The sequence below is a fragment of the Sciurus vulgaris genome, assembly GCF_902686455.1.
Source record: "Sciurus vulgaris genome assembly, chromosome: 5".
NCBI classification, from domain to species: domain Eukaryota; kingdom Metazoa; phylum Chordata; class Mammalia; order Rodentia; family Sciuridae; genus Sciurus; species Sciurus vulgaris.
Window position 1 is genome coordinate 116,030,823 of NC_136465.1, and position 284,715 is coordinate 116,315,537.

At 45.6% G+C, this 284,715-nt stretch overlaps 9 protein-coding genes and 4 long non-coding RNA genes across 27 annotated transcripts; 9 read left to right on the forward strand and 4 right to left on the reverse strand.

Annotated features, from left to right (window-relative positions):
- Window positions 1-101,849: 101,849 nt before the first annotated feature.
- LOC306661790 lies at window positions 101,850-105,488 on the reverse strand. Of its 2 annotated transcripts, XR_013763953.1 has the most exons (5): window positions 105,354-105,488; window positions 103,269-103,375; window positions 102,995-103,165; window positions 102,390-102,482; window positions 101,850-102,217 (listed from the first exon to the last, which is right to left on the reverse strand). It is a non-coding gene; the product is annotated as an uncharacterized lncRNA (long non-coding RNA). The 2 variants fall into 2 exon arrangements; XR_013763952.1 differs by lacking the exon at window positions 102,995-103,165 and having other exon boundaries at window positions 102,390-102,586.
- On the forward strand, window positions 104,740-112,334 carry HOXC13 (homeobox C13). The gene is made up of 2 exons (XM_079140976.1): window positions 104,740-105,525; window positions 110,805-112,334. The coding sequence occupies exons 1-2, from the start codon at window positions 104,793-104,795 to the stop codon at window positions 111,059-111,061; spliced, it is 990 nt and encodes a 329-aa protein (XP_078997102.1). The 5' UTR covers window positions 104,740-104,792; the 3' UTR covers window positions 111,062-112,334.
- Window positions 112,335-116,195: 3,861 nt separating this feature from the next.
- HOXC10 (homeobox C10) lies at window positions 116,196-156,438 on the forward strand. 2 transcript variants are annotated; one of them, XM_079140969.1, is made up of 3 exons: window positions 116,196-116,384; window positions 151,640-152,165; window positions 155,340-156,438. In XM_079140969.1, the coding sequence occupies exons 1-3, from the start codon at window positions 116,205-116,207 to the stop codon at window positions 155,615-155,617; spliced, it is 984 nt and encodes a 327-aa protein (XP_078997095.1). In that variant the 5' UTR covers window positions 116,196-116,204; the 3' UTR covers window positions 155,618-156,438. The 2 variants fall into 2 exon arrangements, with proteins under 2 accessions (XP_078997095.1, XP_078997094.1); XM_079140968.1 differs by lacking the exon at window positions 116,196-116,384 and having other exon boundaries at window positions 151,316-152,165.
- Window positions 118,943-132,148, reverse strand: LOC306661791. The gene is made up of 3 exons (XR_013763954.1): window positions 131,943-132,148; window positions 127,207-130,050; window positions 118,943-119,491 (listed from the first exon to the last, which is right to left on the reverse strand). It is a non-coding gene; the product is annotated as an uncharacterized lncRNA (long non-coding RNA).
- Window positions 121,070-125,001, forward strand: HOXC12 (homeobox C12). Its single transcript, XM_079140993.1, has 2 exons — window positions 121,070-121,696; window positions 122,430-125,001. Exons 1-2 carry the CDS (start codon window positions 121,093-121,095, stop codon window positions 122,666-122,668), a joined length of 843 nt encoding a protein of 280 aa, XP_078997119.1. The 5' UTR covers window positions 121,070-121,092; the 3' UTR covers window positions 122,669-125,001.
- On the forward strand, window positions 138,872-141,339 carry HOXC11 (homeobox C11). The gene is made up of 2 exons (XM_079140988.1): window positions 138,872-139,842; window positions 141,101-141,339. The coding sequence occupies exons 1-2, from the start codon at window positions 139,161-139,163 to the stop codon at window positions 141,331-141,333; spliced, it is 915 nt and encodes a 304-aa protein (XP_078997114.1). The 5' UTR covers window positions 138,872-139,160; the 3' UTR covers window positions 141,334-141,339.
- LOC306661794 lies at window positions 141,395-146,554 on the reverse strand. Of its 2 annotated transcripts, none has more exons than XR_013763956.1 (4): window positions 146,369-146,554; window positions 145,960-146,017; window positions 144,356-144,442; window positions 141,395-142,643 (listed from the first exon to the last, which is right to left on the reverse strand). It is a non-coding gene; the product is annotated as an uncharacterized lncRNA (long non-coding RNA). The 2 variants fall into 2 exon arrangements; XR_013763957.1 differs by having other exon boundaries at window positions 144,356-144,563.
- Window positions 146,569-151,763, reverse strand: LOC306661788. The gene is made up of 3 exons (XR_013763948.1): window positions 151,631-151,763; window positions 151,119-151,238; window positions 146,569-150,324 (listed from the first exon to the last, which is right to left on the reverse strand). It is a non-coding gene; the product is annotated as an uncharacterized lncRNA (long non-coding RNA).
- A 4,596-nt stretch (window positions 156,439-161,034) lies between the features above and the next one.
- Window positions 161,035-221,345, forward strand: HOXC4 (homeobox C4). 9 transcript variants are annotated; one of them, XM_079140982.1, is made up of 5 exons: window positions 161,035-161,151; window positions 218,499-218,618; window positions 218,736-218,971; window positions 219,254-219,698; window positions 220,192-221,345. In XM_079140982.1, the coding sequence occupies exons 3-5, from the start codon at window positions 218,810-218,812 to the stop codon at window positions 220,545-220,547; spliced, it is 963 nt and encodes a 320-aa protein (XP_078997108.1). In that variant the 5' UTR covers window positions 161,035-161,151; window positions 218,499-218,618; window positions 218,736-218,809; the 3' UTR covers window positions 220,548-221,345. The 9 variants fall into 9 exon arrangements, with proteins under 9 accessions (XP_078997108.1, XP_078997110.1, XP_078997103.1 ...); XM_079140984.1 differs by lacking the exon at window positions 161,035-161,151 and adding an exon at window positions 182,673-182,855; XM_079140977.1 differs by lacking the exon at window positions 161,035-161,151 and adding an exon at window positions 183,243-183,376.
- On the forward strand, window positions 161,044-196,755 carry HOXC6 (homeobox C6). 4 transcript variants are annotated; one of them, XM_079140991.1, is made up of 3 exons: window positions 161,044-161,151; window positions 194,525-194,870; window positions 195,592-196,755. In XM_079140991.1, exons 2-3 carry the CDS (start codon window positions 194,717-194,719, stop codon window positions 195,897-195,899), a joined length of 462 nt encoding a protein of 153 aa, XP_078997117.1. In that variant the 5' UTR covers window positions 161,044-161,151; window positions 194,525-194,716; the 3' UTR covers window positions 195,900-196,755. The 4 variants fall into 4 exon arrangements, with proteins under 4 accessions (XP_078997117.1, XP_078997116.1, XP_078997118.1 ...); XM_079140990.1 differs by lacking the exon at window positions 161,044-161,151 and adding an exon at window positions 183,247-183,376; XM_079140992.1 differs by lacking the exon at window positions 161,044-161,151 and adding an exon at window positions 183,250-183,376 and having other exon boundaries at window positions 194,645-194,870.
- On the forward strand, window positions 166,149-169,014 carry HOXC9 (homeobox C9). Its single transcript, XM_079140997.1, has 2 exons — window positions 166,149-166,767; window positions 168,473-169,014. Exons 1-2 carry the CDS (start codon window positions 166,230-166,232, stop codon window positions 168,715-168,717), a joined length of 783 nt encoding a protein of 260 aa, XP_078997123.1. The 5' UTR covers window positions 166,149-166,229; the 3' UTR covers window positions 168,718-169,014.
- Window positions 175,317-178,797, forward strand: HOXC8 (homeobox C8). The gene is made up of 2 exons (XM_079140998.1): window positions 175,317-175,789; window positions 177,116-178,797. The coding sequence occupies exons 1-2, from the start codon at window positions 175,354-175,356 to the stop codon at window positions 177,406-177,408; spliced, it is 729 nt and encodes a 242-aa protein (XP_078997124.1). The 5' UTR covers window positions 175,317-175,353; the 3' UTR covers window positions 177,409-178,797.
- On the forward strand, window positions 198,575-201,073 carry HOXC5 (homeobox C5). The gene is made up of 2 exons (XM_079140999.1): window positions 198,575-199,480; window positions 200,185-201,073. The coding sequence occupies exons 1-2, from the start codon at window positions 199,027-199,029 to the stop codon at window positions 200,397-200,399; spliced, it is 669 nt and encodes a 222-aa protein (XP_078997125.1). The 5' UTR covers window positions 198,575-199,026; the 3' UTR covers window positions 200,400-201,073.
- Window positions 221,346-284,715: the final 63,370 nt, after the last annotated feature.

Below are 284,715 nucleotides of genomic sequence, written 5' to 3' on the forward strand. Positions count from 1 at the left end.
CTAGCTATCACTTTCATTAAGCCTTTGATGGGTCATTTTTATCTCTTGGGATATCCATTTTGCTTTCATCAAACTCTTCTTCACATTCTCCTCCTTAGAGGAGCAAGTAGACTTATGTTGAGAAGTGTGTGCAGCATATTTTTCCCATTCATTATCTTTGAAAGAAACCCAAGGCAGACCCTTCCCACCTTGTGTATAAAGGAGAACTTGTTTCCTAAACTGCATCACACTCAAAGCACTCATATTGCATGTGATGTCAACAGGAATTTCTTGAAAAAGTTTTACATGATCAGGTCAGTTTAGCAAACAATGGACTGGACAAAATTAGAACCTCAGCTGCAGAACTTCTCAGAATCTTTAATACATATTTAAAATTATTTATTTTTATTCTTTTCAGTTATGATACACCACCAGGATATACCTTGACATAATCACAAAGACATGGAACCCAACCTGCACTGCACTGCTTCCATCCCTACACTCCACGGATCCCTCTTCCATCCATTTACAGTTTACATTTCTTTAAAAAAACAAAACAAAACAGTGTCTTGTGGATACACCCAATACCAGAACCCACTGTGTCACGTCCATGCATGGTCATGTGAAAGTCTGGTCAGGTTCATGCCACTTTTCTTCACTTTTCCTGTCCCTTCTTCCTCTTCCCCAATCCCCTCATTTACATTACTGACTTTTCCTCCATTTTGATGAAATTACCTCTCCCCTCCTTTAATTATTTTTAATTTTTATTTAAAAAAATTTTAGTTGTAGGTGGATACAATACGTCTATTTTATTTATTTGTATGTGGTGCTGAGGATCAAACCCAGTACCTCACACATGCTAGGTAAATGCTCTATCACTGAGCCACAACCCCAGCCCCGGTCTCTCCTCTTTTTAATATGTTAATATTCATTTTGAATCTCAGGAAGGGAACATCTAAGATGCAATATTTTTCAAATTATTAGAATACGGAACCCCTTTTTAAGATAAACCTACTCTACTCCGCCATCTTCCTCTCTCCAACTTTTGAGAGACATTAATGTTTCATGAAATTCAGTCTGAGAAATGATGATGCGGAGGAGGGAACATTGAACTAAGATACAGGCACTTGGAATTACATCCCTCTCTGCCTCTCAATTTTGTGACTCTGGGAAAATCACTTTTCCTCTCTGAACCTCCATTCCTTTATTTGGGAAATAAGGAGACTGGACTAAATTATTCTTCAGACTTTCTCTAAGCATCATAGGTAGGACCCATGGTGTCCTAAGACCCAGAAACAAAATTTAAGATTTATGTCTGGACACTCTATGAAGGACATACAAATATGGAATAAAACATTAAAACAACACATGTCTAAAGAGAGTGGAGTACATTCATTTTACAGGAGAGGAAAGATTTGCTGAAGAAAACACGGTTGTTCTTTATGTAGTTAAATATCTTAAGGGAAAGATCTAAGAAGTCTCCTGAAAGAGAGAAACATTGGTATCAAGGGAAGAAAGAGGGTATTCTCTGTTGACAGGGGTGGCTGGGAAGAAGGGGAATCTCTGATGTGTGGTGACCAATTTGACTGAGAATTCAAAGAGAATGCAGTAAGGTTCATCTGGGAAGGATGAGGGAATAGGCCAGCTTTTGGGAGTCAAGAATGGGTTGGGAGCTTTATCAGAAGCATTTGGAAAAGTAGTTGAATACACAGTTCAATCCTAGTGATCTGTGGTCAGGCCAACCCCAAGTCCTCAGACAAGACAGGCACACATGCAGATGACCTTGGAGATGGTCAGATTCCCCAGTGGGTGGTCCAAACCTTTTGCCTCTTCTTACTCTGGGCGTGATGGGCTAGAACCCTAGATTAAGTTCATGCCTCTGGGCACTGTCACTTAGAGGAGATAAGAGTGATGAGCAGAGGTGCTTATCTTTATAGCTGTTCTGGTTTGATTTATATTCTCTCTGTGTGAGTCTATATCCACCTGTCTATGTGTATGAATGTGTTTTTATGTGCTCGTGCACTTGCACATAGATGTGGCCAAGTGGTCATATTTTATTTGTAATAAAGGTTTGCAAAGTATCTATGTATCCATGGCTGTGCCTATTGTAAAAAGGGTGAGGTTAAATTTTATGTGTATGTGTATAAAATGGTGTATACACTACATGTGTACATGGATAGTGATTTACTTTACATATATATGTGTGTGCATATATGCATGAATGTTTATAGGTATTTACATATTTGTGTCTTATGTTGTACTTTGAGCTACCCACTTTTATATTTTCTTTAGGGGTGAGATTATTTCAGTAACTCAGTATTTACTTAGAACCTACTAAATGCAGAGCGTATGCTTCTGTATGTATGTGGAGTGTGTCTAAGTTTGTGAGCATGTATGGGAAGTATACATGTGCTTCTGTATATGCCACAAGTTTACAAAATGACTGTGTGTATTCTGATTTTCTCCCCCACATAATATTAAAATCTTGCATTATGCAAGGTTTTTTGGAAAAAGCAAGAGATAATTATCCATATTTAGTAATGCATTTAATGTGAATATGTCCAAGTGGAATAAAATCAGACCCTGTTCATTATTTATTTTAATACAATCTCCTCCTAATCTTTGTACCATCTCACTCTAGGCATTTCTTGCCCCTATAGAGTTTGGAAAAAAATCTCTAACACTCACCACTGAGAGTAAATAGCCTATTGTCTTAGGAGTAAATAGCCTGCCTGATCTGTTCAACCCAGGAAGAAAAGAGGACACAGCCAAGAACTGATAGTGAGCTCTAACTATTTGAGAAGCCTTCTCTTTTGTCCTCTCTGTAGCCTCATCATCTTTACCCTTTAATCGGTTCTCCCAATCCCTCGAAAGACAGACACAAAGTTTTCATTTCCTCAGAGAAACCAGAGGGAGAGGAAGAGAGATTTTGCTCCAAGGGAATCTGCTCCTATTTTATGGGGTTTGTCAATAATGTTCCTTCATTAAGATAGCATCTCAACAGAATGAAAGAGGCCTCTGCTCTTCCCGAAAAGAGTTGTTTTTTCTTCAGGGAGGTGTGGGGGGGCATTAAATAAACCTGTTTTTGAAAAAAGTACCTCTGCATCAAGGAAATGTGTTATTATTGTAATTGTCTAATGCTAATTATACTTATTACTATAATAACCATTTTGTTGTAACAAATGATGTAATCCTCTTTATTTCTGTCGCCGCCAGAGGCGAGTGGTGTGTCTGTAACAAGAGGGGGGATTGGGGAGTGTTCTTGGCAGGGAGGTGCAACCCAAGCCTAGTGAAGGTGGGGAAGCTACTGAATGGCTTTATTGCCTCTGGGTGGGAGACTCAGGGCAGAAGATATCTGAATTGTTTTATTCTTGAACCTTGCTTCCCCCTGGAACTTCCCATTCTAAGGGCCTGGGTATCTCAGTCAGACCTTCATTTATTCATTCAACAAACATTCATTTGGCACCTGCTGTGATCCATTTGGTAGAGTCAGCTCTGGTGATATAAAGTAAATCAGACAGGATCTGTACTGTGGAGAAGTCCTCAGTCCAGTAGAGATAAGCATGCAAATACTATTTTCAGTGCACTGGAATAAGTATGATATTTACAGGTATATTTAGAGAGTTATAAGACTATGCATAGCAGAGGTGACTTATTCCATGCATGGAAGCCTGAAAAGTTGGGTCTTTTGGGGGAAGGCTAGGAATTTTTGGCATAGAGAAGGGGAGTTAGTTATTCAGAGAGAGGGAACTTTATTTTTAAAGGTCTGACAGTGTGATGAATCCTGTTGATGCTAATATTAATAATATTAAATAATAAGTTCATATTACTTCATATCAGACACTGTTCTATTGCTGTTGTGTGTTGATTCACTTCGTCTTCACAACGATGCTGAGGTAGCATGGAGTGAAGAGGAAGTGAATCAGTAGATGCAGAATGCTTAGCACAGTGCCTGATATGAATACAAGCTATTATATTATTGTTTCATTGTTATTATTACTATTTCATAGATGCAAAAACTGAGGCTCAGTTGAATAACTTGTCCAATTTCATGTGGACAGTAGGAAACAGCTTGGGTTTGAAACCCAGTCTGAACCAGAGGCTCAGTTTTAAGTCACTTTTGCAATTAGGGTATAGGGCGCTTGCTGGAGGTGGATAGTAATTTGTAATGAGCCTGCCAAATAGATTGGGGCTAGAGTGTAAATGACCTTGTGTACCATTAGAGGTTTTTGACCAGAGGAGAAACAAGATAAGATCTGCATTTTAGAAAGGCAGTTCCAGAAAACTAGGACCGTGTGGACAGCTGGCTGTTAGATATTCCTTCTAAGATGGTTAGCTCTTAGTCCATGGTTGGGTCAGTCCACTGAACCACGTATCTGTCTTGGCTGGTTGTCTGTGGGACAGGAAGGGAGAATTGGGGCAACTATTAGGCTAATGAGCTTCTGTGGAGGGAGCCAAATCAAATTCCCAAGGCCCCATAATTGGATGGTCTAAATGATAACATATCAATAGGCCTTCACTTCCTTCAGTGTTAGGAGACACTGAGACCTTCTAATGCTTGGGTTAGGACCTTATCTGCCATGTTCACCTCTATATCTCTAGTACCAGCAGAGGGCCTGGCAACAGTATACATTAGTAGATCTGTAATATGAATACTAGTCACTTGTCCCGGAGTTCTGGGTATATCAGGCTTGGCCTAATGTTCCCATAATCCAATGTTTCATTAGTCATCAAAGAAGAACTTCTGTTATCAGTGATCTTCTCTCCATCCTGCCACACTCACAAACCTCTGTTCACCCTGAGTCTTCCCACAACCTGTCACCTTGAGTTCAGCCATTTTACTCTAGAGGAGGACATCAAAAGTGTCAGTAATAATGACTGCCAGGCACCATTCTGAGCTCATAATGCAAGTTAACTAAGGTCCCATAACAACTGTATGAGGAGATACTATTGTCATGCCCACTTTACAGGTAAGGAAACTGAGCTACATAGAATTGCCCAATATCACACAGCTGATAAGCGGCAAACATTTTTCCTCTTTCCAGTGCTTCTGAAACCTTAGTAACATACAAATCACCTTGAGTCTTGTTAAAATGCACATTCCAATTCAGTAACTCTTGGTTGGGTCCAAAATTCTGTATTTTTAATAAGGTTCCATGCTGCTGGTGCTGTTGGTCCATGACCCCTTTGAGCAGTAAGGTTCCATACCAAGTCTGCTATCTCTCCATACCAGCCAATCTCTGACTCCCTGTGTCATGAGCTGTCAGAGTTATTTCCTGAATAGATACAACATTTGTTTAAAACAGTTCTATTAACCTTAGGAGTCAACTTAACTCCTGGTAGAAAAAGGGGAGGTCCAACTGGCCAGTAGTTTTGACCTGTCTTTGTGATCTAGTGCAAAGAACCTAGTCGAAGCAAAAGATGCAATCTCTGCTTCCTGTGGACCCTGATCGTGTCTATTGGTTGATGGCACTGGTGAAGGCTCCTCTATTCCTTTTCCTCTGAGGTCAGTAGTTGAATTAGACAAAGGTATTTAGGTGAAAGTGTCCCAGCCTTGAGGCTTCTACTACAGTCTATTGATTAACATCTTCTGGAATTCCAAAACACAGATGTCTGGAATTCTTGTCAGTCCCTTCTAAATGCAGAGTTAATAAGAGAAGGTAGAAAGGCACAGGAGAGCAAAACTTCATAAAAAGAATAAATCAATACATTTGATTTATTAACAAGTATTTCTGAGGTCCTGATAGCAAACTGTGGTTATTTTATCTTCACCCCCAGGTCTCAGATGAGCTACAGGAATAATATAGTCAACTCTTGTTCAATCTTTTCCAAATCAAGACTGCCTTCTTTATTTCACATCAAGGTATATTTTTGTCATTTAAAAAATTGTTCTTTTTAGATTGCATGACAGTAGAGGATATTTTGATGTATTATACATACACGGAGTATATCTTATTCTAATTAGGATCCCATTCTTGTGGTTGTACATGATGTGGAGATTCATTGTGGTATATTTACAGATGAACATAGGAAAGTTATGTCTAATTCATTCCACTGTCTTTCCTATTCCTATCCCCCCTTCCTTCCCTTCATTCCCCTTTGTCTAATTCACTCAACTTCTGTTCAGCAAGGTATATTTAAGAGACATAATACCTAAGGTAATTCTGAAGGTAAAGACACATTTTTGGATGTTTAAAAAAGTCACATTAAAAAGTCCTACATAAATTATTTCATTTTTCTCTTGATTTTATAAGAGCTGTGTCACAGTTCTCCTGCCTTAGCCTGGAGAGCTGGGAGTGAACAGTAGGCATTTAGAGGGGAGGTGAAACTCTAAGGTCTCTTCTCAATTGAAGATCCTCTGATTCCATTCCAAGCAGGCCTAGGCCTCTTGCACATAGATTAGGCAGTTAAGACCCCAGGGGCAATTAGAACTCCCAGACAGCTCAGATTTGGCATAGGAAAAACTTTAGGTAGTTCAGCTCTTAGAGGGATGGGACTTCAGTGGAGGAAGCACAGAGTTCAGTGTTGTGGGGTTTCTATTAACCTTTCCCTTTCTTCTCTCTTCATGGCTGTCTGTACAGCCCAGAATAATACATCATTCAGCTAGTTGCCACCAACCACCAAACACTGAAGCGTGTTTAATCTTCAGACCCTTCTGCACTTCTCCTATTGAAATCAAAGCAAAACAAAACAAAACACTTGATTTCTAATTCGTCCAACAAATAAAGTATCCACTATAAGTAACACACTGAACTTGTTGCTATGGACTATAATGAGAGAGAAGCACTGTCTTCAAGATAGGGAGAATGCCATGTGAAGATAAAGCAAAATTTGGGTGATGCATCTTATGAGCCAAGCTGCACCAAAGATGGCCAGCATCTGCTTGAAGCTGGGGAGAGGCCCTCTGCAGATTTTCCCTCATAGTCCTCAGAAGGAACCAACCCAGCCAACACCTTGATCTTGGACCTCCAGACTGTAGAGCTAAGAGACAATGAATTTCTGTCACTTAAGCCACTGAGTTTGTGGTACTCTGCTGCAGTAGCCCTTGCAAACCAATAAAGATACTAACTGTATAAAGGAAATTTAAAAAATAGCTTAGTAGAGTAATAAGTTATGAACTGGAGAAAGGTACAGGTAAAGTCCTATGGGATTTCAAAGAGGAAAGCCCAAGTAAAATTAGTGAATGAAAGGACTTTAAAAAACTGTAAGTAGTGGGGAAATAAAAATTTTTAACTTCCTCAGCGAGGAAAAGAGAATAAGCTTGGGTATCAGAAAGCCTGATCCTAGACTAGGAGTTGACAAATTATGGCTTGAGCTTGTTTTTGTATAATTCTCAAGCTAAGAATGGGTTTTAACATTTTAATGAATTGTATTAAACAACAACAACAAGGAGAAATATGCAACTTGCAAAGCCTGAAACATTTCCTGTCTGGACCTTTATAAAAAATCCCCCCATATCTCTCACCATGCACGAAACTAAACTCAAAATGGATTAAGGACCTCGGAATCAGACCAGAGACCCTGCAGATTATAGAAGAAAAAGTAGGTCCAAATCTTCACCTTGTTGGTCTAGGACCAGACTTCCTTAACAGGACTCCCATAGCACAAGAAATAAAAGCTAGAATCAACCACTGGGATAGATTCAAACTAAAAAGCTTTCTCTCAGCAAAGGAAACTATCAGCAATGCGAAGAAAGAGCCTACAGAGTGGGAGAATATCTTTGCCAATCATACTTCAGATAGAGCACTAATCTCCAGAATCTATAAAGAACTCAAAAAACTCTACTCCAAGAATTCAAATAGTCCAGTCAACAAATGGGCTAAGGAAATGAATAGACACTTCACAGAAGAAGATCTACAAGCAATCAACAAACATATGGAAAAATGTTCAACATCTCTAGTAATAAGAGAAATGCAAATCAAAACCACCCTAAGATTCCATCTCACCCCAATTAGAATGGCGATTATCAAGAATACGAGCAACAACAGGTGTTGGCGAGGATGTGGGGAGAAAGGTACACTCATACACTGCTGGTGGGGCTGCAAATTAGTGCAGCCACTCTGGAAAGCAGTGTGGAGATTCCTTAGAAAACTTGGAATGGAACCACCATTTGACCCAGCTATCCCACTCCTTGGCCTATACCCAAAGGACTTAAAATCTGCATACTACAGAGATACAGCCACATCAATGTTCATAGCTGCTCAATTCACAATAGCCAGACTGTGGAACCAACCTAGATGCCCTTCAATTGATGAGTGGATAAAGAAACTGTGGTATATATATACAATGGAATATTACTCAGCCATAAAGAATGATAAAATTATGACATTTGAAGGCAAATGGATGAAATTGGAGAATATCATGCTAAGTGAGATAGGCCGATCTCAAAAAGCCAAAGGACGAATGATATCACTAATAAGTGGAGGATGACACATAATGGGGGGGAGGGAAGGGTTAGAGTTAGGGTTAGGGAGGGGGGCAAGTATGGAGGAAGGAAGTACTGTATAGAGGGTAAAGAGGGGTGGGAGGGGTGGGGGGAAGGGAAAAAATAACAGAATGAATCAAACAACATTGCTCTATGTAAATTTATGATTACACAAATGGTATGCCTTTACGCCATGTACAAACAGAGAAACAACATGTATCCCATTTGTTTACAATTAAAAAAAAAAAAATCCCTTCAGTGACCCCTGATCCAGTTCAAATTCTGCCATAACAGTGTGAGTTAGACTTTCTCCTGGAAGTCATGGAGGCCATCAAGTAAATAAGATGGATAGATCTGGTGGTAGTAGGAAGATGAGTGGAAGGGGAATAGAAAGTGGAAATGTCCAGGAGGCAGTTTAAAATTCTAACCTGACATCTAGAAAACCAGAGGGAGATGTCAGTTTGGGAATCATTAATACATATTCAAGTGCTGAAAACAAAATGGGCAAAAGTGCCCAAAGAAAACACCAACCATGCAAACTTGGGAATACTGACTTTAAGGGGAGGGTGGAAGAATGCAAGAAGAGTGAGGTAGATTGAAAAAAAGTCATCCAAGAGGTAGGAGGAGAACAAGAAATCAATCATCACAAATAGAGTAGATTTTCAGTGATGCTAAATGCCAAAGAGAAGTGAAGTAGAATGAAGTAAGAAAAGTCATTGTAAGCATACCAGTGACCTTGTAACTACAGTTTCAGGCATATGGTAGAGTTGGGGGTTGGGAACAATGTAGGGCCTTTCAGGATGTTGGTGGCAAAGAGAAGGCTGGAGACAAGTTTTGCAGGCTGATGTGGAGCAGAGCCAATAAAAACAGGTAACATCCATTTTGCCTACCACACAGGGGCATACAGCCATCATGTTGTTATAAACTAAAGTAGTTTTAAGTTCTGTGATCACTGAAAACTATTTCTGAACTTCCCTCTAGGTTTCCAATTTAGAACCAAAGCCCTTCTATTCTCCATCATTGAGTCTAAGCTTTCTACTCCTTCAGACTTTGCTAGCAGCTGCCCAATCTCATTTTCCTATTTTTGACTTACCAGTATAAAACTATTGCACTAAGTAGGCAAAGCTACTTCTCATCCTTCATGCACATCTTGTTTTTCCTTCTTATCTAGGTCTTCATCCAGGATATCTGCTTTGCTTTAACATTTCAGAGATGCTTGCTTTAAAGGTTGAGGGCTTTTGTAAATAAAAAACCTGGATGCTGGTTAAACTCAACTTTCAGATAAAAACCAAAAATGTTTTAGTGTTTGTCACATGCAATATTTGGTTATGAACATCTTGTATTTTATTTGGGAACCCTACTTCCCTTGCTCTCTTCATTATCCATTTGCATGTCTTCCTTTGGAACTCATCTCTGCTCTTTGGCATAATTATTTAATACAAAGAGCATAAAATTTTGTCACAAAAACAGACCTGAATTTCTTCTGTTTACATGTTGTATGGCCTTTTTTTTATTGTAAACAAATGGGATTCATGTTGTTTCTCTGTACATGGCGTAAAGGCATACCATTTGTGTAATCATAAATTTACATAGAGTAATGTTGTTTGATTCATTTTGTTATTTTTTCCCTTCCCCCCACCCCTCTCACCCCTCTTTTCCCTCTATACAGTGCTTCCTTCCTCCATACTTGCCCCCCTCCCTAACCCTAACTCTAACCCTAACACTAACCCTTCCCTCCCCCCCATTATGTGTCATCATCCACTTATTAGCAATATCATTCGTCCTTTGGCTTTTTGAGATTGGCTTATCTCACTTAGCATGATATTCTCCAATTTCATCCATTTGCCTGCAAATGCCATAATTTTATCATTCTTTATGGCCGAGTAATATTCCATTGTATATATATACCACAGTTTCTTTATCCACTCATCAATTGAAGGGCATCTAGGTTGGTTCCACAGTCTGGCTATTGTGAATTGAGCAGCTATGAACATTGATGTGGCTGTATCTCTGTAGTATGCTGATTTTAAGTCCTTTGGGTATAGGCCAAGGAGTGGGATAGCTGGGTCAAATGGAGGGTCCATTCCAAGTTTTCTAAGGAATCTCCACACTGCTTTCCAGAGTGGCTGCACTAATTTGCAGCCCCACCAGCAGTGTATGAGTGTACCTTTCTCCCCACATCCTCGCCAACACCTGTTGTTGCTCGTATTCTTGATAATCGCCATTCTAATTGGGGTGAGATGGAATCTTAGGGTGGTTTTGATTTGCATTTCTCTTATTACTAGAGATGTTGAACATTTTTTCATATGTTTGTTGATTGCTTGTAGATCTTCTTCTGTGAAGTGTCTATTCATTTCCTTAGCCCATTTGTCGACTGGATTATTTGAATTCTTGGAGTAAAGTTTTTTGAGTTCTTTATAGATTCTGGAGATTAGTGCTCTATCCGAAGTATGATTGGCAAAGATATTCTCCCACTCTGTAGGCTCTTTCTTCACATTGCTGATAGTTTCCTTTGCTGAGAGAAAGCTTTTTAGTTTGAATCTATCCCAGTTATTGATTCTTGCTTTTATTTCTTGTGTTGTATGGCCTTGATTAGATCTTTGAATTCCTCTAAATCTGTAAATTACATTTTTTTTTTTTTTTTTTTTTGGTCCTGGTGGTTGAACCCAGGGGTGTTTAACCACTAAGTCATATCCCCATCCCCTTTTATTTTTTATTTTGAGACATGGTCTAGCTAAGTTGCTGAGGCTGGTTTTGAACTTGTGATCCTCCAGCCTCAGCCTCCCAAGTTGCTAGGATTACAAGCGTGCACCCCCATGCCTGGCTATATATTACCTTTAAAAGCTCTTGTAAGGATTAACTTGTACAATGTTTGGTTTGTTTGCTTATGGCTTACGTATTTACTTAAATTTCCCTTATCCAACAGATAATTCATCTTCTCTTTATACCCTCTCTGCTTAGATATTCAATTTGTACTTCTTCATTTGTATTACTGCTTGGCTTTCAGTCTGGGTCAGAGTCCTAGGGAGTGGATCTTGTCTTTATCCCCAACCAGGGATGATCTATTTGGATCTTTTCTTATGGCACCCAAGACTGGGATCTACCCACTGAGGCCTCAGGATAGGACTGGACTGACAGGTTCTTATTCTTTTCCTCTCTGAATTACTTTGAGTATTCCTTAGGGACCTAAGGGCAAGTCTTCCAGCCCACATTCTCTCACCTCTGCTGTGCTAACTTTGCATAGGGTTTCTGAGTGTGTTGGTGGTAAGAAAAGGTATGGTAGGCCCTTTGGTGTGAGGGGTGGGGAATAGAGGGGAAGCCAGAATAATTGTTATTATTAATGTTCTTCTCTGTGACTCAGATTAATTATAAATACTGAAATTCATAAAATAGGGTTGTAGTGATGCAGAAAGGAGGCCTTTGGTGAGTTTTGTTTTCAACACCCAAATGCCCAACTAGATTACAGAACTTCATATATACAGCTGGGCTTCTGTTCCTGCCCCAGATACCCCTAAGTGGCAGGTGGGAGGCAGAATCGGATGCCCCAGCTTCCTCTTGCCTGAAGCTCACTCTCAACCACTCCTGTTGTAATGCACTCCCTTGCTTCCAGCTGCTGGGGATGTGTGTAAGCAGCCAGGTTATCTAGATCTCTCAGCTCTGATTTTTATCTCAAGCCCAGGAGAAAAAAAACACTACACCTGACCAAACTCAGTAATAGAAGATGTTCCCCCCCCCCCCCTTCCCTTCTTTGGTTCCCTGGAGCTTATTTCACTAGAAGAGAACGCAGGTTGATGTATTTTTAAATGGCTTTGATTTTATCACCTTGCTTAATGATTTGGCACATTATTTATTAGATGGGGAGCTTCCCAGAGGGGCCTGGCCCATTAACGTATAAATAATGTGGCAAATAGTTCAATAGAGCCATAAAAAAAGTGATTTAGAAATAAATTGACCTCTGTTTGTTACATGTAAACGAAGGCCCAGGGTCATAATGTATTTTGTGCCCTTAAGCTTGGATGGTGAGTTGGGTGGGATGATCAAGTGGGTAGTGCAGACAGTGGAGAGATTTTCATTGCAGCCCCTTTATCTCTGCATGGTTGGGGGTGTGGCAGGTGTAATGTGGTCTGCATGGGGTGTGTGTCACTGGGTGAATAGTACTTACCTATGATCTGGGGCAGCCATGTGATTGGTAAGGATGGGTGTCTTGGATATGGGGTATGCCTTCTGAACACAAATCTCTGTTTATAATTTTGTTATTTTTGAGAAAATTTTTTTCCAGGAATGTGGAAAGAGTCCTTCATGGTTTGGATAACTCCGTGCTGAAGAAGAAGCAGGAGTTATCTTGGGTATAGTCAGATCGCTATAGTTAGTCCTCTTCACTGGGGATGCTATCTGGTTCACCCCTTTCTAGCACAGTGTGTAGCAAATAATAGGTAGTCAGTAAATGTTTATTAGGAATATTAAACACATGATCACATATCTACCATGATTAATGGATGGAAAGAATGGTACAGATAATTTCTAAACTAGTGATGGATAAATAATGGATATAATAGCTAACATTTATTGAGAGATTAGTATGTACTAAGGATTTTGCTACATACTTTACATTTGTAACCTAATTATATCTTTTATATGTTTAGATTGTGATGTGAAATATGACACATATTCATAAGAGAACACAAAGAATATGTGTGCACTGTAATGAACAATATGGCAAATAGAAACACCCATGTAACCACCACTATGATTTAAAAGAAGAGAGAACTTCGCAAGCTCCCCAGGACACAATGTAAGGTCCTTTGTAACCACATTCCCATCCCTTTCCCAAATATAACTATCCTGTATTTTGTAATAGTAGTTTTCTGACTTTTCATCACAGTTTTAGTACCTTAAACAATATAGTGTTGCTTATTTTTACATTTTATATCAATACACTCAAACCATGTGCTTTCTTTGGTCTTGCATTTTTGCTCAACATTTTGTGAGATTCATCCATGTCATTGCACACAACTTTGATTTGTTCAATTTCATTGCTGTACATATTTCATTTTATGAATACACCATAACTAAACCACTCTGCTGGAGACGGGTATCTTCCTCCCTTCCAGTTTTTATCAATTGGAAACAACACTTGACTGAACATTCTTGAACACATCTTAGTGCACATGGGTTCACATTTTGTAGGGCATATATCTACTAGTGGAATTGCCACATTATGGGATGTGTGAATAGGTTACTCAGCAATTCCAAATTGTCCTCCAAAATGGTTGCACCACTTTTCACTCTGATTAAAATCTCTGAGCATTTCTGTTGTACCACCCTCACCAATCTTGGCAGAGAATTTTCCAGTTTAATCTTTTAATATTATATGATGTTGGGATCATCATGATTCCTGTTTTTCAGGTGATTAAACTGAAGTCCAGTGTGTTTAATTTTAAACAATGTCCTCTGTTATATAACTGGTAAATGGCAAAGCAGTATTTGAATTTAAGATTGACTCTATAACTCCAGATTTTAATCCTCATATTTACACTTTGATAGTGAACACTTGAAAGATTTTAGATGTTACATAACAAAAAAATCAAGTACATTTAACTTTGTTAAACAGTTTTGAAATTTTTTGTCAACTGTTCAATGGAGTGTCCCTCTTTATTTTAATGGATTTTTTAAAATATATTTTCTTGGTTGTAGATAGACACAACACCTTTATTATATTTATTTATTTTTATGTGGTGCTAAGGATTGAACCCAATACCTCACACATGCTGGGCAAGTGCTCTACCACTGAACCCACAACCCCTACCCTGGAGTATTCCTCTTTATACTCACTGCTAGCTATGCAGTGGGGAGTTACTTGATTATGCTGGGGTGGGGGAACTGTTTAAGGAGTGAATATTTGCCAGAGAATGTGTAACATGGAGTTGACTGCAGGGTATTCAAAAGAAGGTTCTGGGATGATCCAGACCACCCCTCTGTATAGACAGGGAAAAGATCTGTAAACAACTCCAGGGGAAGAGACTCCACCCAGGAGCCAGAAAGTCCTTCTTTTCAGACTGCCTTAATTCCTGCTGCTGTTTTAATTCATTCCCTCTAGTTCATTCTTCCAAAGACAACCCTTAATATATGATCAAAGGACCCCTTTCTGGTTTCAGGGTATCTTGTTGGCTGGGCAAAGTTTCCAATAGAGTCAGGGCTTCAGGGTGTCTTTCATCCCAAGAGCTCAAAGCCTCCCACGGACATTAACCCATTAATCACCACGCTGCTCTGTGAAGTTGAGAACTAGTCAGTGGGAGCCTCCCCCGCTTCCCAGGTAGAGAAACTGAGTCCATGACTTGTCCAGAACTGCCCAGAGAGTCAGGATGGAGCCAGGCAAGGAAACTAAGTGTCCAGGGAGATCATCTCCTCTCTTGCCACTGATTCAGGGCTCTAGTTTTCTGCATATTCAGCAGAAAAAAGAACTCACTGGAGAATGGTTGAGGCTGGTGGTTCAAGAAATCAGGATCTCTTTGGATTGCTGGGGAAAATAGCCTTGCCCAAGGAGATGCACATTTCTCAAGACCAGGACCAGGGTTGTTCATTTTTATATCTTCAGTTCTTAATACTGTGCTTGGCACACTGAAGGCCTTTAATAACTGTTTGCTGAATAAATGTACAAGTGATTAAGTGAATTAATGAATGAATGGCATTCTACTTGAATTTGTCTTACTTACCTGGGACTCCTCCCTAGTATCAACTTCTTCTAACACTAACATCTTTGAGACAGGGCCTGGGGATGAGAAATTGAACTTTCAGTTGAACTTCTCTGGATAAGATGTAAACCTGGGTGGAATAGTGAAAGAAGATACCATAGGTGGACAGGCCTGGAATGGAAGAGGGTATACATGAAAGGAAATTTTGAGGCCCACCCTCACTTTGCCTAAGAAGATCTATAAATGAAACTAAATTTGAAGCTTATTCTATGCATTTTGTGTATTTCTGTATCTCACCCTGGAGTATTCATCTGGGACAAGCAATTCAACCAGATATAGCCTTCACTTTTTTTTTTTTTTAACTGTACCCAGAAGAGCTCTGGGCCACATGAAGAATGTGAATTTTATTTTCTTCAGGTATCCATCACCTTGGTGACATTCTCAATGGGTTCCACTTAGGGGGAGCAGTGAACACATATCATTTTAGAATGCTCTTGGCATACTCAGAGATCACAAAATCAAAGACCTTTTAAGAAATCCCTCTACCCTAATGGAGATAGTGGTTTATCAATCCACACATTGTAGTAGTAGATGCCTAGCTCAGTTATGGATGAGTTGGAGGAGAATAATCTTGTTTAGAATGATATTATGGGTGTATATGAAAGACTTGCATATCCTATATTGGACTATATGTGTATATACAAATTTGTTTAGTTGTTCTATGTGAATCTTTGTGAATGAGTGTGCTAGGAGTGGGGAGGTCCACATTGTGAAGGTCCTAGTGTAGCTTTTCTCTATCTTCAGACTCTCCTTCCCCTCACTCCTCACCTGATACAGGTTGGAAACTCTGGAAGAATCTTTAGGTTGAGAACATTCAATCCCAACTCTTCTCCTGGCACATCTTTATTTCAACCACCCATCTGATCCCATCTCCATCCCTAGGCGGGCTCCCTGATGTCTGCGTTTATCTCCCTGTTTTATGATGTCATTTAATTAGCTCACACACGGTGGTTTTATGGGACAAACATGGCCTTGTTTGCCTTATAACTGGATTTCACAGCTCTGTGGGGACAGGTCAGAAAATCTCAGCCTGGCCTCTTTTAGAATTCAGAAATTCCGGATCTGTAGAAACCTGGAAAGTTTGGGAATGAACTTATGTAGAGCTCTATCTTCAGCAAACTGGAAAAGACACCTTTCTTTTCTGTAGTTGCCCACCTACCACATATAAGTAACCCCGTTGGGGAAGTGGAAGGTGACAGGAGTACCAAGTCTCCTCCTGTCTTGAATTCCTGCTGCTCATTTGACTATCATAATACTCTTGGCCTACAGAAAGAGTGACCATTTGTAGGGTAGTTATAAGCCTTCTGAACCTCAACTCTAGGGAAATGAGATACTGATATTATAGGACACACTAAAATAGGGGTTATGAGAAAAGAGGAGAGAACCATATTCCTTTGACAGAGAGATCTGTGGATCAATTGAGACAGCTGGGGAGTTGAATAGGACAGGGTTCATCCAAAAGACAACTTGGGGAATGGAGGTTACCATTGACTATTTAGGAATACTTTGTTTATATTAGGAATGCAGTGTACTTCATTGTGGGGAGTTGTTTGTTGTTACTGTTTCATTCATTGGATAGGTCAGAAAATTCTAGGAAGGTGTAAGAGTGAATTATCCAGAACCACCCTAGAAAGATGAGTTCCCTCAGACTTTCTAACATCTCTAGTGTGACAACCTTTGCCACCACTGCTTTCCTTCTCCCCTTATCTTTAAGTCACTAGTGTCTTCCCACCCACACACACTGGAAACATCCACAGCTGTTGCTTGAAAAATATGTAATTCATTTCTCAGCTTTAGACAAGACATTTCTGTGACTTGTTGTCTGGAAGTAAACAAGTAAGTGAATGTGAAGACTGAACACAGGCTGGAGCTGTGCTAAAGGGACCCTGAGAAATCTCTGCTTCTCCTCTGCCCCACACTGACTGCTCTGCTCCCTTGAAGGTGAGAATCTAAACTTTGGGTCTCTGCTCCTGCTCTCCATCTCTTCTCTCCCATGTCACTCTGCCTCCCCATCTTTCACATCTTTCCTTGGACTAATCTACCATTCAATACACCTTTAGGGTCCTCCTTCTGAAACTCTTCAATCTGATTTTTCAAAAAAGATGGCAGAAGGATGTGTATGGAAGGTGCCTGGTAAAGGGTAGAAAGGGTTAGTGGTTCCTAAAGGAAAGGGAAACTGAGGCAGGCATCTGTCTGGGGCTGGGAAGAATGTCAGTGAGTGTAGAGACTGGGGAGAAGCATTCTAACTGTAACGATAGCTAAGAGTAACAATGTCATTCTAATCTTAGGTGCAGGGACTTATCTGCATAAATTTACAATGGGATAGTTAAAATCATTCTACCCCCACCTCTTCTAGTAGAGTCAAGTTGTCTAGAGGCAGAGGTTAGACTAAAATTCTCCAAGGAGAAGACTCCATCTCTTTGATGCTCCTGTCTCCAGAGTCTAGCCGGTCAGGATGTTTTCAGAAGACAGCCTAAATCCCTTCTGCTGCTGCCTGCAGAATCTTATAGAACTAGTGATGCATACAGTTCCTCTCGAATGTCCCCTCCTACCTGGGAGCTTGTGATGGCACATCTCACCTGAAAAACCATTAGGCTCAGAAAACGTTGGAACTGGCCCCAGCACGCCCTTACCCTTCTGTGCTGTCCTATCTCCGGATGACTTCAGAGAAGGTGAGGGTGGTGTTCAGTGGATGCTCCAGCCTCCCCCTCCTCCTTCACTGAATTGCCAATATATTTTCTCTGACAGTTTGCACAGATAGTTAAGATACCGTGTAATTACAGTTGCATTTGAAAGCCAAACATGATTTATTTCTGACAAGCTCAGTCATCTTTAGGATGACTTGGTGTGTGTGTGTGTGTGTGTGTTCATATGTTGGTTTTCTTTTTGTAGAGGCAGTGTGGATATTAGGCCCTATACCTCTCTCCCACTCAGCTACCTTCCTTTTCTGAATTAAGAAACATTGGAATGTTCAGAAAACTGGAGAGGGAGACAGAGTTTGTATCCTCATGAGACTCTCATTGTGATGGGGATGGTGTGATACACAACAGAACAATGACAAACACAGAAATAACAAGACAAGGACAGAGATCTGGACAGTGGTGGGGGTGGGGAGAGATTATGGAAGCATGAGTAGCTTATCAACATTTTCATCAGGAGGGGGCTTTTGGGGGAGTGTTTGAATGAAGAGATTTTAGGATCTGAGAGAAAAGTAAGAAAAGGGTCTTTGATGAGAAAGAAGAATGATCTTTAATGTAAAAGGAGAGAATTTTACATGGAAGTAAACTGTTTCGTCCAGCTGAAGCAAAGTGTTTGAATGAAGAAGTCATAGGAAAGTAAACAGGGGGAAGAGGACTGTCCAATGGGCAGAACGGACAAAGTGCTGGTTGGTGGTATTTTGTCAAACTGCTATTGGAATGTGTTGAGTAGTGCCTTCAAAACACCAGATCAAATGGTGGGGGTCTTCTTACCTGCTGTGAGGGATTGGGCATGAGAAGGGCAAGGAAGATATGAGGGCAGCTGAAAGGAGGGCAGGTGTACAAAGACTGGAGAAGACACTACCAGGGTCTCCCTGTTTGCATCAGGGAGCAAGAACAATTGGTTCTTTTCCAGTTCCCTTCTAATTCCAGGAGAAGAGTTTAAGGTTGGACAAGATATTGCATTATATAATTTCCCAAAGTAAAATACACCATTACATTGTCTTATATGCCCTAAAATAAGCCTGGGCTGTGAGTAGGGCACCTGGCTCTAAGGCAGAAAGATGCACAGGGATAGGGCTCACCTTTAGCCCCTGGGATAGAAGAGGGGTGGGGGTAGTTGGTGTTCTTAAGTTTTGCTCTTGGCGTCTCTGGCTCAGGCTTCTGTCAGTACAGACCTGCATCCCAGCCCCGCCTCAACTGTTGATTATACCCCTTGGGATGCATCATTGCTAGGAAAGCAGATGTGCCAGATGTGACATGTTTGAAAGAAAAAAAAAATCCCTTACCTCTGAGCCTTGGGGAGAGCTGCTAATCACTATCTTGCTGCTGCTCGTGGGGAGGGCAGGGCTGAGGCTGGGTTTATGCCAGCTTTATACCCTCCTCCTGGTCCCCTCTACAGGAGGGTCTTTAGCACTTAAGAAACCAGATGTAGGAGAAAGGAAGGGAGGAGAAAAGGAAGAGAAACTGAGGCCCATGTCAAATGGAAGAGATTCTGGTCACATAGTAGTGGGTGGGCTGCCAGCTAGTTCATCTTCCTGGATTGGGTCCTATGTAAAGTGGTGCTATGTTCATGTGTATGTGCACGTGCAAGCGTGTGTGTGTGTGTGTGTGTGTGTGTGTGTGTGCGTGTGTGTGTAGTCTCTGTGGGTATCTAGGAAGTCAATTCAGTGGTGTCACCTCAATTTATCTCCACCTTCTCCCGAAGGACCCCTGTGACTTCCAGGAAGCTCCTGATTCACACCTCCCTGCTTCCCCTGCAGTCATTCCTAGTTTTATTTTCTTCCTATCCTCAGAAAAAGAGCTCAGGACTTTCTGTGTGTCTATATGTCCTTTGCCTGAGGGGGAGCCTCTTGAGCATTGCTGACAGACATCTCAGTCTGGGAATCCCCAGAATGCTTTGCTTAGTGCTTCTCCGCCAAGACGGCGCCCGAGGTACGCAAATGTCAGGGCCTGGGATCTTCAGCCTCTCCCCTGGTTCTTCTTCAAAATGAAGGGATAGAGGAACAATTCCTTTGAGAAGACTAGGAGGGGACTAGGGGAAAACATTCAAGAAAGACTCTTGGGTGTACTAGAAAGTCCCAAGTTTGAGGTCAAGTTAAAGTCATATAATACTGTACAATGCCTGGGGGATGGATATAATGGTTTTTTAGTTTCTACAGCCCTTAGAAATATAGTTGAGTCCAAAAAAATCTCTGTTTAGACTCCTAGAAGAGGATTCTTGATTAGACTTTAATTGTTAATACTTCCTATTTTCTAAACTGGATTCTAACACCTCAAATTCCAAGAAAAGTGGACCTATGACAAGGTTTCTCAGAAGCTAACCCTAAACTGAGTACAGTGGTATACCCCTGTAAGCCCAGTGATTTGGGAGATTGAAGCAGGAGGATCACAAGTTTGAGGCCAGCCTCAGCAACTTAATGAGACCCTGTCTCAAAATAAAAAATAAAAAGGGGACTAGGGATGTAGTTAAGTGGTAAAGTGCCCCTGAACCCAATTCCCAGTACAAAAACAAAAACAAAAACAAAACAAAACAAAAAAACCCTCAAAAATGGATTTTAATCCTTTTAAATCCTTGGATTTTAATACTTAAAAGTCAGTAGACTCCTGTTGTCTCTACCAGCTAAAAGACCACCAACAAAATCAAATCCCAAAGTAGCTCTATCCCTACATCTCTCTTTAATCCTGATCCTGAAATTAATCCTAACACAAATCCCAGTTATAACCCTGCTTCTAGCTCCCCCGCCTCACTGCCTAGAATAATTTGGGGGTAGGAGGGGCTGGGGAGGAGTGGGCAAGATGAGGAATGCCTCTGAGGAAAAGGAGGAGGAGGAGATCCAGCCAGAGCGACCTGGAGGAGCCAGTGTGGTATCTGGGAGCCCCGGGCATGATCCTGGCACTTGCCAAGCTGTGAGTCACAACATTCTCCATGGCATTTGTTGGAGGTGTGTCTGGGCTGGCAGCTGGTAAACAGTCTTGCTTAGAATAAGGTGCTCCCCTCTGCCCCTTTTCCTAATTTGTGGAAGAAAAGAGAAAGAGTCTTCTTTCCTGAGGTTTTTTTTCCCCCTTTGTTTCTTTAGATTTCACAAAACTCAGTTAAAGCAAGGGAAAATACTTAGCACTTAAAAATTCCTTGTCATTGGTTGCAAAGAAATCATGGAGAGACTAAATCATGGAGAATGCAGAGTGCTGAAGCTTCCAAATGTGAGAGGTGACTCGTCCAGTCCCCTGAGTGTCATCCCCCTCAGGGACGCTGAGTTGCCCCATTCTGCCCTATGCCCTCTCATGACAGGGCCCACGCTCTATCCCATCTCCTCCCACTGCAGTCATTGCCAAAAGCCAGATAGGCATCCACCGTGGCTGGATAGAGATCTTTATAGGGGTGAACTTGTACTTGTAGATGAAATAGTAGCTGGAAATATTTGGAAAAATTTCCCAAGCCTGCTACCTATCTGCAGCAAACTTTAATCATGATACATCAATTTTCAATCTACAAAATGGGATCAGTCCTGACCCTTACTCCTAGGGAAGGGAGAGAAGAAGCAGGACACTGATGACTGTTTTCTGGTGTTGGGGGATGATTAGAGTTATTATTGTTTATTCCTTGGGGAAGCCAGACAACCATCAGCCTGAGTCCAAACACATGTAGTTCAACATAGTTGCTGTCCTTAGTGTTCCTTGTACACTCACTCCTTCCCTCCCTGTCCTTGGCTCACATCTGCCAATCCTACTATAACTATGGTAGATAGGATTTGGGGGAAGGATGGTGCCTGGTTCCTTGATGTCCTCCCTTTAGTTCTCATTTTCACAGCCTGGAGCAGAATTTGCTCTCTGATTACAAATGTAATTCCTGTTCCATCATCCTCTGCCAGGTTTTGGAGGCTAAAGTTCCTCTAAAACCAACTACGCAGTGACAGTGCCGGACCTCATGTACAGCATATTATGAGAGACCTCCAACGCTCCAACACAATGCTCTCCTCAACAAAGCTATCTACACTCCTAGCTGCTACTTGTTTGGAAAACATAAGTGTTTTAGTTTATTGAAGATTTCAAAAATACAGACTGATTTAGAAAAGAAGTCAAAATGTGTAATTCAAAGAGAGTTGGGGTCAGAATTCCTGCCAGCTGCCTCTACTTTTTTTTTCTCTCTCTCTCTCCATAATACTAAAACATGGTAGCAATAATAAGTCACCATTAAATAGCATTTTATGGTTCCAAAGTATTTTCTTTTATAATCATACAATAACCTTGTATACTTGGAATTGTCATCCTCATTTTTCAGATGAGGAAACTGAGGCAGAGAGTACCTGCATGATTTCCTCAAGGTCATAGAAAAGCAACAGAATTGGATTTGATACAAGTTCAGGGTTTGTTGCTGAAGATTTTTATATTGTCCAACTATGAAAGAAAAAGTTAGGATTCTTTCTGAAGAATTTTCAGAATGGGGAATACAAAGCTTCTAATTCATGGATGTGTACCTGACTCTTAGAGACAGGACAAGATGGTCTTGGCTAAAGATATGAGGTATAAAATAGAAAGTAAATCTTAAAAAAAAAAAAAAAAAAAGCCCATGTAAATCTGGGCTGGGGTTGTGGGGTTGTGTGGGGTTGTGATAGAGTGCCTGCCTGGCATGTGAGACCCTGGTTCAATCCTCAGCACTGCATATAAATAAATAAAATAAAGGTTCATTGACAACTAAAAACATTTTTTTAAAAAGTAAACCTAACTGCAAGATTGAGAAAATATTAAGAAAACTAGGAAAGAAGTGTCATCATCTATAGGCTGAAATTCTGGATGTTCTAAGCAGTCTTAAAAATTGGAAGGTATCATTAGCGGCTATTCCATCTAGGTCCCTACCACTAGGCCATCCCAGCAACCTGTGATTGAATGCCCAGGTCTCAAAGAGATTAGGGGAGCAAGAGCCCATTGTAGTATTTGATGCACTTGTCTTATTAATTTTATATTAGACCTAATCTAAGTCTTTTGTTGCTGTCCTACTAATTTTGTGCTAGTGAGAGAAGAGGCAGGGTTGGGGGTATAGATATTTGAAAACCTATCTGGAAGCTTTTAGTGTAATGTCCATTCATGAATAAACAAATGAAATTCATACTTTTCAGGCTTCTTCTGCCTAAATAACACCAACTCCCTTGACCTTTTTCTTCTTATGTCCAGCTCTGAACTATCTGATTTTTCCAGTTCTCCCTAGGAAGTCAAGTCTCCAAGCACATGAAGGGCTATTGTTTCTTCTGCTCTGATTCAAGCTGATCTTGTGTTTTTGCTTTATCCATAGTTCAAGCTTCTTAACAGGACTCCTCTCTTTCAATTTTCTCCCTTACAGTCATCCCACATACTTGTAAGACTTGTCTTCCTAAAACATGGCTCTAATCATGCCCCTTTTTTGCTTAGAAACTTTTTCTGGTTCCCATAGTTACCTTACTGAGTGCTTACCTGGTGTCAGGCACTAAATGCTTTATATGCATTTTCTAATTTAACCTTGACATTGACCCTGTGAGGTAGGGGCTGGTGTATTTTCCATTTAAAGGTGAGGAAACAGAGACACAGAATAGTAAAATAATTTGTCCAGTATATCATAACTGAAAAGAGGCAGAGCTGAGACTTGAACCCAGATACCTGGTCCTGAAGTCCTGCTCTCCGTAATGCCTTCTGTATATGTGAAGATGTACGTGTCTTCTGATGGCAGGACCTGCTCTCTGTCCTACCAAACTCAAAGCACAGCACTCAGCAATGTTCAACAAATGTTTGTTGATAATTATGACTACAGAGAAAAAAAAATCAGTTTTATGGTCAATAGGTGATTAGATAAAAGGGGAGATTTTAATTGTGATTATTCTATTTGCCAAAGGGAATATGGACTTCTCCATCCTTGTGGGCTGTTTCAAGAGCCCCTGTAGAGCTCTCCATTCAGTAGAGGAATCTTCTAAGACAAGATCTGATTTCTGTCCTTAGGTTGCTCCCAGCTAATGGAGATGACTCCACTCAGATCTAAAACACAGACTTTTTCCTGAATTTGCAGGGCTGTTTCAGGTTCTGACACTACCCAACAAGAGTTTGGAGTCTGTGGTTCACTCTGATGCTAGGAAATGGTGACAGGAAGATCAGAGACACACACTTGGTGTCTCCATTTGTCTTTCAAGATGTGTAGTCTGGTTGTGGAAGAGATAATTTGACTGCTGTGTGTGGTATGCCTCTAATGGTGAGCCACTTAGTAAGGTAAAGGGGAGCCAGTAATGATTAACCCCAGAACAAGGTAAACAAATTAATAAGACAGAAGAAACTCCTAAAGGCCACAGAGCAGCAGAATTGGAATTCTGACCCAGGTTTCAGAGGATACACCTGAATGTCTAAGCCTCACAGGGTAGGGGTGGAGAGGTGGCACCATTTCAATGTCAAAATGACTTGGTACTCCAATTGCTTGGTTGTGCTCCCCCGCAACACACACAGTTTGCCTAAGTGCCCTGCCCCAAGGCAAGAGCTGAGATCCCAGCTTTTGGAGAAAGTGAGATGCAGCGTCCTCTGACAAATGGGTGGGTCCCCACCCCCCTCCCAATTTACAAGCGCTGGGTGGCTCCCTCCTTCTAACACCCTCCCTCTCTTTATGGCCCAGCGCAATCTTTGATGTCTTCTTCTTGCAAAGGGGTGGTGGGGGAGAAAGAAGTCAAACTTAGCCAAAGAGAATCTGCCTGTGGTAGTCTGCAGGTGAGGGAAGGGGCTTCAGGGAGTAGGGCAGAGATTTAGCACAAGAAGCTGTGGGTGGGACAAACTGACACACTGAGCATCTTTCAGATCTGTATCTCTGGAAAGCATTGGCATTATAGTTGGTCTCTTTCACAGTGTTAGGAAGAATATGCACAGACTTTCCAGTGAGCCAGACTCAGTTCAAGTCCTCGATCTTCAACATTCTAGCTTTTTACCTTGGGCAAGTTGCTTAACCCTTTGAGCTTCAGTTTCCCAATCTAAATTGAGTAATACACTATTCATTTCACAGAATGTCATGAGAACCAAGTGAAACATGTGCATCAAGTGCCTACTAGTGTCTTACATCTAAATTTGCTCCCCTAATTAAAAGATAAGTTCCTTGACAGCTGTGACCTTCCCATCTGACTACCCTCTGTATCCCTCCACCTTCTCTGATAGTAAGCCTCACACCTCTTTTCTCAGCTTGAGTAGAGTTGGTGAAGCATCTTCTACTTTCCTTATAAATGCACAAAGCCCAGAATCTGTGCCAATCTTCTTTTCTGTCATCTGCAATCCCCCATCTCAAAAGTAACTGAAAGAAAAGGAGAACACAGATTTCTCCTTTTCCAATGAATCCTGGTAAACAACCCCCTCATCACATTTGGCAGTTTTCCGTATTCTCTGCTATGTTCCTTCTCTCCTCCATTAGGATGATTTTATTTGCTTTGCTCCTATTCTTATCCATCTATAATTTTTATTTTATAGCTACCCCATAATGGTCTGGGGCCATCCCTACTGAATCACCAACTGGTCTTACTTTAGGATTTAATTTGGTTTTATTAAAATTACCAAAATTCTCCCTGGGCAGGTGTAGACCTGGATAGGGCAAGGCTTTCTATGCTGTTGACTATGAGGCCCCTCCCCACTGGTACATTTCCAGGCCTCTTCAGTTTTGGTTCAGCCACAGCAGAGGTGAATGCTCCTGATTGCAGGTGCAGTGTGTGTGTGTGTGTGTGTGGAGAGAGAGAGAGAGAGAGAGAGCTCCTCCCTCCTTCTCTCCTTCCCTCCCTCTCTCTTTCTTTCTCCCTTCTTTCTCCCTTCCTTCTCCCTTCCTTCCTCCCCCTCCCTCCCCTTTCTCTCTCCCTCTCTCTCTCTCTCTCTCTCTCTCTCTCTCTCTCTCTCTCTCTCTCTCTCTCTCTCTCTCTCTCTCTCTCTCTCTCCCTTTCTTTCTTTCTTTTGTACCAGGGATTTAACCCAGGAGCACTTAACCACTGAGTCACATCCCCAGCCCTTTTTATTTTTTGTTTCAAGACAGGGTCTTGCTAAGTTGCTTAGTTGCTCACTAAGTTGGTGAAGCTGGCCTTGAACTTTTGATTCTCCTGCCTCAGCCTCCCAAGCCGCTGGGATTACAGGCATGCACCACCATGCCTGGCATGTGTGTGACTTTCTTTGTCCTACTTTGCACTGTAAAATCTCAGAAAATGGATTTTTCATGCCCATTACCTTTACTTACTGACTTCTACACTCTTGCTGTATAAATTGCTGAACTATCTTCTTTTGCCTTTCCTAAATTTATAAACAATGACTTAGAGAAATCTCAGTAATTGATTTAAATGTACCTGTGACCAACGAATACATCACTGTCAGATACCCACCACCTAGTAGATGTATCTCACAGGGATATAAGGAGGGAGTGTTGTGTGAGTCTGTGTGTGTGTGTGTGTGTGTGTGTGTGTGTATCTAAATGTAGCTTGAAGTTGAGATGGTTTTCTAGTTGCTAATGACTCTAAGTTCTATGTGTTCCTAGAGCTATGAGAACACAGATCGACACTGCCATGGGAGAGAATGGAAGGGTATCTTAAGAGGTTAAAGAAGCTGCCACATATAGCCACTCTACCTGCACTAGGGAGGATAGACACATCCTAACATGCAGACTCCATCAGAGGTAATTTTTGGTGTGAAGTCAACCACAGTAACAGGTTTTAGGTTGCTTTGTGCTTTTACTCTTTCTTCCAAGTAATGGAGCAGGAAGAGCTTGGGGTAAAAATAGATTTCCATTTGGATTTTCCAATATATTACTCCTTCCCTGAGTTTCCATTAGAATTCTGAAATCTCAGTACTGGAGGGGGAGGAATGCGACACAACAGAAGAATAAATAGGATTCAAAGAAAAGGAAAACAAGAAACTTAAAAGGAAACCTCCTGAATGGAATTATACTTATCCTTATGACTGGTCACTGACTGTCCCCCAAAGCCACCAATCCACATAGATCCTATTGAGAAGTAGAACTCAGGGCAAACTTTTCCTCAGGTCCTATGGACATCTTTGTTTTGTTCCCTCGCCTGAAGAGATACATTTTCTATTAATCAGAGCTTATTCTTCACTGTGCCTTCCCAAACCCCTCCATTATCTAGATGCAGGAGTATTTCTCTCCTCTGTCTAGCCACTTCCCAAATGTCTCCTAAGGAAGTCAGAAAGAACTCCTCAACAGAAACATGATCCATGCATTTCTTTGTTACAGAATCCCATTAAATCTGGTCAAAGAACTGTTGGGCTAGGAATCTGCTCAGGTGCCTAGTCTTCTTGCACTGTTTGCTTGGCTAGGATCAATTGACATCGAATCTACCTGTTGCTTTGAAGAGAAATAGGAGTAGAGAAAGTATTTTGTATTGGAAATAATGCCAGGTCTCAAATTCCCCTTTACAGACCTATTTTTGAATCTAAAGGGTTGAATGAGAAGTGAGGCCATTTGAGGCAGGCTAACACTGGACATTTGAAAATGGACATTTCCTCACCATCCATCCTTTCCTTAAAAAAAAAATGTAACTTGGAAGAATGTGATTATCCTAAAACATTTTATTTTTTAATTAAAGAGGGTTCATTATATTACCCGTCTCATCTCGTCCCAGAGGAGGGAAACCCTGTGTTCAGCAAGTTTGCTAAGAAATAATTATAGGTTCAGATCTTCCCGAGGCCCCGAAATTCAATTAAAATTTTTTTGTTTTAAGCTGCTTGCAGTCACATGGTATGTATGTGTGTATACGTGTGTTTGTGTCTTGTGTGTGTGTCTCTCAGTTTTCCTCATGTAAACTACTCTGGTCCTCAGAAGTGACAATCATCACCACACTCCTAGCCAAATTCTTTGACTGTACCTGTGTGAGCAGATAGAAACATGGTGAAGAATACTTCTATGAAAGGAACCTTATTTTGTTTCTTGCTTTGCTTTTCAGCTAGAGTAACTCCAATTGCCCACAAGCTGAGTTACTTCTCTGGCTTATATTGAATTAGTTCAGGGTAAAATCAGTAGCTCTTAACCTCTACTGTGGATCTGAATTACTGGGGAATTTTTTTTTTTTTTTGGTATCAGGAAATGAACCCCGTAGCATTTAACCACTAAGCCACATCCCCAATTATTTTTATTTTTTATTTTGAGACAGGGTCTTGACAAGTTGCTTAGGGACTAAGTTGCTAAGGCTGGCTTTAAAATTGTGATCCCTCCTGCCTCAGCCTCCCAAGTCACTGGGGTGATTACAGGCATGTTGTCACCATACTTGGCATCTGGGGAAGTTAAACAGTCAAGATGCCTGGATCCCACTCCCAAATATATGGATTCAGCCAGTGTGGTATGGTGCTGAGGCATCAGTATTTTTTAAAAGTTCCTCAATTGATTCTAAAATGCAGCAAGGTATGAGAACCACTGAAGAGGTGGTAGCTATGTTTGGATTTCACAGATGATGGGGATTTGGTGATTAGCTAAGATACCCAAACAGGAGCATGAGGCCCAATTTGACTGCCTCCATGCTCAGCTCATTGTATAGTTATTTTAAGTATGTAAGCATGGAGCCAGGGTGGCTTCCTGTTGCTTCTGTCCAGACTCTGAGTTGTATTTAAACCTAGGGGGCAATAGTCTTACATAGTTGTCCCCACCACTCTCTTTTTCCCCATCCTCAGAGGGGGCAGTTCCATTGGAGGATTGTTCCTGTTTATATGAAGAAGATTATTTAGGGAGAGCAGTGGACCCTTTATAGAGGACAGACCCTGTATGAGCAGGCTGGCACACCTACTACACCCCGGGAGATGGGGCAGTGTTTATGGATTAATTTAAGCCATGGTTGACCTCTCTCCATTTAAAGAAAAATAGCTAACTGCCCCCAGGCTCAAGGGCACAAGCCCTCCTGGCAATCAGGAATTATGGAAAGAAAGAGGCTAGGAGTGTGTGAAGCCAGATTCTTACCAGACAATAAACCAAAATAGACATGTCTAATAGAAGTCTAATAAATGAATTAATAAATAACATAAGTGTGCCTATGAATCCTCATATATCTTAGCACATAAACATATATAGGCTTATATATATAATATATATATATGGCTTATATAATGTGCATGCATGTGTGTAGATTTAAAGAGTGGTATATAAATTTATTTATATAACTATACTAGTCTTTTGGGGCATGGAGGTAATTATGCAGATATCCTAGACATACTTTTATTTTTATTATTAGAACTTTATAGTTATACATAGTAGTTAGGTTCATCCTGACAAATTCATACATATGTGGAAATGGATTTCAGTTCATGATCCTCTCTCCCCGTCCTTTTCAATTCCTGTCTTCCCTCCCCTCTCCCATTCTCCTCCTCTACTCTACTAGACTGCCTTTCCTTCGCCTGTTAATTTGCATTTGATTGTTTCTTTATGTTCTTCTCCTTCCCTCCCCTTTTCCTTTATTTTACTCTAACTTTCCCATATGAGAGAAAACATTTGACCTTCAGTTTCTTAGTTTGGCCACTTTCACTTAGATGATATTCTCAATTTTCACCTTTTTACTGGCAAATGCCATAATTTCATTCTTTTTTATGACTGAGTATAAGTCCATTGTATATATTCCAGTTTCTTAATCCATTCATCTATTGATGGGCATCTGGGTCAATTCTATAATTCAACAATTATGAATTGTGCTGCTGTAAACATTGATGTGACTGTGTCACTGAAATACTTTTTGAAGATTGTAGCCATTTTCATATTTTAACTGAAATTTTCACCAATATCCCAATGCTTCCAAGTATTTAGATTCTATAAAGTATGTGTATATTTTCTATTTTTATATGAATATTTATTGTTCCTCATTTGTGTTATCAGAGGGAGAACACTGAATCTGTAAAGCTAGTCAGACCAGGCCATTCAGACTCAAATCATCTATACTCAGGCTTAGATAATTCATGTGAATCCAATTCTAAAATCTTTACTGTTTTGGTGCTACACGAATATGGTCCCTAATAATTTGACTCAGTTGAATGCACTTTGTCTTGCTTCTGAGGAGGCAGGAATGTGGTGAAGAGCCCCTGGATCCACTTTCACTTATCTGCACTTTGGGAGAAGGAAGAGTGGGAAAGTATCCAAGAAAAAGCTAAGAAAAATAATTTCAATTGACTTGATGATGAAATCAGAATTTGAGTCTCTCTCTTGTACACTCATTTCTCACAAACAGGTGTGTACACACATGTGCATTCACACACACACACACTTTCATCGAACTGACTCTCATTTCTTTCTAAGCTTGACTGGTAGCCACTTGATGGCCTCTGGAGGGGAGGAAGTGAACCTCAGCAGTCTCTAGAGGCAATGGACTCCTACACATTATCCACATATGCAGATACATGCTAACATACACTTTTGTCCCAAAAGGGTTTGTCTGAGAAGCTGCTTACAAACCAGTCTTTATCTGATTTCTATAATATTTCTGCTTATTTGAAAATACAATAGGATTCTGTATCTGAGTCTGGAACAGATACTGGAACTGCATCTCCCCAAACTGTCTTCAGATGGGGCCCAGGGTTACACAGTGAACAACTGGGAGTGGAAGGAAGCCATCCACTACCATCTTCCTGTCCCCTGTGAGCAGTCTGGGCCAGCTACTGGGGCTCCCAAGGCTCTGCTTTACAGGTCCACTAATGATGATTTTTTTATGAAAAGGGATATAGATGAGTTTTAATAAGATTCCTCTCTCTGGGCTGGCTCTGCAACAACTTAGCTTTAAATATGCATCTTATTCTCATAATTGCTTCTCTTAACTTGTTGGCAAAATCAAAATGAAGCACATGAAGAGACTAAAACAATCTGTCCAAGAAAGAAGACAACTCCTCCCCAAACCTACAACTGGCTAAATGTGGATGTAATATAAAGGGATTTTCTGAATTGTTTGGACTCAGCCATCTTATTTTATTAAATGTATACAACACGAAATCAACTTGTTGTTTTTCTTAAATCCACATCTCCAGATTGGTATGGGTGTGGATGAAGAGAATTGTTCAATGAATTTCATGGATGTTGCTACTTCCTTTTAGCTTCTGGTAGGGTCATGAATTGTTGTGTGGACATAGCTTTCTGGCATTTACCTGGGAGATATATGATCTCATGTCACCTATACTTGCACCAGCAGAATGAAGTGGGGCAAGGAGGATTAGACCCACTATTCATTGACTCATTCAGTAAAGATTTATTAAGCCCCTTCATGTGGTAGATACTTTCCTAGGTTCTGGGGTAGGAAAGAGCAATGGTCTACAAGGTACTCACAGTATTGGCTGGATAAATTGACATATTAATAAATAAGTCTAATATGTGTGAAGTGTAGTGATGGAAATAACACACAGAAGTGGGGCATGTGGTACACACCTGTAGCAACCAAGGAAGCTGAGGCAGGAGAATCTCATGTTCAAGGCCAGTTTGGGCAACTTAAGGAAACTATGTCTCAAATTTTAAAAATAGGGCTGGGGATGTAGCTCAGTGTTACAGCACTCCTGGGTTCAACCCCTAGGACTGATAAAAAGAAAAAGAAAAAGAAAAAAGAAAGAAAATTCACTAGATACCATAAAAGTACAAAGGAGAAGAACCTAACCCACTCTTTTGAGTGGGCAAGGAGTAGATTCTGAAGGAGAAGCAGATGATGAGAGCTGAAACCAGTTTTATTCTGCTTTGCATCTCCTAGTCCTCTGTTGAATGAATTAATTGATCAAGGATTTAGCGTTTATTAAGTGTCTGGAAATGTAGTGGCAAAAGCACTATAATAGGAGTCAGGAGCTCTGGGTTCTGGTCTAGGGTCTGCAGTTTGGTTTGGCCAGGTCACTACTTGTCAAGATGAAATTAGGGAACAATCTTGGCCCAACATTAGGCCTATAATTTCCTGTTTAAAAAAGCATACTGTCCCCATGTATAATATATAAGAAATGAAATCAAAGTTATTTTTCTAAAATCCCTTCATAAAATAGTTATCAACTGTTTATATAATCATGTCCTTTCCCAATCTCCGTGATACTTTTAAAATGTATTTTTAAAAATATTTATTTGTTCTTTTGGTTCACATGATAGTAGAATCTATTGCCATATTTATACAAACATGGAATATAGCTTATTCTAATTAGGATCCAATCTTTTTAAATTATTATTATTTTTAAAATTTGTTCTTTTTAGTTATACATGACAATAGAGTCTGTTTTGACGTATTTATATAAACATGGACTATATCTTATTTTAATTAGGATCCCATATTCTTTTCTTTCTTTTTTTTTTTTTTGAGGGGGACCAGGGATTGAACTCAGGGGTACTCCACCACTGAGTCACACCCCCAGCCCTATTTTGTATTTTATTTAGAGACAGGATCTCACTGAGTTGCTTAGTACCTTGCTTTTGCTTGGATGGTTTTGAACTCACAATTCTCCTGCCTCAGCCTCCTGAGCCACTGGGATATAGGAGGATCTCATATTCTTAAGAGGGAGTATAGCTCTAAACTGGTCGTGTGTGTGTGTGTGTGTGTGTGTGTGTGTGTGTGTGCACGCATGCTCGTGCATGTGCATGGGTGCATGCACGTGTGTGTGTATGTGAAAATTAACACAGGTAGGCTAGCACTGAGGAAGCTGGAACCTGGGAAAAAGTGAAATACTATCAAAGAGTCCATTTGGCTTAGTTCTACCAATGCTGGAAAATGGTTTAAAACTCCCCTGTGCTTAGAGCAGTGGGGCAGTGTTCAGGGCATGGGGACCACAGTGTATCCATCCTCTTCCATTGTACTCCTTTGTGCTTCTCTGTTCGATTCAGCAGAGAGACAGGCTAGTGGCCAAAGTGTCCTGACCTTGATGGAAAAGGAGGATTTGCATTCCTCCTAAACATGTTTCCACTGTTTTTTCCTTGAAGGAAGGGAAAGAAAACAAATATTCTATGTCTAACAAGCAACTTGATGTCAAAGCTGAAGGGCCTGATCCTTCTCATAGTATCCCTTGCTCTCTGCCTTCAGAAAACTCTCATTTACCCCAGCCTTCTCTTTTGCAAAATGGGTAGGGTAATTCCTGCCCTACTTACTGTTTAACATGTTTTTAAAATAGTACTTACCATAATCTTTAACTTATATTTGATTAATGTTTGTTGTCCGAACTAGACAGTAATATCCACGAAGGCAGGGATTGCATTTGTTAGCCTCTCTCCTTATTCCCAGCATCTAAATAGTGCCGCCACATAGTAGTCATTTAGTAAATACTTGAATAAATGTGGTTATGAGAATCAAGTAAGATGAAGTATTTGAAATTCCCTCAAAAAATTGTAAAAAGGCATCTATTTTTCTGTGCCTGGTTTATTTCACTTAGCATAATGTCTTCCAATTCCATCTCCCACTTAAAGTCCTTCACACTAATTAAAGTTGATCTTCATTATTAATGAATTCCATGTTTGCGACTTCACCTACTTGCTAAGATGTGGATAACTCTGAAATCAATGTAAGGAAGAGTGTGGTCATAACTGAAAAAAAATTTTTAATATATCTCTTAAATTTTTAAATGGACAAATAATAATCGTATATTCTTATATGCAGAATTGAAAACAATCCAACTCCAGGAAGCCAAGTAGAGTAGTGGTTGTGGGAGACGGGGGAATAGAGGGAATGAAGAAATGATGGTCAAAGGATATAAAGCCTCAAATAGATAGAAGGGACATTTGTTTTTTGGGGGATATATATAGCACAGAAATGTGGCTATAGTAAATAATATTTTGTACATTTCAAAACTTCTAAGAGGGCGAATTTCAAATGTTCTCATCACAAAAAAATTGCAGGATACTAGGGCTGTAGCTCAGTGGTAGAGCACTTGGCTAGCAGGAGCAAGGCTGTGAGTTCAATCTCCATCACTGCAAAAAAAGGTATGCGAGGTGATTAATATGTTAATTATATTGATTTAATTATTCCACATTATAGTAATAAATAATAGCATTACTTTTTATCCCATAAATATATGCAACTGTAATTTGTCAGTTTATGATTATAAAATAAAAATAAATTGCAAAGAGAAATGTGTAAAGCATTGTTTCTTGTCAACAAGAATGTAAATTCCTTGAGTTTGGAAACCAAATCTTATACCATTTATTCCCACTCACTGTCATAGCGCTTTCACCTGGTAGATGCTCGTAAATAATTATGTTTAGTACTTGCTATAGTTTGGATCTTGAATGTTCCCCAAGGCCCATGTGCTAATAATGTCTTGGTCCCCAGTTTGGTGCTACTGGAAAATAGTGGAAACTTAAAGAGATGGAGCCTAGTGGGAAGTTTTAATTCACTGAGGGCATATCCTCAAGGGGATTGTGGTCTCTTACTCTTTCTCTCTTTTGCCTCCTGGCCACAAGGTGAAGAACTATGCTCTACCACAAGCTCCCTACCATGATGTGCTACCTTGACAGAGGCCCAAAGCAATGTGGCCAATGGATCATGGACTGGAGCCTCCAAAACCATGAGCCAAAATAACTTTTCCCCTTTAAAAGATAATTATCTCTGGTATTCATTACAATAAGGGAAAGCTGGCTAACACAGTTCTATAGTGTTTAAAAAAAATTAAAATATTTGCAATAAATAATCTGAAAACAAATTTAAGAAAATAATTCCACTTATGATGGCATCAAGAATACTTAGAAATATATATTTGATGAAGAAAGTGTACAATTCACACTCCAAAAACTAAAAAACACTTTTGAAGGAAAGGATTGCAGGTGCATGCCTGTAATACCAGCTACTCAGAAGTCTGATTCAGGATGATCACAAGTTCAAGCTCAGCCTTGACAATTCAGTGAAACTTTGTCCTAATATTAAAAAAAAAAAAAGATGGTGGATGCTGGGGATGTAGTTTCCTGGTAAAGTACCCCTGGGTTTGATCCCCAGTACTGGAAAAGAAAGAGAGAAACTACAGAAAACCTTAAAAAATGTAAAAACATGGCAATACTTCCCAAATTGATTGATACAGTCACTATAAAATCCAACCTGACTTGTTTGCAGAAATTAACAATTGGATCTTAGAATTCATATAGAAATCCAAGGGACCCCAAATAGGCCCAAAATATTAAAAAAAATAGAACAAGTTAGGAGACATAATATTTTCTCATGTCAAAATTTACTGTAAAGCTATGGTAATCAAGATAGTATAGGACAGGCATAAGGACAGACATATCTTATTCAGCAGGAGAGAACTGAGAGTATAAGCCCTCACATTTTTAAAAGTTAATTTTTTTAGACAGGGGTGCCAAGACAATGCAATGGGGGAAAGAATAGACTTTTCAAGGTGTGATGGGATCATTGATAGCCACATGCAAAAGAATTAAGTTGGATGTCTAGAGGTAGACATATTACATACAAAAATTAACTCAAAAAGAATCAAAGACAAATGAACCAATTAAAAATGGGCAAGGGATCTGAATAGACACTGTCCAAAGATATACAAATGGCCAAATAAACACATGGAAATATGATCAACATTATTAGCTATTAAGGAAATGCTAATCAAAACAACTTCATATCCACTAGGATGGCTGTAATAGCAATAATAATACAATAATGAGGACAACAAGTATTGGTGAGGACATGGAAAAAACTGGAACCCTGTGGAACCCTCATACACTGCTCAGGGAAAATATAAAATTATGTGATTCCTTTGGGAAACAATCTGGAAGTTCCTCAAAAATGCTAAATTTAGAGTTACTATATGACCCAGCATTTCCACACCCAAGGGAAAGGAAACATTTATCCACACAAAAACTTGTATATGAATATTTATAGTAATTGAACTATGTAAATAACCCAAAGGTCCATTGACTGATGATGAATAAAGATTAAAATATCCATATAATAGAATATTATTTGTCAATTAAAAATGAGATTTTTGACATAGACTACACTATGAACAGATCTTGAGAACATTATGCTAACTGAAAGAAGTCTATCACAAAAGACCTCCTGCTCTATGATTCCATTCATATGAAGTGTTCAGATTAGGTAAACCTGTACAGGTAGACTAGTGGGGCTAGGGGTGTTGAAGAGAAATGGAAAATGACTGCTAATAGATATGTTTTCTCACTGGGGTGATGAGAATATTCTACAAATACACTAAAAACTGTTGAATTATATATATACTTTAAATAGGTGAATCATATGGTACATAAACTATATCTCAAAAATAATTTTTAAAAATTGTAATACAACTGGGCATGGTGGCACATGCCTGTAATCCCAGTGGCTTGGGAGGCAGAGGCAGGAAGATTGCAAATTGAAAGCCATCCTCAGCAATTTAGCAAGATCCTACAAAACTCAGCAAGACTGTGTCTCAAAATCAAAAATAAAAAGGTTTGGAGATGTAGCTCTGTGATTAAGTACCCCTGGGTTCAATCCCTCATATCAAATATATAAATTAATTAATTTGACTTAACTAAAATAAAATTATAATACAGTTCTTTCCCTTAGGGAACCTCCAAAGTAATTAGAATTCATTGTCATTGTTGTTGTTCTTCTTCATCTTAAAAATCCTGGCTGCTTTGTTTCGAAAATGCATACATTTTTTCCATTAGCTACTGTGGCTCAGTTCTTTGAGGTAGAGATGCAAGTTGCAAGGAAGAGGAGAAAAGTAGACAGAGAACTAGAGCAAAAGTGAACTCAAGCAGTTTTGGGGAATGGCCTGGGAAGCCTGTTCACTTTCCCAGGCAATGTCAGTAGGTGAGTACTGTGTCTTCAAGACTCCAAACATGAATATTTTTATTTATTGATATTTCTCGTCTTATTTGTGGTGTTTGGAACTGCTTTGGCCCAGCCACCTTTGTGGGGTCCACAGACACTAAAAATATGAAATATTCTAGGCTTCCAAGTGTGTCTGAAGATTTGGGCAATCTGTGGGTGTAGAAAGAAAGCCATGGATAACTTGTGTCCATCTGTGGAGTGGAAAGGTGACAAGGAGTTGAGGGAAATGCTCAAGAAGACTGGTTGTACTCTAGGATCAAAACCTGCTTAGGTATACAATGGGAAGGAACTTGTATATCTTGATGACTTAATTGACTCCTACAGTGCTGTAGCTTTGACTCTGATTTGGGTTTCTTTGCTTTCTCCAGAATCTAAATTTCAATGACCTGTCATATCCTGAAGGACCGCTTTAAATGGAGCCTTTCTTGACAGAGAGAAGAATAAGTGTGGGAAGGGGAGAGATCTAGGAAAAAATAAAAGATGTTAGCTCTAGTCATTAGAAATTCTTAGTTGGATGGGATAAACAATAATCAGATGTAAGAACTAAAACATCAACAAATAGGAAGACTTTATTTGAAAAAAGTTTCCTGGATGAGAAAATATTGAGCTAGATTTTAAAGGAAGTTCAGAATGCATGCTGTTGCAGAGAGAAGGAATTCCACCCCAGGTAGGTAGTAAGTGTAAAGGTGGCTGAAGAAGCATTCCATCCCATGACACTGGGCTCTAGCCACAGGAACAAGCTCTGCCTGAGCTGGTTAGCTGTGACCTTTGCCTGCATATCCCTAGTGGCTTGATGTGAATGGCTGAAGTCCAGTTAAGGATCAACTGAGGGGGCAAGCTAGGGGGTCCTATGAAGGAGCATTTTGGCTTCAGTCTTGACTGAAGAATTTAGTGCATTTGTAGTTGCCTTTAAGGAAAGTTGAAGTAAGAGAGTTAAGAGCTATGCTGTCTCGTGGGTTACCTGCACCAAAACAGAACTGTGCTCTGCTCTCTGGCCAGCCCTACTCTCTGCTCTTCTTATCCCAACTTGCCTAATTGATACCTTGGCTGATGGTGTCATTAACAATGCTTGAATAATAGCCTGACCGGCTGATTTCAAAATGGGAGAGGTGATTAATATGTAGGAAATCCAGTGGAGGGGGTGGAGCAGGGATGCTCCAAGAAATAAAAAATGGGGGAAAGATCCTCTGTGCCCCCTCACTGCCCACCTGTTGTCCTCAGCAGAAGGAAGAACTTGGGGATAGGAGTCTGATTTCCAGCCTTTTCTTGGTTTCTTGATCTTCCTCCATTTTCCCTCCCCTACCTCCCCCAACAGCACACGTTCTGACACCTACAAGCTCGTTACATGATGATGACCTATATTTTTATCTTTTTTATGAGCATCAAACACACATCGTCTTGCAAGCACATGTGTTTTTTTCCCCTATTGACGTGTGAGTGCCTTTGATGGTAATTTATTGTAGGGTTGAGCAGCCAGGTCTTAATTGTACCCTAAAATTGCTTACCATTTTGATGCCTCCAAACCATCCCAAAATGTACCTTTTTCCTACAGAAGGGTGTGGGGCAATCCCTTTTTTACTGTCTTCTATGGTGGAATGTGGAGCTTAGAGTGAATGTGAGGGAGAGAGTCCCCAGCTCGGTTTCAGGGACGCCTTGGTCCCCAGCCTCTAATTGCAGTTGGACTGTGTGAAAGTTTTGCTCTACTCAGCAAAACTGAGCTCGGTTTTTCTCTTATGGTTTAGGGTCAATATGGCTGTACTGGTTTCTCAGAATAGCCTATGAATAGTTTATATTCAGGCATTCAGGATTTTCAGGAAATTTCCATTGTAGGCCACTTGCATCTATGAATCTATATGAGATTACAAATGAGAATGTTGCATATTAACCTGGGGAGCTCTGAGAAGCAGCTAACCCAAAGCATATCAGGCCTTCTGAAGTCACTCTGTAATAACCACCATTTCCACATCTGACCACTCCCTTCCCTGGCTTAGGTAGGACTCAGCATCCCCTACAGTATATCCAGTTGGGGAGAACGAGCAAGATAAGTGGAATTCTTAGAAAATAAGTTTAGTCCAAACAGAACTTAGTTTAAAATTATAATCGAATTTGGGCCTAGTAGCCTTCTTTATTCTGGTCTCACTTTGTCCCTCAGTATGACTGACTCCATCATTACCTTGGACACTCACATTCATTACAGGAGGATGAGTCAGTGTTCCAGAGCAACTAGGAGAGTAATCCCTTTCTCATGAAAATTTAAGGGGAAAGGGAAGCTGAAATTCCGACCTCTTTTTCTGAAGAGGCCAAGGGTAGTATCCAGTGTTGAGCCAGGCTGTTAAGCTGTTCTACCTGGGGACTGAGTCCCTGTGTTAGCTCTTGTTACAGACTCTCCATTCCAGTTGAGTTCATTTGTTCTCTGTCTCCCACACTGACACTCATCACATATGCTTGCTCGTACTTGCCTCCCAGCATTTACACAGGCCAGTTCCTCCTCCCCCAACCTCAGGTACTGTTTCTCTGTCCTCCCTGTTTAGTCCTGTCCATATCCTCTTCATGTAGTCCTAAACTCACTTCCACCAGAAAACTTCCTTAGTTAGTCTTACCTGACTCCTAGGACTCCACTATTCTATAGTTCTTCAACATTATTTGCACTTACCTCTGAGTCCTAGTGTCTTAACCAATGTCCATGAAGGGACTTTGCATGTCCATCTGAATGAACCTTTTGACTGAGGGCAAAACCATCACCATCTTAAGGGAATAAAAATCTCTCCTCTGCTAAAGTCCTTCTCCAAAAAGAGACTTCACACTTTTCCGTGGTCTCTCATTTTTACATACATGGCAGTGGACTTGTAGAGATGCAGATGCACTTGATAAAGACAGTACTTCTGTGATGGAGTGTGTGTGTAATACCATTTTCCTTGAGCTAACTAGAAGACTGTTGGTTCTCAAACTTCAGGAAATGAATCAGTTATCTGGAAATTTCAAAGAAATATGAGGCATCAATCTTAATTGCCTGGTTCTCCATTATACAAATAATAAAATTCATATGCTGTTATTTGGCCTTCAAATCCCTCCATAGCAACATGATCTTTATTTACATTACATCCCTTGACAAAACGTAGACTGCAACCTCATGGGTCTACTTGAGGTTCTTGAAATTGTTCTATGCTCTTCTGCCTCTGAAACTTCGCACATGCCAGACTTTCTGTCTGGAGGGCCATTGCTTTCCTCTCCAACTTATTAGGTCTGATCCTCTATTTAAAGCCCAGTTTAAAATCTGCTCCAAGAATACTTCCTAGATCTCTAGTGACAATTATTTCTGTCTTTCTCTCAACTATAATGTCACATTATTTGAGTTTCTAATTATAGCACTGTTTCGTACTGGAATTATATATGTATGTATTTGTCTTACTAGTTTGTAAGCTATTGGAAAATGGAGATTGTATATTTTCAAACTGTGTATTCCTTTGTATCCTTAGGCTTAGTATAATACTTTATACAGTAGGTACTGAAGAAATACAAATTACTTTGAATAACAGAAACTGGTTTCATGTTTATTTTGTTCTTTTGAAATTTTTTTAAAATTGTAAGTGGGCACAATACCTTTATCTTATTTTATTTATTTATTTATTTACTTATTTATTTATTTATTTATTTTTATGTGGTGCTGAGGATTGTACCCAGGGTCTCACATGTGTTAGGCAAGTGCTTTACCACTGAGCTATGACTCCAGTCCTTATTTTGTTCTTAACAGTTGGTTTTCTAATTGTATCTCTGTTTTGCTCTGTCCAAATCAGTCTGTGGCTATGCTCCACTTTAGCTATGATAAGACCAGAACATTTAAAATACTATGTTAGGCTGCAGGTGGAACTGACAGGTTTGAGAAAAGCTTCAACGAACCTGAAGACAGATTCATTCTTGGAAAATTTTTGGAGTGCTTTGAGACTTGCTTTCCTGTTTGGTGAAAGGTGTTTGAAGGGAAGATTATTGCAGGTCCTCTAGGGGAGAAATCAGGAGCAAGGGAGAAGCAACTAAGAATGAGAAGAAGTGGATTTCTGGGAATAGGATCAACTTAAGGATTTTGTATGTCAGCAAAATGCATAAAGTATTTGCTTAAAGATATTCATTTCCCTCTTGGCACAAAGCTTATTTCTTTATGCTACAATAATGTCACTGACAGCAGTTTTCCATCAGGTGCTTGAGGAAATGTTGACAGCTGTGCTCCGATTTGCTTATTGGTAGGAGGAGAAAACTAAGTTCTTGACTGCTTCATTTACAAATACTTAAAAGACAATACTTAAAGAAAAGAACCCTGAACTCCTAGGGTTCTTACCAGTTCCTCCTGTCAATTCCTCATGGCCCCACCATCTCATTTCTCCTGACCTCCAACAAAGTCCTTTTTATTCTAAGTAAACTGTGAAACTGTTTCCCTCATGCATTAATTATCCTCTCATGCTTAATGGTCCACTCCTACCCCTCTGTGATCCATCCTGTACATTCCTTCTTTCCAGACTCTGGTCTATTATCTCCTGTTCTATATTCACAAAGTCTTATCTGACTAGCATACAGAAATGTCTCTAACCCTCATCTTTTCCAGCAGATTCTGTTTATCCATATCTTGTTTTCTATCATACAGGGGATTTCCCCCTACTGTTACCACTTTTCTTAACAAGTCTGTCCATTCCCATGGATTCCCATTGACTATGTTTCTATAACTTGGAAAGTCAACCAACTTTAGCAAATGATAATGAAAAGAGACTTAGAACCTATTGACCCTCTTAATCCCTTCCTTTTCCTCTAAGTACTTCCTTTTGATCCTTCCTTCCTTCCACAAGTGCTGGTGAAGCATTTGTTATGTAATAGGCATTGCTTGCTCTAAGTTATTTCCCTGGATATGGCTTATACTTGATGCTGTTTTAAGTGGGAGTTTAGATATTGGACTGATACAGAAAATTACTTAAGTCAAATGTTTCCAAGCAATACTGAAAGTGTAGAAGTCTAATGGAGCACAAAATTAGGATTTTTCTTCTGTTAGCCATTCTCCCCATTCCTGGCATTACTATCCATCACTGGTCCACCTCTCACAACTTGATTATAGAAGAGTTTCATGTCTCATTCTGTGAAGCACAGTTAGTTCATCTTAGACATAATTTTAGAAATTATTGAAGAACCTTAACAAAAGAAGAGGGGAGACTAGATATTCCAATCTCCCAATGTCCTACACACACACACACACACACACACAGAGAGAGAGAGAGAGAGAGAGAGAGAGAGAGAGAGAGAGAGAGAGAGAGAGAGAGAGGCAGTAGGGGAATGGAGGTTTATGCAATTATTGTTGAAAGTTAGATGGTTAGGTGAAACCGAAGTAAAGAAGTAATCTCAGTTGAAGTTGGTTTAATATGGGAAAAGTCTTTGAAGGAAAAGGTTTTGAGCTAGGTTTTGGTGGGAGTCTGTGGGGAGTAGAGACTGAGGACAATATTCCAGGGGATATACATTGTCCAATCAAAAGTTTAGATGAGTGAGTGAGTTGGACTGTGAGAGTTGGTTAGTGGGTTATCTTGGCTAAAGCACAGGGTCTAAGTAGGAAAAAGAAAAAGAAAAATTGGGTTCAGTGAGAGATTAGTTTTCAACTGGTGGAAGACCTAAATGAGCAATCTAGGATGCATCTTCCTAGCTGGAGACAAGAATATAAATAAAATAATTTTGGGAAGGCTGATATTTCTATTCTTTCCTTAGCTTTTAATAAAAATAGATTAAGGTTTTGGGAACTCTGACTACTATCTGACTAAGGTGCCCCACTAATATCAGGTAAAGAACAAAGACCAATTCTAATGTAAGTCTAATATCTAGTTTTTTCTAATATATTGTTTAAATTTCAGCTATAACCAGATTCCATACTTCATTTTGCCTGGTTTTATTCTGGGATCATAAAATGACCTATAGAAGTTAATTTACCCATCTATGTGCTTCTTGTATCTTTCAGTCCACATTTTTCCTGTATAACAGGGTTTCATGGTAAAGCAAAGAATGTTTCACACTTGATATCACACTAACAAAGACCTTTGCTTTTCTGGAATGACCATGCTTGAGGACATGAAATACCACTTAGAAAGTGCCTCTGAATTTTCCCACACTACTATAAGGAGGTCTTCTGAGCCTGGAGAGTATTAACTGACCACAGGGGAAGGAAGTTCTAGCTTTCCACATTCTGTTATTTCTACTTGGGACCTCTGCTGGAATTTCATCTGAAGCAGAAGGAAGGAGGTGGTCACTTTCCATAATATGAGGGGAGAACTATTTTAATACATGCATCTCTTCCCTTTGGCATGTTTAGATTTAAAAGATGAAATACCAAGAAAGGAATCAAATTTTGTAGAGAAAGAAGGGATAGAATTACCAAAGAAGAATAATTTCTAACAGAGTGGGTTATTGAAGGAAATTGTGCAGTTTCTTTATCTGTAGCTAAAAGAAAGGGATCAACGGCCATCTATATGCACAATTTTTGAGGTAGTGGATAGATAAGAAAAACTCCAAAGTCTTGTGTCTTCAGGCAAAAGATTCAGTCATTTCAGAATGTGACACAGAGGATGCTGTGGTGACTTGAACCCATCTTTTCAGGCCTCTCTTCCCTATGGCTGCATGCCCCCTGATTACTTCCCCCACTTTCACTTCAGAGATAGAAGGCTTTGAGGAAGAAAGATAGAATTTACTAAACCTTAACACTGAATGCAAATGGAATTTTGTTACCAATTTTTATATGGTTTTCACATCTAGTCAACTAGCCAAGGGTGGCATTTCATACTGACATTAACTCCTTGTTCCTAATTTGTGGATTATCTTCTTTGTGGATTTTTACAGACCATATTCTTCTACTGTCTTTGGCTTTACAGAAACACAGAGTTATAAAGAGCATGGGAGCAGCATGTTTGTTTGTATATGAATGACTTTGTGCAGGAATCCAAAGGTAAAGTAACTTGAATTTATTTCATTCTTCTTTTTTCTTTGTAACACTTATTACATTTTTTAATCTGTCTAGTGGTAAGCTTATATCTATTTTGTGCATCATTGCATATTTACCACTTAACATAGGTCTTGGCACATGTTAGGCATTCAACAAATGAAAAAATGATGTGTGCCTTTACTTACATCCACTGACTTGGATAATGATTAAGTGCCTCTCTTCCTGGGGAGGGAGGATGCTAGGCTATGGCAAGTGAAGGAATCAGAGATGAGGCATAGAGCCTGTGATCTGATCTCCTCAGGTGAGGCTGGCAGCCCTAGGCTAGATTCCTTGTTGACTGTTCTCTTCCCATCTCTAGCAGCATCTCATAATACCTGGGGCACAGGCCAGGGAGTGATCCAGTGCTGGGATGGGAGGAGGTGAGTCTTGGCTATCAGGATAGACATCTTATTTCCAGCTCTGTTGTCCCAGATGTGGCAGTGTTCCCAACCCACTGACCTTCAGGGCACAGTGGGGGGTTGGTAACATGAGTCAGAAATGTGGGGCTGGTTGTTGGGAGTTTCACTCTGTGGGGAGAAGCTGGTTCCTCATGCCTATGAGTTCTTGTGACATCTCCTAGAGAAGAACCTAGAAACAATTACTTAAAGAAGGCAGACTGAATACTCTGGAACTCCCAGGATGTTAGCAGAAGAAGAATTTAAATAAATTTCAAGGGGCAGAGGAAAATTCATGGACCAGAAAAGTAACAGAGGATTTCAGTAGGAAGTTAATTTGAGAGATCCTTTTAACTATACTTCTGCCTCTATCCCAAATAAATAAAAAACTCTCCCTCTTGGAGATTTCCTGAAAGCGAGGACACTCTACGGTTAAATTTAGCCCTAACCTAGCCTGCAACATGGAAGCCATGACTGGAACTGTAAGAGAGCAGTATAAATAAATTCTCCAAGGTCTCATCTCATTCCTCTTGTGGGAGTGAGTGCATACACCAGGGGAATCCCTCACCTCTACCTCTCTCGATAGTCTGCTTCTGCATACAGTGCACGGTGGTAGGAGATGACGGCAGGTGTAGAGAGGCACTCATTCTTGGAACCTAGTGGAGAGGGGACCTAATCTTGTAAATATGATGACATCGGCAATGACAGACTCCTCAGCCGCCTGGTAGTCTGTAATTGAAGCCAGGAATTCAGCACACGCTCAGACACACCCAGCCTTCACTGTTGGTTCCCAGAAGTGAGTTCTTGCATAGCCACTAGGCTGGGAGAACCCTCACTTGACCAATCCTCCCTGACAAGCTTGAGGCATTAGAGCTGAATCTAAATTCTCAAACTTACCAATATTTTGTGTCCTTCTCTCTATTTCCAATCCCAGGAGTGTCTAAATTATTCTTTCTAGTTGTTGCCACTTGTTAAATTCTCCAGTAAGCAATATTCAAGCTCCATGGCAGTATCATGGGAAATTCTTTCATTTTGGTCTAACTGAAATCTCTTTTTGTTATAATCAGAGTTTAAAATTAATCAAGGCAGAAAACTTCGACACTGCTCTGAAGCCCCAGGCAAATAGGTTGGGGTTTCTTCTTGCTGTTCTCAACCTCTCTCCATAATGAGATGCTTTGTTTCCATGAATCGGCCCTGATCCAGGCTAGATTCTAGACTCTATGACAGGACATTTCATCCCTCCCTCTGCCTCCAGGCAGGACTGAACTTAACTCATCCCAGTCTGAAAGGTGTCTCCTTTAGACCTTGTTCAAGATTTCCTGAATCTTTGGCTTCTTTTCAGTTAAAAGTGCACAGCTGATTGCCCCATTGTCTCATCTTGATTTCCCATGGCAATTCTAGCTCATTTCTTCTTATTGTGGAAAGAAAGATTCACACCTCTTTTCTAGCTTTTCAGCTAGAAGTATCTCAGTTCTTTTACAATTCCTCTCAGATGTTAGTTTTGTTCCTTATCTTCCTATGCCAGAAGAAGAAAATTAGTGTCATTTGAAATATGCCTTATTATCTGGGCATTTTTGTCTCTGTTGTTATTATGCTCCATTCACCATATATCTCATTCTTGCTTTGGACTGAAATGTCAAATACCATTTTTATTCACTTCAGATACCTTTCCCTCTCACCAATCAGCCATAACCTTCCATTGATTCTAAACCCTGACCACTGTCCCCCTCTACACTTCTTTTCCTAATTATCTCCTCTATATACTCAATCCTTCTGAATTCCCCTCCAACAATGTAAAGAACTTTATTTAGCTGGCCTCAAGATCTGTCCTTGTCTCACATTCTCTAAATATGAAGGGTGGATGAGAAAATTCCCTGAGGGGCATGCAGGAAATCAGCAGCATAGTGTAGTGGGAAGTGCAATAGTATAGATACCAACAACTTGGGAACTCTAGGATGGATCTCTACCTCAGGCAGTTCATAATCTCTCTGACCTTTTAGTTTAATTGTTTGGACAAGGAAGTGTTGAATTAGGCCATCTCTAAGAATGCTTTAGTTTGAAAAATACTCTGAGTGCTCAAAATGAATAAAGTTTATTATTATTTGTTTGTTTTCAAACAAATATATTCCCTAAAAAATGTTATGAATTTGTGCTTCCCTCTTTTTCTTGACCCTTTCTAATGATGTGGACAGAACTCTATAAGCAGGAAAATGACAGGCTAGGAAAATAATGAATCAAAATACATAATTGACAGGGAAAAACTCCACTTTAATGTGGAGTTAGTGCTGGTTGTAGTGATTGGGAACCGTAATGAGGATGGGAGAGGGCTCCTGCATCTCCTTATCCTCCTGCAATCTTACCAACATCACCATGATGTGATGTAAAGGGTAGGAAAGCAGCCACAGCTAAAGATCCATAGTCTCTGCACAGTGGTCAGCAGGTATATCCTTGAGGCCTTTGTTCTACTGCAGAAAGGTGGCCTGCCCTTATTCAAGTCACTAAAGAAAGAGCCTATGTTAAGTTCTTACTCATTTCTGTTTTTAGAAATTCTCAAGTTCTGTGTGAGTAGAAAAGAATGTCATTTCTATCTAGAATTATAAAAAAAAGTCTTCATTTTCTAAATGGAGCTTACGTTTTTTTCCATGATATGTTGGTTACTATGCTTCATAACAATCCTTGTAAAATAAAATGCTATAAAAGCAATAACTTATAAAGCTGTGTGGGCTCCTCTGTGGTGTGTGTGTGTGATGTGATTACCACTGTTGACTAGCGGAGACATGGAAAAATGTCATACTAACTATGCCACTTACCTTCTGCAGAGATAGAGTCACATGATTTTAAGCAACTGGACAAGTTAGATTATTATAAGGGGAATCCATGTTAGGTATTGTGTGGAGCACTCATTAAATGCACTTAAATATGAGGTGAGAATTTATCTTCCCGAAGTAATTTATCAGAAAAAAGGAAATTGCCTTACATTTAAATCCATAGGAATCACCGTATTCTGGGATTCTTTTTCAGTTGCTTTTCTGGGAAGACACATTAGTGTGTAAAAACAATAAACAAATCAATCCTGCTGTCCAAAACAACAACAAAAACCTAATCAATATAGTTTAATTCCTTATAAAGACCATTTGATGGGATCTGCTTTCTTCCATTCTTTCTCTTCATTCATTCTTTCTTTTCAAGGCATAGTTCAGTTTCCAGGAATTTGACAGACTAGATTATTGAATCCAACTTTCCTGCTGAAAAGAACCAAAAAAATGCTTAATAAAATATTTAAAACATCTTAAAAGCATCAAATAGCTGACAAGATACTATGGAAATACCAGGTCAAAATCTAATGAGAAGTGAAAACTGAAAGTGCTAAGTGGAACAGAAAAAACTACTTTTATTTGATGATAAAAGCAAACTTGAACTTTGGTTTTAATGACTGGTCACAGAAGCTAAAACTCAAAATTGGTCCAAAGTGGAGGGTCTAATGGGAGACCCTTCCCTCATAAACCTGAAAAACCAAAGGCCTATACTCTTAGGATGAAGGAGAAGTAGAAGTAAACCTACCTTCTCTGCCTCATATCCAAGGAACTACAAGAAAGTTTCCTTAGCCCTGAGCAGGATAGGGAAAAAAAATTCCAAGCCGATAGGATTTGCAACCCAAATTTACATTGACTATGTAGTCAAGGAAAACCTTAATTGCTGAATTTAGTTTGCAATGATTCCAGACTTCTGTAGGCACTTAGCAAAAGGAAAGGCAAATCCTCCCTCAATGAAGAGAGACATCTTCAACCTAAGCCTCAGAAATCTCCACACATAATCCTTCAAAGGCAATGAAACAAGCACCCAGAGAGAGGAGATACCCCAAATGAGAAGCAGCAAAAAACAAAGGCAGCAGAAACAGATTGCAAAGACCTTGGAGATTGCAATCACCAGGGACATAGTATAAGATATACTCAAAAATAGTTGCAGGGAATAGAAAAAGTGATCTGGTAGATGTGAAAATGAATGAAGTAGAATGAATTAAACAGCAGACTGGACTGGGTTGAAGAAAGAATTAATAAACTAGATAAAAGGTAAGAAGAAATCCAGAATGTAGCACAGAGAGACAAAAATATGTAAACATGGAAGAGAGTTAAGAGATTTGGTGGAGAGAGTGAGAATATTTACCATGCAATCAAGATCCAAGGCAAAAAGAGAGGTAATATTTCAAAAATAACAATTATTAAGAATTTCCTAAAACTGATTAAAGTCACTAAGAAGCCCAGTGAATCCCAAGCAAGACAAATAAGAAGTCAGGCACCTGTAGTACCAGCTGCTCAGGATGCTGAAACAGGAGAATCACTTGGGTCCAGGAGTTTGAGGCCAGCCTGGACAATATAGTGAGATTCTGTCTCAAAATAAATAAATAAATAAAAGTAATCCACACTTAATGCATGTTAGTGAAACTGCAGAACATGAAGTATGCAGAAAAAAGAAAATAAGAAGCCAAAAAATGAGAATTATACTACATTTATATATCATTCATCAAAATGCATGAATGCATTCTACTGTCATGCATAACTAGAACAAATAAAAATAAAATAAAATAATTTTTAAAATAACCCAGATAAAAGAATTATGCTTCTGGACATAAAGAGAAAAATGATATGGAATTGTCCTTCCAGTATAAGTGACTAGAAAAAATATATATGAAAGCCTGTTTTCAGATACGGCATCAAGAGGCAGTGCAGGACTATGATCCCTGAGAGAGGGAAACAAACAAGGTAAATCCTACAAAATTGCACCGTTTTCCAATCAGGAGGCAATTTTCCAACAGCAACCAAGTTGGGTATCAAGCAGAGCATGGTGGTCTTTCTAAGTTGAGGAGACAGAAATATGAGGTCAGGGAAGTCAAGGCAGTTTGTGGTCTTGAGGATGGAGTGGAGGGGACTCTGCAGATAAAGAGCTCCCAAAGTCTGCACAGAGCTTCCTGGAATCTCTAGCTGATACTGGTATATGTATGGGTAAGAGAAATCTCCATGATGCTGAGCAAAGAAAACCAGGAGGTAAGAAGCTGAGCAATTCCCAGAGTTGACACAAAGCAGGGAAAATTAAAATTCCATGCACCCAGAGCAGATAGAACATTGCTGAGGATTTGGAGTAATTAAGGAACTGAGCAAAATGGTGTCTTGATATTAAGACTCAGCTAGTCAAGACTTACCCTCAACAAACCTCCCCCCTAAAAAGCTTATCAAAAAAATAAAGTTTGAGGATCAAGGTGTTCACAATATAGCACATGCTTAGCATGTACAAGGCCCTGGGTTTGATCCCCAGAACCAGAAGGGGGAAAAAAAAAGATACAATGTTTTCTAAAACAAACTTTAACACTTTTAACATTCTCCAAAGGAAGACGGAAAAATCCAAACAGGTAATGTAACATTCACAAATATCAGAATCCAATAAAAGATTACCAGTCATACAAAAGGAGCAGCAAATTATGATTCACATGTGGAAGGAAAATTAATGACACAGAACTAGAAATGATAAAGGTGATGAAATTAGTAGACAATGACCTTAAAACAGTGATTATAAGTATGCATGAGCATTTGAAGGAAGTCAGAGGATAAGCAGGACAGGAAATGGATTTTCTTGAACAGAAAATATAATGTCTTGACTGGAAAATTTACTGAATGGGCTTAACAGTAGATTTGACAATGCAGAATAAAAGATCAGTGAACTTGAAGACAAAAAAAATCATACACAAAGAAAAAATACTGAAAAAACATAAAGAAAACATTATCTCAATGACTAGTGGGATAATATCAGGTAGTTTAACATCCATGTAACATGAGACAGAAAAAATATTTGACAATATAATGGTTAATTTCCTTTCAATTAAATAAAAACTATAACCCTATGAATTCAAGAAGCTCAGTGACACCAATCTGGCTAAACATAAAGACAACTACTCAGAGGTATATCATAAATTGCTGAAATGCTCAAAAGTAGCTGGAGAAGACTTATTAAATATATGGGAACAACCATAAGAATTATTAGAGATGTTTTGTCAGAATCAATGTAAGGCAAGGAAACATTGGAATAAAATTTAGAAAGCACTGAAAGAAAAATATGTACAATGTTTTTCAAAATAAAGTTATAATAAAGACTGTTTATTCACACAAATAAAATCCAAGTAAATTCTAAGTGCTAGAAGAAGCTTTAACATTTCTGAATTCCAGAAATGGTAAGTATGGGGTAAATATTAAAAGGTCTTTTGTTGTTTTAAATTTTTCTCTAGAAGATAAGTGGCTGTTTAAAGCAAGAATAATAACAACATGTTGTGGGGTTTACAACATTTATAGAATTAAAATGTAGGGGGAGGGGGTAAGGGAAGAATGGAGAAACATTGAATTGTGTAGAGGGAAATGAGGAGAGGGGAGGGTGTAGGGAAAAAAGAAGATGGTGGAATGAGAGACATCACTACCCTATGTACATGTATGATTACACAAATGGTGTGACTCTACATTGTGTACAACCAGAGAAATGAAAAGTTGTACTCATTTGTGTACAATGAATCAAAATGCATTCAGCTGTCATGTATAACTAAATAGAACAAACAATTAAAAAAACCTACCAATAATTTCCAAATTAAAAAAAAGAAATAAAATGTATGACAACCATAGCCCAAAGGAAAAGGTGGTAAGCTGACATAAAATCCTTATATTACGTGTTTGAATAGAGACTTTGATAGTTAAAGATGCATATTGTAAACCCTGAGCAGTCAATAAAACAATAAAATGAAAACATATAAATAGGAAGTCAGTAAGGAAGATAAAAATGGAACCCTAAAACTTAATTAATTCAAAAGAGGAATCAAAGAAGATGGGAATGAATCTCAACTATATTGATAACTATATTAAATATAAGTGGCACAAGCATTCCAATAAAAGCTAGAAGTCATAAGAATAAACAAAAATAAATAATACATTGTCTACAGGAAATACATTTTAAACATAGAGATGCAGAGAGGTTAAAAGAAAAAGGATAAGAAAATATACAGCATGCAAACATAAATCATAAGAAAGCTGGAGGTGCATTATTAATCTCAACACAGACTTCAATGCATGGAATAGTAAAATAAAGAGAAACATTTCATAATGATAAAAGTTTCAGATCATTAAGAGGATATGCAAATACATAGATCTTTGGCAAATTACATCAAAATGCATGAAGAAAAACTACAATAACTGTAAGGAGAAAAAGACAAATTTGCAATTATGATGGAAGAGTTTAATGTCTTTTTCTCCCTAGAATTAATATAACAAGTGGTCAGAATACCAGTAAGAGTATAGCAAGTTTGAACAATGCAACTAACTAACTTTAACAAATTGTCTTTTGTAAAACATCACCCACAGTAACTACAGAATACTTGTTATTTTTAAGCATGGAACACTCACTAAGGTAGACCATTTTTCTGGACCATAGCACAATTCTTACTAAGTTTAAGAGGGCTGAAACCACAAAGTATATGCTCTTTTACAGCAGAATTAGATTGAAAACCTAACCAAGAGTGCATTTGGAAAATTCCCATGTTTTAGAAAAATGAATGTCTTTCTAAATGGTTTATGAAACACATCACAAGATAAAACAGAAAATACTTTATTAGAAAATGAAACGCAATGTATCAAAATTTGTAAGATGTAATTAAAACAGTACCTAAAATGAAATATATCTAAATGTTCATATTAGAAAAGAAGAAAGGGGCTGGAGGTACATAGCTCAGTGGTAGAACATTTACCAAGCATGTGTGAGGCCCTGGATTCAAACCCCAGCCCTTCAGGGGAGAGCAGGAGCACAGGGAGGAGAAGGAGAAGGTGTCAAATTAATTAGTGAGCTAAGATTCCATTTTAAGGATTTACTTTATGAGAAGCAAAATAAACATATTTTACTTACTTTACCACTAAAGTAAGTAGAAGGATGAGATAATAAAGATTAGAATGGAAATCAATGAAATAGAAAATAGGCAAATAGTAGAGAAAATCAATGATACGGGAAGTAGTGCCATTGAATAATTTAATAAAATTGATAAAGCTTGGTGTAGTGGCACACATCTGCAATCCCAGCTATTTGGGAGGCTAAAGCAGAGAGTTCAAGGACAGCCTGAGCAACATAGCAGAACCTCATCTAAAATTCTAATACATAAATAAATACATAAAATTGATAAGTCTCTAGCTAGATTTATTATGACAGAGAGAAGACACAGATTCCAATTATCAGAAATAAAACAGGAGACACTACACATTCAACAGACTTTGAAAAGCAAATAAGAAAATATCATGAACAGCTTTATATCAATAAATTTAACAATTTAGATGAAATAAACTAATTCCTGAGAGATATATGTTACCAAAACTGACACTTGAACAGAAAATGTGAATAGCCTTAGCTCTATTAAAGAAAAACTAAATTTGTAACTAAAAAACTTTCCCTTGAAGAAAACAATAAACCCAGATTGTTTCTTTGGTGAATTCTACTCTATATCTCTACAACTCAATAATAACAGGACAAACTAATTTTAAAATGAACAAAAGACAGGCATTTTACACAAAACATACACAAATGGTCAATAAATGCATGAAACGTTGTTCAACATGTTTAGTAATTAGGAAAACACAAAGTAAAACCACAGTATAATACCACTATACACCTCTAAAATGGCTCAAAATGAAAAGACTGACAATGACATATGATCATAAAGATGTGGAACAACTGGAACTCTCAGGCACTGCTGGGGGGAATGGAAAATGGTACAATCACTTTGGAAAACAGTTTAGCAGTTTCTCAGTGAGTTAAATGTACACTTACCAGAAAATCCAGCAATTGTTTTCTTAGGTTTTTACCCAAGATAAATGAATACATGTGTTCCCACAAGGACTTATGCACAAATATTCATAGCAACTTTACTTATAATAGCTAAAATCTGGAAACAAACCATATGTCTATTAGCTGTTGAATGGATATACAAATTGTGGTATGTAGATACAATAGGACACTTCACAGCAATAAAAGAAAATAAACTACTGTATATGCAACTTCAGAATACTGAAGGGTATATATTCATATTTGTGTTTCCTAAATCCTTCATATGTTATTCTGTTAATGTTATTATCTTTTTCATTCAAGAGAAAGGGTCTTGCTATGTTGCAGTTTCACCCTGAACTCCTTGGCTTAAGTGATTCTCCTGCCTCAGTCTCCCAAATGGCTGGGACTACAGGTTTATGCCTCTTTGCTCTGCTCTTCTCTTATTTTTTCATAAGTGTTTAAAACAGTCTAGTTATTTGCTATTCAGGCAATGGTTCATGACCAGCAGTATTGGTAGTACTGGAGCTTATAAGTAATGCAGAATCTCAGGTCCTGCCCTAGACCTACTGGGTTCAGGATCCCCCATGTTTCATATGTACCCTAAATTTTGAGAAGCACTGGTCTGGGTATTTTAATCTTTTGTCATGTTTAACTATTACAACTAGCTTTTCCTCACAATCCACCATTTTTTTCTGTTAATTTTACTTATGTGTTCTTCATGGGGAAGAAATTCTTATTTGATGTAACAATATTCATTGATTTGGGTTTTTTCTGCTTTCTATTGGACAGATTGCTTTCTTCTGCTAGTTTAAAAGTTCTCTAAGCTTTGCTCTTAACTTAATATCCATATTCCTGTTATATACTCCCTTTTACTTTCTTAAATGTATCATTATCATAGATCCTAATGGAACAAGTTCTTTAGCATGCTGCTCAAGGTCTCTTTTGTCTTTGAAAATTCATTTTTCTGCCATGTTGATAGTGTCTGAAATTTTAGGTTATAGTTTAATTGACTATACCTTTTTTTCTTTTGTTTAATCCTAGCATTTTTTTAAACAAGATAAATTTAACCAAAGTACTCAATCACTCTTCCTTTCCAGTATTTTTAAGTGTTGCTTTCATTTGTTTCTCTTATTTGAGTACTTTCTCCTAAAAATCTATTCAACATGAGTCTCTATATAACCAAACTTCTAAGTCCATGTATATCTGAGAATATATTTATTATTTCCTCACAATTATATAACAATTTGACTATGCATAAAATTCTAGATTCAAAGTTTTTTACTCCAAAATTTCAAAGATAGTACTCCATTGTTTTCTCTCTCTCTCTCTTTCTCTCTCAACCTTTCTCCCTCTCTTTTTCTCTCTCTCTCTCTCTGTCTCTCACTCTCTCTCCTTCTTTCTCTCTCTCTCTCTCTTTGCAATACTGGATATTAAAACAATTAGTACTCTATTACTGAGCTGCATTCTCAGCCCCATTTTTTTTTTTTTTTTTTGGTATTGGGACTCAAACCCAGGAATGCTTAACCACTGAACTACATCCCCAGTCCTTTTTAAAATTTTTTATTTTGAGTCAGGATCTCCCTAAGTTGCCTAGGCTATCCTTGAACTTGTGATCCTCCTGCTGCAGCCTCCCCAAAAGCTGGGTTTACAGGTGTGTACCACTGTGACCTCCATTGTTTCCTTCATCCTACACTTTACTAAGGTTTAATGCTTGCCATGTAATTAATATTCAAGGAGGTGAGCATGATAAGAAGACCTGAGGTTTTGCATGAGTATGTCATTTATTAAAATAGGAAATAAAGTAGCTGGGCCAGAAGTGAGTTTCCATTTAGAAAACCATTGAATGGAAGAGAGGGAGAAGCGATGGGAGGTGGGTGGAGCTTCAGGAGAGATGAGTTAAGACCAAACTGGGGAACTTTGATTTGATAAGATGAACCACAGTAGCTACTGTATAACAAAAGGAGCCCATGAAAACAGATCTAATGAATTCTTGTAACTGAATTGTAACAGATTCAGCTAATGGGTCATGCCAGGCACTTTCTGGCTGGAGTACCTGTTGTCGACTGGAGGTTGTGGGGTTCAGATATGACTGAGCAAGTTCTCCATGTTGCTTGTGGACACACACAGGCTGTGGTCCTCCTTCATACTTAAGCTGTGAATCTTTACCCTATGATTTGGGCTCTATTGCTACTGATGCTTAAAAATCTTGTGCACAGCACATAGGTATACAAGTCCCAGAAGTGCAGGGTAATTAACAACTCAGGACAAAACTTGAAGAATGGGAACTAGCAGTTAAATTATTTCCCTTTCCCAGGTGCAGTTGCTTCACATGGTCCCTTTGAAGACATTCTTCCAATGTGAATCAATCAACTTTCCATGAAACGATGCCCAGTTGTATAAAGCATTTCTTCTATCTTCTTTTTCTGCTTTGTTCTGTTTATTCTTTATTCTTGCTCCTTTGAGCTTCTAGGGGAAGAGAGTCAAGAAGAATAGTAGAGTCCAAGAATACTACAGTGGATGAATGAGAAGAATTTGATAATGACTTGACCATATATGAGAAAGATTAGGGAGGGAGTTTCAAAATCAACTCCAAAGTTTGTCCACCTGGTCCCTGGTGATGGAGATGTGATGATAGTACTGATGGCTGTGAGGAAATGGGGAAATGAAGAGTCAACCCTAGTGCTCTTTAAGGTGTGAGAAGGGCTTGTCTGTATCCCAGGTAGATGGTTAAAGAGTCTCTGGTATCTTGGGTCACAGTCCTTGTCCTATATCCTCTTATTTTTTTTGTTATATCTACATTAATAATGAGGTTGGGACAAAATGGATTTTGGTCTTAATCCATTTTGTCATAAAATTTAATAAAAAGGAATGCAATTAGAATGACAAACACGAAATCATTTTTTCTGGTCTTTGTTTTTATTTTATTCTTTTGCAGTACTGAGGATCAAACCTAGGACCTTGAGCATACTAGGCAAGCACTCTACCACTGAGCTGGTCTTTATTTTAATATATTGCTTAACAAGTGAAAAACCTAATTAATGAATACAGTAGTGCCACTAAAAGGGGTGGAGGGAGACAGAGAGAGAGCATAGATCGAAGTACAAAGCCATTTGTCTGAATTGGCTATTCTGGGACCAAAGAACTACTCCATCCCAAAATGAAAACAAAAAATAAAAAGCAAGGATTGGAATGTGAGGAAGGAGGCTTCTCTGGAAGGACATTCAAATATCTTCTTTTTCCCTAGCCTATTCATCAACAAGCATTAGTTCTTATTGTGATTGGGCCCCATGAGGGGAACTGCAGAGACTTGCAGGTGGGAGCTAAAGAAATATTAGCCATCAGATTTATCCTCTGAGGAAATGAAATGTAGTAGGGAGTACAGGCTGCACGAGGATGAAATTATCCAGGATACTACACACATTGAGTCAGCCTTCTAGGGACAGAAGTACTAGCTACTATCCACCCTCAAGTAGCTCAGATTTAATGTGTACAAAAGTTGAGCTATTTGCTTCCTCTAAACTTGTTCTTCCTTGCTTTCATAGTCCCTTTTTGGTTGGGAACATCCAGTTGCCTATACCAGAAACCTGGTCATCATTCCCAACTTCTTCTCCCCTCCCCTCCCTCTCTGACGGTATTTAAATGACCAAGTACTAACTATTTCTTAAACCTACCTCTATGGGAGACAGTCTGTACTGATAGCAGTCTCTGCTAACAGTCTTGCAACTGAGAGCCACATGGTGTCATGGCAAAGAATCCCCACAGACTCACAGTCTTTTTGTAAATGCGTTAAATACAGCACAATGACTTTCAAACCTAACAAATAAAACCAGGAATTTGTCTGCACCCTTTTATCTACAGGAAATTCACATAAACTCCTGAAGATTGCTATGCATGTTACACCAAATGGTAGATAGAAAGGTGGTTGAGGGATTGAAGGGACCCTACATGATGTCAACCCAGTCACATTTTATTGGACATTGTTAAACCTTCTCAAGACATGTTCCATTCTTGGGATAGGCACTGCCAGGGTTTGGGAAACAGAAAATTGGATAGATGAGCTAGATTATTCAAATAAAATAGAACTGACACCTAAATTATGTGGATAATTGCCTCCTTGTGGTCTAGGGCAACCTGACCCCCATACTCCTGGAGCCACAAGAAATCTGAGAGTCATAATTATCTGTGAGAAACTGAATGTAGTGTCTGAGGGGGTGTCTGCAGAGTAGGAAATGAAAACAGACTGTTCAAAGTGGCAAATAAGTCACGTGTTCACTGTGGCAGGCAAAAACTCAGCCCAGCCTGGGAGTGTGTCCTCTGACACTTTTTTCAGCCTATTTTTTTGAAATTTAGTTGATTCATTCTCAGGTAACTCTATTTAACATCCACTTATCCCAGCATTTCTAACAATTAAATTTTCATCCTCCAGGAAGCAGTCCCTAGTTCCTCTCACCCAATATTAGTTTCTTGTTTATTCTGTGCTCACATAGCACCAGGGGACTCAGTCTGTACTGTATTTATTTGCACTTATTTATATGCTGCTTTGTAAGTGTTTTCCAACCATTTTTCTATATGTGTGCCATGTTCCCTTAAGTGAATTTATGTTCTTTCAGGTGATAATCATTTCCTCCTTTCCTCTCATTTGCATTTTATAGCTCATTCATTTGATGTCTCATAAAAACCCCTATGTAAGGATGAGACAGGAGAATCACAAGTTCAAGGCCAACCTCAGCAATTTAGTGAGACTCTGTTTAAAAAAAAAAGCGGAGGGGACAGGGGATGTAATTCAGTGGTCAAGCTCCCTGAGTTCAACCCCCAGTACCCAAAATAAAAACAACAACAAAAGCCCTCCAAGTAATTTTTTTTATAGTGCTGGGGATTGAAACCAGGGCCTTGCATGAGCTACATCCCTTGCCTTTTTAAATTTATTTTGAAAAAGGGTCTTGATCAGTGCCCAGACTGGCCTTGAACTTGAGATCCTCCTGCTTCAGCCTTCCAAGTAACTGAGATTACAGTTGTAAGCCACCATGCCTGGTTTTCACCATGTAACTTTTTAATACTTTTATCTACATATGGCTACTTTCTGCTATTGACCAAAGCAAGAAAGCAATGCTGCATGTGCAACCAGGATATATAGCACATGTGTTATTAGGTTTTTGCTTTAAAGATGATCTGCTTTAAGACAACGTGTTGAGGAGTTCTTTGCATCTGAAAGCCTGGATTCCAATGCATAATCTGTGCCATTGCCCACGATGTATGACAAAACTGAACCCCTTTCTGTTCCCCCAGAACATCATGGGTTTTGCCCTACTCTGCTTGGAAACAAATCTCCCTTCTGTACTTAACAAGTAAGCAAAAATTCATGCTTCAAACCCTAGCTCAAATGATTGAGAACCTAGCTCCTTCTCCCAGGCAGTTAATTATTCACTCATTCCATCCACTCCCACAACGCTTTCCTAAAACCTCTACTAAGACCCAAGCTCATTTTAAAATGTATGTTTGTTTTCACACTGATCTTTGCCAATGTGAAAGACCACAAGATTCAAGACCACAGGTTGTTCATCTTTGTAATCAATCACCAAAATGCTGCAGATACCACATGGTGCATACTCAAAATGTTGGAGAATAAATACTCATTGGACAAATTCTGATGTGAAATGTTCTATATGCCCATTCCTCCAAGGAGCTTGCCTGGATCAGTCCTTCCAGCTTCATCATATCTCTTCCCTCCCTCAGGGATTAGTGTCCTGCTTGTCCTAGTTTGTCACTGCCATCATCCCAGCTCCCCCATTAATTGGCAAAGCCAGAATTATCCCAGGGTGGTTGAAATAAGTAATCTATTAAATTTATCAGATATTTATCCCAATATTTATCGCAATATTTATGTCACATCTACCATGGGTCAAGTACTATTTGTTCTAGGCACTGAGGATATATCCAGCAGAAAAACAGTCAAGGTCTCTCTCTATCCTCATGATGTTTATATTTTAATAGTTTAGCTTGAAGGCTAGATTGAGAGCAGATCAGGAATGAGAAAGTGAGATTTTTGCCTATGCTGTCTGATAAATTCCATTTAATGCTACATACAACTCCCCCCCACTTTAATTTGGTAATTGAGTCATTTCAGCATGTGACTTTCTGTCATTATATTTCCCAGTCACAAACACCAACATGTACAACACACTTATCTCTAGCACCCAGGCTATGCTATAGGTAGACACACACACACACACACACACACACACACACACACACTCAGCAGTTATACAGTGTATCCACTTATTAATCATATGTTCACCCAAATATCAAACCTCCCAAGATACAAATTATTTTCCCTCCACTAATATATATTTATGTATGTTTATATACATCTCGTTCATTCATATATATAGAATCTTGTTCAGGTGCTTTTTTTCCCAAGTGCTTGGGATTGAACCCAGGGCCTTGCACATGCTCCACTGAGCTACACCCCAGTCCAGATGCATTTTAAATACATTTGCACAAAAATGCCTATGGTACACACCTACAGACCATGACTTTCCCTCTATTCTCCTTCCTTCTTTCCCTAGCAAGGAGTGAGATGTAGAAATATGTTTCATTTTGTCAGGAGCAGAGTCTCTTTGAAAACTATCAGGTACTGATACTGAACCAATTTTTGAAATGAACTAAGCAAGCCCTGGGTGAAAGTATCTTCTTTCAATTGCCAGTATTTGCTCCCTATTCCCCTGGACAAAGCAGACCCCAGCGACCAATTTGAGACTGGAAACCATTTAAAGTGGTACAGTACTCCTGGGAAGCAGGGTGAAGGCTCTCTACTGGGGAAAAACTGAAAGAGAGAAACAGAGTAAGGAAAAAATGGCCATTCTGTGCAAGGCATTGCAGTGCTGTCATTCTCCCTACCATTCAGAGATTGCTAGATTTTTGGAGATGGATGTGTTTGCTCTCCTCAGGTAGAACCCTGATTGGTAACAGGTTGTAATGCATCTTATGTGAAAGGGAAGGAGAAAGGGAGCTAATCCTTAAAGACTGTCCTCAATAGGCCAGACTTATTATACATTTTAATTTATTAAAACCTTAGCAGGGGGTGGAGGGGAAGGAAAAAATTAACAAAATGAATCAAAAACTATTACCCTAGGTAAATGTATGATTACACAAATGGTATGCCTCTTCTTCATGTACAGAGAAACAAGATGTATCCCATTTATTTACAATACAAATAAATTAAAAAAAAAAAAAAAACCTTAGCAGGGAAAGGGTAGGGTATGGCTTAGAGGCAGAGCACTGCCTAAGAATCTTGCATGCATAAGGTTCTGGGTTCAATCCTAAGCTTGCAATGTGAGGTGTTGGGAGGCAGGCAGATGGTAGATAGTTCTGGATTCCATTTTGTGAATAGGGAAACCAGCGCTCAAAGATATTAAGTAATAGTGATGTTAGGATGTGAACTCAAGACTGCCTAACTCCTAGCTTATCATCTTTCTTCTCTCATGAAGGGACTGACCTGCTGTCAAGGAAGTTTCAATTTTGGGGTCCCCCTGCCCCCGATCATTGCTGGGGTATTGTTCTGAGTTAGGGACAAGGGTTTGTCTATGTTTATGAAATAAATACACTGGCTTATAATAATAGAGGTCTGCAACAAGATCCTTTTATCTATGTGCATATGTATACTGGTAGCTGGCAAAATGGTTTTGCAGATTCTAATGATAATTTTGTGTCTGTGTGTGTGTGTGTGTGTTCTGTGTGTGTGCATGTTGGTTTACAGCTTCCAAATGTTTTCTTGTCCATTGAACACTTTTGATCATCATACTAAATCCTCTGGAGAATGCAGTCCATATCCATTTTATATTTAAGGAAGCTGAGGGTAAGCAAAAAAAAGGATCAATATTTACTGAGGAAATTATCCTAACACATGCAACCTACTAGGAGACACGTATGTCTCACATACTGTCTCTTCCAAGCATTATCAGTTTATCCATTTTATAGAAGAGGAAATATTTGAATTATTATTATTCTTAGCACTATTTTCTAACAAGCTCAACTAATTGGCATCTAAGTCATCCCAGATGGGTGGATATTAAATCAAGGCTCTCCTAAAGGCTGTCAATGGGGGGAGTTGTTTCCCTCAGGAAATGTTTCCTTCTGTCTAACTCAGTCCCTACTTCTGCAGCTATTTTATTTTATTTTATTATGGTTTTAATTTCCTCAGAAAAAGCAAAGAGCTGTTGCCAGTTGTTCTCTGAATAGTAACCCTTCAGAGATCTGCAGCCCATTACGCTTGTTGACGGTGGTTAACTCCCAGTTCCTACTATTTTGTACAGAGTGGATTTCACAGTTAAGTGTTCCCCAGTAAAGCCTTGAAGTCATAAGGCAAGTGAGAGACTATTTTCCCTTCTCTGAACCCCAAAGACATATTTCACATGGGTCACATAGCCTTGCAAAAAGTTACTGGACTGCCCATCAATAGTGTGTATGAATTTGTACACACAGGGAAGAAAGAAGGCATGTGACCTGGTTTCAGCATTTCTTACAACACAGCTTCCTGTCTTCCACATCCTACCCTTCTTCCCCCAGGCTTAGGGTCCTTTCTGTCCTTCTCTCCACAAATCTGAGTTTATTGCTTTCTCACCACCTTTTTTTGCCACTCCTTGCCAAACATCCTCCTCCAACTTGAGACACATGTGGAATCTTGGACATGTCCTTTCATTTTAATCCTTTACTACCTGACTTTGTTTTCTCCCTTTAGTTGCTGCACATCTTTCCAGCTTGTACCTCTGCAGCTCCACAGTTGTCTCTTGATTCCATCCTCTGTCTCATGAGTGCCGTCCCATCTCCCCAGGGTCCAGACAGTGGGAAGGGACTATAAAAACTCCTTCATCTAGATTTCTTCCATCCCCACTCCCTCTACACAAGGTGGTTATCTCAGAAATGAATGACCCATCATCTGATAATCTTCCAAGTGAGTAAATTATTTATTAAATTCCAATTCAAGTTCTTTCTAATTTTGAATATGAATTCAGCATTTGTCAAGACCTATTTTTCCTACCTATGACATTAACTCAGGGTGACGGGGAAAGTATGAAAGGGGAAAAAATATGATTGTGGGGATGAACATAATTTCTTGGGCCAATTAACTGAGACAGTTCATATGTTTATTATGTTTAAACTATTGGGTGATTAATTTAGGGAGTTTTATAGACAGTTTAATACTCTCCCAGCATAGGAATAAGCCAGTTTATATAAAAGAAGAACCCTGAAATACAGCTACTTCTGATGATGAATACAAAAAATGGAAAATAAGGACATTAGAGATTTTTTTCTTGAATTATATAGTTCAGAATGTGGTACAAATAGTTAACTCTTAAATGTTGGCACATACATTATCATCAGGAAATTTAAGATCCTAATTTGACCATTTCTTGCCCATCAGCATAAATCTTGGTTACCCTACCCTAATCATTACCAACTTGGCATAGCAAAGCTTTAATTGCTAAGGTGACTCCTTGGAAAAAACTAAATTTAAAAATTAGTCTGGTATGGGGCTGAGGGTGTAGCTCAGTAATATGATGATGATTAATTCCCAGTCCTGCCTTTTTGTATCAGAGTGGACATCACATGCACAAGGCCCTGGGTTCCATCCCCAACACCACTACAAAAACAAAAAAAGCCTGATAATCTCTCTAATTTTTTATTTTCCACTTTCATTTCATTAGCACAATTGATAAATTGTGGACTGGTATTAAGCCAAGACTATTTATTGAGGGTCAGGGATGCTGAGGGGAGTGGGTAGCAAGGTGAGGTCTAGTTCAAGAGCACAAAAGAGCTAAATTATGTTTCTCGAAGTGGATGTGGCCTTCTGTACCATCCCCAAACCTCCACTCACTGCCTAAAATGCCTACTCTGTCCCCTCTCTTCTCTGACATGTAGCTGGTTTACTGTTTTTCACTTTGCCTTTCCTATCCTCTGCTTTTCCCACCTCTGCCTTTTCAGAACTGCTACAGATACATATACAAACAGAGAAAAGCTCCCTTCCTCCTTCCCTTCCTTTCTTCCTCTTCTTTGGACACTTGATGCATATGTGTAATGCCTTTGATATTGTTGACTTTGTCAAGCAGTTGGTGATTTGTGTGTGTGTGTGTGTGTGTGTGCACGTGCTTTGACGGGGTGGGGGGAGTGCTTCCCTGAAAGGGCCACTTGGGTTGAGCTCTCAACATGGTTTTGCCATCAGCCTGCTCTCTGCATGCCTTTGCCCTTATTATTTGGTCTTTCTATAATCTTTCACATATTCAGCAAGTACCCATTAGCTGCCTGCCATGTGCCAAGAATTATACTTCAACTGTGGTTCTGTAGTGATATGATATTACTTTCTTTTTGATTATCAGATATTTTAAAAGCCTAATGAAGAAAGCTATGTTAGGAAAACAACTATAAGAGGAGGCTGATTTTTTTTCTTATCCCTGGAGTGCTTTATTATTTGGAGATGGAGCGCAGTGGTGATAGGCCCAATGTCCCTGTGTGGAGATGTCCTCCTTACATTAGTTCCTGCCCCAGATAGGAGGGCAGTGGGTAGAAGGTGGCAGTTTGCCTACACCCATAGTTCCCCCCGTACATTCTCACCCTTGTTTTCTTGCCCCAGGCCCCCCTAACCAAGAGGGAGTCTGTCACTGTAATTAAGCAGTCTGTAATCAACAAAGTCCCATTAAGAAATAATGAAGCCAGTAATGCAGTGAGTGCCATTGATGGGGGATTAGTGAAACTCATGTGGTTTCCTACAGCTCCCCCTACCCCACCCCCATCTCTAAGGAAGTGGATGGTGGTGGAGAAACTATTGACTCAGCACTCTGAGCATTAATCCTGCACTCTCCCCTATACTCCCCAAATAAAACCCTTACTGAAGTTGGATGTGTTGGGTGGAACTTGGCCCCCAAACTTCGACAAAGGGGTGCATGTGAGCACCTTGCTAGCAGTGTTGTATCATAGTCATCTCTATATTTCCAGTGCTTGGTATACCATAAGTACACAATAAATGCTCCACGAATGCTGAGAGCGTGTGAGTTGGAGGGACAAATTGAGCACAGGACCCAAATGCCCTGTCTTTCTCAAGACTTTCTCAAATAGATCGTGGCTCCATTAGCATCTGGGTAATATTATTGACAGATGGGGCTCTTGGTCTTGAAGGACTATGGCTGTTTCACTTCCGTTAAATTGTCTCCTATCTTTATTATGATCACCTACATATGGGGGCAGGAGTTCTTGAAGAATAATGACTATTCCACATAGTTTTTTTTTTTTTTTATTGCATAGAGTATGTGGAGTGTTCCCTAGCCCAATGATGCTTATCTCACAGCAGCAAGGATTAAGGCTAGACATAGGGAAAAACTGCCATGCCAGAATCATCCTCAGAATGCCTTTATCTGTTAATTTTAGTGAATCCAGTAAAATTATCAGCACTAAACTGAGAGAGGACTAATAAGTCTGGAGGATTGTGAGATGTATTACAAGATCTTCTATGTCAGGGGAGCTGGCTTGTATTAAAACCTAGTTTACTCTGATAAGTAGATTCTAATCCATAGGTGTGGGGGTAGGTAGGGAAGAATGAAGGAACTTTGGATTATTCAGAGGGGAGTAAGGGATGGGGTGGGGCACTGGGGAGGGGGAAAAAAGTACCAAGAGTAGATTTTAAGTGTTCTTAATGTAAAAAAGTAATAAGTGTATGAGCTGATGGATGTTGGTTGGATTTAATCATTCCAAAATACATACATATATCATGACATCACAGTGCATCCCAAATATATACAATTGTTATGTATCAATTAAAAATACAGTTGTTTCAAAAAATCTAGTTCATTCACTTTCCTAAAGCAAGTCCCAAGGAGTCTAGTGTGTCTTCTATGAGGAAGCAGGAGAATGACCTCTCAGAGTGTCAGGTTCCTGGGAACTTGGGCAACTTTAGCATCTCTTGAGCTTGTAGTTTATGTTTTTCCTCAGCTCTGGAATTAGAGTTGATTGGGCTAACTGGAGGAATGAAGGATAGAAGTTCATATAATTCATTCCTTTACTTTTATAATACTTCTAAGCTCTATCACCTCTTCTCAAGTCCATAACTTGTTTCAAGACAGAAAGTTCACATGAAGGAAGCAACATGAGGTGGTGGTTAAGGGCACCTACTTCGAGTCACAGATGTGAATTTCAATCCAGGAGAGTTTCAATTCACTCTCTCTCTGAAAGGGTGGCAACAATATCTACCACCAAACTTTTAGAGGATTAGAAGTAGAGAGGGTATAGAAAGTCCCTCCTATCACTGTGCCTGAATCAAAGTGGATACTCAAAATGGTAGTTAAGAAGAACCGAGCTAACTCTAGCTTCAATCCTTCCTTTTTCAGTAGGCGTTGCCTAATTTTGCCTAAGTTAAGTGAGCTTTGTGATTGTTCTCACATTTATTTGTTTGTGTTTTGTTTCCCCACTTAGACTGTAAGCTCCCCTGATCATGGCCTTATATTCTTAGATATTAGTCTTTGATATTATTAAGTTCCATAGAGAAGTCTTTGGGGCAAGACCCCTGTTTAGGCATCAAATAATTATGATTGGACCTTCTGTCATTTCGAGTTCATGGATCCACTCTGTCAGAGAAGCCTGCTCTATATTAAGAGACAGTTCATTTGCTTTCCTAAAGTGCATCCCCTGGAGTCTGAAAAGTCTTCTGTTGGTTTTAAGAAAAAGATCAGCAACACCAATGCACATTGGTCGAGAAGAGAGAATCTGTAAGGTAGAACCGACTAGATGAGATAATCAGGTCTGTTAGACCTGGATCCACACATTGAATAGAGTCAATCAAGTTTGTGCATAAACTTTGCAAATTTGAGAACATGAACCCATAGCCTGAAACCACAACTTCAGGAGGACCTTGCTGGCAGGGATCATCTCCATAATCTCCTCACCTTCCCCAAACTAAAGTTTCCTTTTCCCTTATTTCTTCTGATGAGGAGGATGTAATCCTGGCAAGAGATGACCATTTCTCTACTATTATGTGTTCACTGTTTGCCTTTATTTCTCTGTTATTCCTTTTATGAATTATTCACAGCCACGTTTTATCTGGGCTCAGTGTGCTCTTGTTGCCTCAGATCCTTGGGCATCACCACCTCCTTACTCTATCATTTGGTGAGGGCCGGAATGAAGCAAACCCCTCCACATTATCCATTCATCTTGAGAAACCCTTCTCACTTGGTTAGACTCTTCAGATAATACCTTCCCACATTGTATCAGAAATCTCCCATTGGGCCTACAGTGTGGATAATTGAGAGAAAACTTCCTAGAACACTGAAAGGGTTAGAAGGATGCAGAGCTGAGTACATTTGCACATTTAGATGTTACTGAAGAATATTTAACGATGCTGCTCACCTTCACCTAGAAACAGTTGGCTGGTTCTGTGACATGTCTCACAGGAGGACGTATTGATTTGGACAGTGGACAGAATAAATCCTTTGTTATTCAGGATGTGGGAATGGGAGAATGGAGCCAGAAAATGTTTTATAGAACAGTAAGATATGAAAGGGAAAATATCCCAGGTGTAGCTGACATTCCTAAAAAAAGAATATACTTAAGAGACCCCAAAGACTAGAGCTTCTGTAGTATAAACGATGAGCATTAAAGGTAAATGATTCCTTCTTTCAAACAGGGATGTTCCAGAATGTACGAGCAAAGGAGAATCCACAACATCTATTGTGAGAGGAAGTTCTTCTGAAGTCTTACCTTAATTTCTCCAATGCTGTTTTATTTTCCTGTATTAATGTGTGGCTTTGTAATTGTTCTTAGTTTGCTTTTATTGTATGTGTGTTTGCCTTCATAGGTAAACTCATCCTGGGCAGAGACTGACTCTTCAGAGGAATTTTTAAATCCCTCTTCCCAGAGGAGCCCATGTCACAGGCATGCTAGAGAAAAAAACTCAAGAGCAATTATGAACCAACCACAGATGGGAGCCCAGGAAATACAACTATCAACATCCTGCATCAGATGGCTTTGCTCCAGAGAGAAATGTAATGAAACCACTTCCCTTTCCTGAAGCCAATGTTGTCTGAAGGGGTCTGTGTGTGATTTTGAGGGGGAAAGAACAGACAGAACTACATAGCTCAGTTGCATATTGTCTTGTGTCTGATCCAATGAAAAGGGGAAAGCAGTGATCTCTTCCACAAGGCAGCTGAGCAGGCAGTAGAGGAGGAGCTTTAAGACTCGTGGTGGAAAGAGACTGATTGAAGCCTTCCTCAAAGCTGCTCAACTATCCTAGTTTTAACCCATTCCCTTTCCTTGCCATTCCCACCTATAATTCAGTCTTGGCAAGAACTCCACACTGAATGTTCTCAAAGTACTTTGTAGACGTTAATTAGTTCCGTGGGAAGTAAGGTAAATCTCAGCCTTCATTTTGCCTAAAGAGTTCAAGGTGGTGGGGTGGGGAGTAGAGGGAAAGCAAGGAGACAAGGGACGATCAGAGCAGTTCTGCAACTTACTGAAGACCATGTGGTGTAGGAGGGGTTGGGGTTAAAACCCTTGCATCCTGAGTCTTGGCTAAAATGTCTTAGCCTTCCAGATTCCTAAACAGGTAATGGGCTCATCCTACTAACCTACTTCGCTAGGGTGTTGTTGATGAATGCTTATAAACCCTATCCTAGATGATAGGTTTTGGGAGATTGTTAAGGAAAGCATGTCATTAAGTCCCTACTCACCCCCTACTCGACAAATAGCCCTGGAGTGAAATGGATGTTAGCCAGAATCTGAGGGCCTCCATTTCCATGGATGTCCTGAGACTCAACAACAGGAGGAATGTTCCAACAGTGAGGGAATCAAGGATGTGCACAGGGGGCTGAATGGTGGGGTTTGGAGAAGACCTGAAACAGGTGACACAAGGCCAGGTAGTTGAGAAATGATCATCACTAAAAGGCTGACTCCCACTAAAGTCATTATGGACGGTTACTTTCTTAAAATTCAGGACACTGTTTTTGTAATATTTCCCTTCCTCCTTTTGTAAGAATATAAAACGTCTCTGAGGTCTATCACAAGACAGTTGGGTATTTGCCAATTAGGGATAAGATATGAGCCTGGGATCATTCTGTACTTCTCTAAAAGAAGTGGTTAAGAGTTTGGACTGTGACTTTAGAGACATAGGTTGAAATCCTGCTTTGCTATTTCCATCTATGTGAACTTGAATAAGTTAATTTCTCTAAGCTTTGATTTCTCATCTATAAAATGGGCACAATAAGATTTTGTCATAAAGGTTAGCTGCAATAATTCAGGTAAAGCCTTAACACAGGGCCTGGCATGTAGAAAGCACTTGACCCATTGTAGCTACTCATTCTTTTCTCCATGTGAGTTACCCACTTTGAGGATTGTCCACAGAAATTTCTTTCACCAGTTCCTGACCTCCCCCTGGCCCCCCGCTGGCTATACATAGGGGACTATTCTCTCCCACCCTAATCCAAGTTAGGAAACATGAATAGAAAATTCTTTTTCATGTCAGTTAGAGCAATGCAGAATTAGGCAGGTCAACTTGTGGTATAAAAAATATTACATAGGCGAATCCTGCTCTATGTATTCAGTGTGTTCTCAAAAAGGCTAAGTGGCTATTTTAAAAAAAAAATTATTTTTACAGACTGCATTTTGATTCATTGTATACAAATGGGGTACAACTTTTTATTTCTATGGTTGTACACAATGTAGATTCAAACCATTCATGTAATCATACATATATATAGGGTAATGTGTCTCTCATTCTACTATCTTTCCTTCCCCCACCCCCTCCCACCCCATTTTCCTCTACATCATCCAAAGTTCCTCCATTCTTCTCTTGTTCCCCCACTACTCTCCCCATTATGTATCATCAACCACTTGTCAGAGAAAACATTCAGCCTTTGATTTTGGGGGGTGACTTATTTCACTGAGCATGATATTCTCCAACTCCATCCATTTACCAACAAATGCCATAATTTTATTCTTCTTTATGACTGAGTATATTCCATTATGTATGTATACCACAATTTCTTTATCCATTCATCTTGAAAGGCAACTAGGTTGGTTACACAATCTAGTTGTTGTGAATTGAGCAGCTATGAACATTGATGTGGCTGCATCACTGTAGTATGCTGATTCTAAGTCCTTTGGGTATAAACCAAGGAAGTGGGATAGCTGGGTCAAATGGTGGGTCCATTCTGAGTATTTTGAGAAATCTCCATACTGCTTTCCAGAGTGGCTGCACCTACGTGGCTATTTTTATGTTGAGTAATTTTTAGATAATTCTTTTTTTAATACTTAAGTAATATCCTCATAAAAACAACAATCTCTGTTAAGGGATGAGGAACTGATATTTGAGCAAGTGACACTTTCCATATCCAAGTCTAATGGAAACCTTTCAGTGATTCAATAGAGGTCTTATTAGTTTCATTTTATGGATCAAACAACTGAAATTCAGACAGGTTAAACAATACACTCAAAATCACTCTTCTAGGGATGGGGAAGCCTCAGTTTGAACCAGTTTGAACCTTTCTACTACATCATTCAAAGGGATGTTCTGCTTTTGCCAATGGTCAGCATGTGTGTGTTTAAATTTCTCACACGTGGCTTACCTGAGGCTGCTGCCATAGGAGCTTCCTGCTGTCCCACATCCTGTGGCATCACGTGCCTCTTCTTATGTCGGCCCTTCTGTCTGAAAAGTCCTTCTCCTGAGAAATTCCCTTCTGGACTTCAGTGCTGCCTAATCTTCATCCCTTCTGAGGAACAATCACCAACATTCCCCTCTGAAGAGTCAGATGCTCCCTCCTCTGTGTACCCATTGCATTTTGTTTATATTTTCATTTTAATATTTGTAATATAGTTTACATTTTTTTAAAAAAAACTCTCTCTTAACTTTATACATTCCTTGAGGACAGAAATCAAAATTTTCTCTCATTGTATCACCGATGCCTAGATCAATGTCTGATACCTAGTAGCTGTGAGTGAGTGAGTGAGTCATTTTTTTACTGAGTGGTCCAAGGCAGGAGGTGTAAATTCAACAATGCTACTTTTTAAAATGTGGAAAAGCAAGTACATTAAGTGAATATGCTACACTTGTAGGATAATATCCCCCCAAAACAAATACAAATGTGTTTGCCTATTTGCTCTTTTTCTGTTGATGTTTTAAATGAACTACTATTTGGGTGAACTATCTACTCCTCCCTGTGATGTTGATCTAGCTGAACGTGTAAGTTCATCTCTTAGATTATCCACACCATTGTACCCCTTGCCCAGCATAAATAATTGGGAGTTGGCTATAAATACTATCTCATTTTGATATAGAAGAGGTGGGTGTTTTCCCTTGATCAAATGTAAATTTGGTATATATACTCATAACAGAACTTGCCTACGAGTTTTACTAAAATTTCCCCTGGCTGAAATAGTTATTTTAAGTGCATACTATTTTCACCTTCTAACTTCAGAAAACTTTTTTATTCTTTCTGTTTTGTTCATTCCTGTATCTCAATCACTTGCAACAGTGACTGGCACATAGTAGGTGCTTATTAAATGTTGAGCAAGTGAATGCATTTTTATTATCCTCATATATTTCACAATATAAAAGAATATATAATGGTAATATAAGATTAAATAAATAAAACAGATACTTATGTACATAACACCTAGTTTAAGTAGATTATTGTTAGTATTGGTGAAGCCTCTTTTGTGGTAACTATTTGATTATATGCCTTTTCTCTCCCTCTGGAGCAAACTTTTTACTCTAGTGAGTTTATTTTTATCATTCCTTGCATTTTAGTATGCTTTACTATATATATATCCTTTACCAACATATTATATGGTGTTTAATGTTCTTCAACTTTTGTAAAAATTTCTGTCATAATGTATGCTTTGGCAATTTGTATATTCCTCTCAACAGTATTATTATTATTAGTAGTTGTAGTAGTACCTGGGATTGAACTCAGGAGCACTTAACCATCGAGCCACATCCCAGCCCTTTTCATTTTTTATTTAAAGACAGGGTCTTGCTAAGTTTCTTAGGGCCTCACTAAGTTGCTGAGGCTGGCTTTGGAATTTTGAGCCTCCTGCCTCAGCCTCCTGAGTCACTGGGATTAGGGTGTGCACCACTGCACCCAACTTGACATTTTTTTTAATTCATCACTGTTGTTGCATACAGCTTTAACCTATTTTTATTACTGTATTATAGCTAAATAAATGAATACACTATAATTTATTTAGCCATTCTCCTATCAAGCAGTAGTCCAGTTGTCTTCAGATGTTTTTGTTTTCACTAACAATACTCTTATAAACATTGTTGTATGTGTCTCTAGAAATGTGTGTACAAAGTTTTCTGTAAAATACATATTTAAAACTGAAACTTTTGCCATCATATTCAATGGTGAAAAACGAAAACTTTCTAAGACCTGGAACAAGTAAAGGATGCCCACTCTTCTCAACGGTATTCAACATAATACTGGAAGTCCTAGCCAGAACAGTTAAGCAGTATAAAGAAATAAAAGGTTATATCATCTTCAACAAAGGTGCCAAGAACACACAATAGGGAAAGGGTCATCTCTTCAACAAATGGTATTGGAATAACTGGACATCCACAAACCAAAAGAATGAATCCGAACCCTCATCTTATCCCATACGCAAAAATTAACTTGAAATGGGTATAAGATCTGAAACTATAAAACTCCTAAAAGAAAGCGTGGGTGAAAACTTCATGATGTTGGATTTGATCATTATTTCTTGGACGTGACACCAAAAGCACAGATAACAAAAGCAAGAACAGACAGATGAGACTGCATCAAACTTCTGCAAAGCAAAGGATACAATCAACAGAGTGAAAAAGCAATCTTTGGAATGAGAAACTATTTGCAAACCATGTATCTGATGAGGTGTTAATATTTAGAATATATAAAGAACTACCAGAACTCAACATCAAAAGCCCCCCAAAAATCTAATTTTTAAATGGGCAAAGAACTTGAATAAACATTTCTCTGAGGAAGATACACAAATAGCTGCAAGTACATGAAGAGATGCTCCACATTATTGATGATCAGGGAACTGCAAGGTAAAACCACTAGGAGATATGGCCTCACACCTGTTAGGATGGCCGTGATTTAAAACATAAAAAGTAACAGCTGTTAGGATACGGAGACATTAATACACTTGTGCACTGTCAGTGGGAATGTAAAATGGTGCAGTTATGAAAAACTGTATTTAAGTTCTTAAAAAAATCAAAAATAGAAATTGCCATATGATCCAGTAAAACCATTTCTGGGTATTTACACAAAAGAATAAAAAACGGTATTACAAAGAAATATATCTACACCCATGTTCATCATAGCATTATTCACAATAGCCAAGAGGTGGAAGAAAACGAAATGTCCATCAACTGATGAATGGATACACACACACACATGTGTATATATATATATACATATATATATAGATATATATATATAATAGGATATTATTTTGCCTTAAAAAAGGAAATCCTGCCATATGTTATAATATGGATGAAACTTGAAGATATTATGAAGTAAAATAAACTAGTCACAGACAAATAGTGCATGAGTCCACTTTTATGCAATATCAAAGGAGTCAAACTCTAAGAAACAGAAAGTAGAATGGAGGTTGCCAGGTGCTGTGTGAGAGGGAATATCTATCTTGTTCAATGCATACAAAGTTTCCATTTTGCAAGATGCAAAGTTCTAGAGATCTGTAGCACAATACCACATAGTTTACACTACTGTACTGTATACTTAAATATGGTTAAGCAAATTTTATTTTGCATTTCTATAACAATAATAAAAAATAGAACTTCTGAGTGATAGGGTATGCATATTTTCAAGTATGGTAGATCAAGCTAAATTGTTTACAAAGTGGCTGTGTCTTGTACACTCTCACTATCAGCGTGTAAGAATCCCAATTTTTGCAAGTTCTTACTAACATTTGGTATCATCATAGTTTTAATATTTTGCCAATCTGATGGATTATTTTAATTTGCATTTTATTTATCACTAGAGAATTTGAGCACATTTGGGAATGTTTATTGGCTATTTGGATTTCCACTCAAATGAGTAACCTCTTCATGTCTTTTGCACATTTTCCTAAAGCCCAGGTTACTTTTTCTTAATACATAAGAAAAATCAATTTTTTATGTATTCTGTATACAAATTCTCTATATGTAATTGTGTAGCAAATATCTTCCAGTTTGTGGCTTGTCTTGTCACTTTGTAAATGAAGTTTTTAAAGAATACAAGTTTTGGGACTGGAGAAGTAGTGCAGTGGTAAAGGGTGTGCTTAACATGTGTGAAACCCTGGGTTCAATCCCCAGAACTCCCCCTCCAAAAGAAGCAAAATGAGAACAAGTTTTTTAATGTAGCCAAGTTTATCCATCTCTTCCATTATGATTTTCTCTTTTTATATCTTATTTTAAGACATGTTTCCTGTCCCTATTTAATTTTTTCCTAAAAAATTGAAGTTGTGCTGGAATAGATTTTTGAAGAGGTGCAAGAATTGGCAATGGGCGATCAAGAGAGACTTTCCTTCTTCACAAAGAAGGCAGATGCCAAAGGTAGTCTGCCTACATGCAATTTGACATGCATGTTGCTGCAGGGAGAATTGTTTTAACCTCAGAAAGGGTTTCCTGCCCATGAGGGTTTGCAGTTTCAGTGACTTATTGAAGCACTGGAATCCATTTCATTTTGTTTAATAACAGGGTGCTTGGACATTGTTGAATAGCAGAGAGATTATTATTCATCTGAAAGGGGTGAAGTGAAGAGATAAGAGACCAAGTGATGGTCCAGGTCTCTGTGAACCTAGATATATCGTCAGCAGGCTGCAAGGCACAAACTACAACAAGTGTGTAGTACTCCATCCAACTCTTTGTGTCCATTCTTACCTCTTTATACTTCATCTGGAACTTTATATGTAGTAGAAACAAAATGGTCTGAAGAGAATAAGGTCAAAACCACTGTGGAAGGGATAAAAAGAAAAGCACTGAGAGTTAGAAGTACATCCCCTGAGGACCATCAGAAATGTGGACTTACCTCTTTGAAGCCTTAGGAAACTGGACTTTAATGGCTTTTAATGGAGGAAGGAGATGACTTCCAGCACTGTTTGGGTCTCATGAGGATATTTTCTAAGTCTTATGATTGAATCAGCTGAAAAGTCCTTCTCATTCTACTAAACCGAGGGTAACTGCACCAATGAGAAGGGAGTTTCAGAAGGAGTCAGGGGAAAACGTTGGGGGGGGGGGGAAGAAGTAGCTAGAAAGCCTGGTTCTCTAGAGCCCAGCAGAAGAAGTAAAGAGAGGAGGAAAACTACTGAGGGATAGACTGGCAGAGTGGGGGTGGATGACACTTCTGGCCCCTCCAAAGGGACATCACCATCAATCTTTAATTTTTCATCCTGGGCAAGTGAAGGGTTGCAAGAGAGGAAGGACAATGCAGTGTAAATTATTACACAGCCCTTGGCTTTCTGAGAACTGCCAGTAAAAGAGATTTATGGAGTGAGACTTAGAGCATAGGGTTCTGGAAAATGCTCACATCACCTTCAGGCACAGTTACCAACTACATTTGTATATGTGTGTGTGTGCTACTCCCTGCCCTGTTTGTATACCCATACGTTCCCTCCCATAGAAGCAGCATGCATGCAGTAATGTGCAACAAAATTTTACTATACTTTCCAGAAATAACCCTGTCTATTCTTCTGTTTCCAAACGGGCTCCAGGCTAGATTCAACCACTGACGTGGATTTTATTTGGATTGACATGATATGATGCTGTAAAAGTGATGAGCAGTCATCAGAAGTTTGCACCAGAGATTTTTGCACTGAATTTGGTAAATGTTCTTGAGGAAGGACATGAGGAAGTTAATGTTTCATGCAGGATATTCTACACAAGAGAGGGAGTTAAGCTTTGATTTATTGGAAAGAGGGAGACTAAAAAGGAGACAATGCTGTTTAACAGGTGCAAAAGATGAATCCTGGAAACTTCAGCTAAAAAAATGGAACTGGAACTGAAACAGAAATTGCAAAGACCAGACAGACTGCTCTGGAGGGAATGAATATCTGTCTACTGTCTTCTCTCTTTCCAATCTCCTAGGAGTCAGTGTACAGCTGGGAACTGGGAGAGAGGGACTTTTGGTCTCATATCCTTGGGCACTCTAATGAGGAAGCCTGTTGCCCTGTTGGGGTTTCTCAGGAGTTTGCTCAAAGGCTTGCAAACTAGGACTTCTGAGCCAAACCCATGGTTACATGCTGGCTGGTTTGAAGCAGCATTTTAGAAAAACTGGGAAAAGGAAAGGGAATTGGAGACTTGGGCTGTTGAGGGAGCAGTTGGGCCATCCTGCCCAACTCCCTGCCAAGGGAGGCTCTTAAATCACCTCCACAACCATGACCACTGTCTCCTGGAATGCCGTCCTTTCCTCACTTGATTTCAAGGATAATGTTGGCAAGTCATTTTTGGTGTTTAACTTCACTTCCCTGCCCTTCAGAGGTGACAGCATCTATGACATGCATGCAGAAGACTTTGAAAACTTTAAAACTAATTACAACCAGGTGAGGTGGTACATGCTTGAGGGGATGATAATAGTACTACCTCAAAGTTGTCATGAAAATTTAAATCAGCTGGTATACGTAAAACACTTAAAAAGGCCTAACTCAAAGTTATTTCCATATAAATATTCACTATTATGTACCACTCATGGTTATTCATTTAAACTTATTACAAAATATTTTAGACATACAAAAACGTATAGATATTAAGAAGACTAACACCAAAACATATGCCTTCTGGATTAGACATAAAACATTACAAATATGATAAAAACACCATGGGTACCTTCCTCTATCATATTACTGTTCCTCTATTCTTAGAGATCACCTGTGTTCTGAATTCAATACTTAATAATTATACTTTTACTACATATGTACATGTGTATTTAACACACGCTATATATATTTCTTGATTTTTTTTAAGTATTGGGAATTGAACCCAGAGCCTTCTGCATGCATTCTATCCCTGAGCTATTCCTTTTAATTTTATTTTGAAGTGGGTTCTCACTAAGTTACTGAGGCTGGCCTCAAACTTGTGATCCTCCTGTCTCAGCCTCCTAAGGAGCTGGGATTACATGGGTGCACCACTGTACCTGACTTGTTTCTTGATTTTTGTAAGTGGAGTCATGCCATACTCATCCTTCTTCAATTTGCTTTTGTTGTTCAGTGTTTTTAAAATATTTATCTATGTAGACACATGAAACTTTTATGTATTCATTTTTACTATGTAATATTCCAATCTAAATAATATGGTGGGTTTATAGTAGCCATTAATATTTGGAGGAACATTAAGATTTCTTTCAAATAGTTGCCATTATAAACACATTAGTTCAGTTAACCAAATTGTGTTGAGTACCGACTACTTTCAGGCACTCTTTTAGCCCTTAGGGATTTAGCACAAATCTGTGTCCTCATGGAGCTTACTAAGTAGTGAAAGGAAAACAGTTAATAAACTTAAAAAATAGGTGAACTATGTAACTTATTTGAAGTTCTGTGAGGGGAAAATAAGGGTGCTGGGGACAAGGAGTGCTGAGGGGGACTGTGATGTTAATGTGGTCTTATTTGAGAAGATGACATTTAGACAAAGACCTGAAGGAGGTGAGGTAGTGAAACACAGAGCTATCTGAGGAATGTCCAGGTGGAGGGAATGTTAGTGAAAGGTCCAGGGGAGGAGCAATACTCCAATGAACACTCTAGTTCCCTTCTTTGTGCCTAAGTGCTTCCTCAGGATATACATTTGAGAGTGGAATTGCTGGTATTTAGGCTAATATTTTAGATAGAATAGTTAGGAAAGGCCTTCCTGAGAAAGTGCCAACAAGAGAAGTGAATCTCAAGAGGACAAGAAATGGAAATATCCAGGGAAAAGAGCATTCCAGGCCAAGGTATGTGTCTTTTAAATTGGTCAATTTGAGTAGCCTTTGTGAATACTTTACTGTCTCAATCATGATATGATTTGGTTAGGGTTTAGTACAAGAACAGAACAACTCTAGCTATCTCAAGCAGAAAGGTATTTACTACCAGGAATTCAATGCCTACAAAATTGTTGGAAAGGCTAGAAGAGCAGGAGTCAGATGATGCATAAGCTGAAAGGCAGTTCCATGGTTGTGATCCAGAGACCAGGATGCTGTTGCTCCCACCAGCACTGTTCATCCACCTCAAAGCTTTTGGGAACAGGGTTGCAGCGGGTATTTATAAGCCTCTTAGTCAACTACCCATTCCATTTTGGTTACTCTCAGTCATAGCCTGACTGGCTTAGGATTCCTGTGAAGAGATTCAAACCTTTGTCCCTGAAGCATCTGACCCTTCCGTGGTCCTGGCTTGCACTGGGTGACTCTAAATCCTCCAGGATATGGAGGTACTGAGAGGCATGCTAGGGGACTTCCTGGGTGTTAAGATGCTCCTCTTTGCCCTTATTGAGAGGCAACCACCCTGCTTTACTCCTGATGGCACAGGAAACCCTTCACCTTTAGGAAAGTTCAGTGGTATAAAGACTATGGACAGGAGATTGTAAACTTCTTCAAGGAATTAATCCTAAACCCAGCAGAATGGAAAGTTAAAAAGGAATAGGAAGCAAGAAAATGTTCCAATGGCGAGAAAAATCAGCCCTACATACACTGCTGGGTACCTCAATCTACATGGTCTGGTTCTGGGAGAAATATCTTCAAATATGGCTCAATCAGTCTTGTAAGACGGCATCTCCACCTCAGAAGGTGTTGTCTCTGTAATAGAGTCTTAGTAGACCACTCTGTCATTCCATAAGGCTAACTGCCTACTGATGATGGACTACATGGTAAGACTGTTGAGTGATTGTAAGCCCACTGCCTTACTTCTTTTGCAATAAAATAAAAACTTTAGAAAAGATATTGTGTAAGATTCCATGATAGTGAATGTCCATGGATAATGGTGCCGATAGAAATACTGAGAACAGAGAAGAAAAATCCATGTTCAGAAAAAGTATTTATTCTAGTGAGGACAATATGTTGCCTCCTTGGTGATGAAAGGTCCACCATAAGATCCACCTATCTTGGCTGGTCCTCTTGGCTATAGTACCACATGGTTCATATTGGTCTTGACTATTGGCAGATTTTCCCTTAAGAAGTTTAGTGGGCAGATCTACCTTGGTGAGAGAAAATTTGTTTTGTTGAGCTCACACATAATTTCCTATCTTGCCATCATAAGTACATATTAAATGAGCCCTTCTGATAAAGAGGCTGACTGACATTACAGAACCAGGCCATCTTATCCACCTGATTTTTGAGACCTGTCAAATACTCTCTGATAAGCAACCATCCACCAATTTATAGTTTTTATTGATTCTCCCTATGGTATTTCTATTTTCTAATTTCTACTCTTTCATTTATTATTTTCATCTGCTTTGGTGAAGGGGGACATTGCTATGACATTCTTTTTGTAGTTTTTTTGAGTTGAAATCTTAGTTATGTTCTTCTCTCTTCTATTGTAGGAAGGCTATAAATTCCTTTTTAATGTTACTTTAGATATCTCTTCCGTTTTTAAAAGGCTTAATATTTTTAGGCCAGTTTTAGGTTCACAGCAAAATTGAGAGGTAAGATTGGAGATTTCCCATACACCTCCTTCCACACACTTGCACAGTTACCCAGTATCAACATCACCACAAAGGGGTGCACTTCTTATGATTGATAAAATTTATGTTGACATATCATTATCTTTCCAAATCCATAATTTAAATTATGGTTCATGGCCAGATGCAGTGATGTACACCTATAATACCATCAACATCTAAAGCTGAGGCAGAAGGATTGAAAATTCAAGGTCAGACTCAGCAACTTAGCAAGACAGTCTCAAAATAAAATTTTTTAAAAAGCTGACTGTGCATTTCAGTGGTAGAATGCCCCCAGTTAAATCACCAGTATCCCCCCATATACAAATTAGGCTCTCCCACATCTTTTAATTGTGTATTTTATTTATTGTTTAGTCTGCATGTTATCTAATTTCCACTATTAGTTAAACTTTGAAATCTGTTCTTAAAACTGCAACCATATAGAGATTTTATCTTTCTATTATTGATATTAATTGCTCATGTTCAGAGAAATGTGGCACTGATTCTTTTTATTTATTGAGATTTGTTCTGTGGCCAGTTTATATCCAATTTTTGAATAGTCCATATTTTTTAATTGGAAAGTTACTATTTCATTTAGGAGAGGGGGCGGGTGTCCTGTCTCAGAACTTCTGGAATTATTCTTGGTGATCTTGAACAAGTTGAAGGGCACGTCTTTCTCAGGGGATGGACACATCACTGTGACAATGTCACTGATCTGGAGATCCCTGAAGTAGGGTGATAGGTGTCCAGACATGTTCTCATGACATTCCTCCATGTGACTGTGCTTGCAGATGTAGTATGAGATAGTCCAGGAAGACCGTGGTCCTTTGCATCTTCATCTTGGTCACCACATTAGGTAGGATCTGCTTTTGGATAGAGACATTACCAGTGAAAGGGTATTTCTTATCAATATAGGTGCTGTCCAAACCCTCTGTGGGAGTCTTGAACCCAAATTGATGGTCTTGAACTATCAGGGCAATTTCTCCTTGCCTGTCTCTCCCAGAAAGAATTTCTTGTCTTGAAAGATGTTCAGCTGCTTTGTGTAGGCACTCTCAGTTAATGTTCACTGTTCTCCTGGCTTCCTACAAAAAGACCTATATATATATATATATATATATTTTTTAAAGTGCACAGCAGGGTACATGCCTGTCATCTCAGTGACTTGGGAGTCTGAGTCAAGAGGATCTTAAGTTTGAGGCCAGCCTAGGCAACTAAGTAAGACGCTATCTCAAAATAAAATTCTAAAAGGGCTGGGGGCAAAGCTTGTAGTAGAGAACCACTGGATTCAATACTCAGTAGTACTAAAGAAAAAAAGAATATTCTTTATTTACTGCATAAAGAATTCTAGCTACACCCATCATAAATTGCTTGTTTATTGTGTTGCTCAAACCTCCTGTTTCTACTGACTTTTGTCTGACAATTTATCAATTACTACACAGTTAAGGTTTTATAAAATCTCCAAGTATTATGATGAATTTATCAATTTCTTTTTAGTTCTGTTTATGTATTTGAAGCAGTTACATAAAAGTGAAGAGTTACTATACAATTCTGGCAATCTGTTATTTTTGTGACTTCATTTTGGGGGCTCCTAAAATCTATTTTTTAAATTTTACAATATGTATAACAAAATTTACCACTTTGATCATTGTAAGTGTACGGTTCAGTGGTATTAAGCACATTCACATTGTTGTACAACCATCACTACATCCACCTCCAGAACTTTTATGTCAAAACTGACATTCTATATCCAGCTATTAAACAGTAACTCCTTTTTTAGCCCCTTCCCTCAACCCTAATAACTACTATACTATGGGATTTTGTTTTTGTTTTTGTTTATTTGTTTTTGGTGCTGAGACTCAAACCCAGGGCCTTATGCAAAGTGTGTGCTCACCACTGAGCTATACCTATAGCTTTGTTCTATGAATCTAAGTAAAGTCAATCTTGTTTCATATTCATATACCAATACATTTTTTTTTAGTATCAAGGATTGAACTCAGGGGCGTTTAATCACTGAGTGGCATCCTCTTTGTATTTTCTGTTTTGAGACAGGGTCTTGCTCAGTTGCTTAGGGCCTCACTACGTTGCTGAGCCTGGCCTTGAACTTAAAATCCTGCTACCTCTCAGCCTCCTGAGTTGCTGGGATTATGGGTGTGCACCACCACACACATAACAATATAATTTTTTTTAATTAGAGAATATCTGAATTTTAAAATTTGTTCTTTTTAGATATGACAATGGAGTGTATTTTGACATATTATACACACATGGAGTATAACTTATTTTAATTAGGATTCCACTCCGTGGTTGTATATGATGTGGAGTTACACTGGTTGTGCATTCACATATGAATATAGAAAAGTTATGTCCAATTCATTCTATTATCTTTCCTATTCCCATCCCCCTTCCTTCCCTTCATTCTCTTTTGTCTAATCCAATGAACTTCTATTCTTCTCCCCACTCCTTTTTGTGTGTTTTCATCTTATATCGGAGAAAACATTTGGCCTTTGTTTTTTGGGATTGGCTTATTTCACTTAGCAAGATAGTCTCTGGTTCCATCCGTTTACTGGCAAATGCCACAGTTTCATTCTTCTTTATGGCTGAGTAATATTCCATTGTGTATATGTAACACATTTTCTTTATCCATTTATCTATTGAAGGGCATCTAGGTTGGTTCCATAGCATAGCTATTGTGAATTGAGCTGCTATAAACTTGGACATGACTGTGTCACCATAGTATGATAATTTATGATCATTTTAAGTCTGTTGGGTATATACTGAGGAGTGGGATAACTGGGTCAAATGGTGGTTCCCTTCCAAGTTTTCTGAGGAGTCTACATACTGCTCTCCATAGTGGTTGCATCATTTTTGCAGTCTCAACAGCAATATACGAGTGTACCTTTCCCCCCATATCCTTACCAACATTTATTGTTACTTGTATTCTTGATAATAGACATTCTGACTGGAGTGAGATGGAATCTTAGTGCAGTTTTAATTTCCATTTTGCTAATTGCTAGAGATATTGGACATTTTTTGTGTATTTTTCGACCATTCAGTAGAAATGCCTGTTCAGTCACAACACGATCTTAGTTAGTATATTTTTCCATTCTTCTGTCAACCATTCTGTATCATCATGACTTATTCTAGCACATAATGAAAAGTTAATCCAGTTTTCAGTTTTTACCTGGTAAGTTTAGTCTATTTACAATTATTGAGTTAACTGGTATGTTTTATTTTACATCTATTATCCTAAGTTAAGATCAAGTGTATATATGCAATTTTATGTTGTGCTTATATTTTCCATGTGTCTTTCTTCCTGCTTTCTATTAAAATAATGGATTTTTTTTAAAAAAATCCCTTTTCTTCCTTACTTCTTTGATAGTAGCATACTTTTTCCATTCTTTTCAGGATTGCCTTGATTTAAAATAAAAAATAACCATTTTGGCTTACTCAATAACTCTACTATTCCCCAAATAATTAAAGACTACTTTAACTTTGATCATCTCCCTCATTATATGTTATCACTGTCCAGTATTATAATAGCATTTTTGTGTCCCCAAATTATTCAATGTTATTCTTGTTTACACGTAGTCAATGCTTGTTTAGATGTAACTACTTGTTTTCCAGTTTCCTTGCTTATCATAACTATTCTCCAGATTTTTTTATCATACGTTTTCTTATGGGTTGAAATTTTCTTTAAGAAATTTACCCACCAAAATGCCTTTAGTGGGAAGACAGAAATCTATTTTTGTTTGTTTGGAAATTTATTTATTTCGTCCCTAATCTTAAGTGATGTTATAGTCAAGTAAAGAATTCTTACTTTTGTTTTTATTACTCAGTTCTTTAAAAACATTACTCATTGTCTTTTGATATTTGTTGCTGGTTTTTGAAAGTCTATTGTGAATATAATTATTATTACTTTAAAGGTAATATTTTTTGTTAGATTTTAAATATTTCTCATTGAATTTGGAATTTTTTAGTTCATGGCAATATGTATGGATATAGATTTCATTTATTTGATCCTGCTGAGGACATGACCTCTCTAAATCTGAAAATTCACATCTTCTATTAATTTGGACAATTCTCACCCATAATCACTTTGGATATTGCCTCTCTCAATCTTCTTTATTCTCTGCCTCAAGGACTTGTTGAATGTTTGTGTTGAAACTTCTTATTCTCCAAAACATCTGTTAGCTTCTAATATTTTCTCCTTCTTTATCTCCTTGTGCTATATTATAGGCCATTTTCTCGTATTTCTTCAGTTCTATAATTCTGTCCTCATCTATGTCTGTTTCTTTTTATTCATCCATTTAGTTGTTTTTTAAACTTCTAAAAATTTGAATTCTAGCACACATATACAAAAGTGTGCAAAACATATAAATATTATTGAATTGATTATTGTATCTACAGTTATACATCAAGAATTAGAATGTCACCAGACCCCAGATCCCTGCCATATGCCGCTTAGTGATCCCAACTCTCCTCTGCACTAGAAGTAGCCACAATCTTGAATTTTCAGAAGTAATCACTTCTTTGCCTTTAAAAAAAAACCCTCTACCACTGATTCCTAAACAACTTAGTTTCCATCCTTTTTTTTTGGGTGGGGGGCACTTATAGAACAATGAAATCTGTAAGTTTTTGTGTTGATATTTTGGCCAACATCATATATTAAGTATTCATCCCTGTAGGTCATTATGTTTGTATATTTGTGCAATATTGCATTGCCTTATATACCAAATATCAGTCATTCTAGTGCTATGTACATTTTTGTTTCCAGTTTGGAGCCATTATGAACAATGCTGCTATGGACATTATGGTACTTGAATACTGGAAGTACATGTGTGCATTTTTATAAGTTATATACTTAGAATTACTTGACATGGTAGCACACAGCTGTAATCCCAGCTATTCAGGAGGCCAAAGCAGGAGGATTTCAAGTTCCAGGCCAGCCTGGGCAATTTAGTGAGACCCTGTCTCGAAATAATATTTAAAAAATGAAAAGGGCTGGAACTGTACCTCAGTGAGAGAGCATTTGCCTAGAACGTGTAAAACTTTAGGTTCCATTCCTAGTGCCACCAAAATAAAAAATAATAATAATAAAATAAAATAAAAGGAAAAGAAGGAAGGAGAAATAAGTGTTGGGTCCTAAGGTATTTATAATAATTTCAATCTTATCAGAAAATGCCAAACTGTTCTTCAAGTGTTGGACCAAATTACACTCCTATCAGTAGTACATGACTAAGTTCCATTCCTGAAGAACATCATCAATCCTTGGTTATCAGAATATTTAAGTGTGAATCAGTATGGCAGTATGTAATTGTATCTTCTGTAGCCTTAATTTGTAAGTAGTGATTTCCCTAGTTGCCAATTAATTGATACACTTCCATCCATTTGGTTTCTAGTGGCCCTCCTAGATGAGATCTAATGGCAGTGAACATTCATTCCCATACCCTTCCACTTGCCATTTCATATGAAAGGCTCTAGAAGGTAAAACAAGCAAATATTGCCCTACATAATCCAGTTTTTAGAGAGAAATTAGGTGGTATATTCATGAAAGGTTTAGAAGACAGAAGAAAGGGACTGTCAGATGCTTTTTTGTGCTGCATTTGTCTTTGCCAGTGTGAAAGGCAGGTGTGATAAAGACAATAAGTCTATTCTGCCTTCATTCCCAGCACGTTCAATAGTTGGTAAGCACATAGTTCCTTGATTCCTTCTTGTTTAAAATATGTAGAGAAATTTCTTTTCAATACTAACCCTAACTGATATAATGACCATTGTGCTTCACATGATCAAAGATGTTATTGAAGGTAAGAAAGTATTTTACTGACAAGACCTTGCTGCCATTAAACTATGAGAAGTGCTTTCATGACCTTTAGATTTTCCCATATCTATTTAAAGAGCCATTTTAGACCTTAGACACAGGTATTGTAATTTATTACTCTTAAAACATATTTATATAAAAACAGAAAACAGATGAAATAAATTTGTTAGGGTACTCCTAAAACTTCTTCACATTTAGATTGAACTCTTCTGAATGACTGATAAAGTCCATGCCTTCTACACAAAGATGTCCCAAAGGGACTAGGGATACATGGTTCTCAGTGGGGTGCTCCATACTGTCTCCAGGACCTTCTCAAAGTTACTGCCATGTAACTACCACAAATTTTTATTTGTGTGTGAGCAGGCAATGATAACTATATCAAAGGGACTGATTAACTCTCAGTAATTATAGGAAATACCCCAGTTTCAGATATGCTAAAATATGAATGAAATACATCTTAGAATGTTTGAAACATGGTATATTTTTCCTATCTAAAAATTCTACTGGGTGATTTTCCAAAATTGCCTGATTTTAAGTGTTTTATTCTTTATTATTTAAAAAGTTGTCTCTTTAATCACATAAGCATACATACTTCACTGTCTGGATTTGATAACATACTAATTTGATGGTACTCCAAATCTGCCATTTTATGGGTCTGTTGATTTTTGTTCTTTTAGATGATTTCTTCATGTCTTTGTAATTTTGATTTATGAGCATAATATAAGCAAGGCCTTATCTGTGGGGATACCTTATAGTTTGGGATAAGAATTTCTCTCTTCAGAGAGGTTTTATATATTTGGTTCTACCAGGCAATTCAGCCTGCAATCACTTTTGATATTCATTTCAGTTAAGAAATTCTCCATCATGGATTTGATACAAAATTGAATCCCAAATTGTATGGCATGAAGGGAGAAAAAAAAAAAAAAAACTCAGAATGTGTTTTGATATGTAAGAGTTCTTTTCTAGTTCAGAACCAGACCAAGATAGATAAGGGTTTTTTTTTGTTGTTGTTGTTGTTTTGTATGTTTTTTTTTTCCTTTTTTTTTTTTTTATCTTCTCCCTTTACTAGTGGGCAGATAATTTTTTCTACTATTTATTTGGGCTGAATTTTGATTCCTTTTTTTACATGACCATTAAAACCCAATTCTTTCAGTTACCAAGATCAGTAACTATCCTCAAACATACTCCAGGGAAGTTCCAGGATTAGCTCTGACATTTACCATTCAGGTTTTCAGTTCTCTTATTTTTGATCTCTGGGGAGATTTTTCTTTCTTGCTTGCAAGCTCAGCTATCCATCTAAAGAAAGATTACCCAGTAATTCTAAGTGCTATACCATTGCGCTACATCACTAGTCCATTCTTAATGCTTTATAGTAAAGCATTCTTGTACATTATGATGCTGGAAACAAAAGTTCATCTCATTACTATATACTAGTTTCCATTTAAGAAGTGAGAAAATTAGACTTATAGAGATTAAATAATTTTTCAGATTCATGCAAATAATGAGCGGTGGAACCAAGATTCAAACTGAAGTCATATGTCTCTAAACCCATTCTCTTAGCATCGAACCACAGTTAGGCCGCCTCTCTACTTTCAATGTCCTGATACTATAATGATCATTTGCATATTTCCAGCTCATTGAATGACTACATCTTTATCTACTGTAGGAGGAGATTTTACTTGTTCTTTACAAAAACATCACAATGCAACTTTGATAAATTTCTGAATAGTCTATTGTTTATAACAGACTCCTAAACTTGGAAGCCACTTTAAAAGGGCATCTTGTTCCTTTCCTTGCTCCAGACGGAACAACCCTTCAATCTTTACTCACAGTCTTTGCTGAATGATCATTTCCTTAGGATTTAAAGTGCTATAGAAGACAAATCATAAATTCATTTAGTCAAACTCTCAGGTGTAGCAAATCTCACTAGCAGATTTTTCTTCCTTAATACTGAATCCACTCTCTCCTTCTGTACCTTCAGCCTCTACTCTTTGCAGGTAAGAGACAAAATGGATTTCCCTGACTTGTTTAAATAGCATATTTTCCCCTTTCCTATTACTGAATAACCAGACCCTTATGGAATTACTGAAATCCTTTAAGCTTTTCCCTTCTTTCTTCCTTTTTGGTCATGATTTTTTTTTCTCTTGGCTGTAACTCCTGGTGAGTTATCTCCCATTAATGATGCTGACATACCAGAGCCAGATAAAGTGCTATATAAATGCTAAGTAATCACAGCCTGGCTTGGCTTTGTGATGCAGGTTATCTCAGGCTGCTGTGTTATGGGATCAGGCTGTTGACATTCAGAATGAAGTTTACCAGCTGCAAACTCCACCCCCACCCCATTCCCACAATGGAATATTGTGACCACAGCCAAGGCTCAACCAGGAGTCTTTCAAGAGATAATATGATATTAGTGGATGATCTGTTTGTTCTTTAACACACATGTACACATATGGAACATTAGGGTGTACTGCTATATACTAATAGACTTTTGGAATGTAGTTACTCAGGGAGTACTGAGCAAATCCTCTTGCTGAGCATTTGGGAGAAGGTAGAAAGATGTCCAGAGACAAGAGGGCCCAAGAAACTCTTATGGTGGTTGGCATACCCATAACACAAATATTGACTGGATATGCTCAAAATGTTTTAAAAAATTGTTTTGACTACCCAATGACCAACATATGTGATTTTTTTCACTGACTTAACTAAATTATTCCATTGTTTTGGCATTGAGTAACTATAGTCATAAATAAGAATACATTTCCAACAGTTGTGTAGAACATGTGGCCAAAGATGTGCTCATCTCAGGATCATGGTCTGTATGACACTAGCTCAGCTTTTGAAATATGAAATCTTCAGTCATCAATCCATTAGTCTTCACAATGTCAAAAATCCTATTTGGAGCTGGGTGCGGTTGCACATGCCTATAATTCCAGCAGCTCAGGAGGCTGAAACAGAAGGATCACAAGTTCAAAACTAGTCTCAGTAACTTAGTGGGGCACTAAGTAACTCAGAGAGACTCTGTCTCTAATAAAATACAAAAAAAAAAAAAAAAGAAGAAGAAGAAGAAGAAGAAGAAAAGGGCTGGAGATATGGCTCAGTGGTTAAGTGCCCTTGGGTTCAATCTCCAGTACCCCCTACAAAAATCCTATTTGGAGAGTTGAGGGTGTAGCTCATTGACTTGCCTAGCATGAGCAAGGCCCTGGGTTTAAGTCCCAGAACCTCAAAAACAAAACAAAACAAAACAAAACCTGAAAAACTGTACATTTTGTAGACAACTATGTTTATCTTCTAATTATCTTTCCCATCAAAAATTTCCGGGCATTTGGATAACACTGTATGTGTATGTTTATATTCTAAGACTATAACTGGGAGGAACTTCAGGTTTTATAGACAACTTTCACTTTTAATAGAAGAAGAATCAGAGTCAGAAGATAATTTATCATAGTATACCCCATTCTTTGGCAACAGATGTGGACTGATAATCCATACCTATTGACTCTTATATGATTCAGTGCACTTTCCTCTATAGGATACATGCTATAGGGACTAGAGATTGGGACTAGTTGCCTATAGTTCTTTGAAAAAATAAGGTATCATATTACTTGAAAGGATTGGCTAAGTGGTATTTTTTCTCCTAAAAGGATAGAGAAGATGATTTAAATTCCACTTTACATCTACAATTCTCTCAGTCTTTTCTTTTTTAAAAATTTTTTTAGATGTTGACAGACCTTTATTTTATTTATTTATTTATATGTGGTGCTAAGAATTGAACCCAGTGCCCACACATGCCAGGCAAGTGCTCTACCACTGAGCCACAACCCCAACCCCTCTCTTAGTCTTTTCTATCAAATATCTATGAAATAGATAGCAGTTGCTCAGTAGCACTTGGTTCTTTATTCATATTTACAATGATGTATCTTTGTACATGTGCTTTTCCAATATCTATATAAGTGTTATTCAACATCTGCTTATATATTTGTGTGTGTATGGCATAGAGGGACTAGTATTGATGTTTTTCTCCATGGAAATGTATATTACTCAAATCCTCTCATCAGTCTGTGTACTAAAATAGTGCTATAGCCTATTTCTGGTGCATCTTTGTGCTCTTTTCTAAAGTGTCCAAGAAGAAGCAAAATATGAGCATGGTGGTACACGCTTGTAATCCCAGACACTCAGGAAGTTGAGGCAGGAAGATTGCAAATTCAAGGGCAGCTTCAACAGCCTTGGGAGCCCCTGACTCAAAATAAAAAATAAAAAGGTCTGGGGATAAAACTCAATGGTAGAACACCCTGTGTATAACTCCAAGTCCTGGAGGAAGAAGGAGGAGGAAGATGAGGAGGAGAAAAAGGAGGAGGAGGAGGAGGAGAAGGAGGAGGAGGAGAAAAACACATGTATATGCAGCTTTAAACACACACACACACATACACACAAACACACACACAGGCGCTCAAAGACTGTATAGGCACATACTACCACACATTCACTAGCTATTTCCTGGATATCTCTGCCATGACTGGCCAGATGTATTTCCACTTCAGACTGGGACCAGTATAGCAGCCTGATTTTTCTGTTTGCCTGGTACAGCTGATCAAGGATGACATCACTCTCATCTGCTGGGACTTTTACCTCTTCTAAAGGGTAGCCAGAGCAAAAGCTGCTGCTCTGCCAATGTTTTTATCAGCAATTCCTGTGTGATCCATCTGATCCTGCCTGATATTTACAATTCTCAATTTCCTATCACCTGTCCCCATGACTCCCTGATACAGACTTTCTGCTCAATCAGCCTCCTCTTGCACTCTCTCTACCAACACACACCTTGTGCTCTCTATGCTCTAAGCTGCATTGTCCAAGCCAGGGCACAAGTCTTTCCCAATTGTCCCCCAGCTCTGAGTGCCTCCCCTCTGTGGGGTTAACTACCATGTGTGACTATGTTGCAGCTCCTCATCTTCCCTTGCATTGATGTCCCTCACTTCTCTTGTCTCATAGTATGACCACATGCCTTTCTGTCTGGACTCTGAGTCTATGCTACATCTCCTCGTACAGACAGGATGGGCTCCCCATGTGCAGGGATGGTCCTTATCTCTTAGTTCTGAGTGCTCCCTCCCCCAGCTCAGGCAATGCCCTGTTACTGACAGGGTGTTGATTGACAGTCTGGTTGGAGTGGAAGTTTAGCCATAATACTTCTCCTATTTCTTTTCTTAATTAATTTGATGTGTTTGGCATCAGTTCTGCTGCTGGAGGGGTATTTTTTAGGAGGCAGAGGAGTGTCGGAGGCCTTGCTCTTTTTCCTTCCCTTTCCAAATAGACTAGTATTTCAAACCTGACAGCTCCCAGCCGATCCACTGGCTATGGAGCATTAAGTGTTTATTTTCCTGATGTTTTTATTCCAAAGTCTTTGCTAGGGTCATGTTGTTGAAGTCTTCCAAGTGACAGCAGCCCCTGACCCTGCTACTGAATCCAACACATTTTACAGGTACAGCTGTTGTCAGGAAATTATAGAAACCAAAGGCAAAAAATGAGGCCTCAAGAGGTCATCTTGGACATACTCCTGGCTCCAGTCCAGTACCCATCCATTTCTGCTCAAGTAAATTAGAAAAGATCTAGTATTCAAAGTACTACACAGGCGAATGGATGTCACACTCTTCCATTCCCATTCTGTTATCTAGCAGCCCACACAGGATAATATTTTGAATATATGTACCTAGTTTTTTCTTCTAAATGTCAGGCCCTTTCCACTTCTGTTATTCCCACAAAGTTGATAGTGGTGAATTTAACCTGCTGAATACTTTTTAAAAAATGAATTAGGCTGGGTATGATGGTACACACTTGTAATCCCAGGAACTTGGGAGGCTGAGGTTGGAGGATTGCAAGTTCAAAGTCAGTCTCAGGGCTGGGGTTGTGGCTCAGTGGTAGAGCACTCGCCTAGCACGTGTAAGGCACTAAGTTCAATCCTCAGCATGACATAAAAATAAATAAATAAATAAATAAATAAATAAATAAATAAATAAATAAATACAGGTATTGTGTCCATCTATAACTAAAAAGCAATTTTAAAAAAGTCAGTCTCGGCCACTTAGCAAGGCCCTAAGCAACTTAGTGAGACCTCCTCAAAAAGGAGGGGTGCTCTGAGGATTTGGTTCAATCATTAAGCACCCCTGAGTTCAATCCCTGCACCCACCCCCCAAAAATTAAAAAGTAAATAGAAGATTGGGAATAATCTAGAGAAAGTATGCCAAGTTGTTATCTGTGATAGGATAATTCAATCTTCAACACCATCTGTATACCTTCATGTGTTCAGAATAATTTTCAGATGGATTGAACTATTAACTATGGACATCTAAAAGTATCTTCTGGCTTTCTGTGTTAAGCAGGATTCCAAGTCTGGATTAGTTTTACCCACAGATTTCAGTATTTTCTTGTCTGCCCACATCCTACTTGACAGCTCTTCCTTTAGCTTAGCCTCGGAGAGTGCTGGTACCACTCAATAGTGTGCACACATGACAAAAGCCAAGCAACTAGCTTTAAGTAGGAAGGAAAAGCTTTCTGTTTACTATATCCACTTACTACCATATATCTGGGTATTTAGAAACCCAGTGAAAGATTTTCCTTTGCCAATGCATAGATGGTTCTAACATCCTGTCGTTGAACAGTGTCCACGGGCAAAATTAACGACATCATTAACACTTCTGTTCTTCATTTGGCATGCTATGGCTGACAGGCCTTCTCCCTGACCCCATGGCTGGCCCAAATGGTTTAGAGCTGGTTATAGAGATACCAGTGTCTCAAAAGTGCCAGTGTCAGTTTGGCAAGCAATCTGATTGCTGCTGTGATTTCCATAAGAGAATAAGAAGAACGCAAAATAACACTGTAGGGAAAAGGTTGCCTTGATCTTGGTATTGGCAGAGGCTAAAAAAGAGGAACTCATTTCCAGGGAATGGGAGAAATTTGGGTGAGTGAATTCAATATATTTTCATCACCTTTGGAGAAAATGCTTTCATACCAGCCACCACTGTAGAGGGGCTGTTCACATATAATCTAGTGAAAAGAATGGTGGTTATTTACTTAGATATGGAAATATACTGGATCGAGTAACTTGTACAATCTACTTAAAGTTCTAAATTGTCCAAATCTATATTCCTGTCTATAACTCAATTGAAGCAATGAATTCCCCAAACTGTTTAATTTAGTGCTGTAGTTGCCACTATAGTAGTTCTGATCTAGTTGGTTTATCTCACCTTAAAGCCACTAGAAAATAGTTTGAGCCAGTTCTCCACTCTTTTTATCTCTTGAATTTCTAGTGGGTCTGAAACAGCAACTCAGAATGGGGAAAGAAGAAAAACACAAGCTGAAAATATAGAGAAGCCAAAATCAGCCTATAGGTATGTAGGCTGAAGCAATCCTGTGTTAGAGGGAAACAATTTCACATTAAACCAAGCTCACAGTCTTAAAGATACATTGAACTGAACATTCTAACTACACATTTGACATTGTATATACAAGACTATCTTTTACCTAAGGGTGGGTAGAAGAGTCTTGGGCCCTACTGAAGTATTAATCCAAGGGCCAAAAAGGATTACCTAACCTAACATCTACTGACACTTAAAAGGGGCGATGGAAGACAAATAAATATGAAGCCCAATTTTGCCTTGTAAAGAGGGTATGTTAGTTAAGGATGGACTGGAATGTCATAATTAATAAACTCCAAAATGTTCAGTGACTCAAACATAACAGGAAGTTATTCTTCCTTCAGGGAAAGTCCTAAGTAGAAGATTCTGTGGGCAGCTCTCCTCCACATGTGATTCAGGGATCCAGGCTCTTCTCATCTTACATCTGCACTATTCTGTAGGGCCTCACAATAAGGTCTTGACAGAAGAAAAGAGAAGACATGGGGGGGGGGGATGGGGACACATCTGTTTGTTAAAAACTTTGGACAGGATATGGCATATACATTCCATTGACTATATCTCAAGTCACATGGCTACAACTAACTGCAAAGAATGCTGGGGAATGTAGTACAAGTGTAGGCCCAGGAGAAGAGCTACCAGATTTGGGGAAGTAGTTGCTAGAGAGACCAACCTGGGAAGTATGCTGGAGGACCGGTGGTCCAATCACCATTGAGCATACTTATGAAAGAATTTCTTTTTTCAAAAGGAAGATCATTTACTCACCATAGGAAGTTTTCTAGACAATGTGTGTTGAAAGATGGTGAGGAGTAAAGAGTGATTGAAGTAGAAAGGAGAGAATTCTGGAAAAATCAGGAGCAAAACTGACCATAATCAGTTGTCCCATGAAGATGGGAATGGCTCCTGAAACCAACCACTTAGGAGATTGTCTTTGCCCCATTGGAACTTCTGGATTTTTGTGTAATGAAGATGCACTTGAAACTTTTAGGTCTCAGGAAGTCTGCGAATGAACACAAACCTAAAAATTCCTTTTTGCTACTGAAAAAAAATCAATAAGATTTGTCACTGGACACAGAAATCAATAAAATCCATGAAGGCAGAAGAATTGTCTGGCACTGCAACTCTGAATAAAATAAACATGTTTTACATAGGATTAATTTTTTTTAAGTGCCTCATTCCGGTAGGGTTAGAAGACCCATCTGGCAGGGATGAGGTCATCCCCAAAAAGTTTGAGTCTTTAGAGTAAAAAAACACCCACCTCCCTTAATTCTCTTGTGGTGGAGAGCAACCAGTTTCTCGCAGGACTGGTCACGGAAGGCAAAGCTTCCAGCAACTCTATTCCCCCTGTTACCTATATTCTGGGCCTCTGTTTCACTATTAAAAATAAAAGGGCGCCTCTATTCTCCCCCAGATGTACCATTCTGCAGCGACATTCACTACTTTATTCCTGTCTGTGTGCAATGAACATTTTCCTGTTCTTCCAGCTTTACTGGAGTTTTATTTTAAGCACCCTCCCCTGCCCCATTTTTCGAGACCAGCTGGAACGCATGTTGGAAAAACAAAAACGGGAGAGGGAGGAAGAAGGTCCGTCAAATTCCAAAATAAAGTCCAGTCAAGGCTTCCCAAGTAAATGAAAAGGGTTTGGGGAAGGAATAATCGGTTAATGTAGACACTTAGGGATTGGAATTGCTCCTCTCTTCTTTGCACTGCCCTAGTGGAGAAAGACACCCGTCCTCCCTAGTAAATTTCTTTTGGTTAGTGCAGTTGCAAGCTGCAAAGTGCGGTCTTTGGCGGCTGCGGGAGTCAGTCATCTCTCAGTTCACTCCCGGGTTCCTTCTCGCAGTCTGCGCGAAAGCAGGGTGCCAAGACGTCCGCGCCCAGACCACGCGAGACAAGCTTAATTTACCGGGCCGCGTGGGTTTGCTACTGCCTGCCCACAGCGCTGGCCGAAGCTCCATGCCGCCTGGAGAGCCGGCTGTGCCTCTTGAAAATCAGCTTTGCGGGGCAGTGGGTCTCCCGAGCGCTACTGCGGGAAAGTGTCTCCCTGCCGCCTCAAATGTCTCCACTTGCAGAGGGACCCAGCTCCTGGGCAAGGCGGAGAGAGGCTGGGCGAATGCCCAGTCCTAGTGAGGCGCCAACGCACACAAGTTTCTCTAGGAATGTTCGAAAATACAATTTTCTCCCCGATTGAGTTTTCTTTTCCCTTTTCCCTTTCAAATGTGTTCCCTTCAAAAAAACAAAGACGTGGACAGGCAGGCGCCACCGGGTCTGGGAAGTGAGGTCCGCCGCTGATGTAGATTTCGTTTGATTCAAGTTGAGCAAATAAGAGGCTCCCCGACCTAAGCTAGGAGCGTGGGGACTTGGGTCTCTGGATTGGGGCTCGCTCCGAGACAGACAAGCTCTCTATGCTGCCCGTAGCTTGAGGAAGGTTCCCAGGAGGCAGTGGAAGCCAGATCCCTGAGGGACTGGACGAAAAAAAGCCCTTCGCTCCGCCGCCCGCATCCCTCTAAGTCGCCGGCCAGCAAGCGCCTGTCCAAAGCTTGCGGCTGCGGCTGCAGCTGCGACTGCGGGACTGGAGAGAAAGGAGGAATCCTAAGCTCCGAGTTCAGCGCGCAGCTCCTGGGGTTCCCTCCACCCGATTTTGGGCACAGAAGCTGTCAATTTTGAGGGGCAGGATACAAAGCCGTTGGGGAATTAGTCTCTGAGCTCTTTGCACAGCCCTGGGAGAGAGAAAAACTAAACGATGTGACTAATCTCTAAGTAAGAGGTGGAGCGAGATTATGACCCCACTGACTTTTCCGCTGAGGCTCCCTCAGAACGTTCCAGCTCGGTCCAGGAGGGCATGAGAAAGCACCTTTTTGGTCTTAAGACGTGTGTGTGTGTGTGTGTGTGTGTGTGTGTGTGTGTGTGTGTGTGTGTGTTGGGGGGGGGGTGGCTCTTCCCGCAGCTTTTGATGCTTGAAGTTGAACTGCCAAATAAAGTGTTGAAGAAATGCTGGAGGAGATGCTGAGAGGGATTTCCTCACGGTCCTAGGTGTTTACAATGAAGGTAGATGTTAAAGTTATTGCAGATGTGTTCCCTGTTGGAACAGCCTGGACCTCGTTCTCCAGGCTCTGCTGTGTGGGAGCGAGTCACCGCCTCAAGGCTTTCCCCGAGTATAGGAATAGGGGGACAATATTCCAGAGCTCTTTAAAACATACAAGCATACAAGAATTCAGACTCTTCCCATCTTTTGATTACTTGAATAATTTAGGACAAGGCAAACTCTAATTTTTGTGGAGATTCATCATTGCTGGAAAGGAAAAAGTAAAAGGAGAATCTAACAGACATTAATGCAGTATGCTCAAAGATGGGGGAATGGGTCTTCTGTGAATTTTTTTTTTCCTGATGGAAAAGAACAGTTTGTCTAGGCATCAGTTCCTGGAAGGATATTGTTTCTGTTGTGATAAAAGGTGTAGGGCTAAATCAAGTTATTAAAATGCATATATGTATATATGTTCATATATACATATGTTCATATACATATATACATATATAGATACACACACACATACATACATACATACACAGAACAAGAATCAGAACAAGAATTTTCTACTCCTTTTGATGAAAAACATATTTCTTGGCAGGAAATAACATAATATTTGGGCTCCAGTTTTTCTTCCAGGATGAGGGAAGCTGGGTAAGACTGAATATACATTTGCAGAGTGAAGTTGGTCTTCATCCTACACAGTCCTCAGGTGAAAACTCCACTTGATAAGGCAGATTCAGATCTGTATTCCAAGCACACTAGGCAGAAACTAAGAAGTGAGCCCTAAGAAGCCAGCATGAGGACTGAAGGGGTATTTCTAGACCTGGCACAGAGCCCACTTTTTAATGGCTATAGTCAGAGGGACAGACACCCCCTCCCCGGGGTGGAGGGAACAGACATCTTTGGAAGAGAGAGTGTTGTTTGAGCTTTCTTTTTCCCAAGATGAATCACATTTTAGGAAACTTATTTCAAGAGTAGGGCTGAGCTTTGAAAGATAGTGAGTCTGATTCTCTTAACTGGCAATGTTCAGGAAAAATGTACCACTACTTATGATCTCGTCCCTACTATTTAGAGCACAAAACATTCTGAAGATAAAATTTAATGTTGGACATTTGCAGACCTGCAGTGCACCAAGTTTAGAAGTAGATTTGAAACATGTCCAAGTATATGCGGATATTGTCATAGTGGGCTTCTGTGTAAGACATGGCCATGTTATTTTTATGTGTATTATATGCAGCAATAAATAAATATAGCAATAAACACACAGCTGCACAGAAAGTAATACTAAGATTAATTTACTTTCCTCCTTTACCATCTAAGATCTACCCAGATTTATATGTCTTTTTCAGGGTTTCTCTCCCTCTGGCCCCTAGTATTTCCACCTACCTATCATCCTTCTCCACTCCCGTCTTTTAAGCCAGGAATCCACTCAATTTTTTTTAAAGAAATCTTTGTAGGTGTATGATTATTTTTTCAACCACTTCTCTATTTGAAGACTGAGCATAAGGAAAAGAAAATAGGGGTTTATTTCTTTCCCCATTAAAAAGGTGCTTTTTCCATAGGGACAAGAGAGCCAGAAGGGAGAACGAAGGAAAAGTTGGGTTTTGGTCCTGGCAGTAGATGCTACCAACAGAAATTGACGATCTGTAGGTTAGCTTAGGAGCCCCTGCAGGTACAGAAACCTAACTACCAACCCTTCCATTCTGTTTACACATGGAACCCATGAATGCCCAGGCAGTTTCGGTAAGACAGAGAAGCCACCCACACATCCAGAGCTCCCAGGGATCCCACTGGATTCTGTTCTACCCCACAAATAAATATACCCACCTGTGTCCTCAGCTATAGGTGCCCACAGAGTGCACACAGTGCATCAATCAGGATATGGGGTGCGATTGTGCCTGCCTCGCTTGATTTGCTCTGCTATAGAAAGAGGAGCTGGCGCTTCCCAATGCGGGCACTCATCCTGCTGTCCTCACGGGTCCGCCATTTATTGTCCTGTGTGAAAGCGACTTTCGCCAAGCTTAAGCTTGGTCTGCATTAGTGAAATAAAATACTAAATAATTGCCACATGTGTAAAAGAATCAGTACATTAAAATAAACTACAAAAGTCTCCGAGTCTTGGGAACAATCCAGAGAGAAAGAAAAAGAAGGAATTAGATGTTGGGGTCGAGTTCCTGGTGGAGCCAGGCTGTGGGGTTGGTCAATGACTCCTCTGGCTGAGCAGAATCGACATATAGGGTCTGGGAATGACCCACATCACCAAATCCATGGAAGAAAATTATGCTGAAAGAACAGTACTAATGCGAACATTCTGCCAAACTCAGTGATATGGTAAGTAGTTTTCAAATGCAAAATTCCACTAGTTGATGCTTGAGAAAAAATAGCTCTGAGAACTATATGCTGCGAAGTTCCTCCTGGATAACCTCAGACCTGTTTTCTTTGTTGCCCCTTAAAAATAAAAAAAAAGAAAGAAAGAAAGAAAGAAAGAAAGAAAGAAAGAAAGAAAGAAAGAAAGAAAAGAAAAGAAAAGAAAGAAAAACTCCGCACTTATGTATGTCTGAATACTATTTCTGCGTAATAGCTAACTGCATCAGAAGAAGCACCAGTGGAGATGGATTAATAAAGATGTCTGTGTCAAACACTTATCTTTACCCTCAGAACTATATGTTCACCAAATCCCACCACCATCTCAGTATGGGTGTAAAGACAATTTAAGGCTTTACATTTTTTAAACTAAACATGCTTAAGTTTTCACAGCCAAAGTAAACTTTTAAAAATCAAAAATATGTTTTAATTACCCAATTATAAGGATATGGGTATCTGAGGGTGGCTATATTATGTTAATATTTACCTGACATTAAACCTTAATGCCTAACAAAGCATATATTACATACCTACTTGTGTAGAAATGATGGGTCTATAATAGATGAAAGAGAAATAAATTTGCATTACTTCTTTGTAGGGAAATTCATTAACAAGTCGAGCACTGAAAAGAGGGTTATAAGTGTTTTAAATCCCAAGTACAGGTTATAGCAGTAAAGGATTTTCCTAAGGCCTTGGGGTAGGAGAGGAATTATACAAGGTTCTCTCCCCTACATCTTGAGAATTGCATCTCAGTGAAACTTTTTTGCTTACAGTTGCTCAGCCTAAGAAGAGAAGATTGTCTCTGGAGAAAGCAAGCAGGAATTGGTGGATCCACAGGGTCTTTTCCAAGCTTGCATCTTAACTTTTTCCTTTCCTTTCATGCTCACTCCATCAACCTCTGCCAACCAGCAGTGGCACGATGATCCACAGAGAACACACCCATTACAAAACACATTTCCCAGCACGCACACTGTCCAAAAACCAGAACTCAATAATCATGATCCTCAAAAGTGCTGAAGATAACCAAGTATAAGGAGCCTGGGATATCCTCTATGCTTGGGAAGATATTTCCTTTTATCTGAGTTAAATTTTCTCTGATTTTATTAGTGAATATAGTAGTCTCTGAAAGAGGGAAAATAGATGTGCTCATCCTACTATCTAGTTCTTTGGATTCTGTTAGCTTTGTTGCAGGTACAAGGAAACATCACAGCCAGGAGAGAAAAAAATGTATCTCTAAAGTTCCTAAAAAGAGAGAACTCTGGATGGAAGGGAAGAGGCAGTGAAGGAGGCAAAGTCTATCAGGCCCCCACACCAAGAATATCAGAATGATAGTTTCCCTCTCTTCACTAAAACTACACCAAATTATATATATTTGGGGAAGATTTAATTAATCATCCCCAGCAGGAATCTTGTCCCAGTTACCCAGACACACAAGGTTTCTTCTGCCTTTTTGTTCCATGAATCCAAGCAAGATTGGTCATTTTAGTAGAAAGAGGGTTCTTTCCCCCTCCAGTTGAACCCTGAGTCTTCTTCCTTCTGTTTTAGAGATGGGAGAATTAAATTATCTTTCTTTTATGAGACATCTTTTGAAGGTCCTTTCATTTACTATTATGTTCAAGGATTTCAGATTAAATGTGTTTTTGTTGCAATTGCTTAGGTGTCTGGTCATAGGGAGAGCTAGACTGTGATACATTTAGAGCATAAATTTCCCTCTTCCTCACAATGACATGCATACTCCCTACATCATCTGCTTCTTAAGATTCCACCAATCTCCATTTTCCACATCATGGTAACATTTAGAGGATCCCTTGTCTCATTATAGGCGAAATGCCCAAATCTTCAACTATACCTTTTGTATTTATTCATTTTTTGGGACAGATTAAACAGTTCACCTTCATTCAGAAGAATGTAGTATTGGGGTCCACAACTTCTCCCTGCTCTAAGAAAAATGTTTTCATATCTTCTTTTAAAGTATTTGTAAGTTTTTTTCCTTTTAAGTGTCTGGTCTGCCTCCCTTCTAGTAGCCCCAAACCTAAACTTTAAAAAATGGAGGAAATGATTGAAAGTGATAAATACCTTTTCCAGGCATTCAGTTTGTTGGCTTTCTGACCAAAAGGGGCCTTTGTTAGGTCTCTGCAAGGAAGCCAAATCCAGCCCCCAGCAAACACTCCTCCACCTCTTCTCCAACCCCCCTTAGCTCCCTTGTCTAACTTGAAAATGAACTTGGACTTCCCTCTCAGACAGGCCCTAAAACCAGGAGAGATTTTATTTGTCTGTTTCTGAAGGGCTTCCTAAAAGGGGGAGGTGTTTTGTGGGGAGGGGTTGGGGGAGAAGGGCCCTTTCCTGCAACAGAGGACAGTCGAGTAAGAGGCTCCTGGGAGGCCAGAAGGGGGAGGAGATACTTTGTTAATTTCTTGACTCTGTTTATTCCCTACATTTCTTTTGTTAAAGTGGAGGGACATGTGACTGATTGAGATGCTGCCTGCCCCCAAAAGAAAAGGGAATGGGAGGAGTAAAGATTAGAAAGGGAAAGAGCCTAGTGGAAGACAGGGCTGGGGAGGAGGCTCTGTAGAGAGCTTGATGGGATTAGGAGGGCAGAGAAACTGGAAGAAAGAGGTTGGGAATTCTAGAGGCCACTGGAGGAGGCTTCTTGACACTTCCCCATGGAAAGGACCACCTGACATCCCCTGACCCAACCCAGTACACCACCAGGCAGAATCTACAATTAAGGACAGGCTGGAGGAGAATGCAGGAAAAGATTGCTGATTGCCTAAAGCTGAATCTTTGCATGGATCCCTGCAGAACCAGAGAGGAAAAGTTTGGGATGGCACCAAACCTGGGCCAGCTAGGCAGCAGAAAGGAGTGGATTTCCCTGATGTCCAAAAGAAGGAAGTGAGTGGGACTAGTGGAGGGCAAGTCTGGCTTTGGAAATGGAAATCTCTCAAACAAAATGATGCTTCAGTCACTCCAAGTTCCATCTACCCTCAAGTTGCAGGGCTAGGGAGGGAGAGCAATAAAGCAGAAGATGCCAGGATGGCAGTGCTGTCCAGGAGGTGAGTACCCAGGTTGGGAAGAGAGGCCTAGTGACACTTCTCTAAGTCCAGGCTGTGGGGATTGAAAGATCAAAGTCTGAGCAGGTTTAGAGGGATCCTGGAGCCTGCACACTCCTGGCTACCCCAACCTTCTAGAAAGAGAAGGGGAAGGGGATAGACATAGCCCAAGAACACCAAGTTCAGTCACTTTTCCTTCCATCCTCACCCATATCACCTTTTGCAGCCCAACAGGAATTCTCTCTGGTTGTGTGGGAAGGTTTCCCAACTTGCACACACTCATGGGTGCTCCCTCATAGGCCTTTTCTGGACCCCCAGTCCTTTTCTGTAATTTCAAAATCCCTTTCTTGCCTGGACAACTATATCCTCTCTTCTCTACTAATCTTCTCTTCCATCCTGCAGCTAGGACCCTGGACAGGAAAGGGCCCCCCAAACTCTTGTCAGCCCTATAAGTCCCCAAGTCTGGACCAGAATCCAGATCCCAGGGTGGTGAAGCTCTTTGTTCTCCTACAGCCTCAACTCACCCCCTCCTTTTTATAAACTGGAATTTCTTCCGTAAAATTGGGGGCAGGGGCTTCAGAATTTCAAGTACTCCCTGTACCTTGGTAAATATGGTGGAAACAGAAAAGGGTGGCAGGGAGGGAAATTGACTGATGCCTGATTTCCAGAGAAGGAAGTCTGGGCATCAAATAAGACACACACCAACTTCATTTCTTTCATCCTTCTCCCTATCCTAGAATTCAAGCTACACCCAGCTCTCAAGTGTGTGCATCAGTCTTGACCTTTCCTGCTGAAATTGCTGCCAAGTTTCATCTCTGACTTTCTTAATTTGCTGTAGTGGGCCAGGAATTCCATCATCCAACTTCAGAAAAACACAGATCACTGCCTCTTCATTTTCCTAGTATTTTTCTGAGAGATGTCTTCGAAAGTAGAGAGTAGGAGCAGCATGTAAATTATGTATGCATACAGACAGATAAGTAGGCAAGCAGGAACCTTTATTTATGTAGAGAATTTAGGCAGAGCTGGATATCTTCATGAGCACATGTGAACTGAGTCCACAAGGGCATGTGCTGAAAGAGCTCATGTATCCTGCCCACATCCCCAAATTCACAGACACTGAGTGTCCATGTGTATGAGAAAGGAGCAAGCCCTGGAGTCTGAGTGTGAACGCGCGCGCGCACACACATACACACACACACACACACACACACACACAGTGAAAAAGCACGTTAAACATGTCCATTATATAGTGGGTCGGCTGAACCTAGCTGAGAACTTGGCTCACCAGAGGAACCTGAGGGCACAGTGGCTTCTGCAGATATCCCTTTGGAAAAGCAGCCCAGAGCAGCGTCAGGACTTCCTGATGGGGCCAAAGGGCCATTTTCCATTTTGCTTTAGTATATTTAAATGCTCCGTCTTTCCCCCCAACACCAGTGGCTCAGCTAGAGACCGGGAAGCCATATTCCTCCTCATCCTCATGATTTTTCTCTAAACCTCTTCCTTAGTCAAACCCTACCGCCCCATCCACGAAGACCGGCGGGTTGAGGTGTGGCAGTGTGCTGAGGGGTGAGCGTTGTAGCCAAAGGTTTCTGCGCCAGCCTTTGTAGCGAGGCATAGCTTCAGAGATGTAATTACTACGTTTCCAGTGGTGCATATTCTCCTGGAGTGTTTAATTTGATTTTATTTGTGTCGCAGTGAGATCCACATTTTTGGGGGGAGGGGAAAGAAGCGACCCCAGGCTTAAAGTTAATTAACCAGCAAGGTTTTACTTTACACCGCCCGCCGGCAAGCTCTTGCATCCGCGTCTTCCCCCTCCCCCGCGGGTCTGGCGCGCCCCAGTCGTGGTGCCTGTGTTTGCAGGCACGGAAAGTCTTGGGGAACCAAATGAAAGGGGTTGGGGTGTCAGTCAGAGCATGAGAACGTCCCCAGTCGCTTTTAGAGACTTTAGCTGCGAACTTTCCACTCCAGACCTCCCACGCTTGCCCCCATGTTGAAGGGTGGGGGTGGGAGTACATCTACATCTGGTCTTCTTGAGAAAGGCATCTTTGGTTCCCTTGCTTTCTTCTTGCCGCTAAATTTTGGCCGCACAATGCCCCTAATAAATGAAACTGTAAAGTTGCCGGGTTAATTAAACCTATATCTCATTGCAATAGGAATAGTTAATGCCCTTATATAAACCTGGAAAAGAACATACTATTAATTTTATTTATTGCTGGGCCGCCCGGTACTCAGACCTTTCCCGCCGTTCTGGCCCCTAATCCCAAAGGCTGAGGGACTTGCCTTTGGATTCCGGACCTTCTGGCATCAGACTGGACCAGAGAGAGTCTAAGGAATGGGGCCGGCGTTTCAGGTCCTTTGTTTCTCCTGGTGGCCCTAAAGAACCACAGAACCGGTCCACTCATAGATTCTCCATGAGGGTGCGACACTTCATACGGAGTAGTAGCTAGGGCCTCTGCACCCCCTCTACCACCTACAGGCTGGAAAACAGCAGATCACACCATTCTCCCGACCCGCCCCCCCACACACCCCAACCAGGCCTTAGGTAAGGAGCCCAAGGTCACGCGACCCAGTCTAGTCTTGGCCGACCTGGGTTCGCTTTCCTCGTTTTGGTTTTTTTCTTTTCTTTTTTTTTTACCTTGACCTTGGACTCCAGCGGGAGAGTAGCTAGTTTCTCAGTCGAACAACCTCCCGGCAAGATCCCACCTTCCCCTGAGCTTATTTCTCCTCCTTCCACCATCATTGCCCTCAACACACACCCAAGCGGGCCTACTTGTGTTTCAAATCTCTTTCTGTTGTATTTTTCCACCTACTGACAGCCCAGCCTGCTTTATGAACTCTCAGATGACCCTTCTGGATGAAGACTATGCTGATAAGAATTAACTCACCAATGTATGGGCAGCTCTCAACCATCAAATACCACCTTCCCCCTCAAGGGAGGAGGGAGGCGACTGTGGGGTTGCCACGTAAATCCGCAAACCTGGCTATTTACTGTGTAGCTTGAGGGCTTGAGGGGTCCAGTAGGTTTAGTTTGGCGGGGGTCTGATGCTTGGCGAAAGCTTATGCAAACAAGAGCACCCAGCATTTAAAGTCTGTGGCAGAGGCAAGAAAGGGAGACATTGCAGTCCCTCTCCCCCTTCCCCCCACCTCTCTTTTTATTACCTTTTCTCCTCAGGGAGGCCCCGTGCTGAAAAAGAACTTGGCTCAATTCCGCGGAGATGCCCCCCGCAAAGGGGTGACTCTATTGAGGCTCCAGACAAGTCAGAGGGCTATGAAGAAAGAAGAGGGGCTTTTGAGAAATCAGTAAGTTGATGTTAGTTTTTCTTTGAAATAGGAGAGTTTTAGGGCATAAAAGTACTTCGCACTATAGGAGTGACCCCCGAGAAAGCTGTCGGAGCTAGAACGAGGTGTTCCACTGGGGACTGCATGGAACTCTGTCTGGCCCTCACCTTCCAGGATCAGCCCAGGCAGCTAGGGATGGAGGCGGTCCTGTAGAACTGAGGTTGGACCTCCAGTGTACCCCAGAGTTGTACCTGGGAGAGGTCTCTTCAAGGGGCAGCGCCATTCTTCCCCATTTTGCACACTTCCTATGGTACATTATCCAAGCGGGCGCGCTCTTATAGCATCCAAGACTTTTAGCCTTTATAGACCGCATCCCGCTTCCCCAATTCTTTGAAAAAAAAAAAAAAAATCTCACTCGAGGCTTTTATTTTTATTGCATGTTTAAGTATCAGCCCATTCTACTGCCCCATTTCCCCTCCTTTTATTCTTTCTATATATCGGAGAGTATTCCATCTCTGCACGCTTGCCCAATCCCTATTATTGAAGTCTGTGTTTGGGGCTACCACATTTCCCCAACTCTCTCCACTATCAGCAAAGAGAGAAGAGGGTCCTTTCCTGACTGGCGCTTTGGAGCAAGTGACTGAAGGTCGGAATAGAAACAATCTCGGCATCAAAGGCTTGCTGCCCGGCGTCGTGGGTTCTTTTCAGCCGCGAGCTAGAGCGAAGCCTGCCAGAGCCTAGCGCTCCTGCCTGTTTTCTAGTTTGTTCATTTATTATTATTTTTTAAAAATCCAGTTTCTCCCAGCTCTTAGCTCCAAGCCCTAATCTAAAGACTTGGCAGTCAAAGAGACTGGATTGGGGGTAGGGGTCTGTCTAGTTGGTGCACACCCAGACCCTAGGGGGAGGTGCCCAGAGACAGTGCTTTCCTCCCCCAACCCCTTTGCGTCGGCCAAATTTAGCTACCCCCTCCTCCCTCTCCCTTACAGGTCCTGCCTGCCAGGGGGGCGTCACCCTGTCCCTTTAAATCTCCCAACGCCCTCCTCCTTTTCCCCTCCTGAGAACCAATCAGCAAAAACCTCATTTCTTTTCGCCCCGCCCCACCTCGAAGGGAGGGAACCCCTGGAGACCCAGTCAGAGCATCACGTGCGCCGACCGCCGTCACGTGGGAGCCGGAGGAGTGCTGAGGGGAGGTGGGAGGGAAGCCGGCGGATTTCTTAATGAAGTGTTTCCCGCATGCGTAGAGGGATTGTGGGGAGGGAGGTGGAAGCACCGGGAGGAGGAGGAGGAGGGGTGGGTGGAGAGGGAAGGGAGGAGGGATGGGGGAGGGAAAAAGGGAGCGAGGTGTCTCCCTAGCTCGCTGCCTCTGGCAAGTGGAGTTTTTAAAAAGCTCGAGCAGATCATGTCATGACGACTTCGCTGCTCCTGCATCCACGCTGGCCGGAGAGCCTTATGTACGTCTATGAGGACAGCGCGGCGGAGAGCGGCAGCGGCGGCGGCGGCGGGGGAGGCGGTGGTGCGGGAGGAGCGGGGGGCGGCTGCAGCGGAGCGAGCCCCGGCAAAGCCCCAAGCATGGACGGTCTGGGCAGCAGCTGCCCGGCCAGCCACTGCCGCGATCTGCTCCCGCACCCTGTGCTGGGCCGCCCGCCGGCTCCTCTGGGCGCCCCTCAGGGCGCCGTCTACACGGACATCCCGGCCCCGGAGGCGGCGCGCCAGTGCGCCCCGCCGCCGGCGCCCCCCACTTCGTCCAGCGCCACCCTGGGCTACGGTTACCCATTCGGGGGCAGCTATTACGGCTGCCGCCTGTCGCACAACGTGAACCTGCAGCAGAAGCCTTGCGCCTACCACCCGGGCGATAAGTACCCGGAGCCGTCGGGCTCCCTGCCTGGAGACGACCTGTCCTCCAGGGCCAAGGAGTTCGCCTTCTATCCCAGTTTCGCCAGCTCCTACCAGGCGATGCCCGGCTACCTGGACGTGTCGGTGGTGCCTGGGATCAGCGGGCACCCGGAGCCGCGTCACGACGCGCTCATCCCGGTCGAAGGCTACCAGCACTGGGCTCTCTCCAATGGCTGGGACAGTCAGGTGTACTGCTCCAAGGAGCAGTCGCAGTCCGCCCACCTCTGGAAGTCTCCCTTCCCAGGTAAGGAAGGGGCCTGAGCGCCGCCGCCGCCGGGGACCCCTCCCCGCCCTGCCTGCCCCGGGGCTCCGCGCCCCAGCCACCCCCGCCGTCTGGCCCCGGCGCGCCGGCTCGGCTGGGCTGTGGATGGAGCCGGCCCGGCGAGCTGAGCTGAGGAATGCGCTGTAGAAGAAATCTGCTCCGACACGTTCCCCGGAGCTGCCGGGTCGAGAGTGAAGCAATCACAGGCGCCCGAGCGCCCGGCCGCGGGCTCGGGCTCGGGTCAGGAGCTTACCTCCTCCTCCCCCTTCCCTCTCCAGCCTCACGCAGAGCTACTGTACCTTAAACCCGCTGCTGGTCAGAGTGGGGGTGGAATGGCCCGCCATTGCCTTGAAATCTAGGACAAAACCCTCAACCCACTGAATAATTTCGGGAAGGAATAAGAGCCCTCCTTTTGCCTGGATTCAGAGTCGTTCAGGCAGTAGTGCTTTTTTTTAAAAAAAAAAAAAAAATAGGAATCTAATTTGCCAGAGTCTGTAGAACTGAAAATTTTCTCTTGATTTATTTAAAAAATTTAGCCAAAAATTTTCAGATTGTTAAGGATGCAGAAGAGCTAAAGTCTCGAGAGGGAGAAGAGAGAAGAGGGCTTGCATCCCTCTCCTAGATTATTAAATTTTTTTTTGGCACTCTGGTATGCTGAGCTGAAATCCTATGAATGCCTCCACTTTCAAATCCCCCAAATGTGGTCGAAAAAGAGTTAGCTGTTGGTGCCCCAGACAGAGAAAGAGGGGCTATGGATGCAAGGTGGAGGAAGTAGACCTGTGAGGATCTGGGGTCCAGGCCATTGCCTGGGGGACTCTGGATCTTGCATGACTGTGTATGTGACAGGACAATTTACTAAAGACCTGTTCCTTTTCCAGCGGGCTCTCTCTGAATAGGAAAGGTTTCTATAACCCCCACCATTCCTCAAAGGAGAAAGACCAATCTCAGGTTTCCCAAAACCACATCAGTAATTTTGGCTTCCATTTCCTTGAGAAATAAGGATTCTCTGGGGTCTAGATAAGCCAGCATTTGAGACTGCTCTCCCGTAAGCAGTGATCAGTGATAGAAGGTCCTCCCTTCTGATGTGATGCTTTCAAAGGTCTTGGGAGGGACCACAGCAGCCCTGGATATATCCCCATAGTGCCCCAAAGGCCCCCTTAGCTACACAAGCTGGGGCCAGGGATATTTTCACTAGAAAGCTTAGACCCAAAGACCTCCTAATGGTGGGCCTAAAATTCCTCTGTATCCGGGATGGGACTGGGAGGAGAGGTAGATGGTGAAGAATCAATGATGTTAGAGAGAGTAGCAGACAATATTCTGTAACTATTATGAATTATGCAGTATAATACAACTTATACCAGGGCGGGCCCAACACAAGTCACCCCATTTCTGACTGCCAGAATTGAGGATGATATGACTTTTTAGTACATGGTATCATGCATCACCTACTCTTAATTGGTTGTAAGAATTAAATGATACATGATTTTTTGTTAACTAATATGAAACACAATATTTCTATAAGATAGGCAGTTTACATGTAGGTACACTATAATGTATTATATACAGAGGTTGCCCTTTAATTCCTATCTGACCAAAACAGAAAGTTCCTTAGGAAATGAGGGTCCAGCATGAATTTCTGGAGCAGTGGAGCCCACGGACCATGCCAAGGGACCAATGGGCAGGGGAGCAGGTGCCCAGCAGGCCCACTATGGACAGTGTGTTTAGAGTCATGAGGTAGAAGAGAAAGAGCTGCTCTAATTTCCCTGATTTACATGTGGATCCTGGTGGGGATTGGAGAAAAGCTCAGGAATATCTTTGATCAAAATAAACATCTCAGAGGTTCTCAGGGGAAAAAAACTGCTAAAAATAAACACTTTTTGATCACAGCCTCCTAGAGAAAAATATCTTTGAAATAAAAAAAAAAATACAGCCCAATTGAGGTTTAATACATTCGTAAATTACGGCATGGAAATGTATATAAAACCCAGCATGCCTCTGCAGCTCTATGGAAATGGAATTGGGATGGTGTATCTCATTGAGTGCAGAGGTCCGGGTGAGAGGCAGATGAAAAAGAAATTATCTTCAGACACCCTCCATCTTTCTACCCACACAGATCTTTTAGAAGTAGTGAGATTTCCAGATAACTCTGTCTATGCAATTGTGGTTTGTTCGGCAACATCTAGGCATAAACACCACTGTCTCTCTTCAGTGCCTCTGGCTCTGAGAAACCTCATCTATGGCAGTCTGGGCTGGTGTGGGAGATGGAGGCAATTGTTCAGAAAGATCCAGATAATTAGGGAGATGTGTTGTGGCTTCTTCCTTCTTCCAATTATACAGACCCTTGCTTCATTGCTCTTTTTTTTCCATCCTTATGATGAGCATAGATACCTTTTTCCTTTCCTTTTCTTTTTGTTTACTGAGAGAGACAAAAGCCTGGAGAGAATTCAAGAAGAAGAAGAAGAGAGAGGGAGAGAGGGAGGGGGGGGGGGGGAGAGAGAGAGAGAGAGAGAGAGAGAGAGAGAGAGAGAGAGAGAGAGAGAGAGAGAGATAGGGATAGGGTTAAGGAAGAGAGAAAGAAACATTGATGACTTTGGACCATGCTAGAAGTCCCTACTGACAAGCCTTTGGATTTGGGTTGAGAAGAGCAGCTAGCTGGATTTCTAGTTGGACAACATAGTCTTCAGAACCCAAAGCCTGCTTTTGGGAGCGAGTTATCAAGAGTGGATGGACTGTGGGAGCCTGTACATGGGAACCCACTTGGACCCCAAGAAAAAGCTAAGGCTAAGCAGTGATCTAATTTTTCTTTACTCCTCAAAGGTGTCAGTTAGGTTCAGGGGTATGAAGTGATTGGTGTGTGTGACTGGAGGAGTCTGGGGAAAGATTAGTTGTGAAATTAATAGCCAAGTCCCCACTCATTTTAGGCAGTGTAGACACAGCTCTAGGTCTCATCTACCAGATGTTTCCACATCTGCAGATCCTACTTTCTTTCCAAAAGGCCACAAACAATGAAAGGGGGCTTTGAGAATGCAGGACTGCAGCTATTTCCTATGGAAGCCAGAAAACCTGCGCTTTGACTGAAATTGAAAATAAAAACCCATGAAAGTCTTGGTCAAATCAATTATTGGCATCCTATAGAGAAAATAACCAGTTTAGACCAATTGTTTACTGTTTAAACTGATTTTTTTTAGAGTTTTAGTGATTAAACCTCACTGGAAACTTAGAGTTGGAGTTTAGAGAGTCAAAATTGGTAAGTAATTTTGAGAGTTTACAGAGAGTGAAGCAAAAAATTACGGACAATTATTTGGTTAATTCAGAAAGTAAAATCCACCTTTGCTCTACTTTGCTCTCCAGGAAAAAAAAAAAAAAAGGTGTTTTAAAGATGAATTTTACTATGTGGCCTATTTTCATTTTAAAACATATGATGTCATTAACAGTCCATTGAATCTGAATTTAAAATTTTGATTCTGACATTTAAATTATTTTATCCTGTGTCTCAGATTCCTGATCTGGATGAATGGGTTTAACAAAATAAACCTGAGGAAATATTCTGAGGATTTAAAAACAAAAGCAAAACCAGAGAACTCATTGTATCACTACTTACCCTACTCATTTTTTTTCTTGTCCCTGAATCATCAATTTCCCAAATCATGGTTATATCTAAAGAGTAAATCAAATTGAGAACTAAGAATTTTTAAAAAATTATCTTGTACCAAAATCATTTTTTACCTTAAAGGATCTTATCTGTTAAAATGAAGTTATTTTGTTTTTCAGATTTAAAAAATGGCTTTATTTGTACAAAGGCAGAGAAAAATGACAAGCTGGACAGTTTTCCTGAGAAATTGTCACCATGAAGACAGCCAAAGCGGGCTATTGGAATGCCCTCCCCCCCATTTTCTTAATGGGCACTTTATTTTTCCCTACATTTGATTATGACCTCTTCTTTCCCCAGCATGTATAGATAAGCATCCCTGGGAGAGTGCAGACCTAATGGGAGTAGGTACAGGGAAGGTCCTTTGTATGGGTGGTATAAAGAAGCATTTCAGGAGGAATTTTACATCTTCGCTCTGAACTACAGATCCAAAGGATAGTGTGAATGAAGAGGAAACTTCAAATGTTCAGCTTCCTTCATTGGCTTCTGCCTGATGAAGTATAATAATTACATGGAAAAAATTGAGGGTTGAGTTATTCAGTTAATCTTCCTCATTCCCCCACTTCCCTGTGAAAGTGGTGGTGTGACCTTTACTGCCAGGGGTGAGGGTGGAGTGGAAGACAGGGATATAAGTTACATTGTTTTCAATTACTGTGAAATTCTCAGGACAGGTAGTTGAAATGACAAGGTTAGGGTTTAGGATTAGGACTGGTGCATGGAATGTAGTTAGTTTGCTTCAGCCTTAAAGGAATGGAAAAGTGAGGCGGGTGGAACAGAATTTGCTCTGTTTGGGCAGGAACTGTGTGTGGATCCTCTACCTGATTCCCTATGCCTTGAGGCAGGATCTCCCACCTTGGTGGTATTAAGTGGATTACAACATTGGGCCCCAATTTTAGAGTCATTGATCCCCAACCAGGCTGGCTTCACCTGGACACCTTTCCTCTCCTGACATTTTATGTTGGTACCTCAGATTTCTGGTGCAAGGCCAGTGCCCAAAGGCATAAGGACCTATTTGATTGTCTGTGCTCACTGAAGCTGTGAACATACATACAACAGAACTCCTTCCTCTGATGATCGGGCAGAGTGTAGGCTGGTAGGCACCCAAATGAGCCAACTGCAGGAAGGTATCTTTAGAATACTCGGGGTCCTATAGGCACAGCAGGTCCTTAGAGGATCCCTGCTAAAGGCCCAAGATTCCTAATAAGGAGTGCTACGCAGAATCATATTGGAGCCTGAGGCAAAATGAAAAATCAGCAATACTGATCCTGTATTTATTTTTAAAATTGATATTTTGCTTATCATGGTTTTTTGCATTCATTTTGATTATTTTAAACATGCATTAAATTATCTTGATTACTGACTTTTTGGGACCTCTTCCCCTGAAGTTTGTACCATAGGCCAGAACCACAGTGGTTTCACACCATTCCTGTCTTTGTTAATAGTAAAGGTGCAAAAGATTAGGGGGCTCCATTAGGCAGAGCAATCTGCGAGCCCTCTTTTGCGTCCCTGTCCAAACCCTGTGCTTCTGCAGTGTCACAGCCTTGCTTGCGGCCTCTAGCCAGGTCCAGCCGCTCGCCTCACTTCCTCCCGCCCGCCTTCTCTTTCCCCTCAGACGTGGTTCCCCTACAGCCCGAGGTGAGCAGCTACCGGCGCGGGCGCAAGAAACGTGTGCCCTATACTAAGGTGCAGCTGAAGGAGCTAGAGAAGGAGTATGCGGCTAGCAAGTTCATCACCAAAGAGAAGCGCCGGCGCATCTCTGCTACTACGAACCTCTCCGAGCGCCAGGTCACCATCTGGTTCCAGAACCGGCGGGTGAAAGAGAAGAAGGTGGTCAGCAAATCGAAAGCGCCTCATCTCCACTCCACCTGACCGCTCACCCAGCCGCCCGCCCCGTCTATTTATGTCGCCGCTTTGTACCATAACCGAACCCTCCGAAGGACGCTGCGCCGGTGCAGAGTATTTAAGGTTAACAAGAAAGAGGACCCGCGCGCTAGGAGGCCGAGAGTCTCCGAGGCTGCGCTCTGTCTTGCCCTGAATCCCCATCCCATCCAGCCCCCTCTCCCATCTAGCCGATACTCACCGAGCTTCAGCTGTTTTGGAGCCGGCGAGTTGTGGGAGGAAGGCCGTGGGCCTCTACTTCTCTGACTGACGCCCCTCGTCTCACCAGAAAAAGAGGAAAGGCAACGGAGAGCCCAAACATTCCAACCAAAGCAGGATTGGGGGAGTCCCAAACAACCCTATTTTACTTCATCCTATGCCCAGGATGGTAGAAGACCCTCCGTAGGGGTGTGGCTTGGGCACAGGATCTAGCAAGTTTGTGCTTTCCTTCCACTTTCTCCTTTTCCCTGTCCCTCTTGCATTCCATAGGCAAGATTTTCCAGTTATGATTTTTGTGCATATTTTTAAAATCGTGTTAATATTAAATGATAATTATTGGGGACTCGGCAGCTTGATTGGAGTACAGATCATGCTTTGAACTTTTAGGTTTTCTTTCCTATTTTAACAAAAGCTGGAGTTGGTGCAACCCCTAATCCCATCCCAACCTGAAAACAATTTCTCTCTGGAGCTGCCTTTGCCCTCACCACCTCCGTTCTCCGCTCTCTCACTCATGTGGAAATTCAAGGGGAACAAAACTCCAACTGCACTGCTAAATGTGGCTTATCTTTCCTCTTTCTCTTTTCTGGTGAGGTTGGGATTTAGGCCACACTCAGAAACAGAACATTTTTTAAAGGATAAACTTCTCTTTGAAAGGGATGGAGAGCTGGTGCCTCAGTAGAATCTCTCTCTGGTCAGTTCTCCATCAAAAAATAGCTCAAGAGAGAGTATTCACACTTACATTTTTACTGATTTTCCTAGGAAAGCTAGAGGAGCTACTCTAGGAGCCTAAAATAACTGGCCTCCAATTAGCCGGCTAAACGTAGATGCTGCCTAATATTTCCCTCCTCAAAGACCACCTTGGTGCTGTGGGGGGCCCCTCACCTCCTTCCTTCTTCGCACTGGCGCATTACAAAACAGTGTTCTTTTAAAATGTCCATCAGAAATAGGCTCTTTTTTAATGTTGTGTATCTGTATATAGTATTGTGATGTCTGAATGACAATGTATTGAATGCAAAAAGAAAAATTCCACAAACCTGTTTTTAAAATAAAATGTCCTTTTTTTTTTTTGCTTGATTTCATTGCTCAGATTCCTTCTGAAGTCCCTTTGGTCTACTGGCTTTTCAGAGCCATCTAATGATGTCCTGACTGAGCCAGAAAGGCCAGGGGAAAGAGCATAGATTCACCCCAGCTGGGTAGATCTCCAACCTGTATTTTGCTTTATTTAGGTTTTTGAACTATTTGTACTATCCAGCTAAGAGAAAAGTTCCCATGCTGACACCAAACTTAGGGGAGGGGAAAATATGATTGGTAATTAAAAAGGTATGGAAGTAATTGGATGAGAAAAGTATACCACTGGCCACTTCCATTAACAGTTGGGGCTTAGGGCTGGAGGTATAACTCAGAGGTAGGGTGCTTGAGTAGTATGCATGAGGCTCTGGGTTTGATCCCCACCACCATGAAATATAAAAAGTAACTGAGACTCAGATCTGGGTGCTGAGTAGGCAGCATCCCATCTGGGAGCTGGGTGGGGTAATGGTGGCAGCTGCAGGAATGGAAAGGGAAACTTTGGCTTCTGGGGTCATCGTGCCCTCAGAGGGTCTCAGATTCCTCCAGTAGGCTGGAGTTGAGGCTGGGATAGGATTGGCACAGCCTGTGGAGGAAGCTTAGGGCCCAGCTTTCCCTGAGTGCAGTGTTTTCTTCTGTCAACCTATGGGGAGATGTCAGAACACTAAAATCCTTTGGGCCCCCAGTTTTCCAAGCCAGCCCTGCTTTCACTCTCTAGCATTTCTGGGAACCCCAGTCTTCCAGGCAATCAGGAGCTGTGTAGATGCTGCCACTAATTTGTTTTCCTTGTGGCGTCTGTGCCTATCTCCCTATCTGGCAGAGTTAATGAGATCGTTAAGTTGTCAGGTTAAGAGACTTTTAAAAAGCAATATAGCCTAAAACAATGTTATCTCAGATTAAATCTTTACTGCAGCAATTTTTATTTATATATAATATTTTTCCTCTCCTGAGACATAGAAAGACTGGAGGCATCAGGTTGGAAGTCAGAGTTCTCCGTTTTCCTTTTGCTTGATGGGGCTGAAGCTTTGTGAAGCATGAGTTCACACGTGCTTAAGTGTGCACCTGCACACACACACACACACACACACACACGGAGCCTGAGAGACAAAGAGCCTGAAGAGTTTATTCTTTTTGGAGGCTCTACTAGAGATGTGGCTGCCAGTTCTGTCCCACTGGTCTCAGCTCTGGGTTGCTAACTACTGGAGGACCACATACTGGGTAGTGGAGATTTAAGCAATAATAGGTGAATCTCCTAGAAATAAAATTCATTTTTTCCAGGCGTGGTGGTGCATGCCTATAATCCCAGCAGCTCGATAGGCTGAGGCAGGAGGACTGCAGTTTTAAAGCTGGCCTCAGCAACTTAGCAAGGCTGTAAGCAACCTAGTGAGACCCTTTCTCAAAATTTTAAAAATAAATAAATAAAAAGTGCTGGGGGTGTAGCACTGTGGTTGAGTTCAATCCTCAGTACAAAAAAAAAAAAAAATTTTAATTCCATCTGTCCTTATTCCCTGCATCCACTACACCAACCCTTCTCCAAAAACCTCTGAATGTCTTCTGAGATAGAGTTGGAGAGTTAATGTGTGTGTTCAATCGGTGAAAGAAAAAGAGTAGACAGAATCCTGGGACTATTGAAGCCCCCATCCTCTTAACTGATAGGAGTAGTCCTGTGATACGGACATAGACACAAGGGAAGTTGGGGATTAAGCAGGTAAACAGAAGTCTAGAGTTCCCAGAGGACTGAGGGATCCCTTTATTTCTGCACACAAACCCATCCTTAATCAAATGACCAAGTCTTAAGCAGAGTGGTGTACCTGAAGTCCCAATACTTGGACGCTGTAGCCAGAGGATTGCTTGAGTTCAGAAGTTCTAGCCATTCTGGGCAACACAGCAAATCCCGAGAGAGAGAGAGAGAGAGAGAGAGAGAGAGAGAGAGAGAGAGAGAGAGGGAGAGAGAGAGAGAGAGAGAGAAGAAGGAGGAGGAGGAGGAGGAGGAGGAGGAGGAGGAGAAGAAGAAGAAGAAGAAGAAGAAGAAGAAGAAGAAGAAGAAGAAGAAGAAATAATAATAAAGAAAAAAGGAAAAGGGGTGGGAAGAGAAAGAAAGAAATCAAGTCTCCCACACTGAAAGATGCATCCTAAGACCACAGAAGTGAGTGAGTGAAAGTGTACTAGAACATTGGCAAGGCAAGCAAGGACTGAGCTTCCTCTGCAAGCTTGTGAGCCCTAGCATGTTTAGAATTCTCTCAAGTACTTGATGAAATATATTCACATTGATATTGGTGGATTATCATGCCCAAATTAATTCTGGAGATGTGTCTCAAATAAGAGTAAGTAAATAGTGTGTGTGTGTGTGTGTGTGTGTGTGTGTGTGTGTGGTGTTTTCTGGGCAAGCAAAGTTGGGAAAATGGATATTCTTTCCCTAATTGTGTTGGTCCCTTATCTTTCCTTCATCCAAGAATTGTCACTGGTGATACTACCAGATACTTCTTGAAGGTGTGTGTGTGTGTGTGTGTGTAGAGCCTATGAGCAGTGGAGAATGTCCTGCCTGCATGTATGGAAGTGAATAAATGAAAGTGTTGTCAACCAGTACACTTACCTCAAGGTGTAGAGTGCATTTTCTCCTTTTTATTTACACCTATAAAAAAATCTTTTGGCTAGGCATGGTGGCACAAGTCTGTAATCCCAGTAACTTTGGAGGCTGGGGCAGGAAGATCACAAGTTTGGACTCAACCTCAGCAACTGAGAAAGGCCTTAAGCAACTTAACAAGACCCTATCTCAAAATAAAAAGTTAAAAAGGGCTGGGGATGTAGCTCAGTAGTAAGGCACGCTGGGTTTCAATCCCCAGTACCTTCCCCCAAAAAGTTTTTCTTTCCAAGGCCAGTCTCCTAGTGTTGGTGTTAAAGTAAGGCTGGCTGCACGTGAAGGCAAATAGGAGGGTACAAGAAGTTAGGGGAGGCCTGAAGGGCTGTAAGCAGACAGACTAGCCTTCTGATAGCCTGATGGCACTCACCACTTGCCCCAGGCCAAGAAGGGTTCCTGGTGAGCTGGGAGTTCACAGGACTCACCCTATGGAGGTCACTCCCCTAGGCTGCCAGGGATAGTTCAGCTACATCCTTTTCTGAGTGGAGAAAAAAACCTTCCCCACCCAGCATTAGACTGGGACCAGCAAGATAGTCCTGTCCTAGAGTTGGGAACCCACCTGAGGGAGCAAGGCCAGCAATTTTCTTGGCAGATCCCTCCATGGCTGTCTGCTTCTGAGACCATCTGCTACTGAGATTTATCCACAGGCAACTGGGTCAGCAGGTGGGCAGCAAGCCGCTGTGGGTGCAAAGGCGACATCTCTCTAAAAAGGCCCTCCTATTCGAGTTGAAGTCCTTGCAATAGGCCCCTTTGTGACTCCATCCTGTTCCAAAGAGAACTTCCCACCCCAGATCCTCCTTAGTCAGTCTTAGGTGGTATTGGAGCGCACCCTCAATAAAACTTCTAAGTGCCGTTTCTCGCAGATGTGTATCTAGACATGCGTTGGTTGGTGCAGGATTGAGGGGTCCTGAGGAGCGAGGGGCTTCTGGGAGATGGAGGAGGGGGCCAGACTCTCAGTAACCAACCAGGCTCTTCCTCTTTTAGCCTTGACCGTGACTAGGTCTTTCTGACCTTGACATCACAGGGAGCACAGGGAAAGAAGGGGGGAGGATGGAAAAGGCCTTGATCTTCCGGTGGCCAATGAAGGGGAGGGCTGCTTCACCATCCCCCTTCGCGCCGGAGCCCGCCGCCTCTGTTTACACACAGAGGAGGTGTCGTCTCCAGTCTAGACAGGGGCGCTAATAACGCCCATAAAAGGCGGCTTCTCCAGAGATGCTCTGGCAACTCAGCTCCTGCGCGCCTGCCGCTGGCCGCTCCCTTCGCCTCTCCCGCCCCGCCCCTTGGATACCTCGGCTGGGCCAGAGGGCGGCCTTGGGGAGGGGGGATACCGAAGGTTTCTGGAAGCTGAGAACTCCTGCCCCTTATCCTTCTAGGCCTCTTCAGTTTCCAAAGGTAAGTGGACTCGTTTTCCCAGCTCAGTCAGCCTTGAGATTGTCAGCACTCACTCCCACCAGCTTCTTGGGTTGGTTGCTCCAACCTCAATCCTCCGGCATCCCCAGCCCAGAACTGGGGCCTGGGCTTAGGAAGCAGCTGGGTAACTGTGTTGAGCAGTCCCCAAGCAGATCTCAAGCCCACTCCAGAGCTGGGCCAGGCCAGTGGACATGGTCAGATTTAGCCCTTAGGGCAGAGGGGTGAGGGCACTTGGGGTAGTCATCACCATCCCCCAACCCAGCTTCCAGGTGGATGCAGATCAGGACCGGGTCTCTGGGCTGCATTACAGACGGCTGTGGGTGTGGCATTTGATGATTTTTTAAAAACTTGGTCCCTACACCTTCTCTGACACTCAGTAATTCACTAGGCGGAGGAGATCCTCTGCTGGTGGAGGGGGAAAATGTCAGAGCTGCGATTCTATTTAACTGTTAGCGCTCCACTGGAAGGACAGAAAAATGGGGGAAGATGGCTCCCTTAGAAATGCTCAAATTGGAGGGGGGTGTGAAGAGATGGTCTCCCAGATGTCCCTTCCCCCCTCCCCACTCTCCCATTTTCTAAGTGGCAACCCCACTGGGGTCTTTTGGTGTGAGGGAGCCCAGAGGAGCCAGGATTGGAGGAGCCTGAACCTGAAAGCCTGTCTGGGCTCTTTTCATCCACCGTTTATCCAAGCCCTTCTCCTCCAGGCTGCAGATCCCTAGAAAGCAGCACTGGAGAAAGGATCTTCCAGTTTGATCTTAGGTCCTGGGCACTCACAGGGAGGGCTAGGAGCCAGGTGGGCTCCAACACTAGAGGAGCCAGTGAAATGAGGAAAGAAGAGATTAAATCCCCTATGCCTACCCACCACACACCCCTGTCTGATCTTGACAAAGATCAGGTCCCAAACCTGAGCCATACCAAACTGGAGAGACAGAGAGGACTGAAAAGGAGTTGGGCGGGGTTCAGGCCCTCCCCAACCACCTCTCTTCTTCTTCCCTCCCCTACCCCACAAATCTCCTGCTTACACCCCTTCAGGAGTCCAGGCCCTGACTCATTTGCATACGTGGCAGAACTGCTTTCTGCAAACTAGACAGTGACCTTGAACTGGGCCTCTCCAGCCTCTCCACCCACCAGGGAGAAGGCAGCACTCTGCTGAATATTTCCCGACCTCGGTTGGCAGGAGAGCCTGAGCGAAGCCTCCTCTTCAAATTGATTCCGGAGGCATAAGCGACCTACAGCCGCTTTGCCCAAGCTGCCAGAGATGGTTTAAATTTTATCATTAACTCCTGTCCCGGATCTTTGCCACAGTAGAGGCCATAAGGATGCTGGAGGGATAGAAAAACAGACAAAGTATAGAGAGATGGAGGGGCATCCAGCTGGTGGATGCGCTGAAAGATGCGGGCTGCCTAGGGTCTTCAAGGAAAACCTTGGACTGTATCCGTGACTTCAGCTTTAATTAACCCCAGAGTTAATGAGCGGGGCATGGTTGAGCCTGGCCAGCTGCAGCGACAGCCAGTGGCCTAGGGACCAGCAGGCAAGCCACCCCGTCTAGCCTTGTGATTTGATGAATGTGCAGGAGAGTTGGGACGAACCAATTGCTCCGCTGTTGACCAACCATAGTTTTGCGTGTGAGTAGTGGAGTGCTGGCCGATTAAACCCAGCTAAACGCAGCTGCCCGAACGCCTTGGGCTGCGAGTCCCTCCTAAACGCCTCACCTAGCCTCAGCATGCTCCCAGTGACCAGGTTTTATCGAGGCTGGACTTAAATTTGAAGCTTCACAACCCAGCCTCCCGCCGGTCCCGGGGATCCAGTTTGGGAGCCGCGTTTTTGTCTGAGTCCGGTTAAGGAAGGGGCGTCTAAGTCGCGTCGGTGGAGGGATTACTTAGAGGCAAACAGAGCCACTATGATGCACGGAAAGACTGGACACTTAGATTGCTTGAGTCCTCTGCAGGGTCGTGAAAATTCCTAGGTTGGTTCACCGTGGATTTCAGGGAGCAGGACCCTGGGGATTCGAATTTTACTGATGGATCTCGGCAGCTCTCCCTGAGAGAAACCAATATCCGGTTCCTCAGAATGAAGCGTTTTGTGCGTGCGTCTTTGCCCAGTCTGAAACCTGGACAAAATAGCCTGCTTTGATGGAGCCGAAGAAGGCTGGGAGAAATGCATTTGTAGAAGGAAACCCTTACCCAATACTCATTTCCCCAGCATTGCATCTGCCGCCCTGTGGCCGCTGCTTCCAGCGTTCAGTGGTCTGGCCCAGGAGGGCAGCAAGTAGAGCTTCCAGCCTGAGATTTGCGAGCTGGGGAGGGATGAGAGAGGCTGAGACCTTTTTTCCTGGAGTCCTTTTTCTAGGAGATTAGAGTCATCTGGAAAGGGAAAAGAGAATGGGGAGAAGACTCTACCCCACAAAGGCTAGTGATTATTCGGCAAAGCCAGTTACGGCATCCTTCACACCAACAATAGCCGCTGAGCGCCGCCGAGGCCTGGAGTGCCTGGGCGGAGACTTCGCTGCCAGCGTAGTGTTCTGATTGAAATCAGCAATATGAAAGTCACACCCTGTTTATCTTTATGACCAAAATAACACCCAAATAAAAATTATAAAAATTAAAATTTCAACGGTGCTCATTAATGCATCTTGCAAAAGGGCAAATAAGATGCTGGAAATGCTGTGATATGGAATTTGCAGCTGAGGGATACTCCTTTCTGTAGCTTCGAAGCGCCTTAATGAATTAAGCACAAAAAGACCAATCTAGGCCGATTGTCCAGTTCATTTCTCTGCGCCTCTACCTCTGACTGTAGGTGGACTGTACAGAGGTATATCCCACCGTTAGACTTCGGGTCGGACAAGTGGGCCTGGCGCAGGACCGGCTCCCGGGACGGGAGGGGCCGGTCGAGCAGCCTGGCTGGCCGGGGCGGGGAAGCGGAACCCGCCAAGCTGGGCAAGAGGAGGGCGTCGAGCTACCGGCTGCGAGCTGGGTAGGGCGACGCCCGCGGGGACACATTTCTGTCCGAGTGAGCTGCTATAGTTTGGGATATGAAATCACTGAGGGAGCGGTGGAATTCGAAGAATCTGCGTTTTCCTCTGCTGGGTCCTGCAGAGGAGAGAGGGGAGGGAGAGAAAAAGAGGGAGATGAGAATCTCCACTTCGATCTCCTTTTGTAGCTTTGGATAATTCTCAGATACTTTTACATACATGGATTTCTTTTTCTCGTATTTTCGGACTCTCTCGGTCTCTGACTTTCTGTAAATTTCCGACATTTTTTTTTTAATTTGTACGTTTGCTGGATTATTTAACTAACCTTGCACTATTTAAGCCTGTGCCTTGGACAGGAGTTCGAAATAATCACATAGATATGTGAGTGTTTTCTCGACAGTGGCCCCAATAAGATAATCTGGTTTAGGGGGCTATATTTTGCTTGTCTTTTAAATCCACTTGACTGTGCTCTGTTCATCTAGTTGAGATCCAATTATGGTTTTGCTGATGTTGATTATCTCACCACCGGTCAGCTTTGGGTTCTCAGTCTTTTCTGGAAGAAGCTTCCGAGGTTTACGCCATAAATATAGTTTTAAACCCACAAGAAGATAATTCTCCAGTTTCTTTCCCTCACTCCCAGCCCACCTCAGGAGGCAACCTAAATCCGGCCTCTGTGTGCTACAGTCTGATGATCCCAGCGGCAAGTCCGCGGTTGTGGGGTGTGGGTATCTCCCTTGCAGTGTGAATCAGGCATCTCTCTGGCCGGCCAAGCCTTGGTAGGGGTGCACAGACTCCTGCTAAAAATGACTTCAGGAGATCTCCAGAAGACCCTCCGTCCCCCAAAGTCCCAGCAGAATAGTAGTCCAAAGCCCCCAGATTTTCAAGAGCAGGAAGGCAGATCCGTATGGAACTCCTTTTTTGCTTCCTCTGGCTTCCTTCTGCATCCTTCCTCTAATGGTGAGTGGAGGTGTGAGGCTGGGGTGGCTCATGGCTCTGGGGAAAAGAACCGGCATTATCAATTCTCCCCAGCCCTTCTTGGATGAGAGAACCCCAGATATCTCCAAATTCCTAAGAGCTAATGAAGATGAGCATAGCAGCAGCAGGGCTGGGAGAGATAGCTGCAGGGAAACCTGTCCTTACCCCCACTTCGCCTCTACTGTAAATAAACCCCGAGCCAAAGGGCTCATCCGTCTCCTTAAACAGCCAGTAAACTTTATATGACACAATATCTAATAGTAATTTATTGGGGAGATATTGTAAATTCCAACGGTTTTAGTTAATAAAGGAGCTAATTAAAGAGGGACAGGCTGTACTCGTCCAGCTGTTGGGGATAAGATAATACATATGGGGGGAGGCGTTTCAGGGTGCAGGGGTGTGTATGTGCCGGTATTTTTGGTGTGGCTTTTTCCCTCTTGCCCCGTGTCCAGCAATCGCTTCACTCTCTGCCCCAGGTTTTATATGATTTTTTAAAAAACCAGAATCCAGAGAATAGACCTGCCCCCACCCTTCGTCCCTCACACCCCCCACCTCTGCTAGCGATTGGGGAAGGGGGAAGTTGGAGTTGGTACCGGGTGGTGGGGGGGAATTGGTTGTCCCCACCCCTCCCCCTGGCGGCGGCGCCCACGTGAGCAGGGCGGCCAATGGGTGGCTGGTGCAGGTTTAACTATGTTTAATGTCAGATAGCAATAAAGTAGAAGCTGCCGGTCGGGCCCCGCGGAAATGGGCGAGCATAATCTCTTGAATCCTGGGTTTGTGGGGCCGCTGGTGAACATCCACACAGGAGACACCTTCTACTTCCCCAACTTCCGCGCGTCCGGGGCGCAACTCCCCGGGCTGCCTTCGCTGTCCTATCCACGCCGCGACAACGTGTGCTCGCTGCCCTGGCCGTCGGCTGAGCCGTGCAATGGCTACCCGCAGCCCTATCTCGGCAGCCCAGTGTCGCTCAACCCGCCCTTCGGCCGCACGTGCGAGCTGGCTCGCGTGGAGGACAGCAAGGGTTATTACCGCGAGCCGTGCGCGGAGGGCGGCGGCGGGAGTCTGAAGCGTGAGGAGCGCGGGCGCGACCCGGGCCCCGGGCCCGGGGCAGCGCTGCTGCCGCTGGAGCCGTCGGGGCCGCCTGCACTGGGCTTCAAGTACGACTACGCGGCAGGCGGCGGCGGTGGGGACGGCAGTACCGGACCCCCACACGACCCACCCTCGTGCCAGTCGTTGGAATCCGACTCCAGTTCGTCCCTACTCAACGAGGGCAACAAGGGCGCCGGGACAGGCGACCCCGGCAGTTTGGTATCGCCGTTGAACCCCGGTGGCGGGCTCTCAGCCAGCGGTAAGGACCCCGGCCCGCTCCTGCGACATACTCAGACCTGACATACTACTAGGGTGGGCAGTGTAGGACTGAGCTAGGGCTGCCTGGGGTGACAGAATGTGTGATGAGCAAGCACTTCTTTTAAAAAGAAGTGCGGGGTGGGGGGAGACCTATAAACATGTAAATATCCCCATAAAAGAACTGGTGAGATTTCCTTTTTTGTTGGCTTGCTGCTGGAGGGGACGGAGAGCTCCGGAGAAGGAGGATCCTGACTGGGACTTCCCTAGGCCTGGGGGTAAGGAGGTGGGAAGGGAGATCCTGGCTATCCCTTTGCCTTTCCACAGACCCCCATTATCTACAAATTTTTAAAGAAACATCAGTGTACACAGGCTCTTCACCACTTGTCCATGTTTGTTCTAATAGATGAGGTCCAGTGATGAAGAATGTGGGAGAACCAGGCCAGAAAATAGGAAAGAAGACATAGGAGAGGTTTGGGGAGAAGTGAGGGAGTGGGAACATAGAACAGAGATAGGGTTGAGGAGTCAAGGGCAAGGAATGAGAGTGGGGAAAAAAGAGCAATGAGTCGGGGGGAATTGCTGGGGATGGAGGCTAATGGGATGCCTAGCTAGAAGGGAAAGGAAGAGTCTAGGGTCTTATGTGGGGCCAGGGTGAAAGGATCTGGGGAAGGGTCTGAGGGCACTGGGCTGGTCACCCCTTGATCCTCTGGCCAACCCTGCGGTTCATCTCCACCCAGGCGCGCCCTGGTACCCGATCCACAGTCGCTCACGGAAGAAGCGCAAGCCCTATTCGAAGTTGCAGCTGGCTGAGCTGGAGGGCGAGTTTCTGGTCAACGAGTTCATCACACGCCAGCGCCGGAGGGAACTCTCGGACCGCTTGAATCTTAGTGACCAGCAGGTCAAGATCTGGTTTCAAAACCGGAGAATGAAAAAGAAAAGACTTTTGTTGAGGGAGCAAGCTCTCTCCTTCTTTTAGGGGTCAGGATACCGGCACCAGCCCCAGACTGAGCCTGTACTGGCAGAGAGTAAGAGAGGGCGCTGCCTGGGACGCAGTTCCCGCTTAGATCACCAGGCTTCTCTGGCAGGCCCTCCCTGGACATCCTCTTGTCTGTTTTGTTCGTGGTTCCCTCCCACAACCCCCATCCAGCAGGCCCTGCCAGGTCCCAGAGAGAAGGGAGTAAATCCAGTCAGAGAGAGTGGAAGCTCACAGCTGCCATTGGGTGGCAAAAGCAGGGGCACTGCATAGAGTTGGTTTATTTGAGGCAGGAGTGAGTTGCTGCAGCTAGGCTCAGGATCTGAAGAAACAGTGCCAGATGCCCCTTCCTCCACTTCCATTCTGTGGTCTTTAGTCTCTACCTGGAGGAGCAGATGAGGGTGGGGACAGTAGAATCAAGGTGCCCAAACTCATAGTTGGTGGGGATAGAACAGGTTGGGAGGAGGGAGCAAAAGTGGAGGATCATTAAAGGGGGTCAGGGTACCTCTGGCAGGGTTGAAGGGAGGGGGGAAAACCAAGGAGGAAGTGTGGTTTGGAAGAAGAAAATGATCAGCAAGGCCCAAAGTGAATCAGGTCTGGATTCTCCAGGCCTGGATACCTTATGGGCAGAAGTGCCAGGGTTTGGCAGACTGGCAAGGCGACCATCAGCCTTATGTCCCCTCTAGGACGAATTTCCCAGAAAGGTTTCCTGGTCCCCAGCCCTCTCAGAAGTCCCCAGCCCGCCCTGGGGAACACTGGCTCACAGGTGTGCTGCTCTCCTCTTCCTGGGGCCTATGGGGCTGAGGATGGAAAGCCGCAAACGGAGAATTGAGAGCCAAGCGGACACAGCCACAGGTTCAGTAGCTACCCCAGGGACCCCCACCTGGTCCTACAGGAAGTTCAAGAAGCTGCGGAAGGGACTGTGGAGCACCGCATTGATTGGCGGGGAGAGTTTCTGGCATCCACGGCAGCGGCGGCTGATTCTCCCTTCCCCGCTGGCGTTCACGGTCATGGCCGAAAAGGCTGGACCAGTGTAATTTACGAGGCGGGAAGAGAATCAGCCCGTAAAGGGGCTACCGTCCTCGGAGGCCCAGCTCAGCCCCTGTTTCCCAGGCTAGCGACAATGAAGGAGGGGGGCGCTATAGTTCCCCACCCAACGCCTTTCTCTCCGATACCCGCTCCCCCCCCCACAATCGCCCTTTGTCTCTGGGCTGCCTCGCCTCAGGCCAGTGAACCGCTGGAGTACAAGGACCACAGCAGAGGGAGGGGCACATCCCTAGAACCGGTTGGAGGCCAAAGAGTGGCTTCTCCAAGTGGAAAAGCCTTCTATCCATAAATGCCTTCAGGCTCCAGACCCAGTGGGGTAGATCATGGGCTAGCTCTCCAAAGAGGAGCAGTTGAGAGAAAGTCCAATATCCTTCTATCACTCAGTTTTTAGTCTCTTCCCCATAGTCTGCTAACCTCTCATCTGCTGTCCTACCCCTATGGAAGCAAAAGAGATGAGAAGCAAAGACTGACTGGAATGAAGTACTGCCTGAACAGTATGAAACTGGTCTGCTGGCTTGGAGTGTTTCCTGCCTGGGCAAAGTCTCCCCATCCTCCAAGGGCAAAATCACGGATCACCAGACTTCCCCAACAACACACAGCTTCAAGTCCCTGTATGGGTTTGCATAGAGACACAGGCAAACACTGTTCACACAATTGAATCCAGCAAACCACTGGGCCCACCACAAGCCCCTTACTACACTTGGCAGGCAGCCCCCCTAGTGCTCACAGGGCCCTATAGAGAGGAGATACAATCACAGGCCTTTATTCCCCACTGGGCATCTGACACCTGACACACTTTCCACCAACCGGTACTTATTCCACCGAGGTACTCCTTCCTAGAGAGCACCTCTTTCCAGCTGTCCACACAATCTTCTGTGGGCTGGTCCTGGAAATGAGGCATAACAATACCCACCTGGTCAGTGCTGGATTCAAGCTCCACCATCCCGACTTGACTCTTACAACCCATCAGAGAGACCAGAACACTCCAAAAAGAGTGGGGGGGGGGGCGGGAGGACAAATATGCAATATTCTCTTTCCTTCGCTTTAAACTTGACTTCCGTGAGCTTCTCTGTCAATCTATGTCCTGTACTATGTGTCTGTTGCTAGAAACTAGTATAGTCCCCATGGATAGTCGCCCCTTCCTTACCTTCCTTCCCAGCTCTCTGTAGTATACCCTCCTATTCAAACATCTGTCTTTAGCACGTTTCTCCTTTATATAGTCCTTGTACAGAGTTGCTTTGTCATATTAATATTAATATTAATAATTAAAACATGGATGTATGACAGTATGATTTTTGAGAACAATTTTTAAAGTTGCCCCCCCAACACACACATATGTCCGGAAAGAATGGGAGCTTCAGCTTCCTAACTGTTCTCCATTTTATTTTCTCCAATTCGGGTTAATAATAAAATAATAAATGTGTAATAAATAATAAAGGAAGAGCAGTTGCAGAAGCAACAAAAACATAGTCAACCAAGAAATGTTGATGAACTGCCATTTGCAGTCCCAAGCAATTGCTGGCAAAGAAAAATTGAGGCTCCAAGGAGTCATGGGGTTAAAATAATGTGGACAGCCCAGAAGAAGCAAAAACCAGCTTCAAAAAAGAAGGTCTACACTGCAGGAACTCAAGTAATAGAAGCTGAGTTGGGACATAGGGTAATGAGAATGCCCTGGGGGTGGAATGAGGTGGGGGTTGGTGTTTCCAGAGCTTCAGCTTTAAGGTCCTAATCCTGGAACTTCACTCTGAGAGGACATTTTGTGTATTGTAAGATGACTGGACAGGAAACTAAAGACCCCTTGGAGTTGGTAAAGTAGGTTCCATCTCTTGAAACCAGCAATACCCTCTGGCCTTTGCCAAAGAGAAACCCAGATCCAGGCCAGTGACCCAGCAGGATGCAATGTGTTCATGAGCCCTCTCCACCTCCACTATCCCTTCTTGCCCTATGAAATGCCCTCCCTCTGCCTTGACCCTTGCTCCTTTTTCTCCCTCCATTGACCCTTTCTAACTCTCTGGCTCCAGCCAAAACAGTCTTTCTCAAATTCCTGTTTCAGCCTCTTTTCTTCCTCTTCTTCACAGGCCTGTGAAGAAATACCAGGGGCTTCCATTGAGCTGACCATAGAGTGGAGCCTCCTGTCCTGAAATCTGTCTATCCTTTCCCTCATTCCTGCAATAAAAGAAAGTAGCAAATTTATATCAAATCCCATTCTCCTTTTACTCCTAATTCCCATCTGCCTTGCAGAGCCTGTGGGTGCAGGCAGGAAGGAGACTCCAAGCCTTGAGGTCCAACTGAGTGCAGGAGAGGCTGGGGGTGCCAACTTCTGGCAGCCAAGAGCTAGGTGAGGGGCCAGTTACTACCAGAATAAAGAGTAAAGTTGGGGTGACCAGGCAAAAGTCTATCCACTGCTTAAGAGTGTCTATACAGGAAGGGTCAACAGTGTAGGAGTTTAGGGTTTTAAAAAAGAGGAAATTTGGGGATACCATGAATGAATAACTATCCCTTAATGTGTTTCCAAACACTCCCAATCTGAAAGAGAAAGCACCTTCTTGGGTGGCGTCTATGCAGGCCTCCAGTTTCAATAACTGAGGAAGTTGTCAGAAAAGGAAAACACTATAGTCTTCTCCTCAGGACTGAAAAGCAATTCCATGGGTCTCTCGTTAAAAGGAGGTCATGGTGGGATTCACCACCCAAATATTCAGGGTGAGGCTGAGCTTTGAATCTGAGTGAGGATTGTGTCGGTGCTGCAACTATTTGTCTAGTTTAACCTCCCAAATTATAACGTACTCCACTGACTTTAACACAAAGCACGCTGTGTCTCAAACTGGGTCTTAAGGAGCAAGAAAATAGAAGTATCTGAATGGTTTAGGAAGAAAATCATTCTTCTGTTGTGTGTATGCAAGCTTATATCGTCCAAATGAGTTCTGTATTTGGACCTGATTATCTACAAAGTCGTTCTGCTCCACTCTGATCTGCACAGCCAAAGCTGGGTATTTAAAGCCACTATTGAGCGAGCGGGCAGGAGATGGACCCGGCTGTCCGGGTTCTGTGGATGCTAATGCAACCGGAAACCCAGCGCGATCGATGGCTCAGACCCAGAGCCGAGCAGGGACCGCCGGCCCAGATCCGCAAACAAAACAAACCCTTGGGACCTTGAGTTCCGGCCAGCCCGGAGTCCCCCCCCGCCCCCACCCTCCCTCGCTTTATATCCAAGAAAGCGGGACCGGTTTTTAGGCTCCAGGCCACACGGGAAACGCACCTTGGAGCCGCCAAACCCCTCTGCGCAATGGGCATTTGGACGTGCGGAAGGTTTTGGTATAATCCAGCACAAAGTAAACAGAAGGTCCGGTATCCCACAGCCCACATGCCTGGTCTTAGGCCTGAGCGGCCGCATTTCTAAATCTGCCGCCATAGAGACAGAGTTGCCGATTTTCCGCGGATAGGCCCGAGGTCCGTGCCCGCAGCCGCAAGACTCCCCAGCCTCTCCCACCGCTCACCGCTGCAGGCCCGCGCCGTGCTCGCGGTTGTTGCTCTAGGGGAGGCCCCGAGACAAAGGCGGGTCGGCCGCTGCCGGATAACTCCGGCGCCTGGTCCGCTCCCCAACTCACGCCTGGAGCCCTCAGCGCCCTGGCCCAGTGGAGAGGGCTCTGAGACCCGGGTCGGTCCGGATCCCGCTGACCGGTCCACTTCAGGGGCCCAGGAAGAGGAAACCCAGCGCGCCCAAAGCCCCTGCTGATCCGAGTAGCTCGCCGCCCAACAGCGCCGGAGGCTCTGGTTGCTTTCCGAGGGCAGCCGGGCCCCGCGAAGGACGGGATGACCCCTGCTGGCCGGAGCAGTGGAGACTGTCTCTCCTGGACCGGGTCCCACCCAGTTCCTCTTTCCTGAGCACCCTGGGCCTGAGGGACACCCCATGAGTGTGTGGGAAGCCTTGAAGAGCAGATGAAGTCTGAGGTTCTGTCCGAGCTGCAGGAACTAGACATTTCTCCCAAATGCCTTCCCTCTGCCAGCACGCGGTGTCCTCACGGTGGCAGCCAGTCCTCCAGCGGGGCTTCTTATCTCTGGCGGTTTTGCCCGGGAGGCTCCTGTGCTACCCGCTGAATCCTGGCACAGAAGTCAGGAAATTAGACCTCTACAAGACGATACAGCTGGACCAGTGGGAACCAACTCAGTGCCAGGAGCCGATTTTTCATTTTCAAGCCAAAGCACTTGCTGGACACTTGGAGACAAGTCTTCACTTAATCAGTTTCTCTGACCATGAGTGGAAAACTTCCTTCGAGGACAGGTCTGTAGGGATGGAACCCACCAGCAGCCCTTGCTTGGAAAGCTTTCTGTGAAAGGCATGTAGTCCACATAGGATCATGGAAAGATATTCCTAACATATACACCTGGCCTTGCTGGGGCCAAAACCAATATATGGTAACAGTCATTTTAGATACCTATATTACTTGTATATTCTGGGCATGCACAATACGTTTTTATATAAAATATGCACAGAGGCACTTTTATCTGTCACATGGAAAAGCAATGTACAGAGAAAAGATCACATATAGCAAAGGTACTCACATGTAAAATTTATTTACATATATAAACACTACAGTGGCTGTATCGTTCGTGGGGAATGTATAGTCCTCAGTCTATTTAGCTACATGCTTATATACTCCACAGGACACACAGAATCGGTGCATGAAAATGCGCCTAGATCTTGCTATCTTTACACAAAAATTTTATGAAAAAATATTGTACATACACAAAGTGCATATTTACACACTGTAAATTATGTTGCATGTATGGCGTGTGTATACCAAATACATTGAATATGCAATCTTTGGACTTATTATAGTACATATTTCTTTGGCAGCCTTAAAAATAAGAACAGGAAGAATTTCAGGCATTGATAAAGACAGTCTCCATCTGCTCAACTTTTATTTTTTTCTTTTCTGTGGTTCTGTTATCCCCATCTCCTAAAATCCCTTTCTGTGTCTACAAGCATTATTATGTAAGTGGTCTCCAATATCTATTACTATGTCGTATCTCTTGTCTGAAGCTGGGTATTTAGAACAGGATAAGTCCTGTCTTCAGCAGGACCTACTGCATAATCACTCCTATATAGAATTATAAAATTTTTACTCCATGTGTCCCAAGATGCTTTCTAGACCTAATGTAAGTATATTATAGACATACTCTGTTCTGCCAGGTAGGAAAAGGGAGGCCACATTGGTCTAGTGTGGTGTTTAACAGACAGGTTGATTCCTAGGTGTGCACTGAGCACAAGGGGGCTCCTGAAGGCTAACATTTGTTTAATTTTTAAATTTTATTTTAAATCTTGAGTCTAGAGAGCAACATGAAACAAAGGCTGGACCTGGGCTTCTGTGTTAGTCTCAAATCTGGGAGCAGCCTCACTTCCAGCCTTCTCAGCCTCTTAGCTCGGAATCCCAGTTTTAAACTGGGCTGAGTCTACACAAGCAGCAGGGAAAAGCTATCTCATAACCCAAAATTTTCCCCCCCCCCCCAACAAAACCCATTGCCAACATTTTTGGAGAGGCAGTTTCTGGCACTGAGCTCACTGTTTTGACTCCCTAAAAATTAGTCTCACTTAGGTCTCAGCAACTAAAAATTCAGGGCTCTCTGACATACCTATGGAAAAATTCTTTGAGACAGTTCACTCACACCCAGCAGAGATATTGTTTATGAGTCCACGGGTTCCGTGTAGACGCGGCGATATTTTACAGTCCGAAGGAATCAATTAATTAGCGCCTCCCAGTCCCCCCGCCGGCCGCTGCTCGGCTGAGCGGGCGCGGCTGAGATAGATGTGCGTGGCCAGCTCGCTGGTCTTGTTAACAAGCCTCATCATAAAGATGGAGATGATAAGAAGAGCAAGGAAGCTTCAGCGGCCACCGCGGGGCGGGCGGGGTGCGGCTTGGAGGCCCCCCGGTCGTGATACGCGTGTGGGGCAACGCCTGTCTGGAGCTTGAGCTGCCCTGGCGCCCACTCGGGGTTTATCCAGCCTTCTTTTCTTCTTGGGCGGTCATACTGTGAGCTAGGACCCGGATAATTCTCTCTCCTCTCTCCTTCCCTGAAATTTCCCTTTTCTTTATCGGGCCCAAAATGAGATTCAAAAAATAAAAATACATAAACCTTTGTCCGCGAGCGAGTGACTGCTTGCCTTGCCCTCTGCCACGTTTGTTCCGGGGACCTGTCGTCTTGTTCCTTTCCCAGCATTTCTCTGCATGGTTCCCTTTCATCTTGGCCTGGCGCTCTCTTCCCTCCTCTGGCTCCCTCTCGTTCTCTGGCTTCGTGGTTGCGTTTTCTACCAGGTCGGGGCTGGCTCAGGGTCCAACGGGCTTATAAAAAAAATACAAATACCCGCTGGTTATCTTGCACCAGAGCGAACACCCCCAGATAAGCCAGATCCAGTGGGGAGGGGGAACACCTTGGGTGTAATTGCTGGTTCGGGTTGTAGCACTTAATTCTGTTTATTCTCGCCGATGTGCATACTTAACAGAGAGATATTGATATTAAAGGGCAAGGGGGAATTAATTTTACTTTTATAGTCATCTATTAAGAGCAGAAGATGATCTGAGTCTCCTTTAAAGGGACCAAAAAGGGGGGGGAGAAGGAGGGGGAAGGGAGAAAAATGACTGAAGGGGAACAAAGATCTTTGCCTGAAGAAACAATGTAACACTAGACAGAACTATAAAGTCGGGGAATGTAAGAACCCAGGACTCTCAGCTCCCCCCATTTGAAATCCTGTCCTCTGCACTTCCTGCTGAAATCCTGGACCCTGAGTACACAGTGGTATTCAAGGAAGAATTCATGCAATTATCCGGATAATTGTAGGGGGAGAAAGAGAAAGCATTTCCCTTTTATTGTTTGACCCTCTCTGGTGTCTGTGCTGAGGAGGAGAAGGAGGAGGGGCCAGGGGGTGTTTGAGATATAGAGGAAAAGGAGGTGGTGGGGTCTCTCAATATTACCCTAAGTTCTACTAAATGACTACTCCTAAATCAGGAAGGGTCTAGGCAGTTTACAGATTTTGGAAACATACTTAAGTAAGTAAGAGATCCAGTTTGAAGGTCTCTAATCCAGTTTCATTTTCAGTATTCACTTGGCTTCACTTTGTCAGCATAGACCTGCCTCTAGTATTGTAATCATCACAAGTAAGTGGATAATAGATAATTATAGGGGTGTCGATAATATTATTTTATAGCCACACAAGATATGATTAGAGTTAATGTCAGAGGCTCTGTTGGAGTCTGGGAGGCAGCATGAGGCAAGGTAGAGAGGCTCTCCGAGTCTTTCTCTTTCTATTATTAAATGTGTGAAAATCTTTGAAATTGTTAATACTCTAAATTTCTCCTCTGAGTGTCTTAAGGGAGATCTCTAAGATTTTAGGGGTCATAAAGCTCAGACAAGGGCAAAGAACAACTTGATACTTGAACTCTGCCCTTCTTAGTCTAGGGAGCAGTGGGCTCTGCTCTCCCCATGCTCCCACAATCAGGGACTTAGCTCTCAGTACAAGGCCACTAGTGTTGTGGAGACCTGGTAGGTGAGACCAGGGAGAGCAAGACAGGAGCTTATCACAATCAAGTTCACAGTCAACTCCAAGTGGGCACTGGGCCCAGAGCAAGCCCCCCCCTTTTCATCCAAATTTTTCTTTCTTTCCTGGAGTCTCCTCCCAAAGGACATATGGATGGAGGAAAAAGCCCAGTTGGGACTGCAAAGTTCAGTTCAAGGTAGGGATGAGGGGAGGACTGAATATATTTTTTTCAAGGTGGGTTTGTGGCTCAGGGGTAGAGCACTTGTCTACCATGCATGAGGCCTTAGGCTCAGTCCCCAGCACCACACACACTCACACACACACACACACACACACACACACACAAATTGTTTCCAGGAGTCAAGAGACCAGAAGCCTGTGGGAGACAGGGGAAGATTGCCTTAGAGGCAAAAGCAGAGAGCAAGGCCCAGAGAATTGTAGGGAACTATGAAACCAAAGGCAAAACTAAAATAAATGAGAGAAAGAAATGGGACAGCGAGAACGGGAGGAGAAAACAAAGAGAGGAAGAAATAAAAAGGAAAAGGTAGGGTTGAAAAGGAAGAAAAGGGCCGAAATTAAAAGAAAAAGAGAGGAGGGAGGCAGAGGCAAGGGTCAGCAGTTTCCCTCTGCCTGGTTGCTTTCAGCAGTCTGGGTGGGCGGGGGCGCCATGACAAAGTGAAGGTCAAGTTAGCATCGTACCTTATAAGGAAGGCGTCGGTCCTCCATTTCAGCCTTTCTCTTCAGAAGGACGCCGGCAGTGGCATTTCTGATCTTGTAAACACTGGACTCTATGGGACATTGAAAAAATAAAGACCCCCACTCCTTCCTTTATTGGGGGCGAGTTCTGCCCGCCGGGAAAGCTTCGGATAGGGAAGTCAACTAAAGAAGACTCCGGGAAACTTTTCTTTTTTCTCTCTGGCTACGCTCCCGCCAGCTGGGGGGCTCCCTCTCTCCCCCACCCCACCCCTCTTTCTCTCTCTCTCTCTCCCCCCACCCCTTCTCTCTCCCCTTCCTAATCTCCCATTCTTCCGCATCTTTCACCCTGTCTAACTCTGGGCTCAATCTCTCCACTCACCCTCTCCCCTACTGCAGACTTCTAAATTCGTTCTATTCCACCGTCAAGCGGAGCAGGACCTTAACAAATGGAGAGAAAATTAAACATCTTAAAGAAAAATTCATTTACCGCTCAAATGTCCGAACATTACGGTTTCCTTCAGGAAACAAAGAGATTATCTTCGGTAAGGAGAAGTGAGATAGCAGCGATGGGGAGGGCTGATGTAGTAGGAGACTTGGATTTATTTCTCAGATCCAGGGGCGAAAAGGAGGGAAATGAGAGAGAAGCGTTTTAACCAAGCAACTAGCGAAGAAAGAGGCTGCAGCTGGTGACCGCGCAAGGACCGGGTACTCCCGCTGCGATCCCATAGTGCTGAGCCTGCTCAGTCCCGGCCTTGGGTGCGGAGAAGCAAGTATATCAGATATTTGTTGGTTTCAGGGAGCTGGGCGGCAGAATGGAGGAAGGCAGGGAGACACAGAGTAAGGCGGAGTCACAGCCGGTCTGTGAGACATTCTGTGAGACAGAAAGTGAGATCCGCAGCCTTGCCGGCTGGCGGAGTACAACCCGCGGCTCAGCTGAAAGCGCTACGGGAGCCTGAACTGGGATCCTTGATCCTTTTCCTCCAAGGTATCACTGAGGTGTTGAGAGAGGGCACTATTGGTGTAGTGATATCCGCGGAGAACTCACCTCCTTTTTCCTAAACCTCACAGTTGTCTTCTCTTCTGAGCTCTGAGAGCCATTTTTAAGGTCTCGTCATTTCTTTTTAAATTGAAATTCTAATGTTAAGGATGTTCAGAAAGCAATGATAGGGAATTCTGGTTAAATCTGATGCTCTAAAAGCCCTTAATTGTTGTCACATCCACCTTTCTCAACTGGAAAACTGGCCTCTGGAATCAACTCCCTCTCACCTTGCCTACCTGGTTGGGAATACCTTAGAGACCTGAAGTGGGATGGGGTGGCAAAAGCAATGGATATGGTCACAGGGGCTCCCAGGCCTTGGGGCCTGGTAACCTCCTACCCTGTGTTCTGCCAAGAAAAATAATCTAAATTTCTCCTCTGAGTGTCTTATTTGATTATTTCTGGTAGTATTAAAGGATTCTGGCTTTCAGTGGAGCTTCTGAACTTGAGGTCTGAGTGATAAGTGTTCCACTCATAGACATTTAATCTGGTAAAAGTGCCATTTGTGTCACAGTGCTTGGACTCAAGCAGTTAGGGGGTAGCCAGGGTGGGGACTTTCATTACTCAGGAAGTCCCAGAGAAGGAATGGTGGGTCCTCTTTGTCAGAATCTAGAGTTCTGCAGAAAGTATTTTAAATGTTCAAAATGGACAGGGGAGTCCCTTTCTAATGTTCCCTCAGCTGTGAAGGGGAGTCCCAGGAAGTGAAGAGGTTTACTAGTTGGGATGCTTCCCCCTAGTGTGGGAAAGATAGAGATAGCCAGATTTCACCCTGCAAAAATACGCTCTGTGTCTGACAGAAAATTGGCAGGCACTTCAGAGATTTAGGGACTTACATGGAGAAAAGCAAGGCCAGACACCCTGGTGAAGGCTAAAGTGTGATTCAGGGTGGACAGGGGAATCTGAAGGGGTAAGGCTGGAAAGGTATCACCCAAAACCATTTCCTCAGAGAAACCAATTTGCACAATGGACTCCAATATTGAAAAACACCAGATGATCTGCTTCGAAAGGGACATAAACAGGCCAAGCGGATGCAGGTTAATAAAACCTGCAAAAGCCCAGACAGGAACACTTAAAATGCCCCAGAACAAAGCACACCGTGACAAATTCTCACCCAACACACAAGTACACGCACTGGAATGTTCCCAGGCACAGAGAGAAAGAGACCTTTTCTACCTCAGGCCTCCACCCGTGAACCCTCAGGTATACCTGCCCAACTCCAAGAACACACACAAATTTATGCATTCTTCTAAACTGACCCAAAGAAACCCCTAAGGGTGTTGGGCAGGCATGGCTGCACTGCACACCCCACAGAGCCAGCCCACGTCCCCTGAGCCTTGCTAATGCACGATCCAGATCCATACCGAGAGATAAAAGTCTAGACAATAGACGGCTGTTTATGACAACGAGGCTCTCCAAGTTTGGGGCTGGGCGATAAATCTCTGGCGAATCTTCCTGTAACTCAACTTCTGGCTGTAGTGAAGAGAGAACCATGGAGATCACAGAAAGCAGCGAAATGGGGGAGACTTTTAAATCGTGAGCAGGAGTCTTTCTTGTTGGGGCAAGTAAATGGAGGCCAGCACACTCGACCCACGCAGGCATCCACACTGTGGAAGCTATCGGATCTAGCTTTCAAGCCCTGGCGAGTCAGGGCTCCCGGAAATCCGGCAGAAGTGTGTGGGCAGAAAGATAGGGCCTAGAGGCTGGGACAGACCCACAAACCATTCTTGCTGGGGGCAAAGATTCTTTTTTTGTTGGTGACTGGAATCTTCTTGCTCTGTAACACCTGAATTTTCGGGCCCTTCTTTCTTGTCCTTTCTCTCTCCCTCTCCTTCCTTTCCTTCTTCTCCCTTAACTTCTTCTTGTCCCTCTCCCTCTTCTTTTCTTTTTTGGGTAGATGGGCTGTTCTCTTTTGCATTTTCAACCCAGGCGTCTGATTACAAGTAAAGAGCCACTGAAGTTGATCTCATAAAAATGCCGAGAGCTCACTTTGATCAGCTCGGACTGGGTCTGAGCCTAAGTAGGCGCTAAAGCCCGGGAATGGCGGCTTTGGCCAACCCTGTCTCTGCTAAGAATGAGGGGGGAGATTTGGGTGGCCCAAGCCAGCAATTTTGCCCAGAAAAGATATTTTCTATGGGGCCACAACTGGCTTTGGAAACTAAGGCCCAGGGCAGCGGCTCCATTTCCAGACTGCTTTTAAGACATTTCCTTCATTTTAGAGCATTTGGTGAGGGGGGCCAGTGAAACTGGCTCATAAAATCGGGCTTTTATGGGGAGAAATAGGGTCGCATTGCTAGCCTCCTAGGACAATACCTCTGAGGGGAAAGCTGGGTGGAGCTGCAGGGGTGGAGAAACTGCCCTTCTTCCACCACACACTTTCCATATGCCCGAGGAACCTGAGCAGAGTCCACTGCTTAGGTGACCTGACTTGTGGCCTTGGGCTTGGGGCTCTGACCAAGGCTGAAGTGAGGTGGAAGCCACAAACCAGCAGTCCCACCCTTTCTCGTTCCCTGGCTGGGGTGAAATGGGGGTGTTGGTGTCTCCCTTGCAAAACAGCTGTTAGTCTGAAAATCTAAAGGGATTATTCAATGCAACAATATTGCTCGAAGGGAGAGAAATATGTGCAAGAAGGTGCAAGTTGATTTTTAATGAGGGCTCCTCCTTACCCTCCTAGGATAGGAACCATGTCCATGCATGGGACTCCTTCCTCTTATCTCTTCATTGACTCCATACAGAACGGAACTTACAACCAAGGTCCACTGGAGATCTTATGAACCCCTTTTCTCCTGCTGGTTTTCTTCCCAGCTCATGATCTGTGGGGTAGTCACCTCCCCCCACCAAGGTCTGTAGAATCTAGAGCAGCAGAAGGAGGTAGACAAGCTGCCAGGCAACCCTAGTGCTGTGTGTGGGAGCCACTCAGGCCAGAATTCGCTAGATACTGCCCCCTTCTGAAGCTGTCCCTGTGTCCCTGTGTGGGAGGGAAGGGTGTTGGTGTGGCCCTGATCAGGCTACCAAGGCAGTTGCCCAGACCACAGCCGCCTGCTAGCGGTCAGGCCGACAGTGGGAACTGAGGCCAAGAAGAGTCGGTAAATGCAGCAGGATGGCCCTCCCGCGGAGGATTTCAGGTGAAGGATTAGACTCTAGGCGGTTGGAGGGACCTCCCGCACCTACCAGGTGAGGAAAAACTAGCCACCTAGAGTGAAGCCTACCAGGGAAGGAATTGGGGCCACAGATGGGTCCCTGTATGGTGTGGGGGGTAATGATTGTCCTGGCCAGAAGCTGTGGATTAAGAGGGTGCAGCCCAGGGCAAGCAAGCTCAGCCCATGCTTATGGGTGGTCTGGAACCAAGGCTAGGCAAAGAGGTCACTACCCCACACCTTGGGCATTTTTGCCATCAACATCTAGCTGACCTCAGAGACCAGGGCCTTCTTTCCTTGATCCCAGCAGCAACTGACAGCTGCTGGGATTTTTTTTTTTTTAAACTGTTGAAAAACTAAAAGTCAGAGAAACAATAGGAAAAAATATAAAATTGGTGTTCTACTTTTAGGAAGCAAAGTATAACTTCCCAAAAGTCTGTATTGGGATATTCCAAGTTTCTAGGACATCAACTCATTGATGTTCCTTCTTGAGTTTATTTTTCTTTTTTGTGTTTTTGTTTTTTGTTCGTTTGTTTCAAGGAAATAAGGCCGACAGCAGCCCCTTGCAGCCGCCTGGGCTTACTTTTATGGTGGCCCCAGAATAAACTTGGTGGTCAAATTCAAGTGCTAAGGCACACAGCTGCCTCCTCACAGGAAGCAGCCCACCCCTCTTGTCCCTGGCTGTGCAGAAGTGCCTTGGGGGATTGGGCCCCCCATTGCCCGGGAGGCCAGAAATGGGAAGGAAGCAGACTCTCCTTGGGAAGGAGAGAAAGCAAAAGGTGAGACACTGCCCTCATCAACACCTCTGCAAGGGATAGGGGTACCTCTTGCCTCCCTCTCCTTGATTGCTGTCACTGTTTGGGGAGCATTTTGCCTCTAATAAACTCAAGTTTAATGAGGTCAGTGTGAACCCCATAAAAGCCACAGTTCAAGTCCCCCACCATTATAAATTAAAATGCTGCCCCCAGCTTACCCTATAAAAAGGGCTAGAGTTAGGAGGAAACAACAGATTTTTTCTTTTTGGTCCCTTCCCTACAGAGAAGTCCCATACTTGAGCAAAGCCCCAATCTATTCCTCTTTTCCCTCAGTAAAGATCTGGCCCAGACTAAAGGAGGGCTCAGGAAGCCAAGCTCCGCACTGAGTAGGTAGAAGGGCATAAGAGTACTCTACTATTCTAGAATCACCACAAGAATGGGACCTAGGGTCAAGGCTGACTTCACTCAGGTGTTTCTCTAAAAGCTGAGCAAATTTAGGGAGGAAGAAGAGTTGAGGAGGAATGGATTTGGTAGGACTGTATTTAGAGAAGTTACTATAGGTCTTTCCTACCTGATTTGGGGGCCACAGCACTTCATCATGCTTCATCAAAGAAAATAAAATCCTGATAAAAAATTTAAAGTGGAAACCAATTTTAACCAAGAGTTAGAGCTGTAAGGTAGGTTCTGGCTATTGTTTTTGCTTTCTCTAAGAGATCAGTGGGCTTCAGCTCTTCCTCTCCTTCCTTAAGAAATCACACTCTGGCCGTTCCTCTTTGGAACCAAGATTGCTTTCTGCTCATGCCAGTTGTTCAGGTCCCTTTGACCCAGTCCAGAACCTTTCAATAAAGTGATTTTCTGCTTCCCAGACATGTTCTGTGGTGCCCAAAGGGATGGGAGGCAAGAGGACAAAATTACTGAGTTCCCCCCCCCCCTTGGGTCACAGTCATCCAGGAGGATGACGGACTTGGAGGAGAGCGGGGTAAGGCAGGACTGAGAAATAAGGAGGCACTGGTGTCTGGCTTTCCCCAAGGTTGAGGGTCTGGGAATACCCTCTAGAGAGAGATCCCTGGCCCTAGCCTGCCTTAGGAGCCACAGCTCTCTACCACTGTCCAGCTGGTCTGTAGTGGAAATTCATACCTGGCCCCACTGTCCACCTCACAGCCCTCCCAATATCATCAAGAATAGTAGTCCTAAACCTGATCCCCCCAACATATTCTGCCTGCACCCTCCACCAGGCTTCTTTGCAGCCTACTAGCTGAGCTGAGCCCCCAACCCCAAGGGCCCTAACATAGAAGATGTATGACTTTCTTTCCAATCTTTTTCTTTGGGGTTTGGGATTTTAAAAATCCACAGTGGATGGAGCTTTCTGCACATTGATTGACAATAAAGGCAAGCATGAAATATTCACCCAGGGCCACTCTCTCATACTAAATATTTAACACAACATTAGAGAAGGTTTTTCCCAGACTTCGCCAGGCACCGGCTGGGCGGCTGGCGCTTCGCTTACCACTCGTTTATGACTAATCGGAGTCCCTAGCTGGCAGCCACATAGCAAGCCAGACGAAGTTGGGACACTGGCTTACAGATGGGCTGCCTCACCTTTGGGAAACTTTAGATACTCTTCCGGGGAGCTTCTCCAAATACCTTAAAGGGAGTCTTGACAACCAGCTCTGGCCAGAAAAATAATAGAATGGACTTCTTCAAACTCTTGTACAGGCGCTGACTGCGGGTTGGAGGGGTAAGAGTCCCTAGACTTGGGGGGAAAGGATTCACTATTCTCCGGGAAATCAGCAATGGGGAAAGAAGTCCTCATTCCGGTCTCTGCTGATCACAGGGAGGAAGCCAGACCCCCATATTGAAAGCTCGCCTCTTTCCCCCAATCCTGGGGGGGGGGAGCAGCAGCTAGAAAAAAATACAATTGCCCCCTCCCAGCCACCGCCCCCGCCCATCCCACCGCCCACCCCACCCCAACCTCTCTCTCCTCTTTTGCTCGCTCTGTGGAATGGAGAGGAGGGGAGTGACGAGAGAAAAACGAATACAAATCTGCAATTGATTTTCATAATGTTTCTGCGGTGTTTGCAAACCAATCGCCTGAACGTCCCCGATCTTACCTAAGAGAGAACCCCTCCTACGTCTGCGAAGTGCTCCGAACTGATATATGACAATATCTACTTTGGATCACGTGCTCGGGGAGAGAGACTAAGACGGATAACGCGTCATCTCGCCTTCCCAAAATTTCCCCCCTCGCTAGACCGGGTCCAAAACCTCCATCCGGAGCCGGCAGGAGAGGAGAACGATGTTTAACTCGGTCAACCTGGGCAACTTCTGCTCGCCGTCGCGCAAAGAGAGGGGCGCTGACTTCGGCGAGCGAGGGAGCTGCGCCTCCAACCTCTATCTACCCAGTTGCACTTACTACGTGCCCGAGTTCTCCACGGTCTCCTCCTTCCTGCCCCAAGCCCCCTCTCGTCAGATCTCCTATCCCTACTCGGCCCAAGTGCCCCCGGTCCGGGAGGTCTCCTACGGCTTGGAGCCATCCGGCAAGTGGCACCATCGGAACAGCTACTCTTCCTGCTATGCCGCGGCCGACGAGCTTATGCACCGGGAGTGCCTTCCTCCTTCCACAGTCACTGAGATCCTCATGAAAAACGAAGGTTCCTACGGCAGCCACCACCACCCCAGCGCCCCACATGCTGCCCCCGCCGGTTTTTACTCTTCAGTCAACAAGAACAGCGTCCTGCCTCAAGCCTTCGACCGTTTCTTCGACAACGCCTACTGCGGTGGCGGCGACGCACCCGCGGAGCCCCCCTGCTCCGGCAAGGGCGAGGCCAAGGGGGAGCCCGAAGCGCCCCCGGCCTCGGGACTGGCGTCCCGGGCTGAGGCGGGGGCCGAGGCGGAGGCCGAGGAGGAGAACACGAATCCCAGCTCGTCCGGTTCTGCCCACTCGGCGACCAAGGAGCCGGCCAAGGGAGCCGCCCCCAGTAGGTAGCACCGGCCGGGAACAGGCGGGCAGCAAGGGAGGGAACGAGAGGGAGGGCTAGAGTAGGGGGGTGGCCAGGGGAGCAGGGACAGCCTCGTGTTTTGGGTCAGTCCGATTTTATGTGGAGTTTTATAAGCATTCAAAGGATTTTATTATAACCTACAAAGCCCTCTCTCCCAACGACTCGACTTTTTACGATGGAGAAGGGGTGGGAGGGAGGGAAACGGGCTCTTTGGAAAAGACGGGTGAACCCCCCTCCCCCGTTATCTTCCTCGGTCTGTGAAAATTTTAAAAGTGCCACCATTGCGGGTGATATTAACTTTGATCGTGAACTTAGAGGAGCATTTAAGGAAGGATGGGGAGCCGGGCTGCCGGGGGGTGGGAGGGAGGGGAGGGGTGGAGGGGGAGAAAGGGGAGGGCGAGGGAAAGACAGGGAGAAACTCAGAGGGGGAAGAGGTGGAGGAAAGAAGCAATGGAGCAGAACCTGAGACCCGAGAGGCGAGCCAGGGTTGCTCTGTTTCTTTTTTAAACTATTTTTTTAAATGTTCAAACTATGTTTTCGCGAATCTCTGAGCAGAAACCCAAGGAACCAGGGGCTTAGCGGCGACAGGGGATTGGGGAGAGGTAGATCCCGGCTCCGCTGCGTTTTTGGCAAGGGTCTCAGCGTTTCTTCTCGATCTGCGGCCTCGGTGCAGGCCTAGCGAGGCAGCGTACAAGGCGCGGCCCGGCGGGCGGCCCCGGCGCCAAGGTCCCCCGGAAGAGACTTTAGGGTGTCTAGGTGCCTGCTCGCTGGTTTCCTCCCGGCTTCCCCACTGTTCTCGCTAGGTCATGCTTCGCGCCTTGTTCTCCGCGATTCCCCCAGAAATCTGGGGGAGATGGTAGTGGACTTTCAGAACCTTTAGGAGGGCAGCTCTGTGAGGAGCCGCCAAGGGCCGCCGGAGAGCAGGCGAGGGGCTCAAGGAGACGCACGTGGCCCCAGCAGGCTTTCCTTCTCCCCGAGACCCTGTCAGTTAAGGCTCTCGCCTGAAGGGCAGTGGGGCGCAAGTCGCTCAATGGCCGGAGCTAGACCAGGCGAGGGGGTCGAGGCTTGCCCTAGATCTGCGGCCTGCGAGAGGACAGCCACGGCCTGGCGGGAGGGCTGCCCAGCGGATGGGCTGGGAGAAAGGCCGCTGAGCGCTCAGCGGGCTGGGCTGGGGTCGCCCTGGTCTCACGTGTCTCTCTCCCCCTCTCCTCGCACTTGCCTCCTCCCCTCCCTCCAGACGCCCCCCGCACCCGCAAGAAGCGCTGCCCTTATTCGAAATTCCAGATTCGGGAACTGGAGCGAGAGTTTTTCTTCAACGTGTATATCAACAAAGAGAAGCGGCTGCAGCTGTCCCGGATGCTGAACCTGACGGACCGACAAGTGAAAATTTGGTTTCAGAACAGGAGGATGAAAGAAAAAAAACTAAGCAGAGACCGGCTGCAGTATTTTTCGGGAAATCCGCTGCTGTAACTGCAGACCGGGTCCTTTTGGGGGGTGGGAGGGAGGGAAAGGGGGAAATTATTTTATTTTATTTTAATTTTTTATTTTCTAACTCGTCTTTTTTCCGCGGGTGGAAAACTGGACTGGCCAGGGCTGGCCCCCACTGCCGTTGCTGGCACTTCCTTCCGGAACCTCCTTCACCTTCGGTCTGACTCTCGCTGTGGGGATAGAGACCGGCCTGGAAAAGGAGGTGAAGGGAAGTGTCTGACCCACGGCGAGTGGATCCCTTTGGCGCCGAGGGCCCCAAGACTCTTTATTTAAAAGAAAACACACCTCGCGACAATGTCTTGCTGCTCGGATTTGGTGGAGGGAGGGGCGAGCGTACTGGGCGCCTGAGCTGAACAATCCTTGAACTACAAGCCTTCCCTCGCCCAAGTGAACAGATCCACTAAGACACCTTGTTTGCAAGGGGAGACCTCTCGGGCTCCCCGCTCCTACCCCACCTTGCCCCACCGTTAAGGGGCAACTAAATGTGATCCTGCCTTGCTGTGAAATTCCTGTACCTTCGACCTGGTGTTAGGTGTGCAAAGTCCGTGTCCTACCTCCGTCTGCGCCCTGGCTCATCCCAAGCCTAGTTGTTCGCCCCTAAATGTGTAGAGCCCTTCTTTGAAATTTCTTAACTGGTACATTGAGGTGTCCTAACCTTTCTCCAAACAATGCTCCCCTAACTCCATGGATTTATATCTAGTCTTTGCAGTTGTTACCTCCTTTTTTCTTTTCTTTTCCTTTCCTTTTTTCTTTTTCTTTCTTTTTTTATAAGAGGAAAAAAAGAGAAATTGGGGTGGAGGAGGCAGTAGGGAAATGGGTTGGGCACCTCCCCCTTGCTGGGGTCTGAATTTTTGTAAATAAATTTCACAAACCTTTATTTCTACCTGAGAGGATGGGAAAGAACATGCCAGAAAGAAATTCAAATTACCCATCTCCTTCCTTGTGCGTGAGTGCGTGTGTACATGTGCAATCCCCAACCTGCTCCCCACCCAGAGGGGTTGCTGTTATTTTTTTTTTTTTGTTGGCAAATAAAGATATTTCATTCTATTCAATATTATGATTTTATTTGACCTTTTTATTAACCCCTCTCCTCTTAAAACCCTCCATCCTCCCAAGTCTAAGGAGGAGGAGGAGGAAGAGGTGGTGGTGCAGAAGGCAAGGAGGAAGAGGAAGGGGGGGAGTTAAAAAGCCAGAGACCCCCACGGGTGAGCATAAGCAGGCAGAGGCAAGGCAGGCCCATGCTGGAGCTCTTCTCCACTGGCAGGGTCAGGATTCTGGTGGTAGCTTCTTCTCTGAAACGGAGGACATTCCAGGGCTACTCTTAAGATCTCCTTTCTCATGTGAAGCTTAAACTGGGTCCAAACACCCAGCAATGCTTTCCGTTTAAGCACACGTTTGTTGTGGAGTTAATTGTAACCATCATCAAATTTAAATTTATAGGAATTTTCTTGGCTCCACAGCCCTCCTGCCAGATGTCTCCGTCTGTCTCAGTTAAATGTGTAGAGTTGAGGGTAGGGCTTTTGTAAAGTTTTTTTTTTTTTTTCTCTATGAGAAGATGGTATAGAAAATTTTATATACAGTTTTGAAGGAAGGAGGGGAGAGGAGGAGAAGCCATCCCCCCCTTGTCCTCTCCACAGCTTCTGAGGATGGGAAGGTAGACCCTGGCCCCTTCCCCTTTGACACAAATGGCCAGGCTTGTCTAGACACAACCAGATACCCAGACTGGAGCTACCCTGATGTTTATATTTTAGGTCTCCCAGAGTAAAAAGCCCCCAGCTGTGTCTGACCTGGATGTCAGACGTGGATGGGATACTGAGGAAGGAGGTGACCCATGGGGTTAGTCACCACACCCATATGTATTTGCTGCACGTTTCTTCCTTCTCCTTTTCTTCCTCTTCCTCTTCTCCCCCCTTTTCCCTCTTCTCTTTCATACTGGAAAGTGAACCCAGGGTTTGGCACATGCTAGGCAAGCACTCTACCACTGAGCTACATCCCTAGCTCTTTTTATTTTTTATTTTGGGATGGGGTCTTGGTAACTTGCAGAGGCCGCCTTCAACCTTGCAATCCTCCTGCCTCAGCCTCCCAGGTATGTGGAATTACAGCATGCACCACCACACCCAGGATGCATGTTTCTTCTGCATTAGGATAACCTTGGTCCTTTCAATACTTTCAGTGAAGCCACATGGTCATCTCTGTTATAAATGTTACTTGGGGGCAGAGGTTCAGGACCAATTCTCTCATCTTTCCACTCTCTGTTCTTGTGTATTTGAAAAAATGTTTTTGTCCATGCTGTTGGATGAAATGAAAAAACACCATGACTATCAAATCTAAGTTCTACTGTTGTTTTCCACGGCAGGGATCCCTGTGGCTTAGGTGTCTGAATCTTGTAATTTGTAAATGTGGGGTCCTTAAGACAATTGTTGTATATATGTGGTCCACAATTCTTTCATGTGCCCACACACATTTTGTTGAAGTCAGTGAGCCTATGAGTGAATATGAGAAGGAATATTATTTTTACTCTTTTACCTATAGTACAGAGTAAGCCTGACCACATGTGTGTCTAGAGCTTGTGTCACCCTTAGTGTGTAACCATTGGCAGTGTTTAATGAGTGTGGACAGGAATACAACTGAGGGTTTTCTGCGTGTGTGGCACTTCTCTAGGTATAATGCTTGTCCACTAGCCCTATCAGAGACCATTAGCCTGCTGGCCATGTTTCCTGTAAAAGGATGGAGATAACTCTTCAGAATGAACTAGTTTATAAAGCAAACTATTAACCTTCAAAGGGCTCCTGATTTGGAGGTGGGGGGAAGTTTAAAACTGTCAGCTACCACTTTCTGTGCAATGTGCAACCCAGAAATTTCCAACTCCAGAAGAGATTTCTGAAGGATGAGAGGAGAGTCCTCGTGAAAGAAAAACAAAGGCTTCTGTGACCCAGGCCCAGGAACCTGCCTTGCTGATTTTCTCAAAGGGAAAACAGGGTCTCTGGCCCCCCAACAAACCCACCTTCATACTCCTGAATGTCCAACCCCCCTTGCGGGCCAGGGGCACTCTGGACACGACCTCTTGGGGTAATCCCCTCCAGCCGCAGCGCTGCCCAGGAACAAAAGATCCTCGTCTAGACGCCGCCATAAAGCGCCCCCCGCGCCTCTAAACCCAGATTCATTTCGCTCTTAACGACCCAGTCTGGCCTGTGTTAAAAAACGCTTCCGCCCTAAATAGTAAACAAATCCGAAGTGGACCATCTTAGCTCTCCCAACACACCCCAGACCCCCACCCCATCATCCCCTTGCCCCACATTTTCTCTCTTTTTCACCGTCCTTTCTCAGCTCCCAGCTCCCCCCTGCCCAAGTAAATAAACCCGAGGCCGAGTTCAAAGTTTCCTGGAGCTAAGGAGGAATGTTGGTTGTAAAAATCCAAGTTTATAGCGCACGTGGGAGTTTACAAGGGTATTAAGTGGTGTGGGCTGACAGAGAACTCTGGGCCCCTCCCCCTCCCACTATGGGCTTTGGGGGTGCTGGGGAGCCAGGGGCACTTGAAAGGAGAGAGGGGTTTGCGGGTAGCCTTGGGTTTGGGGTTTCTTTGTCACTCAGAGCCTTCTGGTCGTGGAGAATGGCAATGCAAGGGTCATTGAGAAGAAGGCTCACAACCCCTATTAAGCGCCTCTGAGAGCATAGATTCTGGGCATCCCAGATGGAGGAGCTGGGGAGCCTTGTTTGGGGGAAAGGGAAAAAGGTGTAGACCTGGGTCTGAAAGGTATACAGAGGTGGGGTTGCTTGCAGTCAGTTCTCACTAAAAGGGGAAGAAAAAAACCTTGGGCTAATTTCTTGAGTGGGCTGAGGACAGAGAGGACCTTTTTTTTTCATCAGAGCAAAGAAGAACTTTGAACTTCAAGGAAGTCAAGGGCACCACCCCTTCTCCCCCCACCCCTCCTCTCTCTGGAATCTGTAGGGCAATTCCTTTCTGGGCCAATATTCCCTGAAGGGGGCAGTCCCTGAGGTTTCCTGATGCCCTAAGGCTAGATAATGCAGTTTGCTAAATCCTCCCTGCTCCGGGCAGGCCAGAACACTGTGCACGCGACTACACTCTTTATTATTCATATAAACCTTTGGAAAAGGCAACGCCCGGGAAGTTTTTATAACTTTGTTTGGCATAAAAGTTTTACAAGATTCCCCCTCCCTTAAAAAAAAAAAAACTTACAGTTTTGGTTCTGCCATAGGATGGAATCTAAGATCTTTGAGAGGGGAAGCGATAGAAAGGGCACTGGGGCTTCATTGTCTGGGTGTGTGGTGGGGAGCTGTCTTTCTTTGCTGAAGGCAAAAGACTTGAAGGTCGGGGTCAGTCCTTCCTAAAGCACACCTTGGACCTGGCTTTGGAGGCTGCCAGCCAACTGAGGCTGCAGGACCTCAGGAGAGTTCTGTTCACTGTGTTCTTGAGATACAACCTTATAGACCTCCAAAGTTTGGATAATATCCCCAGGACATGAGGCTCCCCATCACACACTCTTATTCTCCTCCAGGCACTATGCTCTCCCTCAGCCCTGCCACACACACACAGCCTGTGCACATGCCCCCCACAACCCACTGCACAAAGCAGAGAAGACCCATAACCTTGACTCAAACTGCTGATTGGGGAGGGTCTTTTCACATAATCTTGCATCCCTGCTGCCTGTGAAATAAAAAATGGGTTAGAAGAAAGACAGTATCCAAAATGCCAAGAAACTCTTGCCCAGGGGTTGCAACTGTTGCAGGACTAAAGACGACAAAAGTCCAGAAGGGTTGCAGTCCAGGACCACAGAGAACAAAGGTACCCAAGTGAGGACAGGGCCTTGGGCTGCTGAGTCTAAGTATAACTCCCCCACCTGTAACTGACAACCCCCTCCCTCATTTCTCTGCAGCCTTGGGGGCACCAATTGGGCTCAACTTTGGGTCATTTTAACGTCAGCTCTGAAAGTCAGGACAAAATGTCAGGCTTAGTGGACAAAGCTCCTTTGGGGTGATGAAAATGTAAATACCTTACCCCCGGAACTTGGCACTTCAAGGCATTAGTGGGGACATGCCTCAGAGCCAGCTTTTCCTTTCCTTTAATGGCGACTGCTGAGGCCTGGCTGCTGGTCGGTGGCTGGCAGTCCTACACTTCGCCTTGTGAGAAGCCGAGCTGAGGCTGAATGCAGGAGAAGGTCAACTCCAAGCCTGAGGAGCTGGGCTGGGGAGGCATGCGACTGAGTCTAGTGTTTTCACCCTCACCGAGCCCAGCACACCAGAAAAAAAATAAGAAAGCCTAGGTAAGAAAGTCAAGGAAAAAGAAAGAATTGAGAAGGGGGAAAAAAAGAGCAAAAAATAAATTGTCTAAAAAGAAAAAGAGGAAATGGTGAAATAAGGAAGACAACAAATTAAGAAAGAGAATGGATCAGAAAAAGAGAAAAGAAAAAGGAATTGTAGGATAAAGGAAAAGAAAAAAGGAAACAAGTAAAGAAAAAAGAGGATTGAAAAAAAGAAAAAAAGAATGAACAAATCAAGGAAAGTGTTAAAAAAGAAAAAGAGAAAGAAATAAAGATCTTTAAAAAGAATTTAGCCCCGAGAAGAAGGATTAGGGATTTTCTCCGGAGCAAACCAGCCCAACCACAGTCCTTATACTGGCTGGAAACCTGACCTTCTGGGGCAACTTAGAAACAAACCATCAAAGTGGGGACCAGAGCTTTCCCCCCAAGACATCGTCCCATCCAGCTCCTCCTCCCCAAGCTTCTCTTGGAGGTATCTGCAGTCTGGTTTCGATTCAGGAGGCAAAGTTAAATAACTGGTTGGCTTCGGCAAGACAGAAGCAGTCCGACTGGCGCGGATTACCAGACTTCAGGATTCAAGGTTCTCAGGGAGCACTTTGGGTAAAAGTGAATATTTGTGACTGTGTAGACTCAATTAATAAGTGCAAGTTGGACATGTGTGTAGATACTAAGCCACACAGCATCTGGGTGCAAGTGTGTACAGTGTCCAGATGTGAGAGTGATTTTGTTGGCTGGGCCCGCCGGAGTGGCTATAAGATCCGAATTAGACCAAAGGCCCTTTTAACTGTCCTCAGCCTCTCACCTCCGTACCTGTTTGAAAACTGTTTTTCTGGACCTCCAAACATGCCACAGTTTGCCTGAAATTTCCTTGCTCTCAATTCAGCTGGGACAGAGCTTTGTGCTAAGTGAAGAAAAGTCAACCTTTCCTTCAAGATTTGGGAAGAGAATGATTTATCTCGGCCTTCAAAACAAGTGGAAAAACCCTGCAATCACTGGTGTGATTTTATTTTCCATTTCGCTTGAAGAGCTTTCTGAACACACAATTTTTATTTTATTATTTTATCCCAGCGGAAGAGACACTTTTCCTTTTTCATTTCATCTCTAAAATTTCCCAGATAACTTTCTAAACCACTTGGGGAAATAGACAATTTTCAGTGGAGAAATCAGGGTGCTGCTGGAGTGATCTGAGGGCTACGCTGGGGAAAACAGCCGGATTTCCTTTCTGTCCGTTGAGCACGACACTTTCCTTCTGCTTTTAATAGGGACCCCTAGTGCCTCAGCCCTTGGCCTGCTATGTGGAACCACTGGATCCTCCTGGAGCATGCCAGGAGCTTTGGAAATCCTCCTTGTCTCCCTTGCTCAGAGACCCACAGCCGGCAGGAGTCCCAGGCCCATCCTTGCTGCCCCTTCAGGGTCTAGGTACCGGGCAGGAAGAGCAAAAGATGCCAGGGTTTCTGGGGCAGGTGAGATTTGTCCAGACACATGCAGAGCCTGAGCCCCAACTCTGGCCTGCAGCCCTGGATATTCGGGTCCCCAAGCTGAGGTAAGAAGAGTTCCAGAGTCAGTCTTAGGTGCAGGTCTCTGAATTCTCTTCAGGAAGTTGGAGAAGTGGCGTAATAAGACTCGAAATGGGGGTGATTTCAGTAACACAGACTTCTCCCGAACCCCGATCCGGTTGCCAAGGGTGCAGGCTAAGGGTCTTGGTCCTGTGAGCAGGGCTGGTGGGCGCCTGGCAGTGGTGGCAGGCGGGGTGACTCTGGTGGCCGGCATGCCTTTGAACGCCAGGCCCAGACAATAGGATGGAAACTGCCTTTGCTCGTGGCCTCAGGAAAGACTGAGCCCAAGGGGGCAGGGCTGAGACCCAGACCAGGCTGGACTTCTTTGGAACCACACAAATGCTCCTTTTGCCTGGCCCACTCTTTCTTACTTCTTTCTTCCTTTTACCTTCACTGAGGCAGAATCCCAAAGTCTGCAAAAACCCAACAAGTTATTCAAGTCTGCGTCTGTCCGAGCGAGAGCGGGCTCTTGTTTAACAGCTCTGGGTTTTCGTTTATCTTGAGTAATTAGAGGCAAACATTTGTCCCACCGGGGGTCCCACTTAGGCTGATGAATTTGATTTCTTTTTCCATTAATGGGCCGTGTTTATCATACTTCTAATTATTTCAACTTTAAACACTATCCGTTCTTGTGAGGAGGTGGGAGGCTTTCTCCCAAGGGTATTATTTCCATTAATAATAGCAAGGATTCTGAAGCAACTCTATCCCTTCCCCTGACTAAGGTGGGTAGTAGGTTTGGGATGGGGGTCAGGCTGGTAAGGGGAGACAGACCCGAGGCCAGTGACTTTGTTCCTCTCCTGACGGCTCTTCGGCTTTTGCCTGGGGACTTGGTTTTGAGAATTTCTCTCTTTCACCCTCTTCTGGGACTCCTACCATTCCCTCCCAGGCTGAGCTTGGATTCGTCTTGGAGGTTCTTTCCTCAGTCCTAGCCTGGCCTGGGTAGAGTATCCGGGAGCACTGCTCCAGCGCTCAGCTACTGACACAGAGAAAAAGGCCAGGAAAATTTGAGGTAGCTAGGCAGCACCTGGTCATGGGGAAAAGGGACTACTGTACTCCAAAACAGGGGGCAAGGGCAGGGGATTGGGACAACAAACTCCAGGGACAGACAAACCAGGCAGGAAAATAAAGGAGACATGAAAGAGGGGGGAGGGAACCCCCCAAAGCCATATAATTCTCAATTGCTTTGGTCTTTAATTTCATCGTCCCATAAATGAGGAAATATCAGTTCCCATACTAAATTTTTATCCTCAGCTGATAAATATGACGGGAAATTTTCGTTGGGTCCTCGTAAAAGGGAACGGTTTCGATCAAACTGGTGGGGAAAGACTTATGCAGATAATACAAACAGAGTGGCCATAAAGTCTGGTCTGTTTCCCCGGGGATAGGCGGTGGGACAAATGGCTCCCTCGATTGACTACTGCCCAGGCTGTCCCAAGTCTGGTCTGGGGCCTAAACAACCTAACCTTGCCCTGGACAACCCCCATGCTGAGGCCAGGCGACCCCTGCAAATGAAAACACAAAACTATTTCAAATCTCCCCTGTCCATTCTGCAAGCAAGTCACACACTCCACGTTTCCTTCCAGTTTTCTGGGGTTTCAGGGACCCCTGCGCCTTCTCTTTCAATCAGTGGATGAGGGAATTCGGCAGATTTCTTTCCACGGTCCTCTTCTGGCCGCGCTGGCTTGGGCCTCCCTAGAAGCGGTCCGGCCTCCTTACTCGACCACGCCAGGGCGCTCGGCATTAGGGTCCTTTCCCCGCTTGGCTTCAGCACTTCGGAAAGTCGAAACCCCGGGCTCTGTCCAGAGAAAAATGCGGGGCCACCGGAAAGACAAGTTATTCTCCGGATTCCGTTTCCTGAGGAAGGGGTGGAGAGTTTTGTTCGCTTTGGGAGAAAGACGATGGAGAAACGGAAAGAACTCTTTGAAACATGTATTTCTCTGGTTTTTTTCCTTCCCTTTATTAAACAACAACAACAATAACAAAAACAGACTGGCCTCACTTCTTTAAAAGATGCTTCCAGCCCAATCGTCTGGGTCCGATTTGGTTGCGTGTGGTGTCCTCCTTTTCGTGTTGATATGCGACTCCCCGAACCCGATCGAAGTCCCTGCAGGTTCGGTCTTTTTCTTCAGAAATATTCCCTGTTTTGGTAGGGGCAAGGTCAAGCGGAAAGCAAGGGTCGCTAATGCCTGGAGCAAAGCGGCCGAACCAGCTCCAAGGCCAAAGTCCTGAGATAGTGACCCAGGAGCTGCCTGCTCAGCCAGGCCCAGGCCATAGCTCCGGGGTGGGGAGCGGGCACCTCTGGTCCTGTGCTTCCTCCTCCAAGGATCCCTACATCCACTGGGAGCCTCCTTTCCCCAGCAGCCCTGAAGTGACCGTGACCCCCTCCCTGACCCACCTCAGACACTGGAGATTCCCCCTCAACTCCCACAGGGAACTTGCAACTCAACCAATCTCCAAGACGGTCGGTCCCCGAACTCCCAGACCCAAAAGGCCAAGCCCGAGAAAGCAGGACACAGGCAGCTGAAACTTTAGTCCTGTTTGGGATTCTTTAACTTTCTCTTTCTCTGTCCGCGGGAGCACACTTCACCCTCCCATCTCCCCCCAAAAACAACCCTCATCCTGCTCCCACCCCAAGAGAAGAGTGGGTGGGGGCTGAGAAAAGGAAAAGGGGAGGTGAAGAGAAGGGAAGAAGTACCTGAATCGTGTCTTGACCTTTTAATTTGAATTTGTTTTGAGCCCCGTTGCCTCTCTCTCCCACTTTCCCTCATTTCCCCCTTCTCCTCCCTCCTCTCCCCAGAAGTTACGGGCTGGTTCCCGGGTAAACAAACCCCACTCTACCCAGAACGCCCCCATCTCCCTCCACCCCCCCAACCACCCCTGCCGCCTGGGGGGCGCTTCCTTTGTTCGCGGGGAAGGGCTCCAGTGCCCCTACCCCGAGGCAGCTGCTAGGTGGCGCTGTTACTCCATGCTGAGCGCTCCGCCTGCCGACAACTTGACCCCGCTGACGTCACGGCCGTCTGAATCATCAAGGCCATTTTCAAATCCCATTGGTCTAGCCGTCACATGGTGAGGACCGAATGCGCGGATAATTATGGAGCTGATATTTCCCCCCCTCCCCTTCTTTTTCCTCCCGCCCCTCCAACCGCCCCCCCCTTCCCGGATGGGGGAAAAAAAAGATGTCAGCTCCTCCGCTGTAGTATTGCTCCTTAAAAACCCCTCTCTCTGAAAATGACATGCCCTCGCAATGTAACTCCGAACTCGTACGCGGAGCCCTTGGCTGCGCCGGGCGGAGGAGAGCGCTATAGCCGGAGCGCAGGCATGTATATGCAATCTGGGAGTGACTTCAACTGCGGGGTGATGAGAGGCTGCGGGCTCGCGCCCTCGCTCTCCAAGAGGGACGAGGGCGGCAGTCCCAACCTCGCCCTCAACACCTACCCGTCCTACCTCTCGCAGCTGGACTCCTGGGGCGACCCCAAAGCCGCCTACCGCCTGGAACAACCTGTTGGCAGGCCGCTGTCCTCCTGCTCCTACCCACCTAGTGTCAAGGAGGAGAATGTCTGCTGCATGTACAGCGCAGAGAAGCGGGCGAAAAGTGGCCCCGAGGCAGCTCTCTACTCCCACCCCCTGCCGGAGTCCTGCCTCGGGGAGCACGAGGTGCCCGTGCCCAGCTACTACCGCGCCAGCCCGAGCTACTCGGCGCTGGACAAGACGCCCCACTGCGCCGGGGCCAACGACTTCGAAGCCCCTTTCGAGCAGCGGGCCAGTCTTAACCCGCGCGCCGAACATCTGGAATCGCCTCAGCTCGGGGGCAAAGTGAGTTTCCCTGAGACCCCCAAGTCCGACAGCCAGACCCCTAGCCCCAATGAAATCAAGACCGAGCAGAGCCTGGCGGGCCCCAAAAGCAGCCCCTCGGAGAGCGAAAAGGAGCGAGCCAAGACTGCCGACTCCAGTCCAGATACCTCGGATAACGAAGCGAAAGGTAAGGCCGCCTGGGCCGCGGGCCGGGCTGGGACGCTCTGGCACTTGGTCTTCGTGGCCAGAACAGGGGCAGGGGGGAGGGTTGGGCTGAGGCCTCGAAAACCGGAGGTCCTGGGAATGCGACCACGGTTTGCGACTGATGTCTGCTGAACGCCAGGCTGGTAGCGCGTCATTAGCTGGGGAAGGTAAGCGGCGACGTGGAGGTGCCGGGCCAGCCCGGGCCGTGGGTGCTAACGCAGGGGCGGTGCGCACCACAGGCAGCCGGCAGGCGCCCTGTGCTGCCCTGTACGGATGATGGCTCCTGGGCGCATGCTGGTTTTGGTTTGCTTTCTCAACACTGGTATCCTGGGGTGGGGGCTGATGTGCCCCCCTTAGGTCAAAAGCTCACAAAAAGCTTAAAATGGCGATCATAGGCCAGGAACTAGGGAAGGCTTTTGAGATGAGGGATTTCTCTCTATTGCGTTTTCCCAGTTGAAAATTGTTTCCTGCGAAACGCGATTTGCTGTTTGTGGGTTTGATATGTGCATAGGGTTTGGGCTTCTTGGTTTTTTGGCTTGTCTGGCCTGGGGGCCTTGGACTGGAGGGCTGAGACCGGAAGAGGTGGAGGTGAAGGGCTGCCCGCCACATCTCTCCTTCTCCTCCAGATGCTTGGCTAGGAGATGGCTTGAAACAGGGCATTTGGAATGTTTTAAGTTTTTCTTTTGGGTTGTTGTTGTTGTTGTTGTTTCCTCTCTTAAATTATTTTCTTTTCCTTTTTTTCTAGCTAAATCACATTTCCCCCATTGGTTTCCAAAAGCAGCTTACAAATGAGTGGTTGGAAAATTCTGTGTGCGTGGCAAGCGGTTTTCTCCTGAAGGGAGTGTGGCTTTGGTTGGATTTCATTGTGACTTTGGTTAGAGAGAGAAAGCCTAGCCAGAGTTCAAGCTCAGGGTTCAAGATTCATTTCTGTTCTAGGAACTGGGGACCTTCAGAATCTTTCTCTGACACCTGGAGAAAGAATGTGGAGGAAACACAGGAGCAGGGGAGGGAGGCTGAGGGTAATGACTTTCCCTGAAAAGTTGGAGCAAAAAACATTGGAAAGGCCCAACGGGGAGGAATAAACCTGCTCCCTGTGACACTGGCTACTGGCAGCAGTATATAGGAGGGACTCATTGGGTGTAGAGGTAGATGAAATATTGAGAGTGGAGCAGACTGGGGGGTGGCCTGGATCTTGTGGTGCTTTGTATATGGGTGCGACGCACACACGCACGCCTGACGGCGACCTGTGTCACACTCACACACCCTTCTGGCATGTTCCTCACACACTCACTCATGCCCGCTCACAGAGGTACATGCACTCTTTTTGCACGAAAGAGTAGAACCTCACCCTCTTGGGTCTGCTTTACAAGGGTGGCCTTGAAAATCAGTCCGTAGAGACCTGGCCCGAAGATGACCACTGGTGTGTTTGTGAGGATAAGAGGGAGAGTGAGGCAGCTCCACACATGAAACCTTCCTGGTGGTACATATGCATTGTAGAGGTTTAATTTTATACACTCTCTATAGACACTGAGCTTGAATGGGGTACAGATTTATGGTAGAAAAAGTTGTGTTCTAGCCCCACCAAAACAAAGTCAAGGTTAACAAGTCCATCTCCTACCTCAAATTGCAACCATTGCCATAGGCTCCTCTTTCTCTCCTAGTGTCCACACCACAAACTAAACCCTCCTATTCCAACTAATCCCCTTAGCCTGCACTTTGCCTGTGCTCTTCTTGTCCCCCTACCTTTTTGGTGTCTCCATCAGGCCAGAGCCAAGACAGCTTTTGGCTGAACTTCCCCATCTATAATTTCTCTCCTCCCCCCAAAATCCAACAACACCAATAAGAAAAATAAACAAGTTATATGTGAAGAGCCTGTACACAACTTGGCAGGATGGTGCAGGTGCAAAGGATGGAGAATAAGCAAAGATTTTTATGCTGCAGTTTCCAGTTTGCATCTTTCTGGTGTTTTCTGGTTCCCTTGGTACTTACTTCCTTACTACTCCCACTCAAGATAGGATCCTGGAACCTGGCAGCTTCCTTTGGCACAAGGAGGAGAGAGAGAGAGCACAGAACCATAACAGAGTTGTTTGCTGGGTGCCTCCTCTTAGGTCGTTGGACTGTGTGTTTCCCTTAATAAATGGCCAAGTTCCCTTCTGTTGCTTGAAGAGCAAGGCTGGTTCATTTCAGAAAGAATATGTGCTAGGGAGAGAACCTATTAATAAGATAATAGGAAATACACACTACACTATAGTATCTCCTCATATAAGTGGACATGTGTACATTTCTGTGTGTACAGATGTATGTGCAAGCATGTATCTTTGCAGGTATACATGTATGTTTGCAGGCATACATATCTATCTACACACAGATTGGGCAGGAGAGTTCTAGGAGGATAAAATATCTCAGGATATCTCTCTCCCTTGACCTTAGGTCCTCTGGCCAGGGAACATGTCTGAGGACCCCTCAGCCTGCCCCGGAGCCATTGCCCCTGACCTCCACTACTCCAACAAGCTTCCCTGCTTCACACACCTGGGGGAAATAGCCAGGAGAGGAAGAGATGCCAACAGGGAGATCTAATGGGGCAGTCATTCTCTGGCAACTCAGGTGGGAGTTAGAGCTGGAAGGGTGGTGCAGGGACAATGCAATGGCCTCTGGTTGCAGAGACTGGGACAAAGTCCCTCCATTGAGTTGAAAGGGGCCAAAGCTCTTTGGAAATTGACTCTGGGTTCTGGGGTGGACTCTGCACTTGGGTCTGGGGCCTGGAAAATACTATTCAGTCTGGCTGGAATTTTCCAGAGCTGGAGCGGAGCAGAGTTGAGGGAGGGCCTGGAGAGGTTTAGGGAAACTCAGCAGGGTCAGCAAGCTGAGAAAAATGAGAATACTCAGGATCTGCTAGATTAATGTGGGCTTGGGTAATCTAAATTTAATGAATGCTTTGAAGGCAAGAACCTCCACCCTTTCTCCCTGTAAGTCTAGACCCAAAGACATTCTAAAAGTCCTGTGCCCAAGAGGATCCCACTGGCTAGGCCTGTGGGGTGAGAGAAGCTCCCCTGTGCTCCCTCAGTCTCCCCAACAGCAGGCTGGCAAAGGTTGCAGCGCTGCTGGGAGGGTTTGCATCTTCGAGGGATACTTATGTAAATAATGTTATTTTTAACAGAGGAGATAAAGGCAGAAAACACCACAGGAAATTGGCTGACAGCAAAGAGCGGAAGGAAGAAGAGGTGCCCCTATACTAAACACCAGACGCTGGAATTGGAGAAAGAATTTCTGTTCAATATGTATTTGACGCGAGAGCGCCGCCTGGAGATTAGCAAGACCATTAACCTTACAGACAGACAAGTCAAAATCTGGTTTCAAAATCGCAGAATGAAACTCAAGAAAATGAACCGAGAGAATCGGATCCGGGAACTGACCTCCAATTTTAATTTCACCTGAGTGCGCGGTCTCCCCTCCCCCTCCCTCCTCCTTCCTTTCCCCGCCCCTCCTCCCTTTGTGCCTGGTGATATTTTTTTTTCCTCCCTGAGTATAAATGCAACGCGCCTGCAAAAAAAGGCAAAGACCTCAGACTCTCCTTCCAAGGGACCTATGGTTCGTGCTGCGAGGATGCTTCTACCTAAAGCATGAGAAATGGGGTGCCTGGGTGTGGGGTGTGGTGTATGCCCTCATGATGGGGGTGGGAGTGTGACTGGTGTGTGTGTCAGCCCCCACTCACCCACTCACACACAGCATTCTGTTCTCTGTGCAAAATTAAGATCGAATCCACCCGATTGTAGGGGAAGAAAAGAAAAATAACCAACCAGAGAGGGTCTGTAATCTCGCAGAGCACAGTCAGTCAGAATCGCTTCTTCCTTGCTGCATTTCCTCCTTAGAATAATAGACGTTTTGGAAAGTTCGGCTAGTGTTTGTGTGTCTGTCGTAGCACCCAGCGTCTCCACGAAACCCTCTCTGTGTCTTTACCTCCCAATCGCTCTGAGAATCTGCTTGAAGTCTTGTATTTGTACTGCTTTCTGCTTTTCTCCCGCCCCTCCCAGCACCCCCACATCCCCTGTCCGCTAACATCTCAAAAATTCCATGCAGAGGAACAAAAAAATTAAAAATAGAACATAGCAAAGCAAAGGCAGAATGACCCCCCCTCAAAAAAATTGCCCTGTCCCTGTCTGGGAGTTGTGTTATTTAAAGATATTCTGTATGTTGTATCTTTTGCATGTAGCTTCCTTAATGGAGAAAAAAATCCTAATAAATTTCCGGAATCACAATCCTCAAATGGGTGGTTTTTTTGTTTTTAGTATTTTTTAGCGACACCCCCCTCCCCCAAAGAAGCTGAGTGTGTGGATGTGTGTGTTTTGTGTTTGACTCATCTCCTAGAGCCTTTCTAGAACGTCTCTTGGCGGGTTTAATGTAAGTGAGAGACCATAACGTTGATTTAAATATTATCCAGGTGACCACAATAAGTCAAGGTCATAAAACAGTAATGTCAGGACGGTCTTGGTGCGCGCGAGAGGTGGATTTTATGATCTGCAAATATAATGTGGTGCTGCAGTAAAAGATGCATTTAAAGGTGACTGGAGGAGGGAAAGAGGCAGAGAGCAAACTGCAATCTTGAGGAGCAGACGGATCTGATTGCCTGGGGTGCTGGGCTGGGCGCACCCCACCACTGCTGGGGGGCACCCCAAGAGCCCCCTACCCATCCAAAGAGAGGAATAAACTTAACCGCTGGAGGGGCGCGAGGAGCTCAACCCCCCTACACACACACATCGACAGCAGCTAACAGAAACGCCGGCAGCAGCAGGAGGAGGAAGCAGCGATAAGGTAAGAGAAGCGGTTTCTTGTTCTTCTCTTGGCGGCGGAGTGGGGACAAGCAGCGTCCCCAGGTGCCTGGCGTGCAGTGGGCAAGCTGAGAAGAAGGTGTTTCAGGCATCCGTGCTTGCTAAGAGCCCAGGCTTGCCTTGTGGGTGCTGGCAGCGGAGGGCAGCAGTCTTGAGCTCCCTCTCTTCCCCTCCCCGGCCCATTGCTATGGGGTTCGGTGGTTAAAGGGGTAAATTGGTGGTTTTGGCTTCTTTATCTTTGTGGGCATTTAGAGTCACCACGAGGTTCACGCACTGGTCTAGGTGTCTCTCAGTCTGGTCGTCTGTTGGGGGGAGGAGGGAGAGATAGAGTGGGTTGGAGCTTGATGCTTAGGTTTTCCTGCTTTTTGCTGGTGTGGGTGTGAGCCTTGTCCAGGGCTCTTGGTCCTTAACACTCCCTGCCTGTAGGGCTTTGCCAGGCAAGTGGTCTGATTGGAAGTGGCTTCAGAGCACAGGCGCTGTGGTAGGACTCATGCTCACCAGGAAGCCTAAACCGAGCTGAAAGAGGAAAATGATCCGAGAGTGTACGAGAGTGCAGGAGAGCCAGATGGACAAGACAGGGGACCCAGCTCAAGAGTGGAAGGACAATCCAGCTTCCCTCAGGGCCAGGGCCAGATGCAGGGAAATAGCTCCACTGCGGTGCTGGGGGTGGGGCAGGGATTTGGTGGCTAGCGGTCCCATTTCACCAGAGTTTCCCTTAGTGATTGCTTAGACCAGAAACTGATGAAGGCAGACTCCCTACCCACCCAGCCACACAAAATCTTCTCTCTAGTCCTTAGGGAGGTTGTGGGGGCGGAAAGGGGGACGGGGCTGAATTTCTTCCTTCCCCAACCCCCTTCCCTTCTCCTCCGGATAGATGCAAAGCTGAATCTCCCGCCCTGCTTGCTCAGCTGATCTGTGGCTTAGGTAGTTTCATGTTGTTGGGATTGAGTTTTGAACTCGGCAACAAGAAACTGCCTGAGTTACATCAGTCGGTTTTCGTCGAGGGCCCCAACCCACCTCTCCTGCTCATTCCCTCCCCAGTAAGTCTGCCCCACAGCCCCCTCCCAGATAGGGCAAAGTGGGTGCAAGCTGTGAATGGGACCGCAGGATAAGTCTGGAGAACCCTGCTTTATACTGTCCCCTCCCCAGTCTGTCCCAATCCCGTGACTGAGGGAAAGGAGTTTTTCCTGCAGCTATTGTCTCCTGGGCCCAGCTGATGGAGACAGACAAAGAAGGTCCAGCCAATTCCAAGGAAATTCAGGAGTTTTGAGTTTGGCCTGGCGGGCCAGCTCAGTTGGACAGCAGGGTGGGGCAGAATCATTAGGGAAAAGAGGAAGGGTCTCTGGAATGGTTAGCATCTCTCACCTACCACTTGCAAAAGAGAATATGCCTCTAGTTGGCTGGGGCTGGAGCTTCTCATTAGAAAAGCGAGGTGCCTGGAGGTTCTAAGAGTTGGGGAACTCTGGAAGACAGCCCAGCTACCTCCCCTTCCCCTTCTATAGCTCCATCTCCAAAGGAAGAACATATTTGGGGTATTAACAGATTATGGAAAAGCTATCAAGTCCAAGTAGAAACCCCCAAAACACCCTACTGGGAAACATCAGGGTAAAAACCTGGCTCGGGTCTGTTTAGCAGTCTTTGCCCATAGGCCTTGGTCTGTGTATCGGTGAATCTGTGGTTGTCAGGCAGTTGCCTATCTTTGCGTTCCATGGAAATGTCTAGGTGAACAAGCTGCCAGCGCCCACCATTACTATGTTGTTGGGAAGATTGTTGTCTGATGCCAGGGGGAGGAGGGGAGGAGAACGGGGTAGGGGAAAATCTGAGCAATGAGAAACTTTGTAAAGCTGCCTCCACTCCTTTTGAATTGGGTTCCTCAGTTCTGGCCCTGGTTGCTAGAAAGAAGGGTCTCAAAAGATGTTTCTTTGCCTTTGAAAGTGGGGGAGGGGTCAGGAAGAATGGGGAGGTATACCCTGTTCTCAGAGATACTGGAAAAGGGAAGCCAAAAAGAGTTTGGGTTATTGGTTCTCTTACTTTGGAATAATTATGATTATTAAAACATAAACTTTCAAATAGGGAATAGAATCATGTCCCTGTAACAAAATAGGTACACAGGGTGTTCTATATTCTCTCAGTCATTTGCTGGGGTGGGGGGAAATATATGCAACCTTGCATGAATGTAGGTCTCTGTTTCTATCTCTCCATCTCCTTTAGGCTCAAATCCCCTATATTTATTTATACACATACTCATTCAGTTTTTTCTTCTGTCTTATACAAAGAGATTTATTTTGAACCTCAAGGAAACTGGAGAAAATGGAAATAGAGCCTTTCGTTTCCCCAGCTGAATTGTCAGTCTATCTCCTATCCCTTTGTGAGAGAAAAAAAAATTCTTCCCTTGGAGGGATGTACTCAAATCTCTAAGGCTCCCAGGGAAATGGGGAGGTTTCCAGAGAGACACGCCAGCTGGTGGGAAGCAAGGGACTCCTCTGGTTTGGGAGCCTCTAGCAGCCTTTGAGTCTTTAGTCTGACCCAAGCACACAGAGGATTGGGGTAAGGGGAGTCTCAGGCTGGAGCAGGGTGCTCAAAAGCACTTGGCTTGGAGATAGTGTCCCCCGATGGGCCGAAATTCACCAATGAATGACTTATGTGATTTGGGTCCCTTTGCTCCCATTTCCATTTCAAAGCTAGAGGGCTTATAAGGGGTGGCCACAGAGCCAGGGGTCAGTGGGTCCTCCTCCCTGGATCCCAAGAAATGGAGCAAGGTCTCATAGGGCCAAGGTGAGGGCCAGTCTGGTAATGAGTCCACCTCTGGGCCCTGGGACAGTGGATCATGGCTAAGGCGATGGTAATTATTTATTCGCTTCGCTGGAAGGGAGTCTTCAGAAGGAACAGCGTGAAGAGGAGGGAAAAATTATCTCTCTCGTCTGCGGATATTAAGATGGATTTTTATTTCTTAAAGGACCCTCCCCGCAGAGAGCGCATAAGCGTAAACTTAATATATGCTCCTCAGCCCAACTCTAGAAATCGCAATAAAAGTTAAAACCTCCCCTACTGGTTTTTTTTAATTATGATATGAGAAAGAGGAGCAGGATTTATAGAGCTGAACTCTCGGCGTGTGAGTGTTTGAGACTTGCGGGAGAAGGCGGAAAAGGCAAGAGCTCGCCAAGGAGAGCCTTGGTCTCTCAGATATCTCGCCGGCTGCGGGGGCTCCAGCTCAGCCCGACTGATGTCTGTGGCCTCCCTGAGACCTCGCCCCGGCCATCGGCCTTGCCTCCGCTTGCTTGGAGATGAAGGAAGCTCTTCTGGGGAACAGGTGAAGGGGGAGGCGGAAACCGGAGACTGGGGCTACGGGTGGGAACGCCAGCTCTCAGGGCTTTGTGTGGGTCCCATTCAGGAGACGAGGTTTGAAGTCCTGGGCAGCGCCGCAGCCCAAGTGTAGCCCAGCTGGCGACTTGACTAGGAAGGGTGTCCGGGCAGGGCACTAGAGAACCAACAAGGTTGATCGTGTGTGGACTTTGGCCACAGACGGAGCAAAGTGGGTTGTAGGGCTGTGGTCAGCGGCGAGGCCAGCAACCGGATGTTGAGTCTGTAGGAAGGACCTTGAGGTCTGTTGCGCGTTTGGGCAGCCGGGGGCGGCGGCCTAGAGGGTGTGCTGCGTGCAGTGCGGGGGGCGCGGCGGTCAGTGTGGGCGAGGCAGCAGGCCCCGCACACCTCTGCGGCTGCCGGTCTGTGTCCTGGATGTCTGAACTGAGGCCGACCAATGGTCAGAGCTTAAAAAATAAATGCAGTTAAGGGTCTTCCATTTTTCCATTTTCACATAAGAGGTCCTTTCTTTTTTCTCTTTCGGAGATACCTGGATTTGGTCCAGAGCAGGTTGCCCGCGGGAGGGCCCCGCGAGCAGCAGCGCGTGAGGGAGGGAGAGAGGGAGGGAGGGCGAGATGGAGGGAGGGAGGGAAGGAGGGCGGGTGGCGACGGCTGCGGTGGCCGGGGCTTTCCTCCCCCGGCGGCGGGAGGCGGCTGCCCTGCATCTGTGGCCGTGGGGAGTCGAGGAGCAGGTAACGAAGGCGCTTCCCGAGGCGGGATTGGACCAAGCCAGAGGGACCGAGTCTTCTGGGTCTCTTGCCTGAGGCCTTGGCGGGAGAGAAGGTAGGGAGATCGCGCCCGCCAGGCCTGGCAACGAGGCCTCGGGGAATGTTGAACCTGTATATTATTTCAGGCTCACACTCATGTTGTGAGTCTGTCCGTCTCGGGAGATGCGGTTTGTCTGACTGTCTGAGATGTCCCAAACCCTAGGCTCTCCTTCTAAAGGCTGAGACAATTCGGAAAAATTAGTCGTCGGAATGCGCACTTTCATTCATTGGATTCTCTGCAACTCAGCAGGGCGGGTTACGGCGCCCCCAACTTGGAAGGGAGCTTTCCTCTTGTTTCTTGATACCGAGTCCTCTTGCTCTCCCCTCCACGGGCTGTTTCTGACTCCAGGTTCGTTGAGTCGTCCTGAGGTTTGAGGCCAGACAGCTCCCAGTCGGGCAGGGAGGGCGGGGGAGAGACCAGAGGCTCTAACCCCTTAATTGTACTTCGGGCCGGTATTGTCTCTCCTTTCGCTACCTCCGCTTGCTCAGTCTGGGCTCCAAAGTCACTGCAAATTTCCTTGCGACACATACATCACACAAAAGATCAGGTAACAACGCGCTCAGGGCCATTGGGGCTCCAGGCAGAGGGCAGCCCTAGCTCTGGGGCGGCTCCCCCTCCAGCCACTCCCCATGCTGGAAAACCACAACGTGTTGGGGGAGCCGGAAATAGCCCCGTTTGCTGCGGAGCGGCAGGGCGGGGGCGTCAGCGGGAATGCAGGCCTGGTGGCAGGCCGTGGCGTTGAGAGGGCCACGTTCACAGGCCCTGGGGATTTCACTCCTGCTGGGCTTGGGGGCCTGACTCCGGGTGTGCAGGGATCCGGGATACCCACCTGGGGTGGGGGCAGGACGCGGGTCTCCTCGCGGCAGGCCAAGAGGACTCAGTTTCTGCTTCCAGCGCAGGCAGGCCTTAGCTAGGAGGAGTTGTGTGTGGGTGTGTTTTTCCCAACAAAGAGGGATCCGAAAAGAAGGGGGGAAAATAGAAGGGAACCGGGGAGGGGGCGGGGAGGGGAGAGGGCAGCGGAGAGGTGAAATGAGCCCATTTCAGGGGGAGAAGGAAAATGAAAGCAAATGGAGCAAGGCCTTCTACGCGCAGGGCCGGTGCTGAGAAGCGGTGAGCGGGATCCCTGCCTGCGGCGGCTGGTCTGGCCCACTGGGGGCACAGGGAAAAAAGCCTGTTTTAAATTTAATCCGAACTTGACGGTGTGGATTGAACCGGAGGGAAATTAAATCACTGAAAGGGAGCCGCGGGACAGGGGGAGGGGATGACTCTAACCTGTCTGTCTGTCCTTCCCACGGTGGTGCTAGCTTGATTGTGGTCTCAGATGCCCAGGTTCGAGGTGATAGAGTAAGCGTGCCCCTCCCCCTTATGGGTCTCTCCAGTGCCCAGTGAATCGGGGGTGGGAGAAGAGCGCTGAGCAATCCGAGTTAATTTACAGAACTGCTAGTTAGAACTGGGTCCCCCCCACATACACCAACAGGGACTCTCAGTCCCCTCAGGTCTCTCAAATTGCCCCAGCAGTGCTAAGGAAAATTAAAGGGAGTGGTTGTGGGTGAGAGGGTCTTGAAATATGGTGGAAGATTGAATAGGAGTAACTGAACCCCAGGAATATAAGCCCCTCCTTCTTGGTGCCCCCATAGCCTTGTGCCCCCACACCTATAAGCCCGGGTTTAGGGAAAGCCTGAAAGCCTGCTTCCGAGCCCTGACCTGCCATCCTGTCTCCAAATGTGGCAAACAGGGGCTGCAACCCATAATGCAGTTGTGGAACCTGTCTTACTTGGGCCTACTGGACTTCAGGATTCCCAGGCTCTCCAAGGCCTCCCCACAGCTTCCTCTCTCTGAGAGGCATAGGGAAAATGGGACATTGGCCAGGAGGGGGCTGTGGGCGAGGCCTGCTTCCTGATCCACAGCTGTGCCTGTGACTTAGTGGGGAGGGTCGGAGTTCCTGCTCCCAAAAGGCAAGAATCCCCCTTGGTTTCCTGGGGGATTTAACGGGCAGCAAAGATCCCTAGATGGTGATCCTGAGGACTGACTGCTACAGACTCCGCAGGGTAGGCAGGCCGGTGCTCAGGGAGCTCAAGAGTTGAAAAGAAGGCAGTGTTCAAAGGGGATAGGAGAGAAGGGGGTGTCTCTTTACAGCCACGATGTCCATTTTAGGGGCTCTCCCAAAGACCAGAAGTCTATAGGAGAGGATCCTTAAGGACTCTTTTCTGCAGGAAAGCTGAGGTTGAGGCAGAGGGGCCCTGTTGCCTGGCGAAAACGCAAAGGAGAAGCAGGCATGAATGCTCTTTCTCCTTCTGTTTCTTTGCTCCTTGACCAAAGCATGGATCAGCCTCCAGTCGCCTGGGCGGCTGTCTGGGCCAATATGGGATTCTGTATCCCATAGGCCTAGTGTACCCACCAGAGCTGGTCCCCCAGGAGGGGCAGGAGAAGAGGCCTCTTCCTCCTTTGTGTCCAGACAGAAGTGGCTGCTGCGCCCGGAGTCGGTCCCACTGCAAAGGCCCGGCAAGCAAGCGGTCTGCACAATGCCACGGCTGCTCCGCCAGCTCTCGCCCTGCCCCGTCCTGCCTGCCTGCCTGCGTATCACTGTCCTTCCTCAGGCTAGCTATCTGTATGCCTTCCTTTCCCTACTCTCTTTCCATCTGACTTTCCTTCTCCCCCCCACTTTTCTTTTTATCCTAATCCTCTGTTTCCTTCTTTCCTTTCTTGGGCCTGGCGCCGTGTTGCAGTTGGTCTGTCCCAGGCTGTCTGGGGCTCAGTCTCTCTTAGGCTCCGTCCTCTGGTGTCCTCTTGGTTGCAGTCTGGCCCGGGGCCCCGCTGAAGGCTAAATGTCTTTGCTTATCGCTGCCAGCAGCCGCCCAAGAGCCAGGCCGGGTCCCCAGTCACCAAGGGCTGGGGGAGGTGCTGACTGTGCTGGAGATTTGGAGAAAGCTTCCGCAGAGGGACTGGAACCTTCCGTCTTTTCCTTGAACTAGTGAGGAAGATTTTTGATTGACAGCTAACTCGACTCCATCAATGCCAAAGAGATATTCTGTTTCTTGTTGTAATTGGGATTTCCTAGCCAGTCCAGTCCGAGGGAGAAGACAGTAGGAGCTGAGGGGGACAAGGCTGCAAATCCCGGGTTGCTTCTGCCCAGTCAGATTATTTCCCTCATCTCCCCTGTGCATTGAAATCCCAGCCCCGGTAGACCGAAATGGAAAGAACTGAAGAGGGGGAGGAGCAGGGACTGGGGAGGGGAGCTATGGAGCTGGGGTCCAAGCTGGGAGCAGCAGCTGTGCCCTCCCCCCAACTTTCTTCCCCACCAAATACACATAATGCACTCCCCAGCCCTTCTCCACCTCAGAGGAGATTGGCACAGGGGAAACCCAGTCCTTGCCCCCACCCCTGGTGTTTGGTCCCCTCCTGGGGACAGAAGAGGGAAAGCAGGGCAAGCATGGATGGATCTGGGAAGCCTCCTTCCCTGCTGCCTTCAGAGCCAGCATCTCAGCCTCAGCTCCTGCCTATTTCCCCTAGAGCAGACTAGGACTCTTCCCTCTGACCCTGAAATTGCACCCTTCCCTCAAACTCACTCTGCCCTGCCTAGGTACAGCACCTCTGGGGACATCACCTGTCCTTCTCCTTCCCCTAGTCAATCTCTCAACCCCCCTCTTGCACTCACAGTAAGGGTTTTCTGATTGCTTAATGCCCTCCCCATTACTAAACCACCATGGGACAGTCTAATGGAAAGCCTAGGGCTGTGCAGTGAACCCGAAATTCCAGGAGGGTAGCAATCAACTATGGGGGGGCGGTAATCTAAGTTATCTGATATTCACCTACAATCACACTGCCCCCTCCAGAATTCCTGAATCCGACCCCAAAGAAATTGCTTTCTTCCATCCCTCCGTTGCTTTTTTCCCATTCCAAAAACAGCCTACAATTTTATTTAATGAAAGACACATTTATGAACAATCAAATGATCCTCATAAAATTTTTATTGAAGGACGTAAAAACAAGCTACTTGCCCACGACCGAGGTCGCTCTCTCGCCTTGCCCGCTCTCACCCTGGCTCTCTGCAGGCAGAACCAGTGAGTGACTTCTTTTTTGGGGGGTAGGGTGTCGCAGAGGTGGAGTTGGGGGCAAAAGTGTGAGCAGGCAAACGGGATGGGGATGCCCCACTTAAGTTGTGTAGATCTCTCCTCCACTTCTTCAAGCTGGCAAAGAAACATAAATAGATACAGACAATAAATTTAAAATAAAGGCGCTTGTATATCTGTGCCAAAGCGACGACTTCCAAGGCTGATGATAAAGGTGTATGAGATTCCGAAGTTCTTCCCCTCCCACCCGCAGATCATCTTCCCTAAGCTTCCTCTACCCCAGATTTGGGGGCTGAGTTGTCCAGTGGCAGAAGGATGCTCCCCTTTCCCTCCTTCCCTCCCTCCACCCCAGCTTCTCCAGTCCCCTCCCACCCTCCCTCCCTCACTGCTGCTGCTCCTGAAAGAAATACATACATACACACTATTTAAAAACGCATTTTTAAAAGCCACGTTCCGAACTGACAATCGCTGATCTAGGCTGGCTCAGAGACTGCGGGAGCTTCAGGGCCGACAGAGACAGATTACGTCAAGAAATAGTTCCTCCACCTACCTCGACCGGCCTCCCCGCCCCTATGGGGCTCCTGCGCCCGGCTCAACCCTGGGGGTCCGGGAACCCTTGCTTCGGGGACTGGTATTTTCACCCCATTAAAAAATCCTCATGGTTGGAGAGAGCCATCTGTTTATACGGGTGGACATGGGCAAGGGGGGGTTCTCTGATTATCAGCGATCCTGAGGGGGGGCCGGCGCCTTGAGTCCAGAGTTGCGGACCCCCAGGAAAACGCAGGTCGCGGGGATCAGCAGAGAGAGGGGGTGGGAGGGGGGGGGAAGCAAGGGAAAAAAAAGCCCCTGCGCATTGATCCGCGCCGTATTTTTGGGTAAATACGATCACGTGGGGGTTGGGGAGCCAATGAGCTGCCGGGAAAAGGCTGGAAAAATAATTACCTGCCTTGATTGTTCTGTGAGCAGATAAAAAGTACATATACAGTTCATACAATAATCTTATGTATGTAAAACCCTGTTACGATGTCGGCGACGGGGCCCATCAGTAACTATTACGTGGACTCGCTCATCTCTCACGACAATGAAGACCTCCTAGCGTCCAGGTTTCCGGCCACAGGGGCTCACCCCGCCGCCGCCAGACCCAGCGGTTTGGTGCCGGACTGTAGCGATTTTCCGTCCTGTAGCTTCGCCCCCAAGCCGGCAGTGTTCAGCACGTCGTGGGCGCCCGTGCCCTCGCAGTCGTCCGTGGTATATCACCCGTACGGCCCCCAGCCCCACCTCGGCGCCGACACGCGCTACATGCGGACTTGGCTCGAGCCGCTGTCCGGCGCCGTCTCCTTCCCCAGCTTCCCGGCCGGGGGCCGTCACTACGCCCTCAAGCCGGACGCCTACCCCGGGCGCCGCGCCGACTGCGGCCCGGGAGATGGCCGCAGCTACCCGGACTACATGTACGGCTCGCCCGGGGAGCTGCGCGACCGCGCCCCGCAGACACTGCCCTCGCCCGAGGCGGACGCACTCGCCGGCAGCAAGCACAAAGAGGAGAAGGCCGACCTGGACCCCAGTAAGTTGGGAGCAATTTTCCTTTACAACCGGCGCGGGAGGGGAGGGGAGGACAGGCGGGGGGAGCCGAATTACAGCCCCTCGGAGCGATGCTGGGAGCGCGGGAGAGGGGCGAGGGCGAGGGGGCGAAGACTCAATAAAAGCGAATTACCTTGGGGAGCTTTCAGGGGAAGGAAGGTCTGAGAAGGGGGCCCAGGGAGCCAGGTTGGGAGAGGGTCGAAGGGGAGCTCCTCTCACAGATGCTGACTTGATGAGAGACCCCTGTCCCTCTCCAAGCCCAGGTTTTTGACTCATTTGCCACTTTCGAAGAAATGCAGACAGGGCCAGGGACTGGGGTGGGGGGCGAGATTCATTTTATGGTTTGAGATGGGACAGGGGAGAGGTGAGGAGAATACTAGGGGCAGAGAGGAAATACCTCTGGGAGAAAAATCACCCTTGCCTCCCATCAGCATGGGAATTCTCACCCCACTATGGATTCATAAAACAGAAGGTCCATTGCCCTCCCCCAGAAGCACTGGTTGAGGGGTCTTCAGGGATTTTACAGCCTGGGATCTTGAAAAGATCAAGACTTCCAGAGGGAACTGGGGAGAGAAGTAGAATCTGAGTCTCCTTAAACTTGAGAACCCTCTTCTGAGGGTTTACAGGAGAAAGGGTTGAGAATGGGTGTCAGGGATGTGGAGTGGGGAGACATCTCCCCAGATTAGAGAATTTCATACACACACACACACACACACACAATCACAATCAGGCTCCTATCAGGGAGATAGGAACCTTCTGAGTATTGCAAAGGAGGGCTGGTTGGGGTAGGTGGGGGGCAGGTGAGAACTGCAGGGCCAGAGAAAGGGTTTTGAAAGAAGGAGAAAAGGCAGGAGAGGGGGTGCAGTCCCCTGGGTGTGAGGAAGTGTCTGGGGGAGTCCCAGGAGGGGGCTGCAGGAAATCTTTTTCTCTAGCCCCACAAGGGGCCAGGGCCTAATTATACCCCTCTGAAGGCTTCCCTCCCTGCCCTTAGCTACTCCCATAAACCTGAAATTGGAGGCTTGGCTCCTGCATAGCCTGTCCTGGAGCTGGCAAGAGGGGACACTGGAGGCCAAGATATAGGGGAACCTGTTCCCAAGGCCAGCAGCTCTCTGGAGAGAGAAGAAAGACTTTCCCCATCTCAGCATTGTCCTGAGAATTCGCCTCAGCAGGGTTGAACTCTGAGCGGGAGACAGGCACTAGAGAGAGTGGTGAGGGGTTTAGGGACTCTCAGGGTCAGGAAGCAGAAGTGCTGAAATTTCAGGACTTGGTCGTGGGCTGGGAGGATGGGAGGGGGCAGAGGAGGAGGGAGGTGGGGAGGAGAGAGACCTCGCTATAAAAATAAAAAACAAGAGAGAGAAGCGTTTATGGGCCTATGAAACGGTTGGGAATTTGGACTTTTTATGAGGATATTCTCGAATTACTACTCTTGAAGCTGAGGACCAGACTGTAGGGGCTTTGATAGCCTCGGATTTCCTACAGTTTTAGGTGCTGGAAACTGAAGAGGGAGGGGAGGTGGGGAGGGGGCAGCATGCAGAAGGAGGAAGGGGGAAAATTCCTAAGGTAAAACGTGTCCAAATTCAGGTTCAATTATTGGGTTTGGGAAGCCTGGCTAAGCCTGGGGTTGGGGTGGCAGAGGTCCTGGGCTGGAAAGGGGCTCCACTGACCCCTGCCTATGTTTGGCCCTCCAGGCAACCCCGTGGCCAACTGGATCCATGCCCGCTCCACGAGGAAGAAGCGCTGCCCCTACACCAAGTACCAGACGCTGGAACTGGAGAAGGAGTTTCTCTTCAATATGTATTTAACCAGGGACCGTCGGTACGAGGTGGCCCGGGTTCTCAATCTCACCGAGCGGCAGGTCAAAATCTGGTTTCAGAACCGGAGGATGAAGATGAAAAAGATGAATAAAGAGAAAACCGACAAGGAGCAATCCTAAACCCTGCCCCAGCCTGCTGCCTCAGCACAGCCAAGGGAAAAACAGAAACCCCACAAAAATACCCCAACCCAGGCGGGAGAAAGAAAGCACGAAAAGAAAAGGAAGGAGCAAGATAGAGAAAAGCCAATCAGCTTAAAAAGGAAAAAAAAGGGGGAAAAAGGAAAACTCGCGATTTGGGAGGGTTACGTGTTGAGAAATTGGTGTTTTAGAGTTAGTTCTACCCAGCGATAAAGAGGCAGGAGAGAAACTGAATTCTCTTCCCCCAGCGCAACAGAAATAAATGACACACACAAATGTGATTTTTTCCTCCTTTCTTCAGAGAAGCCAGTACTTGAATTGCTATATTTCTATTTTTTCCTGTATCATATTTGATCTGGGCTATCCCTTCCCAGGCCTGGGGCATTCTGCGTGCAGATTTTGTACAAAAAAAAAAAAGACACACACACACACACACACATACACACAACAATGATTCCCAACCCAGGAGCTGAGGGGCCAGGACGCGCAGGCTGGGTCCGGCGGCGCAGGCCCGCGCCTCAGGCATGTATATAGCAGCGTTCCCTCTCACCCCCAGCGTCGGTCCTGTAACGTGCTTCTGTTTGTTATGGTAGAACAGCTCTGTGTTAATATATCCAAGTCGCTTTAAAAACCAGAAATCCAACTGCATCCAGTTCTCGTTATTTCTCCTCCCTGAGGTTCCCAGACTAATGTTGTGGAGGAGGCAAGTGCTCAGATCCTCTAGGGGAGGCTGGCTACCTCGGAGGGGCAAATGCCTGTCGCTTCTCTGGGGCCGGGCAGGGTGGGGTGAGGGTTCCAGGGGAGGGGTGGAAGCTGCTGAGGCAGAGGCCTGGCTTGTGCCTGCCTGGCTTGTGCCTGCCTCGGTTGGCTGCCTACAAGTTTCCTGGTGGCTAGATGGGGGGGCACAGCATGAATGGCTTTCCCTGGCTGTAATTAATTGTAATAATTTATGAGTACATGAGATCGTAGAGAAGAGATAGGTGAAGATGAAAGTTGGGTGCTGGGTGAGGGCCCAGGCTGGATTTTTGCCCAGCTGCATTGGTGATTTGGTGTTTTCAGGGATGACTAGAAAAGAAGGCTGGCGGGACGTTCGGCTAGGAGGAAGACCAGGCAGGCCTCAGGGAGCAGGACAAGCATTGGGGACTGCTTTGAGAGAGAAAGGAAAAAATGGAGAGAGAGAGAGAAAGGAGAAGAAGGAAGGGCTGGAAGGGGAAATGAAAGAAATAAGGGAAAAAGGAAAGGGAGAGGAGGAGGAAGGAAAGAAGAAAGGAAGATGACAAAACCCAATATAACCAGAATTAGATTTACTTTCTACTTCTCAATCATTCTCTTCTCCTTCTAGTTCTCTTCTCAACCTCTCCCTCTTTCTGGTGTTGAGTTTGCATGTTGGTCTGGGTGTAACCAGAGTCATGCTAAGCAGCTGCAGCACTTCTAGGGGATGGTGAGGCCAGGGCCCAAGGTAGCTGGTTAGGGATTAGCCAGGAGTGGGGTGCTCCCTGGCGGCTGTGAGACCCCAAGCATAAAGGTGAGGGTGTGTGTGTAACAGCCTGGTGGGGCTGGTTGGCTGAGCTGCACCCCAGAGCGCCTTCCCTAGAACCAACAGTTTTCATCTGCTAATCAGAAGCAGACACAAGCTGCTGGGTATATGCCTGGGCCCGGCGCCCCCTTTCTCGGAAATCCCCCAATCTGGAAACTATTAAAATCAGACTGCTTGAAATATAGCCCTTTAATATCACAGGCTGCCCATTTTGCTGAGGGTGCTCTGAATATTTGGAGGATACCACCATAAAAGACAATAATTTTGGGCCCCAGCCCATATGCTGCTTCCCTCAAAGCATCACCTTACAGGATTTTTGATACACTTGTAGGAACTAGTCTCTACCCAATTATTTGAATCTCTTACCCCCTCCTTCCATTAAACCCTCCAATTTTGAGGTCTGGAAGAAAGTGGAAAGGGGTGAAAACTGTTGTAATATTTTGGGGAACAATCAAGTTGTAACAACAGATTTAGTTGTTGAAGTATTTGCTCCTCTTTTCTGCTTAGGAGACCTCCTTCCCAATTCCAGAAGCATTGTTTTCTTGGCCCTTTGCAAAGGTGCTTTGCCTAGTTTGCTCTCTTTTCTCACTTCTCCCTTTGGTCCTTTGCTGTTCTGTAACCCTGGCCTCAGTTCCGCACTTGATGGAAACCAAGACACCCCTTTCTCCCTCAGTTTAGACCGCTGGGATGCGGGCTTCTCTCCCAGCCCGAGCTCGGCAGTGTTTCAGGGCTTCCACCCCGCCCCTGCTCAAAGGCCCTGTCGCCTCCCCTCTGCGTCCGTCAGCACGGCCTGCTTCCTGCAGCCTGCCCGCCGAGCCGGCTTTGCTGTGGGGCTGTGGGCAGGAAGGAGGGCTGCAGGGCTTGGAAGACCCTGAGGAGAGCTTGGGATTCAGAGCAGGCCCACCGCCCGGTTCACTATTCAATCCCAGCCCAGCCTTCAGCCTGCAGGTCAGAATTGGATTCGATTTTTATTCATTATCACTTATGAATTAAAACAACACGACACACTTCTGGGGAAAGAAATGAAAGCTGGCCGGATAGGGGGGCTAGCAAATGCCCTCCTTCCCTAATCTTCCCCTCCCACCTCTCCTGCTCCTTTGTCAGAATCACAAAACCCTAAAGGTTGTTCCACTTGGGAAGGCAGAGGATAGGTACATTTCCGCAGCCCCGAAATGCCACTTTTATGGCGCTGTTTGTCTCCTTGCTCTGGGTTCTGAATGGGGCCGAACAAAACAGCAGCGCAGAGCTGGCTAGACGTCTGGGCTTAATTGTTTTATGGTTTAAATAAGGTGGACACTCTTTCCTTTGAAATCGGATTATAGGAATGTTTTGTCTATGGCCCACGGAGAACAGGACTTCACTGGCTAGGAGGGAGAGGTGGAGAAAGCGCGCGCGCGCGCGCGCGCGCGCGGGATGGGCTACAAACCAGGGGCAAACAGCCTGGAGGAGTCATAGCCCACCTTAAAGTCCTACAGGCGGCCGCAGAATAAACCATGCGGGGCCAGCTTCAGGATAAGGGGAAGGAGGAGTTTAGGGTGCGCGCTGTGGACAGGAGGTCGTGGGAGCTTCGTTCGTGCATCCGCGTGCGCGGAGGTTTTCCGAGGTCAGAAATGCGACTGAATGGTGTCGGTGGGGCGGGGGCGGCGAGGGCGGGGAGGATAGCTAGTTTCTTTGCACAATGTCTCTTAATGCAAGAAAAGAGGGTAACAAAAAGAGAACAGTTTGGAACCTTTCACAAGGTTTATTTCAAGAACTTAGAAAACAAAAGAACAGCAGTCCCGAGACAACTCCCTTCCGGGGAATCCCTTTCTTTTGCACCCAGTTGGAGCCTCCTTCTTTCCACTTCCCACCTTTGGGCCAAGCCTAGGACCTCTGTTGGCTTTTTGCCGACCGGACTGCATTGGGGCAAATGGACGCGAGGTGGCGCTGTTGCTCAATGTTAGAGGCGACGGTGCCCCCCGACCCTCCTGGCCGCATTGACATTTGAGGCCTGGCCCAGGGCCGCGGCAGGAAGGCCCCGCGCCTCTGCCCGGCCCAGCCCCACTGGCTCTGAGCAAATCAATCCTCTCACCTGCGAGGTGTAAATAATTCGCGAGTGGCAGCGGTAGATGGACCCAGGCTCTGGCAGGGGGCTCGTGAGGCGCAGGAGGGTAGGCATCAAAAATAATCGCTTTGCGGAGGAGATAAGTGCGAAGCAGGCAGCGCGTAATTAACACAAAAAGGCGGAATGACCCGGACAAACGAACATAAATCCGTGATACCTAAGGGCGGTGCAGGCCTCGGGGAGAGGAATAGAGATGGCCCCGGCGAGGATGGCTGCTTTCGGTTCCTTTATTTCCAGGCTCAGGGAGCGAAATAAACCAGATACGTGCAAAAGCAAAAAATAAAAAATAAAAATAAAATAATCAAATTAAAGGAAGATGAAATATCTCCACAAAAGGGGAAACCAGCCCGACCAGGGGTTGCGGGACTGGTGGGTTCTTCGGACAGGCGGCGGTGGCGGCACACTCGGGACAGTCGCATTCCAAGACACAAAGGCCCAGAAGAATAGCTCTGTGGCAGGGTTTTCGCTGGACCATAAAATGTCGAAATATCCCCCCACCCCCTAAAAGATAAGGCGCAGGCCCCAGAGCGATCCTGCCCTCTGGGCCTCCTCTTTCCAGACAGAGAAGAGAAAGTATTTATGACAGTCCCCAGTGACCCAGATGCTGGGAGCCCAGAGTCCACCCTGTTCAGCTCGACACCAGAGGAGCAGGCTTGGAAAAAGGCAGGGCTGGAGCCAAGGATGCAGCAGGCTCTGGTAGGTGGAAAAGCCTGGTTGTGCCCATGCACTATTCTGGACCCTAGGGAGGCCTGTAGCCCTGGAACTGCCTCCTCTGGCCCTTCCCTCCTGGCCCCAGGGCCAGAGTTCTGAGTGTCTTAAGAGTTGGGGCAGTCCCTAACTGAGATAGGAGTGGGTCCCCCAAAGGCAAGGGACCCTGGAAGGATCTTTTGCTGGTGTACCAGTGAACGTCCTTTGGGAATTTGGCTGAGAGTGACCATTTCCCCAGCAATTATTCAGATAATAGGACGGGTCTAAACAATCCTACACTGCACAGCTATTCCTTTCTCCATCCCCAGAGCTGACTCTGGATGGGGATGGGGAAGAAAAAGATCTGGTTTTCTAACCACCTCCTTCCTCATCCAACCCTGAAACCCCAGGATGTGGAAGGAAAACAGGTAGCAGGGTTTTGGGGTTTGATTTTTTTTTTTTTTTTTTTTTTTTTTTTTTTCATGATGAAGACCTAAAGATACATTTGTGTTTTTCAGGCATTATGTGCATGTGGGCCTGGTGTGCACGTGTGTGTAGTTGTCTGTGAGGTGAAAGGGATGCTTCCAGGAATGTATATGCCAGTTTACAGTGAGCATGCACTTGATGTGTCCCAGGATGAGAAGGTAGCATGTACCGTGTGTATTCAGTGTGCCCCAGGGTTGCACACACTGGAGAGGGAGGAAGGGGAAAACCATTCTTATCTTCTTCATTCATATGCACATAGCACACATACATGGCTTTCTCACTTTCTCCCCTTTTCTGTCCGTGTTAAACCCATATAACTATACATACTTAGGGACAGGGAAGGATGCTGATGGATTAAGATTCTTTTATACATTAGAATTAACTTCGGTTTGCCCAGTATTGGGGATGAAGAGACCCCTCCACACACACACACAGAGAAAGTGTGGGTAAATATTTAAAGAGTGTCTGTTGACAGTTCCCATCCACATCCTGACCTGGGCAGCTTGCCTGGGGAAGAGGAGGGTTCAGAGAGCCAAGCAGCCCCTCCAGGCTAAGCTGGCATTTCCTATGAGGTGGGAGTATGTGGGGACAAGTAAGAGGCCTGCTTCAGTACCCTCCAACTCAGATACAAATAGTCTCCTGAAAAGAAACATCCTGGATCAGCCCAGCCAGAAGCCAGGAACACAAACTGTCCTTTCCTTTCTTAGTCCCCATAAGCAGCTTTGCTCTCAGACCCCCAGCCAAGCTTATTGGCATTGCTTGGGTTCCCTGTTCCAGGTAGGGTTGGTGTCTGAAGGGATAGTGTGGCCCTGATAGGGTACGTGGGGTAACCAGCCCTCTGTCCTCCTCTACTCATAGTAGCCAAGAGAGTCTTAAGGATCTAAGGAAGACAGGGCACTTTCAGACCCTGGGGAGGGGTCAGTGACTGGGTCCTATGCCTGGGGACTGTGGTGTGCTTTTTTTCTCTTTAAAGTCCCCAGACTTAAGGACCCTCTAAGGATATCATCTTTTGGGTTAGAGGCTCTGCTCTGGCTTGCTGACATTCAAAGCTGGTGTGGGGGGAGGGGGGAGTTCTTATACCTGTTGAGGTAACCTGAATTGACCTGCTGGCTAAGGTATTGCCCCCCACCAGAGAGGAAGGAAAAGAGAAGGGGGAGGGAGCACCTTCAAATCTGAATGCGTACCTTGGAAAATCTGGCCCCAGCCATTAGCTGGGGCTGGCTAGCCACCCCCTACACACACCACACCCCCCATCCCTCCCCCTTTCCTCCCTCCCCTTCCTTCAGGTCCCCCCCAGCCCTGAACCCCTCAACCCCCGCCATCTCTCTCCTCTCTTCTTCCTCTCTCTCTCTCTCTCTCTCTCTCTCTCTCTCTCTCTCTCTCTCTCTCTCTCTCTCTCTCTCTCTCTCTCTCTCTCTCTCGCCTGTCTTCATGTCGTGGATTGATGAACGCGAATCGCGTGTAAGCGCCGCCACCGCCGGGAGTCTGAGGAATTCGCCTGGGCTGTTAAAGGAAAGAGCTAAGTGAGAGAGCGCGAGCTCTACCTACCGACAGTGAAGAGAGCCGCCGCCGCCGCCGCCGCCGCCGCCCGCTCGCCGCCCGCCGCCGCCGCCCGCGCCCCAGACCCCGGAGCTCTGCACCGAGGCGCCCCCCACCTGCCCAGCCCCCAGCCCACCAGCCCAGCCCAGTCCGGGGGCGCCAGCCGACCTGGGGTTCGGTCCCGGGGGGAGGGGAGTTTCGGGGGTACCGGGCGGGGGAGCCGTGAGCCAGAGGGGAGGGGGCCGCGGGTTTTCATGTACCCAGCATGAGCTCCTACTTCGTCAACCCCCTGTTCTCCAAATACAAAGGCGGCGAGTCCCTGGAACCGGCCTATTACGACTGCCGGTTCCCTCAGAGTGTGGGCAGGAGCCATGCGCTGGTGTACGGGCCCGGCGGCTCGGCGCCGGGCTTCCAGCACGCCTCGCACCACGTCCAAGACTTCTTCCACCACGGCACCTCCGGCATCTCCAACTCGGGCTACCAGCAGAACCCGTGCTCGCTTAGCTGCCACGGAGACGCCTCCAAATTCTATGGCTACGAGGCGCTCCCCAGACAGTCCCTTTATGGGGCTCAGCAAGAGGCGAGCGTGGTGCAATATCCCGACTGTAAATCCTCCGCCAACACTAACAGTAGCGAAGGACAAGGCCACTTAAATCAAAACTCGTCTCCCAGCCTCATGTTTCCATGGATGAGACCCCACGGTGAGAAGCCTTTTCTCTTTCCCCCTTGGTCTCCCGCGCTCCGGGGTCTTCTCCCCCTCCCTCGCCTTTTTGTCTGTCCTTGCTTTTCCTCCTGGCTTTGGGGTCTCTCCCACCCCACCCCCATGCCTGGGTGGGTTTCTGGAGGTTGTTGGGAGGGGGCGCCTGGGACGTTTTGGAAATTGGGGTGAAGGTGGGGAAAAGGTGGTGTGTGGGTGGCAAAGGGTTAAAAATAATTTCCTCCATTTCTGTCTGTGTCTGTCTCTCTGTCTCTCCCTCTCCCCATCTCTAAAGTCAAAGTTGGGGAGGTGACTGGGAAGGGTACCCTGAGGCTATCAGTGTTTGGAGCTGATAACCAGTTTCTCCAAAGGCAGAGAGCCCGCAGTCCAAGGCAGTGGCCAGGCTGTCTTAGGTCTAGCCAGACCCAAGCCAGAGAGAGTGTGAAGACCCCTAGAATAGACACTCTGGCTCTCTAGGGTCCCCACTGCTTCCTTTCAGAGAACTAGCCTAAGGGCCATTACCTCAACTTTTTTGTACTTCCCCCAGTTGAAGAAAAGACAGGGAGCCTGAGAAAAGAAAAGGGGAAAAAAGTGCTCCAAAGGAGAGGGGCATACAGGTTGAGGGGCTCTGAAGTCCAGAGGACCCTAACCAGATTACCCTTCCATCAAAGACTTGTGGGGTCTCCTTGAGACCTGCAGAGCTACTCAGGTCATGAGCCCCTCCAAGGGTGGCCCCTCACAGCCCAATTTCGAAGTACAGGGGGAAGCGATAAAGCGACAAGTTCCGGCAGGGATGGCCCTTGATTTATTTGCTGGTCTCCAGTTAGCAATCAGGCAAAGCAGTGATACATTCCAGGAGATCAATTATTTTTCTTATTGGAAAAGCATTAGGCAGAGAGAGGCAATGAGGGGGCAGTGGGCAGAACCCCTCTCCCTTATCCCCATTCCTTTTTCCTTTCTTTTGGAAACAGATTCTATCCCCAGCCCATCTCACTAAATGCCATTCTGCACTTGTAAACAAAGCTGCAAAGGCCAGTTCTCTGGGATTGCAGGCCTGGGGGACTCTGAAGGGTTCCTCTGGCCCCTTTAAGCCCCCAGATTCCAGACAACTCCAGTCCCTGCCCCCATCCTCACCCCATCTCCCAAGGTGAAGCCAAACCAAAACAATCCCCCAGACTTTCTTGCCCTTGCCTGCCTTCTGCTCTAGCGTCTTCTGCAGGAGGGTGGTGAACTGGGGAGACCAAAGTGGGGACTATAAGGGAGGCAGAGTAGCAGGGAAAAGCCGAGCCCCCACCCAGACATAACCAGACTGGGGTTCTGTTCTGTCCAGCTCCGGGGCGGCGCAGCGGTCGGCAAACTTACAGCCGGTATCAGACCTTGGAACTAGAAAAGGAGTTTCTCTTTAATCCTTATTTGACACGAAAGCGCCGGATTGAAGTCTCTCACGCCCTGGGACTGACCGAGAGACAAGTGAAGATCTGGTTCCAGAACCGAAGAATGAAGTGGAAAAAGGAGAACAACAAGGATAAACTGCCTGGGGCTCGAGATGAGGAGAAGGTGGAGGAAGAAGGAAATGAGGAAGAGGAGAAAGAGGAGGAGGAAAAGGAAGAAAACAAGGACTAAGAAAAAAAAGAAAGAAAAAGAAAATTTCCCTCCTTTTAGCAACTCCCTTGAAGTTTCGTTTTATGGTAGCAGATAAATTGAGAAGTTTACGACTGTCATTTGCTTTTATAGAGAATAGAATGACACTCACAACTCTAACTACCTGTCAGATACTTGCAGCTCTGGTTTTATTACCTTTGGACTCCCCCTCCTCTTTATTTGTTTGGGGGCTGGAGGAGGGAGATCCAGACACAGCAAAAAGTTTGGACTCTCTGTCTCACTCCTTGCCCTAACACACACACTTGTCCCTACTCCCACCTTCTGAGTCCTATTTGAATTTTAAGGTCTGTGACCTGGCCTCCTTACCCCTTCTTTCTGCCCCTTCTCACCATGCTCCCACTTCCCTGCTTCTCTGGTATTTATTTTAGAGGGGAACCCCCCCTAAAATGCAGAAGAGGACTCCTGGCTTTGTTTTTATGCTAGGTTTAGTGTACTAGATTTACTTTTTAAAAAAGGAAAGGAAAGGAATAGTAATAAAAGGAAGGAAAGGAAAATAAATGAAAAAATTTTAAAGAAATAGGAAAAGATAGCAAGGATTATTCCTTCCCCCTCCTTTAGGCTCCTGCTTAGAAAACCCCTTTGACTTTCTCTTGGAACCTGATGGAAACCTGAAATAGATGTGGGTCTCTCCCCTCCTCCCTTTCTAAGGGACCTACAGTCACCTCTAAAATCCTACCTAGCCATCCCATGGTCACTCGGGCCCATGCCTTCCTTGCCTTCACTGTTTGATTTCTGTTCTTTTGGGCCCGGCTCCCTCTGAGCTGCAGCAGTGATAGCGCTCAGAAATCACCATAATCATGAAAATAAATAATAATAATAATAATAATAACAATAAATCTTTAACATACTACCTAAAGGGAACCTGCAATAACCTTGAAAAAGAAAATTTAAAAATCCTACTATAGGAAAAAAAAGAGAAAAAATTAAAACTCAAAAAAAAAAGAAAGAAACCTCCAACGTATTTTATCACTACCTATAGAAAGAAATCCTGCTTTGAGAGTATTCGTAATGCAGTTTTGTTGTCGTTTGTTGCTGCTTATTTCACTAAGAAGAACCCAACAACTGAGACTGCCTAGCCCGCCGGTCCTGTGCGCTTTTATTGTGCTTCTAACCCCAGTAGAGTAGAACTAAATTGCACTGAATGTATAGTTAACTCTGTCTTGAATTCTCTGTTTATGCAACATGCTCGAAAGGAAAAAAAAAACGTTAAAAATATATCTATAATAATAATTTTTGGTCATTTGTCTTTATGTCCAGCTATGAATGTAGATTTTGTGTCCCGACAGCCCTGTTCCTGGTCCAAGTACTTTGTATTGTATACGTGAGTCATAATAAAAAAAAAGGAGAAAAATATATGAAGCTGAAATGCCTTGCTTTTTCTCCACAGCTCTTCTCCATTCTCTACCCCCTCCCTCCTTATTCTCCTTCCCTAACACTCTGGAAAAGATCTCCACTGACCTGACTTTGGGGTGGGGGAACTTGCATGGAGAGAAATGTAGGAATGGAGAGAACAGGCTGGGCTCAAAGGGCAGGTGACTGGTTTCCAGGTGAGAAGAGGAGGAAGAGGAACAGTTCACTGGTAGAAAGAAGAAGGGGTACACCAGTAGGTTCTTGAGGGAGTCTTGGCTCCCAAGTGGGTTTCTAGGTGTCAGGACCCCAATGGGAAGAAAGATCTCATTCATTCACCTTTCTCTTCCTCAGCTGCGGTCTGGGCCCAGACAAAGAATCTGTTCCATGCCTCTCCCATGGATATGTCTTTTTCCCAGGAGCTGGGGCTGAGGATGAGGCAGTGAGGTTCTTTCTGATCTTCACACGCCCTTTTCGTCCTTTTTGGCCAGTCTCTGGCACCCATCATGCAGCACTGGGATAGTGAACAGGGTGGGGGAAGTGGAAGGCTCAGGACAGCTGACCTGTCAGAAGGGCTTGAAGGGCAAGATACCTAAAGAGAGGCTGCTAAGTGTGGGGGATAAGAAAGTTGCAGCCTGGGAGAGATGGGAGGGAAAGAAGAAATGGATGAGCTGGTAGATCAACCAGCTTGGGTCCACATCCTAGAATTCAAATTCAGTCAGCATAGGGCCATCACTGTCACTCAACTCTTATGTCCACTCCACCTCTCTTCTGGCTGTTTCAAGACAGCTCCAGGCTTCACAGTGGCAACTGGGCAGCTTGCTGGGCCCCCATAGTGTGCCCCTTGGCCTGGGGAAATGGGTCTGCTGAGTGGACAGTCCTCCACTCCAACCACTGCAGGGTAAGGGGACTCCTGGTTGGAATCTTCCATTCCCTAAAATAAAGAGTTGAAGGCTCAGGGATCCAGGGGGCAAAAGAGCCTCTCTCTTCTCTCTGGAGGGTCCTAAACTGAGAAGTCTGTTTATGCCAATAAGATTCTGGTCAAATAACCCCAAATTCCAGAGATGCAAAACTTCTGACTCAGTCAGGAGTAGGGGGAGATAGAGAGGGAAGAGGATCTCTGATCTTCAAAACCAGACCCCCAAAGACTGAAATATTTTTGAGGCCAGATATCCCTCTCTCTCACACCCACCCCCTTCCTCTGGTCAATGATTTTCACGGATCTAGGTTCAGGCCAATCTTCTTTGCTGTGCTGTACTGAGGTCCCAGTCCTTGACTCCTAGGAAAAGTGGTCCTGAGTACACGATTGGGTCAGGCAGTGTTCATAGGGGACTCCTGCTGCCTGGAGAGAGGCTGCGGGTTGGTAGCACAAGCTGCAGCGCAGCTGGTGACAGCTTTAAGCAGAAGCTCCGGGAAAATCTGTTCCAACCTGGGGTTCCTGCTGAGAGTTAAGGAGCCAACCAGGTAACCCCTTTTGCTGCAGGAAACACTGGCTACCAGCTAGGGAGGCCCCAAAAGAGGGCATTTTGCCCCGAATCGCAGGCCTTCCCATAGGCGTCCCCTTCGTACTCCCAGTAATGGCCGAGGGCTGTTTCATTTTTAAACGTGGAGTTATGATTGCTATTAATAAAAATGTCTGGCCCAGTAGCCAAGCGGGATGAGCCCTGCATTAAGTGGCTCCGAAGGGCCTTGCCGCTTTTCCCCACGCCAAATACCCCATTCATCCCTGGCCCTGTTCTGCAACGTCCGTGGCCCCAAGCCTGTCGCGTCGGAGGGCGGGGTGCGTCTGGCGCCCGGTTTCACTCAAAAAGTCGGGCAACTGGAGGGTCAGACCCCGGGAGCCCCAGCCGCCCCCTCATGCAGCACTCGTTTCCCCGCTCCTCCTGCCCACCGCCTCTGTTTCCTCGTTTGGAAAGAAAAGGAGGTAAAAACCCGTTTTATGGGGGGAACGTAATTGCGAGCGGGATGCTCTCTCTTTAGAAACGCGTCCTCCCAAATGCTCCCTCCATCCCATTACCGGAATGGGGACCATTCGGCTGCTGCAGATAGGACTTTCTCCCATTCTTTACTTTTTTATTAGCCAATCAAAGTGGTTTCCGAAAGCTATTTGTGATTTGTGAAAAATAGTATCTTTCAAAATGCTGAGTTGAAGCATCTCGCTCATTTCGCCTTGAATTTATTATTCTAATCTCAACGGTAGAGACAGGATAATGTAGCTATTAAGTTGGGGGGCAAATTCGTTTCTCTGGATTAAAAAAATCCTCTCGGCATTTTCTTTCCCTCCCCACTACCTTACTGCAGAGGCCAAGGGAGGTGCGGGCCTTGGAGAATTCAGGGGAACCAGGGGATATAATGAGCACCCTGAAGGAGTCTTTGGGGGATCCTTTGGAGGGAGGGTGAGATTGACCTCCCCAGTCTTATCTTCCATAAATAAGATGTCCCACCGTCTGCCTGCCTGGTGGCTGTGAAAGTTATCCCCAGCCCCAATTAGAGAGAACTCAGGACAGGTTGTGCCACAGACTAGAGGTAAAATTTCCGGTGAACTGCCCGCAGCGCTGTCCCATTCTCCGGGCTGCCCATTGTGAAAAGCTGGCCAGTGCTTCCTCCTCGTAATTTTTAACTACCTGTTATAAAATTTATGGGTGGGTTTGTAAAAAGAAACGAGGTCTCTGCATCCGGCTGAGGCTGAGGGAACTGTTTTGCTTACTGTGGGAGAAGTTTAAGGAAGGGGCGAAAGATCCCCTGTTGGTTGGGGTGGGATCACCCAGACACTGAGATTCCCATGTCAGTTCCCATGTTGGACCAAGGGGAAAGCTGCCGGCCTTCAAATCTCCAGTCAGTGGGGAGAGATGGCTAGGCTGCAGTGCACCAGAATATAGTCTATAGGGGGGAATTTATTCTGTATCTCTACATTAGGCTCACCACCAAAATTAGGGGTCTGGATAAACGGGATGCTCAGAATTCTAGTATCAAAGGTAGAATTCAGGACAGTAAAAGGTTTATCTTTCAAGGCCTCAGAAGCACCTTCCAGGTGCTAGGACACCAAACCAGATTTTTTTTTTTTTTTTTTTTTTTCAGAAAAAGGCAAATGGATGTGGACAACCTGACAAAATTGAAAAGGCTTAAAATTGCCTTGTGCCTCAAAGTAAAAGGAAATGGGGACCAAGATCTTGGGCTATAATTTTGTTGTTAACTCTAAAATGTTTGTGATTAAGCTGCATTGAGGACCTAGGAAATGAGGAGACCAGATGTTAGGGATGGTCTTGGGGAGAAATGTCATTCTGTCTCAGACAGGGACCTGGAGATGAGGGTTGCTTTGAGAATTCTGGAGCTCCAAACTCTCACCCCTCCTGCTGCTCCCACAGGACTGTTCAGGGCTGGTCTAGCCCTCTAGGCTCTTTAGACCATGTCCAGGGCAAGCTTGGTTGGGAGACTGTCAGTGGCCTGGGAACTACTGTTCTTGTCTGGGGTGGAGTGGGAGTTTGTGAGGGAACCCCGGTAGGAAGGATGTCAGTTTTATCCTAGAAAAAATGGTAAGGTTAGGGAGGGTATGCTGGTTCAGTTCCTTACCTTCACCAACGCTCACTGCCTCAAGGCTACAAATCTTAGCAAAGCTTCGATTCCCCCAGATACAACCTTATTACCTCCACTTATTAAGGGAAATATTTTAAAATTCGGCACAGCAGGAGAAGGCAGCGGACCCCCAGCTCCTGAACCCTTCCTTCTTTCCTCCCTGCATCCCCTCCCTGCTCTTCCTGTACTCGCCAGGAGCAGCGGGCCCTTGGGGAGTGGGCGATGGGTGGGGGTGGGATGGGGGTCGGGGGGATGCTCCCTTTCTGAGAGAATTGGGTAAACATGGCGACCGCGGCGCCCATTTGCACACGCTACACAAATGCATCGCATTCCCGGTTGTTTGCAGAAAATTTACAGCTGAGTAATAAAAGTTTACGATCGACTCACAAGTTGGATTGGCCACAAGAAGTCATGTGGATTCCATCCATGAACGTGAACTTTTTATTGTGGTTTGTCCGTTCCGAGCGCTCCGCAGAACAGTCCTCCCTGTAAGAGCCTAACCATTGCCAGGGAAACCTGCGCTGGGCGCTGCCTTCATTATCAGTATTTTTTTTTATTAATCTGATTAATAATTATTTTCGCCCCATTTAATTTTTTTCCTCCCAGGTGGAGTTGCCGGAAGCTGGGGGCACCTGGGGAGGTCGGGAATGAGAGGGGAGAGGCAGGAGTTGAGGGCATCTCCCTCTCTCTACCCGACCCTCTGGCCCCCAAGGGGCAGGAGGAATGCGGGAACAGGAGTTGAGATAGGGAGCTGCAGATGCCTCCACCCCTCCCCTCTCCTAGGCTCTCTCTCCTGACCCCTTCCTGCAACTCTCCTTAATTTTGTTTTTTTTTTTTTTTTTTTTATGATCAGGACTATTCTTTTTTATTTTAATTTATATAAAGTATATGTGTGTGTGTGGAGCTGAAACAGGCTCGGCAGCGGCACAGAATGAGGGAAGACGAGAAAGACAGAGAGTGGGAGAGAGAGGCAGAGAGAGAGGGAGAGGGAGAGTGACAGCAGCGCCGGGTAAGTGTTTTCTTATTGGTTCAAATATGTAACTAATGGTCCGTAGCTGGGTGGCGGTTTTAAGATAAGGGCAGCAGCGGCTTGTCTTGGTTAGAGAGGCGAGGGGCTGGTGGAAGGGTGGGCGCGTGGGTGATTATGGGGAGTAAAAGTGGGGAGTAGATGGGGTTAAACTGGAATACTGGTAACTGGTAGTGGGGCAAATGTGTTATCCTGATGTCACTGTGCGCCGGAGTTGAGGGTCGGGGGCAAGAGGATTTTTCCTGTGGGGCGTAAGCTTGGGGTCTAGAGGGCGCGGGCCCTCTGCCTGATGCCCACTGTGTCTGTACCTGTTTATTATAGATCTGCTACTCTTGGCTAATGGGACTGGGACGGAGGGGTCTGGAAGCTCAAACCCCAGCGCAGGCGCGAGAACCTGTAGGCTGCGCCCATTGCCCCCAGAGCAAAAGAGCCCCCCAGCCCCCAAACAAACTTTCCAGAACCCCCTCCCTGTCCGACAGCCCCCTCCCTCCCGCAGAGAGCGACCGAAGGAGCTCACACATGCGCAGTGTGGGCCCAGGGCTGGGCCGCAGAGCAGGAAGCGAGCGCAGCTAGGCGGGCGGCAGCGCCTGTTAATTGGCAATTAAGGGGGAGGCTAGTGGCTGGTGCGCGTCAGCCGAAGGGAGAGCGTCTGCCCACCCCCCTGCTCCCGCCCCTACCCTGGCGGATGGAAGGATGGGAGGTGCCCTGCACTGCGGGTGGAGGGTGGAGGGTGGAGGGTGGGGGTTGGGGATGCAGTACTCAAAAGCCATCTTGTGCTCGGAGGAAAGAGGCCTATCCGAGTTCCCATCTGGGAGCCGGCGCCCTCCATCCCCAACCGCGGCCACTCCATCGGGATACCCATTGAACAGCTTCACCCGCCTCGCATGGCTGCTCTAGGCTAGGATCTGCCCGGTCCCGGGCGGAGGTGGGAACTGAGAAGGCCCTAGGCTGAATGGGCACAGGACAGGCCTCGATGGCAGGGCCTCCTGGGTGCTGTGGAGGCAGTGAGGATGGTCGAATCTTGCGGTAGCGGCGTCAGAATAGGGTGGTCGGGAGAGTCCCGGGCGCTCAGGATCTTCCTAATAATTGGTGCTAATGGCGTGTTGTGTAGACTTAACCTGACACATATGGTTTCATAACACAGTGGCTTAATTTCTTCCAAATGTACGTGGCCCTGAATGTGTTGCACTGTGATATATGACCCCGCCCCGCTCCCCGGCCTGGGTCCAAGGCAGCCCTATATGTTGAGTTTCTGTTTATAAAGAGCGACGCACATGCAAATGCTTACACACCCAAGCAGACACACCCCAGAGTTGGGGAGGGAGCATACTCCTGGTGAGGTTCGAGAGTCTGGGGCCAGGCTCACCTTCAATCCGGGCCAACATACTCCCCCCATCCTCTCCCAGGGTCGTGACTGGGATTCTGCGCCAAGCCCGCGTGGGGGAGGGGAGCGCTCCTCGATTTCCTGTTAAACCCTGACCGGTCGCCTGAGGTGGGGGGGTTAGGAAGGGGGAGAAAACCCATTTTCATCAAATTGTTAAAAAATAAGATTCGACTGCATTCAAATCAGACCCCCTGGGCCCCCGAGCTGACGACGGTGAATCTTCTCTCCCCTCCCCCCACAGTCCCTTTCCCTTCCTCTCCTGCCCCCCCAAAATTCCCCTTTCGCAGTCGACATAAAGGCCTCTGAGGTATTCTCCCGGGGGAAGAAATGGCATTTTCTCTCCCCCTTCCCACTCCCCACCCCCAATAGGACTGGTGTGTCGGCAGAGGCGTCTGCCGAGGGGCTAATTTCGCGTTCCTTGTTTACGATCGAGAAAAGCGCTTGGCTCTCCCCAAATGGGCCCAGCCCGCCGCCTGCTCCGGCTGCCGCGCGCTCTCCCGCGGCGCAGGCACGGCCCAGGGGCTGGCGCCCGGGGAACCAGGCTGCGCCGGCCGGGACTCGAGTCTGTGGGACCTGAAAAGGGCAAGGGGAGTACAGTGGGACTGTGGAGGGGCCCGGAAGGCCCGAAAACGGGAGCCTTTCTCTTGGCGTATTGTGGGAACCGCCGACCGGTGAGGCCTCTATTTCTCTTTCGCCTGTATTTTGTCCGCCCTTGGCCCCCGTGGATGGTCGCAGTGATGTTGGGGGGTGGGGGGCACAAATCTCCTTTGTTATCCCAGAAAGAAAAGCGTTTCCGGAGAAGGCTCTTCAGGCCAGTGGTGATTCACCTGGGATATTAGCGGGACCCCCCTCCCATCAGAGGGGCGGGCCTGGGCAAAGCAGGGGCATTTCGCTGGGCCTACAGGGATCTAGTTGAATGTGCTAACAGTGAGATTTGGGGGTACTAGACTGCAAGGTTGACTGGTTAACCGCCCCATTCTGAAGTGTCCTTATATACTTTTATCAATTTACTGCCCCTTCCTTGGCAGGGTCCTGCAAGCCCCCATCTTACCTATGCCCTTCACCCCTAGAACCCTCCTTCTGAAATAAAGGGATGCAGGGATAGCAAGGCAGCAGCGACTGACCCTGGTTTTTCAATTTTCCGGTCTGGCCAGGAGAGAAACCAGACCCCAACGCTAGTCCTCTGCTTCCCAGTTACTTTCGTTTTTTCTTTCCCTTCTTTTTCTTCCTTTCTGGTGCTCAAATGGAAGCACCAGGGGAGCCCCCAGTGGCAGCCCTCAGTTCTTTGCAGGCCAAATTCTCTGTGGATATGGTCCTCACTGCAGGAGAGCTCGTTTGTGATTATCTAATAATAGCCATAGTGGCTGATAATAGAATCTGGCAAAAGAACTCTGCACACCCAGAGCTGAGGCTGGGCAGAGACACTGATCTGTGGATCAGGGTTTGGCAACTTTCCTGAGCCCAGGGCCCCAGCATCCCATTCTCCTCTAAACCCACCCTTTGGGCACCCTCAGGCCTGCCCTTTCTGTGGCTTTGTTTGTTCAGCAATCACATCCTCTGTGTTACATTCAGGGTTCCTAGCTAAGGAGAAATGGGCAGAACAAACACTTTCTCTCCTTGATCTGTCAGTTGTGATCCCCACGGAAAATGCGACCTTGTTTGGAGAAGGCAACCTTGTTTGGTTGGATGTTGTGTTCTGAAACCAGGCGTGGTGACTTTATGCATTTAGTATATACAGGCTCAAATGTACAGACTCAGACTTATGCATGAATATATGCAGTCTCATATTTCCTTGGTGGTTAATTGTATATTACCATGCCTATATTCGCTCAAACTCCATTTTATGTGCGTGCGAAATTTTGTTAGCCCTCACTAGATGAGAGTGGGCTCATGGAAGCACCTGGTGTACAAAAGAGGCCCTCTCTGCTATTTTGTTGGAATATGTGTGCGCTGGAATCGGAGTATGCGGGTTCCAATAACCAACGGATGCCACAAGAGCTTTCTCTGACCTTACTGCTTTTGCTATCTGTGCAGCTGTACTGGGGAAATACTAAATTCCTTCTGTTTTCTTTCCTCACCTTCCTACATACTCCTGCAATTTACAGACTTTGTTACAAGGGGAACCCAGTCATCTGGTCTGTGAGGGGTTTTGTGGGTATTGTGGGCCTCTGAGCAGTTCTGAACAGCCAGGACTGAAGTCTGGCACTGCCGGAAGCCTCACTGGGGCGGCAAAGGGATTGGAGTAGTTAATGAGGTGACTCTGGGCAGTGGTCTGGGGTGACTGTCGCCGAGGCTGCTTGAAGAGGCTAGTGAAGAAAGCCAACCAGGAGTAGGGGTGCTTGCTCTCCTGCTGCTTGCTCTGGCCACTCACCCCACCCTACCCCAGATTTGACTGTGGCTCTAAGGGGCCAAATTAAGAACTAAGGTACCCTATCTATGTAGATCTGGTTACTGGTGGGTTTGCATTTTAATCCTGACTGCAGCCTGGATCATGGCAAGGCCAGGCTAAGAAAAAAGGCCGATGGAGACTTTTCAGGAGTGGAAACTGGGCCCTGCTGCCTGTGGGCCTGGAGCACTCTGTATGGGCCGCTACTGGGAATTAATCTGCCTCCTTTCCAGCCTTTCCAGCTTCTGGGGCCATGAAAAGACAAGAGCAGAGGGAAATAAAAATGTCAGTAGAAAGCCCTATAAAAGAAAGTAAGAACAGGAGCAGGGCTGGAGGGGTTTTCTGCTGCTCCCAAGGCACTCAGGTTCCTCCCAAGAACCTCCTGTCTAGACTTGCTGTGCCGGGAGGCCCGCAGCCTTTCCCACCTTCCTTCCCCGCTTACTGCAGGCAGCCTCAGGCTTTCGAGCCTTGGCCACCTGGGGCGCTGGGGTGACATTACCCCAGGACTGTGCCCCTCACCCAGCCCACGTCCTCTGCCACGGCGCTGCAGCCGCCCCTGTTTATTGTGTCTGTGAGTTGTTTACTTGTTTTGTCTGCTGCCACCCTGCGTCAGAAACCCGCCAAACCAGCAAATTCGCCTAGAAGAACAAAGTGAGGCACTAACTCAAACTCCCTCCCCTTTCCCGCACCCTTCTCCCACCCTAACACTCTTCCTCATTCTGCCTTTCTGAAGGGAGGAAGCAGAAATTGTCCTAAAACAGGGCAGCTGTTTAAAGGGTCGGGAATTATGGGGACACCATAAACCTCCGGGTGTCCTGGTGGCAGACTCACAAGCAGCCCTTCTCTTGCCTCCAGCTAGCTTTTCTTCCTTCCCCCTGGTAACCTCTTGGTTAGGGGGGCCCACAATCACTGAGAAAGTGGAGCCCCCCTCACTGCACTCCTCCATTCCTTTCTGCAGGAGTTTCCCTGAGACACAGGTTGTTGGGTTTTAAATCAGGGTAATGTTGGTAGATTTGTAAGCTAGATAAAGCGTATCATTTTTCCCACTTCGCTCTCCTCAGCCCCCCAAAATAGCAGTGAATTTAAGCAAATCCTACGAAATTAAATTGCCCCTTTGCTAAAGATCTTATAAATCTCCGATCCCGCCAGGTGTAGAGTAGAAGAGGCTGCTGTTCGCCTTTAATTTTGCTCCTGGCTATCAAATATAAAAGAGTATCATTGAAGTAATATTCTTGTTTCTGAAATTAATCCCCCTCCCCATCTCTCTCCCTCTTTTCACCAGCACAGATTAAATGGTTCTTTCAAAACTGCAAACAATAAAGGATAAAATTATTTATAGGGAAAAGAGGGTGATGTTTCATTGCTGGCTTATTGTTCCAGAACATAATAACATTTTATTTTCAAGTAGAAGTTAGACCAGGGAAAGAAGAGGAGGAAAAGAAGAAAAGTGAGGGGAGGTTGGGCACCCACACACAAAACTCCTGCTTGTACATAAGTACTTAACTTTTATGACATTTATAATTTCCATATGACAATTCAGTGTGATGTCATAAATGTCAAGTTCTTGAATTTTGCAATTCTCATAAACCTCCAAAATGGATCAAAGCAAAGCTTGGATGTTGAGAGGCATAAGAGAAACCAGGAAGTTGGGGCTCCTTTGACCTGGCTCAGAGCAGCATACCCCCTATTGCCCCTCCCTCATAGTCTCTTGAGGCCCTAAAATATTCTGAATATTCAGGATTTTAATTTTTCTTCCTGGGCCAAGCTGGGACACTTGCTTTGCCCTCCTGAAATGTCCCTAAGCATCTGAGCTGCCTCCCCATTTCCAGTGGGATTGAGGTGCTAAGTCCCCAAGTCCCTTCTTCCGCTGATATTCAGCTGCTTATGATAAAGATGGGAGGCTTGAGGACCAGGCCCCAAAAAGCCAGAAATGATTTCTTCCAGATGGAACCGGAAGGGGGCTCAGGACTAAGTGTGTAAGGGCAGAGATGTTTGGGACCTATTTTACTTTCTAACTGTAAGCCAGAAAAGTAAGTTGAAAGGCCAGACCAACACCAATGGGAGGGGCAGTTATCTGCTGCTGGCAGCAGCAGTAAGTGGGGTGCCAGCAAGGCCAGACAGATCTGGAAAGAGAATGGGAGAAAAGGAAATATGACGTAAGTTAGCAGATCCCCTCCATATACCTTTCTTCTCTGTTGAATTACAATAAAGCAAAGACAGCCCAGGCAGTCTCTCAACTCAGAAAAGTAGTCACCAACACAGGCCCCAGAGGTGTTTGAGGCAGTTCTCAGCAGCTGAGCATGCCCCATCTGGTCCCTTTCCCCGATCACTGCTGACCCCGACTCCCTTTAGCTGGCCAGTTTGAACCTTATTCCTAGAATATCAGCACCTATATATGGAATCCATTTTCAGGTTGGGTGTGTCGAATTTCATTTTTCTCCAAGCGCCTGCAAGCCTGAACTTTGAAAGGAGTAAGAGTGTTCCTTTTTGGAATGTAGTGTGTGTATGGAGGGGCTCTGTGCTCAGAAAACTCGGAAATCTATGAGAAACTGGGAACACCTTGGATGAGCTTTGCTTTGGTGTCCCCTAGCAGACCAGTCCCCAAGCAGACCTCGTTCAGGTTCTCTGACGACTTCGAAGCTCTCTTTGCAATCCTTTTATTCAGGGTTCCACAGAGATCAAAGGAGCTTGTACACAAAACACCAAGCATTTGAGTAGGGTTTATTTTTTTTTTAATTTTAAATAAAAAAAAAAAAATCTAATCACATGCCACTGGGCAGCTAAGCAGTCACTCCAGAACAGCAAAGCCTTAACCAAATAGTTCGATTGTGAGGTGAGCTGAGCAATTATTGAAACTCGGCTTTCTCTGTAAGAGGGATTTCAGCCCTCACCCAGTGGCACAAAAGGGGCCGGCTCTTCTCTGGCTCTGGAAAGCTAGAATTAGGAGTGGTGGAAGGTAAGGGTCTGGTAGCTGCAGTAGCCTCCAAGTAGCCAAGCACCCAGGCCGAGGGAGAGCTGAGTTCTGTGGCTCCAGTGTTGGGGTCTCTGAGTAGTCCCTGAAGGCACCAATCTGTAATTGGTGGCGCAGGCAGCCAGGAATGGACTGTGTGTATCTGTGTGTGAGTCACAAACATCCTGGCATAGTTGGGGGATCTGGGGAGAGACAGGAGTCCTGCAGAACACAAACTAAGGAGGACCTTTGGAAAAGATTGTCCCCAAATAAAAATTCTACATCTCATCATGTTCACTTCAAATGTACCTCCCCAAGAAATTAACATATTTCCCAGAGTAGAGTGGAGAGAAAAGGCAGGCAAAGCAAGGCCTGCCCATGAACCTCTTCAGGCCTGGGGTGGGGGCAGTCCCACCACTCTTTCCCCAGTTCAGTCACAGGGGCTCCGAGAGCCTTTCCCTGGCCTAGAGCCCGGCAGGGCTCAAGTAGGAGTGACTAAAGGCACCCTAGGAAACCCCCAAATGCCCAGCTCCAAGGTAACCCTCAACCCTGGGTACTCCAGGCCGTGACTGCACCCCACTCAGGCCCAAGGCGCCGGCAGTAAATTCCTCTCCTATAATTAGTACTCACCGAAAGCATGTGTTTTGGATTGGGGAGGGGGAAGACTGGAGCAGGGAGTGCCAACTTTCCCCCTTCATCCTTTTCTGGCTTTTTTGAATTCTGTCTTTGAATCTGCTAATTACAGCTCCGAAAGCAAAAAACTGCTTTTGACACCAAGCCCCTTCCGAATGGCTAATTCTGAAAGCTGAGGAGCCAGAGAAGCTCCTAAACCTGCCGGCCTGATGGGAGATGTTCTCTGATTTCTCTAGGCTTGTTTTATAGAAACAAAGAATGAGTTCGCTCCCTCCTTCCCAAGACTTGTGCATATTTACAGAGCTCAACTGCAGTTTTAATAAAACATCTGTTCTTGCTTCTGCTGATGAGTTTCCATAATTGTTTTCAGACAAATTTAACAGGAAAATATAAATATATTTAGAAAAATTCAAGCTTCAGTTTCCTCCCCTCCAGATAGTATTCTTTTGCCAAAAAAAATAAAATTAACATGAACTGGGAAAAGGAAAATATAATCCAATGTAGGGAAGATCGAGCTAATCTGACCTACTCTACCCCCTTGGATCGAATCCTTCCAGCATATTTCAGCTGCATAATTAAAGATCTAACTGAAAGAAGGAGGTTTCTTTCCTCAGAAACGGAAGGTGACGGAGGAAGAAACTGTGTTGGAAATTAATTTTGCCTACAGTCTTCAAGCAATGGGGGAATGTATTTGTATTTCTGCTACCCCTTTTCTCCCCCCTCCAGCATTTCTGCCTTTTTTTTCCCCAGCAGCTGGTTTCTGTTCATTATAAATCCGCAAGACCTTTCAGTCTCTGCCCTCTGTTTAGGGATGTAATAAAACACTTAACTTCCAGGGCCTGAGACTTACTTTCTGTTCCTCAGATCACCACCCCCAAACCCACCGCCTTTAGGCCCCAAAAGAGAATCTCCCCAACTCTGGGTCCCTTTCCTCTCCGGATCTGGTTAAGGATGGTCTCAAGGAAACTCAAGCATCTTTGCTGGGGGGCTGTAGCAATGCTTCCCCAAGAAGCCCCTTCTTTCTGTCTAAGTCCCTCCCTCCCACCCATAAAAGAGATCTTAAAATACATAGAAAATCAACACTCATTGAAAGCGAAATCTCATTAAGACATCCTATCTTCCATCATTCAATTTGTTGTACATTGCAACAATTTAATATCTTGAAGGAAATATCACTGACATGATTTATCCCTCTAGCAATTTCGCTTTGAAATGGGGGGGGTGGTTTACTCTTTCTTCCGGCCTCTTCTACTTGTTACACCGCTACCCTCAGGGCAGAAAGGAGGCTGGGAACTCTGAAAGAGGCTACTTGCATCCAGGGGTGCTGACTTGTTTCCTGTTCCAGCGCTAGGGTACTCCCTCCCCTTGTTCTCTCTCCCCCCTACCTCATGCCCTCCAGGGAAACTAGAGCCCCAGCCAGCTGTTGAAAACCTCTGCCCAGGCATGCTACGAATTCGAGGACAGCTGGATTCAAGAAAAAAAAAAAGTAACTCCTCATACTCATGTCTATGTGTACCTGCCATATCACCCCAAAATGAGATAACTTCTCTTAAAATTCCCTTCTTAATGTAAGCGTCCTCCTCTACCATTTCACCTTCATCTCCATGGAAAGAAGAAAGTGTAGTCCAAGGGGAGAAACCTTTATAATTATGGGGATCTCTCCCCTACTCACCCTTCTAAATGCCAACCAATTTCCCTCCTTTCTGAAGGATGGGGACTGAATTTTTTTTTAAAGTCAACAAAAATTGTCTTGCAGTAAGACTCTTCAACCCCCTAACGAGGTTCATGTATTAACTAACATGTTGTCTGCACCAGCTCCTATACACTGTCTGCTTTTGGGTTTGAAACTTTATTTTTCCCCCCTAGCGACACTCCAGGGAAACCTTAACGTTACAGAAGATGAATAAATGAGTTTTTTTTTTTTTTTTTCCCAGCATAGTCCCGTTTATGGCTTTATTGCTACCCATTGATTACTTCGCTTTGTTACACAGAAGGAAAAGATCATAAAAACCGGCGACATCCGGGTTCTTGTTATAGCCAGTTACCCCCCCCCCCAAAAAAAAAGTGAGGGGGAAAATATAAGCTTTCATTGATTCCTGCATACGCCCTACCGCCCCCTTTTTGTCGACTCCAAGCATTTTTAGCCTATGTCGTGATACCAAATTAGGTTTGAATTTAAAAGGGGCAAACCCCACACCTTCCGTAGTTTCAGTTCGCCCACTGCGGCTGTCTTAAGCCTGTGACCCAAGCTTAATTTTTCTAACCATCTCTGTCTTCCTCTCAGCCCCAAGGCGGGGGGAAAAAAGGAGGTAGAGCCTGCTGAGAGTCCAGGGGTGACTGGCACTTGGGCAAGAGTTCCCCAGGATCCCTCTGCTAGAATCCTCAGGCATCAGAACTCAGGTCCAGGGGCGCCTCCCGTGGCAGGGCAGTGAATCCGGAGAGGGTAGGGGTTTCTGACTTGTGCAGGCGCTTGAGCTTCATGAAGCTAACTGTTCATGAGAGCCCCACCAGTCTTCTCTCCTCTTCCAGACTGGATCCTATGTGAATTACCCCACCGGCCCTGGCTGGCTCCAAATCATAAATTCTCACCAACATAAACAGGGGTTGATGTCTCTAGAAAGACTCTCGGAGTTTTCTCTCTTCTCTTCTCTTCTCTTCTCTTCTCTTCTCTTCTCTTCTCTTCTCTTCTCTTCTCTTCTCTTCTCTTCTCTTCTCTTCTCTTCTCTTCTCTTCTCTTCTCTTCTCTTCTCTTCTCTTCTCTTCTCTCTCTCTCTCTCTCTCTCTCTCTCTCTCTCTCTCTCTCTCTCTCTCTCTCCTCCCCCCCCCACACTTTTTACTTCTTTATCTCCCTTTCCTGTTGTATTTTTATACATTTTCCCCTGTAGGCAAAAATGTTGCTAGCATTTCCTCAAGAGGGTCCTGAGGAGAAGGCAGAAGGGGGATAAGGAGGCAGAGGAGAACAGATGTGTGCTTCCTTTGCCCACTTAAGCTCAGTCATTGTATCCTGCAATCTCACTCTCACCTCTTTAAACCTAATTGCTCCCCATATTCCCTCTACACCCAAGACTCTCAGTCACACTCTCTTTCCTCTGGGAACCATGTTTTATGAAATTTCTTTTGATTTTTTAAAATTACTGGGCAAAAATATACCACTTTAGTGATGGAGACTCACCCCATGGAGTGTCAACCAGGATTTCTTGTAGGATTTCTGAGAACCTTCCCTGAGCTGGGAGAGAATTCCTCCCATGAAGAAAACAGGATGTATTTTTAGAAGGAGGAAGATATAAAAGATGAAATCAGGTTGAAAATACAGGGATTTCTCTGGCCCAGGCTCTGGCTACAGCAGGGCAAAGTTATCTGGGTCTGAGATTTCCTGAGAGTAGTACATCTCTCCTTCCCTGGGTCCTAAGGTCCTGTTCATGGACATGCACCTCCTCCTTCACCCCCAAACCAGTTCTCCACATAAATATTTTTAAAAAGAAACCCAGGTCTTACTTTCAAATCACACACTTAGTCTCAACTAGGGAATCAACAGAAGCAGAAGCGATTTTTTTCCCCCTTCTTGACATCTGGCTTGCGATTGGCTGGAAGGGGGTCAGCTGACTTTGTCATTTTGTCTGTCCTGGATTGGAGCCGTCCCTATAACCATCTAGTTCCGAGTACAAACTGGAGACAGAAATAAATATTAAAGAAATCATAGCCCGACCAGGTAAAGGCAAAGGGATGAATTCCTACTTCACTAACCCTTCCTTATCCTGCCACCTCGCCGGGGGCCAGGACGTCCTCCCTAACGTCGCCCTCAATTCCACCGCCTATGATCCAGTGAGGCATTTCTCGACCTATGGAGCAGCCGTTGCCCAGAACCGGATCTACTCGACTCCCTTTTATTCGCCACAGGAGAATGTCGTGTTCAGTTCCAGCCGGGGGCCGTATGACTATGGATCTAATTCCTTTTACCAGGAGAAAGACATGCTCTCAAACTGCAGACAAAACACCTTAGGACATAACACACAGACCTCTATCGCTCAGGATTTTAGTTCTGAGCAGGGCAGGACTGCGCCCCAGGACCAGAAAGCCAGTATCCAGATTTACCCCTGGATGCAGCGAATGAATTCGCACAGTGGTGAGTTTTACAGCTCCGAGATATAAATTAAATAAACTGAACTGGCTTTATGACCGGCTTCCCTAGAAGAACGGGCGGAGAGAGTTTTTTATGGCCCCATAAAAACAATCACGCTCGTCTCCTCGCCGACGCCGAGACAGGGCCCCCTCTTCTGCCCCCTCTGCTTGCCTCCCGCGCTGGCTCACTGGGGCCAGGCCCCTCAGCCCCTGGTGGATTGGAGGGCTCCAAGGCGAGCTGAGGGGGGAAGGAACAGGGTAGGGGATGAGAGGAATGGGGCAATGGGTGGGGGAGCCCCAAAGTCGAGTTAGGCTGAGGAGAAGGGAGGGGGAGAGGAGAGGGCAGAGAAGTGGGGAGAACTTTTTAAGGAGCTAGAGTGCTTGGGGAGGTGTGGAGCCCACCACATTTCTTGAGAAATGGGGCCCTTACCCAAGCATTTGAGATTTTTCAAAAATCAGATTTTAGGCTGGCAGCTTTCTGCCTGGTTTTTGCCCCGCCCCCACCTTTCTTTGGGACACGCATCTCCCACCCTGAGGGAGGACTGAATGAAGTTGGGGCCCTAGGCTGTACCCCAGTGGGGGTGGGGCAGGGCAAAAGAAGACTAGACCCCGAGGGGTCGCGAGCTGCAGGCCAAGTTGGGAGGGTCAGGACTTGGCTAGGGGGAATCCTCTGCAGAGGACGCCTTGCTGATTGTTTTTAGTGTGTTTTGTGCCCGGATCTCTAGGGGTCGGCTATGGAGCAGACCGGAGGCGCGGCCGCCAGATCTACTCGCGGTACCAGACCCTGGAACTGGAGAAGGAATTTCACTTCAACCGCTACCTAACACGGCGCCGGCGCATCGAGATCGCTAATGCGCTCTGCCTGACCGAGCGGCAGATCAAAATCTGGTTCCAGAATCGCAGGATGAAGTGGAAAAAAGAATCTAATCTCACGTCCACGCTCTCAGGGGGCGGCGGAGGGGCCGCAGCTGACAGCCTGGGAGGAAAAGAGGAAAAGCGAGAAGAGACAGAAGAGGAGAAGCAGAAAGAGTGACCAGGACTGTCCTTGCCACCCTCTTCCTTCTCCCTTGCTTACCCCAACTCTCCCCTAAATCACACACTCTGTATTTATCACTGGCACAATTGATGTGTTTTGACTCCCTAAAACAAAATTAGGGAGTCAAACGTGGACCTGAAAGTCAGTTCTGGACCCCCTCCCTCACCGCACAACTCTTCACCATGCGCCTCCTCTTCCTAGCTTCCTCGCTAGCTCCTTCTCAGCTTGTCTGCAGGCCCCTTTCCCCGCCCAGGCCTTGGGGGCTCTTAGTCCCTGAACCTCGCTTCAGACTCCACAGATTTCCCTCCAAATGAGGACTTGACTCCCCCCACCAGTCCCTGGACGTTCCCACCCCCCACCCCCGCGCCCAGAGCGGGCTCTCGGGCCTGGGGCCTCTGTTCCCGGGCCTTAGGGCTCGGCCTGGCAGCCCGGGAGAACCGGAGGCCCAAGGAGGGCGCGCCTGGGCCCCAGAGCAACCCCCAGGGCCTCCCCGCAACCCCTGCCCGGCCCCTCTGCCCCAGCAAATGCCCAGCCCAGGCAAATTGTATTTAAATATTCCTGGGGGTCATTATGGCATATTACAAACTGTGACCGTTTCTGTGTGAATATTTTTAGCTGTATTTGTGGTCTCTGTATTTATATTTATGTTTAGAACCCTCAGTGTTCCGATCTCATTTTAAAAAAGGGAAAAAAGAGGGAAGATTACAAAAAGAAAAAAAAAAGTGAATGAACGTTTGTTTAGCCAGTAGGAGAAAATAAATAAATAAATCCCCTCGTGTTACCCTCCTGTATAAATCCGACCTCTGGATCCGTTCTCGAATATTTAATAAAACATATTATTTTTAAAAGTTTATATCAGCGTTTCTGTTAATTCGCTCAGCCGCCGGCTTGGAGCAGGCTCCAAGCGCGCCCGCGTCTGCCCGCCGCCTGCAAGCCCCCAGTCCTCTGCACTCGCCTTCTTCGGGAGCCGGGCGCCGAGTCCCGGCCTCCGAGTTCTCCTCGTGATCGCGCTGTGGGGCTGGGAAGTCTCTCTGGGCTCCCCACGCGAGTCAACACACACCCATAAAGAAAAAAAAATGCCGTTTAGGATTTCGTTGGGGTGGGGGTGGGGGAGCCCGGGTGAGTTGGGTTGAGCTCCAAGCCCCACACAGGCCTCTTTTTCCTGCCTTTGGCAACCTGGGGTCCTCGGCATCTGCACCCCAAGCCCTAAAGGCTAGGAGAGAAGCATTATTCAGGCGCCAGGGTCTCCCCCGCCCCACTTCCAGGACGTGGGGAGGGGGACGCTCGGCGAGCAAGTCCCCGGCCCAAACCAGGCCCGCAGTTGTGAAACGTGGCGGAGGCGGAGAGTCTAGGAGAACCAGAAGACCGCGGGATTGGAGTCTTTCGGCCAGGACTGAGCGACTCAAGGACATCCCGAAAGAGAAAGCCTGGAAACTGAGCTCTCGCCTGTGCTGGGACTCCTGAAGTGGCCGGAACAAAATTCCTCCTTCTTTACAGCCCCAGCTTCTCTGGTTCCTTCCTCCTTCTCTCAAACCTGGCGGGTGAGGGGCGCAGCAGGACCCTAAATTTCTCATCTCCAGCCTTCTCTCTCCAAGCCCAGTCAGAGAAACCTGAGTGGGCCTAGTGGAGAGGTGGTGTGTGTTTGGGGGGGGGGGGTCTCCTGAAGAGAAAAAATCCGCCAGAGTTTTCCAGATTCTCCAAATCCCCGCCAGCACCTCTGCCTGCGGGAAGGGGGGCTTCTCCTGGCAGAGGCGGAGATTTCCTGGGAAGAAAGAGCAAGCAGGAAAGAGTAAGACTTGGGACTAGGAGAGGAGAGGAAGGGGCAGAAAGGCTGCAGAGACCCTAGCCAAAGGCCGCCAAGGTTGCCCAGGCTTCTGCCCTGCCAGACCCCTCTGCCGGGTCTCTCCTTGCCTCTAAAGAGCTAAGAAATTGCTCTCCTGCGTGCCTTCTGGATTCAGGTTCCTGGAAAGCCTGGAAAAGCACCAAAGAAAAAGATGTCCTTGCTTATATAATATTTGTGGAGGCTTGAATCTTGCCTCTCCATGCTCTCTAGTAGCATCTATTTTCCTTCTAAAATATCTGGCATGAGTAACACAAGAAGATCACACACAGGGAAAAGTCCTCCCACCCATTGTGTCTGGTTCTAAATATACACATGCACACACGTGAAAACTGCCTTATTGTCACTCTGGGACCCCTGGCATGGTGAGGTCTACCCAAGTCTACCTACCACCTTACTTCCAGGCTCATCACAGAGAATCTCCAGCACTCTCAGCCTCATGACCTCCCTGTCTGGTTTTGCCTATCCAGGACACTTCCTCTTGGGAATTCTGTCTACCTCTCCCTGAGGCAGAGTCTATTTTCCCATATTGATAGGCACCTCCTCAGTAGTATTGGGGCCTTGGGGCCCCGGAGGCAAAGGACCTCGACCTTTGGTTTAGGAAACCCGACATAAGTCCCCTTAGTTCTCCAACCTAGGCAGGGGCCAGCCACCCTACATAATTCCCTTTCCTCATCCATTTTTAAAGTTTGGAAGGCCTTGGAGGAAGGGAGAATGGGTCTATGTATTAAAAAGGCACCTCTGTGTATCTTAAATGGAACCTTATTTCTTCTCAATTTAAACAGAATTTAAAAGGCCAGCTCAGGGATTTGTTGCAGCAACAACCAGCTTCTCCACAGGGTAGAAAAATCCAGCCGCCAGAAGGCGACCGGCGCTTCAAGATGCAATTCTTCAGTATAGACACCAGGTGTCGCTGTGGGCTTGTTGTCACGGCTACCCCCCAATTCCAAGAAGCTTTTTTTTTTTTTTTTCTCCCCCTTCCCTCTCTTTCTCTCTCACTCCCTCTCCCCCTTGCTTGGGCTTTGCCAACATATCAAGATGCGTTTCGCCGGCTTCCATCACTAACCTCCCGGAGGTCATCAAGCCAAATTTATGAGTGGCCGTTCCAGTCACGTGACTCTATTTAAGGCTCCCTTATTTGGGAAGAGCGCATAGGATAAAGAAAGAGATATCTCCACCTATAAATTGTGCACTTTGGAGAACAAAAAACCCCTCAACTTCAAAGAGTCACAAATCACCCTTAATCAAAAAGGGTGCAGAAATTTTTTTTGGGCCCTCCCCGCCATGAGCTCCTACGTAGCCAATTCATTCTATAAGCAGAGCCCCAATATCCCTGCCTATAACATGCAAACTTGTGGGAACTATGGATCGGCCTCTGAGGTGCAGGCATCCAGGTACTGCTACGGCGGATTGGACTTAAGCATCACTTTCCCACCGCCTGCGCCTTCCAACTCTCTCCACGGGGTAGACATGGCTGCCAACCCCCGGGCTCACCCCGACCGCCCCGCCTGCAGCGCCGCGGCCGCTCCGGGACACGCTCTGGGCAGAGACGAAGCGGCTCCTCTGAACCCCGGGATGTACAGTCAGAAGGCAGCTCGCCCGGCGTTGGAGGAGCGAGCTAAGAGCAGTGGGGAGATCAAAGAGGAGCAGGCGCAGACAGGGCAACCCGCCGGACTGAGCCAGCCACCGGCCCCGCCACAGATTTACCCGTGGATGACCAAACTGCACATGAGCCACGGTAAACTTTAGGACTTCATTTTGCGCGCTCGGGTCCGCCTGGGTTTTATAGGCCATGCGGGGCAAATAAAGAAAAAAAACCTGCGGCCATAAATTTTACGATCCAGGCATCAATGGCTCGTAAAACTGTCCACTAAAAGGCTTAGAGGCTGTGTGCGCCCAAATTTACGACGACATAATTGGATCATAGGAACAAAACGTGTATAAAAGGCAATATTCAATTTTTGGGGGAGAGGGAGGGAGTTAAAAAAATAGAGGGATCTGAAGGGTGAGGAGCGCGGGGCTCCAGAGCGGGGATCCCCCCGCGGCTCCCTCCCTCCCTCCCCTGCGGAGCCGGCTCGGCCGGCGCTCGCGGCTCCGGCGGATTCCAGCGACTCGGGAGGGGCGGGAGGGGGGTCCCCGGTGCCCGGATCTCGAGGGTGCTTATTGTTCGGTCCGAGCCTGGGTCTCCCTCTTCCCCCCACCCCCCCTCAGCCCCTCCGGCTGCTGAGTGAAGGCTGCGGTGGAAAGTTTCCTGCCTGGGCGGAGGCGCGTCTCCCGGGGCTACGTTGGGCTGGGTCGGCCCGCCTGCGGCCCACCGGGCCTGTCTTGTGGTTCTCGCCTCCTCTCCCTCCGGCCGCGGGTGGGGGGCCTGGGGTTGGGGTGGGACGCCGGGGTGCTGCAAGCTATTCACCCCTTCCCGGCTTGGGGGGATTTATGTTCCAGAGACGGACGGCAAGCGGTCCCGAACCAGTTACACGCGCTACCAGACTCTGGAACTCGAGAAAGAATTCCACTTTAACCGCTACCTCACTCGCCGCAGGCGCATAGAGATCGCCAACAACTTGTGTCTCAACGAGAGACAGATCAAGATCTGGTTCCAGAACCGCAGGATGAAGTGGAAGAAAGATTCCAAAATGAAAAGCAAAGAAGCTCTTTAGAGTCAGTGGGAAGGCCCGCAGAGAGCGCCCCAGCCGGCTTGGGTTCCTTGCGCCTTTTCTTTTCGGTTTTTCTCTCTATATTTTTGGGCGGGGTGGGAGCTGGAGCACTGGCTCCCGGGCCTCACAGACAAGCGCTTTTACTTGGCATTCTGTATCCCCATCAACCCAGGGTTCCCGCCAGGCTACCGGCACTGCCCCATCTCCCCTCAGCTCAGCTCAGCTCAACTCAGCTTAGCTGGACATCCAGGGCCCAGGGCAAACTCTGCAGGGCCTCCCCAGAGGGCTGCGGCACACCGCAGGCTGGTGCTGAACAAACCTCAGCCCGGGCCGCCTCTTCAGCTAGCAGCCCCAGTGCGGCCCGCCTGAGTTTAGGTGGGCCCTGCCGGCCACAGGACCCTCGACCCGACCTCCGGCCTTGAGCTCTCCTTTGTTCCTTGTTAGGCGGGCCAGGCGGCTGCAAGCTGGTGCAAGAGTGCTTGTGCCTGGCAGTCTCTTGCCAGATTCGGGCGATTCCTTATAGCGACTAAACTCGGTCTTCACTTATTAATGATTTGCATATGAAAGAGGGAGATGACTGAACATGGCCTTAGGGCCCTCTCCTTGCCCTAACCTCTCCAAATCTCTCCCCCCCCAAAAAAAGACTGGGAGTCTATCCAATCCGATCCTGCTGCATGCCCTCTCAGGTCCGCAGAGCTGGCCCGCTAGTTAGCTCAGTTTTGGGGGTTTCCTGCCACAGGACCCCAGAAAGTGATTCTAGAGGCTCCATACCATCCCACATGGAAGTTCCTGCCATGACTTTCTTTCCCTCCTGCTCCATCGCTCTTGCCCAACTATTTATTGACTCCAGGTTCTTCCTGAAACTATATTTTGTCATATCAAATAAAGACCAAGAGAGAACAGGACTAAAGATGCAGTGGCTCCTGTTTGTTTAGGGCATGTATTGGGGAAAAGTGTCTAAATGAGCTGTGAGGTATAGGTACAGTCTTTAAGCCTCTCCTTTAAAAAATATTTCTTAGGTGCTTCTAGGGACAGCAAGAAGAGGGAAGTAAACATAAGTTATTTTCTTGATTCTTAGCTCCAAGAAGGACCTCCAGGGAAGAGGAGGTCACCTCGTCTTTCCATACTCGAATTTTCCATGCTGTGGCTGGCTACCTAGGGTATTCGGGCCTCTACATTCATTTCTACCTTGGCTGGGTATATCTGAGACTTCTAGACTGGAAGTAGCCCTTATTCCATACCAGAGCTAATGTATAGGGAGGATCATTGGCTCCGCCGTGCTCAGACTCAGGCCCTTATGGATCTCCGAAGATCTCTCGTAGGGCTAGGTGGTCGCGGGGTTTTACTGGGCATAAGAGTGTTGAGCCCCTAGTCTAAGGACCCATTTGGCTACAGAAGGACCTCCCAGAGAGTTGGGTACTGCTGGGCAAAGTGGTGCTGGGGGAGTTGACCTAGACATGCTTCAGCTTTCTAAGATGAGAGAAGGAAGACAATATGCAGTGTATACCTTCCTGGCAGGAAATATTCAAATGGTTTCCCTCTTCTTCTAGGGTGTAGAGCTATGCGGAACTATTAACTGGGATAAGAGCTGTATAAATAAGTGCCTATGTCTTGTCTTTTTGCCATCATTTAGCTCAGTCTCAGATTTTGTGTGAAGGGGGAGAGCAGCCTCTAGGGAGAGGAAGGGCAGCTAATTCAGGTGGTATTTGAATCTGGTCTAGGCCCAGGCTCTGCTCTTCTCTCCTCCAGGCTCCTGGGATGAGTTGGGGGAGGAAGCACTTTATAGGAGAAACAAATGTGAGAAGGGTCCATAAAACTTTACAGCATTTCCTCTCCCACCTCCCACAATGGGGTGATTTCCTGGAGCTAAGCCTAGGCCCCCCACTCTGGTAGGGTGGGGGTCTGAAGTTGGGCTAGGGAGATGCTCTGGCAGGCAAGAGGGAAGGGAGCAGAGGTACTCTGGGGAGGGGCAGAGAAGTATTTATGATTATTAATGGTGATGTTCCTTGGATTTATTATAAGGACTAACTTTGCTACATCCTACTGCCTAGGCTATCAGTTCATCATTTTTAGAAGACCCAAGAGCCTTTCTTCACCCCATGATTAGCACCCATTGCTACTACCCTTCCCCTTCAAACTGCACTCAGGCCAGGTTAGAGCACCAGGGATAATCTCTCCTCAACTTGCATACAGCCGGTCAACCCAACCCAGCACTAACATTTCTCTCTCTCTCTCTCTCTCTCTCTCTCTCTCTCTCTCTCTCTCTCTCTCTCTCTCTCTCTCTCCTTCCCCCTCTCTCCCTCTCTGAAATAAAATGTGTAATTTTCTTCAGGGAGTTATTTTAATTTTTTCTCCATGCTGAGTAAAACTATTGGGCGAGCAGTGAAGCATGAAGAAGCACTGGCGTCTCTCCGGTGGGTAACAGTTAACTAAGAGGCTATGTCGCCTGCACTCACCCGCACCAGCTTCCCAGGCTGTAGAGGGCCTATGCTTCCTCCCTAGGAGACAGACCTGGGAGAACCAAGGGTTTTACTGTGATTTGGGACAATGTTGCTCAGACCCACCAGGCAAGGTGCACCAGTCCCATCTGGCACTGACTGATTCTTCCCAGCAGGGTCTGGGCCTCTCCTTCCCTGAAAGAGCTGAAGGACTGACTCAGCTTGGCCAGGCTTGGGGAGATGACTGCTCTCTTCCCTCCTGTCACAGTCTGCAGGCCTGCACCCAGGCCCAGCCTCAGCTTTAGCGGCAGCAGCGCCAGCAGCGGCAAAGGAGCCACAGGCCTTGGATCTACTCCCCTACACTGGGGGTGGGTGAGGCCCAGACCCTTGCTTTTTCCCTGAGCAGGAGCTTCTGCTTAGGGTCTAGAGGAGGCTGCCCCACTGGTCAGCCTCCTGGAACAATCTCCAAGTACCAGGGTTTGGTACTGCTCTGGAGGAGTAAGTGAAGAGGCTTCTGGGTCCCAAAAGGAGACCATGGAACCTGCCTCTGCACTTTTCCCTGGAACCCACCCACTCTGGCAGCCAGAAAGAAGGGGAAGAAGCATGACTTACCTTCCCGGGGGAGTGGGAAGAGGGGACACGGCCCACTCTGAGCAATTAGAGGAGAGAGGAGGAAAAAATAGGAAGAAAAAATATCAACACGACCACGAAGGCGACAGGTCCTTATGGAAATAAGTAAGCAAGTAAGTAAATAAATAAATAAATGTCCACCCTCTCTCCCCTCCCCACCCTGCAAGGGGGTGTGGGGGTGGGGCAAATAAGAAGCATGAGGGCTTTTTAGTGTAACTGAGCATTAGAAAAATAGGCACAGCTTCTATGTGAATTTAAGAGTTTGAAACTTTTGGAGGTTATTTATGTGAATGGCCCGAAGGCAAGCCCGTGAGTGGCTCTTGGGGGACCACGTGATGTCATTAAACCAAGTTTTATGGTGTAGGGAGAGCTGACAAACCCACAATATATTTACATCATATATAATCTTAACTGTCCAGCCACGCAGCTGCTGGTGAGGTTTAATGCTAGGACAGAGGGCCTGGCAGTTAGAGGGGATTACGGCGCTGGGGATGATGGTGAGAGAGGTTACATCTTCGCAAATGAATCCCAGGCGAACGCTGTAAGTTAATTCTTTCTCCCTCTCTCTCTCTCTTTCTCTTTCTCTCAGACTCTTTCTCCCATTTACCTAACTCCCCGCCTCCACCACTTGAAAGAAGGCAGTTCCTACTCATTAAGGGGAGGGAGGAAGGCCTCCCCAGGCTGGGGCGGGAGAAGAGAGGAAGCGGCTAGGAAGTAGGAAGGGGGGAACTTGTCTTCCCAAACCAGTCCTCTCATCCCTACCCCTTTTTCTCTCTGGATATAAGCCAGGAAGAAGCCATGGTTCCTTAGAGTTTTGCAAGGTCTTCTCTCTCCCTCTCAGTTGGGAAGAAAGCCAGCAGTAGAAACATGGGTTGTTTCTGATTGTTGTTTGTAGGAGTGTGTAAACTCTAGACACGAGTGCAAAGTGCCTCTGGGGTCTCCTGTTCCAGGGAGGGGCCTGTTCAGTCCTTGGCTAGTGGCCCAGAATCCAGGCAGAAAGGGAAGCTAGGGAGAAAGGCAGGGAAGAAGGGCTTTGTGGCTTCAGACCCAAAGGCTGCTGCCTGGACTGCTCCCAAAGTTTCTCCTCCGCCCCTCACCACTAGGCCTGGGTGGGCAGCAATCCCAGTCTCCAAAGTCTGGGGTCTTTGTCTGGGGCCAGTGCAGTTTATGCTTCTCCCTGCCTCTAGCTGCTGGTATCTTCCTGGCATCTCTAGTCCTTGGTTCAGGTAAAACTTAGGCCCCATGAGGCCTAGAGGTTTTTTCTCTGTGAATGTAGTGTAAATGTGTATTGGATGGGAGAAAATGGAGACGATATCTTTGCTGGACTAGAAAAGCTTTCCATCCTGAGGAGTGATCCTTAGGGGATGGAGGTAACAGGACCCAATCTGAGCATTGTATCCTGGGGCCAACCCTGGGGGTTTTGGGGAGCATCCCTTCAGTTTTCTAGGGAGGAGAAGCAGAAGAATCAGGTATGGGAGGCACATGTCCTCCACACCTGAGTGTGCATACTCACTCTGTGAGTCACTGTCACCAGGAGCTAAGCCAGGAAAGTGACAACATGTGAACTCAGGCTGCTCCAGAAGCAGGGGGAAGGCAACAGGAGATGGAAAGGGGAGAGGAGAAAAAGGGATGAACTTCCTGAAGGGGAGGCTGCCTTAGTTCCAGAGGGGTCTGGGTACCAGCTTTGTGGAAAGGTGCATTTGGGTGATGAACAGGGAATGCTGTTAGCACCACTCAGATGCCCAGGTCCAAGGGACTAGGGAAGGAGAGAGACAGTAGAAATAATGAGGCAGACTCTGGGAAGATAGAGACCCCAAAGCAGGAGCCAAGCAACGTGTCACTGTGAGAATCATTGTCTTCCAAGATTTGGCCTCCCTCATCCTCTTCCCTGAGAACTTTGTTTCCCTGGGAAGTGTTAGGATCCCAGGGGATTCTCTCCAGTAACCCATTCAAAACGTTTACTCCTGGGTTCTCTGCTCCTCATTTTACCTGTCCTCCTCTATGCTCTCCTCCCCACCAGTCTGTAATTTTGAGGGTTTCTGGAAACTTTCCCATCCAAGCTTGGGGAGATGGCAGTTTTCCTGGTCTATAATTTGACTCTTCCATTCCCATAAGCCTCCCCAGGGCCCTAGCAGAGAGTTCAATGGTCTTTAGCCAGGAATTTAGCCAGAACCAAAGTCCCACACCCTGGCAAGACTTCACCACTCTCCCTAACCCCTAGTCAAGTCTCAGTTTTGTTCCCTTTTTGTGTAGAGGGCTGTGTGTATTTCTATGTCTTACAGATTTACATAGCCAGCATCTCTTGAAGTATTCAATGACTTCCTCACCCCCTTTTCTGTTTTCTAGGCTCAAAACTCCCATTTAAATACCACCCACTCTTCCTATAACAATAGATCTTCCTCCCCTTAAATAGTTTGCCTTAGTCAGGTCAGTTTTTTTTTTACTGTTTTGTCATTTTCACCTGGAAACAAGACAAACACAAAAGGAGTATGAGATTCTTGATTTCCACCCACTTTCAGGAGCCTGCATTTGATCATCCCTAGAGGGGAATGGGTAGACAATCAGGCACTAAGATGCCCCAGCCAACCCATAAGGCCTCTAATTTTGTTCCTAATTCTTTAACCCTAGAAGAGGTCAAGCAACCAATGAGCAATGCATTAAGCAGGGTCACGTGGCAACCAACCAATCAGCAAAAGAGTGCCTGGATTTCTGTCTAGCTCTTCCTCTCCATTCCTTTCCTTCCTTTCTCTCTTCTCACCATGCCCTTAGCTCCTGGTTCTGCTCTATCTCAGATGTGGAGAGGAAGATACTAAGCCCCCTCTCTCTGTCCTTGCACCAGCTGTATGGAGTCTTTGTGTTTTCAGTTTCTAACAAAGTCAAATATTAAGATCAATCTCAGTTGTACAGGGAGCTGAAGTTGTGGGAGTACACTCTGAAACATTCCCATGTCTGCCAGCATGATCACAGACAATTTTCTGGGCTTTATAGAGTTCACCTCTTAATTAGGCTACAGTGCAAATGTAGATATGAACTCCAACTATGAATTCAAATTGTGACCAAGATTACTCCCTATACACTTACCTTTTAGAAGTTTTTATTTCCTTCTGATCCTCATGGGGGCAGGTGGGGGCAATTAAAGGATACCCCTTTTAATTTATCTTTCTGGAAATGCTCCAGGAACCATTAGTTTTGTTAAATTGCTTCAATTATGGTTGGAGAAGGGTTTGGGGAAGGGGGCAAAAGTGGAGATTCATTTTGAAAATTGTGTGGAGTACCTTTTTAGTTTGTCAAATAACTTTCAACCAGTTAAGAGAATAATTCTGGAAAAGAGTGAACACAAAATCAGAACCCTCCTTACCTTCCTTATTAATGAGTTGATGAATTTGTTTAAGCTCCTTACCCTTCTTTTCTTCTAACAAGATGTAGTAATAGGGCTAGAGGTGTAGCTCAGTGATAGAGCATGAGCTTAGCATGTAGGAGTCCCTGGTTTCAATCTCCAGCAACAGATAAAAAATATGTATGTAGTGATGACAGACTAGGTGATGATCCTATGTCCTGGCCAACAGCTATCAAAGGACATGGTCATTGATGTTGTATTTACTTGAGTCAGATCAGAGCAAGCAAAGGATAACAATTTTCTTTTAAGCAAGAGCCATCTGATAGCATAGAGAGCATACATGTATGACAGAAATGCTTGCATTTTCTGACACTTGGGTTGGCCCAAAGCCAATCCACTGGTAGATCCAGACCTGGGCATTCTTTCCACTGACCCCATCATCAGGGCTTTATTCCAGGGTTAGTTTTCTGGTTGGGTCCCTTACCCTCCTCTTCCTGATTTCCTATACTCCTTAAGCTAAGGAGCAGGAGTTTTAAAGGGCTGTGCCACCTGGACCTCTAAGCCCTCCTCTGGAGGCATTAAGGATAGGATATGGGAATAAGAGGGATGGCTGGATTTGAGATGGGCTTTGTCAACACTCCTGCTTGTTTGTTTGTCTTCTGGGTTAAGGACAATGCCACAGGCCAGGTAGGAAGGATTAAGATGAGAAATCAGGAAGAGGGCAACTCTTCTCAGAAATCATTGAGATCCTTCTTCTTAAGTCATCTTCAACCACACCGCTCCATTTGCCTCTTTTATGTGTTACAATTAAAGCCCATAATCATTTTTCCTCAGTAGAAGATGTGGTAGCCTTGTCTGAGACTGGCTTTCACTTTCAGTGTGGACTTCTCACACTGGGCTTACAAGATTCCATGATGAAGGAGGAGAGAGGCATGGTGAGATTATCTCTGTCCATGCAGGCACTGGGTGCAAAGATTCATCAGAGGGCCTCAAACCCTCCTAATGGTCAAGTAAACTGTTTCTTTGTTGCTCTTGGTCTGTAACTGCTTCCTCTGTTTTTGAGAAGTGGAATGCCGAAACATCATTTTCTGGCTTTAACTCTGAATCTCTATAACTGGGAGAATATTGCTACTCTCAGCCTCCTCTACAGTGGAACTAGAGCTTCTGAAGCCCTTAGAAGTAGAGAAAAAAGAAAATCTGTAATCAGGATGCTAATCTAGGGCTTGTTGGCTTAGGGATTCAATATAAGGAGAAGACTAGGTTGTTAGACAGGAAGTCATATCCCTTCCATCCCTCCCCCTTTTACTGGGTCCTTATAACCCCTAGTTGTTTGTCCTGATAAAATCTCCCTGGCTTCTTTGTTGGGACCCCAGGAGCCCCAGGAATCACCAGTCCGGGTCTAGGAATTGTGGTGCTAGAGATCTCTTTGTCCTTGAGCCCAACAGAACCCTGGGATTCATCTCCCCCTCCCATTCCTAAGGGGAAGGTGGAAAAGGGGGAAGCTGTGTGTGTCTGTGTGTGTGTGTGTGTGTGTGTGTGTGTGTGTGTGTACTGTGTGGGGCCTAGCACACACAGTTGAACTAGGTTTTTAAGTTATCCAGGACCTTGTTCAACTCCGATGACCATTCCTTAGAAGGTATGATAAGCTGGTGTAGGGAGGAGACTACATCTCTAGTTCTACCATGATTCTTAGCCATTCTCTACCATCTCTACCATTCTACTGTGATCTTCCTTTTCTAGAAGAAACTAGTCTAGATTAAACGTGCAGGCTTATATTCCTGAGACCTTTTCTTATTTTATCATAGGTCTCAAAGAGGCAGGGCAGACCGGTTCTTCTCTCAGAGATCCTTACTTCCCTCATTCCCTGTCCCTAAACACCAGAATAGCTGAGCATGTAGAAACTTATGTACATTCTAAGTATGGTTTAATAGAGGTGAAAAGCCTGAGCTGGACACAGTAAACCAGCCTTCAGTCAACTGCCCAATCCTCTCCCACTCCATTCTGTTCATCAGCTCAGTCTGGAAACATTTGTCCTGCCCTCCCCACCTCTACCCCTTAAGCCCTGGACAAGTGCTGAGTCTCCTTCTTTCTGCTAGCTGGTTTCAGATAGGGTTAGGGACCCTCAGAGTCCTATTGGCCCAGACGGAGTTATGTTGGGCTGTGGGGTCATGGGGGCCTAGGAAGCTAGACTCATGTAATCAACCCTTTTGAGCTGTTCCAGGCTCAACCTCCAAACCTCTCAGGGATGTTTCTTTGCTCCAGCATTAGAGAAAAATCTTTTCTAGAAAAAAAAAAAAAAACTTCTTTAAAATAGTCAACTTTCTGGCTGAAACCCAGTATGTGTGTGTGTGTGTGTGTGTGTGTGTGTGTGTGTGTGTGTGTGTTTTAAAGGGAATAAAGGTCAGGTCCCTCATTTCAGATAGTCTCTCCCCATCTCCTGGGTGGAGAATAGGGGTGTGGGCCAAGGTTTTATTGAGGGTGATTTTCCTGTTGGGAGTGGAGATAGGGTCATAAACACCTAGAGGAGGCTGTTTTGATCTGGTGACTTCTCAGGAAGTAGCATCTCAGGTTTTGCTTTATAAATCACTCTCCTCAAGCTGGCCAACTAGGTTGGATTGCACTTCCCCAAGCCCACCTGAAGCTCCTCCTTGTTTCCCTTCCCTAGTAAACGAGAAGGGAAAAAACTGTTCAGAATCCTCCAAATTCTCTGCCTCCAATAGGAATAGGGCCAGCTGGTGATCCCCTCCTCTAAAGTTCCAGATGCAAAAATTGTGCAACCTTTACTCTTCTTTTGCCAGTACAGATCTCTGTCTCTCAACCCTTTAATCACAAAGGAACTAACTTTAAAGGCAAAAGACTTCAGAGTCTGTCTGCAGATACCATGACTCCCATGGGTTGTCTCTTCTGGGGCTGCTGTCTCCCTAGAACCTCATTTCCTAGCCCTAAGCAGCTTCTTGACAAGTAGGGATCTTGTAGAAGAGAGAGAACTCCTAAAAGCTATGAAAGAGATAAGAATGAGGAATATAGAGACCTCATCTAGTACTGTAGGAATGGAGGAAACTATTTGAAGTCTGTGACTGTGTTTCATGTAATTAAGAGGGTACAGGGGTGTGTGTGTGAAAGCCCACAGCCTTCTCACATATTTCTCTACCAAGCTGTTTCCACACAAAATATATATTACCCAAAGGACTCTATTTTGTAATTTTAATGAGCCTTCCCCTACCAAAGACGTCCCAACCTCCACAGGTCCCTACCCATTCTCATCCATGGGCTAGAGAACTGAAGGAAAAAGAATTTAAGATTCCTCCCCTAGAGTGTGGAATACATCAGATCAGGATCCTTTGTGTGTGGGGGGGGGGGGGATATGGGCAGGCATCAGTGCTCATATTCATTGCCAGTGAAATGCTCCTATTTGCAGAAGCCATACATTATATGAGTTCCTGGGTCCCCTTAGTACTTGAGAAGGCTCTAGTTTTCCCTGAACCATTTTCCAGATAAGTCTGGGCTGGGACACCCCAAACCTACAAACACCAGAAAATCCTCCCCATTCCTAGCACACCAGCAAATACATGTGTCTCTGTAGAGAGGTGAGCACTCCTATAATTGTATACATGAAAATGTATTTATAGATTGTTTTATGTATCAGGATGTATGTTTCACATTCCTTTCTGCTCCACATTTAACTGCAGACTTATAGATCTTTAGATACATAGATCTATAGTGAACATAGTCCTCTGTTGGATTCCTCTGTGTACATTGCCAATCTTTCTATAAAGTTTGGATTATATGCTGGGATGTATTGGTATAGCTCTCTCCAAACATCTAAATGAATATTTGGTGGGTTTCTTTTCTCAATTGGAAAGAACTATGTATGTGTTGCCCAATCTTTATTTTGAAATTTTTATCTAGATTTATTCAAGGGCTCTAACCCATAAAATGGCCATATATTGAAGCTACATATTTGGGGAACTGTATAGTTATTGCAGTTTTTCTGCAAACTTAAAATGTTTGAATGTATGTTTAGAGATAGTTCCATAATGCACGTATCTGGGTGTAGGTGTAGATCTCCCTCTAGAAGAACTTAAACTTACTGCATTTCTGTATCTGTCTCTCTTGATCTATAAAGATGTCAGGTGAGTGGGGAATGAATATCTTCTGGATGTCTTGCCTATTAAAACAAGTGATTCTGTCACTATTGCTAAGGCTAACTCCAACTCTAGTCCAACTGTTATCTGCCCACTCTAGAGATAACTTCCTCTCTCTAGGCTGCTTCTGTGATTGGAGGTCCCAACCCATGTTCCCCAACTTGCAGACCTGCAAAGGCAGCCACTAAAGAGAAGGGGCAAAGAGGAAAGCGGAGAGCCCTCTGCTGTAGTTCCTATTGGGTCCCAGGGTGAGGGGCAAATAGATTTCCTTCCCCCACCCCACTACCCTAACAAGGTTTTGAAATTTAAAGAGAAGGGTAAGTCCCACATGATGCCAGGGTCATTGTACATCCCGTAGGTGCCCCCTCTCCAGTTGTTCTTGGTGCCTCAAGCCCAATTAAGCGGGCTCCCGGCAGTCGTGCTCTTATCGGCGGGGATTGATGCCTTGGTGGCTCCTGTATATCATTTCCAAGATTTTTTCTGTCCAACTCCTCCGCTCCTTTGGCTTCTGCGGCTTTGACTAATGATTGCTACAGATGCCAACGTCTCCAGAATCCTAATAGCCAGGCAGGCGGACTCTTATTTACCCAGCAACATTGATATGGGGGAAGGGATGGGGGCAGGAATTTGGGTGCTGAAGGTCTGGGGACTGGGAGAAGGTTGTGACCAACTTCAGCCTCACTGAACTTCTGCAGTGAGCAAGACATTCCAAACACCCACTCTCCCTGAGGGGAGAATGAATATATTTATATATATATATATACACACAAATATGGATATAAATATATATACACATGCACATATATATCACATATATCGCATACACATATACATAAAAAACTGCTACTAGCAACTCATTGTTACCTCATTAGAAAGGATCAAAGAATGCACAGGACATGGTAAAATAAGCAGAGACATGTTTATTTGTTGTATGTAAATGAAATATTAAGCGAAAAACAAGCCGTTTGGAAGAGAAAAAGAGTTTCTCCTGGATGAGAGAAAGGGAAAGAGGTCAGCTACGATGGGAGAAAGGGTTCCTATTCTTTATTCTTGTCTTCCCCTTCCTCTCCCCACCCTAGATCTACTCTTCTCCTAAATTTAAATTCCCCCTTCCCCTTCCTTGCCTCACCTTCAGTCCCCTCGGTGGAAGGGGCTGAACCGCTAGTTCCTGTACCCCTGGAGCCTGCTGCCGGGTGCCCGCTGGGGCTGCCAGGGTGAGGGGGCCTCTGTCTGGGGCCATGGAGTGGAAATCAAATCCAACCGCGTACTGCTGCTTAAGGAGCGCGGCCAGGATCGCCAGCTCTGCGGCCCCACTGGCGCATAGTAACGTGAAGTTGTGGCCGAATTTGCTTCTCCAGGCGCTTATTGACACGCCAGCGCGGAGCTCAGGTGTTTAGGGAAAGGAACTTGAGTTCCTTGAGAGATTGGAGTCAGGCGTCCTTGCTTCCTTAGGTCTCAACGCAGACTGTATGATACACACTTTATTCGAGTGACGACAAAAACGCAGAGATCCCAGCTCTGAGGCCAGACATGAAGTGATGACCCAAACAGGGAGCATTATTTTTCTATCAGAGAATAATAGAGCACAAAATAATTCAGAGAGGCGAATGGGTAAGACTACAGTATCAGAGTACGGCGCCGTGGGGCGGCTGCAGACCTGGTCGCGCCTAACACCGTGGCAAGGCCAATTCGCTGGAGTGTAGGGCTGTAGGGTGAGGCGGCAGCGGGACCCCGACCCAGGCCGCGTGGTGCGCGCCCGCCGCCCGCCCCAGGGGCTGGCAGTCTCTGAATTGCACTCGGTCGGGAGGACTTGGAAATACAAAAAGGGAGCCCAAAGATTTAAATAGTCGGAGGCAGAGGCGTCCTGTTGCGGCCCAAGAGAAAATCAATCACGTAATTAAAATAGGGAGGGGGCGAGGCCCGAGGCTGGGGTCCTGGGTTCCGAGGAGGCGGCTGAAGTGCGGGACCGAGGCGAGCGAGCGGCGTGGGGATGTCTCTGCCCGCCTGGCTGGAGCGCGCGGACCTGCTGCGGGGAAGTTTATAGCAGATCGCTATTGATTCCTGCTTGACTGGGAAGAGCAGTCTGTGCCCTCTCCCAAGCAGATCCTGAAGTCGCGGATAGCTTCTTCTCCGGCTTCCCCATTCTTATGGGGTTGAGATGCACAGTTGCAGTTGAAGGCTGCTCCCCAGATCCCACTGGTGCCACGGAATTGCCGAGGCAAGTTTGTCTGAGAACCCAGATTGGCACCAAGATGCTGCCTCTGGGTTTGAGGGGACGGAGGGAGGTAGCACCCTAGTTTCAGGCACTTAAATTTCCTTTGACCTTGATCCCACCATCCCAGGATTCAAGGTGTTCCTTTGGATTGACTCTGATCTATGGGCCAGGTTTGGAGACTGTTGGGAGGCCAGTGGGAGGCCAGTGGGCTAAAGGGGAAGGGGAAACTTCGGGATAAAGAAACTGGATCCCTTTGGGAAGGGAAGGAGAAGGAACAGTTCCCACAACAAGAGAAAATAAGGCACACAGGGAGCTCTGTTTTGTGAGAGGAAGATGTTCTTGTTATTACTGAGGTTAATAATGGTAATGATCTGGTATGACTGGGTCAGACCGAGGAGACTGGACTCTGCATAGTCCCTTTTCACAGAGGTTTCTCTGGAGGAGCCAAGGGCTCCCCAGCTTGGCTGTGGTTGGGAGGAATAGAATAAATACCTTCCCTTCATTCCTCTACCCTTTTCTCTCCCATTTCTTGAAAATTCCAGGGGAAAAAGGGGGGACCCCTTATAAAATCTCCATCAACTCCGTCATTTTTCTCTGCTCATTAATGCACTGTCTTTGGTCTTAGAGTTTTCCGGGAGCACCCTCCTTGTGAAGGACCACAGTTTGGCAAGCTAGTATCCGATCATGTCCCCATATATTCTGACTCTAAGGGATCCTAGGATTCCCTTCTCTGGTCCATGAAATCCACCCTCTGTCCTTAGCTTTTTCCAGCCTCTGCCTTTTTTGGTTTGGGGTGCCTGCTCCAGTAGGGCAGGTCAAAAGCCAAGAATAGATTAGGGCATCTTGAGATATCCTCATCAAACCCCCAAAGGGTTTCCAGTTTTCTTTCTGTTCCACGATTCTGGGAGCATTGGGCCAGCGAGCACTCAGTAAACTAAGGCCGGCCTAATTTTTAGATCTTTTCAAGCAACATTTAGGCTCCTTTAAAAGTCCTTCTCCTAACAAAGAAGTTCAGGTTTCAAACCTTCAGCAGAGCAAGCTTCCTGTGTCCACACTTCAGAATTTTTTAGAACAAAACAATATTTAGAGTAAGAAGTAGAGTTTGCACCCAAGAGAGAAAGAGACAACCCAAACCAAGTTTTTAAAGGTATTATAATCCAGCAGCCTTGGATGAGAGTGGGGGGGTCAGTGAGGCTGGGATGAGCAAAGAAGGGGGTGGGGAACCCAACCTCTAACTAACAATTTCTCCAGCATAAAAATGAAACATCAAATTCGTTAGCCCAGGGCCTTCATTTTTCCCCTTCCACATTATAACTAGTTATTGAACTCGCTGGAAGATCTAAAGGCCATTTGCGAAGAGACAAATTTCAATGGAGTTTCCCCATCAATAACCCCATGGCAGTGACCTATTGGAACAAGTCAAACACCCGAGGTGAAATGCAGGTCACTCTGTCTAACCAATATTAAAATGCGGCCACTTTTTAAAAAGCCACTTTAAACGAGATTTGAGGAAAATTGAATTTCAAGGAAGGCATGGCAAGGCGGGGGAAATCCACGGAAGGACCTTGCCTATGGTCTCAGAACAAACAAGAGAAATTCATCTTTAATATTTTAAAGGGGGGCAAATTAACATTCCATGATTTTTTTTTTTTTTTTTTTTTTTTTTTTTTTTTGAGACTATAAGCGATTCCAGGAGGAAAAAAAAAGGTTGAGTATTTTCTGGTGACACGTCCGGGTTATTAAAATCATTTTAGACCAATTCATTACTTTTACTGACAAGAGATTTAAGAAAAAATCAATTAAGTATTTGCATATTCTTTTGCATATATTAGCCTGGCCTGCTGGCATTAGAAAGGGACAAAAACACACATATATCCACATACTCATGAGCGCGCATACACACACACAAAAGAAAAATGGCATAGGGTCTTGTTTTAATTTGGGGTTTTCATGTTTTGGCAGGGGAGGGGGTAGAAAGATCTAAATGAAATGAATTGCCTGATTGCATACCATCTAAAAGTCTATTTATTTGAGGAAAAGGAAAAGGAAAAAGACATGTTGCAATTTTTAATCCCTAAATTATCAACAATAACAATGCAAAACAAAACACATATATGAAAAAAAAAAAAAAAAAAAAAAAAACCCTGCACTTTTGAGAAGCAAAGGAATGACCCTCGTTTTCTTTCTCTTTGCTCTCCAAATTCTGAATTGGTTCTCTCATTTATTTTTCTCCCTTGGAAGATCCAGGGAATGTGAGAGGTGAGATTTTAATGCAGCACAGAATCTGTGGAGCCGCTGAGGTCTCTCAGCCAGCAGCTTGTTACTGGGGAGGGGAGGAATATGGGTTATCCAACGGTCAGTATGGTAATCCAGGCACAATAAGGCCTCACACACAATGGACACATATTTTTCTTCAGTGGTGTCAGAAGGGAAGCGCTTTGTACTGAAACATGTTTCCTAAAGAGAAACCAGATCGAGATTTAGAAAGGAGATGGGGTTGGGGGTGGTGTACAGAGAGCGTTTGGATTCTGGCAAAAGGTAGTCAGAAAAAATAAAAAATAAAATTGGGGCAGAGTGAGGTGAAGGGCAGATCAGAGATGGAGGTGGAGGTCCTTGTGCTGGCAAGGCAAGAGGCAGGAGGGGAAGCATAAAGGAAGACAGGATCAGATACAAGGTTCATCATAGGCAGATGTCTTAGAACCTCTTCTCCATCCCAATTAAGCCATTGCTAAGTGCAGGAGCCCTCCAAAAGGATTTTATTTCCATACTTGTAATAATAATATCCAGGTAAAAATATTTGTATGTGTATGTTTGGTGAGGCATTTTATTCATGTGATAGGTGATTTCCTTACTACTAAGCTATAGGAGCCTAAAAAGAGTTTGGGGTTGGTTGGTTGGTTGGTTGGTTGGTTGGTTTTTGTAATAATGTAGATAAGCGTGGGCACATTTTGGGGTATCACCTAGCATTTACTTTCTGGATATTCATGTTGAATTTGCTGTGCAAACCTGTAATAAGAACTCTGCATATTTATGGCTGCATAAGAGATATTTAATATTTCAATAAGTATTAATAGCATGTATGCATTCATATTTTGTTAACCTTAATAACCAAAGACAGTCTTGACATTCAATGGGAAGTATCTGAACCCTCTGTGTCTACTTACTCACACTGGCCCAAAGAGGTCTCCTCGACCCTCCTGCAAGAGCTCAGAGGATAAGCAGGGTAGTAGGAAGGGCAATGACCATAATAAGTCCAGGAGGGTGAGGGTTGAAGAAAAGAGGGTTGAAATGGGGAGCAGGGCTGATAGAAGGTGGATGTGAAGACCGGAAGGAGGGGAACCAGGCAGACAGCTCACTTCTCCAGGTGGGAAAGAATATTCTCATCTGGGATGGGGTGGGAACCAGGTGCAGGCCTAGAGGAGAGATTGGGGGTGGGGATGGAAGGGTGTCTCTCCCTTCACCAACCTTCCCCCCACCCTACTAGAGCTCTCTGGAGCTTTGAACCTTCCCATGGGGCAGTCTGAGGCTATAGTTCAAACTTTTGTAGTTCCAGATTCAGTACTGGTTTCCCTTTGCCCTCTTCCAGCAACCACTAATTAATGTCCCCCCCCCATCAATTACAAAATGGAAAACCCTCACACAATTCTCAACCACCAAGTACTGCCTCTCCCTCACTCACAACTTCAGGTTCCTCTTCCAACCAAACATACTTAAAGGGTCCTGAACCAAGTGAGCAGGGGTTCTTCATCAACTTTAGTTTAGGAATCTCCTGTAAGAGGAGATTCCTGTTTCCTTCCTTAGCTGGTGACAGTTGGGACAGGACTCTGTCCTCCTAGGGAGTGGTTATGCAGGGACCCCCCACCACCACCAAGCACCAGCTCCTACTGGACCAAGCACTGGTCCTGGTGAACCTGGGCTGGGGCTGGGGACCTAAGCATTGGAGCAGGAAAGGCAGCTAGAGTCCCAGACTAGAATCGTCTCCTTTGAGCTTTACCTGTGGTCCATCTTCCCTCTCATTCCAGCCCTCAAGGTGAGCCCTAATTTGGAAGTGGGGACCCTCTCCCACATCTCAAAGGTGGTGAGGGAAGGTTGGGAATCTCCTACCTTCAGTCTCCCTCTCACAAGGGCTTTATTTTTTTTCCCTTTTGCCTCCTCATTCCCTTAATTGCAGATGTTCTAATTAAACCCTCAAATAGTTGTTATGCCGTTTTAAAAGGTACTTATTCAAGTGTCAACCAGGCTGGGCTGGGAGGAGGCAGCGTAGGGCGGCGAATTAAAGGTAGATTGACTAATCACGGCGGCGATCATAATAATAAAATCAGAGGGAAAAAAAATCACATTACGACTTTTCGTGGAAAGGAGGGAGCAGGCAGCCAGCGGCCGCCAGCCCTGCGCCGCCGCCGACACAAAGAGTGCGGGCGATTCCGCGAGACTGATTTATGACGTTTTACAGCCCTATAAAAGCTGTAGCGACGAGGCAAGCGCTCCTACCACCGCTGGCAGATTTAGTCTAATAAATAAAACATAAACAGTTAACTTTATGTGTCACTTTTATTGTTATCAAGTAAAATATAGCCGAGCCCCGGCAAGCTATGATTTTAAACTATAATTGTTATCAAGTACAACAAGGGGACCCGGCTCCCTCCCTGGGCTTTCCCTTCTGCAACCTCCCCCCCCCCCAACGCTGAGTTATGGATGATCAGTTAATTGGAATTGGTGGCATGATGTGGCCACCCTCGCTGAGGGAGGGGGGCTGGGAAAGCAGCCTTTCCTTGCCTCTCCCTCCTCTATGGTCCTGCCACCCCCCCCCCCACATCATGGTATTCCTATGGGAGGGTGGCAGAGGGAAAGTAAGGGTGGGAATGGGCTGGAGAACCCCCAAAACCTTCCCTACCTCCCCAGCTTGGTGACCTCACTCCTCCTTTTTGGAAGGCAGCCTAGAGCTGGCCCTTGGGAAATATGTGTTTACATGTAAACACACGTGTTACATGGATACAGTCCCTGGCCGGAAGCAAGCAGGCTCTGCACAGATAGGCCTTCCTTTTAGCTAGGTCTACCCTCTGTGGGGATGGGGAAGGAAGACTTACCAGGACCCTGACTAGGCACCATCACAGGGCACTGACAGAAATTTCTCCTTTTTGCCAGAACTCCTTAGGGGCCAGTCTGGGAGGTAGTTGTCAGAAAACAGAAGGCCCAGCAGCATGGAGAGTGAAAACAGGAGCCAGTAGTAAAAGAGATCTTTGGCTCTGGGTCTGGGACAGGGAGGGTCAGTGGGTCGTAGGGGAGGGCAAGGCTTCTGAACTCTGCTTTTGCCAACCACTTCCTGTCTCTCTTCAGCGGGGGGCTCAACCCCAAGACCTCCAGAAATGACGTCAGAATCATTTGCATCCTGGCTGCCTCTACCTGCCTGGTCCAGCTGGGGACCCTGCCTCGCCGTCCCCGTGGCCAGAGGGTTGGGTGAGTGTGTAGTGGGGGGAGGGTGGCTGGACTTTGGGATCTTTGGATCGGTGACACCCAGGCTCTCCAGCCTCCTCGGCTTAGCCTGGGCCCCTCCCCATCCAACCTCCACTCCAGTCCTCATTCAACTTCCTCTTCCTGCGAAAGAGGGGCGCTGCCTGGTGACCTACACAGATTGAAACACGATCGCCATGAATGGAGACCGCTGGAAAAGCACTGGAGCACAGGCCCACTGGGCCAACTGGAGGCCGGAGAGAAGACCCTGGGCGGGGGCTGAAGCAGAGCCTTCCGGCAGCCCCCCAATGCCCAGGCTTTGGAGAGGAGCTGGAAGCTTCACAACCCCTTCTGCAGGGGTCAGTTGTATGTCTGGCTGGGCGTGCACTAGGGGGGCACCCCAGTCCCTACCAGCTATCACCCCATCACCCCCCCCCACCAGCAGCAGCACCACCACACACACAAAAAATTGGATACATTTTGAATAAAGCGATTCGGTTCCTTATCCGGGGACTGGGTTGCTCCGTGTGATTGGCCGGCGGAGTCACATGGTGAAAGTAACTTTACAGGGTCGCTAGCTAGTAGGAGGGCTTTATGGAGCAGAAAAACGACAAAGCGAGAAAAATTATTTTCCACTCCAGAAATTAATGATCATGAGCTCGTATTTGATGGACTCTAACTACATCGATCCGAAATTTCCTCCATGCGAAGAATATTCGCAAAATAGCTACATCCCTGAACACAGTCCGGAATATTACGGCCGGACCAGGGAATCGGGATTCCAGCATCACCACCAGGAGCTGTACCCACCACCGCCTCCGCGCCCTAGCTACCCTGAGCGCCAGTATAGCTGCACCAGTCTCCAGGGGCCGGGCAATTCGCGAGGCCACGGGCCGGCCCAGGCGGGCCACCATCACCCCGAGAAATCGCAGCCGCTCTGCGAGCCGGCGCCTCTCTCAGGCGCCTCCGCCTCCCCGTCCCCAGCCCCGCCAGCCTGCAGCCAGCCAGCCCCCGACCATCCCTCCAGCGCCGCCAGCAAGCAACCCATAGTCTACCCATGGATGAAAAAAATTCACGTTAGCACGGGTAGGCAACTTTGCTTTTTGCTCCCCCCTCCCTTCCCTCTTTCCCGGCGCTCCCCACCCTCCCTGGCCCCCTCCGGCCCCCGTCCTCCTTTCTCTCCTTCCCCCTCTCTCTCCAGGAGCGACTCTGGGTTAGCACAATTGAACTGGATTTACGAGCGAGAATGGGTAATTACATCCCCCATAAATTTTATGGCTTAGCTACTCTGGGCAGTCCGAGCCATGTGCTACGATCTGTTATGTATGTGTGAAAACTATGCTCGCTTTCTAAGGGCGCATAAATAATTCAGTGTCGTTACAATGAGGATTCCCCTCTTATTACACTACAAAGTCTCTAGCTTCCTTCAACTTCTTTATAACCCATTTAGCTTGATGACTTTATTTCCACCACTCCCTCCTCCTGTTCCTCAAAGCTGAGGATGGGGTAAGGGTGGGGGGCAGCAAGCCTACTTGCCTCTGAACCCCACTATTTGCTTTTCCCATCCCCCTCCCCTCAGTGAACCCCAATTATAACGGAGGGGAGCCCAAGCGCTCGAGGACAGCCTACACCCGGCAGCAAGTCCTGGAATTAGAGAAAGAGTTTCATTACAACCGCTACCTGACCCGAAGGAGAAGGATCGAGATCGCCCACTCGCTGTGCCTCTCTGAGAGGCAGATCAAAATCTGGTTCCAAAACCGTCGCATGAAATGGAAGAAGGACCACCGACTCCCCAACACCAAAGTCAGGTCAGCGCCCCCGGCCGGCGCTGCGCCCAGCACCCTCTCGGCAGCCACCCCGGGCACTTCTGAAGACCACTCCCAGAGCGCCACGCCGCCGGAGCAGCAACGGGCAGAGGACATTACCAGGTTATAAAACATAACTCACACCCCTGCCCCCACCCCTTGCCCCCATCCTCCCCTCACACACAAATTGACTCTTATTTATAGAATTTAATATATATATATATTTTGGTTCTTTTCTTTCTCCCACGTCCTCCCTTGTCAATTCAAACAGACAAAACAGATAAACAAACAAGCCCCCTGCCCTTCTCTCCCTTCCACTGTTTAGGACCCTTTTAAGCATGTGATGTTGTCTTAGCATGGTACCTGCTGGGTTTTTTTTTTAAAGGTCATTTGGGGGGTTATTTATTTTTTAAGAAAAAAAGCTGCAAAAAATATATATTGCAAGGTGCGATGGTCTGGTTTGGGTGAATTTCAGGGGAAATGAGGAAAAGAAAAAAGGAAAGGGAGATTTTTAAGCCAATTCTCATCCTTCTCCTCCTCCTCCTTCCCCCCTTTCCTTAGGCCTTTTGCATTGAAAATGCACCAGGGGAGGTTAGTGAGGGGGAAGTCATTTTAAGGAGAACAAAGCTATGAAGTTCTTTTGTATTATTGTGGGGGGGTGGGAGGAGGGGGGAGGACAGCAGACAAAGCTAAATGCATCTGGAGAGCCTCTCAGAGCTGTTCAGTTTGAGGAGCCAAAAGAAAATCAAAATGAACTTTCAGTTCAAAGAGGCAGTCCATAGGTAGAATCTCCCCCCACCCCCATCGTGGTTATTGTGTTTTTGGACTGAATTTACTTGATTATTGTAAAACTTGCAATAAAGAATTTTAGTGTTGATGTGAAATGCCCCGTGATCAATAATAAACCAGTGGATGTGAATTAGTTTTACGTCAATGTCTGTTGGTTTCTTTTTATCTCCCCCCTACTGGCCTGGTAACATCCCACCTTCTCTATAGTTGCTTAAGTTTACTCTAAGCAAACACACAAACCTTAACTCTCAACTCCAGTTTCCAGTGTCCTTAGAAGAACCAGTATGGGACTTGGGTGAAGGGATATGGAAGATTGTGACTGATTTCTCCTGTTCCCTTCTCTTTGACTCTTCAGAAAAGCCAGACTTGGGTGTGCTTACAGTGGAGCTGGGGTGTGTCGGGAGCGGGGCACTTTTCCATAGTTAGGCACAGTCCCTTCTTTTGGTCTATTCTTCTCTCTTCTCCTTTCTGTCTTCTGTCAAGTAGGCCTGCCTAATCTACAAACTGAAAGGGAAGTTTAAGGAGTGGGAAGAAGAAAACTTTTCATCCTTTAGGGATCTTTTGGGATGGGAGATTGAGAAAGATGTCTCGTCCACACTTAAAATTCTCCTTAAAAGAGGAAAGGTTTTGAGCCGGTGGTTCTGAAGCAGCAAAGCAACCCCTCAGGATGGTTTCTCTGTTTGTTTAGACTTGGGGAAAAGGGTGAAGTGGAGGCCAGAGGCTTGGAGGGTCCCCTTGCATGGGTGTGCCTCAAAGGCTGATGCCTGGAGGTAATGAAGGACCTTTATGTTTTCCCCTAACTTTTATCATGGACCTGCCAGGTGTTAAGAGACTCAGAGAGGCAAGTACCACTCCCTCTTCCTACAACCTCCCAGGTCCTGGCAGGGTTTGGAGATAGCCTGATAGCGTAAATAAGTCTCTCTGGATGTGAAATAAAAGAAAATGGTTTCCTTGGGGCTAAGAAAAAGAAAAGAAAGAGAGAAAGAAAGCTTAGATTTCCTGAAGAACTCATTCAAGCCAAAGGCTCCCAGATAATTGTCCCAGAGTCCAGACCCTAAACCAGGCCTACTCAAGTTTTTCCTTGTTTGTTGGGAAAAAGTGGAGGGAGGGCAGCTGACAAACTTATTCTCAGGCAATTTATCCAAAATTTCAGGATGGAAGGCAATCAGAAGTAGAAGAGAGAATGAGAAGCAATCTGGGGTACATAGGGATATCCCTTCCCTCTATCCCAAATTCTGGATCAAAAGGCAAGAGTGGGACCAAGTTGAGAAAATCTGTTTTGTGTGCATTAAATTTATTTCCTCTTGAACCACTTGCTGGCTGGCAGTTGGGATAGACTGTGTGTGTACAAGCGTATCTGTGGGTTGGGGGGGAATCGCTTAGTCCTTTAGGTCTACTTTCTCCTCCCTCCATGGTACCCTGGAGACAGCAAAACATGCTGCCTACAGTGTGAGGAAGCAGGGCCAACAATTATCTGGAGTTATTTTATGTAATCAAGTGAATTAGGGGCCTGATCTGACTGTAGCCCCCATCATCTTAAGGCAATTGCCTTGGGGCAGGAAAAGCGGTGGTATGGGGGGAGGAATCTAACAGTGCTTGGGGAAAAGGAAGGAAGATCTGAGGTCAGGATGTCTTTTTAAGTCTGTAATGAAGCTAAAATGAAAAGGAGGTGGGGTGATAACTTCAGAGCCATAGTACTTTCCTAAATTTGCCATTTGAAGAGATGAGAACAAGTAGGGGAAAACCATTACATTTTATTTCTTAAGTTTCTTTCAGAACTTACTAAAGGAACACTAACTCAGGAAAAGCAACTTAAAAGCGTTGGGATGTTTATTTTATTTCCCTTTCAGCACATGCATGTTTTTTCCCCTCTTGTTACATACACAGTTACTCTCTGTGTGTCTCTTTCTGTCCTTGGTCTGAAGAGGGAAAACATCAGAAATTCGAAGATCTTGACAAATGAAGCAAAAATCTTTTACACTTGCATATTTGAAGATTTTGGTCTCTGGTCTTCCCTCCAGTCGGTTCCGTTTTCTCCTCTTTCCCCAAAACTCTCCCTTGCTTTGGACCTGATCACCCAGACTGGGATCAGGCTGCCCAGGCATGGGTGGGTGGAGGAAGCTAACCTAGGCTGGGGCCCCAAGTTCCAACAGTCTTGATCCCCATTCTCTGCCTGCCCGATACTGCTATAGCCTCACTGGGAGGCTGAGGGCCAGTCTTTTATTGAAGTTGAGTGGAGCAGTGGGGAAAGGCTTGGGGGAGGACACAGCCCAGGTTCACGGGGAGGACACAGCATTTTCTTTCCCATTGCCTTTATATTCTGCAGCGCCTCTGACCTCTCCCCCACCCCCATCTTCAACCCTCCCAAGCCAGCCCTTGCTCAGCCCTGGGTCTCCAGATAGGATGCCACTGCTTTTGTAGGACTGGGGATTTCTTGCCCAGAGTCATGGGAGAGGCAAGGCGCATGAATGCCTGCTAGCGCAGCATTGTATCTCTCTCTTCAATGGCCAAGAAAAAAGAAGACGGGGTGAACGGGCGGCTACACCAATCTTCCAAGGTCCTTCTCTCCAAGCACCAGGAGATCCCCACAGGCCCTAAGTCCCCTTGACATGTAAGTAGTTAGCACTCATCTGCTCTGGGGTGAGGAGCACAAAAGTTCAAAACTCTTATCTGTCACTTGATTTTTGTCTTAACTCCCAGTGTTAGGGAGGGAAGGCGGGAAATCCAATTGTGAGTGGAAAGGTTCTTCTTGGGAAAATGGAGTTCATGCACCTGGAGGTGAAGAAATGTAGTTCAAAAAGGAACAAGACAGAGGCCCCAAAAATTGAGACTAAGAGGTAGAGGACTGGGTACTTTGTTTCTCTGAGGGCCTCTTGCTGCTGTTTGTGTTAAGTTTGCTGCAAAGTTTTCTCTGCAATTCATGTGTCAGCTCTCTTCCTGGGTGGACTTGGAAGATTGAAATCCAGAAACATTTTCATACTGTTTGTGTGTGTGTGTGTGTGTGTGTGTGTGTGTGTGTGTGTGTGTGTGAGAGAGAGAGAGAGGGGGGGGCAGGGGAGAACGTGAATGCGGGGGAATGTGTAGTACGTAAATGGTTTGCTGGAGCTTGGAGTCAGGGTGCACTCTACTAGATTTTTCTGCTTTCCTGGGAAAAGTATCCGGGAAAGAGGCCCTTGAGATTGAGGGTACCATGACAAGGAGGATCAGTGTGCTGGGGCCATTCCAACTCCTGCTTTTTGCTCAGTCCTGAGGGAGCATGGTGTTGCACTCACAAAGCCTCTTCTCCAGGTTTTTCACAGTTTTTATCTAATACCCCACCTTTAGAGAGCTAATTCTAATTAGAATGTCCCCTTCCAAGAGAGCCCCCTATGATTGGAAAAAGAAATGGAGGATCCCAACTCCAGCGGCCACCAGAGCAGAGGGAATATTTATTACCTTTCTGGATGTCATTACCTAAGAATACAATTTTATGAACTTCCTAATCTGTTAGTTTGATTTATCTGGATGGGCAGAAGCCCAAAATAAACATTTGGGGAATTTGGTGAGGGGGGGAAGTCTGCCTCTGACCAATCTTTCTAATAGAACTGACCACTCTTCTCGGCAGCCTGCTTTTTCTGCACCCTGCATTGCTAGCCCCATTTTAATTTTTCTCCTGCAGCATGTAGCTGCTCTGGGTATCTGAATTTTAGCTGCTTCTAGAGAAAAAATGGTAGGATGCACTCTTTGAACCAGATACCTGCAGGGCTCCCTCAGACACCTTAAAACCTGCAGCTCAGGGAGCTCCATTCCCTTTGGACCTGAAAAGCAGAGAGAAGCTGAAGCCAATCTGGAGGTTTATTGTCTGCTCTCCAAGTCTAGGAACCCCTTCTCAGATCTGACTTTCCCTCTACTCCTCGGAGATTTTCTTCTCTTTGGTGTCAGCTTTGTAGCTTCTTGGAACACTGGCAGATCCAGCAGAACCCAGATGAATGCAAGCAGGGATAAGGGCCTCTGCAGCTCCATCTTCTTGCTTCTCCTTCCTGCAACCGAAGACATGGCTGGAAGGTCTCAGAGTGTGTTTGAGGGCGAATAGGGCTATAAAGTCTACTAAAGGGAAAGAGATTATTTTAAATTTCCAGTCCTCATCAACAATTGCCACATTCCTTAATAAGCAGAGTCCTCCAGGGTCTACTCTGACTGTCCTGGAGGTATGGGTCAAGCCAACAGAAATGTCATCTCTACTCACTCCTCAGTTTGGAACTCCCTTTCTTCTCAGCAATAGAAATTGGGAGAGGGAAGTATATTTGAATTTCAGGGGCGGGGCAGAAACCATGAAACCGAGTATGTAAGAGGCACGGCCACACAGCCAAACCAAAGCTTGGGTTCCCACACCTGCCTCTCGTTTCCTGGGAAGTCAGAGGGGAAAATGGAGTAAAATCCAACTGTTTTCGGGGGAGGTGGGGGCATCTCAGCTCTTTTTCTTGGAGCAGTGGTGGTCTCCAGGATTAGAAATTGGGCCAGCCGGGGCAAAGGCGAGGTTCCAGAGGCAGTGGCCCAGCCCATCAGGGTTCCACGTTGTATATGCCCAGGTTGAGGGGCCGCCTTCGGCCAGGTCACGACCCAGGGCTCAGACTGCAGACAATAGGGCGCAGGGAGGGGGACGAGGGCTGCGTGGCTGGCTGAGCAGGTTCACTGCACAGTGAACTCTTGTTGGGCCTGAGGGGTCTCACCCTTAGAACCCAACATGCCCTTCCTCTTCCCTATTTTATTGTACAGTTTTTCATAGAATATCGTGTGGACTCTCAATTGCTGCTTCACTCTACTGCTATCACTACCAAATGAAATTTCATTTTCTCTAGAAATGAAGGATACTTTTCTGTCAGTTACAAGAGCAGGAAATGGAACCTTCTCAAGATTTCATGGGGTTGGTGAAGGGAGATCTAGTAATCTATCAGTAGAAATGCTGGGAGCCAGCACTGAGAACTGCCCTGAAAAATCTGAGTCCATCAAACCAACAATCCCCTCCATCAGAGGAGTTCCAGGCCAATGTCCACTTCCTGCCCCAATTGTAGAAAGAATTGCCTTCTTCTATCTCCCGGCCTTTGTCCAATCCCAAACTAGGATTGGGACTTTTATAAAAGGGAAATATGTTCATAAATCAGATGGGTAGGAATAGGACTGAGCTATTGATGGGCAGGGGTTGGGGTCCTAGGATTTGTGAGCCACTTGGGAGATGTCCCCCAATCCTTTCTGTTCTTGTTCGGGTGATGCCTCACCACTACAATGGTAGCCTGTCTCTTACTTGTGCCTCTTCTCCTTTGAGCAGCACTATGTCTGTAACCTTGTACATGTGGAGTCTTTCCACTCGGCTGGAACAGATTTTGGAAAATAAGGTTACAGAATGGGACTTGAGTTCTCACTGAAGGAACAAAAAGGCAGCTAGTTTGGGAAAGCAGAAAATGGGGAGGTATGGAATACTCCCAGTGCAGCCTTGTTTTGCACTGACCTGAAATCCCCCTCCTTCCACCTCTTCCCTATCCCATCTGACCTGACGTAGGTATGACAGGGGATGTGGGCCTCCCAGCTGGAAGTTCTCATGGATTCAGTCTCTCCCAGGATTTCAGACGATTTTGAAATGAGACTGCCTTCAGTTCTGTCTGTCTTCTTGTATGTTTCAGGGTCTCTGCTTAGCATTTCTACTGCTTTCTGTGCTCCATATTTCCTGATATCCTTGTTCCTCTTTCTTTCTCATCCTGCAGTAACCCTTTGGGAAGATCCCTGTCCTAGTACCCCCTCCTAGGACTCCTTTCCCACTTTAAAAACAAAGGCAGAAAAGCCAAAAGGTGTTGGGGGTGGCAACCTTAGAGGGACTGCTGAGGTTCAAAGGTTTCTGGCTGGGCCTCCAGGCCTGGCCACCTCAAGGCTGATCTGACCATTCCAGAGTGGCCCCAGGCCAGCAGCAAAGAACAAGGTTTTATAGCAGGGGCAGATGTTGGCTCAGCCATCTCACCAGATTCCCCTTCATCTCTCCTTCACTGCAGAGACTCCAATCTCCTCTATACTTTTGTTTTCTTTCCTGTCCCACCACCTCCTCCTCTTCCTCTGTTTGATCCTGCCCCCCCACACACACACACAATTGTTTCTTTAGATCTGGAAGCATCTGTTCCTGTCTGCCCCTCCTCCACACCCTTATTCCCTCTTTCTTCCTCCCTCCACCTCAAGCAGTCAATTTTTTAAAAAATGAAAGGCCTCTGGTGTCTGGTCTATTCTGATACACCATGGTCCAGATTCCTTTCAGACCAAAACTTGGGACCCCTTCCTAATTCCCAGTCACTTTTATTTCATTCTCCCAGCTGGAAAGGTCCTGGAATTACACAATTTGTGTCTTGGCCCCCAGTTTAGTCTCCTCTCACTGGAATAATAATCCATTTAATTCAGGTAAAAGCAAGGATTCTGTGCTGAATTATTTAGATAACTACTTCAGTTCTCTTCTGGGATTTCTTGGGCTCTAAATTTGGGATATACCTTCAAATTCTGACCATAGAGAGAAGAGGGACTTTTCTAATGTCTCTGCCTGGCCGTGTCTTTTATCACTCCCTTCTGTTCCTTCCCTTGGTTACCAAGTCATATTTTGAGCAATTAAAAATGTCCCTAGTCCCTCCTAGAATTTCCTTATCTAAATTAAGGAGACTGAGGCAATATCTACACTCTGCACACTGGGAAGCCTCTTTGTTTCCTAAAAAATAAAAAATAAAAAAAGAAACAAAAAATTACTCCCTTACATTCTCCTTTCTTCCACTCATTCCCAGAGAATATATGATCTCCAGAGTTTGAAGGAGGACATGGTAAATCAATTCAATGTAGACAATAACCTGTCTTCCTTCTTTTAGTCAATCCACTTGGGGTTGAGTCCAGATAATTCAGGTGCAAGATTCTTGAACTGTACTGAGATTTGTCTCTAACAAAAACCCACTTTACATTCCCAGGGCACCAGACTGTAATAATTTCAAAGCCGTTGTCCTAGCACCCACAACTGAACACTGGTGGAAAAGAGTAACCTTTTCTCATTCCCCTCTCTTCAGCTCATCCTGAGATCCAGCCCCTGCCTGTCTCCTTCTCTACTCTAGAAGAGCAGATGTTGGCCAAGAGCCCCAGATTCATGCTCCCAGTGGTTTTGCCATTTGGTTTCCATGGTGATGAAAGGCAGTTGAACTACCTACCACTCCTTACACACACACACACACACACACACACACACACACACACACACATACACACACACACACTGATTGGGTAGACCTGGACTAGCCAGGATGTTCTCTGGAGGAAACATGCCCAAAAAAGATACAGGAGGTGGGAGCCTGTGTTTCATGATAACCTCTTCACCAATTAGGAAGGAAGAGGAAAAACAGTGGAGAGAGTCTTCCTCTCTAGTCAACAATTTCAGTCTTTTCTCTCTGAACACATTTAACTAGAGGCATATGCTCAAATATACATGACACATACTTGCAAGAATCTAAACAAACTCATGTTTTCTGTTCATATATGCAAGGATAGGTGACTTTGCTGAAGGCAATGTGAGTCTTTATGTGTGTAGGGGCAAAAAGTGACAGAAAATAACATCCCAACCAGGCACCTAAGAAGTGACTTTTTTGACTTATCACTGATGTCACTGGTGACACAGTCTTTTTCTGTCCCCTCTTCCTTATAAATTGCTATGACTGCTCCTTTGCTGAGGATCACATGACCTGAAGACTCATCCTTGTCTCTTGAGTTGGCTTGTTAGGCTTGTGAGGGCTAAAGAGGAAGAGGCAGGACTCAGAGGACTGTCTAGGAGAGCAAATTCCTCACTTACTATTCTTACTTTTTTGTCAAAGTGAAATCACAAGGATGAACTTTTATTTAACTCTCAGCCTATACCATACTACTGGTGAGTAGGACCTAGGAAACAACCACTGCCACAACAAAAACAGTAGCAACAGCCAGGTAACTACCTCCTAGAGTCATGAACTGCCTTATAGTGGTACTGGAGGGTTCAATGGATTAGTGCATAAAAAGCACTTAGACTAATGTTTGGCAGAGAGTAAGCTTTCAGTGAGTGCCATCTACTATTATCCTTAACAATGATGGACATTTACTTAAACACTTGCTATGTACCAGACACTGAACTAGATTCATTATCTCATTCAAGCCTTGCAATAACACTATAAAAAGGTTATATTCCCATCTGACGTAAGGCGAAATTGAGTGAGGTTCAGAAAGCCAAGAATGCAAAGGTATAGCATGGACCCTAATCAGATTTGCCTGACCCCAGAGTGGGTGCTCCTGAACCACTCCAATTCTTTGCTCATTATATACATGATCACTGGCTGTTAGTATAAGGCAGGGATCATGGTGAGGATGTATGGTAGCAACAGCTTGAGGCAAGAGAATAGCCCAGTTTTTCCTGCCTGTCTTGTTTTCACCTTGGCAGGTCTTATCCTCATCAACACCTGGCTCTAACCCAGTGGTTTTCAAAACTTCTGGTTCCAGGAACCCTTTACACTCTTTATTTAAATTTTTTTTTGAAAATTTTTTGGTACCAGAGATTAAACCCAGGGGCACTTAACAACTGAGCCACGTCCCAGCCCTTTTTAGTTTTTATTTTGAGACAGAGTCTTGCTGAGTTGTTTAGGGCCTCATTAGATTGCTGAGGCTGGTTTTGAACTTGTGATTCTCCTGCCTCAGCCTCCTGAGTCACTGGGATTATAGGCATGTACCTCTGTGCCCAGCAAGAACCTTTTACATTCTTAAAAATTATTACAATTTTAAGGAGCTTTTATTTATATGGTTCTTATCTATCAATATTTATGTTATTAGAAATTAAAACTAAAACTTTAAAAAAATCTTTAAAATATTGATAATAATATAACTAAATTTTAATGAAAATATATAAATTTTTTTTCTTTTTTTTTTTTTTTTTTTTTTTTTGATGGTGCTAGGGATTGAACCCAGGGCCTTGTGCTTGCAAGGCAAGCACTCTACCAACTGAGCTATATCCTCAGCCCCAAAATATATTTTCCAAAACAAAAAATTTAAGGCAAAGAATGTTATTATTTTATACTTTTGCAAACCTCTTTAATGCCTAGCTTCATAGAAGGTAGTTGGATTCTCCTGCCTGTTTTCTGCCTTCAATTTGTTCTGGTATGATGCTTTGGTTGAAGTATCTGAAGTATCTGACTGAATGTCACCTTACACAGACATGTAACTGTGAATGGAAAGAACTGAAGAGCTCCTGAAATGATTTTCAGGGTCCCCAGAGATCACTGGGCCACACTTTAAGGACCATTGATTTAACAAGCTGAGATAGCCAGCAGAAGCTACTCTTAATAATAATGTTGGATGCCTTTTTAGTTCTTTTGTTGTGCTTTTGACTCCAAAAACCCACTATCCTTTCACTATTCCATGATGTATTCAAATTGAGTTATCTTAAGCAAGTTACTTAATTTTTCTCTCCCATATAGACAGATTAGATATAGACAGATATATTTGTGCCATAGGGGCATTATTCATTATTTTTTAATATAAGCATATATAGTAAAATATAAATTAATGGATAAAGTAGCTTTCACATGTTTGGCATTGTTTGAGGAAGGGCTAAGCCAAATAGGGGTGATATGACTTGCTAAAGATGATGCACTCAGGAGCTCCAGTGGCGCAATCGGTTAGCGCGCGGTACTTATAAGATGATGCACTCAGCAAGTGGTGAACAGTATATTAGAACCCCCAGCCTCTAACTGGTCCTGTGCTTGCCTTCTTAGCAGTTGTCTCCATAGAGGACTGGTTATATAACATGCATAGGTGTGTGCCATGTACAAAAAATTTATGGAAGCCTATCATGTTTATAATTATCTGAATATATCTATATGTGTGGGAAAGAAATATCTCATACCCCTTCATACAAAGTTATAGCTTTTCTGAGAGATGCAAGGCACCAACCTTCCAATGTCTTTCCTTCCTCACCAAATTCTCCATATGTCTATAGTCCTGGGACCAATAAGTCCAATGTGAGGGATACCTCTTCCTTTCAGATCCCCTGTTGGTACAATCTTACCATTATATAGAAAACACAGCTTTTCGTATGAGCACACAGAACAGGCACACTTGGAGGTAGCAGTCTGATCCCCATCTTTTTCTTTTTCCTGTACATCATGTCTACCATACCTTTTCAGAATAAATGGTTTACAAGTGTATAACCAAGGAAAGCATAGTTGTGAGAGCTGAGGTGTATCTGTATCTCTGCAGATGCAAATGTAGAACCCTCAGGTGTCCTAGGTAAGTCCTATGCAAATGAATGAGCAACTGGAGTCTCAGTTCTTTTATTAATCTGATAGGTATTTATTCACAAATTCTATGTTTTATAACTGTATGAGACTCATGTTTATGCAGGATCCAATGAGAAGAACCCTCAGTGGGAAGTCAGTCTGTCTGAATTCTAGTCAAGCTTTCTGTTCCCAGTTGCTTTGAGTAAATCACTTACCCAATGAGAGCCTCCATTTCTTCATCCATGTAATGGGGGGAAATAATTGTAATCTCAAATACATCTCAGAATACTATTATGGGGGAGAAATTGTAGAAGATTCCTGAGTGAATGCAGTGTTTTTCTTTTATAGAAAAACCAAGACAAAATATGAGAGGGTATAATATAATCAAACACTCAGGTATCCATCACCTTTCTTAAATAATGACAAACCTGTAGCCAGTGTAGTTTCATCTATTCTCCTACTCAGTGCTATCTCATACATTTGGAAGCAAATCCCAGACATCATATAATTTCTTCTGTAAGCAATTCAGTGAATATCTCTAAAAGATAGACTTTTTTTTAACAACCTAATAGCAATATGATTATAATACCACCTATTTTTTTAGCAATTTTACTTCAGTTTTTAAAGAGTAAAAAAGGTGTAAAAATCTGACTCCCCTGTGTCTCATGCTCACGGTTGATTAATGTAAATAAGAGAAAATGAGAATGGGGAGAAAAGATGAAGTTTCCTTTTTTATTTCTTTCTTTAAATCGCAGACCTCCAACTCCTCTTCTTTACTCATTAGGTCCATTAAAAATAGGGCTAAGAGCCAGGGATGCTGACACATGCCTGTAATCCCATTAGCTTGGGAAGTTGAGGCAGGAGGATCACAAATTTGGGACCAGCCTCAGTAACTTAGTGAAACTCTGTCTATAATGAAATAAAATAAAATAAAATAAAATGACTGGAGATATAACTCAGTGGGGAAGTGCCTCTGGGTTCAATCCCTAATAATAAATAAATAGAGCTGAGAGGGAACCCTAGAGGTCTAGATGTGGTAAAGGGAAGGGGCTCTTAGAAAATACAGCAAATCTCATCTTGAAACAAAATAGGACTTGAACCATAGGGAATCTGAGTCAAGGGCCTACCCAACCATTCTCCAGCATCAAGTTACAATTTTCTTGGCTTGCCAAATATTTGAGAGTTGTCTTAAGTCAGTTTGGAATTACTGATCTCCAGAAATGTGTAGATACATGGAATGGCATGTGTCTACACATCAGAAACCCAAGAGTGTCCAGGTAAACCCACCTACTCATACATGAACCATGTACAAACACATGCAAACACTCAGAGACAGATACAACTATACAAATACCTATCATCAAACTCAGGTGTCTGGGAAAACACAGAATACAAGCCCAAACACCCAGGTTATGTGAATGTGCAGGGATACAAACACACAAATCTTGGAACCAAATACAAAAGTCCAGCCCAGACACATGCAAATACACTTGCTTCGCCACCCACCTTTTTTAACTTATTACCAGTTAATAAGGCCAAGCTCAAAGTCTGGATGGCTTCTTCTCTCTCATACCATAAAATGGACCAAATATTGACCAAAGCTATAATCTGAGTCACATTCATGAAAACGTGCACTTCACATAAGTCACGCCAAAACCTTCCCACTGCCCTTGCCAGCACAAATTTCCTGTCTTTTCTCTCCCAAAAAGTAGGAATAAGAGTTGTGTGATGTGGTATAGTATGTATTGGTACATGTGTTCATATGACACACATTTCTTCATACTGATGAGTCAGCCTGGTAAGAAAGGGAAAGAGCATTAGTCATGAACAAATCACCACAGGCGGACAATTGAATATTGCTTTGCCTGCACTGTGCTACTGTTGTAGGTTAGACTGCTTTTTCACTGAACTGATTGACCTAAGTGGGTGTTTTGGCATCTTATAGACATGACCTAAGGGTGCTTTCTCTGGACCTGAGTGAAGCTGTATCTCAGCTTGTTGTCTGGAGTTGATTCTTCTATGTGAACTTACCAATCAATTAAAGAATAAAGGAACTGGCTGGATCAGACTGTTAACTGGCCCCGAAGTGATTCTGAGTCAAAAAGGAAGGATAGATCTGACAGTTTAAAAACAAGATTCAGTCAGGCATGGTGGTGCAGGCCTGTAACCCCAGCAACTGGGCTAAGGCAAGAGGATCACAAGTTTAAGGCCAGCCTCAGTAACTTGGTGAGACTCTCAGCAACTTAGTAAGACTCTGTCTTAAAATAAAAAATAAAAAAGACTGGGAATGCAGCTCAGTTGTAAAGAACCCCTGAGTTTAATCCCTAGTACCAGAAAAAGAAAAAGAAAGGAAGGAAGGAAGGAAGGGGAGGGAGGGAAGAAGAGAAAGGGAGGAAAAAGGAAAAGGAAAAAAACCACCAATGAAATGGAGATTAACTATTAGGTCTACATGGTACTGTGTTCAGGAAAACAGTCAATTGACTAAAATGTTCTCATTTCAACCAATTTTTATGAGATGCAGCAGCAGTAGCTTCTGAGTGTTGGGTAACTCAAATGTGTTTGAATTCAACCCTGTATCTCCCCTGGCACTTGGGGTATGGGAAGGGTTCAGTAAGTAACTATGCCTTTGAAAAAATAAAGTAGGGACACAGGCTCTATATATGATTGCATGAATATGAATAGCTGCAATTTAACACATCATTGCAAGCAAGAAAAGCCATGTGTAATTGGGGTTTTCTCTTTAAAATGGAATCACAGAATGTTAGGTATTGAAGTGACCTTGGAGTTCATGTGGAAAGGCTTGGAGAGTTTTAAAAGACTTGCCCAAGGTCATGCAGCAAGTAAATTGTGGAAACACATTGAGACACTATAATAGCTTGCGAGGGCTACCATAACAAAGTACCATAGACTGGGTGACTTAAATACAGAAACTAATTTTCTCATAGTTCTAGAGGCTTAAAGTCCAAGATCAAGGAGTCAATAGTGATGATTCTTCCTGAGGTCCCTCCCCTTGGTTTGTAGGTAGCTGTCGTCTCCATCTGTTTTCATGTAGTTTTCCCTCAGTGTCTGTCTATGAACTAATCTCTTCTAATAAGGACATGGGGAATTTTGGATTAGGTCCCACCTATATGATCTCATTTTGTTAATTACCTCTTTAAAGTCCCATCTCCAAATAGAGTCATATTTGAAGGTACTCTGAGTTAGGACTTTGACATATGAATCTTGAGGGAACATAATTCAGCTCATAACACTCTGGACCCCTGGTCCAGTGCCATTGTGTCCATATCAGACTAAGTGATTGGTGGATTTTATACTTGGAACATTCAGTTTTGTTTATAATTTTTTCCTTAAGAATGAGGAAGTTGTTGTTTAGAGCCACCTACCTGGCATTCTCTCTCTCTCTCTCTCTCTCTCTCTCTCTCTCTCTCTCTCTCTCTCTCTCTCTCTCTCTCTCTCTCTCTCTCTTTTCGGTGCTGGGGGTTGAACCCAGGGGCTTGTGCTTGCTCCTCCAACTAAGCTATATCCCCAGCCTCTCTTTCTTAAGTATAACAAGTATTACTAATGCTAAGCTCAATCCTACCCTTACTTCCAGTCCTCAGAGTTGTACAGGAAGAAAAGTTCGTTCAATAAGAGGTTTTTCCGTCTTTGAAGTTTGATAAAGGCTTGACGATATCTTCAGGAATATTTTTTCAACAGTTTTCTCTTCTCTAATCTGGGAGTGGGGGAAATAAGAGCCAAAAGAGTTGCCCTCAACCCTTTGCTCTCTACCCTGAGACCTGCAGCCCCCTCTCCAGGTCCTGACCAGCTTAAGAAATGGATTGAGATGGGTTAATGTTTAATGTGGTGTGGAAATAGGGGGAATGGTGAGTACTTCTAATGTCATAGAAATCACAAAGATGGGCTCCAGTGGGATTATGGAGCATGGTGTCTGATGAGGTATTTGCCAAAAAATGGCCACAACCAGGAAGGAAGTTCTACATTATTATGGTGGTTGGTGCCTGTGTTCTCTCCTATGGAAATCAAGTTTGCATTCTGGATCTTGAGGGAGCAGTTCCAAAAATACTCAGCTGAAACACAAAGAGAGTCAGAGTAGTGTAGTGTTGTGGAGAGTACTAGTTTGAAATCAGAACACTTGGATCCTGGTCCCTGTCTGAGCCTCAGTTTCCCTTTCCTCACAATGAAGTGGTTTGATTAGGTTATCACTAAGATCCTTCCAGCTCTGAGACTCTAAGCAAACACTGGAGGATGCTGGGGGCAGGGAGAAGGAATACTCTTTGTAGCAAATCAAATGATGGACTATGTGTCTCCGTGAACCAAACCAGGCACAGAAGACTCTCCATCTTCATTCCAGAGTTGGTGGGGGGTGGGGGAGTGGGGGTGTTTGCTGCAGTGTCTCCTCATTTGACAACTCAACCTTTTCTACAGGGCCCCTGCAGACACACCATGGGGAGCTGTTTCCCTTAAGGACCCTGCCCCTGAGGCCAGAGAGGCAGAAACAAGATGGGACAGGAAGGTGGGGAGGGTGTCGGCATGATGCCAGCAGCCAGGTGAAAACAGGGAAATCAGCCCACTATCTGCTTAGTTTCAAATATCAGAAAAAAGGGATCCAATTTTGTTGCTTTCATCTGAAGTTAATAGATAATGAGATGCAGGATCAGCCTTATGTAGTGATGCCGTTTAAAGCTCCTGGGAAGGCTCTATTTCCCCCTCCCCAATTATCCTGCCACTGAAATGCCTTAAGTTCCACCATTAGAGCACATGATGTTAAGTACAGCCCTCTGCAGATCACATCCTTTAAAATACAAAAGCGCCACTGGGATACTTTATCAAATAAGGATAGAGCCAGAAAAGTAGTGCTTATGGGGGATGCTTAGGGAGATGAGGGGCTCTGAAGATCAATCTCTAGATACTTCTCAGTTTCACAAGCTGACCCTTGTGGGAAAGCTGGACTCTGCCTGAGGAAGTTTGAATTCAGGGACTCCCCTAGAAACAGATGCCTGCAATTATGGGTATATTCTTCATCTTGGGAAAATGGGTAGACTCTAAGCAGTGAGGTAGTGATCATGCTGAAAAATCACAGGGTCTGCCAGTAAAATTGAATTCAGGCAAATGAAAATTCCCATAGTTCACATGTACCTGGGTCAGCCACTATAGAAGCCAGTGTAGAAGTGCTTTATGGAGCCCCTTCTGTATGCTCTGAGGAGGTAAAACCATTTTAGGGGAAAAAAAAAAAAAAACTCTTCATTTCCGTGATTTTTTGCAGTTTATCTAACCCATAAAAGCATAATTTAGGAGCATGAAAACATAGCAGATAGGGAAACACACAGGCTGGGTTCATACCCAGCCACGTGATCTAGGCAGCTGACTTTTTTTTTCTCCCCTGGTTCTGGGGATTAAACCCAGGGGTACTTTACCACTTAGCTATATCCCCAGATCTTTTTATTTTTTATTTTGAGGAAGGGTCTCACTGAATTGTCCAAGTTGGCTTCAAACTTGCAATCCTCCTGCCTCAGCCTCCTGAGCAGGCATGCACTACACTGCCCAACTGATTTAGCCTTTCTGAGATTACATTTCCTCATCACATTCGATATAAATTATCAGATACATAGTAATCTTCCGTAAACAGGGAATTTTGTGGTTATGAGTGCAGAGGGGCCTGCAGGACACTATCTTGGAACTAAGTTGTAGAATAAATGATGACCACCAGGATCAGAATAAGTCAGAAGTCAGACCAAGATAAACTCATGCATGATCTCCTTTTTACCTGGATGAAGACAGATTCTTTTAATTTATTTTGCCTTTCAAGATCTGGCAATAAAAGTAGAAAGAGTTCTGTACCACTCTAAATAGCCCAGAAGTCTCTCATTTGGGAAAACATTGGCCTTACCCACAGAGAAGATGAGTAGTTGCCCCATGACATGATTTAAAGAAAATAAACCATCTTCACCCAATTTCTATCATGCCACCTGCCATATAGGCCTGAAATTCCATCAACATAGGTATTTCCCTCTTTCTGGGCAATGGATTTTGAATACCACTACCAGAAAACACAGTTGTCTGGGAGAATGTATGTGTCAACATATTGGTGAACGTTTCTAATCTGGCAGTCTGGTTGTTATCCAATAGAGAAGAATGGGCTGGGATTCAGAAAAGTAAGTTTTCACAGGACTGGGTTATCAAAGGGCCCAGAGGATAGACCATTTCTTTCCAGGAGGCATACAGTGAAATATGTGGGTGGGGGAAAGACAGGAGGACTACAGAAAAAGGAAAATAGACCATATGCTGATGGGGACGGACCCACCAGGAATGTCAGCTATGCCACCTATTATTTAGGGAGCTCTTGCACCTTCCAGCCCAGACTTGCTTCCTCCCAAGAGTAATTGTGTATTTGTGCAGAGAGGTGTGGAGTTGATCCTAGAATCAGAGTAACCTGAGCAACAACACCCAGGGTCTCAATGACTGAGGACAGACAGCTCCATCTATGACCAAGATTATGGTGACAACAGCTACAATCCTCCATTCTGAGTTGGTGCCAAGGGAATGGATAGCAAACAGTGTGTCCCACATATCACTGGGACTCTGAGGGCTCTTCTAGTGAGTCCAAAAGTCTGCCTAGAATACATTATCCAAAAGCATGTGTCTGGTCTGTCTTGATTGTAATCTCTGAGAAGATAAGAATTTATATTTAAAAATACAAAGAATTGAATATTTTTTTAAAAAACATGACCACTATCATGGCTATTTACTCAGGAAAACACACATATGTATCTACATTCCTTCTTTTCACCTTACCCACCTCCCTCCCTGCCTTTCTTCCTTCCTAAAAGGCCCATGAGATATGTAGGACCTAACAGTTCTGAGGTCTGACCTGAAACACCAGAGCGAATATTAGGTTTGCAGGACTGACTGCACTCCTACGCCTGACTCAGACATTTTGACCTCATGGCAGCTCCAGTCTTCTCTGTAACACTGCCTGCCCTAAAAAGAGCAGCAAAAGAAGTAAGGAATTGCTTTCTTCCGCATTATCTTAAAAATTGCTGTTATCAGAGTAACTATTAATACCTACAATCACAATAAAGTAAATCTTTTGGGGCCTCAACCAATCCTTTCTCCACCCTTTCCTCCTAGGAATATTCCTTAATAGAGATGAGGGGGGAAAAAGACCAGGAATGGGAGGGGAGGATTGGGAATGGGGGAGAAAGTGCTAAGCAGGTATAAAACACAGAAAGGGTTCAGTGAAAGCTCCATCTCGGAGAGGGTGACTTTGTGGATGGGAGGAGGAGAAGGAGCTGAAGGGAGGTAATTAGCTTATTATTGTTTCCCCTGGGTGTTGTGAGAATTCCTTAGGAGACACTTGTAAAAAAGCAGAGGGAAGACAGTAAATACACATCTAATGATATGCTAAATAAATTATTATTGTTATTATTATGACTATTATTATAGCAATTGCAACTTGCTCCTGGCATCCAAGTTTCCACTAGAGATGGGAATTGGTCCCTCTACAGCCAGCTTCCACTGCTGCCAATATGCCCTCAGGCACTCCCCCACTCTCAGGAATTGTTGAGTAATTGGGCAATACAGACCAGTCTTCAGTTAATAGCTGATCAGGAACCTCTGCCAGGTGCCTGCTTTAGCAAAGAAGAAAAGGAAAGGGGATTTGCTAAGAATACCAGAGGTTATACTTAGGGAAGAACTTTCTGAAAACATCCCCAACTCAGGGAGGGCAAAAGTAAAGCCAGGCGAGTAGGGAGGGGAGGGAAGGGGGTCGCAGAAAGAAAGGAATATTAAACATATCAGGGATAGTTCTCTACCTAGAGATCATAGGCTTTCTGGACTCCATATAACCCCAGCAACTGTTAAAGACATTGTGTATGCATGCATTTTGCTGGAGAGAGAGTCAATCATTTTTGTCAGCTTCTCAAAGGAGTCTGGGATCCAGAAACAGCTAAAAGCCACACAAGCCCAAGTTAAGGGACACAGGACTCCCTAGAATAAAAAAAATATTGGCTGGTGCTTCTTGGTTTCCTGCATTTTGATTAAGGACAGTCCTTATCTGAACTGTGAAGTTTCTGATTTTTACAATAATGTTTCCCATTCAATCCCCATCCTGGTCAGAGCCCGGGTGACTGTCCTGAATCCTTCTTAGGTTAAAAAGATGTAAATACAGGAACCTCAGTTCTCCCTGCATTTCTTTCTTAAAAATTTATATTTTTATATTTTTTCAGTTGTCAATAGACTTAGTTTATTTTTATGTGTGCCTCATACATGCCAGGCAAGCTCTCTATCACTGAGACAATCCCAATCCTCCCTGCACATCTTTAGGGAAAGCATACCATCCCTGTGGGAATTACCTATTGGTGGGGAGGGGAGAAGGAGGCTGTGAGTTTGAGGAGGAAATTGTCAAAGGCTGGGGCAACTAGAAAATGGGATCCCAGGTTTAATTTAGGCCCCGTCTGACCTTAGTCCTTCACTTAGACACAGAGTGGGTGCCTCTAAGGAGCCTCCAGATCTGGAGGGTCCACCCAATTCTAAGCCTTGATGGGAGAGGGGGAAGGCTGACCCTTCCCTACAAATAGGAATCCTATTAGATGGGGGAACCCAGAACTTGCCCATCTTATTCCATTCACTGACAGTGACTGCCTAGCCCCAAGCTCCCAGAAGAAACTATTTTAATAGGGACCAAAGAGGGGAAAACAATGACAATTTATATATATATATATATATATATAATTAATCTGATTAGGGGGCATTCTGAGATTGGAAAATTGGTGATTGGCTGATTCATTCAATGATTGATTTTGCAGTTGCTGGGGATGGAACCCAAGGCCTTGTATGTGCCAGGCAAATGTAATACTATTGAGCCACTGTGAGGTTTTTAATTTTTTATTTTTTAAAAAAAATTTAAACTATTAAATTAAAAGCTTATAGTATTAAGCCTAATCTGTCTGATATCCCTAGAGCAGAGCTGAGAAACAGAGGTCTTTCCTTCTGCCAGGCTGTCTTGCACTGACTTATTTTTATTTGTGTATTTCTTGATGGGGTGGTGGTTCCTCTTTGGGTCTCTCAAGGCAGACAGGCAGTTCCTTCCCAGGCCAGGTCTTGTTAGGGTTCAGTTTTCATACATTTGAGATCAGGGTTCCCTGCTCTCACAGGCCTGCCTTGGCCCCCCACAGTTTTCCTTTCATTTCCACTTGGGTCACTTTCCCATCCTACTAATCACAGGCTGAGGCCAGTGGAGCAAGCACTGCTGCCAGTTACCGTGTTATTCCCCAGACGGCCTCGGCTGCCTCCAGCCCAGGTACCTGGGTGCCTGCTAGCCAGTGGTGGTCACAGTGGTATGCAGAGTGAGGGTTAGCTTTTGGGCCTGGTAGCAGAAAGAGGCCCTGACCTGGATGAGTTCCCAGTTTTATGGGCAGGAGTGTATGGAGGGTAGTATATGGCATTTAACCCCAGCCGGGTGTCTTCATTCCCTTCCTAACATCCTAGGGATCTTGGAGGCAGAGCTGGCCACCCAGGTTGAGCTCAGGAAAACTTTTACACAAACCATTCAGCAAAGATATCTGAGACTCCCTGGTTAAAACAGAAAACACCCGAAGAGAGAGAGAGAGAGAGAGAGAGAGAGAGAGAGAGAGAGAGAGAGAGAGAGAGAGAGAGAGAGAGAGAGAGAGAGAGTGTGTGTGTGTGTGTGTGTGTATTCCCCAGAGATGGATGCTGACAGGGGAAGAATGGTGGAGCCCTGGGCCAGTGGCACCTGCAAGGGAGCTGGAGGAAGAGCTCTGTGGGTATGAGTGGGACAAGTGAGGTCCTGGGGCCTAGATCCATATTCTCTGCTTGTTAAAGTCAAATCCTCCTAAAAGGTGTCCAAGGTAGGGTGGTTACAGATCTGGAGGGGCCCCTCTTTACCCAGAGGGAGCCCCAACTGGAGGAGCAACAAAGAAGAAACAGGCCAGTGGAGTGGAATTAGGTGACAGAGGCCCAGGTCTGGGAGAAGGGGTGGGTGCTGAAGAAGACCTCTCAGAATAGGCCGGTGTTCACAAATTCACTTATCAAATCCACTGGTCTCTTGGTCTCATCCATAGTCGCCCCCAGGGGCACAGGAAGTTCAGTTGAATGCAAGCTTTATTTGACCAGATTACCTCAATTTCCTGGCTGCATTACCAGAAAGCAGTGGTGGCAAAAGTATACTTCCTTCTTGCCCAGTGTCTCCCCATACTTCTTCACCTCTCAGTATTCTCCTCCACCCCTCATTCACTAAGAATTGAACCCAGGGTCACGTTACCACTAAGCTACATCTTGAACATTATTTTCTATTTTGAGACAGGATCTCAGTAATTCATTTGTCTAGGCTGATCTCCAACTTACCATCCTCCTGCCTCAGCCTCTCTGATCACTGTGATGACTGGCCTGCACCTTCATGTTGGTTTGAAGCCCACTCTTTCAAAAATTAGGGTTCAAGAGAAATGAGCTAGGAAAGAAGGCAGGGCAAGACCTTAAATGTCTAACAGGAGGTTGCTCCCTCAGTGGAGAGTGTACTTCCCTGTGGGATGGTGGGAGTGTTCACTGCTTTCCCTTTTGTAAGCCCATGTACACACCTGTCCTCAGCCAGCCCCTCACAAAACTGGCTGTCACCTTCTGGTGAGTGCTGGTGTTTACCCTTTTCCTCTTGGTCTATCTGCTCCTGAGAGCCCCACTCACACTGCATTTCCCTCCCCTCCAGGGCACTTCCTATGCTCTATTTCTCCTTTTGTAATTTCATCCCTCCCTGAATAAAGAACTCTGCTAGCAAGTTTCCTAGATGGCCAGATACAGCTTTTCCAACGGCCCTCTGTGTTTATCTCCTTGAACAAGTCTCTCCCAGCTCCTACACATAAATATGTCTATGCAGAGATAGACTGGCCTAAGTCCGAACACACACACATCATGAGATAATTACACCTTATATACATATGGATATCTCTATAGAGTTATATTCGAAAGTGTCTATAACTCTAGAGAGAGAGAGCAGCATGTACATATAGGACTATAATTACTTCTATTTTTATAACTATGTGGTTATAAATAGATATGCCTATATACAGTGATAATAATATAGAAATATCTCCAAAGCCATATATGACTCTAAGTGAATGCTCTAACTACTCTATATCACAATCAATAAGTATATATCTGCTGATACATAATTCTAACGATATACATTTATCTATATAGCTGCTCAGGGATATAAATCTGTCAGAATATCAAATGTCCATAAAGCTGGATGGCTATAAGAGAGTCATATATTTTCCCATATATAAATCTGCTCCTATAACTATTGTATATTCACAAATACAATGGAAATAATTATGTTTTCCTCAAGCATAAATCTGTAAATACAACCACAGCACATTTAGGTATGGTTAGAGATAGAGCAATATTTTGTAGACATCAGTCTGTCAATAGAGCCACCAGTGCTTCCAAACAGAGAGAGTTATAGAGGGTGTTATAAATAAACTCTCCAGATGTGAATGGATCAGTAGAACTAGATGTAAACAGGGCTCCAAGCTGTTCTTTCTTCTTCTTGGTAAAATATTTCCGAAGGGAACCAGGTCGCGCAGGACAGGGGGCTAAGATGCCCGGGTACCGGTATTTTTCCCCCAAGGAAGGTTGGAGGTCGCTGGACTTTGGGAAGCCAAGCTGGAATTGGTGGGGAGCAGAGTCAGCTCCCAACGCTGCCCAGAGCCCCTTCCGTCAGTGTCCTGGTGGCTGAGAGCAGCGCAAGTGGAGAGGCCTAAGGGAGAAAAATAAAAAAGCGGAACCTGGCTTGAATCACTTTGTCCCCTTTAGGAACCAAAAACTCTCTCACCAGGGAAGCTCCAACCGGGTCTCTGAGCGAAAAGAGCCCGAAAGGCGCGAAGGCTGGGGGACAAGGGCCGCAAGCAGGGCTGGGGAGGCCGAGGCCGACCGTTGTCTCCAGCCAGCGCGTGGCCGGCCGGCGCCCCACCACCCGGGGCAGCTGCCTCGCCGGCGGCCGCCTGGAACTCAAGACCAGGATCCTCTTCCTGCGCCCTGCGCTCGGCGCTTCAACCTGTTTTATCTTTTTTTTTTTTTTTTTTTTTTTTTTTTTCTGTTTTGTGTTATCGCAGTGTCCTCCACCCGTGGTGTTTCCGAATTCGAGGAAGCCCAGGGCGCTCTCAGGAATTTTTGTGTGCCTTGGTCTTAAAGCGGTGACTCAGTGGATGGAGTATCTCTTTTCAGACCAAATGGGTCACCCGCGGTTGAAAAAGAATCCAAACCTCTGAAAAGGTTTGTGATTTCAATCTTTTAGAAGTTCTCATGCTCACTGGTTATGGTCATTTTCTTTTCTCTTTTAAAAAGTTGATTAATGTTTGTTCTTATATTTTCCTTTCTGATCTTTTTTTGGGGGGAGTACAATTTTTTGAAAGGAAGGATTTCGTTAGACCCGAAACTGTAGGGCGGCTTCCTCTCCCGCAAACGTTGGATCTCTACATCTCTGACTCCCACCTCCCCCAAACAAATTAATGAACAAAATTATCAGAAAATTGTACCTGGAGAGAATGAGGTGGACATTGCAGGACCCTGGACTGTGTTCTCCGCTTCCTTTATGGAAATCCGCTTGGCTCCACGCTCGCGAAGGAAAATTCAAGGCGCTCCAACTCCTCCCTTGGTCTTCTTTTTAGAAAGACTCTAGGAAGGGAACTTTCCCTGGGCCTGCAGAAATCCCGGCTTCGCTCTCCGGTTCTCCCCACTCTCCCGGGCGGGCGGCCATAAATATTTTTCTGCTTCCCGCGCGGCCCCGCGGCTAGTGCTCCTGGGCACCTCTGCCGCCCGGGCCGCGGAAATCGAGGCTGTGGTCATAGCCTCCTTTAACTCGGTCCCTTGGCCTGACCCTGCACCTTTGGCCTTCTTATTAAGATAGGGGATCCCAGAGAGTCCCCAAAGCCACTAACCACCCCTTAAATGGGGTCCCTTTCCTTCTCGTTCAAAGCAAAAGACATTGAAAAAGAAGCAGGAAAGAGTGGCCTGCTGGCTCTTCCTCCCTTCCTCTGGTCAGAGGGCTCTGTTTGGGGAGGGGATTCCCAACCCCAGCCCCCAAGGGCATTTAAAGAAGCTAACTTCCTTTCTAGTCTTTCTCTTAGATTCTGCGATAGTGACCCCTTCCACTACCCCCTCCTCAAAATATCTCATCGACATTTTATTGTTACCCTACTAGGGCGGGACTCTTAACTACTGCTTTTTATTATTGTTATTTATTGTTATGATTGTTAGAGATTTGTTCATCGGGTTCAGGGGACAACAGCCTGGCCCAGAGGGAGGCCTGCCTGTCACACGTGAATGGGGAACGCGCGCGCGCGCGCACACACACACACACACACACACACACACACACACCTAACACAGTGCACACACTCACATGTATATGCCCACAAATGCCTCCTAGGTTCGGGCCCTTGCACAGCAATTCAAATGAGGCAGGCGTCCTCCTATCCCCCAGCACACAAACAGCACGCTACCCACGCGCACCAGCATTCAGGCACAACACCACCCCCCAGACCGATGCCAAAACCCACACGCACCGAGATTGCAAGGCAAAGAAAATACGAATGAATCCCTTCTCTCCCACAATCTGGAGGGGCGAGTCAGGCCTCTGTCTCTTTCCCCCAGTCTCCCTCGCTTTCTCTTTTTTTTCTCCTTGTTTACAGCTTCAGAGAGCTCAAGGCCCATAAATCTTGAGGGGCCTACAGAGCGCAGAGCACATTTGTATGCATCGTTAGGACTCGCTAATACCTAAGCCCATTAACGAGCGTGTATGCGCGTGGTTTCCGGTGTATATTAACTTATAGTTAAATTCTGGAGGAAAGGGCATTGTGAATTAACATATACCGAATCCATCACGGGCTTTTGTCATATCCGATTAGTCAGCCATGGGTTTGGGGGAGCAAGTTGCCTGGGTCAGAGTGTAATCACCCTCCAAACTTTGTGGGGTAAATTGGGGGGTCTGGGAAAGAGCACACTCCTGCCCAGCCCTGGTGCTTCAGACCCGCAGGCTAAATAGCTTCACACCTGCGGGAAGACTGAGGACCCGGAGGTCGGGGAGAAGGCTGTTGCGGCAGGAGGCGGCAGGCTGGGGTAATGCCGAGGCCGGTGGTCGATGGATGAGCCGTCTGGTTTCCGCTTTACAAGAGAAACGCGAGGAGAGGCTAGTGGAGTCGCTGAACTTTAATTAAACCAAAGAAAATGCAGTGGGAGGAGGGAGAAACGATGGGACGGGAGGACGAGGCCTAGGACGAAGCAAGGAAGGAAGTCCGGGCTCCACAGAGCCTGGGCATCTCTCGAGGGGGCTGAAAGCTGGTAGTTGTATGGTCCTTCTCCCACCCCAGTTTCCCCTGAGTCGAGGCGTAATAGCTTTTTAAAAACAAAAAAGGAAGAAAGAAAAGGAAAAAGGAAAGCAAAGGTAAAGAAAATCTACAAAGGGATTCAGCCAGGTGTGCCTAGTTCCAATGACTCAGATCCTATTGGAACCCCAAGGATTGGGCCTGCACAGACAGAGATGCAGGATGCCACTTCTAGAGGGAGGATGGAAGAGGAAGGTCCATCTCTCCGGGTCCCATAGAAAATGCCAAAGACCAAACAAGTAAATTATTATGTCCGTGTAGCTCTATCTGCCTATCTAAATACAGCAGACCGAGGCGGGGAGGCGGCTGGGGGGAGGATAATCGGCCGGGATGAAGCGGGCTGGCAGGAGCGAAAATGCCCTCCTCCCCTTTCCTTTGCGGGAACAGGCAGAGGCCTCCCCAGGCTGCGCCGGCGGCCGCACTGCCCGCCCGGCCGCGGCCGGCCGGGGCCGGGCCTGGGGGAGGGGAGGCGGGGGCGGGCCCTCCCCGGGCGCTGTGAACTTTAGCTGGGCCGCCGCCTGTCAGCCCCAGAAAGCGTTAAAGGTGCAGCAGCCCGCGCCAGCCTCCGCAGCCGCCTTTGTACGCGTGATTTATGACTTCAATCTTGGTTCACCGAGAGTTCACACGGCTTTCGCTGCTGTTGAAGGTTAAAAGATGGTCTTCGCTTGACAAGTGGGACTATTGAAAATTCCTTCTTCTTCGTTTTTTTTGTTTTTTTTTTTTTTGGGTTTTTTTTTTTTTTTTTTTTTTTAAGACGCGAAGAGCGGAGGCTCAGGAGAGAAAAAATTTCGGGGGAGGGGACAGGAGTTGCAGGTGGGGCAAAATAGTAGGTCAGGAAGGTTTGCCCTCCTACATTTAGAATTTTTCGTAGCTAAGATTTGACTGTGTATTGGTGAGGGAGGTGGAGAATAGGAGGGAGCTAGGGAGGAGGTTTAGAGATTTCTCATATTTAGAGGCCAAAGGAGTGGCATTTTGAAAAACACAAGGTGTTTTCCACCTCTAGATAACTCGAGTTACAGACCCTACTCCATACTCTTCTTGAGACCAAAAACCGGCCAGGTAAGGAGAAAGCTGAGCAAGGGCAGGGTATTGCTGACAGTATGCCAGCGGGTGAGCCTGGCTGACCTTCCACCTTGCCTAGAAGGCCAGGTTTCAATGTGTTCTTGTACCCTCAGATTTGGCAGATCTGGGTCCCAATGTTCCAACTCTCTTCATCCTGTCCTGTAGGTTTAGTTTAACATGTATATTTGATGCAAATGAGGAGGAAGGAAGGTAGGATTGGGACTGGAAAACTTTCTAATCCCAGATCCCCTTGGGCCAAGAACAGGTCCCTCTTCCTTCTGGCATTTTGGAGAAGACAGTGTCACAGCATAGATGGTGACCAAAGATCTCTGAATGGTCAGAAGATAAGGGTTCTTTGTCATCTAAAGCTTTGTGTATTTGGAAGAACAGGAGCCTCTTAATTTTGAGACAGAGGGAGAGAGAGAATGGGAGAGAGGGAGAGAGAAGGGGATAACCTGGAGCTGTTAGGGACTGAGTGGTTCTTAGAGGTTCCTTGAAACTATTTTTATATCATTTGGTGTAAGAATTTGGGATTTTGATGTTGGGGAGGGGAAAAGTATAGAACCTGGTGTTGGGCATGTCCACCTACTCCTACTTAGGCACCATTTCCATTATTGGTACCACTTAGGTTTTCTGTTGTGTTGGGGATAAGAACCCAGGGCCTCAAGCATGCTAGGTAAGTGCTCTACCACTGAGCTATACCCACAACCCTCTTATGCAGATGTCAGAGCCAGTCCCTCAAATCCAGATCCTGGGACCAAAGGCATTCACACTAGAAGGGATGCTCCCTGTCTCTCTTCTCACAGTATAGGAGGATTGCCAGGCACTCCCTATCAGAGGAGAGAAGGGAGAGGGAGAAGAGTCAGGAAGAAGACCACCTCTCCTTAGGATACCCTGCACCAGCCCCTCCTGCTGGAGATCCCATATATAAATAACAGAACAGAATGCAGAGAACAGAAAACTCCAGAAATCTAGAGTCCAGGTTCTGAGGTCACTTTTTTTACAGATGACCCTCTGGCCTCAAGAAGAACAGAGAAGCAATGTAGTGCTGTATGTAGAAGTTTGGGGGTGGGTAGGGTTAGGAGGAATGGCCAAGGAAGCTAATGAATCTCTTCTAGGTTCTGGTTGGGAAGCAAAGGAATGAACATAATGGCCTCTGGAAATAATGACTGCACTGAAGTCCCCTTCCTACCAACTCTGACTATGTTTCTCCCTGGGAAATAATTTCAGTGGGCTTGTGCTTATCTGCAAGTCTGGAATAATTATAAATTTTTAATTCATAATTAAGACTGTTGATTGTGACCATTGCTCTTCAGGAGACCTGTTTATTTCCTTCTGTTCTGTGAGGCAGAAGGCAGCCTCAGTTAGCCCCTGCCCTCTGTAACAAGCAAACTGAGGCCCAGTGACTCTTAAAGACAGCCCTTGAACTCAACCATTTGTGGAAAGGTTGCCTCATTACTAGTCAATTCATGTTGCACTTCACAGAGTATTTGTGCTCAATACAACCACCTCCCACTAACCTCAGATGGCCTCAGATTTCAAAGTGCTTATGGGCTTGGCTCCTGGGAAGACTAGGAGTGAGACTCCAACAAGAGAAGCAGCTTGGTCAAACTGTGTGGAGACAGGAATGAAGGCCAGGTGGCAGGGCTCCCAGGCATAATACCTAAGCAATCTGGGATGAAGAATGGACAGCCTAAGGAAATGCTGACCTTCCTCAAAGCTCTAGGTCCCCTGAACACACACCTGGTCATTTTTTCTGACTTTCCTTTCCATATCCTCCCCGCAACCCCCGCCACACACAATAGGGAGGCACAGGCTTCAAGATGTACCATGTTCTTAGATGGTTGGGGGTGGGGAAGTGGCACCCGCAAGTTGTTTCACATCTGTAAAGACACAGAGAATGAGAAAATTGTTCCTAACCCATGAGATAATGTCCAAGTAAACCCCTATTTTCAGCTCATCCAGCATGAAATATTTGTCTTCATTCCCTTTCTCCTCTCCTACCCTCTGGAAATAGGGAGGCCAGGGCAGGATGAGCAGTTCCCAGCAACAGCTGAACCTAGAGAAAGAGACAGAAGTAGAAAATGAAGGGGGTGGTAATCACTTCCTATAAGCTTTGTCTACATTCTTCAAACCCAGATCAACACCCTGAAACCAGGGACAGAGGGAGAAACCCACCACCACCATGGAGCCAATTCTCTCTCCCTGAGGCCTGGATTGCTCTGAGACCTTTGCTCTAAGAACAGTACTGCTTTTCAAAGGACATCCAAGAACCCAAACTCCATGGATCTCTCAGGGTCTGTCTGGTCTAGAAGGAAGCCAGTGGCCACTTAACAACCCACCAGTGGGTGGGTTCATGGAGTCCCCTCAACCACCATCCCAAAACTCATCTGCTCTTCCCCAGAGCTAGCCCAGTGTCCTTGATCTTGCCCAAGTCAGGACACAGGTAGAAAACCCGTTCAGAGGGTTCTCAGGAGCTGGCTAGTATATTTTAATGTACTGGTTGATGGTAAATAAAGAGACCTTGGGAAAAAAGGGAAGGAGCAACTGCGCCTGGCATCTCCCCACTGGCCCCTCCTCTGGACATTGGCTTTCTTGATGAAACAGTGCGCTGTTGTTCTTGAACAACCATTCCCCACCATCTCTGTTCGAAGGGTTTGAGTTTCACCCTCCGTTCACCCCCATTAATCACCCCAGCAGCTAAACATCACCCAGCCCCCTCTAGCCCTTTCTCTTCTTCTTGCCCTTAGTATTCATGGCGGGGCATTCCTCACTGCTGCGTGCCTCACAAAGATCCTTCCTCTGACCAAGGACCCTCCCCCTCTCTAGCTACCTAGTCCATGATGGGCACCAGTCTGTTCTGGGTGTCCTGACTGCCAGCTCCCACTCCTGCACCCCATTCCCCAGCTTTTCCCATAGCCACGGCCCCATTGCCATGCACATTCCCACTCACCACACCTGCTTCAGGTACCTTAGCTCATCCCCACATAACCTCTCCAGTCTCTACCACCCACCATCATTCCTTCCCCCATGCCCCACCTGCTTTTAGCTCCCATCTGCATTTCAACACTTCTCCTTGCCTCTTCTTTCCCTCCACCAAGACCTTCCCTTGGGTCTTTAGATGGTGACTTTGAAACCTGTTCTTCTAACCTCAAGAAACTGAGAGGCAGTGTAGCAGAGTGGTTAAAAGCATGGGTTTTAGATTCAATCCCAGAGCCGATACCTGCTAGTTATGCAACTATAGACAAATTACTCAACCTTTCTGAGCCATCCATAAAATGGACATACTCATTGGCCTTGTAGAGTTGTTGTATAGATCAAATTAAATTTTATTTGCATAGATCCAAGCATTCAGCAGAGGTTTGATAAATGGCTGTTATTAAAATCAGAAGCTTCTTGGGAACAGAGAAAGGATGCTCTTTGGATTCCAATAAAAGTTAAGGAGTTGCCTCTTGCAGCACCTGAGAAGTGGGATAAAAATGACACAGTCTTGCAGATAAGCAAGGCCCATTTACCAGGAAGCCTTACTCTTCTGTTTGTCTAAGAGGATCTCAACTCTGGCTGCATGTTGGAAACCTGATAATTCTTTTTACAAATCCTGATGCCTGGACTCCACCTCCAAAGATTCTAATTTGTTGGCCTGAGTAGGGTTTGGGCATCTTCATTGTTTTTTAAACACCCCAGGTGATGCTAATGTGCAGCCAGCATTCCATATGTAGCCTTAGGAAGGGACCCAAGATGAGGAGGATTGCTACTTCTGCCAACATTTGAAGGATCCTCAACTGAGAACTTCTTAACATGGGGTACCTCCCTCTAGCTGCATTGCTTCAATAGGAAGAGGTGTTGCTTAGGATTAGCTTCCCTTGAGAGCCCAGAATTTCAGAAATACTCATGCTTTCCATTTCCTATAGCTATCAGGATTTAGAAAGAGTCCACCCCAAGAAAAAACAAGAGAATGGGTAAATTGACTTCTTAGAGGCCTCTCTCATCAGAAAGCATATGGTCCCCAGACCACCACACACAGAGGAAGAAGCAGCTACCCTCAGTAGTGGGAAAATTTGTAGTTATGTAGTAAATGAAGTTTCTACCTGGTTGCTACAATAATAGGCCAAGCAATTAGGATACAAGTTCCAGAATCTTTTCCTATATTTCCAAAAAGATAAATCACCCCCAGGAACAGAATCTGCATATTGTAATTAACTGATAAATATTTCATGCCTGGTTCAAACTTTCTCCTCTTCTATTTAATGGCCACAAACTTGAGCACTGAGGAACCAGGGGAGAAGACGGTGGGGGCTGGTGTGGGGAGGCTCTGCATCGGCTTTGGGGGAGGGAAACACTAGCTTAGTTACTGCTTTATTTACTTTCCTTCTGTTCTTTTAAGAAAACACTGCCCACCTGAAGCAAATCGGGTCCACAGGTGGTAGGTAGAGGGTGTGACTCAGGCTTGTGGCCTCAGTCCTGACCTCCCCCAGGGGAGGCCATTCTCTGGTGACCCTGGGGGCGCAGGGAGCAGCAGGTTTCAGAATCTAAGAGCCCAATATATGAAAATAAGTTCTGTTCTCTAACTTTTTAACAGGGTGGGCTTAGGTAATTTAATCTACCTGAAACTCAGTTTTTTCATCTGTGAAACAGGCATAGCAATTGTGTGTGTGTGTGTGTGTGTGTGTGTGTGTGTGTGTGTGTGTGTGTGTGTCGCTGGGGATCACACCCAGAGCCTTAAACATTCTAGGCAAATGTTTTCCCACTGAGCGACATCCTTAGCTGAGGCACAGCAATTTTTATCTTATAGGATTGCCTGTGCTCAGTAGGCTCTCAATACATGATGACTATGATCAACAATGATGATCATAATTAATTGCATCACATTGTATCCCTTTCCTCATCCAACCCCACCCCAATGTTTATAGTACCTAAACAATTGAATGCTTACTTTGAGTATGGTGAATGCCTATCTCATTTAATCAACACAACAACTCTGTGAAGTGAGTATTTTTCATCCCTATTTATTATCAGTGTTTGGTAAACAAGGGAACTGGGGCAGGTAGAAGGTAAGTACCTTGCCAGGAGACACACAGCTAAATGGTAAAGACTTACGGCTTTGTATCTGACTGTGCAGTTTCAAATCTGGGCTCTAGCTGGGTATAGTGATGCACACCTGTAATCCTAGCCAGTCTGGAGGCTGAGGCAGGAGAATCAAAATTTTGAGGCCAGCCTAGGCAACTTAGTGACCCTTGTGTCAAAATAAAATGTAAAAAGGGCTGGGGATGTAACTCAGTGAGTTCAATCTCCAGTACCAAAAAGCAGGGGGAAAGAATGAATGTCATATTACTCTTACACCTTTCAATTACTTATAAATATTATTCTGTATCAAATCTGGGCTCTGGCATGCTGTACCTGTAGGATGCAGCATAAATCACTTAACTTTTCTGAGCCTCAGCTTCTTCCTCTATAAACTGGGAATGTGAATGGTACCTTCTTGACAGGTAGTTCTAAGAATTGAGAGATGTATGTACAGTGCCCGCCTCAGTCCTGGCGTTTGGTAAGTGCCCAATAAATGAGTCATCGTTATCCTCATCATCACACCACTCTGCACCCCAGGGCCATGATGTCTCTTGCTTTTTGGTGTTTGGGAGGTGTTTGTGAGGGTCTTCCAGAAGCCATAGAGCTGCTCTTCATTATGCACCCCTCCCCCACTTCTGTACCCAGGACTTGGGGAAAAGGACGCTAAGCAGATTATGACTCCATTTCAGGAATTAAATCAAAACTCAAGACTAACTCAATTTGGCTTCTGATGAGAGGGAAAGGTTAAAAGGAAGGGAGGAGGCATCTGGGTGGGCTCTCAGAAGTGTACCTGATCTGAATCCTCCCCTGTAGCCCCTCCACAGGGCTTTGCACGAGGGGCATCACATGGGGGCAGAGAAGTGAAGGAACTTGGAAATTCGCACCACCTGAAAATGAATGAGGGGCTGGGAAATTGTCCAGGAACATTTCCCCAGGGGGATCTTTCCTCATGCCACCTCGACCTAGCCCTGGGTTGCAGGAAACCCCTAGACTGGATGGGACTGAAGGCCTAGACAGGAAGGTGGGCCTCGGGAGAGTGGAGAGTCCTGCTGGGGGCAGTTGCTTCCCTGGAGAATACCTGAGCTGAGGCTATTTAAAGACTTCAAAGTAGTGCCAATATTGCCATCTCTTGTTTTCTGATGTATTTATTAGCCTAAAAACATGATATGTGTATCTGTATAAAAACAGATTCTCTGTGTGAATAACCATTCAGCTGCTATTCAGCTTCATCCCATTTAGCTCAGATTACTATAAGCACTGCAAACTCAAAGTAAAAAATCAATTCTTGAGGAAGAATGGTGATTTCCTCAGTATTTTCTCTTGTGCTCCCAGAAGACCATTATTTCCCAGTACACAGAAGAAGAAACTGAGGCTCAAGGAGATGAGTATTTGCTCACAAACAGACGCTGTGTGGATGCAAGGATTCCAAAACAGAAACTAGTGTTTGGGGGAAGAGAGGCAGGGAAAGACTGCCTGGGGCCCTAAGCAGGAGGCCTCACTCTTCCCCAAAGCCCATTGAGTTGGGAAAGCCTGGGAGGCTGGCGCTGGGGAGGGAGGGATCCTGGGCTCGCCAAACAGCGGGGCCTCGGGCGAGAGCGTCTCCAGCGCGTCCTCATTCTGCGATTACTGTCAGGGGGCCATCCATCAGCGCCGCCCGGGACGCTCGGGCCAGACTGCCCGCCGCCCGCCCGGGTCTCTCCAGATCGCATTAGCGTGGGGTGAGGGCGCAGTGCGGCACCGGCTGCCGAGCGAGAGGCCGGCTGGCCACTCTGGGCGCACGCACTCAGCAGTACGCCACGGTGGAGCCACCTCAGGGCAAGGAGAGGGGCTGCCTTAGGATTCCTCCTCTTCTCCCAATCTCTCCACTCAGGGGCCTAAGGCTGTTGAAGGGGGCGCTAGAACCGGTGGGTGTGCCCAGAGAACAGAAGGCGCCAGGGAGGGGCCAGCAGCAGTGGTGGGAGATGTCAGTAGAAGAAGAGAGGGAGAAACACCTGTGAACGGTGACGTGGGAGGGGAGAGACTGAGAAGGAGGCACAGAGGTTGGAAATTAAGTGGGAGAGGAGGATTTAAGGTGCAAAAAATGATGGGGAGAGAATTAGAAAGGAACAGATGAGTGAGCAGGGAAATAGAAAGCCGCAGATTGTCAGGGGTGGCAAACACCTTACAGATGATCTACTGAAGAAACTGAGGCCCAGAGCAGAGAATACGTCACCCACACAGCCACTCCAGCTGCTTGCTGGGCTAGGTCTTGACCCTGAGGCACATGTGTTCCTTCAAACCATGTTTTGAGCGCCTGCTCTGTCCTGGGCACAGGGGCTGTGGAAATGATGCAGAATTAGGTTCCTTCCTCCAGAAGCTGCATCTCACCTTGAGGAGAGGGACTGAGCATCCAGAAAAGTTCCCCACCACCAGTCAGGAGGGTACCCTGAACTCACCTCTCCTGGTGAACCCTCCTTGTCCTCTGTATTCTGCTTACACCCTCATGGAGTGTAGCCGTTCTGTGGAGAACCCTCCCCCCACTTCCCATGGGGCGCCCCAGGAAAGGAGAAAGATTTTTGTTGTTGCTGTTGTTGTTAACCAGGGATTGAAACCAGGGGCACGTAACTATTTAGCCACATCCCAAGCTCTTTTTATTTTTCATTTTGAGACAAAGTCTCACTAAGTTGCTGAGGGCCTCTCTAAGTTGCTGGGACCTGCTTTCAACTTGCAATCCTCCTGCCTCGGCCTTCCAAGTTGCTGGGATTACAGGTGTGCACCACCGCACCTGGGTCCAAGACAGGTTCTCGAGGGTTTGCCCAGGTTGTTCCAACCCATATCAATAGCCCTAGCCTGAAATCAAGGCCCACTCCCTGCTCAACTTGTCCTCTAGGATGAATCAACCCCCTGGGTTTCTTGAGATCAAATGAGCTGAGGACTGAAGTTGAACATGAAGTACTTCCAGGTCCCACAGTTGGGAATCTTTTTTTTTTTTTTTTTTTTTTTTGCTGGAGCTTTCAAGAAGCTATCTTTCCCTAAGCAGGGAGTTGGCACTATCTTCCAGGAAAGGATTTGCCCTCGTTAGTCAGGTTCTGCAGACAGTTCTGTGTGAGACATGTGTCAGGCATGTTGGGGACTCCAGATACCCACCTGGTCACTGTCTGTGGGGTTTGTGCTCTGGTTCTTCCCCAGTTACTGCCAACTCTGCATCACTGTGCAACATCATAGAATCCTTTACAACCCCCACATGATCTCACCCTTCCTCTTTCTTCTGGGAAGACTGGGTCTGAGTAGTTCAAATCTAGCCCTCCACAACCTCTCTCCCTAAACCCATTCCCTGATGACCAGGAAGTGTCTCCCTCTAACTAAACTTGATCCTTCCTTGCTGCCATGGTCCATCATCAGCACCTTGACTTGTCATGACCTGGACTGAAGCAGTATACCTTTTCTTACAAACACCCCTCCCTCCCAGTGATGCTCACCCCAACCTCAGCAGTCAGGCAGGGAGTGGGGGAAGTCTCCCACAAGGAACCATCTTTCCTCCCTCTGAAACAAGCTCCTGTATACCCTAGCCCATGGCTGTCTATGACCCTCTTGAAGGGGCTGTGTGGCCCAACTTGCATCTTCAGGGAAGCAAATGTAAGTTTCTAATCCCTGCATCTTGGCCTCCATACATAAGAGGTGTGGAACTCAGAAAAGAAGAGAAATGAGCAGAACTGAGACAAGAACAGCTCCCATTTCCCACCCTCATGTTTCAGCCCCCAATTCTCAACAGGACTACCAGAGGGCAAGAGATGTGGACACTCCTGAAGCCCCAGACTAAAGACCTACAGATACATTTCAGCATTATTCTTTCTTGCAGGCCCATTGATGCCCTTGGGATCCAACCAAATGGAAAAGCCTAGGAAATAGGCTATCTCTGCAACTCTTGACACTTCATCCAGAGCAGGATGTCAGCTTCATTGCGGGAGAAGCACTGAAAATGGAGTGGTTGGGAGTAGATGCTGAAGCAATTCTTCCAAGGGCATTCCAGATTACGGAGTGGGAGCACCCAGCCAGAAAAGCAACCCAGGAAGGAGGCCTTGGCAATAGCTCTCAGTGTCTGTACTAACTCCACATACATTGTCTCATGCAGTCCTCGCAGTGCCAAGTTCAGCGCCTGGCACAAAATGCATGCTTGTGTAAATGGATGAGTGAAGAGCCTCAGGAGGAAGGTCAGGATCCTTAATTATAGAAGAAGAAACAGCAGCACAGAGGTTAAATAACTTGTTCAAGGTCACATGTCTTGTTTGAGGCAAGGCCAGGCTTCAGTGGAGAGTCATTTGTTGGTGGAAGGTGGTAGAAAGGGAGGCAGGAAGGGTGTGAATAAATTAACACACACCACACTTGGGTACCAAACTCCATAAAGTGGCAATTCCCTGAAATATGGCATTTAAGACTAAACACCTAAAATAATTCACGGAAGGTTGATTTGTAGCATATACAGAGTACTGCAAATAACACGGAGAGGTCAATGGGCAGACCAGGACAATGAATGCCAAAACACAAAGTCCACACTGAGAGTCTAGACATCCAACACCCAGATCTTCACTAGTCTTTTATTGGGTGAGGGACAGGTACCAAGAATTGAACCCAGGGGCTCTCAACCACTGAGCCACATCCCCGCCTATTTTGTATTTTATTTTGAGACAGGGTCTCACTGAGTTGCTTAGTGCCTCACTGTTGCTGAGGCTGGCTTTGAACCCGTGATCCTCCTGCCTCAGCCTCCCCCACTGCTGGAATTACAGGTGTGCACCACCACACCTGGCTGATCTTTGCTAGTCTTAAATGCTGTGTGGCATCTGACCAGTAATGCCTTTTCTGAACCTCTAGAGAAGGGAGAGGCCAGATGAAAAGGAAGATGCATTTGGACAAGAAAGTTCAGGTCATTGTCCTCAGGGTAACAATTGGACAATTGGAGGCATCAAGTTTCCACTTCCCTAGATCTGCTCTTTGTTGTTATTTTTATTGCTCTTATCTGATTTTAATGACTGTGTGTGTGCATGTACTGCTGGGATTGAACCCAGGGCCTCACACATGCTAAACACATGCTCTTCCACAGAGCCACATCTCCAGCCCCCATAAGTTTTTATTTTTTAATAAGAAATGCATATGCATGGTCCAAAACTCAAAAGGCACTAAGAGTTATATGATAACAAGCCCAGCATTGTGGTACACACCTGTAATCCCAGCAACCAGGGAGGTTGAGGCAGAAGAATTATGAGTTGAAAACCAGCCTCAGCAATTTAATGAGGCCCTAAGCAACTTAGTGAGACCCTCTCTCTAAATAAAATATAAAAGGGGCTGGGGATGTGACTCAGTGGTTAAGCACCCATGGGTTCAATCCCTGGTACAAAAAAAAAAAAAAAAAGAGTTATATGATGATAAGTGGGTATCCTTTCCATCTTCAGGACTCCAGGGAACCTGGTTCTCTCTCCATTGTAACCACGGTACCCACTTTCTTGGATAAGATAACCCTTGAAAGATATTTTGTTTCTCTTGACTTATATCCTGAAGTCCCTATGAAGCTGTGTGGGAGACTTTTAGGTGAGAGGGTGGGCTCTCACCAGAAACCCTCACCAAGACTCGAGTCCTCCAGGCTCCAGGCCAGAGCTGCTCAGCCACAGGGCCTCAGTGTAAACCTGTCTGAGGTGCACACCCAGTCACGTCCTGCTCAAGTTTTCCAGAAGACGAGACTCCATACTGTCCCTCCACCACCTGTCGTCTTGTTGGGAGGCCTTTCTTGATGTCTAGCCCAACTTACTTGCCCTCAGGAGAGATGAAACACCCTCTTTGAGATGACAGCCTCTGTCGACTCAGTTTTCTCTCCCACTTGAATGCATAATCTTCCATCAGGCCCAGTAATTCCACCTGGGTCTTTTTTCCAGACCTAGAAGAGATATACTGCTCTGCTTTTTCAGCTGCCCTTCCCCCACCCTGAAGTCCGTTGGATTCCCAGTTTACCCCCCATTTCTAAAACCTCATTCTGGCCCTGCTCATCCCTTTGGTATTATACCAAAGTATAATTTGTCATGAAGTTGATGAAATTCCAACCTAAAGCTAAGTCTTCCACCAGATTCAGGGGTCAATTCAATCTATCCCTTTGCTAGCTGAATTTCCCCGTTTGTGATGATGCCCTAGCCCAACTCTGGCACTTGCCACTCCAGCTGCCAGACCCTCACACATACTTGCTGAGAGCTAAGGCACAGGTTAACCCCAAGCCTGGGATGGCTTCCCTTTGCCCTCCTCTCCACCCCCTATCCTGGTAACCTCATCCTTCACATTTACTTATTAAGCAATTGTTACTGAGCCTATTCCAGGTTATTAGAATACATTGGTGATCAAAATACACAGTCCCCTGCCTGTGTGGAGTTTGCATTCAAGCAGGGAGGGACTGATAATGAACAATACACTTACTAAATAAGTCATATCATATATTAGAAAGTGACAGTTGTTAGAGACAATAATTGGGAAAGAGGAATCAGGATGGAAGGAAGTCCAAGTTTTAAATAAAGTATTCAAGGAGGGCTCATCGAGAATATGATCTTTGCACAAAGACATATCCCCACAGATAGCTTGGCAAACGTATTCCAAGTAGAGAGAATAGCTGGTGCAAAGGTCCTGAGGCAAGAGCATGCCTGGCAAGTGTGTGGAACCTGGAAGCCAGTGTAGCTGTAAGGAAGTAAGCTAGGAGAGTGGGGGTGCAGGGAATGACAGCGATAATGAGAAGCAAGGTGATGTGGGACTGTGTAGGCTTACTTAGGGACTCTGCTTTTCACTCTAAGTGGAATGGGCAGGAGAGGAATGACTGGACTTCAGTTTTTAAATGGTCCTTCTGTCTTCTTTTGTTGAGAATGGATTGCAGGGTAAGGGAAAGGTGCAGGGAGACTTGTTGAAAGCCACCCATCTCTCACAAATCTAAATCTAAATCTCACTGATTTGTGAGAGTTGGGTGGCTTGGACCAGAGTGGCAGCAATAGGTACAATCAGGGCCTAGATTCTGGTCTTGGTGCGTTTCGCCTTCCCTGATTTCCTTCCTTTTCTTCACTTCCTTCTTTCCTAGGTTGTGTTTCCTCTTTCCTCAAGGAAAGACCTGAGAGCTCTGTGAGGGTGACCCTCAGTACCTGGTCTGGAGTCTGCCTCAGGACTCAGGGTAGGGCCTCACGCGGGGCAGGCAGGTAGGCCCCATGGGCAGCACTGGGGCCTGACAAGCAGCGTGGCCTCACAGCCCTCCCCAGACCAGGCTCCCTGAGCCAGGGGAGGAGGCTGCTGTCTCTAAGGAGGATGTGATAGACAGTTATTGAAGGCACTCAGCTGGGGGCTCCACTCTAGTCTTAATCTGAGCCGCCCTCAAGGAAATCATAACCAGCTCTTAAAAACATGTTAAGACCAAAGCTGGCGTGTGTGTGTTTGCGCACAGCTTCAGACAGCTACTTAACACTGGGGGCCTCAGGGCCTTTGATTCCTCCACTCGGCGCCTTGCCCTCTCCCCCCATCTGGCTGGTGTTTATCAACCAAGACGTTGTTTAAATCATGCTCGTTTCCTCTAAACATCTCACTCCAAATGCCATCCACTGCTCCAGAAATGCATCTGTCACTGGCTTGGGGGTGTACTTGAGAAGCCTCGGGGAGATGGCGCCCCTTCTCTGTTCCCTGTCCCCATTACTCCTCCCCTGGCCCACATTCTCAGGTTCATGCAGTAAGAATTGCTTCCTTTCAGTGTAACGGGCACTTAGTGCCAGGATTATTTACAACACTGAGATGGCAACAGGCTCTGGGGAGCAGCCCGGCCCATGGACATGTTCTCTTTCAGCTCAATGGATGGACTTGGATCACAGTTACCACCTGGGTGTGTTGGCTTCTTCTGTGTTTCCTGCTGGCTTCAAGGGAACATGGGGGATAGGGGAACATGAGTCCAGGCCCGGTCAAGGCTGTCATCAGAATTTAAGATGCTTTTAAGACAGGCTCCAAAAGTGACCCCTCACTTTACACCCTGGCCAGGCACTTTTCTACCTCAAGCTGCTTTTTTCTTGGCTATGAGCTGCTCGTGGAGCTTGTTGAGCAAGGGGCCTGCTCTCTCCATCTGGGAATACCAGCATCATACCCCCACTACAGTGGTAGAGCCAGGACTCAAGCTGACACCCTCTGACTTGGATTGGAATGAGATTCTGGAGGTTCTTCCAAGGAAAAGTTCGAGCTGGTCAATTCTGTCTAGAGCAGAAGTAGGGGTGGGGTAGATGAATTCACTTCCTGAGGCCTGAAAACTTTCTTAGGAGCCTCCTCCTCCCCAACTACAGCCAATTACTCATTGTCCTGATTCCAAGGTTCTTCTTGTGTCTAGGACCAGAGGATCCTAACCCACTTCATACTCCTCTCCCAGTCTCATCGCTCTGGCCAGTATTGCAATAAGGAAAAGCATTGCCCAATGTTCTATTCCTTCCCAAAGGCCTGGTTCAGCGGCTCTCCCAACAGAGAGACATGCTACCTCCTTCCCTCCATATACCTGTGGCACTCCCCACTTCAAGGTGAGTTGCAGAGAGAGCCCAGGTGAGACACTCCAAGAAGGTAGGGAAGGCTCAGGGTTCAGCACACGGCGGGGGAGGCAGAGGAAGCAGTCCCAGTCTTTGGGGGTCAGGTAATGCCCCTTCACAAGCCAAATGAAGAAAAAAAGTTCTAAGGGGAGCACATGACTCCATAAAATAAAGGGACATAATTGGGAGCGATATCTAATTTATCTATTGAATGCCTCCTACGTACTCTTTTATCACTTAGATGGACAGAATATAATTGGTGTGCTGAACGCCATCAATCTCAGGGCCTGGGCTTCCTGTGCTGGCTACACCTATTACTGTCAGATTATGACACTGTAATACCAAGATCAATGACATTTTAAATGTGCTCCAGTTATGGGCAATTGCTGACAATAAAAACAGTGACAAATTGATGAAACTTGGGCAGCGATGATCTGGTGTCAAAAATAAACCATAAATAATCTGCTTTCCAAACTGGGAGAGGTGCCTGGGACACCTGCTTAGGGGGAAAAGGCCAAGACAGAGGAGACTCTACCCCGCCATAGCACATGGCCCCTCAGGGAGCCTGCCTGCTGTGGAGATTTCCCTCCAGGTGGCCTGAAAGGCCCCAACAGGGAGATGGAGTTTAGTCAAGGCCTGGGATCCCTTTAGAGAGACCCCCATCACTGAGGACTTTGAGACAAGTCTGTGTGGCTACCGAAGAGGAGGACATCCAAGTTCACAGAGGCACAGGTGAGTGGTATTTCAATGTCCTGCACACACTGAAGAATCAGGGCAGTCCAGCTGAGTCACAGAACCAGTCAGCCAGCTCATATCTGAGGGAGACCTTGACAATCTCTTCACACAGGTCAGGCTCTGTCTCCAAACCGGCTCCATGGAGGGTCCTGGACCCTCCCTACTGATGTCAACCTGCCCTAGGCATTATTTCTCCAGGCAAAAATCCTCCCACTTGTTGAAGGCAACTCAGGCCTTCAACCAGCAGAGCAATTTGGGGGTACATTAAGGTGGATCTTCTACAGTTCCTTATTTTTAAAAGATTGCCTTACTTTGCAGTATTGCTCTCATTCATTTCTATTTAATAATCACAATTTTTTGATATGAATACTATTGATACTATGATCACAAGGATCACTACCAATGTAATGCTATTGGCATTTACAGAGCAATTGCTGTATACCAAACTCTGTCCCACATGCTCCCCAACCCATTATTTTTAATCCCCACAGCTGTTCTGGGAGGTGGAATTGTCTTTCATGTTTTGGAAGTGAGGACCCAGAGGTTTAGAGTCCCAGTGGCTTGCTCAAGATGGCACAGCTGGTAAGCAGCAGAGCCAGGATGGCACACAGAATATTAGGTCAGTGCTCAACTTTTTTCCCCATTGTCCCTTTCACCCCATCTTTCAAATAAGGCTAAGAGGATCCCTCAAGAACCTATAGCTAGTCAGAAGCAGAGCTAGATGAAATTGTGCTTTTATGTCGCTTCTTTTATTACTCTCATGCTCTTTCTAGATGTACCATGACAGTCTCCATCCTGGGGGGTAGGGCAGGGCTACTACTTACTCTGCCAGGTGCTCCAGCCTTTGCCTTCTAGAGGCAGCAGGGGGCCCCAGTCTGCTTTGGAGCCAAAGTTCAGAGAGGTAGTTGAATCTTCACTGTGCCACCTTATAGCTGTGTGGCCTTAGGCAAGTTACTTCACCTCTCTGAGTTTCAGTTGAATGTGATAATTTAAATGATGTAACACAAATAAAAGCATCTGGCATGGATCCTGGCACATAGTCCATACTCAGTAAGTGGTAATCAGAGATACATCCTGGGCCAGTGGCAGGGAAGTTCAACAAATTTAAAAATCAAACAGAAAAGGGACTTATTTGGGGGTCACACGGGTCACACTCTGCAATGCCTCTTATCTCAGAGGCACACTATGATGGTGGCATGCTGGGGATGTCACAGGATACGTAAGAAACCTCTATCATAACCACAGAGGATTTTTTTTAATGACAGATAGGTTTTTTCCCTCGGGTGTGTGTGTAGGGGGGAACTAGGGATTGAACCCAGGGACATTTTTATCACTGAGCTACATCCTCAGTCCCGTTTTAATTTTTTTTTTTATTTTGAGAGAGCTAAGTTGCTGGCTGGCCTTGAACTTGCAATCCTCTTGCGTCAGCCTCCTGCATTGCTGGGATTAGAGGTGTGTGCCACCACATCTGATTGATGACATAGTTTGACATCGTTTTTATGTAGCATAAAATCTACTAAACCTAGTATGAAATAAAATGCAAAGTTTACATCACTTTAAAGATGTAAACTTTACATCACTTAAACATCACTTTAAGACCTCAAAAGAACCTGTTACTATTTTGTTAATTTAAAAACTCCTAATTTTCTATAACACAAATAAAGAACATGCAAACCTTCCACTCTCTTTAAACATGAAGAAGGAAAGAAAGACAATGCATGTATGATTACATCAAAATAAACCCTACTATTATGTATAACTGCGATGCACTAATAAAAACATTTTAAAATAAAAAAGAAGAAGAGAGAGAGGGAGAGAGGACAAAAAGAAAAAAGAAAAAGAGAAAGAAAGAATTGTCGTCCTGCTGGAGACTCTTCAGGCTAAGTGCTAAGGCTGCTGTGGTCCAATTTCACTCTCCTGTCCTTAACGTCAAGAGAGTTTTGGCAGAAAAGCTCGAGTATCCTCATGTCAGGACAGAACCTGGACAAGAGCTAGGGATTCTGGCTTCTTTTGTCTTTAAAAGAGTAAAACAAACAAATAACAACACTGTTGTTTCTGCCTTCCTACTGTTTCATCCTCCAGTTTAACATTAAGAATATAAAGTACTCAGTTTAAACTTATGATGTTTATTTCTGATTCCTTCTTGCTTAATAATTACTAGCTGAACCCTAGTTATTGACTGAGTGAACAGTCACACTCGACAGAAGGCTTCAAAGCAGTCTTACAATTACTTGGATTCTTAAGGAAAAACCCCACATCTGCCTATAACTTAGGTTAAGTTTTATGACTGTATGGGGAATTGGCCATCTGCATCTTCCTTCTGATGGTCCCCTCTTTCCAGTGCTCCCCCATTCAAATCACCTGCAGTGACTTCTGTAGGCACCACCTTGGGGATGCCCAGGGGTTGAGGCTTTCATGGATTTTGTTTGTGTTTTGTTTTGTTTGGGGTTTTTTTGGATTTTTGGTACTGGAATTGAACCCAGAGATGCTTTACCACGGAGTTACATCTTCAGTCCTATCTATCTATCTATCTATCTATTTATTTATTTATATTTCTCCACGAGGTCTCACTAAGTTGTTGCTAAAGCTGGCCTCAAAGTTGCAGTCCACCTGCCTCAGCCTCCTGAATCACTGGGATTGCAGGCATGAGCCACTGCACCTGTGAGGCTTGCATGCTTTCAAGGGAACCTGCAGCAACCCGATTTCTTAGACATGCACAGAACAGGGCTCGTGTGGTGCATGCACCTGTTACACCAGCAACTTGAGAGGCTAAGGCAGGAGAACCTCAAGTGTGCAGCTAGCCTCAGCAACTTGACAAGTCCCTGCCTCTAAAAGAAATAATAGTAAAATGGAAGGTACATGTAGCTTAGTGGTTAAGGGCTCCTGGGTTCAATCCCCAGTCCAAAAACAAAAATGCTCACAGGACACACACACCAATGCATAGGGCTCTGTTACCTAAGTCAGCCATGTCTACCACCACCACCTTCTAAAGTTGCATTTCTAACTCCTGCTCTTTCCAAAGCTTTTATTTTGTTTTGTTTTGGGGGGCAGTTGTTAGTTTGGTTTGGTCCTGTCCCTAGGGATTGAATCCAGGGCCTTCTGCATGCTAGGTAAGTACTCTTATCACTGAGATATACCTTCAAACCCCTCTAATGTTTTATTTTCTTTTTAATAGCATGTATAATACATGTTAATTGTAGAGAAATTTAGTTGGGTGCATGGTGCACACCTGCAATTCCAGTGACTAGAGAGGCTGAGGCAGGAGGTTTGCAAGTTTGAGGCTAGCCTCAGCAAATTAGCAAGACCCTGTCTCAAAATTTAAAAAAAAAGAAGAAGAAGAACTGGGGGGTATAGCTCAGTGGTAAAACTTCCCTGGGTTCAATTCCCAGTACCAAAACAAAACAAAACAAAGTTTCAAGAAATTTACCCATCCAGAAAAGTTAAAAAGGTAGGCGATGGGTGGAAGTCCCTGTAGTTTCCATGTGTAGAAAGAACCATGACTTCGGAGAGTATGTGGAGTCTATACCTATTTAAGGTGGAAGTTGACATAGCCTGATTCTCTGATTAGAGCTCTGCTCAGTGTGGGCTTCAGGGAGGGAGTATTCCACAGGGTATATTACTCTGGTAAAAATTAGAAGCCTCCTTAAGTTCCATGTGGGAGGGCACTGGTTACAGGATCATTAGGTTGATCCTTTGGTGACTTCATGGGGTTGGATCCAGACGACCTTCATGTATTCTACACCATCAAATAACAATCTTATGGAAAATTCCAAGACTTTCCCCTCCAATATTTCCCCATCCACCTACTCTTCTGTTTCACAATATTTAAAATTCCTTGAATAAAGAAAAAAATCTAAATCAAAAGTACTCCTGGGAAAGGGAACCAAATGATTTAGATCCATGACAGCTTCATTTCTGAGAGGAGGACATGTCTAACTCTCCCAGACCAAACAAAACTAAAGTGGTCCCTCTGTCTGGTTCCCTAAGAGAGGGGCACAAGGGATGGCAAAAGTGGTTCTGCCCTAGCCTGGGGTGTAATATGGAAATGCCATAGTCAGGACCTGAAGAACTCTGCTGGGGCAAAGACAGGGGACAGAACAGTGAGGGTCCGCTTGGTTCAGGAAATCTGGCTGGGGGCAATAGGAAGGGCAGGGCAGGCTTGGTGGCAGGGATGGAAGAATGTGTTGGGGAAGAGTAAGGCTGGAATCACAAGGCCAGGAATGTGTGCAGGTGAGTCAACAGCAGAGGGAGGACGGTGGCTGAACCTAGGCAGCAGCGAGCAGTGGGGCAATGGAGGGAGGGGTACTGGTGGCTTCGAGGAGCAATTCGGGCAGTGTTCCAAGGTGAGGCCAGAGCCTTGGATCTTAGCAGTAGGAAAGCAGGTTATATTTCACATCCTTTCCTGAATAGAAAGATTGGATTTGGTCAAGAATAAGTCCCTAGGAGGCAATTGTGAGCACCCGCCTGTTTATCTTGTTGATGAATATGGAGTGGGAGCAAAGTTGGGAGTGTGGGCGTCTGACAAGGTCTTCATGATTCTAGAATCACTTATTACACCTTCTTCCTCCTCCTCTGCCTTGGCTAATGGGCAGTGGGTACCCAGTGCACAAAGGGCAGCAAGACACTCGCTGTGGGTAATACAGAGGCTGGGCCCTGCCCTCCTGGCCTTCTGAGGAGACTGGTGCTTGTGTCTGGTTTGTATTTGAACTCTCCTTTTGCCTTCAGCAGGACTAAACCTTTACCCCCTCGCAATCTCTGGGTCCCTTCGAATCCTTCATCGTGTTCCACAACTGCCTGCAGTGGGATTTCCAGTCCTGAGAACTGGGAGTCTGGTCTTGCCCCTTGCATCAATCCTCCTGCAGCCTCATTTGCTCTAGACCACAAAGGTGGCTTCTGGACTCCTCTTTCCCTGAAATCCAGCTTTCCTCCTGGGACCTTCATCTTGGAAACTGGGACCATCATCCAGTGAGTCACATTGGGCCAGAAATCTGAGAGTCATCCTGATCTCTTAGCCCCTGTCAACAAATATTTATTGGACATCTTCAAAGAGCCCCCAGGCCCTGTTCATTCATGGTGCCGAAGAACAGTCCACACCAAACAAGTCCCTGCCCTCACGGGGCTCGCCGTCAGCTACCTGTGATGTGGACTCTCCTTCTGAGCATCTATTCCCTCTGTCCCCTCCTGCCTGCCCTTGCCATCTTTGGGCCTCCCTGTCACCTGGAATCCTCTGCTCAGATGCCAGCATAATCTTGCAAACCCAGTTCTACCCTTGTTGACATGTTGCCAAAACCCTCGAATAAAGACATTTTAAAATGTGGAGCAAAAAAAATAATGTTGTAAATTATAACAGACAGCCTTGAAAAAAACCTGCCCTGAAGCAATGTGTTATTCTTGGATATATGTATGTGGCCAAAATATAAAAACATGAACTGGAAAAACTAGCCCAAATTTGTGATGGCAGTGCCTCTAGGTGGGAGGGGCATGGAACTGGAAAAGGAAAACAAAGGAGAAAATTTATCTCTAATCACCCGTTTGGTTTTTTTTTTTTTTTTTTTTTTTTTTTAACTGAAGAGCAAAGTTGACAAAACATTATCAGTTAGCTTAACCACAACCTCAAGTCTGGGTCGTAAATACAAGACTGTTAGATATTCTATTTTCTATATTGTGGAAAAACATGTCAAAATTGAAACCATAAAACCCTTAGGAGTATCTCACTGTTCCCTCCCCCTTAACCTGGCACAGGAAACCTTTCTTGAGCTGTGTCCACCTGCTTCAAAAGCTCATCTCTTCTCTGAGGGACCTCAGTGCCCCAGGGGCTCTGGCCTCTACTCTACTCTTGGGTACCTTTTTCTGCTTCATTGCCTCCTTCTTGACCTTCTAGACTCGTCCCCAAGGAGGTGGTAGAGGTGGAGGTAGGATGACAGTGTAGGCAGCTGCTTCTGGGGAGGACAAATTCTTCTTGTCCTGGTTTGCATCCAGTTGCAGCTCGAGAGACTGATCACCTGTTTCTTCTTATTTAAAGTCTGGTTTGTTTCAAAACAGTTATCAGTGAGAGAGGGTAGAAAGAGCAAGACCCTCCACAGTGCCCTCCACACCCCAGCCTCTCCAGATAGCCCAGCCCGAGGCAGCGACTTCACAGCAGAACAGGAAAAACTGATAAGCTCATGCCCTGCTCAGGCTGTTAGGGTTGTCTGTAGTCTGACTTCCCTGGGAGAGTTGGAAGAGCTGCTTTAGTGCAGGCCATGCTGTGCTGTGACTGGAGGCAAGAAATGGCCAGGGCCTGATGGGGCCCACCTGACCTGGTGAGAGGCACCCAAACTCTGGGCCCAGAGCACCCTCCCCTTGCCACCCACTCACGCCATCTCGTGCCTGAGCTGTCTGCATCCTTCCAGGAAGATTCAGCAATGCCTTGCCTGTGTTATCCTTGCAGCATCTTTCATGGACTAGGATAATCACCCCTCATAGCAACCTCCTGGGGCAACTTTCTTTTCCACTTCCTAGCACACCTCACCCTGAATGACAACCGCTGATTTGAGTCCTGTCTTCTGTACCAGGTGGCGCTCTCTAAGAGGGCAGGTCCCTGTCTATCTTGTTCACAGTTGCATCTCTGGTGCCTGTAACTCTGCCTGGCTTATACAAGTGTTCAATACTCATTTTGTTTTCAATAGAATGATAGAATCAATGAGTGAACTGTCTACCTTCTATACTGAGCACCTTTTTGCTGAGGACTATGCCCTGATCACCTCTGGATCATTTTTGCCTCATACAGTGCTTGCCACATAATAAGTGCTCAATAAATATGACTTGAGTGTGTGGACCTCAGTCCCCTTACAACCTGGCAAGTAGGAGAGAGTCTTTGTTTCTCTCTCCCTCCTCCCCCAACCTCATCAGCATTGGTGGTTGGCGTTACCAGGCCCTTTTCTTCCTTCAATCTCTACACATCCAAACCTTGTAATGGCACAACAGAAGGGGGTAGTCGAGCCCAGAGTCCTGGTATTCCTCCTGTGGTCCATAGCCAAGGATGGGAAGACTCCTAAGGAGAAGGGATGCTTCAGGATCCCTCCTCATTCACTTTAATCTCCAGCGTTATTGAAGATCCTGCTGTTTACCCTGAATTTTCTCTATAATCACATAAGCCTCTTTTCATCTCACTCTGTAGTCAGGGAAAATATGTTGCAGCCAAAGAGTATCTGCTCCTCCGCCTGAAACAAAATATAGAATCTGTCCCACCTTAGAGCCAGGGTTTTCCCATTTGAACCTTTTCAAATCCATATCAACATTCTATTTCCAAATCCAGTCTCCTTTCCTCCAGGAAGCCCTCTTTGATTAAGCTGAATATAACTTAACTTCTCCCATTACTCTACATACCAACAGCACTGTGTAACTGGTGCTTGTTCCCTATGCTGTTGAAGTGTGTTTTGTCTTTCTAACCGTGATGCATAAGCACACATTATTTTTTAACCAGGCTTGGTAGATGATTATCATAAATTGACAAGAAGAAAAAAATGCACACCCAGAAGAAAATAGAGAAGTTGTTTTTCTATTTTTGCTTTAACATAGAATTTGTCATCTTAGTGCTTGCAAGTTCTGAGGTACAAGAGAACCTGGCTTCTGCAAAACATGTTAGGAAGCATACAGCACCTGTAAATACCCAAGAATAAAGACCAGGTCTTTCATTTGTATTATTCCTCTAATTCCTCCACTCCATTGGGTTTGTTCAAAGTTCTTGACTTAAATCCCAAGTGTTGGTTGGTTGACTTAGCTTTGGATTGAGGCCCACTGAGATCCTTGGATACTTTTAAGTCAATGAGTTCTGTTCTGTCACGTGGCTGTAGTAGAAGAAGGACCATTCAGTGTTATCCATGAGAGGAGGACGTTCTCCTGGGTCTCAGTTCCAAGGCTGGGGGTGGAGGTTGGGAAGAAGGAGAAAAAAGCATATACTGAGGCTGGCAGTTGGGGGCAAGGTTGGGGGTGGTGGGGAAAGAGAGGAGTCTGGGCCAAGGCCAGAGGTGGCTCCCCAGGGAGTCCTCAGAGCGGGCAGCCGGACGTCTCTCCATCCTTCCCGCCTGACGGATGGGTCTGCTGCTCAGGCACAAGCTGTCGGGCCAGGCCGCTGCCAAGGCAGAACAGTGGCGCTTCTGTGCGCTGGTCTCGGGCCGCCGGGAAACCGAGCGAGTGATGGAGAAAGCAGACGTCCCGGAACGAGAGTCATGAGGGGCGGGGACCCGAGCCGCTGGGTCACAGGAAGCATGTCTGCCTCCCTGACACAAGGACCGCAGCATGCCAGCAAGGGGGAGCTGGTGGAGAAGGGGGGGTAATCGACGCGTGGGATTGTTTGGGGGAAGCTGCGGGCCAGAAGGACGCTGAAGGACCGTTGGGGCGAAGAACTCTGTCATTTGGCCAAATCTCCCTCCCCTTTAATAACAATAGCCATTTGCATTCAGTTACACGTTGTTTGTTCCGTAGTCAGACGCTCAGAAATCTTGTGACCTCTACCCGCGCCGCCCCGCCTCCCCCATCTCTGCTGACATCTTCCGCAGCCTCACCCCCGCCGGCCGGGCTGCCGCGCTCCCGCTCCCCGCGGCCAGCGCCCCGGACCGCTCCCGAGGCTCCGCGCGCCGCCCTGGCCGGCTCCGACCCCGCCCTGCAGCTGCCTCCCCCTCAGCGTTAATTAAAACTTGCGAGATGGAGAGGCTGGCGCGGGCGGCTCCGTTTTATTTGCAGCATCTTTCATGCTGCTGACGATCGTAAAGGGCTTTAATATTGAAATATGGGCCATTTTCCCAGCTCCAGCCCTCGCCGCACGCTCTCCACACCCCCACACCCAGCCACCCCGAGCTTGATGAAAGAGCCCCTGCAAATCCATTAAGAAGAGATAATTGAAAACTCCGGGGTAATATTTAAGGCCGCGCGCCGTCGCGGGGCGGAGGACCCAACTGAGCCCGCCTTGCTGGTGAAAGCCCGCGCGTGCCAGTCCCTGGGCTCTTGGCCCCACATGGCCACCTTCGATGGGTCTCCTCACTGCTGCTCTCAAAGGCCAACTCTGCACTGTCTTGGCTCAGAGGAAGACCTGCCTGGAGACTCCTAGTTCCAAAAAGAGTGATAGTTCACTCTGGGCAGAGTTTGGCGCAGTTGCGGTACATCTTGCCCAACTCCAGCCCCGACTTGATGCACAGGCCGCGGGTTCAGCTTAGTGCCTCTGGATCCAGCCTTCCGCTTGGCCTTCAGTGTCCCTCCAGCACTTGTCCACTTGGGAATTACTGTTCCCCCTTCAAAACTGACCCACCATCATCCAAGTGATGGGCCTGGGGTGGAGAGTGGCTGGAGTACAGACACCACATCTGACCACAAGGTGGTCCTTGCTCTAGCTGTGTGGTAAGGTGGCAGGGCCTTAATATATTGTCCTGTTTTTGTACTTTTTTGATCCTCCACAAGATTTTAGTAAGCAATTCTGAGCATCTTCCTTTGCACCCTCCCTATCCCATAAATGTGGGCTACTTGTCCTGACCATTACTGCCCCTTAGCACATTGGGTAGTCACTGACCATTTAAAGTTTGTCCTATGGGGCTGTGACATCTCGAGGACAGCATCAGGTCTAATTTCCCCCCTTAGTCCTTGCTCCTGGCCTAGTGCCAGGCATGGCACATGTGATCAGTTAATGCCATTGAGTTGGCTGCTGTCTGGGCCCCTGGAGGCCTCCTGGGTTTCAACATTAGGCTGTAGGCACGTGGGGAAGGATGGGGCACAGTGTGGAAGACAGGCAGGTTCTGTGAGGCTGCGTTAAGTTCATGTCTGTTTCCCACAATGACTAACTTCAGGTGTGCCTAGGTTCGGGGAAGAGGGTGGGGAACCTACCTATAGATTCATTGTGGGCATTTCTCTGCTTGATTTGGCTCAGTCTTCTAATTAGATCAGACCTCATGGACCTGCTGTGTGTGAGCATGTACACACACACACACACACACACACACACACACACACACACATTTATATGTATTATTTGGAGGAAAGAGATGGGAAGGGTTATTCTCTGCTTGATTTGGTCTAGTCTCCCAATAGATCAGACTCCATTGAGTTACTCTGTGTGCATGTATACACACTGACACACACATCCATATCTATATATATTATTTAGGAAAGGGGTAGAGGAAAGGAAAAAGGGGGGTTGTTTGAAGGTTTACCCATTCAAAAGACATGATAGGCTCAGGTACTCCCATAACGCCCAGCTGGCTCCACTGCCAGGAGTGGGACTCACAGGGTGGCACCACTAAGGGAGGGACTGCTCTGACTCAGCCCTTTGCCCCCATTTTCACCCCAGAGGCCACAATTGCCGGGATGCCCTCTGAATGGCAGGATGAGGCCCAGGCCCTTTCCTCTCCATTTCCAACCCAAAGCTTCCTGGTAGAGTCACAAAACATGAGAGTGAGAGGGGTCAGAAGAACTTTGGATCCAGCCCATTCTTGGTGTCTATGGGGCAGCTGAGGCCTAGGAAGGATCTGGAATATGCCCAGGTCACAAAACCATTGGTGACAGAGCTCATGCTGGAATCCCAGTAAGGGTATAGCAGAGTGAGACTTAAAAACCCAATCTCTTAACCCACTTAAATATACACAATTGGTATTCTAAGTACCTTTCACAAACACTATCTCATTTAATTCTCACAAGCCTATGAGATAGTATTACAATTCCCATCAACGGATCGATAAAATGTGGCTGAAAGAGATTCGTAATTAGTCCAGTGTCACATACTGGTAAATAACAGATCCAGGATATTTGAACTCCAGTTTAATTGGCACCAATTCTAGTGTTTTCAGCACATTTCTGCAGTGTCTACCTGCTCCCCAAGCCAGGCTGGGCCAGTGTCCCAGACACTCACTCCCATCCCGGGGGAATCTTCATTCAAAGGTCTTTTCCTGCTTGACCCCTCTCTTCCTACCCAGGGCAGTACTCATTGCACAGAAGTGCTGTGGGGCTGTTTCTAGCCCTCATGAACTGCAGCCATGCACAGCCCAGGCTCCAGCACACAGCCCTACTCCTATCCACGGCCACTGAGGCCTCAGTCATAAATCCCCCGGTCTCAGCTCATAACCATTAGCAAGCGATTGGGCTCATCAGGACGCCTTTATGAGACTCAGGTCAGATAAATGGATTGCCGGAGGTCAGAAGCAAGGGATCTCCTGCTTTGCCTCACTTCAGAGGTGTCGCCACCACCCAGAGGCTGGCAGATTCCCTTTGATTCACAGCTGTCAGTGGAGGTGGGGACATTATCATGGCGAGGTAAAAATGGATCACCTGGTTATTCCCACCCACAGAGAGAAAGAGGCCTGGGGAGGCACAGCCTCAGCACACCCCCAGTTCAAGGTTGAGCACACCTGCACACACCTAGAGGCTCACCTGCGATGCACTCACACTCTCTGATTCAAGTCCAAATTCTTCAGCAACCCCTTCCCCTGCCGTCTCAAGTCTCCTTATGTCCCCACACTCTGTCCCTCCCTTAAGCTGCCATCTAAGTCAGTGTGTGTCCGTACCACATGTACACAAATGGCCCAGGGTCTTGCCTAATGCAGGCTCTCCTTAGTAGATCTGCAGTGGTGTCTGAGATGCTCTTTTCTAACCAGCTTCCAGGTGAAGCCGTGCTGCTTCTTTAAGGATTTCAGTCTTCCCATGTTGGAGGGGTAGAAGTTTTCCTGAGGGGGAAGAAAGGGAGTGTGGAGTTTGGCAAAGCTCCTATCCCTACCCTCCTCCCACCCCCTGACACTCTTCTGTGCACGCCTAGGTGACTGGGCCACTTCTGAAATGCTGCTCTACACTCTTCACATGGCTCCTTCTCACCCAGAAAACCTCATCCTGAACACCGCTCCCTCAGAGTTTTCTCTGGCCACCCACTTTGGCTGGTCTCCTCGCCACCCTGTCAGTGACTACTTTAGCCCTCTTCATAACAGGTACCACAATTGTGTTCATGGATTTCTAGGTGATGTGCTGATTTTTTCTCATCCCATGAAATGCAGGGTCCCTGAGTTTGGGGATCAGGCCCGTCCTATTTATACCTTCTCAGCACCCAGTGTCTAGCACATAGTAGATACTCAGAAAATATTTCTGAGAGAATGAATGAAGTGCTTCCATGCCGAGAAGCACTGGGGGAAGAGTATCTGAATCAGGGGCTGAGACCGTAGGTGATCTGCTAAAGCCTCTTGGAGGAAGAAAGATGGGAGGAAAGGAATGTTATGTGAGGGACCTAAGAAGGGCCACCCAAGGAAGAGAGGCAAATGTCAGGTTGATGTGACAGGGGTGGAGAAAGGGTCCCAGAGGGAGAGGTAGCGGGGTTAGGGGCAGGGGCTGCAGGGGCTTGCAAACCATGACAGGCAAGGGGAATGTGCCCAGTCTACTCCTTATCTCACTGACGGGAGCTTCATTTATTTTTTCCTACATTTGACATATTCTTTTTGAATCTCTGTTCCATGCCAGGCACCATGCTGGGAGCTGCACCCACAGGAATGAATGCAGCGAGTCTCATTCCTGCCCTCATGGAGTTTACAGGCTCTCAGGAGGGACCGACACTAAACTAGTGTTACATTTGAGCTGAGTTCCACAAAGGAGAAGCATATGATGCAGGGTGTGATGGGTGGTGAAGCGTCCCTAGGGAACGGAAGTGGCCCAAAGTCCTGGTGGGTGGGCTCTTCTTCTCCTTCCCCTAGAATGCCTGTTTTCCTCCCAGACATTTCTGTGTTCCTCTGCACTGCCCCTTTAAGAGGAGCTCCTCTTCCCTGAGCAGAGGAGGTTCCGGGCACACAGCCCGAGCTCGCCAAGGTTGTGGGTTATAAATCAATGCTGGCACTCCCTTGGCAGTGGGCTCTCCTCTGAGCTGCCCAGATGGCGGGCAGGCCTGGGGCTCTAGGGGCAGCCAGGCACTTGGGAGGGGGTAGGCGGGCAAGGTGGGGACACAGCTGGGCCTTGGGCCCCTGATGGCAGCTTCCCACCTCTGTCTAAGAGCCTTGGGTCAGAGAAAATGCCAAGGCCCTTCTATTCCAGTGTCAGGGAACTTCAGACTTGAGTTACAGGCTGACATGGCCTTTTCAAGTCATTGTCCCTACCCCTGCTGGTGACCCAGGTCTCATGCACATTCTCTGAGACCAAGGGCCATAGAGGACCACTTGGGGTCTTAGTCTGCTCTGGTATCCAACCTGAAAGTTCTGCCTGTGGTTGACCCCCTGCCTTCTTGCTGTAGCTAAGATATGTTCTTGACACGCTGTGAAGGACAGTTGCTTCCTGTCTGGTGAGGACTTTGGGGGCTCTGATGACGTGCCGCTCTCCTTCACTTTGAGCCTCCCAGAAAAACAGGATAAAAAGATTTCTCAAGGTCAGCTGGAGAGGGTGGAATTCTCCCCTCTTGGGGGTTGCCATCCCTCTGCCACCCCCACAGGTGCTGTGACAGAGAGAACATATGTCACCCCCACCCCAGAGGACAGTGACATCTCAGCAGTCACAGCCCCACAGAGGCATGCTCAGTAGGCTTGACTCACCTGTTCCCTCTGGGTGGGGGTGGGGTTGGAGCAGAGCCTACAGACCCTTCCCACAGAGCAACAGGTAGGCTCCACAGCTCCCCCCCGGCCCTCCCCAACCGTCAACAAAGTCTCTAGAACAGCTGAAAGCCCCCAAATTACAGAGCAATAGAGATTTCTTGAATGTCCTTGTCCTCAAATTCTCTTATGAAACATCAGAACTTACAGGTTCTTAGAGATCCTTCCTCACACACTCATTATATAAATGATGGAACTGAGAAGTAAGCCCAGGTCTTTCAACATTCAGCCTGTTTCTTCTACACCACATTTGCCTCCTGGACAGAAATCTAAGCCACCACTAAGCCAGAAGTATTAGGTTGTGACTGTGATAGCATAGATAGAAGTTAGATAACAAGTAGAACTTTCTCAGAACAGCTGATCAAAGATGAGAAACAAAGTAAAAATTTGAGTCCTCCAAAACAGTAGGGGAGGGTTGGGAGGGATGGAGTCAGGAATCAGGTTGGAATCTAGCAAAAAGACAGGCAATATAGAGAATGCAGGAAATGGGGGGCTGGCATGGAGCCCAGAGCAAGGCAGCTGGGTGTGGGGCTTCTGGAGTTCTTCATTCTGGACCCCCATCTTTCACCTGTTCCAGGCTTCTGAGTGTCTACAGTAGTTTAGATTCAAGCTTTATCTCAGCTGATTCTCTTGGCTTATTCTTTACTCTCCTGGGATGGCTTATCTGGCTGCCAGAGTCATTTGCCGTCTCTAATTTGTGTTTAAATTAAAGTTCCCACAAATAGGGGCTTAATGTGCTATTACCAAGAGCTCCCAGGTCCCCTGCAGCTCCGGGAAGTTGAGGGGGCCAGAGGAAGAGGCCATTTTGCAGGCACCACGTGGAGGCTGAGTCCATTGACCGTAGGTGCCTGGAGTGGACGGCCTGCCCAGGTGTCTCTGTCCATGCTCTGTCCAATGGTGAAACCTAAGGGCAGGGCAAAGTGTGCCCACCAGGGCCTGGGAGTCCCCCATGGTGGTTCCCCTACTTTCAGCAACTTGGGGAGAAGGCAGAGGAAGCAGGCAACAGAAAGCAGGAAGAGTTGTGAAGATCATTTTTCAATACGTGCAATGCTGTGTCCAGCAGTGTTCCCAAACGTCTCATGGCAGTGAGCTCACTTAACCTCCACCACAACCCTACGAGGTGGGTCTTATCATCAGCCCCATCTTTATAGATGGAGAAGCTGAGGCACAGAGAGGTGAAGCAACATGCCCAAGATGACACAGCCTGTGAGAGGTGGATCCAGGATTCAAGTCCCTGCATCTGGCTCCGGATTCCCAATGCTATGCCAAAGGATAACACTTGAGCCAAGATTTGTCTGTCACCCTTCCCAACCCCCTGATCACAAGGTAGGGTTTCTCTTTGCCAGAGCAACTGATACAGTGAAGCTCCTGTTCTGCTCCCCAGGATCTTTACCTCTCTGGGCCAGAATCTTCTCACCTGTAAAATGAGAATAAGGTACTTGGAAGGACTGAGGGACTAGGAAAATTGAGATAACTTGACAGAGTGACCACCCAGGGCAGATCCTGAGCAGCTGTCAGTTCCCTTCCCTGTGGTCTAACTGCAAGCCTTCTTGCTGTACCTCTGGATTCTGTTTTCAAGGGCCCTGGCAGCAGTGACTCCTCATCCCTTAATGGAGACCATCAAGAAAGACTAGGACATACTCATTTGCCAAATCCTTGCTCTGCCTCTGAGGAACCCTGGAGAAGGGAGTATTAAAGCAAAACTGGAGCCCCAAACTGCCTTACCCCTCCTCTTCTGCACCCAGGTGAGCCAGCCAGGATTCCAACGGGAAGCAAATGACACATTCGAAAGGGCTTCACCAAAGAGCTGAATGATGTGACAATTTTCAAAGGTGTACACGGGATTGAGGAAACCAGCTAGGGCTATGGTGGCAACAGAAGGCCCCAGAGAGATCAAAATCATGCTACCAACGCCTGATATGAGCTAGAGGTCATAGGAGATGGGTCCCCAGAGCAAAGCAGTGCCCACTGACAAGCCACAGCCACTGTCAGAAATTCAGGCAGGCAGGGGAAAGGGGAAATGAACACCCTGGCTCCCCTCTCTCCCTTCCTTGCCAAACCCAACCAGAAGGAGGAGATCAGGCAGCCCAGGTGATGTGTCTGCAGATGTGAGCCTCGCAGAGAGCGCAGGGAGTAAGCAGAAAATAACCCATGCCACCCCACCAGGATTCCCTGACCCGCCACCAAAGGGTCACCACTGCTGCTCCGCTGTTGCCAGTTAGTGACTGACAGGGCAGGAGAGTCAAGGCTCCCTCTTTGACACAAATGATCCTGCTCACAAGGAAGGTGAGTTCCAGGCAGAAAGCAGCTTCAGGGGAGAGGGTTTCTCAGCTACGGTTTTGGGGTTGTTGCTTTGGTACTGGGGATTGACCCCAGAGATGCTTAACCACTGAGGACATCCCCAGTCCTTCTTTATATTTTATTTAGAGACAGAGTCTTGCTGGGTTGCTTAGGACCTAAGTTGCTGAGGCTGGCGTAGATCTTGAAATTGTTCTGCTCAGCCTCCTGAGTTGCTGGGATTACAAGCGTGTGCCCCACACTGGGCTCTCAGCTATGTTAGAAGTGTACCTGGGCATGGGTCTACTCACTCCCAGCAGGGAGAGGAGGAGGACAGCACTGGGGCTAACAATGTCACATGGCAGTAGAGTCTCCTTCCTCAGTGTAGGATGCAAAGCTCCATGAAGCTTCTTTCTGAAGAAGCTCCCCTCTCTAGGACACGTGGGGCAGGGATTTTTGTCTTGTTCATCCCCGACACCTAGCCTGGTGCCTCTTGGGGACATGATTGGAATTTATTGAATATGTAAGTAAACAGATGAGGAAACGAATGAAAGCCCATTTGCAGCACAGCCCGGGCCCGTGTCAAGGAGCACTGTTGAGAGAATGACACATAACACTCTTACAGAAGTTTCATTTCAATCACCTGCCACCTTGGACTTTCCTTGCAGCCAGTCAGTCAATGGCCACAGGGGCCAGTGTTTATCTCTAAAGTGGCAGGAGGCTGCACTTTGACAGCGTTCATCTGAGTGCACAGTGACTTCACTTGGCTCCTTGTGATGGGGAGCGAGGGGAACAGGGAGTTACTTCATTTCTCACAGCAGCCTTCTTGTAAGCTCTTTCTCTGGGAAAATCTTGATCCATGGCGAACGTCTATGGCATTCCCGGCTGGAGCCCTTGGCAAGAGACGGGAGGAGAGGATGACAGTGCCAAGGAGGCAGCTGAAGGATCGTCACCCTGGGAGCCACAGTGCTGGCTTGCTTTTTCCAATGGGCCATAAAGACCGAGGGAGGCAGGAGGAAGCAGAGGGGGAGGGCATGAGACCGACAGACCAGAGTTCCCAAGTGGAGTCACCGTCTGAGGCCCACCTGGGGAAGTGGTCATGCACACTGGCACAGACTGCCTGCTGGCTCCATGACCTTGGGCAAGATACTTGAGTACTGTGCTTCCGTCTCCTTGTCCTAAAAGGGCGTGGATTACATTCAACCCACTTCACATGGCGTCAGAACGGTGTAGATGAGTTAATAGGAAATATTTAGGGTACATGGTCCACAGTGAGTCCTACATAAATTTCATTAAGTAAGATTAAGCAGGATATTTGGGTTGTAGCTCCACAAACTTTTTCTTTCTATAATAGCCAAACCCAATCTCGGATACTTCTTACATTTGCTGCAAGAAGTGAAGTAACACATGTGAAAATTACATGTTAAAGTTTGCTATTTGTCACTGAAATCATGTCAGAGGCCTTATTTAGCAGGGGTGGAAGGATGTTAAAGGGCTGCCAGTCTTCAACTTTTGATTATCTGCCTCGCGAGGTCTCCTCTTGTCAGCATCCTCTACTCTTTGGCCCCTTCAAGTCTTTTGTTGACAAGATCCAGTTCTCTCATGGTCCCTCCCACATATAATGAGCAACTCAGCAAGAACTAGAAGGAAAGTATCTGACAGCAAAACTGGTCCCTACCCATGAGGCAGGACAGTGGCTGGAGGGCAAGCTGAGAGAGAGGAGTCACGCCTCCGCGCAGCCCACTCTGCCTTGGGCATGAGAGGCAAATTGGGGAGGGTGACCAGTTACTTACTTAACCTCTCAGTCTCCTCAGTTTTTCTCATCTTCAAAGTGGGGATAAGTAGAGCTGGAATGTAGCTCAGTGGTTGAGTGCTTGCCTAGCATGCCTTGGGTTTGATCCCCAGCAAGACAAAAACTAAAAAGGGGGGTGACAATCATGCCTCTTTCAAAAGGTGAAGAGTGATAAGTATATAAATCCCTTGATATGTGGCTGGTCCCATAAAAGGTAGCTTTTATGCTAACACTTTGCATTATCTGCACACCGTGCCCTCCCAGAGATGGAGAAGTAATGCTGACTTCCAGACTAAGTAACAGTGGTAGAAGAAAGTGATATAAATTCTGATTTTTCACGTTTTATTTCCAAAGCACTTATTAAATATTCATTCATTCAACAAATGTTTACAGAATTTATGTGACTTGCCATTATTTTGCTCGCTTGTATTTACCTTGCTCTCACTACTAAGCCTGCAAGGTTCGTGAGGGCAGGGCAGTGCCTGCTGCTAGGTGAGAATGGATTGAGCTCAAGGTGAGTCTGAAGGAGGTGGGGGCAGGTGGCCTGGATTCTGGGTCAGTCACACCTCCAAAACATAACCTCCCCTTGACCCTGGAGCCTCCATAGACCTTCCTTCAACTGGGAGACACTGGAGGGTCCCTTGAGACCAGGCCCAGGGAACTATTCCCCTTTTATTCACTGTGTGTCTCTGGAGCCCCTGGAGAAGGACCTGGGCCTGCTAGTCTGAGGAGCACAGCAAGTGGTAATAATCATGATGATGATAAAAAGAAAGACTTGATAGAGGAAGAGGGAGCAGCTCTACCTCAGTGACATAACAGGCAGAGGGGAATTAGAATATGTGCCCAGGCCTTGCTTTCATGGGATGGTACTCCTGCATATAAGATAACTGTTCTTGAGCTCAGACCTCATTCTATTTGAAGAAAGAGGGAATCCTCATCCAAAAGGCGAAAACAACAAAAATGTCCATCAAATGATGAATGAATAAACAAAATGTAATATATCCATAAGAGAATGTTACTCAGCCATGAAAAGAAGGACTGATATATGTTTCAATATGGATGAGGCTTGAATTTATGATGCTAAGTAGAAAATCTAGTCAGAGAATACCTCTTATTAAATGATGCCATTTCTATCAAAATTCAGAATAGGAAAATCTACCAAGACAGAAATGAGATTAGTGACTACTTGGTCTGGAAGGAACATGAGAGATTAAGGAGGTGATAGCTAAAGGGTATGAAGTGTCTCTTTTCCTCCCTTACCTCCCTTCCTTCCTCCCTTCCTTCTTTTCCTGTGCTGAGGATCAAACCCAGGGCCTCATGCTTGTAGGCAAGTAACTCTACCACTGAGCTACACCCTCAACCCTGAGGTTCTTTGTGACGTGACGAAAGTGTTCTCAAATTGATGATGGTGATGGTTGTACATATCTGAATATGCCACAGATATTCACAATTCAATTACACCACCAAATTGTAAGTTTCAAATGGAGTCATATGGTATGTGAACTATACTACCTCAAGAAAATGGTTTTTGAAAGGAGAAGGGATGGGGGAAAGGGGCAGTTGAAATGAAGCGAAAGGCTGTGATCAGAAACAAAGCCCAGGCACCATTTGTCCTGGCTGACCCCCAACTCAGAGCTTGTATCTCCTACAGGCAATGTTATGGAAGCCCCCAAACCACGACTCAGGAAGATAAATTGACCCCAGAAGGTATGGGGCTGGGTCCCTTCTCCCCTGACAGCTCCCTTTCTGTGTTTTTTCTGGCACAAGAAACATGCTGTCTTCTTGTGTAAATAGAGGAAATTTATGACAATTTCCCCCTTCTCTTCCCTGGTGGGCTGCTATGAAGGGCCCAGGGATAGGAGAGAGTCTCAGATTCCAAATATAAATGTGGGAAGACTAGAGGGAGGCAGAGGGGTCCCTTTGCCTGCTTGGCTCTGGCCCCAGCTCTCCTTTCCTCCTGCATTTTGACCATCTGGTGATGAAGAGGGTAGAGAAAGGTACAGTCCACTCACCTCCAAGTGCAGGGGGGCACGTCTCCCGGCAGATATCTACCCTGAGAGGCATCAGGGGAGGTCAAATGTGGCTTAACTATCCCAGGTTCTGTAGGAGGAGACACAGACCCACCCACTGGTTCAGCTATTTTTGTACCTCCCGATTCATTGATGTCATGGGAAAAGAACTCATCTTAGATTCAGAAAAATTAACGGAAAACCCAAGTATGTGACCTTAACCAAGTCACATCTCTCTGGAGTTTATGTGTAAAAAAAAAAAAAAAAAAAATTGAGTTTATCAGGGGTTTTAAAACCAATTTTAGCTGTGGGTCCTCTTTCTTTAAATAAAAGAAAAAGTCACAACCCAACTTTGTGAATGGCCTGCTGAGTGTCTTGAGGGTGGGAATGGGAGATCCCCAGGCCCCAGCCGTAACTGTCATGGCGGGCCTAACACAGGATGAACTCCAAGGTCCTTTCCAGCGGTCCTCAGGAGTGGCTTTGACCCATGGTGAAGAGTGTAACCCAGCTCTGCCACCTACTGTATGTCCGTTGCCATGTCACTTATTTTCTGAAGGCCTCGGTTTACGCATCTGTGAACTGGGATAACAGTTGTATGTGTCTCAGAGGAGTGTTGTGAGGATTATGCTAAATAGTGTACTTAAAGACCCTATTACATAATCTCAATCAATAAATATGATTATAATTAATCATAATGATCTCACATAGTCCTTTTGGTGAGTTTGAGATGGTAAATCTGATGTAAGAAGATGTATTAGGAAGGATGCTGGCAAAACTGCTTTAACAAAAAGGTCCCCAAACACAAGAGCATATAGAAACCAGTTTATTTCTCACATGACAGTCTGGAAGGGAGCAGTCTGGGGTACAGTCAGTCTGCTCTACCTGGTCAGGTGGGAGACCTGGTTTCCTTTCATGTTGTTGCTTTCTCCTCTCTCAAGGATTTCTTCTCAATTGCCTGGTCGAACCTCAGTCTCAGGCACTTCTGTCCAGCTCATGAAAAAGAGGTCCCAAAGAACTTACCCACATCCCAGGCTCTGATGACACCACTTGTTTCTCATTCCCAGGTGGCCATACTAGGCAACAAAATTGGCTGGGAAGTGGAATGTCCTTGGTCCCAGGGAGAGAGGGATTTTGGTGGAGCCTTATTCAAGAGCTCAAACCCACGCCTGAGCTGTCTTTTTCCTCTTTTGTTCCCAAAGAAAGGAAAATAAAGTCCAGGGCCCAGAAAATCATGGGACCCCAATCAGGTCCCTGCCATCCATCCTGAGATCAGCAGTCCCAGGAAAGTGACTTGGAGGGCTCCCTGCAGAGAGAATTCCCTTTCTGTCTTTACTCATGTGATGGGAGAAGAGTTTCTGTCCCCAGGCCACACTGCCTCCCTCTCCTAACCCTTTGTTCCCAGTCATTTGGTCTGTCTACAAGATGATCTGAAGCAGGAATGGGGACAGAGAGGCCACCATGCTCAGCAGACAGCCCACGCATGGGTTCTGGTGCCAGAAAAACCCAGTTACCCACCATGTGACCCAAAGTGGGCATTAAGTTCTCTGAGCATCTACTGAGTCTTTTGGAAACAGGAATAAGAAACCCACTTGACAGGGTTGTTGTAGGCATTAAATGAGATATCATATGTACCTGGCACATAGTACACCCTCAGTAAAGGTAACGGATGTTACTTGGTACCAGTGCAGCAGACCCAGGGCAAATCAAATTTATCCCTTGTTCCCACTCAGCCTTTTTATGGGTACTTTCTTCCTCTCCTTTCTTGCCAGTTGCATGACTCCTCCTGCCTCTTCTTTACTTCCTTCCCTCATTCCCTTCCCATCTGAACCTTGACCTACCTCCTCCAGGAAGTCTTCCCTGACTGGAAAAACCCGACTCCCTTCTCCACCTCCCCACCTTCCAGCTGCCCCTGGCCCTGTCCTTGTCCCAAGTTTGCATGTATCCCACCTCTCTCTTCAGAAAATCTTACTTTCCAGTTCAGAAAGTGTACAGCATGGAAGGGCAGTAAGCTTTGTCATTGTGAGTATAATAGTCCTACACCTTAAGAATGTAATAAATTTTCTATGTTCTTTTTCCTATTAAAAAAAAGATCAGAGCTCAGATTCCAACTCTGCCACTTTCTAGCTTTGTGATTTGTCAGGTCACTTCTCTTCAGATCTCTTTCTCCCATCCTCTTGAGTTAGGTCAGGCGTGTGGCAGCTGCACAGGGAGTATTGGTAAATGTCAGTGTCCTCTGCTGTACCCAGCCTCCCTCCCCCAGGCCACACTCTAGACTCCCTATTGACCAGAGGGAGATACTAGACCAAGAAGGAAGTCCTCCATCACAGTCCTTCCCAAGGAAAAAGAGACTTTTCCCTTGAAGTCTCAGCACTGGGATGGTATCATTGACCCAAGAGCCAGAGCAGAGGCCAGGAAAGAACCAGGATCCTGGCTCTGAGGGCTCCAGGGTCTCCCCATGCCCTCGCTGTGTGCAGCCTGATGGGGAGGTCTAGATCCAGGGAAGGCTGAATGGGCAGATCTGGTCGGCCTTAGAGACCCTGTGGAGTTTTCAACCTGTAAGAGGCAGCTCTGATTCCAACCTCCCTCCTCCAGAAGGGTAACAACAGCCGTAACTGATGCCGTATAAGCATCACTATATAACACTATGTAAGTGTTTCCATGGGACCGTCATGGTTCTGGGCGCTCGGCACAATTCACTCATTTCTTCCTCAGAACAGCCTTGAGCTAGATGCTATTAACTTCACTTTATAGACTTGGCAGCGAAAGCATGGAGAGGTTAGGTAACTTGCCCAGGTCATTTGATGCCTGTAAGGTAGGACAAAGATTCAGAATTAGGCAGTCTGGTGTCGGAACCCACACTCTTAACTACTATGCCATAAAAAGAGCCCACACTTACTGTCAGTGTCTGTGCAGCAAGCACTGTACATGTGTTTCATCTAATCCTGAACAACCCCCGGAGACAGATTCTGTCATTATTATTCCTTTTGTGCAGGCCAAGAAACTAAGGCAGACAGAAAAGTTAAGCAGTTTGTCTAACGTCTCAGACTAGATTGCTTCAGAACCCCTGGCTCTTTTGCCCCAAGCCCCCCTCCTACCAGCACCTTTCTTCACAATTCTGCTTTACCCCAAGACCCACAGCCCTCATTCCCCGAAACTCCTGCTCACCTCTTCCCTTTCCCTTCCCATATTTCCCCAGTTCCTTCTCTCTCCCACAAGGTCCTCCTCCCAACCTTTTTTGTCCCTCCCCCTCTGCTCCCTTCCACCCTCCCTTGCAGCTCCTGCTTAATCAGATAAATTTCACCAGAAAAAGACCCTCAGACTTTCCCGATCAGGCCCCCACTGTGCTGATCACACACCCCCAGGGGAGGCCCTGCAGCGTTGAAGCTGGAGAGCCAGAAATAAAATCCTCATCTGCTCCCCCACCCCCTCTTCCCATCACTCATCTGGGAATCCAGGGTGAAGGAGGAAGCTAAAGTGCAGAGCATTCATTTAATATTAACAAATTGAAATGAATTCTTTTAATGCCAATTAACTTGGAGCAGCCCCTTATTAATAGTAATTTAGATTCATACTTGGGAGAAGCAGGATCGGGGGCTGGGCCAAATGTGCCCAGAATGTCAATGTGACAATGGGGCTGGAGAACCAAAAAGGAAGGGGTGGCATTTTACTTCTGCCCAGTTGGGTTCTGATTCCCTGAGAACAGACAGTCGGTGGAGGCAGACTTTCTTCCAGGAAACACAAATCACTCTTGTGATTTTATATTTGTAGTTG

Excerpts from the sequence above, each read along its gene's own strand:
- HOXC6 (XM_079140989.1), top strand. The coding sequence starts at position 185,234 with ATGGGCCCAGCCCGCCGCCTGCTCCGGCTGCCGCGCGCTCTCCCGCGG. Across the intron at positions 185,450-194,524 it reads ATTGTGGGAACCGCCGACCG|GACGTCCTCCCTAACGTCGC; the intron begins GTGAGGCCTCTA and ends GCCGGGGGCCAG. Across the intron at positions 194,871-195,591 it reads GCGAATGAATTCGCACAGTG|GGGTCGGCTATGGAGCAGAC; the intron begins GTGAGTTTTACA and ends CCGGATCTCTAG.
- HOXC13 (XM_079140976.1), top strand. The coding sequence starts at position 104,793 with ATGACGACTTCGCTGCTCCTGCATCCACGCTGGCCGGAGAGCCTTATG. Across the intron at positions 105,526-110,804 it reads CTGGAAGTCTCCCTTCCCAG|ACGTGGTTCCCCTACAGCCC; the intron begins GTAAGGAAGGGG and ends CTTTCCCCTCAG.
- HOXC11 (XM_079140988.1), top strand. The coding sequence starts at position 139,161 with ATGTTTAACTCGGTCAACCTGGGCAACTTCTGCTCGCCGTCGCGCAAA. Across the intron at positions 139,843-141,100 it reads GGCCAAGGGAGCCGCCCCCA|ACGCCCCCCGCACCCGCAAG; the intron begins GTAGGTAGCACC and ends CCCTCCCTCCAG.
- HOXC12 (XM_079140993.1), top strand. The coding sequence starts at position 121,093 with ATGGGCGAGCATAATCTCTTGAATCCTGGGTTTGTGGGGCCGCTGGTG. Across the intron at positions 121,697-122,429 it reads TGGCGGGCTCTCAGCCAGCG|GCGCGCCCTGGTACCCGATC; the intron begins GTAAGGACCCCG and ends ATCTCCACCCAG.
- HOXC5 (XM_079140999.1), top strand. The coding sequence starts at position 199,027 with ATGAGCTCCTACGTAGCCAATTCATTCTATAAGCAGAGCCCCAATATC. Across the intron at positions 199,481-200,184 it reads CAAACTGCACATGAGCCACG|AGACGGACGGCAAGCGGTCC; the intron begins GTAAACTTTAGG and ends TTTATGTTCCAG.
- HOXC10 (XM_079140968.1), top strand. The coding sequence starts at position 151,415 with ATGACATGCCCTCGCAATGTAACTCCGAACTCGTACGCGGAGCCCTTG. Across the intron at positions 152,166-155,339 it reads CTCGGATAACGAAGCGAAAG|AGGAGATAAAGGCAGAAAAC; the intron begins GTAAGGCCGCCT and ends TATTTTTAACAG.
- HOXC9 (XM_079140997.1), top strand. The coding sequence starts at position 166,230 with ATGTCGGCGACGGGGCCCATCAGTAACTATTACGTGGACTCGCTCATC. Across the intron at positions 166,768-168,472 it reads GAAGGCCGACCTGGACCCCA|GCAACCCCGTGGCCAACTGG; the intron begins GTAAGTTGGGAG and ends TTGGCCCTCCAG.
- HOXC4 (XM_079140982.1), top strand. The coding sequence starts at position 218,810 with ATGAATGGAGACCGCTGGAAAAGCACTGGAGCACAGGCCCACTGGGCC. Across the intron at positions 218,972-219,253 it reads TCACAACCCCTTCTGCAGGG|AAATTAATGATCATGAGCTC; the intron begins GTCAGTTGTATG and ends TTTCCACTCCAG. Across the intron at positions 219,699-220,191 it reads AAAAATTCACGTTAGCACGG|TGAACCCCAATTATAACGGA; the intron begins GTAGGCAACTTT and ends CCCTCCCCTCAG.
- HOXC8 (XM_079140998.1), top strand. The coding sequence starts at position 175,354 with ATGAGCTCCTACTTCGTCAACCCCCTGTTCTCCAAATACAAAGGCGGC. Across the intron at positions 175,790-177,115 it reads TCCATGGATGAGACCCCACG|CTCCGGGGCGGCGCAGCGGT; the intron begins GTGAGAAGCCTT and ends TGTTCTGTCCAG.